This window comes from Chroicocephalus ridibundus, chromosome 5 (assembly GCF_963924245.1).
Source record: "Chroicocephalus ridibundus chromosome 5, bChrRid1.1, whole genome shotgun sequence".
Taxonomy (NCBI): Eukaryota; Metazoa; Chordata; class Aves; order Charadriiformes; family Laridae; genus Chroicocephalus; species Chroicocephalus ridibundus.
The window spans coordinates 51,422,165-51,665,957 of NC_086288.1; the positions used below are offsets into that span (position 1 = coordinate 51,422,165).

General features: G+C 42.0%; 4 protein-coding genes across 5 annotated transcripts; 1 reads left to right on the forward strand and 3 right to left on the reverse strand.

Annotated features, from left to right (window-relative positions):
- Positions 1–25,724: 25,724 nt before the first annotated feature.
- NAT8L (N-acetyltransferase 8 like) lies at positions 25,725–54,844 on the forward strand. The gene is made up of 3 exons (XM_063335836.1): positions 25,725–26,091; positions 27,546–27,710; positions 53,690–54,844. The coding sequence occupies exons 1-3, from the start codon at positions 25,758–25,760 to the stop codon at positions 54,055–54,057; spliced, it is 867 nt and encodes a 288-aa protein (XP_063191906.1). The 5' UTR covers positions 25,725–25,757; the 3' UTR covers positions 54,058–54,844.
- A 25,950-nt stretch (positions 54,845–80,794) lies between these two features.
- On the reverse strand, positions 80,795–190,800 carry POLN (DNA polymerase nu). Its single transcript, XM_063335909.1, has 25 exons — positions 190,695–190,800; positions 181,514–181,657; positions 178,094–178,155; positions 174,721–175,209; positions 174,059–174,240; positions 172,127–172,239; positions 169,271–169,428; positions 162,624–162,692; positions 161,086–161,146; positions 160,814–160,878; positions 159,822–159,905; positions 159,294–159,383; positions 156,666–156,722; positions 155,815–155,868; positions 155,512–155,577; positions 140,110–140,167; positions 138,476–138,553; positions 137,937–138,051; positions 116,110–116,192; positions 112,002–112,133; positions 109,104–109,214; positions 106,331–106,409; positions 94,978–95,045; positions 83,819–83,880; positions 80,795–80,903 (listed from the first exon to the last, which is right to left on the reverse strand). Exons 2-25 carry the CDS (start codon positions 181,641–181,643, stop codon positions 80,835–80,837), a joined length of 2,535 nt encoding a protein of 844 aa, XP_063191979.1. The 5' UTR covers positions 181,644–181,657; positions 190,695–190,800; the 3' UTR covers positions 80,795–80,834.
- HAUS3 (HAUS augmin like complex subunit 3) lies at positions 183,522–190,697 on the reverse strand. Its single transcript, XM_063335910.1, has 4 exons — positions 189,316–190,697; positions 187,749–188,185; positions 185,876–186,101; positions 183,522–184,570 (listed from the first exon to the last, which is right to left on the reverse strand). The coding sequence occupies exons 1-4, from the start codon at positions 190,279–190,281 to the stop codon at positions 184,331–184,333; spliced, it is 1,869 nt and encodes a 622-aa protein (XP_063191980.1). The 5' UTR covers positions 190,282–190,697; the 3' UTR covers positions 183,522–184,330.
- Positions 190,801–196,632: 5,832 nt separating the features above from the next.
- Positions 196,633–241,399, reverse strand: MXD4 (MAX dimerization protein 4). 2 transcript variants are annotated; one of them, XM_063337155.1, is made up of 6 exons: positions 241,228–241,399; positions 240,507–240,603; positions 231,026–231,055; positions 207,383–207,497; positions 204,165–204,324; positions 196,633–203,167 (listed from the first exon to the last, which is right to left on the reverse strand). In XM_063337155.1, the coding sequence occupies exons 1-6, from the start codon at positions 241,289–241,291 to the stop codon at positions 203,019–203,021; spliced, it is 615 nt and encodes a 204-aa protein (XP_063193225.1). In that variant the 5' UTR covers positions 241,292–241,399; the 3' UTR covers positions 196,633–203,018. The 2 variants fall into 2 exon arrangements, with proteins under 2 accessions (XP_063193225.1, XP_063193224.1); XM_063337154.1 differs by having other exon boundaries at positions 196,635–203,167; positions 240,507–240,606; positions 241,228–241,395.
- Between the last annotated feature and the right edge of the window lie 2,394 nt (positions 241,400–243,793).

Sequence of the window (243,793 nt, forward strand, 5' to 3'; positions counted from 1 at the left end):
TGAGGGCAGCCGTGAAATTTTAGCTGCTAATATATGTCAGGTGTTCTTAAATCCCTGTGCAGGAAGTAAAATTGCATTTGCTGCATTTTTATCCAATATCAGAAAAAGCAACTATCTTTACAATAAACTTTTCTCTAATGAGAAAGATTTCGAGAAGAAAACCATAACTGCATTAGTACCTCTTCTGAGCCCAGTAGCAGGGAGCAGGAGGATGGAGAGCTCTTGTAATTTGTGTACAACTGTGCAGCCTGTTCATATTCACTTAAAGGTCTCAGTCTTGCCTCACTCCTACCCATGGGTGTGCATCAGGCTACGTGGGTAGTGGTGTAGTTCCAAGTGCAGTGCCATGTGGTGCCCTCAGGACTTCCCTTTTCCTGTTTTCACTTTTTTAGCTTTTGAATTCCAGTTCATTAATTATACTGCCCATGACAATGAGCTAATAGGTGTTTGTTCTGTCTTCTCAACATTAGCTTGTACTTGCCTGTCTCTGTCAAGTCTTTGCCTCTCACGCCAACCTGCCTTTTTACTCTCTTCATGCCTCTTAAGACATGCTGAGAGATACTAATCCCTGTCAGAACTGGACTCTTAAGTTAGATTTTCCTTGGGTTTGTATTAAATCTCCCTAGTCTTGGCTATCCTGAACATTTTTAACCAACAGTGAGTTTTGCCTCCTGGCTGGCCAGCGGTAAGTAAACACAGCACCACTCTGCAATCCTGTCCTTGCAGCTACCCAAGATTAATCTCTTTCCATGCTAAGAACTGGCCATTTGTTCCTACTCTTTGCTCCTTATCTCTTCTCCAGTTTTTAATCCATGACAGGACTTTACCTTTCACCCCTGGATTGCCAAGTTTCTCAATAGCCTCTTGTGCAGACTTTATCAAAAGCCTTTTGAGAGTCGGCGAGTCCTCCCTGCTCCATGGTTTCATTAACCCTTTCAAGTACTTCAAGCTGAAAAGCGGGAGGAGGAAGACTATTGCTCGAGGGAAGCATTCTAGTTGGCACACCTGTTATCTTTTTTGTGTTTTCTTGGACAAATGGCTCCCAGTTGCAGGAGTGATGTGTGGTTTATATTAACCTGCTTTTCTTGGACATGGTCTGGCTGTTTGCTACTTCCTCACATTCTGGGACTTATTTTGGTCTCTGGGTCTTTATGTCAAACTCTGAAGTGACTGCTCCAGACCCCAACCTTGGAGACAGACTTGCATGTGTCCTGTCATGCCAATTGTGTGTCCGGTCTGACAGGCATAATTCAGTTGTTTGAATGGGGGCCTGGTGCCATTTAAGATGTCCACGAGTGTGTGTTTGTGTGCATTATGGCATGGCTATGTAGGCAGGTAACACATAGGCGCTATGGGAGATCTGGGCCACACTGGATAGACAGCTGGAAGTGGGCGTGTGAGTTGTCTCAACATCTGGGGAGTTGGCAGTAGACAGCTTGCAGCATGAGGTTGGGCAGAAGGCCTCCAGAGGTCCCTTCCCACTCTGTTTTCCTTGCATGTGCTCTAATACATGTCTCAGCAACACTTGGCACTTAACTGGCATTGTGCCTTCCCTCCAAATCCCACTGCAGAGAGTGAGGGCAGCGAGCTGCCGGGCACTGCAGGGCATTTCTCATTGTGCAACCTCAGCGGATGACCGGGTAGGTCTGGCAAAAACCAGGCCCTTCCCTCTGCTTGGAAACTTCTGTTTGCAGTGACTAGCCTTTGCAATTTTGCATAATCATCCCAAACCTGCTCCTGAACCCCATTTCACCACATTAGAATGTCGCCATGTCAATTCTCCACCGATAATGTCCCATTTACTGTTGTCATTTCTTTGCTTCCACAGAAGTATGTCCCTGGTGAAAGGTCCCAAACTCCACATGAGCTAAGCCTGATCACATCCATGTCCTGTCCTCAACAAGCCCTGAACAGGTTTCCCTTCTGGCATGTTTGTCCTGCTGATTGTGTCCAGGTCTTTTGAAGCTTAACCTTGCCAGATGCCTCTTAAAAAGTGCTGAAGACCCTCAAATCTACAATGCCTTCACTTCAAAGTAAGCTGGATGAATTCAGTATCTCTCAGGGCATACCTGACTGTTGTCTATGGATTTTGCTCTCCTTTTTACCCGCCATTTTGCTTGTATTAACATCATCATGGCTGGAATTATGTTTTCACTTGATTTTGTTATCACCATAAAAGTGGCAGACAGAAGAAAGTACAGGCGGTAAGTGAATCCCGGTACATCTCTCTTTGCTTGTGAGAACGATGACCATTTCTTTTTCTCCCTGCAGCCCTGACTCTTTGCTGCACTTGTATCCTGCATCTGTGCTCCTGGGAGCTTGGTCATACATGCTCCAGCACTATTTATTATGTAGAGAAAATACAGCAAATATAAGTACATCGGAACAGGAGGTCTCTGTGTTCTTGGGGCAGGCAATGGGAATTTTACCATTGGCGCTTTTTTTTAAATTTATCTACCCCTGGCTGGAATATATACGTATATTTATCATATACAAAATACTTCTGGCATAGACAAATATTCACTTTTGTTTTCTGTAGCACGGTCACCATACAATGAATAGTGCAGCAGTTGCAGAGCATGCAACTGAAATCTCTGGCTCTCACAAGGAATACCAGAATTCCCAGAAGTAGTAAAAAATGCAAGGAAAAAGAAAATAGCATATTTCAGTCACCACCTGTAATCCTCGGGGGCATCAAAAGACTCTGGAGGTATCTGTTACACATGGTAAAGAGTCCGAAGAAATGCCGCTGCCAAGAAAACAATTCCCAGCTCCTAAATAAGCGGTTAGCAGTTTACAGAGGCACACCTTCAACCAGGATATACGACAGTTGTACAAATACAGCTACCTCTCCGGAGGCAGCCACATTATGAAAGCTTTAACCCTTCAGGCAGTGATCAGAAAACCAGCCACTTCTGGGAGATGTCTTATTTAACCATTTTGCCTCCTTAGGAAGCAAACACCATAAACATGTTTCCTGAGCGAGAGCCAAGGGCTCGCTGAGGACGATGGTTTGATCCCAAAGCTCTTGTTCAGGAGTCAAAGCAACAGTGATGTTGTGTAAATACCATTAAAAGTTGCCAAAACAACAAACCTGACAACAACAGCTAATATAATATCAGTTTGTTTGAAAAAGAGTTGAGACGTTCAAATCGACGACGTCACTGTTCATGCCAGGATGAGACCCTGGAGAAGAGCAAATTGTCATCACCAGAGCGCAGGGAAATGTCCTTTGCAACGTGACCTCTCCTTTCTTCACCTCTTCAAGCCAAGATTTGACCACTTTTCATTAAATTCTGGCATTTAGTCATATCAGTGTTCCAGCTGCCTTGCCTTTCTGAAATACTGCTGCTGATCAGTGGGATACCCTCAGTTTATCGATTTCGCAAAATACCTCTATTTTTGTAGGACTTTCTCCAGGAAGTTTTCTGACAGTCGTAAGGCCAAGTTGTTCTGATTATGTTCTGTTTGAACTTTTAGAACAGGATCAAAAGTGTTAATCTGAAGGAGAATATTGCAAAAATCAGAAATTCAATTGCATTTCCCACCTTCTTGCAGCCAAAATATATTGACCGACAAGGTATGAAACTTGGCGTAACACAGCACTACACAGTACTACCCTGGTGGAGGATCAGGAAAAAAGTAGGTAACATTTTCTGGAAAAGGAAAGGTTTTATACACAATGGGGAAACTGGACATCATTTCCTTAAATGTCAGTGGAGTGAATAATCACATAAAATAAAATTTAAAAAAATCTTTTCTGCACCTGAAAAAATAGAACACTGCTGTGGGATTCCTGCAGGAAGCGTATGACTTAGACTTAAATCTGAGTAAATCAGATTTTGCACAGCTCAGCTCGAGAGCATCCAAAGAAAAAATGAGCTGCTCTTCTGTTCCATAAAAACACAGCTTTTCCTCTATTTAATTTTGGGACTAACAAAAGGGGAAGATTGTTATGAGTCACAAGTAAATTGCTTTAGTGTGAAATAATTTTTATTAAACTCACTGACCTCGACTGTTTTAATTTCACTTCCTTAAGTGCATTACAGAGAAACTTTATCCAACCTTGATGCTCTGGTGTCTCAGGGATTATATATCAAGTTTATTTTAAATCACAGATTTAACACATCATGTGTTAGCTTTCAGCACCTGATAAATGTTATGGGTTTCGTAATGCTCTTGCAGAATTGGAACCACCAGTCATTTGGCTCTCCAACTGTTGTTTAACTAGGTGGCATTAAAGGCTGAATATTTTATTAACAAAAGGAAAACAACCCTTAAATTAAAATAAAATACTCCACCCAATAGCCCAACTGCATAATGCTCAACCTGAGATCAAATTTGTGCTCTTAGCTGTCTCCAGAATATGCAAATTAGATAGTTTCGACAGTTAAAAATGTTTTCTAGTAACATGTTAATGGTGAATGAGATTCAATGACCTACAAGAAGTCCCACCTTCTACAATCTAAGGATGCTTTTTTAAAAGGAAAATAATAAAAGCAAGGGAGTTTGGGGAGCTGAAATAATAAGTACATCTGCAGTTGTACAGATGCTGCAGTTTGCAACATCATTTTGGGCACTTTGCACAGCAAGACTGAACCAAACAAACTTTCAAGCATAAATGCTGAAATTGAGTGGAAATAGCCTCAGAATTATAGACATGGTTGTTGGAAGGCCACTTGCCCAACCTCCTGCTCGAAGCTGGACTACTGCCAACTCTAGAGTAGGTCAGATGTGGCTTCGCTAGGCAAATTTTGAAAACCTCAGAAGACAAAGACTGAGCAGCCTCGGTACAACCTGTTCTGGTGCTTTGTTACGTTTCTTCTGAAACGATGTTTTCCCCGCTCTCCCTCCCAAGCTACAGACTGTGGCCATTGCCCTCTCTTACACTGCCCTGCTCCTGAGAACAGTGGTTCCATCATGTTTATCATTGTCTGTCAAGAAGCTGTGGGTAACTGCTTGATTTCTCCCTTGTGCCAGACTAAACAAGCCCAACTACCTCAGCTTCCCTTTCTAGAAGTGCAGGAGGTCCCTGATCATGTTAGTAGAAATGCCCAAAAAGAAACCCAGGCATGATGTTCCCATACTGAATGCAGCAGGCAAATGCCATTTTTAATGCATGGTCAGAAGTAGATCCCACAGTCCTTTAGAGACCTGCCCACTGATGGAAACCTCCAACTGGATGAAACAAAGAGTGCAGCCTTTTTGGCAGAGCAAGGATGAGGCTGGCTCATGGAGAAGGGGAAGGGGAGGGCCATCATCTCTGGAGAAATTGTCTCCTGCCAAATTTTTGTTCCTCTGAAAGCATCTCAACCCACTTAACCTTGTAATTTAATCTCCCGTGTTTCTTCTCAAGATGATTCGGTTTGCTGTGGGTTTTATTTGCACATACGTGGTTTGTAGTTAGAGGGATGTCGGCTCTCTGTCTACGAGGTCTAAGGAAATCGGCTGAATGTTAGGCTGGAGCAGGCAAGCATCTGGTGTGCAATAAACATATTCCCCACTTTTCCGAATGTCCCTTTTTCACACCCCTGCTCTTTCCTCTTCCCTCATTAATTTCTCCCTATTTCTTAATTTTCCTTTTCTGGTTTTCTACTCCTCTTTTAAAAACACCTCTTCTTCCCTATCCTTGGTTTCTTTCCTCATCCTGTCTGCTCCCTGCCCTTCACAGCCATGCATAAGCCTTGATGCCAACACTTGAGCCAAACTTGTGAACCCAGGCAGCTCACATCCCACCTGCATTTATAAATGAAAGGAAAAACTCCCACTTTCTGTGGTGGGTCTGTTAAGCTGAGGTGGATTTGTAAGGCAGATATTTTGGAGCCAGTGACAGAAAGCACTTGCTACACGTTCACAAAACATCACCAACAAGGGAAGGGCAGCCAGTTCTCTGGGTTTCTGGGGACGTGCTCTCTGTCTCTGCTGTGGTGGTATTTGTAGATCGTAGCACATTTGTCTGTAATTTACGGATGTCAGGCAGCCCAGCCAGGGCAGCCGCTCTTATCGGGTAAGCAGGTGTCCAGAAATCCTGACATATCCGCTGCGCACGGGAACATCTGTGCTGTAGCATCAGAGCAGTCGGATGAAGGCTCCCGGGAAGCCACAGGGGATCCTTGGTTGTGGCAGTAACATCAGCTGCTGCGTGACCCCAGCATGGCGGGTCTGGAGGGCACGTCCCTGCGCTCCTGCAGGCTTTTGCAGCCATAACGAGCCGACAGTGTCAGGGCAAAATAGGGGACCGAGGAGATTTTTATCTGTGCCAGAAGCTTGCTATGTTGTTGTGGATGTCACTGTGGTTTTGGTGCCTGAATTCGCTAGCTTCAACACAGAGATTACATTCCCATTCCGTTTTTCCACTTGGATCATCAGCAGTGATGCTGAAGATCTCTCGGTGTCTCTTAAGCCCAGTAAAGACCTGATCTTCAACTGTATATTCCCTGAGCTATGGGAAGAACCTGCAGCACAGTCTGGAAGTACATGGCATTCCTCATTTTGGGGGGTTGAAAATAAGTGGGTTTATTCATATAGATCTGAAGCCTTTTTAACCACTGTGGAGGAAGAGAGGTGCCCCAAGCCCAAGTTTTATGAAGTCCCTCATAGGTGACACTGGAATAGGGAGGACATGATGCCAAACCCTCAGGGCTGCTGTCAGAGCTGGTGACACTTCACTCCTTCATCGGTGTCTCAGCAGTGGCAGCCCCTGTATAGCAGGATCCTCGCTGCCCTCTCAGTCCCTGCGTGAAGCAGTCTCCATCTCTAAAACCAACAGGGCTAGTTCTGGAGAGGCTTTGGTCAGTAAGGAGTCATCACCCCCACCTTGCAGGGATGTTCTGAGTTTTGTCTGAAAGGATGGTGCTTTCAGACATGGGGGGATTTGGGTTTAAAAATCGCAGAGCCAATGCTCACACCACATTTACAGGCTCTAGGGCAGGGCCAATGTGTAAGGCATGGTGATACATTTACCTAATAGGGAGAGAAAAAGCAAGGGAATTAAGGCATCTCCCCATAGCTTCCCCAGAAGAGGAATGACCTTGATGATGGTATCCTCACCACCAGATATTGCTTTCCCCGGGGAACCAGGCAGCCAAAAATAACGTTTCACTATATAGCTGACAACAGAGAGGGAGCAATCACCGCCCCAAAGTTCCTAAATGGCATCCAGCAGCCTTGATCATCGCAATGACTGTCACTGGAGAAGGTGGGTCATACACCATGGCAAGGGCTAGAGGACACTGTTGCAGCCCCGCCAAGTGTTGTCACCAGGCCACATGTATCTCATGTTGTCAACAGGTCACAGACTCAGTGCATTACAAGGTACAGGCTCTGGGTTAGACACACGTCCAGGACAGAGAGAGACTGTGATCCAGTCATCTGATGCTGCTCCCTCTTCCATGATCTCATTGCTGCATCTGTCACCACCATCCTCCGGGGAAACCCCTCGCTGATAAAAAGTCTCCACTCCTGTCAGGGAGACAGTGCTGCTCTCACCGTCCTGGCCAGACATGGGGAAATCCAGCCTCCCCGAAGAGATGGGTTTCCATGTTTGGTCTTCTACAGCAGTAGAAGAGGCAGTGTCTCCATAAGGGAGCACCAAAGTGGGACTGGGTGAGTCCCCTCATGTTGAGAAGCTCCCTGGCAGCTCCTAAATGAGGGAGCATTAAAACAAATGGCATCTCTGGTTGGAGACGGGCACGCTCCTGTTTTGTTACCTGGGACTTGCAGCCCAGCAGGATGCTCTGCCCCTGACATGTCAGGTCCAAAGTCCAACCCAGCTAAAACTCCTATAACTAGCTTAAAGAAAAGATAGTGTCTGTTATAGATATAGCTCTTTTTATTGTAGATAAAAAGTTACATGCAACTTTGCCAATGTGGAAAAATCTTTTGTCCTGCTCACAGCATGGAGACTAAGCATGACTTTTCCCAAAATTTTCTCTCTGATTTTAATAGTCTGCATTTTCTATTCTCTCAAACTCCTGGAAAGGGAGCGGTCATCCCACATTGCGTCCCCGGGGTTTTGCAACAGCCTCTTCTGCAGCACCCTTGGGCGTCCTTAGAGGAAAAGCGTCATATGAGGGAAACCACCTCAACTGGGGCTTTCAGAAAGATAGATGTGCTGAAATTAAAGGCCACTCTTGATTATGTTATATTAATAAACAGTTCCTTCCCTTCCTGGTTCCAGGGAAGAGCTCTCTCCCAGACGGGAACGCGGCTCTCTGTGTCACAAGCAGAACATCTGAAATTATCCGAGGGGTTTGAAGTCTTTGCCAGCAGTGTTCAAACAGTGTTACCTCCTGGCAGGGTGCCCAGGCCCTCTCTGTTCCTGCTCAGGAGCCACAGCTGGTGATGGCTCTTAACCCTTGAGGCCATAACCCGTGTCCATCCAGCATGGAAAATGATGGGGAGCTTTGCAGATGTCCTTGGTCAAAGCCATCCCCGCCTGCCAAGCCTTGGGGAGAAACACAAACAGGCTGGAGGCCGTGCAGAAGAGATGACAGCTACTGATGTGTTGGAGAAGAACCCACACAAGTGCTGGGTCCCACGAGGCCACACCACAGCTACATGTTCCTGCTGCAGTCGGAGAAACCCCAGAGGAGAAGCGGGGCTCTGCTGTGTTATGTGTTTTACAGATGCAGTGCATGCAAATAGTCCATGGAATTTGTCATCCCCAAAGAGTTTAGCACACGGGAGGAACTTAAAAGTACTGCTGGGATCTTAGCTCCACTTGGCTTTTTCCTTAAGAGTGATGACTCCCCACAAGCAGCATAGCTTGAGCCATTGAATATGCCCCCAATGGCAACTAGAGGTTGAAGGAGCAGCCAGAATACCTTTGTTTCTCCCCTTGCAGGATTCTGGTTATGATTGCTGTTCTCCAGCTGCCTCGGCTCAACCGCCGTGCCCGTCCTCCCCAAGGGACTCCCCATCTGGGATTCTCTCTCTGACTCTGGGGCTTGGCAGGACTGACTGCCATGCACAGCCTCCTGCCCTGCCTTCTCCCCCCAATTCCCTGCTCGATAATGCCAAATACTATCTCATCCCAGGAACTGATTTCATCTCATGCTTGACTTCACATCTCAGGCCCAGGAGAAGCTCTGCATGTCTCAGAGCTCATCAGAAACCCACGATTCTTTCAGATGCCTAATAAAAAAGTGAGTGCTTCTGTCTTATTCCCTGACCAGGTATTTCCTCATGCACAGAGGTGAAGTCCTCCCCTCTATGTGTCTTTCAGAAATCAACTTGCAAGTGCCTCTAGCTCCAGACTCCACTTTGCCACCGTTTCCCCCAGCCTCGCTGTGCTCCTCTGATTTCTCCTCCTTTCGCTGCCCTAGTCAGAGGAGGCTGGTGGAGGTGTTGGCCCAACGCTGCCGGGCAGGCGGGTGGGCTGACACACACACTTCTTAGCTCCGCTTCTGGCTCCCTGCTTTCCATGCTGGTCGCAGTGACAGGTTGATACGGCGTGGGTGGGCTGGAAGACAGCAGCATAGACGGGAGACCCAGACAGCCCGTTTGGAAGCGCAGCGGTAGGGCGAGAAGCAAGGAGATTCCTGGAGAGCGTCGGCGCTGCAGGGGAACTGCAACCACAACTGGGAAACACAAGTGAACTTGCATAAATCACTCCACATGCCACAGTTATTCCTCCAGTGCTCATAGAAATGGCAGAGCCCAGCCACAGCTTGGAGTTTATTGGATTGCTGCTGGGCTAACAAGATTCATGGGAAAATTAAAAATTGATCAAATGAGCTAAAAACAATGTGTTCTGCTGGAAAAAGTTGGCTTCAAGTAATTTTGCAACTCGGAAAAGTATTTTTTTGAACCACACTTGACATTGCTGAACACGTACTGTTTTGCAACTGGAGCAGGGTGACGAGCAATCGCTGCGTGCTTGAAATGGAAGTGAAACATTTCAGTTGTGCTCACTGGAATCTTTCTTTCAGGTTTACAGCTTGAAAAATGCTTCTGTGATTGTGGCATTTCATTGCAACTCATGACAGATTTATTATTCTTTTCTTTGATACCCTAACAAATTTCACAGGGAAAGCAAACCGCACTCTGCCCAGCTCTGGCTGCATGCACTTTGGGGCCACGTTGTTTTGCAGGAAAGGCTGTAGTGTGTACATTTAAAACAAGGGCTACCCCAAGCCCTGTTGTGCAACTGGCTGTTTAACCCAAACAGTAGTATTAACAGTCAACAAGTCAAAGCAACTGTAGCTGCTCGAGTCCCCAGCAATGACATCTTCCATCTTGCCAGTGTCCCCACCGGGCATTGCCTACCTGCACCGGGGTCTGCATCTGCTTCTCGTTTTGCAAAGCAGAGCCAGCACAGGCCCCATTCAGGTGCCCATGCAGAGGCATGTAGCACCATTTGGGGTCCTCTGCAGTCACCGGACCATCTGTACAGGACTGGCAGTTGTCACAGGGGGCCTGGGGTAGATTCCTGTCCGTGCAGAGCAACTGGATGCCAGGCAGTCTGTGAAATGGCATCACCCGTCTCTGTTTAGGCAACGACACAACACTGTCCTTATCTGCCTAGAGAGAAGATTCTTCTCTGTCTGAATATTGCTGGGGAAGTGAGATTATGACTGTGTTCATACCCCTTCTCACAGAACTTCTCCTCACTGCCAAGGCAGTGGAGTCTAGTGGGCATATCTCATTGTTCTCCTGACCTTAAGCACCATGATTAAACCAGACACTTAATGTAAGACCTCTAAATTCAGCCCAAAGTTCTTGCAGTACTTATCAGCCTAACCCTGAAGCTCTGGCAGGAGGTTTCAGTGGCTGATGGCTTGCTCCCTGCCACACAGAAAGCCAAGGCTGCCTTGGGAGGAGAGGAAGATGTCTGCAAAGTGCCTTGGAGTGAGACGCACCAGCAGCCCCAGAGCATCGCCCCCAGGGCAAAGGCCATCCACCCCCCTGGGTGAGGAGGCAGAGGTCCCTGCAGGAAGCTGTAGGACCTGTATACAGCAAGATTTTTACAAGGATCTACAACAGCAATTTACAACAGGAATTGCGTCTGGTGGAAAAACTGAGAATTATTAGTGGTACAGTAAAAAATCCTGGGAGTCGCTGAGCATCAGGGCTGGGCACAAAAGAGGCAGGGTGCCAGGTCCTTTGAAAGCGTCCTTTCCTGTGGGGCCAGGTGCCATTTTAAAATGAAGACCCTGGCTCTCATTTGCCTCTCAGCTGGGTGACTTGCTTGGGGTCATTTTTAGTTAGATCTGCTGGAAGGGAGAGGCAAGTCAGGACTGCTCTGTTTAGTCTTACTCATCTGGCATCTCACTATCGCACTTCTCTCCTGGCCGGACCAGCTGTTCCCCACAATCAATCCCACTGAGACAGCAAAACCAGATAAACGTGCTGTTCCCTGTTGTCCCTCCAGCCTACAAACAACCTTATGCTTTCCACAAGTCACTAAGGGAAGCCCTTGAGCAGGACATGGACCCTGCTTTGGGGCATCTGAAATGAGGAGAGGATTATCAAAAGCAGAAGAGAGGTTTGCAAAACTTGTCCTCAGCACTGGGATCCCAAGGAGGTTTCATTGCAGACCCAGCCATAAGGAAACCAAACCTCACCATAGTATGGATGTGCTGCCTGGGTACTGGCCTCCCTTTCCCAGAAGGTGCAAGACATCTGGCCCAGGTGGCCTCCTGTGATGGCACACCAGCAACACAAGCCCCCACCTACAGAGAGGAAAGGAATCCTGTGGGGAAAGCCCAAGGAGAGATTTCCATCTTCTCCCTACACATACATGACATTTTTCGTGCAGGAGGAGGCTATCCAGGCAAGACCATGGCATCTCTCAGAGACCTGCTGTAGCACAGAAGGGTCCAGGCGAGGGTGCACAAAGCATGGGCTGGGTGTCCTTGCAGCGAGACAGGCAACCAGCCCAGGTTGCCTTGCTCCAGAAGCGTTGCATGGGCTTTTGCACCAAGCAAAGACAAAGCAAGAATCTTGCAGGACAGATTCTGCTCCACTTCGTATCTTGTCCACAACACCAGAAGCAGCCAAAAGTACATGGAAGCTCAGATCCAAAGGTGCAGGTTGTGTGTCCCCCCGGGAAGCTCCCTGGAGAAGTCGGGCAGTGGCAGTGCCACTGGGAACCGAGGCAGAAACACGCTGCAAACCACCATGGCTGCAACAAAGAGACAAACCTTTGAGTTTCAGCTGACTCTCAGCTAGAAAACTCCTGCAGAAGGGCTGACTTATCTTCCCTGTGATGCTGCAACCACAAGCAGCACCAACAAAAGCCATATAACATATGTAGCTGCATCTACTTTGATGATTTTGCCGGCACAACTGAAGTGATGAGGAGAGGGAGTTTTTTGCTCACAGTCTTAACTTAAGCACACCAGCCAAGCCTTACACTCTAAATTGAGTCCAAATGCCTGGACAAAAAAAAAAGTTTGTGGCTAAAGTTGAAAGAATTAGTTTTGTTTAGTCTACAAAAGCAGGCTAAAAAGCCATAAGATAATAGTCTTCCAACACGTAAAAGGTTGCTGTAAAGCAGAAGGTGGTCAGTTGTCCCTCAGCTGCTGCCAAGAGGGCAAGAGGACAAGAGGTAAATGGAGTAATACCCAGCAAAAGCGACTCAGGTTAGACATGAGGAGTAAGTAAAAGGAGATTTAAACACCAGGCAATAAAATTGGAGATTAAGTCACTGAAGAAAGCTGCCGATTCCCCATCTCCAAAGGCTTTTAATGACAAAACAGGCTAACTTTGACCAGGAATAGTTTGGGAATACCTGTTCCTTATTTGGTGGAGGAAATCTGGCCCCATCTCAACCAGAGATTCTGTTTTAAGGGCCGAACATGGGCAAATAGATGGGCAAAGCTAAAAGATAAAGCTGCTTTGAGAAATCATTGCCCACAAGAACAAGCCACTCTATGAAATACAGCATCCCAACATTTAATGCTCTGCATGCTTCCCATCTCCTGTGTTGCGGTTATGTGTATTGGTCAGTCCCTCACCCTGCCTTTCTGTCCTCTGCCTTTTCCCAAGCCCTGGCCACGCTTTCCCAGGAAGCAGGGCTGCTACATGATATTTAGTAGGTATTTTTAGCTATGGCATCTCCCCCCACCTAACGAAGCTGAAGTCAGGACCTGGTCCTGCTGTGACATGAACCTGTGGTTCCTACAGTGGCGCAAGCCACTGAGCTGTGCTTTCCGGATTACAGAGTTTACTGAAATTTCAGGGCCAGACTGATTTATTGATGCTGCCCGAAGCCTGCAGACACGGCGGTGACCTCGTGTTGGTGAGCAAGGGCCAGTTGATCTTCCAAGGTGTTCCTGCTTGAAACAGGTGGATGAAATCTCTCCTCGCCCCAGCAAAATAGATGTAAGCATTGAGCCTGTGTCAAAGCTGCACCCAATGACCTCCTGGTAGCCAAGTGCTGAACCAGCTGAAAAGGTCAATAGCATATCAGCCGGAACAGCTGGATCTAATAGAAAATGAGTCAAGATGATACATAGTTGGCATTGCAGGAATAACAGATGCAGCCCGAGTTGGTTGTAGCAGCACGTTGATGTACTGAAGCAACTGAAAAGAGACTCGCATGACCGCTCTCTTCCTGTCCACTGAAACTGAGATGTCTCGCAGATGTTGCACGCAGATTTTCTGGTGACCGTGTTTCTGCACATGACAGATACAAGGCAGATCTCACAGCAAAATGTGATCTTGGGAAGGGGCATTTGGAATGAGGGATGTAGAGATGTAGCAGATCGCAAGGTAATGGATATAACCCGCCATTTCAACTTGCGTTAGGACTCTCCAGTCTTCAGTCCCAGGCCCAGCAACATCACTGCTGCCACCCTGGACCAGGGATGCCAAAAACTCAGATTTGCCATTTCACCTTCTCTGCTGTTGTTGAAGAGATGGTGAATTTTGCAGGTGAAAAAAACAACCAAACAAAAAAAAGCAGCTGCTTAGCTCAAAGCATCTTTTATTGTCCAAAATAAAGGAGGCACACAGGGACAAGGTGAGGAAAGTGGCTTGCAGGGAGCAGGGCTGTGAAGCCAGTAATTCTTCCTGCAGGCGCTGTGATGCTGCAGCGGCAGCACCTCGCTCCCAGAGCTGTAAAAGGATTAACTTAACAAATTTAAAAAGAAAAAGAAGGCTAAAATAGGAGTCTAAAATAAGAATCAGAATCCCTCTGGTAAATTGCTGAGTTTGCTCCCCGCTGTGGAGAGCCAGTCACAATCAGGGGGAGTGAGCTATTTTCTGGAGATGTGCTGGAAATAGCACGGGGTAGTCAGGGAGCAGCAGCGGGTGAGCATCAGCAAGGGAGCCTGTGGTCCCCCAAAAGCTTTCCAGCTAGGTTTGGCACCCCAGCGTATGCTGGAGGGACATAGCAGGAACCAGGCGGATGTGGGGTGGGATGGGATGGGATGGGATGGGATGGGATGGGATGGGATGGGATGGGATGGGATGGGATGGGATGGAGAAGGCGGTGGGCTCAATACTGCTGATTCAAGGCAGCCGTTTGCTCTCAGAAAAGCCCTCCTGGCTCCGCTCTCAGCAAAAGCGTCTTTTTTCTGGGCAAGGCACAGAGCTGAGAGCCTCGGTGTCTGCTCAGGGAGGCACAGCTGAGCGCAGGGGGTGGTGCTGGCCCGAAAACATGGGGCTTCTTGCAGCCTCACAACTTATGGCACTGTCCTGGCACCACGCATCAGCTGCTCCGGCCCCACAGTGCTCTGGCAGCGACAGGCAGCCGGTCCTCTGGCAAAGCAATTACTGCCAGGCCCAACGTGCCGCTGCGAGTGCAGAAATTGAATTTCAAAGCAGTTGACAGCAATTCCCCCGGGAAGCACCGGCGGGTGGATGGGGGACAGCAGGAAGGAGTTTTTCTTACCAAGCTTCAATCCTCACTCAGACGTGCTGAAATAAGACGCTAAGCCTTCAACTCAAATCCTCTGATCTTCCCTTTTGTGTTCAGCACTGCTCTTGGGTTTTCCCTTTTAAAACCTGTTTGTCGAAGCCCCACAAGATAACCTTCTTGGGAGGTGGGCTCTAAAACATTTGTCCCGAGTTTGAGATGACTGCCTCTTGCAGAAGGCATGACAGGAAGGTGATGGACACTGGGGCAGTCGTAAGAAGCCATGCAAGGCAGGAGACTGGGCTAAGAAACTATGCTAGGGAAAAGCAGCTTTCCATGTTGTTGAAAGGAGTCACAAAAGAAAAAAACATACAAACCTGATTCCGTGGTCATTGTTAAACCTGAGAAATCATCACCAAAATCCAGGGGTTTATTTTGCAATGGATTTTTTTTCCACCAGGAGCAGGAGACTGGCACGTAGAGCACTACCTTGTAAATGAGTAACCATTTCTTATGGAGGTATTTACAATAGAGGCGTGTGAAGAAGTGCTGGTTGTTAGAAGGATTTTGGTCAGATCACATGAGGCTGATGAGCTGATGCTTTGTGCCTGTCTGGATGAGAACATGAGGAGGGAGGATGGTGTTGGAGAGCCCCTGTGTGTCTCAAAGAGGGAGGGAAGGAGGGGGGTGCAGAGTTTCCGTACCACACCGTTTCCTGCGGGGTGTAGGTTATGTGTGGTGCTTGTCCCAGGGATGCACTGTGATAGTCCTTAAGCCAGACCTTTTCTGGCCCTTCAGTATATTTTCCACTGAGTTCGTCCCTCGTTGTAAGTGTATGGTGAAATACACTGTGTGCCTCACCTGCACTCCAGCTCCATCTTGCAACGCCCAGTGGGGGCTGTAAGAAGCCGAGCTGAGCCCACACCAGGTCCCAGACCCACGTTAGGACCGTGTGGGTGTATCTGTATTTCCAAGGACCTGTGGCTACCAGCACCCTCCTACGCAAGCTGCAGGCCCTGGGCCCCAACAGTCACACCGAGCACAGGAAAGGCAGCTGAGCACTGCCACGGGACAGCCTCGCTGCGTGGGTGACGTGCCGGCTGTCCTCCTCCCCGAGACCCGAAGCACAGCCTGCAGCCTCAGCCAGCCTTATGCTTGAGGCACAGGCTGCTGAAGCAGGGAGGAGAAGAGGATCTCTTCCATACCTCTCTGCTTTTCTACAGGACCCCTCACTATGTACATGAGCTCTTGTTCACCCACGTGCAGTGGCAGGGAGAAGAGGAGCCCCAGGCGAGGTCCCCGTCCCTGGGGTGGCAGTGACAATGCAGTGTAGTACTCGGGAGGGCCACTGGAGGTCTGTGTGCATTTGCTTTCTCCTGTGCGCTGTACAGCGCTGCATAGTGCAGAATAAACCCCACTCACCCTCCCCTAGCCCGGGCAGGACAGGGCACCCACCTCCCCGGGACAGCCTCGGACCCCACGGGGTGGCTCCGCTCCCATCCGAGCATCCCAGGGCAGCCCCAGGGCTTGACCCACCTTTGGCTCCATGGCAGGGTAAAAATCCAACTGCAAAACAGGAAAATCAGGAGGATGGCTCATCTGGCTCCTCTCCACCCAGGAGGCACCTCCTGTAGCTGAAACCCCACTAGCAGGAGATCCCTGCTCTCTGTGTCCCAAGGAGGTCCCCGCAGGTCTTCCAAGTTTGGAGCGAATTCATCCTCAGGCCAGACCTGCATGAAGCTGTTGACCTTCAGGACATGCAAACCTCCTTCCTTCCCCTGCCTCACTGGGCTCAGGGACAGGGAGATGCTGGGGTTCTTACCGTAAGGCTCATTTCTCCAGGGTCACAGGTTCCTGCTTTCTAAACACACAGTTGCTGTGACACACCTCCTGCAGCTCTGGTCCTGCACCTCCTGCCTGTATCCCCACTGTTGCTTCCCTGGCCCCTGCTGCAGCAGTTGCCCTGACTTGGTTTTCAGTTGAGTTCAAACACACTTGTGAGCCACTGGACAATGGTGTGAGTGTGTGTTTGCGCAGTGATTTTGCATTCTGGGAGGGTGCTCACCCACTTTCGCAGCTCAACAAACAGACGGGCACAACACAGCAGCTATCTGAGATCAAGGTGGCAGTTCAGCGCCGGCGCAGAGGATGTGGGATCATGGCAGTGGCTCAAGAGTGGCTCGCACTGGCTGTGTTTCAACCCGGTTTTATCCAGTCATGACTGCAGGATGGCTTCTTCCCTGCCCTGGCCTCTGTGGTGTGCCAGGCTGTGCTCGTCGCTCTGGGCTGGGATGCATTTTGTGAACTTTCCCAGGGAATGAATATAGCAACTTCACCATCGTGAAAATGCCACTGGATCTTTAAAATTTCACAAGTTGTTAGGCCTTCAATTTTAAAGGAGATATGGCACCCCAGGATCACAGCATCACCCACTACCATGTGGTGGCCCTGGTCAGAGGGGAAAGTCAAACCTCTCCTTTTGGTTTCTAATGTCTGCTCTCTGTAGATGGTAAATTTTCCTGGACTAGGACCTGTGTCAATATGAATTCTGTAGAGCTATCAGATAGAGTGTCCATCAGGTAACCCTGAGAGTGTCATCTTTCAAGTCACACACACTTTCTTGAAAATGCTTCTTTAAAAATACAAGATTTGCTTGTGTCTCCCTCCAGCCAGTACCTCTGCTGCCAGTCCACTGCATTATGACTTTCACGATACTTGGTGTTTTCCTTAAAGTTCTAGTTTCTGAAACCAAGGGCCTCCCACAAAGTCCCACTTTAAAAACCAAAGCAGAAACCAGAAAAGGGGATTTTCCCCAGAATTCAGTGTAGAAAAAAAAGCTTTAGAGAGTGAAATGGTTTCCTCAGCTCCAAACAGAAGGAAAACTAAATGGACTGATTGCTCATGATCTGCTGACGGGGCTGTTGCTTCTGAGCGCTGCCATCACCCTTTCCTACCTGATCCACACTCAGATCCCAAGCTTTTCAGCTTGAACATTTTAGTGCTGAAAGTCTCACTTGGGACATACTTCTGTGGCTTTCTTTACCTACAATTGCATCATCTACACCACCCTGCTCTGTCCAGGGGCTCCAGATGACCATGGTGGACCTCAACAAGAAAGGAGAGCAGAAAGCAGAGCTAAAGTAAGCAACGGCCATCAGAACCTCGCTATCTGCTTTGCAAGGGGTCAAGCAAAAACTTAACATGGCTTTTTATTAACTGAGCTTCGGAAACCTGCTGCCATGTTACAAATCCACAAAACATCCCCCACACAGCTTTTAGTTCAGGCTGGGCAAAGATAACTGAAATTCAGCTGGGCTGCGGTGCGACGTGTGCTCTGGAGGGAGGGAAAAGCGGCAGCGAAGGCATGGTGGGAGCTGGGAAGAGGACGGAGGTACAGGACATTTTCTTAGTGCACAAGGATGCAGGGCTGGGCTGGGGGAAGGAGGCACAAGGATGGTGTAGGGAAAAGGATGGCCAGCTCCAGGAAAGGAGGAACTTTGCTGGTTTTCCCAAGCATTGCATCTTGGAAGAGCAAGGAGATATTAAATGGTGGGCTTCTGCAAGTGGCAGTGGTAGAAAATGCAGGTGGCTTTGCTGAAAATTTGAACCCTACCGTTCTCAGCTTATGAAGAAGAAATACCCTGCACTTGCAGTGTTTCCAGCAAAATCGGAGCAGCGCACGCAGAGAAAACCAAAGCAAGCTTCACAGCAGGCTCCAGGCTGAAGCTGGTGTGGCTTTGTCTACCCAAGAAAACAGAGACTCCTCATTCTCGGGGCAGGTCTTCATCTGACTCAGAAAAACGATGATGTGTGATCCCACCCTGATCCTCCTGCCCCAGCTGCGAACTTCGGGCATGAAACCTGCCATGAGCAGATGCCCAGCACGCTCTTTGCAGGGAGCGCATCTGAGCACTGCTGCCTGTGGCCAGATCAGAGCCTGTCCCCGACTCCCCAAAAACCCCTTTGCAGACCACAGCTGACGGTGCCCAACACCTGTCCCCGCGCCCACGCCAGTCCCAAGGAGGATGCTGGTCTCAACGGCATCTGGATCTCTGCGGAGAAGAAAACCGAGTGTCAGACAGCTGCAGGGAGTGCGATTTTAAGAGTTTGAGGCCCCCCGACAGTGAAGGGAGGGTCAGGCCGATGCCTCTCTCTGCCATCAGTTTTGCTTCGCGAGGAGCACCCAGAGCAAGCATCCCCTCACCCCTGTGCAGAGGGCAGGAGACCCAGGACCCGCACCCTGCAGCATCCGGGCCTGGAGGCATCACTGAGCAGGAAAACTGGAAATACCTGAAAATTTGCCTCAGCTCCTTGCTCACAGGCATTATGCAAGGAAAGGAAAATCCCAGCCTGGATCAAGTGCTGGAAAAACCAGTGTAAAATCAGATCTGACATGAGCCCAACCCACAGAGGGGATGATACACATTGCCTCCCCCAAGGCAACACACACATTGCTGCTGGAGGAGTTTGGGGCGCTCACTGGCCCTTGCAAGCAGTTACAACACAGCCTTGCAGGCCAAGCCGAAAATGCCACTTTCCTTTGCTCAGCAGCAGAACTGACTCGCAAATGTAGCCAAAAAAACCCAAATAACCGTTTCACATCTTTTCCTGCCTTGTCATGGTGGAGCTCATCTTGGACTGGGGCATTTGTTAGTTGTATTTTGAGGTTTTTCCACCTGTGGTTAGTTTGACATCTAATTTCCCTCCCCTTGCTACAGAATATTCTCATCTCTTCTCTGCTGCCATTCTTTGATGGTTTTTCTCCTCTTGCCTCCCCTGGTTCCTTTTCAAATTCTTTCCCCCCCTGCCTGCTCTCAGGCTGCAGTGTCTGCCATGTAGAGGGGTAAATAAGATGCTGTTCATCCAAGACCCGTCAGCCTCCTTAGAAGATCATAAGGCTACAGCTGCACTTTGGCAATCGTTAGTTAAAATAACGGCTGTTAGAAATGCCAGCAAAATAGCTGTTGGTCAAAAGTACAGTCATTAACCTTCTGTTCTTCTCTTCTTCCTTAGCAAAGATGGATACACATTGACAGAGTTGCTCATGATACAGCAAATTTTGCAGCAGCATTACCTCGCTGACCCAAGCAGGTAGCCAAAATTTGGGTGGCTGGAGGTTATTTAGAGCAAGAGAAGGAACTGGCTGTGGAGGCAGGTATTTTTTCCAAAGCGGTGTTGCTAATTTACAAAGAAGGTGCGAAGTTCTGCACGGAAAACGCCAAGAAATGAGCATTTCCTGGCTCACACCACCTGTGTTATTCCCACGTGCATAACAACTCTCGTGCTCTCCGCTTTTCTCAGGCCACACGTCGTCCTGGTCCCTCCTTCATGGGACTGTGCTCCCAACACAACCCCCGCACAGCATCTCCTGTGCATTGCAGAGCCTTGCTCTGCATGCACAGCTGTCTCCTACAGCTAATTAAAATGAAGATTTCTGGTAAAAGCCAACAAAAAATTCTTTTTTTTTTTTTTAATCGAAGCTTGCAGCAATAATATTAACAGGGGGAAAGATGTGTTGTCTCCCCAAGCCACCACACTTGGAAATACTACTCCTTGCAGGAAATAATACTCCTTAACTGAAGATGTTTTAAATCTCTATAGAACCTCTCCTTGTTTGAAAGTATTCCTCACAGTTGCACAGAGATGCTCTAAATAAATCTCCGAACAATCATTGGATAGGTCTGAAACACAGCTCAGAGTTTAATGTTCCTGTCACTAGAGCGGAGTTTCTGATGCAACATCTGCCACAGATGTTACTGTACATTAAATGCACATGCAAGTTCCAAAATCCCCGTTCAGAAGAGGGTAAAGCCAGTGGTGCATATGTACACTGTTTGGGAAACATTTGTATTTTATTCACAACCCACAAAATTCTTTCAACGCAAAAAAGTTGTAGGAAGAGATTCATCTTCAGCTACCCCCCAGGGTGACTTCCACAGCTGAGCTACTCACCCTGCACTCCCTTTATAGACAAACCCCAGCACTTTTAGCACATGATTCATTCAGTCTATTTTAGAGGTCCACATTGGGTCGGGAGGCTCCGTGCCTCCAAAGAGGCTGGTTTTCCCCCTTTGCTGTGCCTGGAGCAGAGGGCAGCCAGCCCCGACGCCAAGGTCCACCTGGCGGAGGTCTACGTCAGTCAGCGGATCCCATCTCGGGCCCCTGGTTACTGATTCATGGAGTTTTACAAGTTGGAAATAATTTGGCACATCGAGTTTTATGGTGACTTATTATTCATGGCACCCAGACAGCCGCAGCAGAAGGGAGCCTGCATCGCCGCTGTGACGGGTCGTGGCGTATGGCAGGACTGGGGAAACTGGGATGTGTGCGCAGATACTGACAACTGTTTACACGGCATGGGTGCCTCTGCCGGTGATGGCTCCTGAGCAAAAGATTTGAAATCCTCAGCCTTGGGGGTCTGTGCGTGGGGAAAGGGGCCAGAAACATCTCTTCGTGTGAAACAAGTGTCCCTGAGAGAAGCTGTTGCGGAGCTGCTGCTGTCAGAGGGAGTGCAGTGAGAGCAAGTCTCGGGATGCTAATTAATCCCCCTTTAGGAAGATATTTATTAGGCAAATGCCTCACATTCATATGCACATCTGCAGTCAACGGAGAGGCTTTTACTTTTATTCCAGCCCAGCAAAGAGGGAGGGTGTGAGGCTGCTGTGGCCAAACAGCCTATTGTGCTGGGGGGGCTCAGCCTGCGCCGCCGGGCATTTCGGGTCAGGCATGGAAAAAACAGTTAAAATGACCAAGGTCCAGGTTGGAGGAGAACCTGGAGGTAGTTGAAAAGAGCTTTAAACCTGGATACCTTCCTTCCTCGCTCGCTCACTGATGGAGACATTGCAAAGGACAGGGTGGGAGCCATCCCTACCAGACAGCCTCATCCTGCTGGGATGAGCCATTCTGGAATCGCTGCATTAATATAACCTGGGGCAGTTTTTGCTGTCAACCAGTTAATTGCTGAGGTTGATTGATACAGCCCCTGATGAGCAAAGGATTGTGGCTGCTTGTAGCTTTTGCAGAAGAAAGATAGCGCCAGCAGCACCTCTCTCCTTGCCCAGCAGATACTGAGCAGTGGGTGAAGGTTTGCAGGAGACCTGCCTTGGCGTTCCCTGCTTCTTAAGTGTAGACGCTCTGCAAGAGCAACTGCTCATCCCAAGATGTTTGCTTCACTTGCAATCACACAGACCTGATTGCTTCAAGAGTCACAGCAAAATCTAGTTGGAAGAAAATTTTTCCAGTCATTCAAAGCCCAGGGTTGGATAGAAAACCTAAAATTTCGGACAGACAGCAGGGTGTGAGCTTCCCAGCAGGAGAAGCTGGGTGTTTCCTGTCACCTGTAAAGGGGAGTGACTCCTGCTGACCTAAGATGAGAGCTGCGGTATTGGGAAGGATGAATAATGACATTTCCAAGGCTCACTGGTTTGCTGTGCTAATCCAAAGCAAAGCCAGCCTAAGGCAGACCTGCTGAAGGCAAAGTATGTTTCTTACTGAAATACTCAAACCTCCTCAGCCCCCAGAGACACACAGTCTGCCCTGGTTATCCCAGCTTTTTTTTCCCGGCTGTACCAATGGATCAAACATCTACACAAGTTCCTTCTTTACACTGAGCAGTGAGACCTGCTGAGAGCACTGGCATGAAATTCAAACTCTAAGCTGTCCATCTTAATTAAATTAGTTCTATCCATGAGGTTCAGCGGTCGGTCATGGCATGTGGGAGGCTTACCCTCAGGTCCTGGAGGAGCGGGAGTAAACCCAAGAGCAAAATCCTCAGTGACTTGGGATGACAACTGCGTTCTTAAAGACTGAAAGCTCCTGGCAGAGCAGTTGCCTTGCCAGCAAGCTGCTGTTAACAATATCCTTTTTATTCCAGGGGCCCAAATCTGCCGTCTGCGAACCTGACTGGCTTTTGCAATTGATTTCAGCGGGGCCCGTGATTTTCACTGACATTTGCTTCGGTCAGTCACGGCTGCCGGCTCCTTCCCCATCCCTCCTCCCCACTGTGCAGCAGCACCTCCAGAGCCTCCCCTTCACCCCTGTTTACAGAGAGCGCTGAAATCTTGGCTTTGCAATAAGAAAGGCAAAGTTTGGCATTCAGACAGCGAGGAAGGACTCGGGAAATCTGGTCCGGTGCCTGTGTCTTCTTCGAGTTACTGCATGATGGTGCATAAATCACTGCATTCCCCTGTGCCTCAGTTCCCTCGCTGTGGCTGAGGATGGCGGTAACCCCCCACCTCAGCAGAACAGGGGATATTAATTACCGTTCATAAGATGCTCAAATGCAGCAACATAAATAGTAAACAAGTATTTAGTGCCTTTCTAAAGATAACTCATCTGCAAATACTCAGGTCCATAGCCTGGGACTGGAATCCGGAGTTCCCCTGGCTGTTATATAACTGCAGTGGGTTGGGATTTTTTTAAGGAATGGGTTGTTTTTATTACTTTAATTATTTCATAAATTAGCAACGCATCTGACTAGAAAGGATCAAACAAAAATAAATGCCTGCTTAACCCAGGCATATGGAAACTAAGAGTTATTTTAATTATATTTTTGAAACAGCAACCTCCTATGTTTGGCCCGAAGCTTTCAGAATTCAAAGGCATACACTGCCCTGATCTTTTTTCCTTTTTTTTTTTCTTCCCCATCCACTGCCTCTTTGCCTTTGCGTTGGCGAATTTGGGGCTGCCAGGTCTCTCCCTAGTTCAGGAGTCCAACCGATCCTCACTGAGGTGAGATATGATGGGGAGACATGGGGATGCCGTATGTCTCGCCTCTCCCTGTGGAGGGATCTCCTTCCCGTAGGAGGCTCTGCTCTTGAGCAGGAGATGTTGCTCTTTTGGCTAACCCATCCACCGAGTGGCAAGGCTACTGTTGTACCTGCACCGTGCCGTCTTTTATAAACCTACGTTTTGCTCTCTGGTTCAGACAGTTGCAAGCTCTGGGACCTGGGGGTGGCTCTGGCTGCAGTTGCAGAAGATGCTCGTTAGAAATGGGAACTCCGCGGGCGCTGGAGCCGGCTGCCAGCAAGGCCGTGCCGTGCAGGCTGGCAGCGCTGCGGCGTCTGACCACCAGTAGGTCCCACAGCCGCCCGAGGAGCAGCTCCTCACCAGGGATGTCCGACGCAGTGCGAGCCTGTGGGGTGCTGGCATCACTCCGCTGGGTGGGAAGGTTTCCAAGCCCTTACCTAATCCTTCCCTCTCTCCCCTCTCTCATCTCTCTTAGTCCTGAACAATTTTTAATAGAAAAGTGAAGCAATGAAACCACGATGAAATCATCACAGTGAAATCAAGCTTTAGCTTGAAGCAAAGATCCAGACACGGCGCATCTTCCGGAGGACCAAAACATACCCCATGAGCTCCCTGGGGCAGCAAATCCTGCAGGGTGCCAGCGCCACCGTACGGATGGGTGCACCCCCCGGGGGGTTGCAGGGATGAAGCTCGTAGCGGGGTGCACGGGTACACCTTGTAGGGGGCTGCAGGGATTTAACTCAAAGAGGGGTGGGTACATGGGTGCCTCCTGGCAGGGGGATGCACCGGTGCACCTTGCAGGAGGAGGAGACACAGATGAAACTCGAGGGCGGTGCTTGCAGGAGGAGGCACAGCTGAAGCTTTCAGGGGCGTGCACCTCCCGGGGGGTGCACAGGTGAAGTTTCCAGAGGAGACACAGCTGCACCCCGCAGGGGCGGTTGCACGGCTGTCACCTGGCAGGGGGAGGCACAGATGAAGCTTTCGGAGGATACACCTCGCAGGAGGGGAGGGGGCAGCGGCGAGAAGCTGGGGGGATTCCAGGGCAGCCCGGCTCCCCCGCCCAGCATCCCCTCGCCCCCGCCCCGTCCCTGCACCGGCCGTGTACGGCGCATGCCTCGGGCAGATGCCGGCCGGTTCCAACCGGGAGAGGCCGAAGCTTTTCGGGTCCTGCGAAGAGGAGGAGCCCGTCCTCCTCCCTGCGCATCCCCCCTCCCGCCTCCTCTCTCCGCCCCGCGGAGGCGGCGGGGCCGGCTGCGCTCTCCGCACCGCGCAGCGGAAAAGTTAACGACCGGGGACGGGGGGCACGGGATGCGGAGCGGGGGTGTGAGATGCGGAGTGTGTGTGTGGGAATTTACTTGGGACTCGGGAGGCGCTGGGGGCAGTGCGGCTGTACCCCCCACTCCCCGCTGCAGTGCGTTCCCGCGCAGGGTGGCCGGACGGGACGGCCGCCCCTCCGCGCCCCGCGGAGCGCCGCGCTGGGGCTGCGCAGGGACGCGCCGCGGCGGTGAATGACTCACCGCGGAGCAGCCCACGCCGCAGCCCGCCGGGACGCGGTGCGGTGCGGTGCGGTACGGTACGAGCCACGCCGAGCCCCCCCCCACCCCGATCCCCGCAGCCTTCCGCACCGACTGTTCCAGAAAGCTGCCAGGCGTGAGATGCTTTCGCTGTAAATAAATAAATACGTCCGCTCCCTCCCCCCCCCGGCCATGCAGCGGTGTGTGCGGGTAGAGATGTGCGAGCCCCCGGGAGGCGGAGGCCGGGTCGCCGCCACCGCCCCCCGCGCAGCCCCGCGTAAGGGACGCGCCGTAGTAATTTGCAAGGGGCGGTGCAGAGATATGGGGGGGGAGAGGGAGAGAGAGAGAAGGCGTCCCGCCCCCCCGATCACATGGCGACCCCTCGCAGCCAATGCGGGGGGCGCTAGGACCCCGGGGACCGGCGGCCCCCCCCGCCCTATAAATGCCTCTCCAAAATGCAGCGGAGCTCCTTTCTCCCCTCCCGCCCGGCCGCGTCGTTCCGCGACCCGCGCAGCCGCCGCCGCCGCTGCCTGGCGGGTCTCCGTCCCTGCTCCGCGCCCCGCTCCTTCCCCCTCCCCCCCCCTTTTTTTTAATTTTATTTTTTAATTTTTTTTTTTTTTTTTTTTTTTTTTTACATATCCCCCCCCTCCCGTTTTTCTCCTCCGCCCCCCTCCCCGCGGCCAGGTTGCATGCATTGTCTGTCTCCCAAGATGGTTTGTGAGACCAAGATCGTGGCGGAAGATCATGAGTCAATCCCGGGATCCAAAAAAGACACGATCATTGTTTCTTCCTCCCAGATGTGGCCCTCTTTGGCGGGCTCCCCTTCCTCCCCCCCGCCCCCCCTCGGCTCCCCAAAAGAGGACCCCCGGCGCGACAATGTCTATATCCGCGAATTCCACCCCTCCGAGCAGGAGGTGGTGCGCCGCATATTTTACGAGGGTATCATGGAGCGGATCCCCAACACGGCGTTCAGGGGGCTGAAGCAGCAGCCCCTCACTCAGCTGCTCTACGGGCTGCTGGCGGGTGAGTATCTGCTCCCTTTTTGGGGGGGGGAAGGGGGTCGCGGGGTTGTTTTTTTTTTCCCACACCACCTTTATCCCCGCCGCCGCCGTGGGTCTTTACGGTCAGAGAGGCGGGAGGAGCCGGGGACCCGCCGGCCCGGGCGCGCTGCGGCGGTGCGGGGCGGCCGCGGAGCCGCAGCGCTGCGGCGGGGACAGGCGGGCTCCGGTGGGGATGGGGGGGCGGGGGGAGAAGAGCCTTGAGCGTCTGGGGGATGCGCGACCCTGCGCGGGTTTTAAGGGAGGGGAGCGGTGTGGGCGGAAGGGGGGGGGGGGGGTGTCGCCGCGTAGGTTGCGCGGGGGTGAGGGTAGAGCCGTCCTTCGAGTTATTCCGGGCCTGGGGTGGGGGGTGGTGGTGCGGTGAAGGGGAGCGGTGCGCGCCTTGCACCGCACCGCGCACCGCACCGCCCCCGCGCAGCACAAGCCGGGGGGGGGGGGGGGGGGCTGCCGCGTACCGGCGTTGCTTGGAGACGGCCGGGCCCGCCAGCGGAGCGGCCCCCCCTTTAACACCACCCCCCACACACACACCCCGGTGTGGGGATGGGGGGAACCCCTGCAGCAGGGCCGAGGCTGGGGGTCTCACCTCCCAGAGCTGCATGCCCAAAATAGCGCCTGCAAGGTGCTCCCCCCCCTCCCCCGCCCCGGTGCGAATAATAACGTGCCCCCCTCCCCCCCGTAAATAATTGCATGGAAGCAGGAATCACATGATTAATAATGTGTGCCCCCCACCCTGAGCAAGCTTTGGGCTGGTTTCTCATGCCCTTGGTGGTTGCAGGCAGGTTGTGCCCCTATACTCTCAGCCAGGGGGGCCCTGTGCTGGAGAGGGACGCCCCCAGCAGGCATTTGGGGCACAGGGGGTCTCAGCCAGTGGTCTCCATGCCGGGGGGAGCCGCCGTCTTGGGGGTGTCCGCAAGGAGCCCCCCAGGTCTTCAGCAGCATCGAGGCGGGCAGGGTGTCTTCCCCGGGAGTCGGTGCTTCCCGTGATGGAAATAGTAATGCCGCAGTGACAAACACATGGCTGCGGAGCGGCGTGCCCGCAGCGTGGCTTTTCCGCCCTGGACGCGTTTTGGCCTTGCTGGGGAAAACAAAGCAGGGCCTGGGATGTGCCTGGCCCCAGGTGTCCCCACCAGCCCCTCTCCGGGGGGGGTTTGGTGTGACCTTTTCATGGCATGGCAGCATCATCCCCACCGGCTCTCTCCAGGCACCCCATAAACTTCTCGTGGGTTATCTCGGCATATCGCCGTCACTTAACACGATAATCTCGAGAGCGTGAATTGTGTGTGTACTGAAAATGTGTATTTTGTCTGTGCTTGTTTGTTTGGGTTTTTTTGTTTTTAAATAATGAGTTTGTATTCCGAAATCAACACTAAATTCTCTTTTCTGACAGGTATCGTTTATTTCTCTTCCTTATCTCCATAGTAATATGCTTTGTTGTGACCAAGTCCTTCCTGCTGACCTGCTGTTTGCCCATCTTTCTGATGGGCATGAGGTACTACTTCAGTAGAAAAGTTATCCTCCACTATCTCGATTGTGCGCTGCATACGGACATGTCCGATATTGAGCAATATTACATGAAACCGCCAGGTGAGTATGAATTCCCCGGAGGGAGCCTTCCCCCAGCCCTGCTCGGGGAACATGGCTGCTCCCTGCTGCTGGCGCCTTTTCCTCCTGTCAGCAGCACTGAGCAAACTCAAAAGTCACCAGAATGCAGCTCTTGAGCCATACCAGGCACAAAGCCATCTCTGGGGTTGGATTGGGTTGGGTTTTGCATTTTTTTTTTTTTTTTCCTTCCCCCCCCAAGATGTCTAGTCATCCAAGGCAGCCTCCATCAACCCCCCGAGCGCAGTGCCCCTGAGTCCTGCGGCAGTCCGGGGACCTGGACCTGCGTGCTCGGGAGCACCGAGGGTGGATGATGCTGTTATTTACTGCTGGCAGGTCCACCCCAGCCCTTGCTTCTTGGGCTTTTCTTTGCTCCTTGTGCTTGGTATTAGCTCTGAGAGCAGGAGGAGGGGGAGATGAAAGCCCTTTTAGCCCAAAAGCATAGAGGAATCAGTTTTAGTTATTATGCCCGTTTTCCCATGTTATTCAAGAAGAACCTTCCTTAATGCAAGTGTTTTGGAAGAGGCGCAGATCAGGTATGTAAAGGGATGCTGCTGCATTTGACATAATATGCGTTCATCCATTTGTTACGTATATGCATATAATTAAAAATACAGTATCTAACAGTAATATTTGCTTGTTAACCTGTAAAGGATCTCCTAGGTGATTATTAAAAAAAAAAACCAAAGTCCCTTCAGAACTTGTTCAGGCAGGGAAGGTGCTATTTCCCTTTCTGTAGGTGTGCATCCATGTTGAGGAGCACAGCAAGGGGATGTCTAGGAGATCATTTGGGGTTTGAGGTTTGCTTTTGGTGGTTGCACAGTGCTAGTGGTGAGCTGGGAGAGCAAAGGCAATGGTGGTAACCCACCGTAGCTATTTCCATCGTCTCGGAGTATCTGCTCTGTTGTTTTTCTGCATGACCATGTTTTCGCTGTATCATTGCTGTTCCCCAGGTGTGACAAACCTCTTTCTGGGCACTTTTAGAGGACTCATAGGAAGTACCATAGCCACAAACTTCCCTTTCCTTCACTTCTGATGTGCAATATTACATTTTTCTAATATTATGCTCCTCCTGTAATAAAAATCCACAAATATCTTAAATGCGCTTGCTTTAGATGTCATTTCCCGTCACAGTGTGCATCTTGCAGAGATCTTGTCCCGTCTTGCACGCAGGTTGTGTTTCATTTACGGTGCTTGTTTTTGTAAAAAATAAGTGACGCGTGACTTGTACTGAAAAGCTCAATCTTCATGAAAGGTGGTGTCACAAAAATAAAAGGGCTCGTAGCAGAACATTTCTGAACCTCTGTACTGAGGTTTAACAACGTATTATGTTGGAAAAAGTAGGAGGGGACGCCAGGAGAATAAGAACATGTCATATGGAGTTAATACGTGTTTGAGCTGCATCGCTCATTAATGCTTGGGACTTGTACGGTCACGATTCAGGGCATGGTATAAGTGCTTGTATTTATAACACTAGCATATATAGAAAATAAAGGAAAGGGACTGCAAGGAATGCCCTCGATTTGTTTAGGGTCAGGAATGTAATCCGGCTCAGCTGTGTTGCCAACACGTCTTTGAAACCTTAGCATGGCTTTTGTTTGGTACCTAGAAGGGCTGATTTCAATTTTAGAGCAAGTGTGTGGGCTTTAATTTTTGACAGAATTTAATCATGTGTAATTAGGCTTCTGCCATGCCATAAAAAGCAGATTTATGGGATCATCGCTGCTTGCTAAAGGTTCTTGATGATAGTGGTGTTAAGCAAGTTGGCTGGAGTTGTAACTAGGTGAAGACCAAAGAGGCTTCGGGGGCTGGGGAGGAGAAGGGCATCCACGGGTTGGGGCTGGCACCACCAGTGATGCCTCTCCATGTGCCATGGAGCCGCATGGTGCTATTTGGTGTAGCTGCGCACGAGGCATGAATCCAGTGTTTTGCTCCTGTTTCCCCCCAAAAATACAATTGCTGGATATCTTCCCTGTAAGAGCAGTATAAATACAGTCGTCTTGGAAAAACTCTGGAGATTTGTGCACTTTGGAGGGTGTCTGTCTGAACTGCGTTGTCTGTCTGACTGTCCGGAGAAAGGCAGTGATGTGCCACGTCGGCGTTGCCCATCACACCCAAAGGACAGAAAAATGACAATAAAACAGCTTCCAGCCCCAAGTTTGTCTTTTATTCGGCTAGTTTACAAATTAGCACGCAGGCAGAAATGATTGCAGTGGGAATGAGAAGGGCTTATTCTCCTGCGTATTGCTCCAGCTTAGATGTTAGTGAAAGCTTTCTCAGTGAGGTGGAAAGAAATGGTCACAGCCAGGGCAACCAGGTGCAGGGGCCCAGAGAGGCTGGAGATGGCCAGAGCTCAACTAGACAAGTCAAAAAAACCCAACCTGATATACGTGAAGGTTGGCCTGGCTTTAGCTAGGAGTATGGCCAGGCACCTTCTCGCTCCTTCTTTGGGGAAATCCTTGTTTACCCGCTTGAATTTCCAGCGTGGAAAATAGGGGAGGGGAGCACTTCTGTGGTGGGTTTATAAATTGTTGTTTCTTAGGGTGACGAACGCAAAGGTAGAACCACGACCTTTGCATCATGATGTGGCTGGCGGCTTCACTGAGGTTTTGCTCTTGGCATCGGTGGTACCCAGGCACGAAAAAGTTGCTTGCAGTGGGTTCCTTATGGTACCCGGGGCTGGGGTACCATCGTACAGAGCATCTACAGCAAATGGCCTCTCGTAGGGCAGGTGTCTACAGTGAGGGAGTAATTTAACTACGGAAACAGATCATTCTTGGTAGCTTTGCCAAAGCACCTGCAAAAACTGTGGGTCGGTTTTAAAACTGAGCCAAAAGGACCGGGTCTGCGATGGGATGTCGTAAGCACCCAGCTTGGCGATTAGCATTGAACAGTCCCATGGGTTACATCGTATTATGGTTTTTCTTCTGCCGCTTTTCTGAACCGCTTGCCTCCAAGTTAGTTATTGTTTTAAATTTCCTCTGCTGGGTTTTGTATGAACTGAAAAATATGTGCTGACAGTGATTTTGCAGAAGTACACTAGCCAAAATTTAAATCTTTGTTTTCTCTTGCCTTCCTACACTTACGCCAAGGATCTGGCAGAACATTTGGGCCAGCACTTGACTTCGAGCTCGTACACAGCAGGGTGACTTGAAATTGCTGTTGATTTGAAAGGAATTGTTTGTGTTGAGACCCCGGTGCTGGGGTCTTAAAACATGAGGTTGAATGGTTCAGACGCCTTCCTGAGCTCTTTGTAAACTTGCGTTTTTCATTTTAAAATAGCACATATTGGAATTTTCCTTTTTTTTTTTTTTTTTTTTACTTTTTTCTTTTTCATAGGCTATGAAAAAAGGCACGGGGGTGGCGGAAAAGAAAGGAGTTGGATAATGGGCTTAATTGTCAACCAGAGTAACTTCGGCTCTAGTAAACAAAAAAACAAACAAAAAAAAGAAAAACCCAAGGAATTAATTTTAAATAGAGCCCTGCCTCCTGCATTTCTCTACGCAAATAAGATGAGCACAGCTGGAGCTTCTTTTATGGTCTGATGATTTTGACGACTAATCAATTTTACAGTGTCTCTTCAAGCTTCTGTCCCGGTCGGTTGCGTTGTGTATTTTATGCGGCGGTTGGTGTGTTAGAGAGATTCTTGCAAGGCTGAGGTCTCTGCTGGAGACCTGATGGAAACCAGGACTCCTTGCCTCCAATGCAAAATTGCCGCACTCCGAAACGAGCAGGGCTGGGGCTTTGGCTGACGAGCTAGCACGTCTTTCTGGGGTGGTTTAAAGTGTTATCTCCTGCTGCTGGCTGTCCTGGCAGTGTCTGCAAAGGGGTGTGCATACATGTCGTGGTGGTGCAAAGACCTCGTGGTGGTGGGAGCTGGCCTTTGCCAGTGGTTTTGGGTACCAGTGGTGAGCTGGGTGGCTGCATTGCAATGCCCAGTGCCGCAGGGCAGGATGAACAGACAGCACGGATGGGCAACCTGGAGAGCTGCGGCTGCGGGACCTGGTGGAGTCTTGAGGGCATCTGCCTTGCGTAACGCAGCAGATGAAGCCGGAGTGGTTGCTGCAGGAGGTGTCGGGTCACATTAAACACGCCACGCTGAGAGCTGTGGTTTTCAGCAGTGGCTGCACGTCTGCGGCTCTTGAGCTTTGTGCAGGAGGGTGCTTCTGGTTGCCTTGTGCTGGGAGGGGACGTGCGTGTCTGTTCTCCTGCCTCTCTCCAGCAGTGAGCAGAGCCTCCCTGTCCCACTGCCCTTTGTCTCCCGGTACGTGAGGGTGCAGATGAAGACCTTGCTGGCAGAGGTTTTAGGATCACATCCCTCTACAGAAGGGCACCAGTTGGGATGGGGCTAGAATTAGATTGTGAGGAGGTGAGATCCTGTTTGCTGCTCGTTCTTTTGAGGCATTCCTCACCTTCAGTGAGATGTTTGTGTGGCTAACAAGCAAGTATTTTAATTGTGCTCTTGGATTCATCCCATTCGCTGTGGGTTTGATACCAGAGGGATGGAGTTGAACCCAGGTGTTTGCGAGGTGAGCAGCTGGATGTGAAATGGTGTGGTTCCTGCTGACCCCGCTCAGGGGGTGCCTCTGGGGGTGAGCAGCAGCGAGTTTTGGGGTGCTGGGCTGGTGTGGGGACTGCGGGGAAAATAACAGCAGCCGCCTTAGGAAGAGGTCCTCAGCCTGGGAGCTGCAGTTGCTCTGCGGACCCTTTGCAAGCCGGAGATGAGGGAGATTTCTCACCACCACAGAGCCCCTGGGCAGAGGGGTGGTCCTCAGCCCAGTTCATCCACATTCTGGGTAGTGCTTAAGCTGCCAGATAAGCAGGAGCTCCGCTGCCCGCTGATAACATTGTTTGGAAAGAATAGAGCAGCTCTTGCTTTGCAAAGAAAGGGCTTAGTTACCTGATGCTGGGAGAGGGCTCAGGCTGCTGCTTCCCCGTGGAGGAATGTGTTTTCCGAGAGCCCTGCCCCGCTAGTGGTGCCCGAAGAGGCAGCTGGAATCTGAAGCATCCCTATCTTCAGCATTTCTTCCTGGCTTATGTAGCTCCCTGACCTCATGTATCTGCCAAACCCCTGAGCTGGCTGTCCTGTATTGGGATTTTCACGCGTGCCTCTCCTCACGCATCACATGGCGGCCTTGAGGAGCCCAGCGTGGGGCTCGGAGCTGGAAAGCCTAGGGGAGAGGCTGTGTCCTTATCTCTGCCTCGGCGTTTCCCAGCTCTGCTCCCCACCACTGCTGGGAACTGTGGTCAGGTCTCCTCCTCAGGCGGCGGAGGGTCTGTCCCGTGGGTGTTTCACGTGCTGGCATCTCCCTGCAATTCAGTGAAGGTGCTTCAAGGGACGCGATCTGCACATCAGAGAGGTCCTACAGGATTAGGGTTAGAGACCTTTAATATATTTTATAGTGGGAGGTATTACGTCTGAAAGTATTTCTGAGGCTGGCCTCCTGCGAGAGGGGCGGTCAGGGATGATGCTGATGCTTAGCAATTCTCAGTGTTGCTTTTGGGTTTCTACAACTTTGTGGTGCTGGAACTGCCTGGTTTGGCATTTCTCATCTCCATGTCTGTCTTGAGCCTAGTTGGGAACCGACAGGAGAACAAACTCATGGAATCATAGAATGGTTTAGGTTGGAAAGGACCTTAAAGATCATCTAGTTCCAACCCCCACATGTTACCAAATGTGAGAGAGGTGCTTTGTCCAGCATTAGTAATGGACTGAAACACCCGCTCAGTGGCCTGCAAGGTCTTTCTGCCCCACAAACCCATCATTCTTCAGAGTTATTTCCACTTTTAGGGGGTTCAGATCGTGCCAAGTAGAAGAGCAGTGCTGTCAGCCAAGGGTTGGCACGCAGGAAAGCTGAAATTGTCTGAAAGCGGAGCAGCCTGGGGGACTCAGGGCTGTGCCATGCACACAAATGGGATAAGCACGTTCATGGGCAAGTGGCTGCAGCCTTCCCCCCTCCCTATTTATGTATTCCTGGAGCAGGAACATATGTACAAACCCAACGTGTGTTTCCATAAGACAAAAAAAGCTCTCACTTCAGATCCATGAGCTTTGGCACGGTCCCATGTCACAATTAGATGAAAACAAATTTGATAGTAAACTTTGCAGAGCAGTATAACCTATTTTTTTTTTCCTCCATGCATTCAAAAATTCTCTGTAAAGGTAGTCCCTAATTGCCATGACTGTCAGTTAGTGCAGCGGTATTTAAGTTGTCGCCATGACTGTGTGGATACGATGCTTCCAAACGTAAGCTGTGCCTGCAGATATTTAAAAACCCCGGTACATGCAAGTGCTGTTCATTAATCTTCAATACAAGAAGTAATAAGTTGTGTAAATTGAAGATCAGTAGTTTTTTAGGCACAGTTAACTTCTCAAGACTGTCAAACACAAGCCATGCCGGGACTTATGAACGTGAAGAGGGCAGGAATGGGAGGCATTCTGGGTGTTTTCTGTCTCTGAGTAATTTTTTTTTTTTAGCGTTTTCTCTGGTGTTGGATGTTTTCTGCCGTGGTTGTGTGCAATTTCTCACGAATGTCTTAGTGAATAAACCTAAAAAGGACTGCAGAATTTTCTCCACGAGTTTAAATGCAAACTAATTACTCTTATAAAGGTTTTTTAGTTGCTATTCCTTCTCTCTCGCTTTCTTATGAATGGCCAAGATTTAAAACAATTACCCAGGAGTCATTCAGGTTTAGATTTTCATAATAGCCTAAATTTAGGCTCCATGTCAGGTGTTTAACTAGTGTCAAGGGTTTTAAAAGTACAAAGCTTTGAGCCCCTCTTGACACTGAATTTTGGAGGGAGGAACATGAACTGAAAAATCTTATTCCCAAGCCCATTATTATATTATGTTTAGTATTATATTTAGCCTCTTAGGATTATTCAGGAGCATCTGTGGTCACGTTGGTTTCTCCCACTGTGTGCAACCAGCGGCCCCAATACTTCAGAAATTATCGGTCAGTATTGCTCTCTATCTTAAGTCCTCTAAATATATCGAAAAAGCGGTTTTCAGCGTAAAAGCTTGAATGCATGGCCTGGTTTTTCAAGAAGACTGTCCATTCAAAAGGTTTCCAAATTTCAGAGCGGATTTCTGAAAATTGCATGTTCCTTTGGTGGGCTCACATCTTTATTCAGGCAGGTTGTATTTAATTACCTGGGATGGGAATGGCTGGCAGGGCTCGGAGCAGCCGGGAGCCCCTGGTGGGCTCCGGGAGCTCGAGGAGTTGTTTATCAGGATTGCAGAGCGTGCGCTTTTATTTTGGTAACGCAGTGCTGGAGATCCGTTACAAATAATCGCGTGTTTGATGCTGCTCCCTTCCAGACTAAAGCAAAAAGAGAGACTTTGCAGAGTGTTTTGGCAGTATCTGGTTCTGCACGGAGCCGAGGGATGCATGGGCCTTTGTTGTTGCTTTCCGCATCAGCAAAACAGGGAGCTTCAAAGTATATTTTTAGATATTTTTTTTTTCCCTTTTATTCCCCCCCCCTCCCCGCAGGAAGCTGAGGAATCTTTTTTTTTCCTGACAGGTGGCTAATGAAAGCAGTCTTAAAGGGAATCCAAAGATACCAGCGTGTCTTACCTAGTTTCTATTCATAAATCTATTACTTGTAATCAAATAAGAAAGGGGTTTGGGGGATTTTTTTGTTTGGTTGGTTTGGGTGGGTTTTTCTTTTGCTAAGAGCCAAGCAGAATCACCAAGCAGCCCTCGTGCCTTTTATTAAGGGTGCATCAAAAATTAGTTCATAGTGGTCTGGTTAGAGACAGGTACAAGTTGTGGTATCTGTTACAGTTGGCTTTGAGCCGTTCTTTTAAGTCGTCTATTGACCCGTTGGACCCCGGCAATCAATTAAGTATTCATGAAAGCATATATGGTATCATTTATTGTCCTCTCTAACTCTTTGACAGGTGTTTCTTTGAAGAACTGGAAATGTCATTTCTTACAGGATAATTCTAAAATTTGGACCTGGGACTCCCATGGTTTAGTGCCAAGCTGGGTTTCTGCTTTAAAATGGGATCCTGTGAGCAAAAGGAGACTTTGCGGAATTAGTTAACAGGAAACATGTATTACAGGTGTATTTTTAAGTGGCCGTGTGAGATATTGCTATTTAAAATTGGATTTACAACAGTGTAAACACTAATAGAAAAATACAATGCGTTAGTCGCATGTTAGCATTTACTGCTTGAAATGATAACTTGCAAGTAATATTTGTCACTTAAAATTCACGTGCTGCTTCTAGGGTTTATCCAAGTGGCAAAACTGGATACCAGAGGTTTTATGAGAAAATGATTTTTCAGTTCAGGAAGTGGAAAATAAAAGGGAAGGGTAGTTTTCGTCCAAATTAAGCTGGTTTACTACTCCCTCTCTGTTTTTTCACTGTTAAGAAGCAAACATATGTATTAGTGGTGGATGTAATACATTTTCAAGCCTGAAACGAAATCATGGGTTCTGTTACAGGCTTCGTTAAGAAGCAAAGGTCAGACCCAAGTATATATTTAAAAAATGCAGAATATGGTAGAGTCATGTTACAATTAATGTTTGCCACCTGCCAGGCAGGTCCCTCTTTTCTTCTTTGCATGGTACTATTAAATCTATACTGAGCCAGCGCTGGGACCACCTGGATCCCAGGCTCTGTTTAAGTTATATATTTAGGCATTTTATACCAGAGGTGGTGTCGAGGGGAACCATCTCCCAGGTCCCGGCAGCTGGGACATCCCCTGTGACCCCGGGGAGGACCGATGTGTGCGTAGGTGTCTCTGCCAGCAGTGCTGGGGGATGAGCCGTGCGCAGGATTGGTGCCAGCCTGGCTTTTGCCCGCGTTTTCCTTCCCAGATCTTTGGTGAATTCAGGACAAGCGTGTAAATTGTTTTGAATTGGCAAAACTGCATTTTTTAAGTAAGCTACTTGCCTAGATTTATCCTCGATCACCAGTAATTGCTATACAAGCTGCTCCTACTCTCTCTTGCCAGTGTGCTTGAATCCTGACTTGGAAACCAGCATCAGAGATGCGAGCTTATTTGCTTTTTACAGTCGCAGCTCTTGGTCTCCGCGCTGACGCTGCTAATTGAAATGGGGGGTGATGGACCAGCTGTCCAGCCATGAATGGCGCCTCAGTGCACCTCACATACAACACTCATTTCAACAGCTATCGGATAATAACATCTACTATTGGGGACCAATAGTGGTTCCTTGAATTTATTTTTTTTCCATTTCCGCCCCCTGCGTCTTTCCCCTGCCACAACAGTTCTGTATCCCACTTTTCCAGCCTTGTATCAAATTGCAATATTTGCATTTTTTTCTCCTTTGAATTCTGCTTGGTTCTCTTGTCCCTCCCAATTCTCCGGTGGGTTTGTCTGGTCTGGTTCTTGCTTCATTCATCACGTCTGGCATTTCCCAAGCGTGGTGGTCCCCCACCCAGCGTCCCTCTCTGTATCTCTCTGATCTTCCCCTTCCTCCCATTATGCTTTTAAATGTATGTCCCTTTGCTCAATTTCATTCTACAAGTACTTTCTTTTCCTCCTGAGTTTGTCGTTCAGATATTTTGCATGGTGAGCCCAAGTATTTATTTTTGTTGGTAGAATACTCAGAATAACAAAGATGAGAAAATAAATAGAAGTCAGCAGCATGAGGATATTGTGTCTGCTAAGCTGAAAACAGAGTGTGTCAGTGCACAAACCCACGTGTTGGTGATGATGGGGAGAGAACATTTTGCCTAAAGGCAAATGAGCTGCCAACAACAGGATTTCTTACACCTTCTTTAAACCATCTGACCTGCATCGCTCCCAGATGGGTCTGGGCACAGCCTATTGATCTTTTCCACTATGATTTTTCCTATAAACCCCATTCTTCCCATTTTAATAGGATGTATGAAATCATTATTACAGTCAGAGTACAGCAAAAAATTTTCATTTGCTGAGATCAGGGCTTTTTGTTCTTTTTTTGGAGGTGCCAAATCTGTTCATCCTCCCTGGAACGAGATAACAGCATCAGAAACACTGTGTAACACTTCTAGTGGGAATCCAGGGAAGACCTAAATCTGTAATCTTTCAATTTAAAATAATGTTAAATAGTAGAACTGCAAAGAGAAGCTTTTGAAAATAGCCCGGTTTGGAGCACCTGCCATTTGTAAGTGCTAAGCAATTTTGGATGATGGTTAGTTAGAGACAGAGCAATAAAAGCATGGCAGATACTCCACTTAACAGCAGTGAGAGTCTTGGTAAAGTCCTTGTTATTGGAATTACATCGTTAGTGGTGGGATTTCTTAGAAAAGGGGGGGGAAGTTACTGTATGAAAGGAATGCTAATGAGATATTTCTTAAAAATCCAAACTGTTTAAAAGGGGTATTTGTAAAACACCTTTTCAAGCTTTTGCTGTCTGTGAAGTCAATTAGATTCACTTAATGGCTATGAAAATATACATCTGCTGTGATTTCAGAACCTGCAAATGTTCAGAGGATAACATCAAGCTGTGCCTCTCGGGCAGCGATTTTCATTTGGGAATAAGCCATCATCAGGTTTTACGGGGCTTCTTTTGAGCCATCAGTAGTCTGAAAAGCATCAAAGCATCTGCAAGGATTCTTGAGAAGTGGGAACATTTCATGGATAACTCAAACAGCTAAAGAGGATTTCAGTGACATTCTAAAAAAAAAAAAAACCCCTCACAAAAACACTCCCCACATTCACTGAGACTGAATTCTGGGACAGTTTGACTTAAAGATTCAGTGGAGCATTTGCTTTAACTTAATCATGGGCTTAAATCCATCCCGTGTCTCTTATTGGGAGTTTAGCGAATGCTATGGGGCATCTGTCAGTACAGGCCCAAATGCTCTTTTGATATTTGCAGGAGACTTGTGACGTAAATGGGAAATGCAGTGATGGAGTAAACCATCGAGTTTGCTATGTGTGTGCTCTAGCTGCCTGCAAGATGAATTTGTGATGTTTTAGGGAAAACTGGTGCATCGGAAGGAGGGGTTGTTGCAGCCGTGAACCTGCTCATAATTATGTTCTTTCTGCCCTGTCTCAGCGTTGTGTATGGGGGTTTAGCGTTATTTAGTGTTGCCTTCGTAGCTGAGAAAATCCAATGGATCCTCAAAATACTGCATTTCTAGCCAGATTCGTGTGGATTTGCATCTCTCCTGGCTCTGGTTGCTGTAGGTGCTGTTCATATTTGTAAGTTGATCCCCTTTCTGTAGGTACTTGGTGAACGAGCGTGCCACAGGCTGATAGTACAGGGCACGAAAGTGTCTGCTTTCACAAGCCCTCGGCAGACTGCCCTTCATTTCCCACGTGTCTCCCCAGCCGAGTGAGAGTCGGCCTGTCACGTGCTCACTCCGTTGATTTATTTTGCAAATTTCTTTCAACCCCCTGGCTCTCATTGCCTGGTATTGAGGCTGGGACTCAAAGGAACCCCACTCGTGGATGTAGGATGCAAGACGTTGATAGAGGGTCATCACAGGAGATCTGAGAATAACTGGATTAGGTTTTTGTAGGGACTTTTTGGCCAGACTGGTCTGGCATGGTAGTCTGAGCACGAGACAAAGAGGTGGGTTTTTTTCTGTCTTAATTTTAGAGATGTAGAGATTGACACATGTAATTTTCATTTTTTGTTAATTCATCATCCACAACAGGTCCGTTGTCTGTGCCCAGCCTGACAGATGTTCATGTATTTATGGATGTAGAATTTTCTTTTGCTGCCACGTTAAATAAATGTACTAGTTTCAGTCTGGAGTAGTGGAATTCAGTAGAATTACACCCAAGGCACATTGGCCTTGATGTACTGGAAGAGAGATGTAGAAACACGTTGTTTTGAACAAGAAAAGTGTTGCTTTACAGTGGGAGCCTGGGGTGGGGTAGCTGTGGGGAGATGGTACCTGGAGGGCAGTAGGTTGCCTTCACAGGCTCCTCCTGCTGGAAAAAAGCCCGTGTTTATTTTCAAGGAGAGATTGCCCGCTGCACTAGTGTCCCTGGGAGTCCTGCCTGACACAACAGCCTGATTGCCTCAGAAAGCCTGAGGACCCCCAGACACCATCTCAGGAGGGGCTCAGCATCTCCTGCAGGCAGACTTTCCAAGCACAGGGGGATGGGAACGCAGCAGTACCCCCGTCTGCAGACTCTACCTGACCACCAGAGTCACCACCCACCGTGTTGATTGGCTGAGGATTGGGTTGAAGGTGTGAGAAGGTGCAAACACCAGGAGGTGCCTGCAGCTGTCAACGGGTCAGGTTCAGCCCCACAACAGCACAGAGAAATGCCTCAGGGTCCAGTCCCATGTGGTGGGGTGGGCGCCTCTTTCCCTGCTCTTCCAGAAGAGGACAGGGTGGTTGCTATGGTGTGGAGGAAGAGCCATTGCTGGAGGAAGGCCTCTGCTGTTTAAAAGGTGATGGTGTTAAAAGCACTTAGGGAATAGTAGGAAGGTTTGCTTCTGGAGAGGTTTGCTAGTTATTTATTCATTTATTTATATGGGTCAGGAGTTGCATTTGCTGCAAACGGACGCGTCAGTCCTGTCGCTGCCCCTAGCCTTGAATGTCAGAAAGGCACGGCAGATCCCCTTTCCAAGGGAAAGGCCTTGTTTCTTGGCATGCTGCAGGTGGAAATTGCTTTTTAAAATTTTTTTAATCGCCTTCCACGCCATAGTGAGCATCTCCACAGAGACACTGTGCCGCAGGGCAGAGAGGCTGTGGGTTTGGTTGGTTGACCCAAGCCTGATTCTCCTTACCAGCTTCATTATCGTTTCAGTTCCCCTGTTATTGTCGTCTACTTCTTATCCAGAAGTTAGGGGAATAGGTTTGACCTGTTGGTTGGGGGGCTCATACTAACAAGTCAGACAGGGTTGGTCCTGGTGAGAAGCACCCAAAGAAGCGCCCTTGGCGAGCGTCTGGGGGGGACAGAGGTACTGAGCTGTGCTTCAGTGCCACCCTCGCTCCTCACATCTCGAGCTCCTCCCAGGCCATTGCAATGGATTTGGGGGGCTTATCTCCTTGTGTCAGATGGTGGCTGTTCATGTGCTGTGGTACCGATGGGGTGAGTTGGTCACAACTGATTATAATTGGCATCCTTGTTGGACGCACGAGCTCTGGGAAAGGTGTGTTTATGTAAGCATCGTTTCAAGCTGCTGTGCTAGAAATAGGAATAAGTATTTATTGCTTGCAAGAGGCTCAAGGAGATCAAGCCACGTATTGCTATGTTTGCGGCCTTTCAGTACTTAAAGGGGGCTTATAAGAAAGATAGGGACAAACATTTTAGCAGAGCCTGTTGCAATAGGACAAGGGGTAATGGTTTTAAACTAAAAGAGGGTAGGTTCAGACAAGATAAAATTTTTATGAGGAGGGTGGTGAAACACTGGAGCAGGTTGCCCAGAGAGGCGGTAGATGTCCCATCCCTGGAAACATTCAAGGTCAGGTTGGAGGGGGCTCTGAGCAACCTGATGTAGTGCAAGATGTCCCTGCTTATTGCAGGGGGTTGGACTAGGTGACCTTTATAGGTCCCTTCCAACCCAAACTATTCTATTATTCTATGTACCAACTGAATTCAACCTGTAGTTTGTACCAAATCTATGCCCTGAACCTTTTCTTTTTTCCCCCCTGTCTCCTTCTATGTTGAGTAATGAATTCTTCGCCGTGGTTTCAGAGAAAACATAACTCCTTGTGACTGCTGTTTCACCCCTGTAGATTATTAATACAATGGAAAGTTAGAGGTCAGGGAGGTTTGATTCATTGCGTTAGCAACAAGGTAGGATTCTTATGAAACTCAAGTCATCTGCAGAAAGAAAGGTTTTAGAGTGCAGCAGAGTTGTATTTATTGCAAGTTTTAGGAGAGTATCGTGGTAGCTTCTCTTTGCCATGCAGCATTTGGTGAAATGCAGTCCCTGTCCATCAATTCCTGGTATGCCCCAGGAAGGAAAACAGAGGAGTCGTCCTGGAGTCTGAGACTTCTCTGGTTAGTGTTTCTGCACCATAAAAACTGCGAACTGCTATTCGTCATTATTGCTCATCGGCTGCTGTGGTAGTGAAGTCCTCCTTCAGAGGCTTTTGAGGACAGCAGGAATGTGCTAAGGGAGTAAGAAAACCCATGTTCAGAACCACTGAAACATGCCGTGCAGCACGTTTGGGCTGAATATAGTCATCCTTTACGTGACTTACAATTGAATATTGTGCTGTCGCCCTTTTCGGTCACTTCTCTGCCTTACAGACGTAGATTTGAGTGTGTTTGCAGAACCAGTCAGCATCTGCACCAGCATTTGGGGAGCCCCATCCTGTGTGTTGGGATTATATGTTGTAAAATGCAGTTGATTACCTGCTGGAGGTGACCTATTCCCAGCACCACCGTCCTTGGTGCCCCTGAAAGTAATGTAAGCAATGTAGTCCTGTTCGGGGGATTTTTGTCTGTCGCTTTTTAAATATGCGAATGTCTTTAGTCCCTCCCTTTTTGCTGTAGGTAGGTGATCTGGCTGTATGGTAGGGGAAGCACCTCTCAGCCTTGTTTTTGACTCTGATTTAAAGAGCTTGCACACATAGATGGGCTATTCTGTCCTAGCGTGGCGTTACGTCACGCCCCAAGTTTGAACCTATATCTTGGATGCAATTCCTCTTGCCTGCCTTGTTCCTGGCTAAAAGTAGTTGTGTGTAGGCTCTTGCTACGGTCACTTGCAGAAGAGGGGCTCTCCCGGAGGGTGACTCACCTTAAAGGTTGTTGACCTCGGTTAGAGCAGCATAAAACTCTGTGGAAGTCCTTGTAGAGCTCAGAACTGCATTTATTGTTTAACCTTAAGTAAACGTAACATTAGTTTCTCCCTTTGCTGTGAAGCATTTGGTGCAATACCTGTGTAGATACAGGCACTTCTGCTGAACTAAAGGGAGTCTTGGCTAAATTTAGACCAGACAAGTAATGATGGATGGCGAAAATAAGATCGATTCTGTCCTTTTTCCCCGAATGATTTATGGCTCAGCCAACTGCTAAGCTAAAGCAAAGTCATTTGATAATTATTGCTCGGTGCTTTTTTACAGTAATGCATATGAAGTAAAAGTCAGCCAGAAAATAACGAATTCTAAAACATCCAATAATTGTAGATTTTCCATTTTTTTTTCAGTATTTGGAAGTGAAAAGTGCTGTAATGCAAGTTCAGTACCTTTCTGAAAGCAATAAAGCCATATAGCGAAAGATTGACGCAGAAGATGGAGACTGAGCCTTAACAATGTCCTTTTAAGGAGCTGGCTTAAAACACAACCAGCAACACATTTTATCTTGTAAACTAATTTGACTAAGGAGGAGCTGATTGTAACATCAGTCTTTTGGAGCAGTTTCTGGGAGGATGCAGGCTAGAAAAGCTGGCAGAAGGGCATGATTTCTTTTTTTTCCCCTTTAAACTTCTAACTAAAAACCGGTATAAATTCTAAAGCGTTGGTTTACTTAAGGTCTGACTCTGCAGTTGATAGGCTTAGTGTGGATTTTGGATGCATAGGGAATATCTACTCTGAAAGTACTTTAAATACTTTTCTCTGGCTTTGTTCATTTGTGCAGACCAGTCCATTCTGCTGAGCCAGCTCCATTGAGCTGGGACTCACCATCCAGTTAGCCGCGAGGACAATGCCGGGCCAAAATCGCATATTCTAGTCTTTATCCGCTCCTTTAAGCTATTTAATTCTTTGCTTATCGATAACAATTGCTCACACGCAAAACACACAGACAATGCCTGGTTTCTCAAACTGTGCTTTCTCTTGATGACCCAGCAGGTAGACCCCAATTGCTAAATCGGTGGTTTTGTCTCTCCTTTCTCTGTAGCATGTCCTTCTTTTCAATAGTGGAGAGCAGAGGGATGGACCAGGCTAACCATGCCCTGATAACCAGGGGACTTCTAATCCCACATAACTGCTTCTGCAGCTTTTTCTTGAACAGTTGTTATACGTTGACTTTATTACAGTCTTTGCTTTTCAAGGTGCATCACGGCCAGCAAAAAGAGCCAGATAGAAGATTTTTAAAGTCCTGCTGATGCACTTCTTAATATAGCACCCTCTGAAATGTGCTGGATGTCTTTGCCCTGTCTGTGGCATCGCCTGGATTTCTAGATTTCTAGCTGTCTCATCAAAAGCCTGTTCCTGAGACATGTCAAGCGCTTCCCAGGGCTTTGCTGAGCTCCCCTGGTGCTGTCACGCACGGAGACACTCCTGGCCCCGTGGGACTGAAGCCTGTCTGAAAAATCAACCTGTGAAATGCTGACATGGGGTGTGGCCACTAACAGCTTGTGTTGATTCAGGCTGGGTCCTCCTGAAGCTTTACAGCAGTAAGGTGCATGTGCAGGAGCTGTCATGTAGGTGCTTCAGAGGAACAGGGTGAGGTTTAAAGCAAAGGTTTTAAGAAGATGAGAAACGCCTGCTGGGTTACATCCCCAGCGGTGACAGCAGGAGATGCTGTTTAGGACCAAACCTGGCCGATTTCTGAAGTCTGTTTGCTGCAGAATGTGGTTTTTCTCTTCTCTGGTCAAAATATTAGAGTGAAAGTAAACTGTAGCCAGCTGTCAACATCTTTGGGGTTTTCCAGGGGCTTTGACACCCCAAAACAGAATACCTGTGATAAAGTAGCTGGGTGCTCTTGAGTATGGACCAGCTCCATCAGGAAGTGTGGTGCAGGAACTGATGAAAGTCAGTACTTGTGCTGTTATTCTAAATCGGAGCCCCACCAACCTTTCCGTCCTCGGGTGAAGGTAAAGCTGGGCTGCAACAACACCTCCCTGTGGGACCGGCACCTGGGCAGCAAGTGCTGCTGCTCCAGGTTTATCAGCAAGGGCACATTACAGCATATACCAGTATGAATCCAAATATGCTTTTGGGTTTACACAGATGTTTAGGCCAGCTGTTGCCTGCAGTCCAAAACCCCTTCAGCCCCCGTGTCTCATTTTGTGCTCAGGTTTATTGGCTGCAGAGGCCACCTCTAAATTCCTGTCCCCTGGGGTGGTTTGAGACCCGTTGCTGTTGTGGGTCCTGGTCAAGGTGTTTCTGGTAGCGAACACGCATGGAACCACACTGTGGCCACGTTGCAGGTCAAATGCTGGATGTCACCGTCATCCCACCTGATCCCCTGCTGATTGCAGCTTTGGAGGCTTTGCCTGAGCTTTGAGGTGATTGCAAGTAGCTTCAGCCCTTGCTAACAACAACGACGACGACGACAAAGGTGAAAGCAGGGATGGCAAAGTAGGTAGATGAGGAAGTAGCTGAGCTGGTTGCTGGGAACCAAATCATCTGTCTCTCTTCACGCTGTGTAGGTGATCTCATTGCCTGCTGCCCAGATGCCCCATGAATCACGGGGTGTCACCCACCCTCGGCATATAGATGCGCTGCCCTCTGCTCTTCCAGCAGGGAATTATTTATAATGGGGCAATGAATCCTGCGGTGGTAGGTTATGTGGAGTTATTTATGGGAAGGAAGGGGTCCCGCAGCATTTCTAATTTCATGCATGAATAATTCTTGTGCGTCTGTGACATTTTTTGCCCTCCCCCCGCCTCTCGCCGACCCCTGGGCCTTGTCTGGTGTGGAGGGATGCTCACAGGTGTCAGGAGTGTTGGAGTCAGGGTCTCTCACATCTGCTCCGGTTTCCATGGCCATAAACTACTCTGAAATGCCATCGTTTTGTAGGAGCCCTCCAGGAATGCCTTTTAACTGAAGTCAAGTGTAGAGTCATTAGCAGAAGTTGTGGGAGCTGTTAGGCAGCCCTGCTTGAAGCCAAGGGGAACTAGAAAGGTGGAAGGGAGAGAAACTCAAAACACGGGAAAGGTGGAGGTAAGGAGAGATAATAGGATAATAATGTGCTTCATAAACACAGAAATAAATCCCACCCCATCCTGGCTAGCTGAGCGGTTGCAGTCAGTAGCAGGTAGAGCTGTTGCCTGTCCTTGGTTAGTCCCTGTGCCCGAGCTGCCCGTGTCTGTGGCTGGGCGGCAGCCGATGTGCCGTGTCTGTGCCCTGAACTCCTCCCGCCGGCAGCTTTCACATCACGGCAGCCGCCCTCTCCCCAGAAGAGGCTCCTTTCTGCTGTGAGACTGATGTGACTGGGCTGGTCTGCCCCGCGTTTCGCTGAGGGTGCAGGGGAAGGAAGAGGGAGAGCTGCCTCCAGTGCCGAGTCCCTCTGCTCCCCCTTCAAAACCCAGACAGGATAAAAGGGCAGGGATTTAAGTGGCGTCAGCAATACACAGCCACGGCACAGCCGGCTTTGGGCTGGGGACTCTGTCCACTCGCTGCTGCACACAGCCTGTCTCGCTTAAAGTAATGTATATAAATAGTGCTGGCAGGAAGATGGGCGAGACATTGAACTTCGGGGCTTTTTACTCTGGTATCTATAAATAAGCAATAATTGCACAGGACTGTGTCCAGCACAGGACACCCCCTGGTTCCCTCCGTACCACCTTGCTGGGACCGCCCCTGCTTGGCAGAAAGGGCTGCCGCGCTGGCCAAAATCGCACCGGAAGATGGCACTGGATGCTGAACAAGTGACTCCAAGGGCAAATATTTAAAGCCTCATGATGTGACAGCGTGTTGCGTTTCCTCTCTCCTGGTATTTCTGCGCAGGTGGTGTTGCACCGGGCTATGCCGCAACACATCACCGGGTCGCAGGGAGGAGTTTGGGGGCATTCGGATCTCTAGGATTAGCAAACCTGTCACTTCTGGCCAAGCTTTTATGTAGGTTATATTAAGAGCAAGGGGAACAGATTGCTGTGTTATGAGAAGCACAGGGCTGATTTTAGGGGGGCTAGTTGTTTGGGTTTTTTCCTCTTTTTGCCCCTTCCTAGCAGCTTGGAGGAAAATCTCGGCTGGAGAGGGAGGTTTCCCCTGGGCGGGATGCTGCTGCTCCCAGCAAATCCCTGAAGACACACACTGGGCCTGTGGGCAGCCTCCATCCCCTCACAGAGCTCACACCTGGCCTGGCCAGAGTTTGTCTTGATATCCGCTTGCTTTTCTCACGGTGACCAGTCCTCGGATGCTTTCCTGGCTCTGCTGTAAGCACACAGGGGAGCTGGCGTTTGCCTGGCAGGTTCCCGGCTGCTGAGCGGCTCCGCTGGTCCCCTCATCTGGATGGTGCTGTGAGGCTGTCACCCAGCACAGCTTTGAGCTGGGAGGGGAATCGCTCGCATTTGCACGGCTGTAACATGCTAAAGCAGAAACGAAATCACAGCCTGTGCTTGAAGTGACATTGCCTTGGGAAGTTGCGTGTCTGTCTGGAAACTGTGTTCCACAAATAACCCTCAAAGAGTTAATAAGAGCTCTGCTGTGGGAGACAGCAATGCCACCCTCGAAGAAAGAGGGAAGAGACCGGCCTGCCTCTGGGCAAGGTTTCCATACTTGCCCTTTGCTGAGCTTCCGAGGAAAAATCCTTCCCATAGGGATGCAACCCCACAAAATGAGCACCAGCAGTCAGTGATGGCCACAGAAGCTGCTCTGTCCTCTCTCTCCAGCCCTGTGGAAAACAGGGATAGGCTTTACCTGGCTCAGCCCCTCACCGCCCCAGTGCGGGGGTGTCAGCACAGGGGAGGACCCAAGTGTGAGTTCAGGATGTTTTGGGGCGGCAGAGCTTTGCTTGCTCCTGTGGAAATGCTAGAATTTACTAGAAAACAATGGATTTTAAAAATACCAGGCAGACAGAGCTTTGCTTTGTTGGAGTAACGCATGCTGTTAAATTCTTGGTTTTGGGTTAGCGATCCTCGAGCACTCAGGGACTTGGGAAAGCTGAGGGAACTTGCTATAGTCAATCACGCAGGACTCGTGCTGGTGGGGAAGGCTGATGTCTCGTTTCCCTGCTCTCCTCTAGCAGCACTCTCTGCTAGTGCTTTTGGCTCCAGTCTTTCCACCCATCCACCCACTGGCCTTTTATTCACCGAAGGGTGTAGAAGAATTTGCAGCAAAAATAAATGAATTTATTTTCACCCACCATCCTCGTCGGCTGTGTGGGGGAGAGCTGTGCCGCTCATGACGGCGGAGGCGAGCGGGAGAGGAGGCCTGCAAGCACAGCTGGGGGCTCACACGGCGTGTCCTCCTTGGGCAGGAGCTGGCGGTGCTTTGGGTGGAGGATGAGCAGCACGGTGCCACCGCTCCGGGGAAGTCCGCAGGGCGTGGGGCCAGCAGTGGTGTGTGGAGTCTGAGGGCAGCCTGCGCCGCAGGAGAGAGGTGGGTGGATTAGAAGAATGCTCTCTTTTGGTCCTCAAGAGCTGGGAACCATCCTTAAATTTCAAGCAGAAAGACACCGCCATCATGTGCGCTCTCAGACCCTGGGTGCCATCAGCTGAGGAACCACGTCTGATCCTGCTGGGTTACTCTGTGTGTTTCTTTTAGTAATTTCACTGTTGCAACAGCTCTTTCTGTGCCCAGTAAACAAAATACCTCTTAAAAGATGGTGCTGTAGGAGCAGGAGGCTTTGCAGTGGTGAAGTCTGGGTTGGTAGACAGGTGCATGGTTTGAGTAACTCACTGGTAAGTTTGTTTGTTGCCGAGAGTATGGAAAGATGTTGTTGCTGAGACACAGGCAACCCATGGACAAGGAGAGAAAGAAAAGGCGGAACCGCTTGCATCTTGCTATGCAAGGTATTTAATTTCAAGGAGGCAAGAGATACAGGAGCCCTGGCTTCGCTTTGTCTTACAGTGCATCTTGTAGGTCTTGTTTATCCCACCGTGACATCTCTCCTGGACACTCCCATTCACAAGAAAAGCAACCTGCCTCTTGTAGGTCTTGTTTATCCCACCGTGACATCTCTCCTGGACACTCCCATTCACAAGAAAAGCAACCTGCCTCATGAACAACTTGGACCAGTGCGTGGACATCCTCTCCAGTTTTGTCCTGTGACTCATGGAGTTAAACACAGTGGAATCCTCGTGGCATGGGGATACCTTGGGTGGGTCTTTCCAGGGAAAGGCGTTACCCGCTGGAACTCAACTGACTTGTATTGAAACCGGTCCACTGCTGACCTGAGCATTGTCCCTGCCCAGGACAGGGGAGTTGGAACTAGATGATCTTTAAGGTCCCTTCTAATCCAGACCATTCTGTGATGATTCTATGGGCTCCCAGGCTGACTGCTGTCGCGGTGCTGGAGGAACCAGTGTAACTTCACCAAATCTGTGAAGCATGAACAACCCAAAGTCATCTTCCTTGTTACGCATGTCACAGCTGGTTTGTGCCTTTTTCATAGATGTGTGCATCCCAAGTTTTTGTTTTCCTAGAATGGTTTGGGTTGGAAGAGACTTTTAAAGATCACCTAGTTCCACCCACCTGCCATGGACAGGAACATCTTTCAGTAGATCAGGTTGCTCAAGGCCCTGTCCAGCCTGGCCTTGGACACTTCCAAAGATGGGGCACTCTCAGCTTCTCTGGGAAACCTGTTCCAGTGTCTCACCCCCCCTTATTGTAAAAAATGTCGCCTTTTATTACGGCTTTTGCCTTTGAGTTCCTGAAGTTGAGGCTCTGTGTGGTGATGCAGCAGGCTGGAGAGTGGAGAGAGCTAAGCAAGGTGGTGGTGGGCTTTCCATGGCTGCTTCTCCTCACCTTCACCTGCGGGCAGCCCAGAGGGGCTGGGTTGGATTGGGAGGCAAGGGACAGTGCTGCAAAGAGGCTTGGTGGTTGGCTGGAAACAGCTAAGGCCTCCAGTAGGCACCTCCGGTACTCCAGAGTGGCATTCACAGGGCAGCTGGAGTTCAATGCAGGATGTTCATGAAGAGCAGACCTTGGAGTGACTTTCCTTGCAGGATCAAAAACCAAGAGAGGAGCTTAGGGCAGGGCAAGCTGGAAGGGCTGTGGATGTCTGTAGTGATGAGTGCCAGGGGGACCCCAGAAGATGGAGGGAGATGACAGTGAAGGCAGAGACAGAGATGCTGCCACGAGATGAGTATCTGAAGGGCAGGGAGAGTTGTAGCTGTCAGGGTTTGTGTTTATCTTTGCAGCAGTGATTATTTTCAGATAGCGGTGTGAGAGTAAAACGTCAGCTCCTGCTATTATTAGCACTGCGAACGAGGCTGTTGCTCATTACTGGCAGGTGAGATGAAGTTAATTTTATTTCATCCTAGGTGTGAAAAAGTGCAAAAACAAGACAGGCTCTGAGTCAGTCCCTTTGGTCCAGAAAAGAAGAGACACACACACATACACACCCCATCCCTGGGGGGTGTTTTTTTTAGGGTGCTTCCATCCTGCTCCAGAGTAAGTGCTGCTGGAAGAGTGGATAGATAGACACGGTGAGGAGCTGCAGCTGGCTGGGACTGCTGAAAACATGTTGAGTTTAGGTAAAAAGCAAACCGAAGACTTTCAGGGTTCCTGCTTTGAAACTGGAGGCTTTGCCCAGAGCAGAGAAGGTCTCAGCCCAAGGTCAGCAGCACGTGGTGAGACCCCAAAACAGCTTTCGGTAGCAAATCCCCATCTGAATGAGATGCAGCTCCCTGGAGGGAGGAATTTGACAACCCCATGGGTGAAAATTGCTCCTGGGCTTGTACCCACCTTTGGAAACTTGAGTTGTCTTTAGCAGGCTGAAGGATCTGGCTACTGGTGATCTTCAGAGCAGACAGAGATGGGGTGGGCATCAGCGTAAAGGTCTTGGGGATGGGTGGCGCTGGTGTAAACGAGAGCTGAATACAACTTGCCTTGTTTGAGCAGATGCGTCCTGTCTGCTGCTAATTATAAGTGTTGCATGCACAACACACACGGGGAGATGTGCCAGGTACTATTTCTTTTCACGTTGAACTCAAGATCGTTATAATTAAGCTTTAAAGTTGTAAGTAAAAACTAACATGGAGCGCGGATTTGCCATCACGCCGCTTGCAACCGGGCCGGTCCTTGCCGGGATGGACGGGTGTGGGGGTACGGCCTCCATCCTGGAGGGTGGTCAGAGGGGGCTTGGGGGAGTGAAGGGCCTTGCTGTGGCGGGCACGTCCAGATTTGGGTTTAAATAGGCAGAAGTCCCAAAAATACTAGAAACGTGCCTTTTTACAAATGTGGGAAGTGTTGCTGAGTGAGCTTTAGCAGCCTCCTGGGCTCGGTGGGCACAGAGGAGAGGTGCTTGCGGAGAAAGGAAAGTCGTGAATAAAATAGGGAAGCAGTGGGGGAAGCGATCGCATAACCTCAGGCCAAGAGAAACGAAGATTGGTGTCTCTGATTGACAGCTCCAGGAGGAGCTGCCGCACACACGGATGGATGACAGGGACGTGCTGGCTGTGCCGCCGGCTGCCACTTGGCAGGCAGGCACTGGCCACCGGCTGTCTTGTGGCACTTCTCGGGGCCGCCTCAGGAGGAGGTGGGTGCTGGGGACAACACGGCGTGTCCCTGGGGGAGCATCTCACCTCTGCGGGGGCGACGGGGCGGGGGGACGGGACGGGACTCATGAACCCCCTTTTTGGGCAATGCCACAGGAGGCGGCGTTGGTGGCTGTGCATTTGGGGTGAGGATCACCGTGGCCCGGATTTCATGGTGTGCTTGTGGTGCGGCCAGAGGGGTGATGGGTGGGCTGGGGCGGGGGGGACACTGGGCAGAGCTGCCACAGGAGGAGTGGTTCAGGAACAAGGCTGCGGAGCAGAGAGCGGCGAGCTCTCGCAGCCCCACGATTTGTATTCGGAGGGAGAGCGGCTGCTGGGTTTCAGCGCTTGTAGGTCTTCATCTGGGGTCGTGTCTGAATAAGTCGTGTTTTGAGATCCAGGGGGGCGCAGGGGAACAAGCCATGCTGTCAGCGCGGCAGTGGAGGAGAGACATCTTAACTGCTCGTGATAAATGGGTCAGGATGGGTCCCGGTGTTTTAAAAATTAGCTGTTGACCTAGATAGCGACAGCGTCATGACTTGCTGGCAGTGGGAACAGGAGTGAGCGTCGCTGGAGCTGCGCGTCGCTCCGGAGCTGGGACAAGCCAGCTGTGCTGGGCTGAACCGGGGATGGTTCCCAGCGCTCCGCTCGTACCCGGCTCTTCCCCAGTAGCTGCACTGTGCCGGGGGCAAGCACGGGGGACCTCGGCCTTCTCTTTCCGATGGCTTCTGATGGCCGTTTAATGCCAGTCCTTATGGAGATGTGCCATGCATTTGGGTCGGGGCGGTTGGCAAGGTTGATGCTAAAGGTGGAGCTGCTGCCCAGGTCAGGTTTTCTTCTGCTTAGCACTGGGCAAGGAGAGGCCACCGCCTGTGGCAGGTCTCAGCATCCCAGGGGTGTTTCCTGTGATGGGATCCTCTTCCTGTGGGTGGGTGAAGCCATGTTCCTCCTCAGCGCTGGAAGTCCTTCTTGGCAAGAGGCCCGTCAGTGCCCCTCGTTAGCTGCTGTAATTGAATAGTGGCTTTCTTGGGTGTTAATTAAGTAATATCCAAGCTAAGGTCACAGTTGCCCTGTCCTGACAACGCTGGTCTTTTCAGTTCAATTCAAGACACTTTTTCTTCACCAGGGTTTTCTGTGAAGGTTATTAGTTAAGACCTGAGTAATTCATTACTTGAATTTTATTTGGGTTTGTTTTTTTTGTTTAAGTCTGCTTGCTGGTGGGGCCAAGTGATGCTGTGATACTGCGGAGTTATGGCAGTTTCTGATTGCATCGATTCGAACGTTTGTTGGCTGTTACGAGCAGTGGGATGGGGTGGTATCGGTGCCTCTCTCCAGCGAGGTCCAGTTTTATTTGAGCTTCATAACTGGGGCTGCAGTCAGAGCTCTTGGGACCCCGGGGTGCTTGCCCCGAGCCCGACTGGGTGCCCTTCAGGCTGCTGGGCTTTGATTTGGTGGGTTTTGCTTTGGCCCCTTGAAGGCAGCATGTGCCCTATGGCGCCTTCAGCTCCGTTGCAGAGCAGCAGTGCTGACCCCCTGCACCCCGAAAAGCACGTCGTCGCTCCTGGAGCAGCACTGCCAGCTGATGGGGTGCAATTAAGGATGCTCCATTAAGGTTTTGCTTGCTGAAACTCTACGTGGTTCTGGCCCAAGTTGCTTGAGCACCATGTTTCCAGCTCGTGAGATGCTCTCACCTGGCACGCGCTAGCAGAGGAGCAGCAGCAGCTCCAAAGCAAGGATGGCCTGGCCACGAGAACCCCGAACTGTGGGGGAACAGGGGTGGGTGAGCCTGAACTTGGCTGTGCGCAGGAGGTGCTCTTTCTGGGAGGTGTATATGGCATTTTCCCCTGTTCGTGCTTCATTGGCTCTTGTGATCCTAGTGTCTCATCTCGCTGCTCAGCTTAGATGTTTTTATTTGAAACTGTCTCAGGCAAGCACTGCGCTGAGCCCCCGAAGTCCACAAGAGGAGGATGCACTCATGTCTCCAGGCGTGCGTGGGGGGAGGTCAGAAACAAGCCAGTGCTCGCGGGTTGGAGAAGGGTCTGGCAGGAGGATGCTGCCGGGAGGCCAGGTCCTCGCACTGTGCCTGCGTGCGGAGCCGTGTCTGCAGCTCTCCAGCTCCCCTCAGGGTGCAGCAGCCAGCCCTCTTCGGCTGGCAAAGCTGCCGTCGTGGCTGTGAACGAGCTTTGGGTGCTGGCTGAGGGCAGGGTGTCCCTGGGGAAGAGGGATAGTCTTCCCCTGCTCCCGGGGGCTTGCAGCAATTTCTCTGCAGTGGATTGCCTTTCCCGTGGCATCTCTCTTCCAGAGTGTTTTCCCTGCGCTGTTTGCAGTGGTGGGAAGGTGCTGAGATTCCAGGGGGGAAACAGCCGCACCAGTGCTGGGGTGCCCAGGGGTGAGTGGCATTGCCCCCTTCCCTGGGAGCCCTGAGCCATCAGGACTGCTCTTGCATTGCACCCAAAAAGCAACATCTTTATGAGTCCCAACAAGAGGTTGTGACCGTGGCTGGGTGTCTGGCCCACAGCAGGCACACGTTTCCCTTCACGGTGTCAAGGAAAAAGAAATTTTGGTCCTTATTTATGGAGGTTGTTAGTCCCCATGTGTGACAGAGAGGTGATTTCTGACTCCAAGCCCAGCTCCCGTCGGCATGTTCACGAGCGGGTGCCGTGCCCGTGTTGCCTGTCCGAGGTGGCCGGCAGCTACATGTGCTGCTTTATCTCCCGCAGGCTCCTGCTTCTGGGTCGCTGTCCTGGACGGCAACGTGGTGGGGATTGTGGCAGCGCGGGGCAACGAGGAGGACAACACGGTGGAGCTGCTCCGCATGTCCGTTGACTCCAACTACCGCGGAAAAGGGATCGCCAAGGCCCTGGGCCGGAAAGTGCTGGAGTTTGCCATGCTCAACAACTACTCCTCCGTCGTGCTGGGAACCACGGCCGTGAAGATGGCAGCCCACAAGCTCTACGAGTCCTTGGGGTTCAAGCACGTGGGTGTCGTCGAACATTACGCCCTGCCAGGGATGACACGCTCCTTACTGGAGAGAATGTTTTTCCAGCTCCGCTACCACCGCTACCGCCTGCAGCTGCGGGAAGAATAAAAAAAAGCCCCAACTAACCAAACAAAAAAAAATATTATTTTTTTCTTTTTTTTCCCCTCCTTCTCCTCCCCCGTTCAAAAATAATAAATTGCCCTTCTATTTCTGGTCACTGTCGATTTGCCAATTTCGGGTTGAGTTTTGGTTCCCTCATGCCATCTTTTGGTTTGCTCCGTGCAGCTCGATCGTCCGGCCGAGCCGCGCTCCTTCCTCGCATGCTGTAGGTGGTGGCGCTGGGAGTCCTGCGGACCGAACCCGACCTGACCTGACCGGCGGCCTCTCCTTCCCAGGTACCTCCGTAAAGCACAGAAACTTTCAACTGCAAAATAGTACCACTGCTCCGGTGTACATAGCCGCCTCCTTTTCCAAGTGTAAGATAACATAGCGACGCATTCACAATAGCGCAGGAATATTACTTGAATGCAGTTTTCAGTATTTCATGCACCAGTAAGTAGAATATGCATTCGTCTTACTGTTATTTACTGGTTAATAGTTTTCAAAAAAAAAAAAAAAAAAAGAAAAAAAAAAGAAAAAAAACCCAAACAAACCAAGGTGGGGGGCCAGATCCGCCCCCCCTCCCCAACCCGCTTGCTACAATGCATGAAGAGGAAAGCGCGCGCACGCACTCGCACACACGGCACTGCCACCACGGCACTGGTGTTGCACTTTTTTTTTTTTTTTTTTTTTTTTTTTGAGGTTGGCGGGGCGATGTGCCTCATTCTGCCAAATGTCTGAGAGACCCCGGGTGCATCCGGTAACCACGACTCCGCTCCATTCCCCCCCTCGACCCCCCCTCCTTCCTTCCTAAGCCAGCACAGACTCGGACCGGCTGAACTCTGAGCCCCATTGTACCATAGCGTGAAGTTAAGATCAAACCTAAATATCTCCCGCGCTGTTCTGTAGCCACGCGTAACCTGCAGTCCTGGGCCAGACTCCGCATGTGCGTTGGACTTTCTCTTTGCTGCCTTTTTAGGGTTTGGGTTTGTCGGGTTTTTTTTTTGTTTGTTTGTTTTTTATTTAATTTTTAAGGTTTTGTTGTTGTTGTTATTTTTAGTTTTGGCTTTTGCTGAATGGTGTCATTGAGGCATAATGGAGGCTGCAGTTCCTATGGCAACACATTTGCACATTAATGTGCGCACCAAATCTAACCACTTCAGAGAAGCAACGTGTGACAGATAATAGCATTTTTGGGGAGCGCCGGGGGAGGGGGGGGGGGAGTATCTTAACCAGCTGCTTGTTTGATAAATGTAGATGGCCTCACTGCAGCCTTCCATCAAAGGTAATTAACTGCTTTAATGATGTCAGATTTGTGAATTGTACAATGCAAAAAGCAATGCAAAGCAGATCCGGCATGTGTCTGTACCCGGTATGTATGTACAGTGCCTGCCAACTAAAGAATAACCGAGACTTACAGCTTCTTCTAGCCTGAGATATCAACTTTTATAACTTATTTAAACAAATAGCAACTTTGCATGAATTACGTCTTGGGGAAAAAGAAGATCGGTAGGTTTTAATTTTTAAAACGTGGTATCAGAAGTATAAAGAAAACCATTTCTGGCTGCACTTAATTTAGGGTGGGTGGAGGGGTTCGGCTCTGTTAATACGTTTAAAGGGGAAACCCCTTTAATTTAGTTCCTGGGGCGGGGGGAAAAAGTTACTATTTTATGAAGTATTATGCGGGGGGGCAGAAGGATGGGACCCACCACCTGTCATGATGAAGGTGATGAAGGGCTAGAGCGCGTGTTAACCGCCCTTGCAAATGCAATGGAAACATCATCGGGGGAGCCCTGGCAGGCAGCGGCGTGGGGAGAGGAGGGGAGCCGTGGGGCGGGCGGGGGGCAGGCGCCATGGACCCACGCGTGGGATGCTGCCTGCCCCTCGCTCCTACCGGGAGCTGCCTTTTCCTCCGCGGCCCAAAGCTTTCCCAGCACTGAGACGTGGCCGGCGATGCTGAACGAGAGCTCGCCCCCATCCCTGCTGGGGCCACGGTCCCGGCACCGACGCCAGGGATGGAGGAGCCCTTTGCACAAGCCCAGTAGCGCCCAGTGCTGGGCTGGGGCTCGGTCCAGCCTGTGCGGAGCCGGAGGGGCAGAGTCCCAGTGTGTGTCCCAGCAATAAGGGGGGGGTGTGGGGGGTGGGAAATGAGGATGGTGAAGGGCACTGTAGCAAGAGACCGTGAGTTTAATTAACAAAGTTTCTGTATGGGGCACTATATTTTTAAAAGTCTTTCTATGCTGTACATTTCTCCTGAAGCTGAAATAATGTACTGTTGGTAGGGGTTCTTGTATAGTGTACAGAAATTGGCAGAATATTTTCTTGCTGCATTCAGTGATTTATTAACCGAAGTAAAATAGACAAATATAAAGTGTTAGCAAAAGTTGAAAGAAAAAAAAAAAAACACAAAACAGTTTGTGCCTTTTTTAGTTTATTTTTCTGTTGCTATATAATCACTGCACTAAAACCTTTCCAGACGGGGAAAAAAAAACAAACTAGTCTCTTAATAAGGGAGGAATACGTAAAGCCTAAATTAAGCATTGATTTTTTTTTTTTTATTGGGATATTTAATTAAAAGAATGTTGCTGGTTTTATTTGATACCTGTGCCTTTGTAATAAAACTCCACATCCTGTCAGAAAAGCCAAACCTGGAATAAATCCCACCAGATCCCACAGACGCAGAAGTACCACCAGGTTACCAGTATTTTCTTTTAAAACATGTAAACCTTAACTGATGATATTACAGTGTCTGATCGTAATTCCTGTTGAGTGGCCTGGGAGAGAGGTGCTGGAATGGTGCAGCTTTCGGGGTGCTGTCTGCATTCCTCCCCGGGGCACGCCAGGTGCCGGAGATGCACCGATAAGGACTGAGTCGTTGCCACTTGGCCGGTAGCTGCTGAGCAAATTTCTTCCCTTAACACCTCTGCCAGTTGCTTTGTGACCAGGCCGGCTGGAAAAAATCCAGCTGGTTGCTCCCAGCTCTCCCAGGCGGGACAGCTCGTTTCTGAAGGAAAGGGCTGGCTGCCAGACAGGCTGGGTTTTGCTTTCCTCGGAAGATGGAGAGGGCTGGCGGGTGAAACGCCGCTGATCCCGGCGCTGGTGTTTATTGGGAAGCCCAAGTGGCGGCTGGAGCTGCATCCCTGGTAGCAGCAGTGGGGCGGGGGTACGGGCCCGCTGGCGCTGCTCTCCCACTCAGCGCTGCTCCGAATGGGATCAGACGGGCTTGGGCCTAAAAGCGTGGAGTGATGCTGTCATCTCGTCTGCATTCAGGGCAAGTTTGCCTAAACGTGGTAGCTCAGGCTGAGCTCTGGAGACAGAGAGTGGCTGCTGTGCACGGCCCCGGGGCTCTGCGCCACGCCAGGCTCACCCGCTGCCCCCAGGGTCCAGCCTGCCTTGCCCTCCCCCCCACCCCCGGCCCCTGACGCTTGGGCCAGCGTGCCGGTACCAGGGGGCAGCTCCCAGGGTGACGTGCTGAGGTGGAGCTGCCCTTGGTGGACCACCCACAGCTGGTTTGAACAGCACTGCCTGGAAAAGATCCGGCAGCTCATTGCTTGTGCTCCCCCCCCATACTGCTGCTGGGCGAGCTGCTGCTTTCTGCTGCACCAGATAGCCATGGTCTGCACAGCCCTGCATCGGGGCCTTCCCCCTTTTCTCTGGGCTTGAGCGGCACCTCCTTGGCGCTTCTCATCCCAGTTTGGCGGCTGGGTAGGTGCAGGGCAGCACAAGATGGTTGTGGGTTTGGTCCCGAGCAGAAGCGTTTGTGATCTGGACCTACCCCTTGAGAACCTGTTGCCACTTGTTGAGTCTTAATTCCAACAGAGACTCACATCAGTGTGAGATGGGAGGGGATGCTCCTAATTTATTTTGGTGGTTTCTCCTTCCAAGGACGCTTCTAGCCGGAGTGCGGGGAAGAGTGGAGCATCTTGGGTTTTAGCCTCAGTTGGTGAACGTAATGGCTGGTAAGACTGCTTCAGATTTGGGTGTAGGATGTGTTGGAGATGTGAAGGAGCTTCCCCCAGCTGTGCCAGGTGCCCGCTTTTCCTTTGCTGTGCCCGTGGGTTGGCGCAGCCCGCTGCCCTCGCGCTGCAGGCCGGGCGGTGGCTCGCGGGGCGCAGCTTCCTCGCGGGGCAGCTCTCTCCTTAGCATTACGGCTTTTTCTGCTCGTCCCTGTGCAGTGGGCATTGCTGGAGTGTCCTCTGCTCGGAGGGGACTGGGGCAGAGCCCTTGCTCATGGGGGGAAGGCATCAGGTGTGATGTCCAAAAATTAAAAAAAGACTATGCATCTTTGCATTGCTGTGGCTGAGGTCCACAGCCTCAGGCCTGCCCCAGCCCTCCGGGACATTCTTGGCCATTTCCTTGGGAGTGGGAATCCCCTGCGCGTCCTGAGCAAATGGTCATCTCAAGCACATGGAATATTTGGCAATAAGCTCTGTGGGCAGCTTGGCCCCTGAAGGGATCCAGGCCAATAATGCTGAGCGATCAAACCCACAAAGAAGGTGGTTTCTAATCTTCCTTGAAACCCTCAAACTGGTCTTTGTTGTAAATTCATGCCGTGTTTTCCCTCCATGAAGCAGACAGCACCTACAAGATGCTTAGAAATGGCAGCCCTAATTCATCTCTGCTGGGGGACACAGAGTGGTCTGGGGCACTGCCACCAGCTGAAAGCCGTTCTTTTCCCTTGCCTCGCTGTGACCGTGTGGTCTGTGGGACAGTATTTCGGAGCAAGCCTTTACCTCTCCCCGCACGTGCTCTGGGCTGTCCCCAGGCACAGGACGCTGTACCCACGCTGGGAGCTGGGCTTTCTCCTGCACGGTCCATCCCCTCCCGTCTCTGCGGCACGTACGGGTCGGGGAGCAGCGGGGGAAGTCGGGGCTGCTGCGGGGCACGGCCCGCTCAGGGAGGAGAGATGCACGGCCATGGGGCACCTTGGCTGCGGGGCTTTTCAGGCTGGCTGTCGTGGAAGGGGGTCGCTGGCAGTGCAGTCAAGCCCATCAGGAAGAAGCAGGCTTGTTTTACTAGATGGTTGTCGGAAACAAGATGAGTTTTAACGGAGACTGTAGGGATGCTCTGTGCCCTGCGGCTCTGAGGTGCAGGAGCGCTGCAGGGTTGAGCTGGCTGCGGGGCGCGATGGGGGTGGCGCGGGGCACAGAAGCAGGACCGGCGTTTGCGATGCTGCGGGGGTAGCTGCACCCCCAAAGCCAGCGTCGCCGCTCGCAGGGTGCACGTCGCTCTTCTGCTACACACAAGGTGGATGCGCCTAAATTCTTAAAATCCCATCTTGACTCGTTTCAGCAAATGCAGGGGGTAAATGACGTCCCCAAGGCTGGGACCTGGACAGTCGTTCCCCCGCCTTCGTTCGTCTCCATGGGAAATGAGGATGATAGTTTAGGTCACAACATCTGAATGCGATAGTCCCCGTGTAGGAGAAGCAGGACCGAGGTCGGCAGGTGGCTGTTGGCGTTGGGATGTGCCTGTTGGCTCCCGGTGCTGCAGACCTGCAACGGGAGCAGAAGGTGCTCGGTGCCTGGTGGGGGTCAGGCCCCTTCCTCGCTGTGGCCAACTGTGAGAACAGGCAGGCCCGTGGTCAGAATTCCCAAGGGAACTGTGGCTTTACAAAACCTCGTCACGATCCTTGCTGCTGCCCGTCGCTCACTGAACCGTGTCTGTCCGCGGTGCAGGTCTGCTGCCTTTTAACGTGCCAGATTTGCTGGCTGAGGTGCAAATGGAGAGAGACTGACTGCAGGGATTTCCGAATTGCCAAACACACAAAGGCAGGAACCAGCTCCAGTTACCTCTGAATTAACAATCTCCTTTTCAATGTGCTGGGAGCCTGTTTTGCATTAGCGCTGGTGTGATGCACTCTATTTAAAGCTTAATAAAGGCATTTTAATTCCACACTAACTGGAGTCATGCAGTGGAATATACTGTACCACGTGAAGAAAACGAAGGGATGCAAACTGTTAAATAAGCTTTAAACTAAAAGGATAATTTTCTCTTTTTTCTTCCTCAAAATAGATCTACAGAGAATCTTGAGCAAAATAACGTGTGCTCTTGCATCCCTCAGTAACAGAGACTATGCACAGAGATTATGCTTATCTCCCACCAAAAAACCGCTACCTGAGTGGCCATTTGGAGTACCTTTCATTGAAAATAAAATACGAGAATAATTTCAACAACAGAGAGTTTAGTAAAAACACAGTATCATTTAAAACAGCAAGCTCGAAGTCAGCATTTGGAGTTTGATCAGTGTGTAAAGTCACTGTTCAGTGCTGTCTCTGTGTTACACGATGGTCAGCTGCGGGAGAGAACGTGCTTTGAACATCTAACTAGTAGAGGATGGACTTACTGAGACCAAGAGCGTAACAAATACATAATGCAACTGTAAATTTATTTACAAGTAACACGTTTGAATGCAGAAGCAGCTACTGCTATGTAAGCGTAATGAACATATAGCTAACGTTGTTTTCAATTTCCTTTCCTCCAAAGCTTAGTCCTTTTGACTTGTAATATGTATATTTGCTTTTTTTTTTAAAATATGATTAGGTTTAACAAAGCATCCGTTGCTTTGTGAGTTGTACTTACGATTGTGCTGGGCCGTTAGCTTTAAGCAGTTTGTGTGCTTGTGTTATTTTATTAAAGCAAAAGTCTTCTTGAGACAAATGCGGTAAAGGTAAAGGAAAAAAAAAATATTTTTTTGCTAGTGTTAAGCAGATGTGTGGTATGCATTTGGAAAATGTCCAGTGTCAGTTGGAAAAAAAAAATGGCAAAACTGGGGCTAAATGGCTTACCAGAACTGCTGGTGTTAATGGCAGTGGCTTTTTAGTTCATGGGTTACAGTCTAAACTCCTGCCTAAATAGAAACTCAGATTCCCCCGAACAGCCTCTTACTCTGCATCTCTTCACCGTTGTACAAGACCGATGTGAAATGAGTCTTGTGTTTTCTATGTTCAGCATAGTATGTACTGTACTTCGTAATGGGAAGTGGCTACAAGTCCTCAAAGAAAAAACAAACATATTTTAAAACAGCAATAATTACCACTGTAAAGCAAATGAGCACGCTTGGGGAGAGCACAGGGAGATAGTTATGAAGACGATACCGTTAGGAACACACTGGCGTCAGTGCTGCTGTTGCACCTGGGGAGCAGGATTAAGTACTAGGAAAGGCCATCGGTCTCTGGGACTGGACTTCACCTTGGCAGAGAACTTGCCCGTGTAGGATCCCTCCGTCTGAATCGTTTTCTTCCGTGTTGTAAGTCCTGACGCAGCGCAGGTTTTTCACTGTGGTTTTAGGGGTGAGTTATCGCAAGTACCGCTCCTGGTGGGGGAGACAGATGGAGGGAAGAGCTGTCAGAGCCACACGCAGGAGGACGGTAGATGCTCATTGCCGCAGTCTCGTACCCCGGTGTATTCTGCCACCGCACCACTGGGGCTCAACAATAGCAGGAAATAGAGTAAACTAATATAGTTTTCCGATGGAGGGAAGCAGCAGTCGGCTCTGCTGGAAAGCTGTTTGCGTACCGCCACGGCCTGTGGATGCAAACCAGTTCCTGTAGCGGGGCAGGGCGCGTGAGGAGGTGTGCGGGTTAGCTCTTTGGTCTGCTTTAGGCATTTGAGCTCCAGCCTGCCCAGCGTTATCCCGACGCGGCGCGGTCTCTCCATCTTCCATCGGCAGAGCCCCGGGAGCCGGCCAGCTCTGGCGGGGCAGCGGGGTGTCCTCGGGCAGGGCCGGCTGAGGTGCTCTGGGTGAATGACTTGTAGGTACTTAAGTTCTGTTCCTGATGGCCGCTGTAACTGTGAAAATTAACCAGACCTGCTGTGATAAATTTGGTTATATAAGGTTTATTTGGTTAATTTTTTATAAGTGAAAACTGAAAAGATGAAAGAGAATTGTAATATGAAAGCAACTGCTGTAAATAATGTACGAATGAATAAAATCTAAAACTTATGTCAGTTTTTTCCTAAACTGTATTGCTGTCGAGTTACTGACACTGCAGTGCAGACGGTGCCTCCATCTTTTCCAGCTCCCAATCCAGCATGGGCAACCACCACTCGTTCCTGTTTTCATGGATAAAGAGGGGTATCTCTATGTCCGTGTCGTGCATGTCTTGGGTTGTATTTCCACGCTGTTCCAGCTCACGGCTAACACGTTTGGAAGCATCAGTGTTCTTGGTGCTGCACATAGTAAACGTGGAGCCATGCCTGGTTGTTGCATTGCTGGTGCTGCCCCGCGATGGGACCCTGCCTAGCCCTGGCCACCAGGCATGGGTCTGCCTGCCTCCACGTGCCACCCAAAATCCCACCTGAGATCGGAGATAGCCCTGAGAAATGTCCCATTGGAGCAGAGGACAGAACAAAACCAGGCCGTGTCTTTTTTCTGCCCCTGAGGAGATGAAGCGATAGAGTCGGCGTTATTGGTGAGGATGTTTTTGTGGTGGAGCTGCATCTGGGAGGGGTTCCCTGAGCCACACAAGCCCCTTTCTCTTCCCTACCCCTCTGCATTTCCTTAGATAAGAAACAGCACAAAGGGGCCGTTCCCCGCTGTTTGGTGTTCGACCTGCACGAGGCGTTTCTGACCGACTCTCGAGCATCTCTGTGAGGCAGGGGAGCGCTGGCTGCCGGTGTGGGGAGGGGAAATGAGGCTCCAGCCTTCGGTCCAATTAGATACAGTTGGAATAAACTGATGGCTGGAGAATTAGCCTCTGGGGATGCTTACTCTGGAAAAGCAGTTTTTGGTGGCAGTTGTAAGTGCTGCCAGGAGAGCCCTGGCAGCCAGCGGCCCTGGGGCACCCAGGCAAGACGCACACACCCCCCAGCAAAGTGGCTCTGGAGATGGCCCAGGCAGCCGCACCAGCAAAGGCACCGGGTGCCAACGTCTCCCCAGCGGCGCGGGCTGCAGCGTTGGGGCGAGCAGGGTGATGTGGCTGAGCAGTCAGGCAGCGAGGTGGAGCATAAGGCTTTGCCATGCGGATCTGGCCCTCGTCACTTGTCTGCTTTACCCAGATGCGCAGACACCCCACAGCAGTACCTCGCTCGGAGGAGGAGAACGTAATCCGCCTCTGGGATGGACAGTGATGTGCTGTGGGATTTGGAGGGTTCTGGGGGGAAACAGCTGTAAGTTCATGCATATGCACAAGCTTTATTTTATACCAAAGCTACCAAAAAAAGCCCCACACCACTCCAAAACTGCTCTAGTGAAACAGCAGGAAAGTGGCAACAAAAACTGTATTAGTTTTAGGTGGTGTATTGCGGCTGTGCCTTAAAGCACCTCAATTAGCTGCTAATTGGTCTCTAACTCTTCACTAACAGGCCACACATCCCTGTTCTGGTTTCCTTTTCTTCCTCTTCAGGGTGGCTTGCTTCAGATAAAAAAATAAAATTCACGAGGACAAGGCGTTTGCCCTCACGCCCTGCGTTCCAGGCGCATGGCTCATGCTCTAGATGAGACAGGACCTCATGATCCCTTCTCCTGTTCCCCAGGACACCCACCACCTATATACACTTCAATGCCTCCTAAAAAGGCAAAGCAACGCAGCAACAGAAACCCACCCCAAGCTCTCCCTTCTGCTGTAACCGTGACCTCCCCTCGGTGGCTTGGTGCTCTCCCAAGAAGAGGAGGAAGGCTGAGGCTGGAGATGGGCAGGGAGGCCCCCGGGACTAACAGTTGAGCACATCCAGCCCACAAAGCTGCTTTTAACTTTTCCAAACAGCCACCAAAATGTTCCATCTATCCACCTATCTGTCCTGGCCCACCTTTTGCCAAGAGACAGAGCTGTTAAGTCCCCACCCATAGGTTCCCAACCACGCTCCACCACAAGCCTACTGCTCACGCAAGCAGCTCCTTACTGCTGGCTGTGTTTTGTCCATCAGGTAGGCTGAGCAAATGGTGCTGTGGCAAGCTCTGGGGGCCTCTGACTTTCCTCCAGGCTTCCCTGTGTCCCCGCAGCTGCTGGGGTTGGGGTCGTTTCTTATCTAGGCTTCACCAGGAGTCATAAACTGGACGTCCTTATGCTTATCTCAGCAGCAAGGGCTGACGAGCAGCAAGAAGATCATGTGCCCCTACACCTTATGGTTGTGCTTCTTTTAGTGCAGGCCTGGGTGTATTCTGAGTACATCAAATAGGGTATATTTGGGATACGTTGCACTTATAGCAGTGAATGTGGTGAGTGTGCTCACCATGGTGGGACACGTGGTCTGGTCACGTGGCAGGACATCCACAGGCTGTGTTTCTGCTCCATCAGCAGCTCCCCTTTACAAGCCATCCCACCACCACCTGCCAGTCTCACAGAAAGCTCTCACAGGTCTGCTTGGCTTCAGCCAAAGGAGCCACTGCTCAATCTAACAGTAGCCAGAGTCTGCTTGGAGTGCTCCTGAGGGCATGCAGGAGTCCACCTGAAGTTTCCTTTACTTGTTTGGAGCCTTTCACTCAGCTTGCTGCTACATTTCTATCTCTACTCCCTTAAGCAACTCTCTGGTTCACAACACCACCACCCCCATCTCCATTACACAAAAGTACCACAATTACAAGTTCTTCTGTTTTAATAAACAGGAAAAACTCATGTATTCCAGCAAGGGTGAAGGTATCTCATCCCAAAGATTATTTTTTATTGCAGTTATTTGCAACCCTACTGGCCAAAGAAGCAAAGCAAACCAGCTTCTTTTTACTGATGTATCATCTCAAGGTACAGTTACATTCCTCTGGGAAGGAAAGACCTTGGAGAAAGCTTCCTTTTGAAATGGACTCCTCATCAAGCAGGCTAAGGCACCGCAGGATGTTTGCGTGGCTCCCCGAAGTCCTCACAGCCCACAGTTTGGCATAGCGGTTATGTGCTATTGCCAGGCTGCACTCAGGCCCTGGCAGTTCTTGCCACCAAAGTTTTCCAGGTTGATCTTCCTACGAGGTGGAATCTGTAGAGCTATCAGCTCTGTCAACAGCAATTATGTATAAAAGTTAGAATATCAACTACTGGTGTGGGAGGAAGCTGGACCATGTTTATGGTCATTTGTGCTAATACAGTTGCTTGTATTTGTGAAGAGATTAACCTGTTAATTTCTTTGAGGTACATTTTCGGGGTTTTTTTCTGTGCTTGACTCCATTTGCAAAATCAATCCAGTAAATTAAACACCTGAGGTCAGTTATAACAGAAGAGGAATGAGCGTTGTAGAGAGATGAATCTTCTCATATGGATGTCAAAGGCAGGGTCAGGTGAGTCATGCTCTAGAAGGGCTCATTTCTCTCCATTAATGATCAGTCCAAGGTCAGTCTAGACCAGCCCAGCAGCAGATGTCTATCCTAGAAACACCTAGGGTGAGATAAATCCTAACATGCCCTCTCTGTAGAAAAGCTTAATTGTACCTGAGAGCTCAGGGAAGCTGACGGACACACAGTATCATTTTTTCCAGCAAATATTCACTGGGGCTTTAAAGGTAACTTGACATTGTATTCAGTCACCAAAGCTTAAAGCCTTAACAGTGCTTAACTATGCTCCTGGTTGTTCAAGAACCAAAGGCTTGGTGCTGTGGTAAAGACAATTTACTTGCAAAAGCTCAGTTGGTCATTAGTCTGGTCCAGCTCCTACTGCATTGGTTACCTGCGTTGTGGTCTCATCTACTAAAGGTGTGTGAAAATCAATTGCTCACCACTAATGTTACAATCTAATTACTTAGATTTTTTTTCCTAAGCAGGAAAGAACTGATAGAGTAGGAAAAGAAGAATAAACAGTTGTTTTGTGTTTCTTGGCAAGGAGGTAGGTGGGATGGAAGAAAGGGAGACCACAGCAAACTGAATGACCTTTGACTCCTCTTTAATTGCTGTATGTTATCACTCATATTTTATCTTGCAGCAACCCTGAATAACAGCCATTAAAAAATCAGGATCATTCTTTCAATTCAGCTGTTTAGCGACAACTTGTGTTTACATCTGGTGGGCTTATTTGTAAAAACAGAAGCTTCTAAGAAGCCTTCTAAGCTGAAGAGACCTTATTTCTCAAGTACGGGAGAGAAAGGTCTGTATGATGAGATAGATAGGCTTCCAAAATTAATCTTTTGTGCCCTCTTCTTTGTGGAAGAGTAAAGAAAACAAAGAAAAAAGTAGATACTTAGTCTTACGGGTTGTGACTTCTTTAGGAACATTTTAAGGAACAGAAGAACAAGCTAGAAGCCAGTGGCCCATTAAAAAACCTTTAAGTAATTGTGCACTAGGAAGACATTTTGGCAGAGTATCAAGGGGAAGAGGAAGAAGGTTCAGTACTGAACCAGGACCCACCAAGTGGGTCCCAGGGAAGGCTGTTCTCACTAACAGCATCAAAGAGTATTTGAGGGAGGGATGAGCAAATGGTTACAAATGCTTGTTCTTGGCCTTTGCCTAGTGTGTATGGTGGAGAACTGTCTGTTCTGGTGTCCCAACAGTGATGAGTTTCTCCTCCCACTCTTAAAGGCTGAGAGGTCTCAGAGCTACTGCAGTCATTAGAAGGGGAAGGTCAAGCCTTCAAACCCAAGAAGATCACACCAGAAAATGAATTTAGGATTGGATGTTCTCCTCAAATATGGATTTTCTTTCTTTTTTTCTTTCATGCATATAGAGGAGCTGAGCAATCCAAGAGGTGCTTGCAGGGTAGTTAGTCCTGTTTGGTCCGACAAATGCCCCTGCCTTGAAAAATGACCATGTGCTACATGTAAAAACTGCACAAATATCTTAATTTTTGCTCCAGCTTAGAAGCTAGGTGAGAGAACCCAAACCCAGGAGACTTTGAGGCAAGTGTCTTGAAGCTGAATTGCATGGCTTATGCTGGGGGACCAGGGTTATGTCTGCCACTGTGGATGCCCTAAGGCAAAGGTTCTCCGGCTAACACTGTAGGTAAATCCCATCATGAGTGTACACAGAGACAAACGCATGACAGAGAAGCAGTTCTTTTCATTTTAGTGCAGTATATCCAGCAAAACATCACCTAAAATAACTTTGAGGTTAACCACAGGGAAAAAAAAAAACCCACATTACATTTTATGCAATTCTGCCTCACATTGCAAAGATCAGCTTTCTGTTCAAAATATTCTCTAATGCGAGAATGAGGCCTAAAACAGGCTTTTCATTATTATTAACCTGCGTATATATGTCAATTCATCTGACAACTCATAAAAATATGTGTATTTCTATAACAAAGCTACCATTTTTTCTCTTACAAATGTATATTATACATACACTTCTCCCATCGAGTCCACTGGAAGAAAGAACCCAACTGGAGATACTCCTTTTGCATTGCGAAGTGTGGTGAATGGGGTTCAAATGACAGGGAAAATTATACTGACCTGCCACTACCTCCATTCCCACTAAGTTTTTTAGGTCTTATACATAGAAGAAAAAAAATTAGCTCTGTTCATCAGATTCTATTTCAGATAATGTTAAGTGGGACGTCAGTGTCCTAGGAAGGATGAGGAGCTGAAAAAAGGGTGAGCAAATGAAAAGGTGAAAAGCCTTGCAAAAAAAAAAAAAAAAAGAAACAAAAAAGAAAAAGAGAAAAAAAAATTACACCAAAACCTAATTTCTACAAATGCAATAGCATGAAAACTTTCCAGCAGCTGATGTGCTACTTTGGTTCCCACACAGCAAAAACTTGCAGGGCTGGCACTTGGGCACATTAAACTGCAGCAAAAATGTCCTTGATATGCCATTAAATTTTCACAAGGCTGAGGTGTTTCTCACTGATGCTAGGTCTGAACCTTTTTATCGTTGCAATATTAGTCTCCTAAATGTCAGGTCATACCTATGATTATCACACATGAACTCCTTCAGTCTGGCCATTGGGAGGAGGACTGCAATTCCCCTTTGTGCTTCAGGTACATGCAGTGTTTAAAACCAGTCCTTGAGATTTTGGGCATCCTGGCAAGATTCCCCCACTGTGACTTGCAGAAATACTGCATTTAGCGAAGGCAGATGCTGGTTTTTCACTGTCATTCTAACAGAAACACAATAGATTTTGATATGAATAGTAATGCTCTCTAGAAATACAAAGGACATGATTCAGCTGGCTAAACGTAAGGATCTCGTATGATTTGAGACACCCTATGTCTAGACGACCTGAAGTGAGCCCAACCAGACTGTGTGTGTTGCTTTGGGAGAGCTAATAAGCTGGAAAGGCAAGCAGTATTGTTGTCTTCTCCCTTACTCTCACGCTGAGTCATTTAGGTTTATTATATGTTATGTTTGCATAGCAAATGTAGCAAGTCACACAGATAGCTTGAGCACTTGCAAGTTATGCAGTCTAAAAAATAAATATCCTTTCCCCCAAGGGATTGTTTGTCTTCCTAGACTCTGAATATGTCTGAAAAGCACAACTCAATCACATGATTATCTACTAGTTCTACAATAGCCTTTTAATTAATATCAGTGTCATGACACCTCTGGTCCTAGGTGCCCTAGGATTATGCCTATGCATAATTAAAAATAAAGATTTAAATAGGACAAATAATAGTGAAATGAGCAGGGTACATGATAAATCAGTCCCTTTGTCATTCACTTCAGCAAAATTAATCAAAACACTTCAATATGCTAATAAACTGCAAAATTATTCATTGAGATGGTTTGTTCCTTCATCATGTCATAGTGTCAAAGGATTTGTCACCAGAGCTTCCACACAGATTTTCAGTATTTTTTGCGTATGTAAAGAAGTCTTAAGGGAAAACAGCACAGAAGCTCAGGCCCTAAAAAAGGCCATGTCAGATGCGTAAAAGCTGTAAATTTAACATACTTCAAGCATGCTAATATAGAATAATATATCTAACTCTGTCTTATTTTCCTTCCTGTACTTGAAAACTCGGTCTTAGAAAAACTATTTTTAAAAGTTGTATGTTTGAACTGAAGAAATATTTTTTCATCGCTGTGCAATAGCCTAATACTCTTTGTATTTAAATGACTACATGTTTAATTGTGGGCTATAAAGGTCATTCTATAAGCGTTCAGGTGACTGGCCAGAGGCTGCAGAGCTATTGTTTGCAGTGTTGTATATTATTGTATAAAATCTGTGTTAGGCAAAGTATGAGGTCAAGGTAAGGAACAGCGTTCAAGATTGTTTCTTTGTTCCACTTCCACTAAATTAGAGAATGTTACACACATCTGTTTACAGTCACTTTACTGCTAATAAGTTTAATAAAGGTTGCGTGATTTACATGTTATAGATGTGATGAAGACAAGTTCAAGCCACTTTCACTCTAGTGCATCTAGCTCTGACCGAGATGGTCTAAACCAGAGCGGTCATAGCTGCGATGCACTCTGAAGAGTGACATTCCCCAACACATGGTTAATTCTGACAATCGCATGCATTTTAAGAGACGAGCCAGAGTATCTTTGCCTCTCTTCCCTCCTTTCCTTCAGGAATACCCACGGAGTGAGGCTCTAAAGGGATTCCTCTGGGTCTATGAATCCGAAGGAGGTGTTACAGCAGGGAGGTAAAATGGCACACAGCTTCCTACAGGACCTTCTCTGGAGTACTCACCTTCATGAACAGCTTTTGCAGCCCACGCTGTGCTCCCTGCTGCTGCAACACCACCGAGCTAACAAAACTGTACGAAGAATGAATTCTTGTTATGAGCATGAAGGCACCTGTTGAAATTCAATATATTAACTTCTTGGTTAGCTTACTGGGACATGAAGTTCTTGGAAGTGAGATACCTCTCAGTGTTATTTTCCTGGTAAAATGTTTTAATTAAAGCAAGCCATTTAGTTCCTACTTTTAATTATTATTTCTGGGAGTGCTACCAGGGTTAGATATTTAACTTGTAAATGCCAAGCATTTTGTCTATCCTGCTCAGTCTAAAAACCTATTTATGACTTCTACCTACAATCCATCCCAATTATTGTAAGTCCAGATCTTCAAATGGGTCAACTCAATTCCAGCCCTCACTTAGTTTACAAACTACGATGAAGAATCTGTTTTGCTCTAGCACTGGAGTCCTTTGGGGTGGACCATCAAAGGTCACATTCAGCGCAGGTGACTCCAAAACAGTCTCTAGAGACAAGGCATATCAGAGTCTAAGGAAAACCAGAAATGCGAGACAATTTCCCATAAAATCTATTTGATACAGCCTGCCTTGGTAATAGCTTCATGCTTGTGTCCCGACTACCATCATTGCCAGCGGCTGCACTTTCACAGTCCTGTGCCATACCCTGATGGAATGATAGGACCACTCTATTGTTCCACAAGGAACTGATCTAAAAACCTTGTTTCGCTGTAAGAAAAAATCAAGATCTATCTCAACGTACACTGTGAGGAGGACTATCTTGGCCTTTAAGCAATAAGGTGTCTGGAAGAGTAGTAGTGTACAGACCTGATGGCTCAGATGAAATTTCAAACAACCTCAGGCAAGAAATTGTGATGCACTTCAAGATACACGCTGGGAGAGCTGCTGTAAATTGTATATTGCGGTTCTTCTCTAAACCTCTTGCAGATGCTAAAGCTACAAAGCAGTCTTGAGACTTTGGATCCCTGCACTGATGTCCAAGTTCGAAGTTATCAGTACCAAAGGGTTAAAAACCTTCCTGTTGCTTAATTATGGGAAGCAGAAAGACATAGGCTTCTTTATAGCATCTTCATGCCTTCTGAGTTCAGTCTTTTCCACATGGGTTTCCTTTATCCTCTGCTTTACCAGCTGGATTCTCTCATATCACTAGTCTTTGGGGAAGGGAACACACATTTTTCAATTGCATCTCAAGAAGGGTTTTCAAAATCGACTTTTAGTCCAATAGCCTTATGAACCAGGCAACACGATGGCTTGTTTCCCCTTTTCTCCAAGGCAGGGAAAGGAAATATTTGGAGATTAAACACTCAGTCTATAATGCGAGGTTCATGTAGGCAGTAAAAGAATTTCATTTCCACAGTTTTGTCACTATTACTAATGTGTTTAACTGCATCACAAACAGAACAATACTTTAAGCTGGCAGATTTGGAAAAAAAAAACAAGTATAAAAAGAGACTTTGCTGTTGCTGGAAAAGAATGTCCTTGGGCTGACAAATAAAAAAATAAAAGTCATTGGCAACTATTAGGTACAGAAGTATCAATAAGCAAAAAGAGCAGGAAGTGGATTGGGACAGGAAGTGAATAACACCTACTGCTAAGATAATTTATTAAAAGAACTGAAATATAAGGAAACTAGAAATGAGTTTTAAGGCCAAGAGATCACACAAAAATAGCGTAAATGCTCACTCAAGTCAGAAGAGAGTGGAGAGGAAGCAGGGAAGAGAAGGTGCACCCCTAGCTCCGTATCATTAGTGTGGAGCATGAAGAAGGAAATGGAGGATGCATAATGCAGGAGTGGTGTTAAAAGGAAAAAGCCTTCCAGCTCAAGGGAAAAAGATGTGCATTTCGATGGGTTGTACCCATGAGCAATTACGCAACAGAGAGTTAATTCTGCTTTGTTCTGCTTTACATACACTGACATGTTTAAAACTGTGACTCATTCCCCAGATTGGAGACTGGAAACAGAGTCTAGGCTCTTCTGTGGGATTTGGAGGCTGGACAGTTGTGCTCTTTTCTTTTGGGTTTTTGGTTTGGTTTTTTTTGAGCTGTCTCTGGCAGAGTGAATATTGATTAGTTCACATACAGTGGCCAGCCCCAAGAGGGAGCACAGAAAGCTCCTCAGAAGAACATCCTGTAATCCAGTGGTTCATGCATTCCCATGGATGATGAAAGCCTTTCAGGGAGAAAGGTTTCCTACACTTTGTAGATAAAAGGACAGGAGCAGCAGCAACATCCATTGCTCTAGCTGCCTTTTGAACAAAGGAACTGCCTCCTTCGTGTTAGAACGAAAAGCCATGAACATCAGTCGTAAGGCGGTGAACCCAGAAGGTGGCATTTCAATCCCAGAGGGGCAGAATCAATCACACTTGCCTGTGCAGAGATGTTTTGTGCAGGCTGCTTAGGTATTCAGAGGGCTGGCAAACACGGAATAGGTCTTAGGCATTTTATGGAGTGCTAAGTGTATATCTGATCCTAAAAATGCTACGTGACACTAACAGTCTGCCAGCTCCTGCTGCTCCTGCCAGGCTGAGTAGTGCTGAGTAATCCTGATATTAACAGCTGATAAAAAGAGGGGTCAGTAGTTCATTCAAGCCAAGCTGGACTTCTAGATAAGCAAAGATAAATTGCCGAGTTCAGTAGGTCGGAATAACTGGAATAACTCCCTGTGTGTCAAGGATGGATGCACCAAATGCGTGACCAGGAAATGGAGTGCTGGGTCTGGGGTAGGATACACAAATGCGGTTTATGGCTAACTAGAAGTGTAAGGTGCACTGCATTGCACACAGCGGAGGCAAAAGCTAACACATTTCAGATTGTGCCTCTCAGGTCCTGGGGGCTTTCAAAGGATCCATCTTTGAATGGATCACAGGTGTGTAGTTTTGCTATTTCCATGCTCCCCCAAATGAAGTGACAGCAATGGTTCTGAATGGAGTCTACAAACAGAAAAAGTTCAGTGTTTCTGGCTGAAAAGAGAAAAAAAAAATCAACATGTAGATGCCCCATGGTGATGTTATGAGCTCTGCTAGATGCACCACATGTAGTATTTGGTACTATGAGCCTTTATGCCCATTTTGTGATTTGAGGTTGCAGAGGCATATTTTTATCAAAATTGAAGCAGGGGAAAAAACATATCTCTAAAGTCATAATGGTGTACCTTAAACATATTAGGATACACGGAAATCATATTTACAAATTTAGGTGTTGCCCAACATAGAAAGAAACCCAGCAATTTCTAATGGAAGACTGATGATCACAAACTACTCCCTGTCCAGTCTGAAGAAGCTGTCTGCAAATCAACCTGGGAATAGTGTTTTCTGTCTTTATGACTTACTGACCTTGTCACTTGTTTTTAGGAAAAATTTGTACTTAAATGTGTTTAAATAATTATATAGTTTGATGTTATATGTAAAAGGGGTGACACTGGGTAAGGGAATGTGTCAAAACCTTGACCAGCTGAACAGCAAGTCAGGTACAAAGATACAGATACAAGTTTGCAGTGCAGATGTCTCTCGGAGTTTCACCTTACCCAGCTCAAGATGCCTCCTTGAGACTTGTGGAAGGGACCGCAGTCACCAGCCCTCAGCCAGTGACCACCCATCCTGTCCAAGAGCTTTTTGACCAAGATGTGCCCATTTCAGTAACACATAGATGCAGTCATTCCTGTAACACTTTATCCATGAGGAATTGGCAATGAACAGTCACTGGCAAGTAGGGAGATGTGCAGGGAGAAAGGAAAACAACAAAAAGAAGCCTGGAGAGCTTGAACACTACTATTTTTTGCTTGATCAAAAGAACAAGATCCTTTGAAGATCAATGGTGGGTCAGAAGAAAACCCCTAACCATTTTTTTTTTCAGTATGAAGAAAACATCCATCTGCACTAGTTGAGATGGACTCCACCAGAAAACTCCAGTTTCTCCATCCCAGTAAAACTACAGTGATTAAAAAATATCAGTATGGACTCTTCCCCGATGCAAATTAGAACCTGACACTGTCAGGTAGACTGCAGAGCTGAACTGGGTGGGTTTCTACCTGGGAATAACTCAGCAGGAAAGCAAGGTGCTTCAGATCTGCTACTGGTGGCCACTTAGACTCACAGAATAATTGAGGTGGGTACAGATCTCTGATGGTCGTTTACTCCAATCCCCAGCTCAAAGCAAGGCCAACTTCAAAGATGGGTATGGCAGGGAGCTTTATTTCTGTTTACTTAGTACAGAGCCTGTCCAGAACTAGTGCGTACATTGGAAGCACCATCATTTTGCATTAGAGATGTAAGATAAGGGTCTGATTTGCTGGTGTCATTGAAGATCCAATGGCACCTTTTCTGATGCTATATGTACTGTTCTCAGGGCCTTAACCCCAGAAGCCAGAACCAGAGTTGGAAAGGATCCCAATGGGCTGCTCAGCCACTGTTCTTGGCCTGAAGCAGGATCAACTGAGCATAAGTATATTGTGAAACATATTTTTCTGTCCCGTTCTAGAAATTTATAGTACTAACGATGCAAAAGCTCTGTTCAAGTCCATTCAAATGCTTAATTATCACTAACATTCTTTAGAAAGGCTTGCTTAACATCTTCTCTAGTTATACATTGCTGAAATTTAAGCTTCCATCTTCTCATTCTATCTCCAGGGGACCCATACAGCAGTTTATTACCATCTTTATGACAGTCCGTTTCATACTGGATGATCGCTTTTAGATGTCTCCTCAGTCTTCTCAAGGTTAAATGACTTAAATTCTTTCAGTCTTTCCTCACAGGCGATATTGCCTATAGCTCTGGTCATTCTTGTTGCTCTCCTACGGATTCCTGTTGCTCCACATCTTTTTCGAAATGCAGTTCTGAAAATTGGGCAGAGCACTCAACTGACCCCTTGTTGGAGCTGAAGCGAGTGGAGATATTGATTACATTTGATATATTCTTGATCACGACTTATATTCTTGATCACTATGCGAACACCTACAAATCCCCAGGTCTTTTCCTGAAATTGATACCTAACTGGCTGTTCCCTACAGTTTCGGAAATATGTTGTCTACCTTTGGGTCGCTAACTGGTTTTGCTTACGTGTGAAGCTTTGCACTCACCCTCGCTGAATCGCTTCTTTTTATTCATTTTATACTATCATTCCACTCTATTAAAATCCTTTGGAATTATAAAACTGTTGGCCAGAAGGATTTAAAGCAAGATTTAAATTCTACAAAAGCAATATAAACAAGACTCAGAAGCTTCCCAGAAAAGAGAGAGATGACTCATTATCAGAAAGATATTTGGTTTATTGTGCAATTAGAAATGTCTGAACAATGAATAGCCCAGACTAGAGGGGTAAGATGAATTAAAGAGGTGACTACTAACCTGATTACCAGTGAATGGAAGGTGTTAAGGGATATGGAGAATGCCAGGAGAAGGTTAAGGTTTAGGTCATGTATGAAAAGAAAGGAAAGGACTAAAAAACATTCAGCTCCAAAAGAAAAATCAAATGTATCACAAGCCCTAGTATCAGAAACAGCACAACATGGCCAGAGAGTTTGACTAAAGCCCAACATTTACAACACTTTTTTAACCTCATCTGTGACCCACAGAGGCCCCAAGGGAAGATGTTGACTTCTCCCAGCTCATTTGTTACAAAAGCTCATTATATTTAAAGGAAAACCTCCCTGGGAAGCTTATTTAATTTAACATCACAGTTCAAGTGAATGGATGGGAAGATAAACAGAGATGGGGATTGCTGGCAGGCAAGTAGGGTGGCCCAGCTTTCAAACTGCTGCAGAATTTACTTGTTGTGAAGAAATGAAGTTCTTATAGGTGTCCTTCATATGCAGTCTGGAGTCAATCATCAGTCTGAGCTGGCTTTGGGGCACAGCTTAGAGTTAAAAAGAGAAAGAAAAAAAATTCTGGCAGAAATCCTGAGGAGACTTGTCGTCTTCACCTAACCAGATACCAACAAGACATTTAGGATAAATCAGCAATGAACTAATTTCTGGACTCAGCTGGATGTGGACTAATGGATCAGTGCAAAGAGGCCAAGGTAATCCAGGGAGATATTTAATTTTGCCTCAGCCAATTCTGTACAGAAATGCAGTCTAACTAGCAGCCACTTGTGGGGAGGATGGAGGTTGATTCTCAGGAGCCTGTAAGTATAATTCTGTGCTTAACACACAAATTGGAAAATGGTATTGTAATCTGATGCATGACACTTCTGAATAATTAGAAGTGAGAAATTCAGTGTGCACAGCAGATGAATCTGCCAAAAAATGAAGGGGGAAAAAAAAAGAGAGAATTTCTACATTCAACTACAGTAAAAATATAGTTAGCCAGAAAATAGTCTCCAAAATGCTTTAAATGCATAAAAGCCATCCCAAATGGTACAGGAAAGCAAGCCGATGGCACAAAGGTTAGAGGTAGAAAGATAAGCAAGTTTTTTTTTTTTAACTTGTGGACAATTAATAGTGAGAGTTTTACTACCAATAATAATAGTATCTATGAAGTGCGGGGGAAAGATTGGCAATGGATTAAATTATCAGTGTAGATAGCAAAAGCTGAGGAAGAAAAGACTCTAAAAATTGTCCAAGTAATTAGCCTTGAATGGAGAAGGTGACATGGAAAATGCACCAAAAATGTGTAAACATTTTCTGGAAGTTGGACCTCTAGAATTCAAAACACATGCAGAGAGGATAACAAAGTGCCTGGACTTACTATGGATAATAAAGACATGCTTGATAACATGAGAGGGTCTTACAAAAATAGGTGGTAGAAGTGCACTTCAAAAGCATCTCAAGAGAACCAGTTGATTGTAGGCTACTCAGTAGAGATGAGTCGATCAGGCTGGGGAAGTTTCCCAGGAAGGCAAAGACAGGACATGACTGAAACTTATTTTAAATCCCAGAGACACCCTGCCTACTAAAACTATTGCAGCATAGCAGAAATAAGAACTGATTCCTTTCCATTCCTTGAATGTTTCTGACAACCTGCTAATACCAAAAGGAAGTATGCCAGCCAAAAGTGAGCCCGTGAGCCAGGGAATATAGTAAATGCTGGCACTGAATGAGGCAACACAGGTGGGAAGGAGGAATGAAATCCCAAAACATTTCTGGGGCTTCTGGTATGGCACTGCATATTTTAATGCAGTACAGCAAAATATTTGACGGGAATTTCTGGTTTATCTATCAACCAGATGACTGCTGTTGTCCAACTGAAGAATGACATAGGATCATAGGAAAATTCAGGCTGGATGGGACTTCAGGAGTTCTCTAGTCCAACCTCCTGCTCCAAGTAAGGTGAGCTATGAGGTCAAGACCAGGTTACTCAGGGATTTATCCAGTCTGGTCTTCTAATGGTGAGGCACGAAGAGATGTTTTAGGCCACTGAGGAAATGTAACAGGAAGGTATAATGCAACCTTCAACCCATTCTTTGGCCTCCTTTTCAAATCAGATTAAACAAGAAAATGAGACATCAGGTTCTGTGAACTCCCCAAAATGAAATGAGCTTACTTTTAAGGGCTTTTTTTTAATAATTTCCAAGAGCAAATTGTGTCCTGGATGCTCTAGCAGATTCATTCTCTTAATCGACTCCCAGTTTTCAAAAACTGAGAGGTTTTTTTCCCCCCTCCTCACATTTAAAATGTTTTTCTCATAAAATCTGAGACCAGTGTTTGAACTATGGTTATTATCAAGATCAAGATCAGAGTCCCGCTGCTCCACAGTGGTATGTGGACGTTAAAAGACACAAGTCCTGAGCAGATATGTGTTGGTCATGCCATGACCATGCAAATGCCAGCAAATAACTGTGCTGTTCCATTTCTCACAGACACTGAGTTAAAGTTATTTTGAATAGTGTTCCTTCTCCACTACTCCACATGGCAAATGAAAAGTTTTACAGATGATCTCAGTGAAGATTCAGGACACCAAAGACACAACTGAAATTGAACGCAAAGACACAAATCAGTTCAAAAGGGGTTATTATTGTATTCAGAGAATGAATTGATGAAATTTCTGCCCACAGAAGATAACTGAAGCTAAGCAGAGCCAGCTGTTCCCCTCTCCCCATATATTCTGTGATCTCCCACAGTACTTTTGTAGGGTTCTGCACTTCAAACAGAAGTTTTGTTTCTTGCTCTTCCAATACCTCTTCATAGGTTGTGAGGAAAAGGGAATCATTTTAGAGACCAAATTGAGAGTTTTAAGGATTGAAAAGGGCTCTTATGATTGCTCCTGCTCCAATCTACCCACATTTTACAGTCCCTTTCAGGCAGAACCAAAATAACTTGAAAAGGTGGTCATTTATTATAATAAGGGTCTTGAGTTCTCTGGTATGAAATTATTGTGCCACCCAAAAGGAATTCCTGGCAGTCATCAAATACAGAATATTTTCACCTGTATTTATTTGGGAGGAAATCTGTGGTCAGGACTGGCCTTGCTTCCCTATAATGGCTCTTTAGATTCATGCATGCTACAGGGTAGCTTGCCTAGGGTTTGGAAAAACTGCACTGCCCTGATTTTATAGTTATACATAGATCGGCACACAAGCGTGGTAAAACTGATGCCTTGTCCAGAGGACCTTGTTGTGAAATGAATTGCAAACACTACCCTATCTCAAGCAGCTTGTTCAAGGAAATTACTGCCATGCTAAAGAGATATATACTTCTGCAGTTCCACAATTTGAAAAATACAACTGTTTCCAAAACCTACGTTGCCATACAGGATAGAAGGCAGTGGAAGTGGATTGCAAAGGAAAAGAAACTGTCCCAAAGACTCAGCGCTCTTCTCGATGTCTGGGATCTTATGAGTTAAAAACTGAGGAACTTTGAAGATAAAGCACTTCAGTGAGGTCTGAGAAATCTAATAATCCACAAATCTATACCTTAACACAGTAGCACAGGGCAGATAGTGAAGACTAGATACTCACCTGGCTATCCAAGAAGAACAGAACCAAAAGATTGGAGAACACGTCCCAGTATTTGTAATTCATATTACGGCAGATGCTGGTTACATATACATCAAAGAGCTCTTGTCTTCACCTAGCTATGTCATAAATCTATATATGATAATTCGCTCACAGGCTGCAATTAGAAGAAAACACAGTTTCTTTACTGGAGAATCTGGAGCACTGGAAAGATACCCTGAGTTCATGGTCTGCATCTTGCAAGTTATGAAGACACAAATTGCACCAAGTCTTGAGATCTTGGTCATCATCAATCCCCGAAAATTATGCCAGTTTGCCTTTTGCCCTTATACCAGTGTATGCACAATGAGCCCTCAGACATGTGTGATAAAGCAGTGCCCTTGTTGCTTGGTTCTCTTCCTTTCATTAGCTGACTCTGGAAATTTAAAACCAGGAAGAAAAGTTGTAAAAGCAGAAGGGGCAAATCTGGTGCCCAGAGGAGCTCACAGTCCCTCTCTGGGACACAAGGAGAACAAAATATTAACTTTGACCAATGTATGACAACCAATACAAAGTACATGTGTCTGGGGGACTGTGACTGACAGTCCTTTGTGAAGGGCTGTTTGAAAATTTGTTCTGTATGGTGACCTCTGCACTTCTGTAGCTTCATATTTGAAGAGATGTCAATTCACAGGACAGGGTCAAGGTTCTTTATGTTCTTAAATGTGTATTTGTTTTTTGTATTGCCTAGTATTGTTCAGGACTTGAAAAAATACACTATGTATCTAGTTTAAAAGTATGCATCCTAAGAAACTTACACAAGGTGGAAATCAGTTGGGAAAGGTACCAAAAATGTTGCCTTCTTTCATATAGTAGTAAGGTTAGCAATGTAGCCTTAGAGAAGCAAGGCTTAATTAGTACAGGCCTCCTGAAAACAGTAGGTCTTCAAGAGGAGTGAAACAGATGAGACAATAGAACGTTTCACACTTATTCAATGCCATTGCAAACACAGAAGGCTTGAAAAAAATGGCAAAAAGCGGCAGAAAATTTGTGCAACCTCTTCTCTGTTGGAAAGGTGGAATCAGACCCTCTGCTCACATGACCTGGCGCAGTGTCACAGCCATGCAGGCCGGATTGTCCTCCGACCAAAGAGCTGACCCTCAATTAATACGCACACCGTTCTGACTTTGCTTACATGACCACTGCTAATTTTGTGACTATAAGAATCAATTTTTAGAAATGACTGACTCACTTCAGCTGACAGGTTACGTATGATTAATATGCAACATAGAAAAAAAAAAGTTTAATAGTTTAATGCCTCTAAGCAAAATGCAAAATTGTTTAATGATACAAATTAAAACTGCTGCAAAATCTCTGTAACTATACACTTTTAAAATTTAAATTATATTACTTTGATCATTTGAGGTCTAATGCTGGAAGATACTGAACACCTCTTAAAAGTTTTGTGCTTGACTTCAACTTCTAAATAATTAGTAGACTTTGAGGACAGTTTCATATTCCACAAGCATGGAGGCAGAGTTTGGCAACAGTAATGTTATGAAACAAACTCATTTAAAGAATAAACTCTACAGAAAAACAAAATATCAGTAACAAATCCAAACATTAAAGTAGAAACCTGAATCCTAAGAAGTATAAGGCTGGATCCGAAAATTTACCTAAACAATATTTAGCAATACATCAGTAATAAAAATAATAGATTAGGCAAAACTATAATACTTCCTCAAAAGTATGCTAAGGCTACAGTGTACAAACTGAGTTTGAAATCAATTGAATTGACAACAACGTGGTTATTTTTAATGCATTAAGGCATCCAGTTTTGTTTACCTGTTTTGTTCCAAAATCCTAAATATAAATTAAGGTGGAGAGCCTTTACTTCCAAAGAACTCTTTTTCTAAGTCTGTGGAATATGACATTTAATACGTGATGCAAACCAAGCAGCCACCTTCTACTCACAAAATATAAAAGCAGCTGAACACAACTTGCTGATACGGTCCAAATACTGCCAGATCAGAAGTATTTTTACACAAGCACTTCACAAAATATTTAACAGTAAACTCTAAACATTTATCTAACTCAAATATATTTGTCATGTTCCCAAAGGGTTAATATTGTCTTGCTTCATTTCTTACATGTAGTAATTTAGCTCTGAACAAAAGCAGCTCCCTGCTGGTTACCTTGGCTAAAGGAAACACAATGAACTGGTAAAAACCAGTTTTATCTCACTGCTGTTGCCTAGGGCTACAGACAAAATGAAGTAAAAAAATTCACATGCAGAGTATTAGGTGCTTATGAAAGATCCAGCAGCGCTGTTGCCTAGTGATTCAGTGAGGAATCAGCATAGGCCAATGAGGTGTATGGGTACTGAATAACATCCCCGATGACTGCTTTACATCTCCTGCAATTCTGTCATACACCCCCATGATTTCCCAGTGGTAAGAATCACTTTCAAGGGAACCTGTCAGGAAAAAAAATGAAAATTTAAACAAACAAACACATCGCATATAGCAAGATTACTATTTTTGCTTTTCCCTTTGGATGTTGATACTGCTCTAGATTGCATACCTATCCAATATGAAATGTTCTTCATATCTATTGATACTTAATTATCACTAAAATTTTGATTAAAATACCGTAACAATTAAGACCAACCTTCAGTTTTGAAATTGCAAATACATGTTATTGAACTGCATGGAATATGATAAAACAAAATTAATCTTCTTACACTTTTCAAAAGAGCCACAAAATCAGAGTGTTTATAATCATCAATTTTGTCAGCAATGCACAAAGATACTAGGTTTATTTTACCATCCAGTTTTCCAGTTCTGGGTTATTTTTGTTGTTGCTTTGGTTTTATTTCAGTTTGCTTTGCAGTTACTGGTGCTTTGTTACACCGTAGATTTTCTGACATGAAAGGTGCCTCATTAGCAAGGACTATATTTTGGAAAAGAAGCTACTTCAAAGATAAAGCATCCTTTTCCTCAAAGAGGAGAAGGAAATCTCTCCCCATTAAGACTATATGTGTGCTCTACTTTAGTGACATTTTTCCTCCATATTAAAAAATAATATTCATATTAACAGAGCACATAATACATATTTAGTTGAAGCAAGCGTGTGAAGAACAAGAGGGGCATTTCACAAAAAATCTTTTCATCTTCAACATCTCTAATCCTAAAAGACATATTCTTACTGTATGGAAGGGTAAACAACATGAACAAAAACACAGATCTTTTTTTAAAAGATCACTCTCAATTTCTTCTCTGAGATCAAGCTGTTGGTACTTTTCTATCTGGCCTCTGCCATCGATCCATTCATGATGCTTCAGAGGAATAGGAAGTCTCTTCATGATGCACATAATCTAATGTGCAATAGGAGTAAAAGTATGTCATGACTCCTTCAGTAACTTGCTCAGGAAAAGAAGACCAAAACAAGGGTAATAAAACATGTATCTCCAAATACTTCTACTGCCTATTAAAAAGACCTAATCTTTGAAACCCCCAGAAAACTACCTATTGTCCAAGAACGTGTTTCTTTCCACCTAATAAAACGTAGCTGTCATTTAACAGAGAATTGCTGTTCTCATGGGAATGACATATTGAATCTATTTGCTAATGCATTGAGATGAATTTGTCAGGGTATGATAGCAGATACCCTAGACAGATGTGAAAGAAACTGTGTGTTTCACACTAAGATGGTGTGTCCCATTTTGTCCACAGGACATTAAAACCTTCTGCCAGTTAGTGGTTAGTCTGAAATATGTAACACTAAAATGATATTCTGCCCATGTAAATATGAACACTCTCATTAACCATGTAAACATTTGTCTGTCTCAGAAACCTATTAAATTGTTCATATTTTATTTCATGGCAATGACTTCCTCAGGCAAAGCATGAAGTATGTTGTCTCTGACAAAGTCATCAAAAAGAGTCTCCTAAAACTACCAAGGAAGGACTACAGTGTTGCTATTAACTTTATATACTGTCAATAATACCATATTTGATTATTTTAATGAACCCTACAGCAGCACAACTGCCAGGTGTCTAATACTGTCACTAAAAATATTCAGATGTAGTCTACCTGGTTCTTTTTTCCAGGAATTTGTAACAAAAGAAGCTAGGCAAGAACACATGTACAATGTAAGCAACCTGTAGAAATGCAGCTTATAAAGCTTGGGAGTGTCAGTGCAAGAAATGTATAATCCCAGTATGGCCAAAAGGTCTCACTTTACCACATCTGGTAAATAGGAGTGCAAGGTCTTACAAAGGTTAAGTGAACAGCAATGGGGAGGGATCCAGCATAGGAAGGAGAGAGAGTAATTTAGATCTCAGATACCCCTCATTCTCTCCTCTCAGCTTTTGTGGGAAAGACGGGCTCCATAAAGACCCAGAAATATGTAACTGCAAGACCTCCAGAGAAAGCCTCCCGAAGTGGCTGAGATGCTGAAATAGATATAGAAGATCTGGAGGAAGAAATAGAAGCTAAAACTGATCCAGTAGTTTTCTTTTTCAACAACTGCCTTTAGTGCAAGTCTGTATGTTGTAACCATTTCTGAAATAAATAGAATAAACCTTTTTCTGCCCCCAAATCTTATTCGGTAATACTGCTGAATGAGTAATATGGTAACACCAAATACTCTGCTTCTCAGGAAAGTGGAAACCTTTGGACTGTTGCTCATTTAATCAGTTTAGGGGTTCCAAGGAACTATAGTCCTTTATTGAGCAACAAAAGCTGAGCAGTAGGCTAGGGCGAAGGGTACCAGACTTGTAGAGAGAAAAATACCATTACTTTATAAAATAATTACAATTAGGTCCAATACACAGATAAATACAATAGCTGTGGAGCTAGCTACTCAGTTTTTACAGCTCTTGTTCTGGTAGATGATGTCCTATACTTTAAACAATGACCAATGATTTTGTCTGCTTTATATGTTAGGCATCCACACGAAAATGTTAAAAAGACCAATTTTCTAAGTGAAAATTACTGAAGAAAGATCTTTTGCAATAATTTTTCAGCAGTAGTGAATGCCTGGCACATTTAGAAAGCCTATTAAAGGCACATATTTCTCACTCTACCACACCCAACAGAAATTTCATCGCAATGAAAGAAATAGATTTTGAAATTACCATACTGCATTGCTAAAAGAAAGAGTAGATGATAATCACACTTTCCAAAATGGAGGTTGAGTTTCTTTCAGTTATTTTCCTTTAGACTTTTTATAGTAATTTAAAAAAGCAATTATCTGCAAATATGAAAATGATGCTATTGAAGTGAAAGGCAAAATACTTGTCTCTAGATTCTTAATACGATGACGATAACATACAAAGCTAAGTAAGTATGGCCGAGATGGTAATGGAAATTCAGAATTGTCCCTACCTTTAGTGGCACTTCCAAGGCAGTTGTTTGCTGCAGGGACTCCATTGTTCTTTTTACCAGTACTGTAAGGTAAATTTGAAAAACTACATCATTGTTTTCCATGGTAGAATTGTTATATAGAAAAAAAAAAAATCACATGCTTTATATTCTGTTACACAATACTTGCATTTCTACATAAAAAAATTTTAACCATTTACGATTTTTTCAATTTTTTTTTAAAGTTAAATTTTATTTCTTGTGGAAGGTTCAATTCCTTATTTTAAATTGAATTTTAGGTGAAATTTGGATAATTATTTAACTTATATATCCCATAAATACAGAATTACAGCACTAATATATTTTACATAGAGGTACAGCATGTCTGAGTGCTGTATTTCTCAGCTTTCAAGTTCAGTACTCTTAACTCTGGTGACATTTTATATATTTTAATTTTCTCATGCAGCTGTAAAACTCAATCTAAAAAAAAAAAGCTAGGAAAAAAAAAATACTAGATGTCTGAACTGTCTAAAATATCTTATTCTTCAAAGTAAAAACATCAGGGCCAAATTTAAAAAAAAATCTTCCCTGTGGGATAGTGGAGCTATCAAGAATCTAAACAATTAAACTTCAGTACGATTTATGTAACTTAACAACTCATCATGTCGTAACACTATGCTCAGTATTACTGTGAAAATGCATCTATAATTATTCCAAATCAATCATTTGGGACCAGATTTGTCATCCTTGGTCATGCCAATTAGTGCTTTGCTTGACAAAGATTGCTGCTGCAACACAATATGGTTCTAATAAAAATGAGAGACATTCCATGGATAAATTTTGGCTAGTGAAAGTGAAATAGGAATACCAGGCAGCCCCAGAACAAAAGTTCTTGAGCAACCTCCATTGCTCGTACAGGATGGCTAACTAAATAACGTGTCTTGTCACGTGCCTTACAGAACTGAGAAATATCAAGGTATGCAATACATGGTGCTAACTGCTAGACCAAAACCCATATGATTACTTAGAAGCTTTCTTTGAAGTTATCCCTTGATGCACATCACGGTTCTTTTGCAGCTGAGGTTAGACGCAAAGGAACGACAAGAACTCTAAGAAGCTGTGTATGGTTGCTACTCTGGTTGCTGCTGAAACCTTTTCTAATGATGCCAACAGTGAAGAAAGGTATGTAATGTTTTGTGTCACATCGGTGACACTGAGGCTGGCTTGAAAATAATGATGAGGATAACTAGTTTCTGCCTAAACAGAAGTGGAGTGCTCAGACTCTGCTGGCTCACTCAGACTTACGTGCTAATGAGCTGTCATAAGATTTTCCATGAAGTCCGAATTATGCAGTAACTCAAAAGATCAGCAGCTGAAGTGCCAAGGCTGAGGAAGCTGAGACATTTGTTGACACATCTATGTACAGCTACACCTATATATTTGCTTCTTCTTACCTCATTTGAGGTAGCTTATGGTCCATTGTAGGACATAGCACTGTTTTTGGAGAGCAGAAACAAATATTGCAACCACAGATTGTGAAAGGGGAAGTGCTGGCCTAAATAATTATCCATTTAAAATCCAATCCAAGTCAACATGGCTATTAATAGAGGAGTGTTGGACTGCCTCCGTCTTGAGAAGTCCACTCTAAATTTAAACAAGCTGCCAGCTCCAGGAGTCAGCAATACAGCAGACGTCGGGGCGCTCCAACCAGGTGGCATGCTGTCAGAAGGCTAAGAGCATTGCCAGTCAGTCCCTGGGTAAACATTTTTTCCATCGGTAAGCTCCCTACCAGGCTACAACTGCACAAAGCTTTTGTGAAAGCGGAACAACTGGATTCTGCACTTCTCATGCAGAATCACTCAGCTCTGTATGTTCCACCAAGCACTTATGAAGGGCACTTAACATTTTTTGAGCTGTTAGACAAATAAACAGCAATAGAGCATCAGGGCAATGGGAGGAATAGGCCTTTTTGACAAATAGAGCTCCAATGGACAACAAAAGATGGAGCACAAGTAAGTGGCACCAATTCATGGGTTGAAAGATGTGAGCAGTATGATAAAGGGTGCTGTCTGCATATGCACTGAGTTGGACTAGTTTTCCCCTAGTTCTCTAGACCTCTGAATTTGTCTAGTTCTCTCCCATATAACTGTTATCCCCAAAAGGGGATTCATGACGGCAGCGATGATTGCAACACCTTTCCCTGTTGGTTCACACAGTTTTCGCTTTAAGGCATCTGGCACGATCAGAATTCTGCTGCGTTCTTAACTGCTCTTTAATTTTAAAAAGTACAGATTAAAGTGGCCACATCAGTGAACAAACTTAATGGTTCCTCGTTCACTTTGACAACCCATTAAAAACCTCTCCATGGTTTGCTCCATTTTCTTCATTATTTTTTTCCATGTCAGTTCGGCACTCTGTTCTCTTTCTCATGTCACATTGACTTCTTCATCTCTTCCCAGAGTTTAGTGGGTGGCATAGTAAAACCATTCATTTCAAGCAATCTGAAGTTGTTTTGCCTGCATTTCAGCTTTTTGAAATCATACCTTTGCAAGCATCCAAAAGATTTGCCTACATCTACTTTACAACAGATTTTGAATGAAATAATAAATATATAATGACAACAGAAATATAAAAAAAAAAAAAAGCATCTGGATTACCATTCCTGTTCAGTAGTCCGGTAAGACAGTAAAGAAGGAAGCATTTAAACAAAATGACAGTCTGCACAAAAATAAATAGGTAAACTGGCTGAATACATTTAGGCTGGAAATTTAAAGTTCTAGATTTTGGAGAGATGAAATTCTGGAACAGTCTCCCAGTGGGAGTAATTTTTCATATGGAGATGATAATTTATAAAAGAGACCATATGGCATGGTGGTATGTAATCACAGGAGAGGTCCCCTTTAGTCCTATGTATATAATATCTGATTCTCCCCCTACTCTCTCAAATCTTGAAAACTCTCCTTTTTCTCAAGGCTCAAAACAAGCAATCCAGACATACACAACTGTCTCTTCTTTATCTCATAGACATTATAAGAGTGTGGTCACTCACAAAAGTGACCATAATGTTTAAATAGATCTGTCTCTACCACTCCTTATTTTTTGTTTCTTTTTACAGATTTAGATTGGAGGCTTTGGGGATAATGATTATTTCTGTTCAGTCAAGAATCTAGTATATCTAGGGCACATAAATTATTAATTCTAAAATGTTCTTTTTCAGCCAGCCATATACTGCAATAGCATCTGTAAAATGCTGTTCTCCCAACCTTTGCAACTTTTCTCTCAAAACTCACAGTCAGCAATTACGAGATTTGTTGATTATACTCATCCTGGAATGCTTTGTAAGTGCTAAATATGTAATGTTAAAATATTATGTATAAAAAAAATTGGTGACAGTAAAGTGAAGAGATCATAGAGGAACCAGAATATTAACAGATGTTTTAACATATTTTAGATTTTCTTGATACTGACCAAAATAAATATGCTTATTGAAAGTGTTGTGAATAGGAGCAAAGAAAAGACACGCATGCCTGCTGTGGAACAAAAGCTTATTTGTCCCTATTGAACTGAAGACATTTTTCAAGCTCACTCACCTATGAAATTATGAGTCCAGAAAGATGTCAAAGCTGGCCAGGCATATGATCTATGGAATAGGGACTTTTGCAAACTGAAAGCTATCTGGAGGCATCTTTAGTTTATGCACTAGTGTTTTTCAAGTTAGAAAAAGGCAGCTCAGAGAACAGAAAATGTCACTAACTTGTGATGACCAGTTCATTCTTTTGTTTTTCTGTTACTTGAGTCCCTTTTTGAACATGTCCACTTTTTTATGCAGCTGCCTCAGTACCCATTAAGTGCAGAATAAAATGAAATTTCATGGAATTTGCACACAAGCCAAAAATTTGTATTGGCAGATTTTAAAAAAATCTGAGATACTGTTCTTTAGGTAGCAATAATCTTAATTTATCTTAATATCAAAATAAATACGCTTAGTTTATTCTGATTTTTTTTTCTTAGACTGGTCCTTTCAGTGTTCTTATGCTTAAAGTAATCATTTCAGCTGAAATATTTTATACCTGGTAAAAAAATCAGAAAAATTGTCTAGAACTGTATGTTTTATATGTACTGAAAATAAGAACCGATGCAGAAATTAACTTCTTTAATTCTATCAATAATGTATGATTACAAATGAGTTCTAAAAAAACCCACCTTTAAAAATTGCCCTAATGCACTGTGATATTCAACGCAAAGTAATGGAATACACATATTTCTACAAAAATACGTTATTTCAAGTACCAAGTGTCTTTCATTTAATTATTCTTCTCACTAATGGATGCAATTAAGCAAGCATAGTGACAAGGAACAATCCATAGTAATCACCGCTGGCAAAGTTCACCTTTCAAATCCACCAGGTATATATGGAATACACATCAAAACCCAGATCTTACAGTTGTAACTACAAGTATATCTGTAGTGTAAAAAAAAAAAATTATTCTGCATTTCTTCACCCCCTTTTAGCAGTAATATATTCACTATAATCCAAGGGCAAAGAGGCATTTCAAACAGAGCGTGGAGAGGTAGTCTCAGAAATAGTCTCCACAAAATGAAAAATGGGGTTCTGCAATTCCTGAATACTCTTCCAGAGCCCCTAGACAGACTCACAGTTTGATGTGGGAACAGTCTGTGTACTTGATTACACAGACTTCAGAACTCAGAGATGCTGAGCTCTCTCAGAGACCAGTATTTGGCATTCCCAAAATATCATCTGCCTTTCTGCTTCCTGGGCTGCTGGAGAGCTCAGGATGTGAGGAAGCCAGACAGGCAAGCTGGCTAGAAACTAGGCAGATTATTGATGGTAAAGCTGACAGTCTTCTGCCAAAAGCAAACCTATTTCTGACAAATGTTTTTATTTTATATTTCCAGGCACCCTCTAATAGAAAATGAGAAAATGATATGCCATATCTTTGTTGAAAATTACACTGTTCAGAGTAGTATGTGCTTCATTGTATTTCAAAGTATGTCAAAGCTTGGACACTCAAAGCCTTGTTATAAATAAATGATGTTTTGCCTTGTCCATTCAGAGTGAACCGTATGCACATTATAAAACCGGGTGATGGATTATGTTTGAAGAACGTATTCTGCCGACATACAGACAACATCTAACTTAAGTTACTTGCAGTATTTTGTGCAAAAGTAGATATTAGGAAACAAGAACACCATATAGCTTGCCCCTTGTTTATCAAATTCAAAAGATTCAAAATAATCTGTTGGGCATAGACTATTAGGTGCATTATAAATTGGATTTCTGTATACTGAAAAAGTACTGAAAATTCTTATTGTGGCCTGTGAAGTCCTAAGCAGGAATAAAGTACCAGCACTATGACTGCCTTGTGGCATTTCTCAGCCTACACTCAGAAGAGTCTTAGAAGCAAATAGACATTTTAATGTTATAGAATCATTTAGGTTGGAAAAGACCCTTGGGATCATCAAGTCCAACCATTGACTCCACTCTACAAAGTTCTCCCCTACACCATATCCCCTAACGCCACATCTAAATGACTCTTAAACACATTAAGGGACGGTGGCTCCACCACCTCCCTGGGCAGCCTATTCCAGTGTCTGACCACTCTTTCTGTGAAGAATTTTTTCCTAATGTCCATCCTAAACCTACCCTGCTGCAGCTTGAACCCATTCCGTCTTGTTCTATCGCTAATTACCTGTGAGAAGAGACCAGCACCAACCTCTCTACAGTGTCCTTTCAAGTAGTTGTAGAGAGTGATGCGGTCTCCCCTCAGCCTCCTCTTCCTCAAACTAAACAGTCCCAGCTCCTTCAATCGCTCCTCATAAGATTTATTCTCCAGGCCCTTCACCAGCTTCGTTGCCCTCCTCTGCACTCGCTCCAGCACCTCAATATCTCTCTTGTATTGAGGTGCCCAGAACTGGACACAATACTCAAGGTGTGGCCTCACCAGTGCTGAGTACAGGGGGACAATCACCTCCCTCCTTCTGCTGGTCACACTATTTCTAATACAAGCCAGGATGCCATTGGCCCCCTTGGCCACCTGGGCACACTGCTGGCTCATGTTCAGCCGCTCGTCAATTAGAACCCCCAGGTCCTTTTCTGCCAGGCAGCTCACCAGCCACACTTCCCCAAGCCTGTAGCGATGCATGGGGCTGTTGTGGCCCAAGTGCAGGACCCAGCACTTGGCCTTGTTGAAGCTCATTCCATCAGCATTGGCCCATCAATCCAATCGATCCAAGTCTCTCTGCAGAGCCTCCCTATCCTCATGTAGATCAACGCTCCCGCTTAACTTGGTGTCATCTGCAAACTTACTGATGATACACTCTATGTCCTTATCAAGGTCATCAATAAAGACATTAAACAGAAATGGTCCCAACACTGAGCCCTGAGGAACACACATGACTGGGTGGCCAGTCACTGTCCATCCAGCCAGTGCTTGATCCAGCAGACTGCATGCTCATCCGGGCCTTGATCAGCCAGTTTTTCCATGAGAATTCTATGGGGAACAGTGTCAAATGCTTTTCAAAAGTCTAGGTAGACAACGTCCACAGCCTTTCCCTTATCCAATAATCTGGTCATCTTGTCATAGGAGGAGATCAGGTTCATCAGGCAGGACCTGTCTTTTATAAACCCATGCTGACTAGGCCTGATCCCCTGATTGTCCATTATATGACTTGTAATGGCACTCAAGATGATCTGCTCCATGACCTTCCCTGGCACCGAGGTCAGACTGACAGGTCTATAGTTTCCTGGATCCTCCTTTCTGCCTTTCTTGTAGATGGGTGCTACATTTGCTACCCTCCAGTCCATTGGGACCTCCCCGGTTAGCCATGAATTCAGGTAAATAATGGAAAGTGGCTTGGCGAGCACGTCTGCCAACTCTTTCAGCACTCTTGGATGTAACCCATCCGGTCCCTCTATTGGGGGGGTGCACTTGTGTACATCCAAACAGTGTAGCAGGTCACCGATCATTTCCTCTTTAACTGTGATGACCTTGTTCAGCTTCCCCTCCCTGTCTCCTAGCTCACGAGGCTGGGTGCCCAGGGAACAGCTAGTTCCACTGCTAAAGACCGAGGCAAAGTAGATGTTGAGTACCTCAGCCTTTTCCTCAGCCTTTGTGACTATGTTTCCCTCTGCATCCAATAAGGGAGGGAGATTTTCCCTAATCCTCCTTTTGTTGTTAATGAATTTATAGAAACATTTTTTGTTATCCTTAACGGCTGTAACTAGATTGAGCTCGAACTGCACTTTGGGTCTCCTAATTTTCTCCCTGCATGGCTTCACTACATCTTTATATAGTCTTCATGAGAGACCTGCGCCCTCTTCCAAAGGTCATAGACTGTCCTTTTGTTCTTGAGGTCCAGCCAAATGTCCCTATTTAGCCAGGCCGGTCTCCTTCCCCACCTACTTGTTTTTCGACACACGGGGACAGCCTCCTCCTGTGCCTTTAAGACTTCTCTCTTGAAGTATGTCCAGCCTTCCTGGGCTCCTATATCCTTCAGGGCAGCCTCCCAAGGGGTTTTGTCAAGCAGTCTTCTGAACAGGTCAAAGTTTGCCCTCCAGAAGTCTAAGGTGCCGGTTTTACTAACGCCTCTCCTTGCTTCTCCAAGAATCAAAAACTCAATCATCTCATGATCACTGTGCCCTAGACGGCCACCAACCTTTACTTCCCCCATTATAAAACAATGCAAGAGATACTTCCATATGGGAAATATTGGTGAGAAGGCTTATGTTCTGTGCTACGATCTAATTGAAATAATACTATTTACCTTTATGTTCTTAATTTATAAATCTTAAAGTATTTTAAGATTTCATATCTATTTTGCAAATAAGAAAACTGAGACACATATTTGTTGTTGCTTTCCTGAAAAAGTAGATCGGAAGCATGACTGGAATCAGAATGCAAGCATGCTGAATAGTAGACCAGTGCTTCTTGGATCACACCAAATGCAGGAGACTAACATAGCACTGAACTGCAGTCCTTTAAAGACATCAAACACTACTCTTTAGCTTTAAGTCCGCGTCTTTCCCTTTTCCAAGCATGGTGACTGTACAACTGAGATTTCTCTCTGGATCATTAAGCTGCAGACTGGAAACTGCAAGTCAGCAGATTCTGTAATTTAAAGTTTCTGAATGGACAAAAGCTCATTAGATATGTAAAGACAAAGCTGACAGCTAAAGAATATCAGCAAATAAAAGTAAGAAGAGTAAGAACTTAAAAAAAAAAAGGGAGAAAGAACTTTGGGTAAAGGAATGAAAACCAATTTGGATTTTCAAAGCATTAAAGTGAACTAGGAGCACACATCCTACTGACACTCCTTTGGTTTAAAACTCACATACCTAATTTGCTACCTCAGTTAGCAGCTCCTGAAATAATTGGAAAAGATTAGGAGAGAAGAGTCATCCTATTTAGTTTCATCCGAAAGGAATCTAGGTCAACTGCTCTTAGACTGCTCTGTGATGTGAACCAAAACTGTTCACACCATGGACTAGGGACAATGGAGAGATCTGTTTCATCATACTTCTGACTGGAAGTTACATCCCAGTGCAGATGCACCCTTTCTCTGCGTATTCAGGTCAAGCAAAATCCTCGTTAATGACACTGAAGGAAGAGCCAGCTTCCGTCACTTTTACGACAACTTGGATTAGTTCTTTTACCAGTAGCAGAACTATTTGCAAAATACAGAATCACAGAATGGTTGAGGTTGGAAGGGATCTCTGGAGGTGATCTCATCCAACCTCCCCTGCTCAACAGGGCCATCTAGAACCAGTTGCCCAGGACGGTGTCCAGATGGCTTTTGAATATCTCCAAGGACGGAGACTCCACAACCTTTCTGGGCAACCTGTGCCAGTGCTCGATCACGCTCACATTAAAAATGTTTCCTGATGTTCAGAGAGAACCTCCTGCATTTCAGTTTGTGCCCATTGCCTGAGTTCCTGTCACTGGGCACCACTGGAAAGATCCTGACTCTGTCCTCTATGCCCCCTCCCTTTAGGTATGTACATGCATTAATAAGATCCCCCCTGAGCCTTCTCTTCTCCAGGCTGAACAGTCCCAGGTCTCTCAGCCTTCCTTCATAGAAGAAATGTTCCTGTCCCTTCATTATCTTTGTGGTCCTTGTTGGATTTTCTCCAGTCTGTCCATGCTTCTCTTGTACTGGGGAGCCCAGAACTGTATGCAGTACTCCAGGTGTGGCCTCACCAGTGATGAATAAAGGGGAAGAAAATGAATGAATGAAGAAATTAAGAAGGAAATTAATGTCTTAGGTTGGTCTTTAGTGTTAAGGAAAAGACATTTTACCACTCGTCTGTTCTGAGGTGAGCATATCTGAAAGTTACTGTAATGTAAAATTTTCTTTTTTTCTTTGCCTCTTAGGGCAAAGTAGACACAAACATAAAAAACAATCTTAAATCAGCAGAATGAAACAAACTTCGATCTTGAATAGTCAAGCTTGGCAGCCTATGTTAAGTGCAATGACAATTTCCAAGGTATCTCAGACCTCTAGACCGCCCAGGTCCGTTTCCTAAAGGCCATCTTAGCAACTTCAACTACATGCTGATAGCTCTGAGGCAGAACAAGGAATTTAACAGGCATGTTTGTTCTGCGCACTGCAGCTAGACATGGAGATATGCGAACTAGTTACACTGTGGTATGTAGAGCAGACACATCTTGAGTATTTCAACTGGACTCTTCTTCTGTTTTCAGAAAAAAAGCTGCTAGTCACCATGTTTCTATAGTGGGATGATTTATTACTATTATTCATTGATGGCTAGAGGTTTTTTCCATTATACTTGAAAAGTATTGATTTTGCTGAATTTACTACAAATTCACACTAGTAAAGGAGGTCAGAATTTCACCTGATGAGGGCAGAATCTGTGATATTCTATATGTATAAGCAACCATGAATAATTTTTATCTTTTGGATATAATATTGAGCTCTATACTTAATGTAAATTGATGTAAAACAAGGTAATAAAAACCCTTCTATTGTCTTACAGATCTCATTCAATATACTACACTTTCTAACTCTGAAACTATGCCACTTTTAGACATTGTCCTTTTCTGAGTCGATACTGCAATCTCTGATACATTGTATGGTGTTTTTCTAATTTAAACCAGATTTGAACTCCTGTATTTAGAGATCAAATGTTAATATGTTAACCTAATTCATTACAATGCCCCCAATATATTGAACTTAAATATTTCCCAGGTTCTTTGTTTTTATTAGATGGAGGTTTAATGTTCTCATTATGATCTAATACTCACAAGAGGGATCAGTGATGAAATGAGACTAATAAGGCAAATTGTACTCTTTAAATGAACACAACACAGGAAGGTGAAATTAATTTTTTCTTAGATGTTTAGGTTATAATGGAAGATATTTCTTGTATCGGTACATTTAAAATATTTGTCACGTTATGCTAATTGTTTTAGCCAAAGGTATTTTTGAGCTTCAAACTAGACCAAAGTTTGTGAATAACCAGCTGGTGCCTAAAGGAATAAATCCACTACTTTCTGGAGAAGAGACCCAATAGCCTCCTATGTGCCCTTGTTTGCTAGCTAAATTTGTACCAGATGCTGAGACAAACTCTGGCTTAGGAAATAATGCCTGGAAGTAAGCCAGATGAGAGGATAAAAATGTAGGCAGGAACTTTTACTAACCCTTTACCTTGAAAGTTCCACCATAAAGTTCTCTTAATATAAAAAAGCAGTAAACTAACTTAGAAATTACAGTAAATTATATTCTTACATTAATAATATCATAATTCTTTATGTAATAGGCCATAATCATAAGTATTTAGGAAGTTACTTTCCAATCCATTCTTTTTAAGCTGGTTTATTTCCTTCTAAAACCCCATGAAAACTTGGAGAAAGTATAATTATTTAGCTTTACAGGATTCACACACTGGATGAGGGAATCTTGATAAGAAAACTAAATACAAATAAGCACGTTGATGAACTCCAGATGAGGAGCATATCATGTTTTATCTACATAAGAGCCAGTGGTGGAAAACATTCAGAAAAATCTGCTTAGTATACATTTCCTTAATCAAGAGAATCAATGTGCTGCATCTTGTTACATTAATTCTTTACCCTCTAAGAAATCATGGGTTATAGGGAGAAAAAAGGGAGTGGGGGAGAAAGAGCAAGAGAGATTGTATTTACCTGAAAATTCCTGGATTTGAGAATCTTCTACTTCAAACAACAACTCATCATGAATCTGGGCAATTAACCTGAAAAATTTCAGAGACTTTAACATATGCAAGAAATTTCTGACAGTGCTTTCCATTCTTATCATCCATTAATTCTCACTTGCACAATGGATATGTTAAAGTGAAAATAAACATCCTAAGAAAATGAGAAAATCATTAATGGAGTTAAAAGGATTGGCACCCCACTTACTCTGAAAACATAAAGGCCATGGTCGTAAATTCAAACTGTGCTTACTAGCTTATAAATGTCATTCAGGGATTTGATGATGTGACAAGGTATTACTTAAAACCAATGTAATTTGCAGAAAATTGCAAGAAATTACAGAGACAGGCTATGTTTTGTTAATATAGCTTGTTTTTTTCAAGTTGAGCTGGAATAAATGTGGTTGCAAATGGGTGGTTTTACTAATGCAAATTAGGTCAATAGTAAGAGTATTTGGCTCACTGGTATACCAATATTAACTCCTAGTTGGCTTGAGTGACTTGAGTCCTTTCCAGGATATAATCTTTTCACTTAAGCGTAAAGTAGGTGTCCTCATGCGGTCAAACAAGTGGGCTGAGGAATGAAAATGTAGGCATACATACACAACCTGATCTGTTGCCTCTGGATGGTTGCCTTCCTAAGGACAGAGCGTACAGCTGAAAGCAGTAAGATCTTGAAAGCCACGCACCTACACATACCTGAGCTCTTCAGTTAGAGCTGTTTTGTAATGAATTTATACTGCTGCTTTGTTTTTCTTTGTCTGTATTAGTTCTAAATCAATAGGTCTCTTGCATATGGACTGTGACTTGATTGTTCGGTGCTTACAGGAATAGCAGCCTAAATTGTTGATTTGGGTGTAAAAGTACTTCCACAACGGAAATAACTGTATTCGATTGAATCAAGTCCACGGCAGAATAGATACAATTTAACACATAGAATCCCTGCGCGTAGTTCTCACTCAGGAAGCAAAAATACTGCATATCTGATTAGACTGTATTCCCACTAGGTTTATTTTTCACTTCTTTAAATATTGTAGCTGGGAGTCTTAAGTCATGAAACTGTACCACCTATTTCCAAATTGCTTTGCAATTTTTATATAACATTTAAATTAAATGGCCATTGTACGCTTTTCTTAACACCTAGTATTTATTCAAGTAAATAATTCTTTACAAATGGCTGAAACGTCAATATGGTTACTACTTATAACTTTTCACAGCTTTCAGGAAAATATCCTAAGATAGTTTCACACTGCCTTAAATTACAATGTGACATTGACTAACAGTGTGGTGAGCTCTAATAATAGATCTTAAATTATTAGTCACTTACAACACAGTCAGAAGCAGAGTGAAACAGATTAACATATTTCTAATAGGAAATTGGGACACGGGATACAAAAAGAAATAGATGAAAAGACCAGGATCATCTGTAGCAAGAGAATACAGTTACATGAAAAGTTATAATTTCTAATGCAAGTAAATTAATTAAAGCAAGAGATTGCTCATAATCATTGAAATGACTTGTAAAAAGATATAAAACAGAAAGAACTATGAAAATTAAATAGGAATATACTGTGAATCAATGGAATAAGTGAAAATAATTGCACTGATTAAACCAGTGCAATAAAAATGTGATAGACTGGTTATTATTTGTACCAGAGCAGCGTCTCATGCCTTCAGTGAGGATTAGAGTGCCATATATTGTGAATATTTGGTAAGGAAAAATCCTTTCTTAAAAAAACTCACAATGTACATTAAAAATTTTATCATAAATTTATCAGGATTTAGGAATGGAGGAAAAAGAATTGGATTTTCAAAATCATTCAGCATTGGATCAACCGATCACCTCATCTCCACACTAAAAGTAACACCATGTTCAGGAGGAGCAGGGTTGGACCAAAGATCAGTGCTACCTTACATGAGCCAGAAAACCAGTGGAAGCAATGTGAACTGAACTAAAAATTTCTGGCTGGACACCGCAATAGACTTGACACAACTCTACGTGCTCCAGTTCATCTACCAAAAGCAGCACAGCTATTTTAGCTTGGTTCTCCATCTGGGCTAAAGGACCCTGTTTCTCAAAGCTTATCATCCTGAACAGCACATCCTATCAGCTCGGTTATATTGCCAGTTAACTGAGGCACTGCACAGTTGCAGAATTACATCTACCCCATCTTAAACATCTAGTGACTAATTTGAAGTTCAGGACAATATTCTGTCTGCTAAAATACAGAACCAGAAGTTAGCATTGCTGGTTCTCTGTCTAGCTCTGTTACTTTCCTGCTAAGCAGTGCACATTCAATTACAAAATGGGGATAATATTTATCTCAGATATGTGAGATATAAGAAATAAGTACTTCTAATACACTTCTATTCTGAAGGAAGGACAAGTTTTAATTAACATTAAACATGATTTCCTAGCTTGATGCTGAGAAGTGGTACAATATACGCTGCTTCCTCCTTAATGTTCATCAAACAAGTAAGATTTTTTTCTTTATGATCTCTTATCTCTTCTTCTTATCCATCTCACATCAACTTCATGGGTTCTGCTCTCACAGGTTTACACTACGAGGCCACCTGCATTTTTTTCAGGGTTGTTAAATTAATAATACTTGCATGCAATATACTGTTCCACAGAAGGAAGCCTTCAATTTGACATCAATACAGATGAAAGAAAAAATCAAAGCAATTTATACATTCAAAACTCATAGCTTTCACCATTCCAGTGCATGCACCCACCCACCCATTGCACACCTTGAGTAAAAGAAGTTTGAAAAAACCCTACACTTCTGCTTAATAGCTGAATTGAATCATCTTCACTTTGATGGAATAGTGAAATAGCAAGCTCCTCTCATTATCTCTTGCTAAAAGGTATGGTAAACTAGAGTAGAAACTGCAAACCAGGCAGAGACTAGTATTTTTCTTGTTCTACGGATGAAAAGAATACATTTGATTTACAAGCTAATATTTTATTAACTATTTTCTTGATTGCCTGCAGATTAGGCATAGTTTTTGATGAGTACACACATGATTTCTTTTACTGAGAAACGTGACCTAGACCCAAGTATGACTGTGGCGTGGCATGGAGATACTGCTACAACCTGCACCTTCAAATGCAGAAGTATTTCTGTGATTGCCAGTCCGAACTTGGCTTTTGACATCAGTTTAGTGTGCTCAGCACACAACATCTTTCTTAAACTATTATGCTGCACTATACAATTTTAAAAAGAAAATCTTTTTCATTCTCTTCAACACTAGAGTCATCATTCTTCCAGTTTCCTATGAAACAACACAGAGACTAAACTCCTCAGGCCTTCAATAGATCCACCCAGTTATCATTACTATATCATAATGACATCATTGACTTATATGTGCCAAAACAATTTAAACTGCCATCAAGAGATTCTTTTTCATAGTATTCTATTTATGAAGTCATATTGCCTCCTTAGAGTATATTTTTTCCTAGTATCAGGCCAGTTTGTCTAATATAAGAACAAATGAGATTTTGTTTGTTAACTGTAAAGCAATATATTCCAGATCTGGACCTCTCTCTTCTAAAGTATAGAATTGCACCTTTTTCCATGACTACTTCAAATGCGTTGCCCAGAAATAAGTACACTATTGAACTGACTTCAACAAAACAGCTATTACCTTATTGGTGAGCAACTGTATTTCTTTACCATTAAAGGAAACAACATTTTGTCTAAACTGCAAACAAGAGCGCTGTTGTATGACATGCTGCAGACTCGATTGTAGGAATATCCCATAGAAGAGGCCAGTGTAGGGTAGGGGAAAAAAAGACAAGATCATCATAAGTCTTTCTCAGAAGCTTTTTTTTAACAGCCATTTGCAGTGTTTCAGGCCATTACAATGTGCCAAGAGATGCTCAAACTAATTAAATTCTTGCTCCTCCTGTTGTCAAAGGACTAAGGTAGGGTCTGACTTAGATATTCTGAATGGATATCTGGAAAACCCCAACTCTATGCATTAATTTTGCAGGGGTGCCACCTCCTGAAAAAGCTACCTACATTGGATACCTGAAGTTAGACATAGAATAGCCCTCTTCATTTTTGTGATACATTTTTCTACCACCAGGGAAATTTTTACTGCTGTTAACAACACTTCAAAGGCATAACATTGTCTAGTTTTCCAGACTTGTCTGCACAAAGATAATATGAAATATAAACCATCAATGAATTCCTACAGACTAACTGTCAATTAATTTACTCCATTGTTTGGTAGCAGGCAATTTGGACCCACCATATGCCCCTTCCAGATCTCTCAAAACTCACCTTAATCTCAATTACTGTCTCTATTCACTTCCTCACCACAGCCCCTGACACTCCCATGGGAGATCTAACTAAGCACAAGCAGCACGAAGAAAGGGAATGAGGCAGGGTAAGCCACACGTGTAAGGTGCTAAATATATTGCTTAAAGAATATCTGAGAGGAGCTCACATATTACATTGAGTTGGCTGATTTAAGAGTTTGAACAGAAAATAAATAAAAATAAGGTTTAAAATTGGGTAACTGTGAAGCTTTAAATAAGAGGGTCCGAGTGTTATGCATAATACAGTTGGACTCAATGATCTTAAGGGTCTTTTCCAACCTAATCGATTCTATGATTCTATATGGAATTAGAGGCATCTTATTCTGACTAAGAACCAGGCTGTCAGCCTGGTTCTAAAATAGTTTTAAGATGCTTCCTGTTGGTTAGCTCTACATCTTCAGAAAAAAAAATGCTGTGGCACCATCAGGTTGTCTGAACTAGAGTACTCAAGTGTAAAATTTCCATGAAAAATTACACATTTTATTTCTAATTCGAAGACATGCTGAGAATTAAATCATAACTGAACAAGAGATTTCCTAAGCTAAAGGATTCTCTTTGGAGAAGGAGCAAAAATATGAGTTATTTGAAATCCACCATTGCTTATTTGTTTGAGTAAAAATTCTAGTTAAACTTCAAAAAAATCCTATATTACATTACTTAAGAGCATAAGACAATGTTAAGTTTTTACATAGGTACAATAAAAATGTATAAACATAAGAAAAGTTACTAAAAGCATGCCATTTTAAAAAGGGTATTAATGATTACTTGATATCACAATAAACATTTAGAAATACTTTAAAAAACCAGGTCATTTTCTATTCACACTTCGTTTTCTTCTTATTTAAAAAAGCACTATGTCCTTGATCGTTGAAATTAATACCATTTTTGGATACAACGGTATCAGATTTTAAATCCCAAATATTAATATCCTCGTCTGTCATCCTGTCATCCCGTCATCCCCTTTTTTGATGACTAAAATAATCATCCAACTAGTAACATTACATTTTTTCATTTTGAATTTGAAACCTGTAAAAGCATAGCGTGAGACTTCAAAACTGCAGATAGGAGACTACATGGTTAAGAGCTTTGTACATTATGTTAAGCTTAAAAAAATTCCCAAAAGAGCATAAAACCTGTTAAGTGGTTAGGAAAAAATGATAAAAAGAATAAGACATTTTGAAATTAGATAAATGAGCTAATATGAAAAAAATAACAAATGGAAAGATGTTTTATGTTCTGTAGCTGAAAAACAATAACTTAATGACTTGAAATTTTGAGAAATTCACACTTAATAAATTTGTATTTAATAAAACAAAATATTGGTTTAAAAGGTGTGTAATGAAACACATTGCCAGAAAAAGCCAGAATGGTTGCTCATGTAACAAACTCTTGTATGTATTTCAAGAACAGTTAGAAATGATGACATACAATGATTTTGGGGGGAGACTTTTAAATGTTCTGTTTCAGAACTTAGACTTGTTCCCACAATCAGTGCAAGATGAAAATCTGCAGACAGACAGGCTATCCTACTACAAATCTTACACCTTCCTTCTGAAGCATCTGCTGCTGGCCACACTCAGCAGTAAAGGACCAGATGGATGTTGGATCCGATTCTTCTTAGAAATCTCTATGTTCCCTACACTGAAACTGTATTAATTTTTTTTCTGATATGACTAATACTACCTGTTATTTAATTGTCTCACGGTTTCCCCCAGAACCACAGAGATTCCAGTGGAAAGAAGGCCTACTAAGTTGTCACATAACTAAGGAACAAGGTTATGATAATTTTGTAACATTTTGTAGATTTTTCAAGTTTCTTTTGAAGCTGCATCTATAAGTATTTCTAATGAGGTAGTATAAAAGCTATAATTTAAGATATATCATGCCTGAAGAGACGTTACCTGCATTAACTTTAATCTATCTCTTTCAGTGTTTCCATAATAAAGACCAAGATATTTTAACATTTTAACTATAAAAATTCATCTAACTTGCAAAATTTGCTTTCTCAGCGGCTACATCATGAAGAGCAGGAAGTTGAACAGATGGTTAATTAAAGAGAATAGAACTTTTTGCGTGTACCCAAAGTGTTTTAAAACATACCAATGTAAAAGGTGACCTACAAAACGTTTTTATAAATGAAAACTATTTATCTGTGTTGAACGACCCACATAAAGGAACACTGAAAAACCTGCTACATCATGAATGTCCTTTTTGGCTGTGATATTTAAGCATATTAAATATATTTAGCTTTTTCTATAAAGAATAAATCATTCTGACTTGTTCTGGCTCACTATGCATGAAGTGTTCAGGTAACAGTTCACCATCTTGTGCATACATGCAAAATACTGCTTTGAATGTTTGAGGAAATTAATAATTTTGCTAAGTCACAGCATGCCTAGAAACACAATGTTATTTCGTCACTTTGGGAAGCAAAGAGCTACATACTGCACTGGGACAGCAGCTATGGAGAGCTCAGTCATTTCTGACATAGCATATGATCTAGGATGTTTCGTTCTGCTACTGAAACAAGAGCATATGTCTGTGAAACAAAAATCTTTTTATCCTGGATAACTGCTACAGAAAAAAACAGGGTTAAAAACAATTATTTAATTCCTGAAGAAACAGATAAAGGGACATAAGATTTATGCCCAGAATTAAAGAAAATCCTTACATACAGCAGCAGCATTAAGCAGTTCACTGAATGTATTTGGTTGAAGCTATAATGTAATCAAGAAGTTGGTTTTATTAGTATATCCTTTTGTATGAATCTGAGAAATGATAAGCGATCAGTAAAGCGCTAATGCTTGAATCCCTACACACCTTACAAAAATGCCTCTAGATTCTTGTGTCTACCTAAAACTGAAGCCACTTCCAACAAATGAATCATTTGTGATTTACCACATAATTTGTATCCGAAAAAAATCCAGGTCACATAACACAATGATTGTTCCTGGGACGATTAGGGCTGTTTCTAACTAATTTAGCTATCTGTGAAGAAGCAAGCTGCATTTACAGTTCACCAACTCAGAAAATCATTAGGTTGACTGAAGTGTGTGTTCCTTGAGGAAGACATACAAAACCTCCAACATCCATTGCTGTTGAAAAGCAGCTGAGACCAAGCAAATAAGATCATGGCTTTTCCTTTCATTTGCTTGTGGTTACTCCTTTTCGGACCATTCATTTATATCTGCCCTGTTGCTGAACCTGTGTCTTTAACTAGGCTCCGGACATGCTGAGAACTAAAGCTGTGTGTTTGTGGCACAGGTCCAGTGCTGAAGGAACAATAAATTGGTGAGAAAGCAGAACTGCTGGATTCACACCAAATTACTCAGTAGTTCCGTAGACTTGTTAAATTTAATTTGCATGTTGTTGGGATATTATCATCTTTAATGACTTTCTGAGAAGTCCATGTAGCACCAGGTAGACTTTGGGTAACATCAGTGCATCTTCAGCTTACGAAGTGATGTATAGGCAGCAATTCTTCCACAATTTGCCAGCATCCTCCTTTCTTACCAAGTTTCCACGTGTCTGCCACTGCAATGACATTTTAAACACTGAAAAGAACTACCACTGTCCATCTGAGTTCACCAAATACCTTTCCACTCTCATCAACTCAATAAATCTTTCTTTCAGCTGCTACTAAATGCCTCGATCTCACTTCAGAAGTTTCTTTGCTATCAACTGCCTGCAGGAAACATTGTGTGGAGGTTCTGTGAATTGTATCAGACAGGTAAAAGCTGGCACTTGAATAATTTATGTCAGCAGCACATTTTCAGTAAGTAACATGGCCATCAGCAGCAGAACAGTATCTTCACAGAGATCTAGGTAAATATGGAGGAATTCTGAAGAAATAATTTTGATTACTCATCAGTGCCACACAAAATGCAGAGATGTTAACACTGACACCAGTAGCTAACCCATACTAATATCAGCTCCTTATCACATGCTACTGTGTCCCATTTTGGTAAAATTCTTTCCAAGTAATGAATTGACGTTTTATTGTCAACAGCACAAGTCGCTAGGCTGGCATTTGAATTAAAAGATGAAGAAATACAAAAAGAAAAATGAGACTGCTAGTTGACAGAACAACCATCGATCAGTCACAGTGAGAATATATTGTTTCATCAAGAGGGCCTCTCTGATGAAGCACCATGAAAAGGTAGCTTGATTACCTTTCCCCAACTTCCATATACAATATCACGTATGCAAACAATAGCTGAAAATCGACTGACTACTAGTCCTACAAAAATGAAGTTTCATACCGTTGGGCGAGAGCTTGCTAACAGCTGAACAGCTTACAGTGTATGAAAAATGAATGCAGTAGCGTCACTGGAGATGGCTGCAAACACACCTGCAAATTAACACTAAAAACTGTAAGACCTTATCTAGAATTTACTTTTTCTATTTCCAAGGTAAGGAAGACAAAATGCTGAGAGTTAGCCACTACTTGCCTATGCCTTATAGGAGATACTGTCTCCCAGTGTAAACCTGGGGTTCATAATCACTTCTAAAGCATATATAAAAAATATTTCTCTTTGATATGCTGTTCAAAGTGAAAACCCTGTTTCCAAAATTAAAAGTTCTAATAGGAAAAAAAACACAACCTCACATGGAGGTGAAGATCGAATAAAAGATAGTAGTGTGCTATCTATGGAATGAATATGATCTGATGTGATGATAATAGGAGATTGATTATATTTTTCATTTTGGAAGAGCTACTGTGCATTCCTACTGCTACAACAACAGCACCAATTATGTATACACTTCCTTTTAACAATATTTTTCAAAGTGCTTTACAAAGGATGTTAGGATCATTATCCTGTCTTGACTGATAAGAAAATCAAGAAACAGACCACTGAAAAAATAACTAACTGAATGTCACCTGGCAGACAAGTGGAAACACAAATTTTCAAGTTTCAGTCCTGTATTCTTTTGGCAAGACCACAATGATGCTTTCAAATGTCACCGCCCAACCAGGTGAGTGTTCACAGAATTTATAAAGGCATTGATTGTACTTTCCTGACAAGCCTGGCTTGTAAGCACCTACTGAATATTACAGCAAGGAGCCATTAGTGACTATTAAAAGATTCTCCTTTAGCAAAGCCATCCAACTGTTAATGGTTGGCCAGAGTTCAAAATTACAGTTTGAAACAGTCTGTCTCTTTTAGGTGCCCTTGCAGTCTTGGTCTTTGCCAGCTGTGACATTTGTGATAGGAATAAGAAGGATAGGCCCTGACGCTTTTCTGATGTCTGGTGTAGCCATTCCCCTATGCTTTCACAACACAACGAAATTCAACGTGTAAATCTTCAAAACTTCCTCATGTCTATGACCTTCTTAGCCATTTGGTGACACTACTTCTTTAAAAGAAATAGTTTTGAGAAAGGACAACCCCAGTAAAATTTTCTGTTGAGAGAAGAAAACATTCACGAGCTTTATCAGACACAGCATTAGTTGCAAAAAACGTTGGCATTTCTCAGAATTAAAACAAACTGCTAGTTATTGAACCTAAAGATCAGTGTGCTAGGTAGGAACTGCAGAACGGAGTACGTTCTTTGCCCTCTCACCACCTCCGCTTGCTTCCTCCATTAAAGACTGTTGGTTGCTTGTCCTGGAAGGCAGCTGTTTTATTGCTAATCTAACTCCAAGCTACACCTGCTACAGAAATTTTCAACCAGGCCACAGCTGACAGAATTTGGTCTCTTCGTACAACTCAGGCAGCAGCAAGAACTATAATCAGTGCAGAGAATCTGCCCCAAAATGTACAATATGTTACAGTACATCATCCAACATTTAATACATAAATGCATGCCGTATCTCCACCTAAGAACCATTTCTCATTTCAGATTTGTACTAGTGGGCCACATGTTTCCATTTTTTTTGGGTAATAATTCAACAGTATTTTGCTCAAAAAGTTGCAAGAACACTTAAGAGTGTTACTCAGAACAAGTTTTATTTTTGGCATAGGAGTGACTCTACCCTTGAATTCAACACATGGAATTTATATTTGTAATTAGAAATTACATTTTGAAACATTGATCAAGTAAGGCAACACTGCTGTGTGTAAATGACACACACACATACACAGGGTATTTACAGGATTAGATATTACACATAATTGTAAGGTATGTTTGGAAGGCCAAACCCTGTTACTTTGTGGTGACCTAAACTCCCACGGAAGTCCTTAATACATGATTGCTACAGCTAAGTGTTTATGATTTCCCCTTCTGGATGTCAACAGCAACACTGATGTTCTGCACTACCTGCTATCTCTGCTTTTATCAAAAGCAAAAATTCATGTTCTAATGGATTGTTTACTACAGCATTACAAAATATGAGAACACTTGTTTGGGTTTTTTCCTGCAAGTTTGCCTTCAAAGTATCTTTCTACTGCAGCAAATAAAAATGCTCACTAACTCCCTGCACCATCCCCCTCCATCCTTTATTACAGTAAAAGTAGACTTCGTTATTTCTGCTTGTGGCGTAAAAATCTTGAGGACATTCTGTGATCTCCCACCCAACTATGAGCAGTCACAACAGAAGAGAAGCATGATGATCTAGCTTTTCTTTAGCAAGGGAAAGCCATCTATACGGAAAATAAAAAATGTTCATTTATTTTGTTTGAGCACTAGTTTCCTGATTCCTGTTTTTTTCCCAGACCATTGAATGTTCAATTCCCATTGTACAATAGACTCAAAATACAGGAAGGATATGATCAGTGGGCTTGATTTCAAAGATGTGGAACTACCACTGAACTAGATCTGACTGAGTTTAAATGGCCCCAGGGCACTTCATCGCCTTGGGGTGGATTTACAGATTCAAACATTTAAGCAAAAAGATATAACTTTGAATGTATAAAACCATCCCACAAGTCCTCACTTGTTAAAAGATTCAGAGGCATACATGATATTTCTACAGCTGTCTAAAATGCCACAAACGCATTAATTTCAATTAATTTTGTTTTTAAATCAAACAGTTTTGCAGTTATTCACTACTAACCTGGCTGTTAAAGTTGGAGAAATGACAACAGAGGTAAAAATCTCCACCATAGCCATTTTACAAAGATCAGCTGCAGATCCTATGAAAGAACGTGATATGTTTTTAATTTAAAGCATGCAGAAAGAAAATGTTCTTCTTGGAACTATGGCATAGGAATGAAAAACATCTGAAGATTCTGAATTATGAGAATTTGCAAAACTAGCAGATTCAATTCATGTAATACACGAAACAGATTATAAGATTAATAAATAAAAAACTAAATGACTAAAAAATGATTAAAATATTTTTTCTAAGATATGATGTTTAGATATATTTTATATAAATAGTTTAAGAGAAAATAATTATATCCTTCTGGTTGATTTTATCACAATTATAAATAAGAAATAAAAGAAAATAAATAAATAAATAAAGTAAATGGTTTACTCCATGCAATTCAGTAGAGCTGAATGATAACTGAAGAATATTAAGCTGTACATCGGTAAAGACTATTGAACTGGGAAATATTCAAAAACAGAATAAGCACCATGAAAGAACTGTGGAAAATCCAGTTGTAGAAAGTTAAAGCTGGAACTCTACGTTCCTCTCAATATTGTCATGCATCAGAAGTCTTCTGCTATCAGTTGCTGCCGCCATAACCAAAACACAAACTGCTTAAATTAATTAGACTATTAGATATAATTATAAAACACACACATACATATTATATATAAATATATATTAAACAGATATAAAACACATATATTAAATGCAGTTAGTACACTGTGATAAAATGTTTTAGAATAATTTAGAAAGTTTTTACAGTCTTAAAATATTAACTAATAGCTGAAATCCCACAATTAAAAATATCTTTGTAGTCTAGAATGAATGTTTTATAAAATTTGGGAATACTGAATATTTTAGGTTTTAATCCTTGCTTCTTTACACCTTCTAATATTACATATTTTGAATAACAGCTACATTACAGAGACGGACTCTTTATGAGGGAGTGTAGTGATAGGACGAGGGGTAACAGTTTTAAACTGAAAGAGGGGAGATTTAGATTAGCTATTAGGAAGAAATTCTTTATTGCAAGGGTGGTAAGACACTGGAACAGGTTGCCCAGAGAAGCTGTGGATGCCCCATCCCTGGAAGTTTTCAAGACCAGGCTGGATGGGGCTTTGAGTAATCTGGTCTAGTGGAAGGTGTCCCTGCCCAGGTCAGGGGGGTTGGAACTACACGATCTTTAGGGTTCCTTCCAACTCTAACCATTCTATGATTCTATGATTCTACTTTTCATCAGATTTGTCCTCCATGATTATTTGAACTGACAATGAAATATGACAATCTTATTATTGCAGCTACATATAGGTGAGCGTTTCGTAGACAGTCCTGTGATAGCTCTGCCTCAGCTCCAAGCTCTTTGGACAGACGGACATAAGCAAGTGCTGCTCAGAAGGCCATGTAGCTTTATTAATGCTACACTGTACACTCAGCAGGACTCGCTGTATTAGCTCAATATGTATGTGCCTTCAACTGGAGAGGGCTGCTGGCCAGCTGGATGGAAACCCAGGTAAACTGCACACAAGTCTCTGGAGAAGCTTGTACAGGCATGCCCAGTGTTACAAACGTGCCAGCTTTGCTGCAGATTTTATAAGGATACTTCTAAAATTCTACATTTGGGAGCTTAATAGTGCAAGGCAGACACCACTTGAGCACAACTAGTATTCAAGCAAGAGTATATATCAGAATTCTAGATCTGTATATATACTTGCAGAGCCAGTACTTAAATTCAGTTACTAATTATAAGAATTGTCAAACATGACGCAAATACTCAAGTCATTTTTAAAATGAAACCTTAAAATGAATAATATTTGGAGAGAAAAAAAAAAGAAACAAACGATCCTTTCAAAAGGAAAATTCAAGTCACTTTATAAAAAGCACACCATTACCATATCTAGACAGCACTTTTTACTTGCCTGTAAATTGTACACTTCCAATATAACTTAATGAAAAACCTGTCAGCATCATCCAATTAAAAAAATAATTCTTCCAAAGGATAACTTGGTAAAGGGATCTCAGTCTTGGACTGCTAGCTCAGGGATTTTTTTTTTTCTTTAGGTGGCTAAATTCTGTACAAGACTGAGCCCCAGGCTATTTAAATAGAGTATGTTAATGCATCACAATAACTAATAATCGAGCACTTTATGCCAATTTTTACATTTCTAACCTATATGGCAAATTTGCAATGTTTTTCTCTGAAAAAACAGGTTTTTTCTTACTCTCCACAGAATTAAGTTTGAACATTCCTTACAAAGAATGAGTTGGGTTTCAAAACAAATAACAACAATGCACAATTCTTGTAATATTGTATATTTTTTGAACTAAAGCTATCTCGTAAAATAAAAGCTGGAATATGTAAGCAGCATAATCACAGAAACCCTTTTGGAGTAACAAACTATCAAAACTAGAAATGAAAATGTTTTAACACAACAATACATCACTGAAGCACTGAATTCTAGATATTATATATACCACTATAGTGTATTAGAACATTGCGTTTTCTAATACTGGCAATTTTCAAGGTAGATAGAACACATAATTTAAACTTCTCTTTTATAGTAGAACTCATACCTCAGTAGTCTACTCTAGTAGACTCTACTAGACTCTCTAGTCTACTCTAGTAGACTACTAGAATATTCATTCTTTTGAGATTATCAGAGTTGTTGTCCACTAAAGCCAAGCACAGATAAAGAGATAGGGAGGCAGGTGGGAAGGTAGGCAGGCAGTCTTTTACCTTGAACAACAAAATTGACAGCCTGCCTCTCTGCTTGAGTGCGTAGTTTGTAATCCTGTGCGTTGATATTAGCCAGTGGTCTTTTACGTCCCATTATGGAAACCACATAACCTTGTAGGATTTAAATAGAAATTAGTATTCTTGGTGATTAAAATTAAATTTCAAAAATTCTTTTTGAATATAGATTTTTGTAACTGTGTGCTGCCTGAGTCAATTTAATATTTTGCCCTCTGCATATACTCAGAGCTCCTCTTATTTAAACCTTAGACGCTTATTGTATTTTTGGTCTAATTATTTCATTCAGAGAATTGGTACATGTTATACAAGGAAAACTTCTGTTCATTAAAGCTATTTTTCATTAGGAATGTCTACTGATATACCAGCAAACTCTCTCTGTGGGAGATGAAACTATAAATACCTAGCAGAATTAGCTATCTATTAGCAGCCATAATTAGAGCTTTACATGCAATGAATAGTTTACTTGGGAATAGCAAAGAAAAATCAATTTGTGGAGCAATTAAATCATTAATGAGTATTTCCCAAAATTATCAAATAGTTTTTGGGGAAAAAAAACCACAAAAAGTTATAACTTTTTTTCCCTTTTCTTTATGTGATATTTTCATGTCCCTTTCACAGCCAAGCTTTCTTACATTTATTGTGGTGGGTTTTCTTAGTTTAAAAGAAACACATGAAAACACAGTAAAAGCTTCACATTAGGTCTAATGATGTATTTTGCCAAAATAACTATTTTGAGAGGAGTTGAGATAGGAAAAGAAATGTGAGGGTCCTCTTGTCAAAATAACACACAAAAAACGTTAACTCAGCTTATATTCAAAACTAAACTTCTTTTCTTATTTTAAGGAAAATGAAAAATCATCCATGTTAGAAATAGATCTTATTAAAATCTTTTTATATACTTCTGATCACTTTGACTATCCATGAATTATTATTAGACACCATGGAAGTTCAGACTGCCACAGACTTTCATCTCCTCTTCGGCAATCAAGATAGGCAAGCACATGTGGTAAGGAGGCCTCCCCAAGCACAAAGTTATGACCTTGCTATGGACAACACGTACCCAGACTTATGTACAGGATGAATTAATACAGCTTTCTGCAAATTATTATATTTCCAGAAGCCCTAATACCAAAAGACCCAGTTTTGGAAGAAGGAGCTGAATTATCTGGAAGTTAGGATATTCTTTGGCAAATCACTCTTCATAATTTAACTAAGATTTTCTAAGAAGAACAGTATCTAAAGATGGAATTCTTGAAACATTGGATTCTTAGGGAAAAATAGATATATTGCAATATCCTTATACCTGTGTGGTATGTTTCCACAACAGAATCACCCTTGCAATACCCATAGCTAATTAGCACCCCCAAACAAATACCATCTTTCATATAACAGTGGCAGAGTATGCTTTTGTGGTCAAAGATTAATCTGCAAATACATACTTGAATGAGGTCTTAAAGTACTCTTTTTTATATGTTGATCACTTAATCAAATAATAACAAGATCATAACATATATACTAATAAATATATTTTCATCACAAATTAATATTTTTTCTGTTTATCGTGTCTACATGGAGTATCGGACATTAGTAACACCTAAATAATACTAGTCAGGTGGATGCTGTTCACCTTTGAACTGCAGATAAGCAAAAAGAAGTTACTGTATAATGAGCTCACTAGGTTGTAATGGTTTTGTTGGAAAGATGCAATCTGAGGCAATGGTTGATATATGGGATTAAGAGAAGGAGTAAGTACTAATTAGACAAGCATGTTTTGATGACAATCAACGACATTAGTTATGACACTTTTGTGTCATAAACCCATAAACCCAATTCTTCATCACAGAGGTTTGGGTATTGAAATTGATTCACCTTCAAGAAAGGAATGCTACATTATTTTAAATAGATCAAAGAAATAAATAGTAAATGCGTCACATTTTGCTAGATGTGTGATATTGGGCTTAATTATAACTAAAAATGGATTTTCAGTAACTTCACTTTTGTTTAGTAATATTAGTGAATGAAGGAATGCAACTGTGTGACACAATGACAGTTCATGCTTCCAGTACATTTTTAAGCTCTACAAAGAAGGAGTACTATTAATTTTCATGACTAGAAATCAGTTACATGTTTTTATCATGACACTCACCCATACAATGATGGGTAATATTACATTGCAAATTTACTATTTATTTCTGCAAAATGTCTTAGTACTTTATACCATACTAAGAAACAAATCAATTTTGACAGTTCTGCTAATAAGCTTTTAAAAGAAAATATTTCAAGCAGCTATATTTCTCTCCTCAAATTACTGCACTCCTAGGATTCACTAAATATAAATGAGTATGCAGACTAACAACAAATTTGACGCAAGAAGTGTTTGCAGCTGCTGGCTCCATGAAGCACTTTGCACACATCTGTCATCACAGATACCACCTGAATTTCAAGAACATAAATTCTGACTGATGCAAAGAAAAAATTAATTAAAAAAATTGACTCTGTAAATTGACTCTTTGACTAAATGACTGAACTTCCACGGTCCACCAGCCACGTAGCATATTTATTAAGTAAAAGATTCCCTGGGTTTTTTTTTTTATGTTGGAGTACATTATATGTCAAAATGATGCGGTGTAACTTGACATTAAGTAGGGTTCACTCTGAGAACAGACGTCTTATTTTGTTAGCATCTTTCTGAGAAAAGGCAGATAACCAGCTCCTCTCAGAGTTGAAAGAGAAAAAAAACCTGATTCACCAAGAAATTATATTCCAAGTATTTTCTTGTCCTATAACTATGTGAATTTTGGTTAAGCCAAATCTTTGTCTTCACCACTGTCACACAGTGCTGATTATTAAACAAAAATATGCTTACAGACTTTGGATTACCTTTATTTCGGCATTGCTCAATGGTTTGCTTTGTAAATTCATGTACTTTCTTATATTTTTGCATAAAACTTTCTATGAATTGACTGGCTTGAACAGGAGTAATTCCCAGGCAGTCAGCAAGACGTTCTTTACCTGGTGGTAAAGAAATTATCTTTATTATGCAATAAATCAGAACAGAAATCCACTACATATAATAGCAAGGTTACATTCACAATTAGTGGAATTAGTTGACTTATCTCTATGAAAGGACAGATCTGATATACTACAATCATATTTCAACAAAGCAAATGTTTCAACTTTGAGCTTGAATGTTTTACTGAAGTTACTAGATTAAGAATATATTTAATAAGAAGTACGTAATTAAGAAAATCCTAGTTATAGTTTATACCTATAATGTGATTGAAATCTCTTTTGTTCACAGAATAACTTTGTTACTTTAAGTATCATTTTACTCGTTCAGTGTGCTAATCTGCAAATGTTGAGGAGCCACAGAAAAACTTAACTGCTGAAGCAATCAGACCAAGCACCCTGATTTTAGAAAGGTCATTAGGAGTCTGAGTCCCACAGAATTCAAACAATCTTAGGTTCCTCAACATCTGTAAAAATATGGGTCCAAGGTGTGAGATAAAAGGGTTGGAAAAAGAAAAAACAGAAAAAGTGTTCCAACAGAGAGAGAAAGGAATGGTAACTTTTGGATAGGATATAGGTGCGCAATACACATTATGTTAGATCTAAGAGCATTTATAAGATAATGTGGAAAAAAACTGAAGACAGTTTTCCAGAGTGTGAAAATATAAGCTAAGAGCTACAGTTTAAACACATTTATAAACCAAACAGTTCCAGTAAAAATAAAACATACATCCACATTAGTCATATGAGGTTTGAAAGACAGATATATTTAAGTCAGCTGTACAGCAACACAAAACCAGCACTGTGTCTGCAAATAACATAAGATGAGAGGCGACATCTCAAGGCACCAAAGGCATTGAGTAGTTATTGCCACAGTAATACTGTCAAGAAAAATTATCTAGCATTTTTGAAAGAGAGATTTCAGCCACCTAAATGCCATCACTGTCAGTCTGATGTGCATTTCAGAAAAATTCTGTAGCATTTTGTTCTCAGTCATGCCAGTATCTGCACTGAGCTGAAGGAATACCAGTCTGGACAAGGTACTAGAAGAAGAAATTCACAAGACATCCAGGATAATTCTTGCTGAGCTATTACAGGTCTGTACTTTTATTTGACATCTAATTAATTTGGGATTTCTTCCTCGGTCAGCAAATGACAAATCTATTTGCTAAAGCACATATTGTTAACATCTAGGAGACTGCTGTGGCTTACTCAGAGAATTGCAACATCTAAGGTTGTCCATGTTATCCACCTAAAATCTACTGATATACAGAAAAAAAGTATTGCGTAAAACAGTAGGAAAATTAAGCCACAATGTCAGTAAAGAAGCCTGAAAGGTTGCAGGGAAATCCAGTTCCTGGGAAGCAAAAAGAGGGGAATGTACAGCCATGTAATCATGTTAGATCACATTTGATCCCATAGGGCCATGCAAAGCAAGGCTGAGCAGTGGACTAAAGCTTCCCCGAGTGCTCTGCCTGTGTTATTTGTGCCAGGGGAATTGTTAGCAGCAGCCTATGAGTTGCGGCGTCCTCCACTCTGTAATATTATCTTCCAAACTGAATTTATCATTAGTTTCCCTGTTTTTCATTTAAACACCTTGACATCCCTCTGTGTTAATTCAGGGCTTGAACATACTGCCATTGGATGGAATTAATTCCTTATTTTAAAGATGTTTAGGTTGTCTTTGCTTTAGTTTTAAAAAGATGATTGAGGAAGAACCAGGTGAATTGAATTGCTCCAAACCAAGCAAAAGACTGTGATACTGTCATCCCTCTCGATATTTGGTGCATTTATTAAAGTAGCAACTCCTAGACATAAGACTCTTCTTTTTTTATTATACTATTTTCTATCCTCCAAGATTACAGAAAAGACCTTGAAAACATGAACAAAGTGTAACCTAAAACTAAGAAAACAGAAAGAAAAAAAAAAAAAAGATTACCGCATGAAAGATTTCCATTGAGTCCAGTAAGCATAATACAGGCAAGCTCCTCAGCGAATGCTTCTGTATTTTTCAATCCCAAAAGAAGTGAAACAAGTAAGTATTATTCACACTCTTCAGTTGTATCAAAATGTCTCCTTAATGAAAATTTAGCCATTTTTTGAAGGGACACAAACTGTGGGTGGAATCCAGTCCATCAGTTTCAGATATCTAATAATTCGGTTTTGTCAGTCCAGTTTCCATGTAAATAGTTTAATGATAGCACTCCATGTTGTTTTAATTAGGATCTGATCACACTGCCAATGAACTGAAGCATCTTATTATCTTGCAGGTGCTTCAGTTGCCCTCATTTGAGAGAGAGGGAGACAAAGCATAAACAAGTAAGTGGAGATACTTAAATCAAGCACCGGTGCACTGAAATTTTTAGTGCCTGGTACAGAGCAAGTGAGGGAGTGCCAATAAAATCTGCTTGATCTAATCATCTGAGCTCTTTATAGCATGAGTAGACAGACGTAAGCTCATTGAGGGAGGCTCTAGCCCCAGTAACTGAGGCATTTCCTTTTCTCCACTGACTGTGTACAGAACTACAGGGCATTCAACCTGTGGTGATTCAGGCTCGTTGAGTCTAGTATCTGCCTGTTCCAACCAGAGTGAAGGGAACAGATAGAAAATGTGTAGCATCTGCATGGGTCAGGGGTGCTAATGCTTGCATTTTATAAAACAATCTAGTGATGAAAACATTCAGGCTGGAAATAGGAGATTTGATTCCAGGTCTCAGCATGGGAAGGTCTGAATTTACATTGCAGGGAGCTAGTGCTGGGCTTTTTAATTTAGATTTTAAACACATATGTTTAAAATGCAATACAGCGTAATGTAAAAATGCACGTGTATATATAGTCTTCTATGTGCGTGTATAATCTATACACACCCCTATATATAAAATAGATATTCTGGAGAGATGAAACTGAAGTGGTTTTCTCCCTTTCTCAGTTGAGTGCCCTAAACAATAAACTGAATGCCCTTGGCCAACTCTGCCTTTGATTCAAATACTACTGTTGACTCACAGCGAAGAGGGTTTAGAAAGCATTCTCACCCATGAACTCAAGATGTAGTTTTAAGTTCTTCCAAGTTAAATAAAGCCTGCAATCTAGAGCTCTCATTTCCTAAATGAGTTTTCCAAGCACTAAGAGCTTTTGGATTTCTCCAGAAGACCTACATAAGGTTCAGTTAGCTGTTCACTAAAACAAATTCACAAGAGCTTTTCAGCTGATGATACATCAGGTAGGCTGATCTGTCGACCCAGAAAAGATAATTCTAAGCACGTATGAAGCATAAGTAGAGTTGGGCATCATTTAAGAAATGGTAGGCAGTTTTGGGAAGTATGCAGAATGTCTTGATTTATCTAGGACCCAGGCAGGACTTCGGCAGAATGGGTAGCAGCGTGGATTTTTGCAGGTTTTCTGCAGTTGTGAAGAAATGGCAGCAAACATTAAGATGTAAAGTAAGGAAACACTTTCATACTGTGCGTGTGATCGAGCACTGGCACAGGTTGCCCAGGGAGGTTGTGGAGTCTCCATCCTTGACGACATTCAAAAGCTGTCTGGACACAGTCCTGGGCAACCGGCTCTAGATGTCCCTGCTTGAGCAGGGGGGCTCGATCTGGTGACCTCCAGAGGTCTCTTCCAACCTCAGCCACTCTGTTGGAGTTCTTTTATTTTCATTGCTGTTATTCTTATTTCTGTCTATATACTGACTGAATGCAAAGTTCACTCAAAATTATACTCATTTTAGATAAAGACAAATGCTTCAGTTACATCAGCAGCAAATAAATAGGAAATCAGAGTAATATTTGCATATGTCGATGGGGTTGTATTGATTTGATAATTTTGATACTGGGTAGATCATTTAATAACCCTTGATAAAAATAAAACTGTAATCCTGACAAACTTTTACTCACCTTTAGAAATTCAGTCTACTTATATAAATTATGTATAAAGTATTAACCTACTGTAGCTGGGTTTTTTTTCTAAAAATGCCTACCTGCTCCATAAACCACTGAGTAAACTATACGTTTCGCTTGCTCTCTATCAGTGTGTTTCACTTGTTCACTTGGAATCCCCTTCCTAAACAAAGAAACAAACATCATACATTTTCAGTTAAAAATAATTCGTTATCCCCACAGAAAATGTCAATAGGCATTTAATAACTACAGACTTGTAAAATATGAACAGAAGCACTTAATGGCTTTTGTCTTCGGCCAGGAATGCACAACTTTTTTGCAAATTTTGGTTGTGATAGTCCATAGTAAATGAAACTCCTTACTTTAATCTTCATCTTCTCCTTTCCTTTTCTTTTTAATCAAGTTATTGGCTAGGAAAAGTCCTACAACTATGTTATTAGTTCTTTAGGCTGAAGAGGATTCAATATTGACTGATGAGAAAAATTAAATCTTTTCAGCAATAGCATTTCTTCAAGACGTAACATATATAGAGACTCAAAGCATATATCTGACCTAAAGCTTATTTAAACAAAGGTTATATCAGGGCTTCACTAATAGGATATCTAACCTTTTAACAAGAATAATGACTGATAAAAGCATGCACTGAATCTCTCCATATGTCTTACAGAGCTCCACAATAGAGATGCTTCACAAAACAGCAGCACTGGCTGTTTCTTTACTAGAGAGTGTAGCTAGTTTACTCCCAGCAAAGTATCATCCTTCCTGGTTCCCATTTACTCACCAACTGATGTAAATAGTCCTTTGAAAGGGCTAATGGATTTAGCAATTTCCAAACAAAAAGCTAGGACTCTACAATCGTCAAGCAGCTGCCACCTATGCCTTTCCTTATCCAAATGTAGCTTCAGAGAGAACACTGACATTATTGACAACTGACAGCACTGAAGAATAATGATCATTTGGTTTAAATGGAAATGCATCGGGGGAAATCTCGATCACCTACTCACACTCTGAAAAGAAATAACTACAGAAATTGTATTTGGAACATGGAGATGAATTGCTATCAGAGACACTTGACGACATATGCACTATTTGTGAATAAGTCTCCTCATAACACTGTTCGTGATGATTTGGTTGTATTTTTAAAAGCAAAGTTTGCTATGTTTTGTTATAAAAATTTTTTGCCATGAAAGATGCTTTGTCATGAAAATTTTGGCTGACGAGCTTTGAAAAAATGGCATGTTTCTGTGTATCTTCTTGAATAAGGATCTTCCACCATTATTATGATATTCGAACACCTAGAAAATCAGCAGAGACACAAATCTTTGCTTGCTCAGCTCATACACTGATTTTAGCCAAGCCTATGCACAGTGCTGGTATAATTAGGCACTCTGAATGATAAACAGGTAGACCTTGAGTGCAATCAGCTTTAAGCAAGTCCTTATGACAGTACAGATTTTTTGAAGAGGAGAAATAAAATTGAATATGATTTCAAACCTTCATTGGGCAAATAGTCTTTGGTTTTGTAGAAGCTCACATTATTCCTTTGAATGCTACTAATTGCTCAAAGATAAAAAGGAATTTTCACTGCTCCTTTTAGGCTGAGGAACATGAACAACTGGATAATCTCATACTGTTTTCCATCTGAAATCAAGACTCTTCCCACTTAAGTCAATCATTCTGTTAGTTGGAGACTCTTACTAATTGCCAACTTAATTATGCCAGGTCAAAAGTTCACAGCTCTTTTGAATAAAGTAGGTTGAGACTCCCAAATGTACCTGAATCAGAGGACAAAGTGGCAATTGGAGCTACTAAGTGCAGAATTAGGAATTAAGGATTTCCTGAAGCAACCTCTGGAATAAAGTCTGCAGGAATTTCCTGAAGAACCTGGCAGAAAGCTACATATACAACTGAGAAAGTATTTATCCAGAATCAGGAGGGAAAAGAGAATCTGATAAGAGAGTAGATCTTACCTGAGGACCTTTCTGATATGAAGAACCAAGACTGAAGAATGCTGAAACTAGGGAAACAATACAAAATATAATACTGCTTTCCTAATACTGCATAATTTGAACTAGAGGCCTGGAGAAGGCAAGAGATAGGAGTACAGTAATAGAGTTTACTTGCAGGTTTACCTAAGTCTGAGGCTAGAGACAACTGAGAGCCAAAGGGTCAGCAGAGCGTGAGTACGTTAGCTGCTCATTTATCTAAGAAAGGACTATAATAGAAAGAACACAGTGGTTAAGAAGTCATAGAAATCTGTAGAGGAACATACATACTCATCAGATCATGGTACTGAGGAAGACACAAGAGGAGAGTCTTGCTGGTGGTTCTACAGAAGCTTTAACAGTGAAAGAAAACACTAGAATGAACTTGATTATGTGCACAGCGAGAACCACTACTAGGATTTTAAGGATGTTTTTGCATTATCCAAACCTTCAACTTCAAAGGGCTGAATGGGAAAACCAGAAATAGACTTATTACTATAATCATGATAGGCAGTGTCAGGAGGAAGTTTCTGTGTTTCCATTGTAAGCAATCACAATAAAACCTTGCCTAACACAGTTACCGGCGCAGATGTACATGCATCATGCGATCATGGCAATCACAACAGTCCCTTAGCATTTCCTGATCTTTGGTTAGTCATGAAATACATGAGAAGCTATTAAAATTTCAGAGCTTTATGTCAAATATTTCTTTTAACATAATGCTAAAACCAAAACAGTCAGTCAACTCCTCCTAGTGTGTCAGAGTGGGAAATGTGAGCACTTGACAGAGAGTCATTACATCTACTACTCTGTATATCTGTAAATATACGTACCACATTCAAGAATCCAGAATAAAAAAAGTATGGAATTTCCATATAAATCACAAGTGCTTGAACACACAGAAGTCATTTATCAAAACTATTCCTTTTTTTTCTAATCATGATTTTTTTTTTCTGTTTGTATTTACAATTATTAGTTTCTACCTAGGATGCATGATTCCTTCTGTAATACGAGTGGCATTCCTGCAGTCTGAGGTGAAGATTATTTATTCCTTTGAGTTACAAAATAGGGGAGGGAGGGGGGCAGGCAATTTCTCAGAAATGCAGCACCCATATTAGAAATCCTCAGTGGACTTTCTTCTTCAGTTTGTTTCCTCTACAAACAAATTTATATTTGAGATAACTAATTTGTTTTAGTGGGTACTGTGAGAACGTATTTAAAGTTAAAACGGTTTTTTTTGGCTTTAGACTCAACATGGAATACCACGATATTGAAAATTGATATTAGAATCATAGAATCTTCATGGTTGGAAAGGACCTTTGAGATCATCGAGTCCAACCAAAATATTGTTATCTTCTTACTTCTGTAAGAAATGTTTAAGCTACAATCACTAAGCAAGCTATCTAATACATGAAAATACTCAGCGCTGAATTGTGGTATGATGTAAAATAGACCTATAGTGGAGATGCATTGTTTTCAAATAAACTCGAATCTGAAAAAGGAAGCTGAATGGCCATAAAAAAGCCTTAGCTGCTGGGCCCAGACAGTGACATGGAGGCAGACTTCAGCTCACCCAGTACTGTATGTACGTCTAGCAGAACAGGAAGTGTGTTAATGCAATGTAATAGAAATTCATGCAGAGAAAAAAGCTCAACAGAAGAAAGAATTTGCAGCAGGTTTTGTTGTGGGAATAGCACAGTTTCTGAAGTCCTGCAGGAAATATATATGCAGTTATTAGTTCTAGCATGAAACATATTTTTCCATTTTATGACATCTTTCTCATTACTTTCTCTCTCTCTCAAATATGCTATTTGTTCAAGTTCATAATCAATATTATCACCATCTTCAAATTCCTCCTGACTTGCCATGTCCAAATGTGCAACATTTCACCTCCTATATCCTTGTTCTTGCCTGCATACTTGTCTCAGTCTCTTTCCACATCTCTGATTTGTTTGTCCTTTACCTTTCTTCGTTTAGTACTGCTTTGCAAGTACTTCACTTTATAGTACTTTACTTGATACACATCTATTAGGTAGAATAAAGAATGGACTTAAGTGCTAGGAGACGTGTACAGGTTAACAGAACTCATTATTCTTGTAAGGAGTTAGCAGAACTAAACAATCTGGAAAGGTCTGTGAGGACAACAAAACAACTTACAGCCAAAAATTGTAGAAAATCTGACAAACATAGTGAGAGCAGAGATATACAAACTCTTTGAAAAGGTGCTTCTACTAAGAACTGGGCTGTATGCCTAGAATGCTGCTTAATTCCTAGAGTGAAAAAAATGGAGAAAAATTTTCTAGCAAAAGAGTGAAGAAGGATAATATCAAACTGTTAGTAAGAAACATACTATGTTTCTTAGTAACAGATATGAAACTTAAGATCAGGCATATGCAATTTATTACTTTTTCAGAGATAGTATCTTGAATATTTTCTATATTTTCTCAAAAATTCACTGTATGTTTTCATACGTTAATGATGTCTAATGGACGTCTCAAGGAATTTCTGCTGAATTAAATCTCAAGTCTTCTTTATACCCAAGAAAAATATGGCAATCATATCTATAATTTAAAAAAAGCTTAACTATAAACCAACTATAAACACATTTAACACAGAGTAGAGACCTGGATGGATTTATTTTTAACTGCACAGAGTATTAAAAAGAAAGAATTAATGCAAATTTTAGTATACAGAAATGAGCACGCACAGCATGAAATATATGAACACAAAAAACCTCAGAGGCCACAGGGCATAAAGTTTGAGCAATACTAAAATAAAACTTTGAGAACAGGTAGAAATGGAAGGAAATCAGTCTTAAAAGAACGCGATAAGACATTTCAGCATTTCTGGGAAATGTTGTATGGTGACGGAATTCGTCTGTTTATGTACAGGAAGAGGCAGAACAAACTTCTCAAACACAATATCTGGCAGACATGCGTTGCCTTGATCTGCATTACATTCCAGCCAAGCTAAGCTCAGTCATAACAGCCACAAGGTCTTGGCTGCTCTCCTGCATCTGCCAATTAGTCCAAGTCCTAGCTGTGAGTTGTTGATGTGGGAAACGAGATGGAGCGCCATTAAATTCATTTTATAGATGGTCATTAATGTCCAATAAATGAGTGAATATATGAGTGAATACACATTCGTTCATCTGACTGCTTTTACAGCTTTTTTAAATTTCATCAGTGAACTATATAAATCTCTCATTTTTAATCACCTGTTGCTATTTAATAGCAGATGAGGGTTGTATATTTTGTAAGTTTGTGCCTGGAACTTTGTGTTGGCACATGAAACTGGTACAGACAGTTTATGTAATAAGTGACAACTGCAAGCTTTAGAAAAGCTCAGTTTTACAGTGGTATCGCCACTGGATATATCACGTAGGAGGTAAATTTTGAAAGCTTACTTTTTCAATTACATTTGCCTTATTATACCTAAGGCAAGCAGAATACATTTACCACAATGTATGTGTGAATCTTAAACATACGGAAAAGATTGGCTACACATAACCTCGCCTGCTAACTGTTAATGCAATGCACAAGAATAAGCAATTTTTTTGAAAGCTGCTATTCCATGACTAATGGAAAATGCTGACAAGGCTCAGGCATAAGTTGTCTCAGACATTTTTAAGGTAACATGTGGAAGCGATCTTGGAACAACTTTTGCCTGGCTAATCTCTGTTACAAAATACAGAAAAGGAAGAGGCTAGGAAACAAATAGTTTCCCTGAAGCCACTGTCATATCAAAATAGATCACTACTTTTGCCTCACCTGTCAATCAAGAGCCAGGCATAAGGTACATGCAATTAGCCCATCAAGATATATTTATCATACACAGTTTTAATGTATAGTTTGATAGAGAATGTCCAGTGAGAACCACATGTATAACCATACATATATATGCCTTTTATAACTATGAATCATTTACACAACTGTTCTAAACAAAAAGTAGCTAGACTGTCTTCCTCATAAAAAGAGCATAGACACATCAGCATGAAAAATGAAATTTGTCTAGACTCCACAGAAGAAGGGAAATAAAGCTAAGACGCTTTTCTAAAAAAAAAAAAAAAAAAAAAAAGGAAACAAGCACCTACAAAGACTGAAATTCAGACAAACGTTTTGTCAGAAGGGAAACAGTAGTGGAAACAGCTAACAGAAAGATAGACCTTTCTGATGTAACCTAAGTATACATTAAGTCATTCTTCTATTTCTTTATTTATGTCACTTCTAAATACTTCTCATGTCTGATTCAGATGTTATGTCAAATGCTTGTATTTGCATTTTTATCATAACCTGGTTTGCATAAGTGAGATATAAAGTTACAGAATAACACTAAGAAACTCCTCAGACAAGGACATGCATGAATAAATGAATCAACAAATTAGGGCATCGGGATATCTTATGTAGTACACTAGATGAGGAGGAGGAGATGTGAAGAATCTAAAGGGTAATACACAGGGTCCCCATTTCATGTATATTTAATCCCACTCTGGCATCGGGAAAGGCAGAGCTGTCTTCCAGTGGCCACTGCATATGTTGGAAAATCTCTGGCATGGATCTCCCATGTAAGTATAGGGGTCACATACTTAAACACAGAGGGGAGAGAGTCATAAGCTCCCACTCAGGGAGCTTTAATACGTGTTTTATTTAGTTTAGAGGTTTTTATAAAAGCTTTTAGTTGTGTTAGATTTTTTTTTAAATGCAAGACTACAGCACTGTCAGCTTGATGTCATTCTTCCTATACTACAGCCAGCTCTGCAGCATTTTCATCGTGTCTCTTTTCCCTCTTTGTATAGCACCCTACCAAACTGCATTTTAATTTGTTTTATATCTATTTAGCACCAGGAAAAGCTTTATGAGCCCTATAAAACTCTTTTGCAAGACTCCAGAAGCACTTCAGGATTTTAAGAGTTCTTCCAGTGATTAATCATAAAATAATTTATTTTGTCTGAGTAACCGCTATAGTCCATTGTATGAAGATTTATTTCATTAATCCTCAACCTTCTTTTAAAGGGCATGACATCTAGCTTTCATGTATTTTACAGAAGACTTGTCTTTGCAGTTTGTTCTGTGGGACAGAAGTCTTCTGTTGCTACATTTTAAAGTAAGCAGGGAATCAGATAAAGAAACTGCAACAAGGTCATGTCATAAATTATAGCTATCACCAGTAACAACTTATTGAAAGATTCATTTGTGAGTAAAGTGATCCATTATCTTTAGTAAGATATTTACCTACATGTTGATGTCCCCGATATCGGATATTGAAGAGATATATTAGATAGCACTTATTTTCAGTGCTCTTGACAAAAAAGGTCACCAAGAGATTTTTCTTTAAAAATGCACAATTCTGGATATCTGTCAGTTAGAACAGAAAGTCCCTGACATTGATGAAGGTGCTTGAAAGAGCACATCCTACTCTGCAATCTTCACCTTTTCTCTCCTCTACTGCAGGAACAAAAAAAGGGCTTTCTTCTCACATCCACAGTCTCTCTTACATAGTGAATTACATGGACAAGTGATATTTATTTCTGAGTTATGTGACTGCTGAAGGTATTAATTAACTAGAGGGCATTCTTATTTTAGGGTCTTCAGGTCTACAAGTACAGAATAAAAGGAAGTCAGGGTAACTAACTCCCAGCTTCAGGTGCCAGTGTGAACGGCAACAGTGTGAACATCACTGAAAACAAATAAATGTAAACAGATTAAGGGGTCTATACAAATTGGGATGACATAAAATTTCTCAGAAGCCCTTTATATTAAACAATTATGTCAGGGATCAAATGCAAATGAATGCTCTTAGAGTTCTTTCTTCACATATCACCTCTACTTTTCAAGCTTTTCTGTAAGAGGTTTCAAATAGTTAAGAAGGAACACAATACATTTTAAGAGATGATATGGGTAGCTGTAGCAGAGTATCAAATAATTACCCATCTCGGACTTGTCAGTAGTCTCATAACTTCGTAAAGAAATAGATGGCTCTTCAGAGCAGCCTTTAGAGAAATACCAGCAAAGTGAAACAGAAGGAAACAGAGTTCTTAATGTATAATCAAACCATGATGTAACTGCCATCTCAGATATTACACAGAACAAAAACATGGAGCTATAATATTGTTACAAGAATGTACAGTTTGCTGAGGAAAAACAAGCAGGGGAAGAAGGGAGGAGATGTCACACTACATCAAACTGCATCTACGTAGTCCAGAAAAAAATAAGCAGCAGACTTTTAAATATCTTGGTAGGGCAATCAAGAGAGGAAGAAAATGGTCATGCTATATATAAGGGTCTTCAACAAATGGGTTCTGCAGAGAAGGATGAGAGACTTCATATCCCATCTCTTTCAATCTTCACTAAAAACACTTCTTGCAGCTTAAATTTCCATTATGTGCATGATTACACTGAATTAAAGGCAAAAGTACAAGTGAAGAATGAATTGCCTTTGCATTCTTGATTTCATCAAGATTTAGCTTTACACTAAAGTTAAAGTGAATTGAGTTAAATGAAACAAATGGAAACATTTTATTAAGCTCTGGATTGTGCTCATAAAATGTAGCATTTTATCAAAGTCACTCCAGAAGGAGATGACTATTTGGAGATAGCTCTTCCATGAAATTAGCCATGGTAAATGTTATCAGACACCACAAAACAACAGAGGACTGCCCAACCTCCTGAGGGCTTTCTTTTTCACTAGTTTGTGTGTTAGATGTGGCGGTGACAATTCTAAAACTTTATCTTTCATTTATTCTAGAATGCTAAGAAAGCATTTAATGTGCAATAATAATAAGCTTCCAATGTCACATAAAATTAAGCTGTCTGGTTAAACTTGTAGTTAACAACCTGGTTTATTTAAAGCTATTGTTTAGCTCTTCTAAAAACAAAAGCCATTATGCTTCCTGAAGACTTTATTCCCTCTGCCTTATTATCTGCTAGTCTAAACAAATGTCACAGCTGCACTTCTCGAAGGGACTGTAAACTACAATGTGAAATTTCCATAAGCTGCCATATAGACAGTCTGTCAGAGTGCAAAGCAAGACAAGTGTTAAATTTCATTAATATCAACTATGGCAAGAGAGCTTTCAGAACAGACAGGAATTGCTTTGCTGCAACAGTAAAACTGTTAAAATACTCCGGACCAACAACCACAAGGCGTTGAACTCAGAGCTTAAAATGTTTTAACACTCTGACTCTGAGAAGGCAAATTGAACAGCCTCCCTTTACTATATTTCAGCATTTACAATAGTTATTTTTCAGGGGGGAGGGACAGGACAAGGGAGTAGAAGGGAGTAGGTGGAGAAAGTGGTAGCTAATTAAACCACTGCATGAATGCTCTTTGAAAAAAACCCTACTCCAATAATTAAACATCACAAGCCAAAATCTAGATCTGTCTCCCGTATCTCAACAGACAAGTTCAAATATAAATACGCGTATACATATATCTAAATCCTCATTTGTGGAGGTAGAGCTACCTAACACAGGTATTCCAAAGGCAAACCAAAAATTATTACAACTATCATGCACATTGTATTTGCAAAAGCCACAATTTTCCAGTGTTCCCTGTTAGAATCTTTTGAGGCGTACCCTGTAGTACAATGCTTTTGTTATGCAAAAATGTAACAGTTTCTACAATCATTCGTTAAGAAACAGACATATTTCACAAGTGAAGTTTATTGAGAGAGGGATGAAAATCTCAATCTAGAATTAGTGCTTTTTGCCTAATGCAAACAAGTCTGATTTAAACAATGATGCTTCTTCAGTACAATGATTTAATCTGTTAGCTTTACAGAAATTTAAATAAGAGTAATGAACTTTACCATTAATGACATACCAAGCTAAACAGCCCTAGGACAACACTGGAGACATAATCTGAGGATACAATTACAGCTGATTTCATGATGTTTTCAATCAAATACAAAACGCTGCCTAATTCTAAAGTGCATATAATAATAGGACAGAAAAGGGAAACAGAAATGCAATATACACAGATCTTGGAGCTTGTCTTCCAAGCTATTTCATAAACTCTTCTCCAATACAGCAGAGAGGAAAAAAATTAGATAGCACCCTGACACCATTTCTCCCCTCCAGACTGTAGTAATTGTGAACCTATCCCTACGTGCTGTACAGCTTGAGAAATAAACCCTTTCACAGAGTCTAAAGAACAATAGAGCGTTGCTTTTCTGCAAACTATTTTATTTGCAAATAAGAATTACTGAAGTATAGATTTTTTTATAAAGTAGGGTATAAGGAATTAGAAGCAGAGAAAAGATGTAATAATTGATCACAGAACAGATAGGAAACAGTGTGGTTTGGCTGTGGAAAAACAAATGCAATTTCAGCATGTGTCAAGTGAGCTATTTATGATGACAGGACAATATTAGTACTGCCATACTATATACTGGTGGGATTTTATCTGGGATAGTTAACCATAATTTGGTTACTGTGTTCAAGAAACATGAATTTTGTGGTGGTAGGCTACCAGAATATTGAATAGAGGAAAAAAAATCAACCACGTGAAAGGAGACGTTGACTATGAAAATATTAAGAAATTAAATCTGACCATAAATATTCTGCAGCACTGGGGCTAACTGGAAAGCAATACCACATATCCATGCTTTAAAACTCTCTTACCATCCAAACATGGGCTGCATCCAGCAACCTGGTGGGAATAATCCCTGGACTATGCTAATTCATGAACTGTGCCCAGGAACTGTTCGGTCTGGAGCTGTGACCATGATAGACATCAATTTACCAACCCAAATTTTGAGTGCCAGCAACCAGGAACATTACTGACACTAAATTTATTAGAATAAAGGTAGCCTCTCAGGTCATCATTTCTTTCTTTCTTTCATCACTCTGCTAGCCCAGACTCATGGCTGTTCCAAATTAAGTTATGTTTCTGGACCACGACACAAGTGTTCCTGAAACTGTGCTCTGGTGCAGAGATTTCAGAGCTAGCTAAAAATGCTAGCTTTGGTAACTAAAGCAGGTTAGTGAAACAGTCAGTCAGTGCCACAGAGGCTTAATTTTCTTGCCAAGAAGAAATACAAATTAACGTACATGGACTTCATTTAGTCATAACTAGCAGCTCCTAATACTAGTTCATTAAGGTATTTTGATGACAAATACCCTAAGAAAGTTTGTCTTGTTTCCTCAAAGAATGAGGGTTGAGAACACAGTTGATTGCCTTCCTGAAATATTTATACAAAGCAAACACTGGGGGGCAAGGAGAGCTAACAAAGCTAATGGGCAACATTGGTGAGAATAATTTAGGTATATAAATGTAGGAATAAATATAAGGTAGAAAGTAAAAGGAGTCTTCCAGCCAGAAGAGGAATGGGGAATTCAACAGCTCTTTAATGGCATTATGTAGGTTAAAAGTAGTTCCAAGTCAAGACCTTACCAATCTATCAAAGGGAGTTTATGACATTGTCATCTGAAACAATTTTATGACCAAAAAGGTCCTTCTAGTCTTATACTCCTATGAAAGACCAGGCATAGTCTTAGCAAGCATAAAGCACTACTTAGTAGTGTGAGAGATTCTTCCTTACTTTTTCTTAGAGCTTCTCTTCTGAACGCTTTTGTTTCTTAATAGCTGCTGTCACCTTGTGAGCATCTTTTCCTACCACAAGAGAACCACATTTATTCTCACAGGAATTCAAGCTTATACTATAGTACCCCATAGGATTAAAAAATTTCTCAAGAACAATCCTAAGAAATACATAACCAATGAGATGACGGATAAATACTAGTAATTATGCAGTTAAAAATACTGCAAAAATTGTTTCTTCAGAATCTGTTTCACAAAAGAAAAATAAGCAGAAGCCTTGAAGCTAATTAAAAATGATAACAGTATTACAAAACCAGGCAATCCAACGATAATGAAAGAAATCATACGGTAACCCTTAGTGAGAGTCCTAGCAGGTAGCACTGAGTTCAGGAGCTCCAGATTTACAGCAAACCAATACTGGCTGAGTTACGAAGCCAAACTTGACAGCTGAAAGATCACAACACAGTCACATATTTCTAAATAGAGATTCCAGCAGTGATATTCAGTTACACTTCCTTAAGGGAAGTGCCATATAATATACATGAAAACTTTTCTTCACTCTCATCAAAGGCAGGGTTCTAGAAGTAACTGTAAGCACTCCATGGTGAAGAGCAGGTATGCTTGTAATTTGTCTTAATATTGCAAAACAGTTTCAGGATCTTATATGCGTTCAATGACATGGAATGCCTCCTCTTCATCGCAACTCCAAAAATTAATTAATTAATTTTAGACTTGACATTAAGCTCATAAAGAGTGGAGAAATTAATCCAAGAGACTACATGTCCTGATTAGAAGTGTATTAAAAAGCCAACCTGGACTACCTAAAAAAAAATCTTTAGACAAAAATGTAGTTCTAAGAGTCCTAAGCTTGTATATCATTATTTAGACAACGAACAAAACTGAGAGATCTCTAACTGGGGTAAAGGGAGCTGTATAACCTTGTGGCTGCATCTTGTAACCATATGTCTGCTAATGGGGACAGGAGGAGAGCTAAAGCTCTTCCTGTCTCCCTGTTAGAAGTCCACCTGGGTAAGCCCGATTATTTCATTATTCTTTTATCACCCAACAAACACCCAGGTGACATCTCTTGATTAACAATGACTCTTTCAAGAGCTTGTTGATAATATTTTCATAAAATTAATATAGAAGCACAAATATTCATATCTGTTTAAGAGACATTTAACTAAAGATGTGGGTTTTGCTTCTAAAAAATATCTATTTATCTCATTCCTAATTTACTGGCCTTTGCTCTTGCTATTAAGGGAGCAAGCTATGTAATGTCTGCTATACCATACATTTATATGAATTAACCTAAAAAAAGACAGTGTTTTGCTGAGGATGAATCTTTAATCTATTTGATACAAAGAATGTATTTGAAATAAGGTTGTATAAAACAGGTATGGGCAAGTGTATATATATTTAGTCAGTCTATCAACAAGCATTTGTGCATACTTGACCTTATATTTTTCAAACAGACCCAGTACACTATCTTTTTGTATAATTCAGCCTGTGAAGACTTATTTTCATTTATTTCAGGAATATCCAAAATGTTTGCCTGCTTATTTCCGGTGTTCTTCAGAACTCAGCAGGATATCAACAGATAGAGCTATTGTCAGGAAGTACCCTGAATTACCAAGTGGCTGGAAAAACAAGAGTCCCTGTTTTGCCATAGCTCCTGCTGGACCAACTGCCAGCGTGCAACAGTTTGGCTCACCTTGCCTTTATTAGATATAATCAGTTCCTTGAGTCCCCTGCTTGGCAGGTGGTAAAATAAAATTCCCCCACTTCCTTGGAGGAAGATAGTCTGCAAAGAACAAAGCAAACCTTTCTGCACTGTGGTGTTTTCATTCAAATCTGGTTGGATTTATGTTTTGTGGGGTTTTTTTTCTTGGTTTTTTTTTTTTTTTTTTTTAAAAAAAAAGTCTTTCTGATACAGTAATCCCAAGTAGTTCTGTGCTTTGTTTCTCTCCAGGCTTTTTCTTCAGTAATTTCCAAAATTAGCATATCTGTCTCTTACCTAAATGGTTCAGAACAGATATTACCATGATCCTGCACACACATCAGCTGAGGAAAGATGGACTTTTGTGTTCAGTACATTTTCCAAACAGCCTGCATTTTTTCCAAGATTATTTGAAATCAAGTGTTCAAGTTCCTCTGATTCTGGCAAGGGTAGTGTAAGCTAAAGACTCTTCCATGTCCTAAAGTGTCAGCCAAACAAGCCCACACTATAAAAATGGAAAGGAATGTTTTTCAAAATGATTGGTGGTAAAGATATTTATAAATCACTTGGAATTCCACAATAGCTACACACGTCCTTATTTTAGATATTAACTGCCATTGCTACAAAGAAATAACAAGACATGTCCTCTTATTCTGCAACCATTTTTTTAAACTCTCTGAAAGACAAATAGTCTCAGGTGAGCAATTATTACGTCCAGTACTTACTAGAAGGTAAATTCAATACCTGGAAGAAGGACATGTATTCACGCCGTTCTCCATCATCACACAAAAGAAAGCACTAATAGCACGAATATGAGGAAGCAGATGACAGATGACAGAGAAGGGAATATTTTGTGGTTTGGATTTTACAAAACTGAGATCTCAAAGTGAAACAGGAGCAACTAGACCACTATCAAATTCTCCATCCTTCTTTCAAGCGTAGCCTTGAGTGTAAGCATTGTACACAACCGTCACACATCGTCCTTTCATTGGTATAATCAGAGTAAACATCACCCTTAAAGAGTATCCACTAATTACCTTGTTAGTTTAATTCACCATCAGCAGTTAATGTGCACAGGTTAAATTATAGTTTAGAGGCAGAAATGAATACTTTAAAGACAATGCCTGTTTTCATACTGGAATGGTGGCAGTTATTGGATTATTCAGGTAATTACCTTTTAATACACAATACATCTGCATATTAGGAGATAGTCTTCAACTACATAGTACTACTCTTTAGCTGCAGAATATAATGAAAACTGATTGCATATGGGCAAACTTTCTGTGTGTTCTCTGATTCATATACTATGCTTTCCAAACTTTAAAAAGTTACAGAGTACAAAAGCTAAAATACTAAGCCACAACTGCCCAACAGTCTTATCTGTAAAGGGATTTTTCTGCGGCACAAACCAACATGGATTTGATTATGCTGGATCTACACTGACTCAACAGACAACCTATGACACAGAATATATGTCAGAAAATGCCTAGGTAGTTTATCACTGCATGGAAAAGCTTGTGCACATGGACAATTATCTTTCTGCTTTCACAGAAATGAAAATACGCAGTTTATAGTAGTAACAGATTTATGCTTGCAATTAGATCATACTGTAAATAATTTACTAAAGACTCTTCTGAATTCCTCCCCTTCTCAAAGAGTAAATACCATCTATAGAAAAGGTTATTTACCTTGAAAAGACAACATTTAGTGATGTTTCTAGATTAAATTTGTATTGGTTTAATCTCAGAGAGATAATGTGGTCAAGAGAATGTTCTTTGTTTCATATGCTAATACTGTTCCTAGAGACTATAAATCACCTGGGTATTCCCATACCTAAATTTCTGGATATAGAAGTACTGGACTTTCACGTCAATTCATTTCTAACTAACCTACTTACAGTGTCTTTTCCTCTGAACCTCTTGATTTATTAGGATATATAGCCTACATGTTTTAACTTCTTAGTTCATAGTTACAATTTAGAAAGGACAAAGCATTTTCATAAATCTGCTAGAACATTTATGACACAAACATATCTAAATAGAAACTACGAAGACTAGAGGCTGCAAACAAGGTATCTGTAATACCTTGTTGGTGCTTGCTGATATGTACCTTCGAATCACTCACTAGACAAAAGCATAACCCAGTAATAATATTCTACAGACTAAAATATAAAGCAGACACCTGAAGCTCAATCTACCTACTTAGTTTAAGTGACTTGACCACTGGGATGATGCTCACCTCGGAGCAGTTACCCCACATTTATTTTTTGGCCAGTTCTCTATTACACAGTCTCAGTGGAAGTCCATCTCTCACAACTCTATGCTGGTAATTCCATAAAGGACTGCGAGACCTAGACAAAATCCAAGACACAGATGTGGATGCCTATATCCAAAACTGCAAACCAACCCCTTTCACTCCAGTAAGTGGCCCCTTAATCCTGGGTTTCCTTGAATTCCCTGGGTACTTCAGGGAACAATTCCATCCCGCTAGTTCAGTAGGCTAGCAAAATGCTACATTGTGCACATGCTCATCATAGACCCATTCTGAGCCCACCTGACCTCCCTCTGTGATTCCTATAGGACCCAATCTAGGAAATGTAATCCGATTACGTTATTATTCACACTGATAGCTTCTGGTTATCGGGTTGGGATTTGTTGGCTTTTTCTTACTATAAGGTGGAAGAGGTACCACCTCTTACACACCTGGAAGAGGTAGCAGCCTGGCTATTGAGGGACAGCAACTCAGTTGTCTCTTCACCTGATGGGACTGACCTCCACAAGTCTGCCTCCCAGTGACATGCAATTAAAGCATGCTCTAATTGCAAGGCCACAATCTAGGTTTGGCATTCTCCAAGATCACGTGGAAATGGGATACTGTGCAAAAAAAAACCCCCACCCAAGCCGCTGCAAAACAAAAAAAAGCATAATTCATGAGTTCAGAAAGAAAGGAAACATGGAAGTACTCACTATTCTATTTAGAGTTCTCAGGTAAGAGTCATAAATTTTTGACTTTTGTCCCTGTAGCTACTACTAACAAACAGAATTAAACAATCACTAAGTAAAAACCAAATAATAACCCTAATGGGACTGAAATAAAGAAAATCCCTTTCCAACTGAATGCTCTACACAATGTGCAATAAAATCATCGTGTCATAAAAACATCGTTGTGAGAGACTGAGAAGTCACCTCAGCTATCCTTGGAAATATTTGTCTAATTGTCTCATTCCTTCCAATGATGGAAATTCCACAGCCTTCATAGGCAACCCATCTCCATATTTATCTACTTTAGTATTCAAAAGATTTCTTTAACTGAAACATCTCTTACAACAGTGTAAGCTCATTCCTTGTGCGTAGTTCACTCTCTACCCAACTCTCTGCAATAACCTTTTATATATTTGAATGCTTTTATCATGTTTTCCCTAAATCATATCTTCTCTCAACTACACAAATCCAATTATTTCAATTTTACAATATTTGCTGAACAGAATCTCAGCTGCAACATACAACGTCTAATCTTGCTTTATATTTTCCTGGGAGGAGCGAGATGTAGAGTTGGATACTCTAAGATTTAAAAAGTTGAACTGAGGTTTCCAAGCACCTAGCTCATATATAACAGTTGGGCACCAGAGCCACTTGAAAAGAGTGAATCCTGCTCACTTTTTTTCAAAGAACACTACCTATCTAGCAGGTATCTTCAGGTATGGACTTTGGACCACTGGCTGTCCTTGTCATTCTGCTCCAGCTTTCTAAGAGGAGTTCAAATGCAAACTTCTGTGATTAGAATTACTCATTAACTTCTCTTAGATGACTCTGCATTCAGCATATAGCCTTTTTCACCCTTTGAGGTGCATACTTTGGCACTGTACACAGAGTTTGGCAACCCAACGTTGGGTTTTGTATTCTATTTCTGGTTCAGGAACCTAAAATATAGGAAGTAAATATAATTTGCAGATATCACAGATGTCTGTATTAAACATTGGAACATAGTGTCAACATCTTCAAGATTAAAATGACTAAGCTATTTCCAGGGCGATAAATAATATAGTTGCATTTGTGTGGCTAGGCTGCCCTCAGGACCTTTGACAGCAGGTAGCACTATGGTCTGCTAGATGCAGCTGAACTCTTCACTACTAGGGATCTCTGGTTCTCTCAGGCAGATTCTAAAGAAGCAGGGGAAAGGACTTATCCAAATATTTTAAGTATAGTTATTAAACTTGAGTCACAGGAACTCTGAAGCAGTACTATTGCAATTCAAAAAAAGCACTCAGGCAGGAAAGTACGCATCAGTCAGGTAGGATGAAATCACATATTTATGGTATGCTTAAGTGCTTACCTAAATCAAGATATTTTTCCTGGATTTTGACACAATATGGCCGATATGAGTATATACTATGATAGAGGAACAACAGCCTGCTACGAAGGGTGACAAATGAACAGTTTGAAAGAGATTGGTACTCACTGCATCTCTAATTAAGAAAGAAATCACAGACTACCTAAAAGACTGTAAACATATTTTTCAGCTTCCATCTTTTAAAGTCATTTTCAGATATGCCCATCAACAGCATTTTAAATATAATTATTTATTTTTCATTTATTGTGTAAAAATTTGATTAAAGAAGTAAGAGCAATTTCATTCTGAGATTTGTTGTCATTTGTATGTTTTACAGCAGTTAGGTCTCTTGGCTGGTCAGACAGCTGCCAAGACAGCTCTCATCATCTTCAGCATGGGATGATGATTTGGCTTTCAAAGGACTATAACTGTCATAGGACATCAAGACAATATAAGACGAGATGATCTTGCAGGTACCTGGAATCTGTTATATCATGAACTTTCAAAAGTTCAGGCAAGCCTTGAAACTTTACTATGTGTTCAGTAGCAAGTAGGTCATTAATGTAATGCACTCTTTGTGTTCTTGTAGTAGTAAGTGTTGACCTGTCATTTAAGGCTTAGTCTTTGTAGGCCATAACACAGTACTCACTATAAGATAATGATGGTAATAACATATGATCATCATTACAGATGGGATAACATAAGAGTACGAATAATACTAAGCATATACAAGTGAACACTAAAATGTATTTATATCATCTTAGTTTTAGCTGTGGTAACTATGTAAGGTGACCAGAAAATATATTGGATGTACAAGGCAGAGATAAGCTTGGACTTCTCATTAGCAAAAACAGCCAACAGAAGCAAATCTGTTGCAAAGTTGTCAACAGACACCATTTTTATTTTACTCCATGGAACAGAATTCCATAAACTTTATTCCTGTGTGAAAAAAGCACTTTAAAGACAAAACACATGAGACCAAGCATGACATTACCCAGAAACTCACACTGACTAGTTAACACCAGCTTCTGAGAGTTTTATCTGAATAGCAATTTCAAGACAGCTCTGTCAAACAGTACACACAATACTTAAAAAAAACTATCTACAGCCAGTAGGATCTACAGAATCTACAGCAAACAGTTGAGCATAGTGCAGGGAAGCCCAGATTGGTGGAGGCTCTATTACTTCTGAAATGAGCTATCTCTGTAAGCTAGCCATAGGAATACAAGATTACAGCCTAGTCTTGCAGAGAGGATTGCCTCTCAGATAGGTTTGTCAGGTTCGATATGGTGTTGCACATGACACTGAATTTGACCATGAAAGTCAGTACCTCCATTCAGCCTTTTGCTGTAACGTACAGACATAGTTTGGGTTGACACATACTTATGCATCTCTACACTGCACGGTTGACCACCGTAAAGACTGCATACAAATGATGTTTAATAGAGACATGGATCCAAGAGGTTTCAAAGAGAGATACATCTCTAAGGTCCCAGAGATAGACAGAGTCATGGCAGAGCATGCCTAATCAAATTATGAAAGGAAAGCCTTTATATATAAGAGATCTTAATTCAATCAGAAGCTCATACAGCTAACCTCTTTGCAGAAACTGCCCACCATGTGTATTTGTTGCCAAATGCTATAAAAAGCCTGTAAAGGTTTTTCAAAAGATTGGATTTCAGATAGAAGGCTTTAGTCTGAAGGACAGCTAAGGAATAGAGATACATTTCAGTGGGGAAGCTATGAAGCTTAAAAAAATAAAAGTGAACAAACTGGTATAAAACTTGGCTAGACTCTATTGTGTGGCTCAGATTTTTGTCCAATAATATATTATTTACTATTTATGATTTAATATTCATTAGTCTAAGGATTTTCAGATGCAGAAAACCTGCTAAAAGATACCAACTGACATGCATTCAGAAGCTGGAATGCTATCGAGACACTGACGTTAACTTAATTTTTTTTCTTCCGAGAGGGAGCTTCAGAAACTAATTCATTCTTTATAGATCTCTCAGAGTAAAAACTTTTTTTTGCCAGGGTTTTCCAATTGTCCAAAATGTGTTAGAAAAGATTTACAAATAGTAACAATGTGCAATTCCTTCAAACAGAATAAAACATTTGGTCTGCCACTTGGTATAACACTCGCACTGATTTTAAAGGATTAAGAATCAGAGAAAATCAGGCAACCAAGAGGAGATAAAAGGTTCGGTTTTTATTTTGCTCTTCCTTCTCATAATTCATTTTAATACCAACAGGGTGGAATCAACTACAATAAAGTCAATGAACTAATCGTTTGCCCTAAAGATTTTATTTATGAATAGTGGACTATAAGAGAGGAATAAGTATTTGGAATGGAAAAGTATCTGTGAAGCTTGTGATTTTATGTCTTCTCTTTGGTGCTAAATAAATTAAGGACAAAATTCCAAAACCCAAGGTGAGTTCACTAGAAAGTGATCCAAGAGGAGATCCAGTTTGTCAGAACGAATACAGATGTCTACATGTGAGCTGGCCACCCCAGACCTACTTTGTTCTCAATGCTGAGGAGTCAATGCTTTTAATGTGCAATTGATCTTATTACATGGAGGACATCAACAATAGGTCAAATGAATCTCTCCAGGTAACAGAGATGAGTATAACAGATATCCAAGGTTAGATGAGATTAAACACACCTTTTGTGTTTCTGTAGTTACTAACAGTCATATAATAGATTCAACAGAAAGTTACTTCCAAGCATTAGCTTTCCTGAAGCTTAAAAGAGGAGTCAGGAGAATCATTATGTAATGATTTTGTAGACACACCATGACACTTCTGTCTGATAAAAATATTGCCTGTAATATTTCATTAAATTTAAAGTTACTGTGTAGCAACTGTAAGAGGTTGATGGCTGCCAAGAGCTGTGAGGTTGATGAATAGAATGGTATTTCTGGAGTCTTGCCCAGAGTTGAGACAAAATTTGACTCATCTTCATGCATACATTTGCAATAAACCTCCAAACTAAAATAAGGATTTAACTCCATCACGAGGTTCTAGTGGTATCATGTTACAGCTAAGAATTGATTATAATATCAATAGAAGCTTCTAAGTGACTCTGAAGAGAAAGGTGATCTTTCCACAGCTAGATTCATTGGGATGTTTGTGACCTTAAGTTGTGTTCTCCCAGAATACATGTGTCTCAAGCGCCAATTCAGTTGTTGGTAGCAGGATAATTATAATTTGGGCTCCATTTTTTTTTTCTTTGAACTACTTCAGAGTATATTAGCAAATATTGCAGTGGGTAGGAAATACTGTGTAGGGAAGGCTATGCCTGCAAAAATTTAGAAACTGTAGGATAGGAATTGAGCTAGATCAGGACTGATGAACTCATCCTATCTATTTTTGCTTTAATTTTCAGCTAACAATCTTCCAACAAAAAATAGATACAAAAGATTAAAAAAGAGAGAGAGTGGAACAAAGAAAATACCAAAATTGCACAACATTTATATGACATCATTCTGTTTAATCTGCTTACCTTATAGTATTTTATTCAATCTTTTTACAACCTATCTGTTCAAACCATAAGCTTCTTGACATTTAACCTGTCACTTACTGAATGTTCATGCATGTTTGAGGACGAGGGGTGTCCCAGTCTCAAGTAAGATTTTTAGGAATCACCATTGTACAAACACTAACAAGAAATAGCTTCAAAGAGATAAGTAATTAATATTCCATCTTTTTTGGTAAATTAATCTTTTGATCTGCATGCTGAAGAGATCAGTAAATAATAATCTGGGAGTGGAGATTTTTTTTTTTTAATTACTGAAGTACCACTTTTTCCAAGTATCGCATCATCCTTCAGAAGATGGAAGCACTAAACCCTGTGAGTTTCAAAGGAATCCCATGAGCTCTAGTCTCTCTGTTTCTTGTACATATGTAATTTGATTTCAATACTTCTACTGGATAAACAAAACAAGCAGGTTTCAAAAATGCTTGTACTTTTACTGAGAAAAGTTGTTCTGCAATTTTTCAGATGGATAACCTGCTTAACTGCTGCTCTGGATTTTTAAAAAGAACTGGTTATCAGCATGCACTGTTGTCAGTGTATTATACCTTTTGTCACAAGGCTCATACTGGTCAGTTGGATTGCAACATTTTGACATACAGTAATTACCACGATGGAGAAGAAAAAGCTCAGAAAGACAGAAAGGAATTCTAATTCACAGCGTTAAAACAGTATTAATGATAGATACTGTAGCAAAACACAGTCTTTTGTTATCACTATGCAGTAATGCAACTGTTACAGCTATTCTTACTATTTTGTCTAATTACTATCAAAAAATGCAACATTTACTCTTACCACTGAGAAGCCAATGTGGAAAAGATATCGGTGGTTTCAGGTTCTTGGAACAGTTTCAAAAGTTCTGGTTCAGATGATAAGTCAGCAAGGATCCTCAACTCAATATGTGAAAAATCTAGAAAACAGAGTGTTAAAATAAGTCTATAGCTCTAAAATAAAAACATACCTGCATTTTAACCAAACTATCACAAATTAAAATCCAAGCCTGGTCTGTTAATTTCCTTGTGCTCAAAAAATCAAGATGCCTGTAAAAAGCTCATCCTGAAGAAGTTATATTCCAGCTACAGATCACAAGGTGTCTGATTCCTTCATTATCTTCAGGTGTCAGTTAATCTTCTTGGTTCTTTGTTTCTACTGACAAGGCTTACCTATCATCCACTTCCAAAGCACGCTAAGGAGTATACATCATATAACAATATTAATTGATACTAAGGGATTTGACAGCCTTGTAAAATATGTCATGCAAAGGAGACGGGAAAAAGAGATGACAGAACTGCGAACATTAATATGCATGAGAATACTAATACATTCTATCTTACCTGCTGCTAAAAACGTATATCCTTTTTTTGAAACAAACAGCGTTCTTGGGGAAATAGTTTCTATTTCCTCTTCTTTTCCTAGAGAAGAGACAGACATTTAAGTTCCAGATCCCAGACCAAAAATATCATGTTGCAAATCATACGAGGTTGTAAACAACATACCAAGCACACAACTAAAACCACAGAAATGGCTATGTAAGCAACCTAGCAGAGCACCAACTGCCAACATCACAATCATTTTATTTTGTCAGTCATGTGCAAATCCTTATCTCTGCCATCCTTGCAGTACCGCTTACTTCTCCTCCTTTTTCAAAACCCAAACTCTAACCAAAACAATAGCTAACAGATATCTACAATAACTAACGTTATTCACAGATCACTTAATAAAGGAGGCACTCAGATAAGGAAGGGTCTGTAAAGATGAATGAAAAAAAATATATTTTCTCATCTTTGAACATGCTGCAGCAATATAGAATTTGTTTAATAACCAAATTCTGAGTTACAGGTGGTAGGGGAATACAATATTGAGAACATGCATTCTAACGACAAAAATCCCCTATAATATCACAAAGCAATAATGTACGTTGACCAGGTATTAGAAACTCAGTGCATCCTGGGAATACCACTTGTCTTGGTGTAGAAAGGCATGGTGGTTTGAAATACAACAGAATTAATCTGATCAGCATAGAAGTGTCTTGATACAGGAATGAAAAACTTAGAAATACATTTTTGAAAAGCACATATTATAAGATCATTAAAAAATTGATTGGACTATTCAATATGATTGGACGTAACTATGTGCCATAGTTATGCACAGCAGCTCAGATTTACACAGCCACTGCTCACACAACTTTATAACAACTTTTCAAACGTACTTATAAAAATGAATTGGGTCAATAAAACTAAACTGCTGTCAAAGTTTTACATTGTCTTCAATAGACTCCTGTTTTCTGATCTGCATTATTTCAAACACAGGGAGTGAATAGCTGTGAAAAGCCAAGCCTGCCCTTATCTCAGAACCAAGTGCAAAAAATGAGCAGCGTTTCGCAGCTATGGCTGTAGGCATTCGAGAAGGAGAATTTATGTTACCAAATCTCTCTCTTACATTTGACTCTACTATTGTGAGTTTCTCTCTTTATCACTTGGCTCATGCTTTTCTAGACTTCACTTTGATTCTCTCCAAATCATCTGCCTTAAATCCACTCTGTTATCAAACCCAACACATCTGACTAACTACTGGTTTTTAGTTGTGAGTTTGATTAAAATGACCCAGCTTTAACATCTCCTCAGGAAAAGCTTTACAAGCTGAATGCACACAAAATCATCCTTAGGATATTTAACGGAGTTAAGATGCATAATTGCATCTGGAAAAAGGAACAGTGAGACAGTCAAGGAAACAAACAAACAAACAAAAATCTAAAAGTTTGTGACTATTTAGATCAGTGCTGGAACAGCAAATTTTTTGCAGGAACAACCAGCAAAAAGTAATTGGTTTAAATGATAATGGATAACAAAGCATCAATAATGTATTCTATTCTTTAATGCTGGAAATATTGGTCTGCTTCAAAATACTATAACTCATTAAAGTAATTTGATAAAAATTGCCTTCTCATGTTAATAAAAACATAGTTTACCTTTTATGTACTGTTTCTTCATAATTCTAATTGGATGTTTAGATATACCTTGAATGTTCTACAAATAAGAAGAAGAAAAATGCCTAGTAAGTTAAAGTTTATGAAAACATGTTTATGAACAGTTTATAAGCAGCATAAGAACATTAGTGAAACTAAAGCAAAAACATTTTCCCCATATAGGATTAATCACTTTACCTTTCAAAAGAATCTTCAAGCTTTTGTAACCACAGATACTTTTGAATATTTGCAATTCCTTGAAAATTGGAAGCCTGTAAGAACAATTTCTCACTAGCAGCCTTTCCAAATCCTAATCTCTGGATGCACCATGGAATATAATTAGTAACCCAATAAAAATAATTTTCTTCTTATTTTAACCTGTATTTTTTAGATACGGTGCATTACTTTCAAGACAAGAATACATGTGAACCCTGCCTTAAGCTAAGGGAACAGATTCTTCTTCAGCCTCTAGAAATTTTTCTAATAGCTATTCACGCTTTTTGGAAATGCATGGTAAAATAAAGCAGCAGCTCTTTATTAACTACAGCACATCAGTCAAGGTTAAAAGTGAGAACTAAGTTTATCAACAAACATGCAGGACTAGAAATAACAGTAGGAACGCTGCTCTCAATCCATCAATATGAAGTTTGACCCACAAGAAACACTTGCCATCTTTAATAATTTATTCTTCAGTTTCTAGAAACATTTTAAAATACAGTTGTGGCAATGCTTATTGTAATGCTATTAACCATATTTGGAAATAAATGGTTATTTAATCTGTGCACAAATTTAACATTTATATTGATAACTATCGATTTCTATCAATAACAAGTTGAGGAGGATCAGTGCTTATACATAGGAATAATATGCAGTTTAAGTGGCCAAAGAAGCAAGTAGATCCTCACAAGTTTAGAAAATAAAGTCCTTTATTATGTACCTGGACATGAACATAGGAGCGCAATTCTACACATTTAAAAAACAAAATCACAACATTTTAATTTTGACTTGAATCATTTTAATGGTCGAGATCATTATTTGGACTTTTCATTGGGCTCTATAGTGGTATTGAGATATACTTAATAGACTGATTATTGTTCCTTAACTCATTAGCTTCAAAATCCTGAGCAAAGTGAAATGAATAAAAATTTATTTCAAAATCTACCTACAACAGTAAAAATAAATCACTATATTGCCATCTTGTTTTCACTGATAGCATATGCAGAAAGCCTGCTTTTATGCAATTTTAGAAGTGTTACTAATTCTGAAAAACAGTAGTAAGTAATTGCAAGTTCAAAATGTACTTTCACTTGTAAATTAGTTGACAACTCATAATTTGAACAATCTTCAGGAAAAAAGTACCTCAAGAAACATGAAAGTGGTAATACGCATCTTTAAGCTATTAGAATAGCTTAATAGAATCCTCTCATCTAATTTTAGACATCTTTAGGCTAGTCTTTGGTCTACACTAGCTGCCTAGAATCCCTCTACAGTCAGTACACAAAGACAGGAATCTCCAGTGGGTAGTTCAGTCTATCTGGATATGACACATACTTACAACAAGTTGACCTAAGATTCCTTTGGAGATGTTGTTTTCTAAGATTTAGATTTGATGAGATGAATTTAACTTTAGATACTTAAAAGGATGGAGAAATAAAGAGACAACCTCAGAAGAGTCTTCCCAATGGAAAGCTTTCCTCTGCTTGAGTTAAAAATTAGGTGACAGTTTTATTGTATCAAAAGTGGAAGATTGATGTGGCTTTGGTAAATGACTATTACTACCTTGGACTACATAATACAGACTGTATTTTGCTTTTAAATATTTATTTAAAGTATATTTCTTCAAAACCTTCACAGATCCAATCCAAGATGTGACTCTCAGCCCTTATTGTTAGAAAAGGGTATCCACAGCTTGTTAGAAGTTACAGAAAACCAAAATTCCTCTCTGAACAATTATGCCCCAACAGAGGAGAAGGAATATACTTGAAACAGTGTGATGGAAAAACTGGTTGTGAAAGTTAACTATTAATACTTCTCTTCATTGTTTCTGAGTGAGGGAAAAAAATGAAGGTATTCTAGTGGATGATTAATAAGAAAATCCTAGCATTAGTTTAAAAAAAAATATAGAAAAAACATATAAAACAACACCACCATAATCCAAAATTCATTTCCAGAGGTTCCAATCGATAGAAGAACAGATGAAGCCAAGGTCCCACACTGAATTATGTTTGAAAGTCTGTGATCATCAGGGGAGGTTCCTGAGTGTCATTTCTTTCTTCCAGGAGGGCAGGAAGGAGGATGCAGAAAACTACAGGCCAATCAGCCTCTCCTCAATTCCTGGGAAGGTGATGGAGCAAATAATCCTGGAAAATATTTGCAAACATATTAAAGTCAAGAAGATGATTTGGGGTAGTCAGCATGGATTTCCAAAGGGGAAATGGTGTTTAACCAACAATAGCCTTCTGCGATGAAGTGACTAGCTTGGTGGATGAAGGGAGAGCAGCAGATGTTGTTTACCTTAACTTTAGCATGGCTTTCAAAACAATCTCTCATAAAAGCCTCTTAGATAAGCTGATGAAGTACAAACTAGATAAGTGGACAGTGAGGTGGTCTGAAGACTGGCTGAACTGCCTGGTTCAAAGGGTTTTGATGAGTGACACAAAGACTAAATGCAACCCAGGCATTAGTGGAGTACCCCAGTGGCCAAAACTTCTCAACACCTCCTTTAGTGACCTGAATAACAGGACTTGGTGCAACCTCAGCAAGATGGCAGATAATGCAAAACTGGGAGAAGCAGTTGAGATATAAGATGGCTGTGCTGCGATTCGGAGGGATCTCAAGAATCTGGAGAAATGGGCTACCACAATCTCATAGAGTTCACAGTCTGGAAAGCAGCTTTGCAGAAAGGACCCATGGATCCTGGTTGAACAAGTTGAACGTGAACCAGCAATGAGCTTTTGTACCTAGGAAGGCCAACAGCATCCTGGCCACATCAGGAAGAGCATCACCAGCAGGTTAAGAGAGGTGATCCTTCCCCTCTGGTCAGAATGCTTGATGGGAGGGTGTAAAGAAGATGAAGCCAGATTCTTCTCACTTGTGCCCAATGACAGGACAAGAGGCAGTGGTCACAAACAACTACAGGAAATTCCATTTAAACAGAAGAGAAGAAACCTTCTGTACTGTGACAGTGGTCAAACACTAGAACAGGCTGCAGAGAGAGGTTGTGAAGCCTCCCTCCTTGGAGGTATTCAAACCCTGACTAGACATGGTCTCAAGAAACCTGCTCTAGTGGACCCTGCTTTGAGCAGGGGAGATTGGACTAGACGATCTCGAGCAGTCCTGTCCAAACTTGACTATCTTGCAATTCTATGATTCTGTTTTTAGAACACTGTTGTAATAGATTAATCTATGTACCCTGTTGCCTTCTCTCTACTTCACATGATTTCTGACAGAGAGAACTAAAGCCTTCAATGTTATGAGGCAGTGTGGAAAGCCATAGAAAGACTCCGCTTTCGTTTCCAAGCAATTAAAAAATAATAATAAATATATATATAAAGTACTTGTAGCATAACATTAAACTTCAAAGATTAAAGACAGAAACAAATACTTTGCAAAAATTAGTCTATTGGTGCATCATGTCTTAAAATGAAAGCTCCGAGAAAAAGAGTTGTATTGTCTTGATTATGGGAAATGCATGCAAAAATGTACACACAAGCTTCACAAATAATATTGGTAAACCTGTAACACAATTAGTAAGAACTACTTGATCATATAAATGGAATTTTCCATTTTTCACGGCTTTCATAGAATCATAGAATCCCTTTATGTTGGAAAAGATCTTTAAGATCATTGAGTCCAACTGTAAACCTAACGCTGCCAAGTCCACCACTAAACCATTTCCCTAAGTATAACAACTACACGTCTCTTAAATATCTCCAGGAACAGTGACTCAACCACTTCCCTGGGCAGCCTGTTCCAATGTTTGATAACCCTTTAATTGGAGATTTTTTCCCTAATATCCAAGCTAAACCTCCCCTGTCACAACTTAAGACCATTTCCTCTTGTCCTATCTCTTGTTACTTGGGAGAAGAGACCAACACCCACCTCTCTACAACCCCAGTTCCCTCAGTTGCTCCTCATAAGACTTGTTCTCCAGACCCCCCAGCAGCTTCGTTGCCCTTCTCTGGACCTGCTCCAGCACCTCAATGTATTTCTTGTAGTGAAGGCCCCAAAACTGAACACAGTACTCGAGGTGCAGCGTCACCAGTGCTGAGTACAGGGGGATGACCACTTCCCTGGGCAGCCTGCTCCAGTGCTTAATAACCCGTTCAGTGACGAAATTGTTCCTAATATCCAGTCTAAACCTCCCCTGGCGCAACTTGAGGCCGTTTCCTCTCATCCTATCACCTGTCACTTGGGAGAAGAGACTGACCCCCACCTCTCTACAGCCTCCTTTCAGGTAGTTGTAGAGAGCGATAAGGTCTCCCCTTAGCCTCCTTTTCTCCAGGCTGAAAAACCCCAGCTGCCTCAGGCACTCTTCATAATACTTGTACTTCAGACCCCTCACCATCTTCATTGCCCTTCTCTGGAAGAGGGGATAAAGAAAAAAAAAAGAAAAAAAAACCCAACACAACAGTAAGTTACTGAAATAAGTGGAAATGCATGGAGGTGGCTGCAGACCATGGACATTTGATTCTGATTAATTCCTGCACTGATCTAAGGATTTATTTAAAAATAAGAACAGAGACAATACTTACTACTGAGACAAGAGTATCCGTTCATAAGTGTATACAATATGGATGAGTCGCGAGAGAAGATCAAAAACAGCCAAGGAGTTAGAGTGAACAGATATAAGGAAGCAGTTAGACAAGGTAAGGTTATAACGTATATATTCTTTGATGTGGCCACTAATCCACCTGCTGTTACAGTGAGGCATAGTGCCAAACACTAGAGCAAAATAAAGACAATAGGGGAATTAAATAATATTTTACTGTGACTATCAATGCCAGCAAATAGCAAAAACTAGTTGCATTTCCTATAAGCAAGAATATTTCCTGGGACCATGATCTTGTCAGGTTTAATTACTCTAATAGCTGTTGCTTCAGGAAATCATTTTTTTCCTAATATTTGAGGAAAACCACAGATTTTCTCTTCTGTTTGAAAAAAGTTCAGGGCAGCAAAATTCTAGCTTATCTCATGAGACATGGCACTCCAGTGAAAACTGAAGCATTATAAATCCAAAAGTTTCTAGAAGTTCTCTCAGTATTGTCTTCTCCAGAAATTTTATGAAAATAATTAGGGCACAACTGTTCTCTTAGAGCCAGAGCTCAGCTCTACACCATGAAACACAAAGTAAGCTTTTAAATTCACAGCATCTGTTTGATGACTACCATTGTATTACTTCTGGAGCAGAAGTAATACCGCAGTCTGCAAGACCAGACTTCATTACAATGATAATAGATAGGTAGATGGCAATTCCTTTGAGCTTTATATTCTATATCTCTAATTACATTTTTCTTTTTATTCTTGTAGTGTGTTTTTCCTCCTGTTTATTTACTTCTTCAAAATTTTCTCACTCCTTTTCCTTTTTTTTCAGTTGTCTTTTCTTACTCTGCATGGGACTGCACCTATTGATAAATTGTGCTCTCATCGCTCAGTTAATCAATTTGAGAAGAAATATAAGCACAGGTTCAGTGAGCTACTTCCTTAAGTGTCACTCTGTTTGCTCCTTTGTCAAAAGGCCAAAGCTGCTGGAGAATAGCCTAAAGTAGCATTCTTGCAATGCAGAACAAGACTTCAAGTCCTGAGGGCACTGACAACATCAAATTCTCTCAATTTGTCTGGTACCTCCAAAGTTGGTGGCAACTCACTTATGAGAAACTACACAGCAGAAATAAAAAAAACAACCTTCATGATTTCTCTTTTGGAAAATTGCCATATTAATCACTGTCCATAGCAGCATTTATTTATTATTGTAAAGGAACAAACAGTCATTTTCTGTGACTTCTATGAGACACAATTTCAAGGCAGGCTGAAGATCTAATTTTCAAAATGCAGCATGTAGCTCAATACATACAGAAAATATGAAGATGAACAAAATCACCGTAGCAATACCATCCTGGTATGTGTGTGTACAGGCACTCCTAAACCAATCTTGACTTGTCTGCAATTGCCACCTAGTGGCTAGTTAAAAATTAGACACATCTGTTTTCCTTGTCAAAAAAATAGAATCATACAGACTTCTGGTAAAAGGTTTCTTCATTTTTGGTATGAGTTACTGTTTTTCATCAGTGAACAATGATTCAAAGGTCACGCACTCCCCTCTTGCCTTACCCAGCAGCACAGAATTATCAAGGTTTTAGATGTCAATCAAGTGGGAGACGTAGAAGTAATTCATCACCTTCCCACAAGTTTAAGCAGCTTTCAAAGTGAATACAAGGGAAGAAGAAAAGAGCAACCAAAAATACTGACTTCTTACTTTAGAGAGATGGCCATAAGAATAGTGTATTTGATTAATCCTCTTTCTGTCAAACTCTTTGAAATTTAGACCTGGCAATGATCTCATGTAATAATGTTGTAGCAGTAAGTGAGAAAGGACTCAATGAGTGATTTTTAAAATAACAAAAAATATCTTACTTTACTAACTTATTGGTTTGACATGTTCTGTGACAAATTATTTTGTCAAATCATGGGTTCAGCCCAGATGCTTGGTTATATACTGGCACATGCAGAAGAACAGGGTGATCAGGCCCAGGCAGTGTGGGTTTGTGAAAGGCAGGTCATGCCTGTCAAACCTGATCTCCTTCTATGATAAGGTGACCCACTTAGTGGATGAGGGAAAAGCTGTGGATGTTATCTACCTGGATTTTTGCAAAGCGTTTGACACTATTTCCCACAGCATTCTCCTGGAGAAACTGGCTGCTCATGGCCTGGACAGGTGTACTCTTCGCTGGGTAAAAAACTGGCTGGATGGCCGTGCCCAGAGAGTGGTGGTGAATGGAGTTAAATCCAGTTGGTGTCCGGTCACAAGTGGTGTCCTCCAGGGCTCGGTGCTGGGGCCGGTTCTCTTTAATATCTTTATCAATTATCTGGATGAGGGGATCGAATGCACCCTCAGTAAGTTTGCAGATGACACTAAACTAGGCGGGCATGTTGATCTGCTTGAGGGTAGGTTGGCTCTGCAGAGGGATCTGGACAGGCTGGATCGATGGGCTGAGGCCAATGGTATGAGGTTCAACAAGGCCAAGTGCCAGGTCCTGCATTTGGGTCACAACAACCCCATGCAGCGCTGCAGGATTGGGGCAGAGTGGCTCGAAAGCTGCCCGGCAGAAAAGGACCTGGGGGTGTTGGTGGACAGCCGGCTGAATATGAGCCAGCAGTGTGCCCAGGTGGCCAAGAAGGGCAACAGCATCCTAGCCTGTATGAGGAATAGTGTGGTGAGCCAAACTAGGGAAGTGATCATCCCCCTGTACTCGGCACTGGTGTGACCCCACCTCAAGTACTGCATTCAGTTTTGGGCCCCTCACTACAAGAAGGATATTGAGGTGTTGAAGCGTGTCCAGAGAAGGGCTACAAAGCTGGTGAGGGGTCTGGAGGACAAACCTTATGAGGAACGACTGAGGGAGCTGGGGTTGTTTAGCCTGGAGAAGAGGAGGCTGAGGGGAGATCTTATCACCCTCTACAACTACCTGAAAGGAGGTTGTAGAGAGATGGGGGCTGACCTCTTCTCCCTGGTGACAAGTGATAGGATAAGAGGAAACGGGTTCAAGTTATGTCAGGGGAGATTGATTGGATATTAGGAAAATTTTTTTCACTGAAAGGGTTATTAAACATTGGAATAGGCTGCCCAGGGAGGTGGTGGATTCACCATCCCTGGAGATGTTTAAAAAAAGGGTAGATGTGGTACTTAAGGACATGGTTTAGAAGTGGTTTTTGTCAGGGTAGGTTAATGGTTGGACTTGATGATCTTAAAGGTCCCTTCCAACCTCAGCAATTCTATGATTATTAACCATCACACAGCAGGCAAGGGAGTTTGTATATACACGGTTCTACACATCTTTCAAAGAGACAAAGACTGCTTTTGTTTCACATATATAAATAAGTAATTAAATATGTTTATAAGTCAGTTTAATTTCATTTTCCTGAAAGAAAAGTTATACTTAGAACATAAGCGCTATGAAACTAGTGTTCATTAAGATGGGACGCTATTCAACTCTGGGATGAACTCCAAGATATGATTTGGTTTTGGTGAAAAAACAGTGCTAAGGGATAGAGATAACAACTCTTTGAGTGGCAGTTTGAGCTAGTAAATATTGTACTAGTTGTATATATTAGCTGTATATTATAGCTTTAAAGTAAACAGTGTCAAGGGAATATTGCCCAAACGTACAAATACTAGACCTTTAAACACATGATAAATGACAAGATTTCCAGACTGGAGGAATTTACTTTCTAAAGAAAAGATGTAACAGTTGTTTTACAAAAGGGTAAAGTTTAGCATCTCAAATAGGACTTCCAGATACTGAGGAACTTACTGAGCATATGTTAGCAGGGAATTCCGCTTAAAAGGCTATAAAAGACTGTGAACACAAGGCTTATTGAAGGAGTAAAGGAAACCTAAACAACTAACATCTCTTTCTTTTCTCACAGTGAGGAAAGGACAATTCTTGATTTGATAGAAGTGTTCCTTAATATAAATTCCTAAGAGTCACAGCCAGCAAATGATGATGTTAGTGCAGGAGAACTAAAGACAACAAGGCCACGTGGGAGTCAGCATGACGACCTCTGTCCTATTCTGTCTATCTTCAGTGACCCTTATACAAACCACTATTTTTTGTTGTTATTGTTCCAAACCTGAAAGTGTGCATCCATCTTCAAAACTCTGGGTGAAACTTACTGAGATTTGATGAAAGAATGCTGAGGAAATAAAGAATTGGCAAATTTCCACTCATTGACACAGGAAAAAAAGAACTGTCAGCAGAGAAAGCTGAATGCAATAGGGATGTAAAGCTACTGAGATAGTTTTCCTGAAATTCTTTGGGATGCCAATGATGAAGCTTTTGAAAATCATTACTGCTTGAAAACTGGACAATCAAGACAAGAAGTCTCTTTTGCTGTACCTAACTTTTGATCTTCCCCTATAATCCATTCTCTTTATCATTCTTCATTTCTGTCACCTCCATTCTTTGTCTTGTCAGAACTCTCACATTTTTCAAAGTATTTTTTGCTGACTGAGATACAGAATGGGAGATGAATAACGTACAGAAGAACACTGTATAGCAAAATAAACTATTTAAAGGCTTTTGTTATGTTAAAATATAATGAAACCTATGCTGAGATCAGAATTAGACTATATGTTGTCCTTAATGAAACAAGTGGAAGTATGCAGTGCCATCATCTCTCCAGTACTGGAAAATTTTACAGGAACTTTTTTCTCCCATTTTTACAAGTCTAAGCTTCTGAGGAGCTTTTTGCCAGAAACTAAAGGAGACTGAAGGAGGAATTCAGCTTCCACTGTCAATATTTCATAATGTGCTAAAAATACTTTAGCTGATATTATTCTAAATTGTATAGAATCTTTCATTTTTGAGCTATTAATTGTAATTGCTCTGTGTATTTCCATGCTTATGTTTAGTTTGCAGAAGAAATAATGACAGACTCCCTGTCTTATCCTGCATAAATAAAATGCAAGCATTTTCTATGTTGATTGCTGCATAGAAGCAGATTTATACTGGCTACATGCTATCTTTCTTTAAATAACACACAGAACAATTATACATACAAAGATAATCCCAAATAGAAGAGAAGTTCTATACATGATTGAACCGCTCTTGTTACTACAGAATTACAACACAGATGACGCTCCAAGCTTTACTGAGCCAAATGGAAAAAAATCACGCTATCAAATGTAGTCCATGTATTGGATACACCACACATGATGAGATTAACGAATGTATACAAATCAGGAGCATTACTAAAGAGAATACCAAAGACATGCACTTGTCATAGAAAAGGATAGTATGTGTACTCGAGACGCTAAGAGAACAAAGGTCTATGATGCAGAAACCTTACTTCTGCATTTGAATATTAAATCCTTATGACGATGTTCTGGAGCATCAGACATGAGTGTTATGATAAAGCTAACAGTGAGTTTTCATACTGTAGTTTTCGCATCAATAACTAAGAACATCCTATTGTAATGCTAACATAGTGTAAATTTTCATCAGGAATGCAACTAACTAAAGTCTCATCAACGTGCTCATTCACATCATAAAATAAACTGTGATGAGCAAGGAAGAAAGAGAGGAAATAGAGAACTTCTGTCTCCAACACTGTAAATAGAGAAGGCTAAAGCCTTCACTAAAATATACTTCTAAATAAATAAAACAACAACAAAAGAGATTCTAAAAACACCAAAACTCTAAAATAAATAAGATACTATTTTACTGCTATTAGCACAGTCATTATCAGCATATGACTCAAGACTATTGGAATAAATATACTGAAAAGAAACATGGCACCAAAATACATTCTGAATGCAAGAGATACTCAGAGAACACAGACCAACCATACCAAAGGGCATGTGCGCTCTGACTTCTTCTAACAGCATATCAGCTCATCTGAGTGACAGCTATTTGTACTGACTGGGAAACATGACACTAAATTGCTTTGATGCAAAGGTCCAAGAAAACGCATATACATTCTTATCTCTGTTAAGGCAACCTACCATTATTTTAAGTAAAGCCCACATCAGAGCATACTTACCTAAAAATGATTTTGTTAGCCTAGATGACATTATAGAAGACTTTTGACAAGATGCTTTATGTAAGCATCTGGTTTGTTTTTTTTTTCATTTACAAGACCTGTAAAATGTCTCACTTTTCCCTATCCCCAGTGCTTTCCAATAAACATACTTTAAAAAAAAAAAATAGAAAACACAGTCAAGTAAGATCAATGCAAATGTAAGACCCATACCATCTGTCCATTTTAAGTCAACATTTATTTCAGTAGGACAGTGTATGAAAACAAGTTTACAAAAATTAGACAAAAAAGACAAAAAATAGTTCAGTTTCAAAAGCAGCCAAGGCACTGGTTCATTTCAAGGGGTAAAAAAAAAAAAAAAAGGAAGATGTGATCACACCCTGCTTCCAGACTTGGTGTCTGGCTCCCTACACTGCATCAGCACTGCCAAAGCCTTCTAAAAGCTGTGAAGGAAAGGCACAGGGGAAAAACAGGACACTTCAAATTTGCACAGCAGCTCCCCACTATTGAAATACTTTGTAGAACATCCTGTTTGTGCTGCAATCCAACTGTGACTATAGACTATAAACTTTCAGAAAGTGTATTGGTAGTATCACAGATACAGATACAGCCTGTAGCCTTAATGAGGCCTGGGACCAAACGCCTGAAATTTGAGAGCTGTCACTATAGTTCTGATAGCATGATTCTGACAGTCCACCTTGTTTGGTGTGCGCATGTGGATATGCCAAGGATGTAAAACCTATTGGGACAGTGTTATGAAAGGGAGACAAACAGGCAGCATCTCATCCACACTGTCCACAAGTGATCACCAAACTATTCCAAAACTACATTTCAGTTTTATCTCAGAGACAATTAGTCCATTCAGTCCAGAAGACAGGCCAGAAGGGAAGGAATACAGACACAGTGTGGATAATCAGAAAAACTGGTTTGCTAAGTTAATTGACAGAACAAACTCATTTTTGATGGCAATTGCTCAGAGGGGCCTCTAATTCAAGAAACTGTCACTCCCATAAGAATAAAAACCAGATAGGTAATTTATTATTCATATTCCAAACACTATTAGTAACAAACAAGCATGCAATTCTCTATCATGCACTCACTATCAGAAAGTGTTACTTATATCTGTTGGAGAGACTGAGGCAGAGTCAATATTTCAGGTTTTTTATAGTCCATCTTTGAGCACATTAACATTCAACATACTCTAATTAGTTTCTCTTTCGAATTACATTCCTGCTTTCCAAATCAAAGGCTAACATGCTTCTCTGACTGACAGGTTAAATTATTTTATTTCTTTGCCTTTTTGGACAAGCTGGTAAACGCATTTTTCCTGGAGAGAAATAGGAATGCTTTTTTATCTATCTTCAGCGTAACTTTTTTGTTACTAAAAGGAAGGAAGTGCCCCCTGAAGCCCACCACTTTATGCTTTTTAGTTTAATGATACAAACATCTTCTGAAGTATAAAAGTGTAAACTCATTAGTAGCATTTCAGTTCTCCCTGCTGCAGAAGCCTAGAGGAAAGAAACCTTAATACAGAAGATCTGATTCTAGCACTGAAGTTTACATCTTAAAACAAATTATAACATCCAATTATATGCAATCTTTATATCTTGAGTTAGGATTTCTCTCTGTTCATTCTGAAAGAGGCTTCACCTTAATTGGCTTTATGCCTTTCCACCTCTGTCATAACTTCTTTTTTGCTTTAAAAGGTGAGAGGCTGGAAAGTGGTATTTCAGGGTAGGTCTGGATAACATAAACAAATCTTTATGAATGTAATAAACATATTTAATAGGAAAGTTGTCTATAAGCAATATAATAAAGGAGTATCCTAATGCAGATGAGAGCAATATATTTATGCAAGAATTAATTAAAAATAATATATTCAAATAATAAACCTAATTAACTTCCCCTAATAGTCATAAGCAATCCATCACAGAGTGGAAAAAATAACGAGCCTATGGGTACATTACAAAAGAACTTGACTGAAGAATTTTAGGGTTTATATTTACTTTTAGGTTTCAGATACGCAGGTTCTTAGGGAGTAGCAAATAGACAGTTACAGTACTATAGCAGATTACAAAATCAAATGTGTCCCTGTTTAATGATGTACTATATTATTATAGAACACTTATTTGTGAAAAATGCATTAATCACAGAGCACATATTGTAGAGAAGAAAGCAAATGGGAAGAAATGGAGTGCACAATTAAACTAAAATAGATATACACAGGGAGAGCCACTGAAGTAACATTGTATGAAGAAACCTCCTCTAAGTTGCTGCAACACAGAAGTTATAAAAATTAATTTGAATAAGTTTATCTATTGAGAGAAACCCATATAAAGCCAAAAATATACATCAGATGTAGGTTTGTCTGAAAGAAGATCACAGAACAGTTTATCTGAAAGAGAAATCCTGCTCTGTACCTAATATCTGGTCATTGTTCCTTAAACCTGTGAGTAAATCCCTCCTGGACTCCATTCAATGCCTTAAAGGAAAGAGGACAGACAGATCCATCACATTTACAAAACAAATGAAAGATGAAAACTTTGTTGAGAACTCCATCTCCCACAATCACTGCAGCAAATGGGATGTTTTTTCTATTTGAATTATCACTTCATCTGATTTAAACTTACATTTTGCTTTAATCACTTCTTACAGCTTTATAAAAATAAACTATCTCAGCAAATATTCAGCTAAAATTTTACATAACATCATAGTAAATGCAAAATTATCTACAATATTTGTGATTTCTTTAACACTTTAACACTCAGTAAGTGACTGGGCACTGCAGTCTATCTTCTGTATCAATAAATGATTCAGAAACAGATGGTATAAGTTCCATAAACATTTCACACAAAAAAAAGCCACACCGATGTTTTTCCTTATAAGGAAAAGCTGGCCTCAGCCAACCCTGGATGCTAATTTTAGCAGCATTATTTTGGAGAAAAACAACCTTTAAGAAAAGTAGATCCGTGTCATTTTTAGCATGACAGACCAAAGGTCACCTTGTGTTGTATGCAGTTCAAGACAGCTGTTTGTTCAGCTCTGACTTGTAAATGCCTGTGCATCACATCAGAATATTCAGCAAACTGTGACTTTCGTGATCACCTTGTCCATTCTCTCCCATCGCTTTCCCCCCTATGGGTGCATGAGAAACGGGGGCATCTGTAACACTCCTCCATTCCATTGTTAATTCAGAATGCTACACACTGTTTTTTACTCAGCAAAAAGCACAAGCACTTCCTATAAATTTTTTGATAACAAATTGTATGGAAACACATACCATGAGGGTAGAGAGATATAAATGAAACCTGAACTGTGAAGATAGGGAAAAGAAGAGCTAAGGAAGTCACCTGTACTGTGAGGATGAGAACCTCCCAGGACAGGTTTCTGCCAGAACTCCAAAAGTCACCAAACCAGTCAGGACTTGCAAGGAGACACCCATGCAAAATGGTCACAACGTATGGTTATGTCTAACATCTCTACTCCTAGATAAAGCTGTGGAAGACCATGGCCTTTCTCCCAAGACTGCGGAAAGCTTCTAATGCCATTTGTACCCGTGACGCTTAAGGCTAGTACCCGCATAGACAGATAAGCAGTACTCAAACCTGCATGGATAAGAACTGACAATACTTTGCGGTGTAAGTTAAAAGGCCTCATGGATTCCCTCTAGCCTTCATGAGCCAAGTCACACTTCTGCATATATTCCCCCTCTCCCACAGGACCAGAGGTCAAGTCTTCGCTAAGAAAGGCAATGATTAAACCCAACAGAACATTTCCACAGCTAAGTAGTCACTACTTTTCTACCGCTATTCCCCCACCTATGCCTTGACTTGAGCCCTGAAGCAGCCTGCAACCCTGTCTCCTCCCACACCAGGTCCTGCACACTCATCCACTCAGCTACGGGCTGCAACAGAAGTGGAACGCAAAAGGCCTCACCAGTCCCTACAGTCAAAGGTCAGTATGCTTCCTAAACTCCAAGTAAAATGGTACAATAAAATATAATCAAATATGCCCTTGAAAAGGCCACTTCGGCAAAAAAAACCCCAAGCCTCTAGCAGTCCAAAAAGCCAAGTAAAACACATTCCACAGCATGTACCTAGAGATCATTATAGCCAAAGACAAGAGAGGAAGCACAAAGAGCCCAAGTGTCACAGCCATATAAGCATCCGGAAGACTTCCAGAGCAACAGCATAGCCAGCTTAGCCCTTTGCTGCTATGAGGCCTGAAGCCAAATTCCAGAAAAAGAGAGCTTCCTTTTTTTCCTATAATCCCCAGAGTACCTCCCAGCGCTCACTGATCCTTTACAAGGAGTGGTTCATGAACACCAGGAATTCATTACCAAGAAGTATTTGGTGGAATTTTAGAGGGTGCCTGCATGGCTCACAATGCCACCCCTCTACTTCAGGTAAACTTCAGGTAATAATATTAAATTCTGATCCACAAATAACAGAAAACATTCATAAGAAAAAGTGTTCTAAACCACCCATTTAATAAGCTTTTTTTGACCACCATTTTCATAAAATATGGCAACTGCTAGACTAAGATGAAAATTAACATTTAATGTGTTAAAAATATTAGATATTTTATATAAATAATATTATTTTTTAATTCTAATTAAAATGTAAATCTTTTAACAGGCTCACTTACTGGATGTTTGGCTGAAAGCCTGCCAGTCACAGTTCCTGTCTGATTCCACGTAGAGGAAATAAATCCCTGTAGTCAAGTAAAGTAAAAAATCCCCAAAAAGAAATGGATGAAGACATACCTCTAGGTTTTATTTAATGTAAGTATCAGTAATAAAGACTCACTGCATCAGGACTACAAAATCAAAAAGAAATACTTTATAATTTTCTATACATAAAAGTTCTTAAACTGTAAACACGGTAACCATTTCCCATCCTTTTATGATTTGAAATACCATATTTTACAGGCTACTTTTTATATTTCTACCTTTCTCATGCACGTTCGTAGTCCATCCACATAAGTTGATTTCATCTTGTGAACCTGAATTACATAAGAGCTCATATAAATACTTATTTATAAAAATAAGAGATTTTTCAAATTAAAGAATTTATTTTCCAAATGCATATTAAATTGTTTTGTAGGCTTTTTTTAAAAGACAGTTTTATGTTAGTAGATAATGGATGTACACCCACTAATAGCTTGACTATTAGCATAAGCTAAGTAAGTGCTTGGTTATAACCTAAAGCCATGTCTTTGCAGATACTAGTAATGAACTATTGGAATTTATTCTTTTACAACTTTTAACCCCAGGGTCAATAAACTACACAAAAAAAGACACACACACACACACAAAAGAACAACCCCACCCACAGGTTTTTTTTTCTTTTTTAAATCTTGGAAACTCATCCACTGAAAACCCAAACATTAAGTGTGAGAGCAGACTAAGTAGGTCTTTTTGGACTTCGAGGAGGCTTGTCACCTAAATAACCCCATAACTAGTTATCTCCTTCGTTTTCTGCAGAGTACTTCTTCAGAACTCAAAAAATAAATGTTTTGCCCTAGGGTTGCGCTTTAAAGCACTAGACAAATTTAACAGTGAAGGTTTCCAATTGTTTTTGCAACAGAGTTATTTGCTGGATATAATCTAAAATACTGCAAAACAGAAGTATAAACATTAAATTTAAAAATTCTTAAGAAAACCTACAGCTTCAAAATTTAAATGAATATTTGAATGAGCTTATATTAGAGCCAACTTTTTTTAGTTAGGTGTAAATACGTTATATTTCTTACTATTTTTGCTTCAGTACATCTACATTATGTGAAAAATATCAGCTCACCTGACGGTATTCTAAAATTATCTTAGGCAAAGGATGAAGATCTTGCAACTTATTTAGCTGTAAAATAAAGAATGTGAATTACTGGCTTACTTTTCTGTTATATTATGTTATTTAACAATCTTAACAGACAAAGTTTTGTAGGAAGACATTTTCTCACCAACCTGAACAGACAAAATACTCTTGCTCTCAGGGAAAGACAACATATTAATTATCTAGTATTTATCTATTGGAAGGTTTCAGCCTATCTTTCTCTAAATAACCAAGTCTCAGCAGTTGTTGGAAAGAGAGTAGTGGACTAGATAAAAGCATTGCTTTGATTACTGCAACAAATATGTTCCCACAAAAAGATGGCATGTATTCCATTTCACTGATCCCTCCAATCTCCCAAGGCGCTCTGTCACTCTCCAAGATTACATATTTGATGTACGAAATGTCCTTCTCCTTGAGTAGTGTGTGGTTTTCATGGTTATACTGTTGACATTACCTCAGAGATCATATCTGGTAGTTCAGACACTTGGCCCAACAGTTGAATTTTCTCTTTCACGCAAGAGAAACAAATACTACCTTTCTACGTTTCCAGAGGTGTACACTCTCAGCAATGTGTTGTGTCCTTTAATTTGACTCCTATGTAAACTAGAGCAATAGAATTGTGGCAGCAAATCAGAAACAGGTACAGCTATACGGAAGCTTCTTCTCTTCTAAGAAGGAATTTCTTTACTATTATTATCTTAACAAAATGATCTATTAATTAACTGGACAAGGGGATTGAGAGCACCCTCCGTAATTTGCAGATGACACCAAGCTGGGCGGGAGCGTTGATCTGCTTGAGGGTAGGAAAGCTCTACAGAGGGATCTGGACAGGCTGGATCAATGGGCTGAGGCCAATGGTATGAGGTTGAACAGGGCCAAGTGCCAGGTCCTGCATTTGTGTCACAACAACCCCGTGCAACACTACAGGCTTGGGGAAGAGTGACTGGAGGGCTGCCGGGCAGAAAAGGACCTGGGGGTGTTGGTTGTCAGCTGTCTGAATATGAGCCAGCAGCGTGCCCAGGTGGCCAAGAAGGCTAATAGCATCCTGGCTTCTATCAGAAATAGTGTGGCCAGTAGGACTAGAGAAGTGATCATCCTGCTGTACTCGGCACTGGGAGGCCCCACCTTGAATACTGTATTCACTTTTGGACACCTCACTACAAGACAGACACTGAGGTGGTGGAGCGTGTCCAGAGAAGAGCAAAGCTGGTGAAAGGGTGAAAGGTCTAGAGCAGAAGTCTTATGAGGAGCAGCCGACGGAACTGGGGTTGTTTAGCCTAGAGAAAAAGAAGCTGAGGGGAGACCCTATCAATCTCTACAACTACCTGAAAGGAGATTGTAGAGAGGTGGGGCTCTGTCTCGTTTCCCTAGTGACAAGAGATAGGACAAGAGGAAACAGCCTCAAGTTACGCCAGGGGAGGTTTAGATTGGATATTAGGGAAAAAATCTCCAATGAAAGGATTACCAAGCATTGAACAGGCTGCCCACGGAAGTGGTTGAGTCACCATCCCTGGAGGTATAGATGTGGCACTTAGGGACATAGTTTAGTGGTGGACTTGGCAGTGTTAGGTTTATGGTCATACTCGATTTTAAAGGTCTTTTCCAACCTAAACGATTCTATGAATCTATGAAAAGGGGCATCCACATTTGCCTCAAGTTACCAAGAAGCCTGCAGTTTTGTCTTGACTTCATAATTTTTAGACAAATGTTTTTGGCAGGTTTCTGCACTTGTGTTGGATCTCACATGAATGTCTGCATTGCTGAAAATTAACTGCTCCAACACAAACAGAAGAAAGAACTAGAGAGCTTTGTACGTGCAGTATTCATTGCACTAAATCTGAAGATACATCTGATGTCTTGTACAGGTGTATCAAAGTATCTAAACTGCTCAGTCATTATTGCTCTAAGGGAAGAAGATTCTATCAAGATCCTGCAGACCTGCCTCCAAATGTAACCACTCCTACTGAAGACAAGCATCTCCACAGAGGAAAAAAAAAAAAAAAAAAAAAAGGCTGAGGAAAATTCATGCACACAAGTAAAACACTGGACCATACAAAGAAACCAACAACTCCCAAATCAAACCAGAGGTATCAAATAATTTCCTACAAACCTTTTTAAGTAGTATTAATGAATGAGTTAAGGATTCATAAAGAGATGACAACACGGTTTAGCCCAAGTCTCCTGGTGGCAAAGAGAAAGTCTGGATCACTATTTTCTCCACTAGCAGATTTTACATGAATGTTCTTTTCTTTCACCAGTGGTTTCTTTCAGCTAACCAGTCAGTCATACTGAGCTACCAAAATCTGACCAGTAAGAAAGTCTCCCTCCTTTGAGGAAGATGGTCATACAGGCATGCTGGTACTGAAGTTTTTAAACATGGTTTATAGCTAAAGTTTAGCTTCACTAGCTAGTTTGTTTTTCCCCATTGTGGACTGCAACTTTCATTGCTGACATTAAGTAAATTAAGTGTAATTTGTACAATATAAAAGTAAATCAAGATTGCTAGGAAAACTTTAGACAAATGACAATTTCACTGGAATATAACTTAGAGGTTTTGCTAAATTATGCGGATGGTTTTAAAACCCCTCGCCATCTCACCACAACTTCAGAGGTGGACACAAGTTGTTGTATTTCAGTTCTGTGAAGTTTCTCACACAGTGCATGAAGTTTTAACTTTTCAAATAGTACCTGCAGTAAGAGAAAAAACACGAGAGAAATGTTTCAGTGTTTCAAGTGCTGAAACAGAAAGGAAAATAATTTGGTGCCCGAACTTAAGTCTAGAAAACAGATTTCAAGGAAAATAAGAGCATACCGCAGCAAAGAGAACTAACACAGAATTGAGAAGATCAAATATTTATTTTTGAGCTATTGAAAAAGTAGCATATATTTACTAAAAACAAATGCATAATTTATGTAAATACATTCAAATACAGGTTATCCAATATTGCCAGATTTATGAAGAACTAATATGCCCTCTATCAAGATCAGAAAATAAGATAATTAATTATCAAAGAAAAAGAATACTGAAGTTGTAAGAACAATTTTATATGCTTCATAATTCTTCTGTATCAATAACAAGATACAGAACTTACGATTTCTGTAACAATAGAGTAGTATAAATATTACCTCTCTGAGCTGACTACTGCTCGTCAAAAGGAATCGTTCTCCAGCAACTTGATGAGCTTCCTGTTCAAGCTCTTTGAGTCGCAACTATAAATTAGTACATCAGAATTATTCTGTTTACATCATTATTATTATTATTTTCTTCAATACCTGTGTGTGTATATATATATAACATACCTTATATTGTATATATGAGTATATTGGACTTCTATTTAAAAATAGGGTATTTGGTAATGTTTAATCATTGCTGGCTATGCTTGGTTTAGTAGATTGCTCATATACTCTTTAATATGTATTTCTTCATGATCTGGGAGAGGGATTTACTGCAGTGAAAAGGACCGAAATTTGCAGGAAAATAATTTAGGTTACTGAAGACTATAGAGATCTGTGAGAAACAGAGATATGCAACTCACTCTGGCAAATTAATAATCTGTCAGACCACTATGATTATCTATTAAGATTTTATGCTACAAAATAGGATTCTCTTGTAGCTATTTTTATTAATGGGGAGATGGCAAACTTAGAATCATAGAATGTGTTGGGTTGGAAGGGACCTTTAAAAGGTCATCTAGTCCAACCCCCAGAACTCTCAGAACACATAAGTTGTAAAGAGTGTTTTATTTACAAAGAGAGAGATAGAAATATCTGTCTCTTCTCAGGAAGATGGTTACTGATAACTGTAGGTTCAGAAAGAATCATTACTTTTTTTTTTTTTTTACTCTACAACACATAACACAAAAGGACCTCTGCATTTGCAAAGCAGTCTCAGTTCTGCGGCAAGGCTAACGAAGAAAACTTCTCTTGCTTGCTTGCCTAAATAAACATGGATGTATCTTAAAATATAAACATCATTAGTTATATTTATAATAATAAAAATACTAGAAACCCCAAACTGTCACAAAACAAGAAGATTCCTCTTCTTTTTAATCAGCTATCCTCAGTAAAAGCAGAGATGTTATACAATATCCAAAAGAAAAAATAAAGACAAAATTTACCCCCAGAATCTCTGATGTTTTTTTCAATTCTTGTTTGTTCACATGTATTTTGTGCGTTTCCATCACTGTAAATAGAATTATATACTGAGAACACTTACAATTGACAAACTTGATCTTACGCGCTTCTTAGACTGTAAAATGGAATCTCAAACTCATACACCTGTTATGAGGCTAAGATAACATTTAGTATCCTGAGGTGTAAGGGTCTGCTTGAGCACAGTCAGCAGCTCTGAAAATAGGGAAGATTCATATTTTAAACCGAACTGTCATACCTGCCAGAATTTTGACAAGTGGAAGCTCTAATGTGTAAAATAATTTCCACAAACCTTGAACCTGTAAAGCAAGATACAAATAAATTCTTCAGTATCAGCCAATTTTATCTTAAAACACACAGCAGTTTCATTATGCGGATGTATTTTCCAGTAAGCAGTATTTCACTTTCTGTATAATCCCTTTTTATATGACAACATCGTTTGCGGAATGAAATACCACTTAGTGTAAGTTTTATAGTATCTAAATACCATTGTCCATTATCACTTCCTATTTTGGGGAATAGAAATACATTTTGTAATAGTAATCACTTTGTATAGGAATAGTAATAAAGAACTGTACACACCTCATTTTTCTAGACAGTTTATTTTTAAAGCAAGCTCCATTATAATAGGACATACAGCTATCCCTCTTTATTCACTTGAAGAATTAAGCGATCATTCAGAATTCACAATTTTGTTTTTATTAGGAAGAAAATAAAAGATAATGGTGTTATGTACCCAATTTAGTTACAAAGAACAGGAAGTCTGTTTTTTCGCTAACCCCCGAAGCAATCAGACAGCAACACTTGCCTAAAAACTCCTCCTGTAGACTGGCTTTCAGTGTTTCTGTGCCTTTGGTGTTTCCCTGTTGCCTCCTTCACAGATTATTTCATCATACTGCTGGGCCACTTTGATATCCAGATTAATAAGGCTCCATCAACTAATGGCCCAAGCCCTACACTTGCTATCATCAATTTCAAGAAAACCTCCTAGGACCCTATGATGTACCTTTCACCAGAATCTGAGCATGTCCCTAAGTTCTGACCCTTTTCCAGGTATATGCTTACAGGGAGAAAACAAACAAAAAAAAAACCACTAAAAGACTTCTTGAGATGCATTCTGAACTGCAATAAGGGCTAAAACTGGATAAAATGGTTCACTTGGAAGGGACCTGCAACAATCACCTAGTCCAACTGCCCAATCACTTCACAGCTAACCAAAAGTTAAAGCATATGATTAACAGCATTGATGAAATGTCTCAAACACTGGCAGGCTTGGGGGACCAACCACCTCTCTAGGAAGCCTGTTCCAATATTCAACCAGTATTTGGCTAACACGATCTGGAGCAATAGATACGCTGAGAGTTTTTGTACACAAGGAATATATCAAAAAAATGCAGCTATACTCTGTTTTAACTCTGTTAACACTTTTTAGACTGTTTCATACAGCTTTAAAATACCAAAAGAAAAGTCACAACATTTTGAACATTTCCTGTTCTTAGAATCTTCATTTAAATATTTAGTTAACTGTTGCAGAGGAAAAGTTTTTTCTAAAGATTAACCTTCAGAATAACCATTTCCTCCTTCTGGAAAAGAATGACAAATCTGATGGACAACTTTATTTTAAATGTTGACCAGCACTGCAAACCAGTAGGGATTGAAACCTTCTATTAAACTTGAGTAGAGGTTTTGATTTGAATGAGAAGCACATCACTGACTCTCTTTAATTCACTATAATACATCAGAAGTTTATCTGAGTAATTACTTTTTATATCTTACCTGTAAGTCATGAGCAAGGTCCATCATTACATTATAAAGCTTCTCCAAGTTCATACCTAAGTTTGGATGCTGATATAAATAAGTAAAATAAATAAATCAAGAGTTTTAATGCTAACATAAAAATGTATACAACACTATCTATTTTAAAAGGGATTAAACTATATATATTTTTCTGTACGTCTCCTATTAGATTTAACACTTTAGAAATGTTCTTAGACCTCTGAAAAACACAATTCATGAACAGAACAGTACAGATCATGAATACTCAAGGTTTTACCTGTTCCTTTATTTACATTTTGCATAGACCGAGTATGGAAAAATAGTATCACTACACTGCCTTTGACACTGAAGTCAGAATTCCATTACTACTTGTAGAATGAGGAAAAATGCCTTGCAATTTTCGTTATCCTATCAGTACTGCCACTCTTCTGTGCCCAAACTATTCACTTCTTCCCTTCTGTTCCAGAGGTGTTCTGCACAGAGCCATGCCACCTCATTCAGCTGGCTAGAAGACCATTTTGAAATGCATACAGACTGAGAATATGATCTTTAGCTCAAAGAACACAATCACTAAAATAAACTTAATGTCAGTCAATTAAATTTCTTATCAGGCTAATACAAAAAATGTAAAAAATAAAGTGCTGCTTTTCATTACTAAATTCCTGTTAGGAAAGCTTGGAATGTAAAAAATGCTGCAGATGTAAATTTTCTTTCCTGCAGCCTGTATCTTCAGTGATGACTGAACAATCAAAATTATGGAATAAACTTCCATCTAAGTCATTAAGTGCAAAACCACTAGCACTGTGTTTTTACTGTTGTGTAAAATTCCTGGGCCATAAACCATAGAACCTAGGAGAGCATTCCAGAGGACTACGATTATATGCTTGCCTGTCCATATACGCTTCCCCAAGAAGCACATACTGGTCTGTGTTGGAGGCAGGAAAATGTTACATGGAATTACATGATATGTTACGATAGTTCTTAATTTATGTAAAACTGTGAAATTAAACTAAGGGTCATTTGTGTAAAAAGAGGCATTTACTCTGTGTTGATAAATACTTCTGAAGATATAGTTGAGGTATTGAAGCAACTTGGCCACAAAACTTTAAGACAGACATTAAGAAATTAATTAAGAAACCCAGAATGCAAGATAATTATCACACACTGCAGCACTGATTGCAGATTCCTGTCTGTGATAGCTTGGGGAAAAAAAATATTTAAGAAAAAAAAAATCAATAGCAAGTAGAACTGCAGTATGCCTAAGGTTACGATTTTATGTTTGACAACATGAATGCAATGTACATCGTATGGAGGACTCATCAGAGCAGAAATCAATTTTGTGGCCAATAGAATCCTATACATTTTTAGATGATAATCTGGTAACACTCACTGTTTCCTCCTCAGTAGCCACACTGCTGGAGAATGACCTAGATTTGGCTAGATTCTAGGTGAACAGGATCATTTTTACTAAATTAATACACATAGGCATGGTTCAAAATAAATTTAAAATCTGCTTCCCAAGTGAATTACATCTTTCCATCAAGAACAGTAAAAATGTTTAAAAAAAAATTAATATATTGCCGGTAAACCAAATAGCCATGAAATCACATTGAAGGCTTCTCAATTGGAAAAGCAGAGAGAGTCTCCTGGGCACCTTGTAAACTATCTATCTTCTAGTTTATCATTCACCCTATGTGTATTTTAGAATAATCACAATTCCTTTATGCTTGCTTTATTATTTGCATTCCTATCTGAGGGAACACTAAGAGGGACTCTCACGCTATGAGCTACTGAAGTCTCTTTCCTCTACAGATCTGCAGTTATTCTACAGGTTTCTTACCTTACTGCTCTCATGAAATACCTACAGTTGGGAGAAAAAATATGCTCCCAAAGAAATATATTCTGCTTTCTCCACTCAAACTGAGCTAGAAAGCGCTTTCCTTACCAGAGTAAGCTCTCAGGAATTATGCTACCAAATCTGACTTTGCTGCCCATTTCACAGTTTCATACTTTTTTGATATATTCAGAATCTTTCCTTTGGTCCTCTGTGATAAGAAGGAAAGAAAAGGATGTTTCTACTTGTTATCAGATATACACTGTCCTCTAAGATTGCATAGAAAATGAAGACAGTGCTTCAGTTTCAGTGAAACGTCCAGTATTTTGCAAAGAACAAAACCAGGATGCTATCAACTAGAAGAGTATATGCAATGTAACTAGATGTGATATCACTCACTAAACTGAATGTCATTAAGCTGTGAATTATGGACTAAAACAGAAAGATTGACATTAAATTGCTGCCCAGAATATTTTCTTAAGAACAGGTCTGATGTCAGAATACTATGGTCTTCCAGGGCTTTTAATCTGTCCAGCCAGAACAGTACCTCTTTTGAAGCAAAAGCAATTAAGAAGAATCAAAGTGGTTGGGAAATCTTCGAAATCCTTCCTAAAGGAGGATCTATACAGTCTAAACAGAAAAATCCTTAATTTGGAGATCTAAGATTAAAAAAAAAAATCATATCAAAATTAATGGTCAGGGGAGGATCCTCCTTCTCTTTTGAGGGAGGTAAGGACCCTTCTGAGCTTGTGAGAAGCTTTCTCTGGACATCTTTTTCCATCTGAACAGGGTCTTTTGCAGGAATTGCTCCCTGAGCTGGCTCCCCCTTGTCTTCAGAATGACTCTCAGAACCTCCTGGTCGTGTTTCTAAGGAGTGAGGGCAGGCACAGACTGAGACACCATTACAAGCCAAACACTTAACTCTGTGCCCTCACAGTGCAAGAGTCAGCTGTAAATCAACAGGTAAATGTAATCCATCCTCCAAAGTGTATTAAAATCTGCCGTGTACATAAAACTCACAACTTCAGTGTACTGTTTGCAAAACAGCCCCATTATCTGAAGAAAAACAGAAGTTTGGAACAAAAGCATTACAGCAGATGCCGACTGACAAGAGCAATGCTTCATCCATTATTTGATCCAAACAGAATGCAGAAGGAATCCAAATTACTTGTTACTGCACAAACACAACAGAACCATAACTGACAGAAAATTAGTTTATATTAGGACAAATTATAACACATTATTGCTACAGAGACAAGCATTCTAGTACACAGCTGGGGAAGAGCCATCACAGGAACACTATAATATTGGTCCAACTGACTTTTAAAAGAGGAGAAGTTCCGAGCATAACAGAAGCGTGGGAGGCACCTATTAGTTACAGGAAGTTTACTTAATGCTAAAAACAGAACTACCCCAGTTTTGGGGTAAGCTTTGCTGTAGACACTTTTTCCTACCACATATCATAAAACAATGGGGGCACTGGTGTTGCACTCATTCAGAACACACTTAAGCCTAGACCATAGCTGTTTTTATCTTGAAATGACCATATGAATCAAGATGAACAACAGATAAAACTAAACAGATTCTACACAAGCTGCTGTCTGCTAGTGGAAACCATGTCCCCGCAAGCCCCAGTGGCAGGAAAGCATTAAAACGGGGTAATGAATTCCACTGACAACCCACGTGAGTTCCCCATCTGTTCAAGAGCTATTAGTCTACACAACTTCAGCATTGTTTGTGAGTAGACAACATGGACGCTTACTGTATAGGCTTCCCCTCTGTTTACAGCACACTTGAACGCCGCAAGACTGAGAAACAGTGGGCCCTTGAAGGTAGGATGCAGAGGGCTCTCTTCAAAGCTGAAATATGTAGATCCACTGGTCCTCATCCTTTATAACAGTCTAGTCCTATCAATAAGGACTTCTCTCTACCCCAGACAGATTAATTTAAGCACGCCCACACTCCAGTGAAAAGCCATGAACCTCTCTCCAAGAAACCTTGTTCATATGCACTGGTTCTGGAACAAACGAGCTGTCTGTGAAATACCATCAACCAGCAACAGACAAATTCCTTGATCCCATTCGGGAGGTGGAATGATAGAATGTGTTGGGTTGGAAGGGACCTTTAAAGGTCATCTAGTCCAACGCCCCTGCAGCAAGCAGGGACATCTTCAACTAGATCAGGTTGCTCAGAGCCTCATCAAGCCTGGCCTTGAATGTCTCCAGGGATGGGGCCACCACCTGGTTCCAGTGTTTCACCACTCTCATTGCAAAAAAACTTCATCCTAATGTCTAATCTAAAACTACCCTGCTCTAGTTTAAAACCATTGCCCCTTGTCCCATCACTACATGCCCTTGTGAACAGCCCCTCCCCAGCTTTCCTGTAAGCCCCCTTCAGGGACTGGAAGGCTGCTACAAGGTCTCCCCAGAGCCTTATCTTCTCCAGGCTGAACAGCCCCAGCTCTCTCAGCCTGTCTTCATAGAAGAGGTGCTCCAGCCCTCGGATCATCTTCGTGGCCCTCCTCTGGACCCGCTCCAATAGGTCCATGTGCTTCTTGTGCTGAGGGCTCCAGAGCTGGACACAGTACTCCAGGCGGGGTCTCATGAAAGCAGAGTAGAGGGGAAGAATCACCTCTCTGGATCTGCTGGCCACGGTTCTTTTGATGCAGCGAGGATGCGACTGGCCTTCTGGGCTGCAAGCGCACATTGTTGGCTCATGTCCAGCTTTTCATCCACGAGTACCCTCAAGTCCTTTTCCGCAGGGCTGCTCTCTATCACATCATCCCCCAGCCTGTATTGATAATGAGGATTGTCTCGACCCAAGTGCAGGACCTTGCACTTGGCCTTGTTGAACTTCATAAGGTTTGCTTGGGCCCACCTCTCTAGCTCATCCAGGTCCCTCTGGATGACATCCCATCCCTCTGGCACGTTGACCGCACCACTTAGCTTAGTGTCATCAGCAAACTTGCTGAGGGTGCAAGTAAGTCCAATGACAGGCTTCAATTGACACCAAAATTCCTCACCAGCAAATGCAGCAATGACAAGAGCAGCATGATGTTTAGCACCTCTTCCAGCAAAGGTTTCAAGGTATATGGACTATGATCTCTTTTACTGAGCCTTTTGGAACAGCATCAAATATACAGACAAGGGGCAAGTAGTACATATTCTGTGCTAGAATGTGTGTGGGTGAGTAGCAGACTTCAGAATAAAAGAGCAGTCATTCCAAGTACTATGATGAGTGGACAAGAGTAGCACAACACAGAGGGAGCTTAACTGAAACAGTGGTGCGTGAGACATGATATATCACCTGGTCTGGATCCCTCTGGGAGTACAGACAACTGTTAGGAACCTACCAGCAAAGTCAGAAGAGATAAATCTGGCAAAGAGCTAGGATTCATGGGAAGAACTAGGACTCACTGAGCAAACAGAGAAGCCAAAAAGAAAGTGGGAGAGTCCAGGGAACAAATTAATTACATAAAGGAAGGCTGTGGGAGTTGGGGGTGGGAAAAAAAAAAAATCACAGGATGTTAGGGGGAAGCATTAACTGGGACTTGGGTGAACAAGTTAGCATAAAAGCACTGGAGATGGTTGGGACAAGGAAACAAACTAGACCTGAAATAGGGCAGAAAGGAAATAAGACTTAAATATTTAACTCAGAGCTGGGAATCAGCGTGACAAAGCTGGGAAATGGTAAGTAAGAATAGATGTGATACATGAAGAACAAAAGACTGAGTCAAGCTAAGGAAAGAGACAAGATTAAGGATGCTGACTCACAGGAGGGGACATCACATGTAGAAATAACCAACAAGTTTATAGCTTCTGCTTGTTTGCCTGTCCATTCCCTAAACTAATACCTTAATGCATGAAGTAACTTCTGAACAACTGCAGTTTACAGCTAGCGTTTTAAAGTAAACAGGCTCTGTTTTCTCCAAAATGTGTATACTGATGGGTGTGTGCTGATACAACTGACTTCTGTCCGTGCTCTAAGCCCACTTGATATCAGTGAATTTGTACCCTGGAAGCCCTATAATCACGTTACTATACCTATGTCTGAACAAACAAGGCTTCTGAAAAGTGAAAGGTTTTATAGAAAAATCCTATCAATTACGTTGCTGCACATCTATTTTTACTATTCAAACAACCTCTGAAGGCTAATGTGGCCAAAATAGATCACCATAGCCCAAAATAAAAACACTGAAATTTTATAATATTCAGTAAGCAAGTTTTAACAGACATTAGGACATTTCTATAGTGCTAGAAATAACTCCTCAAAAAGTTGATTAAGCATTCTCTCTTATTGAGAATAAGAATTCACAAAATTTTCATACACATGCTTGAAGGTTCACATTTGACTTCCTACTGTTCCTCAGCTGACAATATGGTATTTTCACCAGCTGTGAAATTCAGGAAAATTGTTAATTTTAAATTAAATACAGGCTACAATTTCACAGGAATTAGAGAACAAGGCGTTAGACATTTTGGAAAGGAAAGCTGGAAATCAGTTTTTAGGAAGGTGGAAAGAGAAAAAGATCCAATTATATATTAATTGTTACTGAACTTTACAGTTTTGAAGCAGAATTTTACAGCTGTTCCTGAAGAATAGGATGCCATATTGGTAGAATGCAGTGAACCCTTCCCTTCTCTCCTTTCTTTAAAATTAGATTTCCAACAAGTAGTATTAATATAATATTTTTCTTCCATCAGAAAAGCATTATCTGTATTTTTTTTGTAATATTTTCTAAGCAAAAACAATTCTTTCCTCATTTCCTTCCCCTTTTAACCCAACCACAAACAATTTAAAACAAACTACTTACTGACGCATTTCTCACAGTGCCTGTATCTGTATTTACTGTTCTCATAGAAAAAGGCTTTTCAAAATACTTCTCTATTAAATGTTCAAAAGAGGGAACTGTGTCGCTGGGGTTTATCAGCCACGCTGCAATCCTTGGATCTAACACGACGCTATCAGCAACTACAAAAATAAGTTATTTCTGGCAATATAAATATTTAAATTACCTTCCATACTATGAAATCCCTCTAAAGTTTTGCCCATCTTTCCTGTAGACACACATCATAAATAAACAAGCATTTACACTATGAAAATGTTAAACATTGAATTTGCAACTGTAACCAATGGTCAATATCATGACTACATAAGATTAAGTTCAATATTGAATATTTTTGAAGAGGGGTTTGTTTTTTGTTTGTTTGGGTTTTTTTCCAAATTTTAAAATGTAAGTAAACATTTGGTTGCTAAGATTGACTGTAAAAGACTCTCTTTCTTATCACTGAAAAATTTCAGATTAAGGGTTTTTTTATGTCTCTCTCTGATACAGGGAGATAATTTATTGTTGCTGTTAGCTTGACTGATATCCACAAAATTGCTACTGGGGGTTGAGGGACAGAAGATTTACTTCCTACCAATCAGACTTCTGAGATCTTTAATGTATGTATGAATTCACATATGGTACCTCCACTGATATAACTGTTGCTGAAAAGAACTTCACATGGCTGCTCAGCAGATGTTAGGGAAGGAGACATCTTGCCCCTGAATCAGCTTGGGCTCTGCTGCAGTGGTCAGATAACTGAAGGATACTTCATCTGCATGGTCTCATATCAGGATTTTATGTATCTCACTATCCTTTTCTCTGAATGCAAACAGCCATTCACCTCAGAAGCTAAAAAGATGTGAAGGAACTATACTTCCTGATAGTACTACTTTTTGTGACTGGAAGGACAGTCTTAGCCTTGGAATTGCGCAGCTTAAGAAAGTAGGTCAAACACTGCATCCACCCCAAAACCAAACTTTGGACAGGTCCACAGGATTTCCACTGTTCTTTCAGCAGGAAGTAATCCCTACAGGTATCAAATGAAACTTTGACAACTGTAACAGATTTGCCATGAACTCAAATGATGCATTCTGAAGACGCATACTAAGCAACACAACCTCACTGACACACTGTAACATTCAGCAGCTGATGGCTGTTGGAAAATGCCCAGAGGCTGCAGGAAGACTCTGCCTAGTGAGATGTTGGATATTCAAAAGCTCATGTGAAGACTGCATGAAACGAGCACGGATTTTAATAATAACAACAACTACATCTTAGCAAGGATACACAGAAGAAGAGAATCCTGTTACCAAAGAGTCGCTGAGATACTTCGAAGATCCTTTTCTCATATCTCTATTTACAATGAGCACGAGACAGTGTCTAGCTGAAAAAGGATAAAGAATCAAAGATCTCAACCATCCATCCCTTCCTTCCCAACTAAAATTTTCACCAAAGGTGAGGGTAGCAGTAATGAATTACAGCTATCAAGTCAGTCTTGGAAAGAGGATGATACCTTCAAGGTGAGGCAGCAGCATATATAGAACTGAGAACAAAGCTGAAAGGAGTGAAGGAAAACCAGGGTCAAGCTTATGACATGAAGAGAAGAGTCTGTGCTGATAAAAGCATATTTTCCTCAAGATTGTGAAATGATACTCAAGTCCTGTCCTCCTCCTACTCTGAGACATTAGTGAATCCCAATGGCAAAGCATGCCATATTTTACTAGTCAGGGCTAATGTATCTGGATGTATTCCACTGGTTAATACACTAGTTCAAGAATGAGTGCAATCATTCAAAGCGACTGCAGTCAATATGACATACAGAGAAGTTTCAGCATTTGCTTGATTTACAATGAGGTTATCGTGGTGGGTTTTTTTTACATAAAAAGGCAGGGGGGTTGTGTGTGGGGGGGTTGTGTTTGGTTTTTTTTTTTTTTTTTTTACCATAGCAGAAATAATGAGTGATGAAGCATCAGCTTCCAAAGTTTAAAAAAAGGTAGACAAGAATACTTTTGGATACTAGAAACTTCAGATTCAAATACTATGCATCAGATAGGATCTAGTACTTCCTGTGTTGTGTACAGATTACGATACTGTCCCTAGTATTAGTACCATCATGACTTTTCCCACCCTCCCCCTTCCATTGCCAGGGCTAAGTGTCTTTTGTGTAGATCTTCACATCAGATTCTAAATCATCATCTGTTTACTGTGATTTACTGATGAAACTTTCCAGATGCTGAACACAATGTGGAGATTCACATAGAGGGAGTCCTTCCTGAACAGTCACACTTGTTTTTGTAATTCAGTCATCCGTAATCCAATACACAAAATCAAGAAAATAAAATCCATTATATTTACATCTTATATCCTCTCTTTGTAGTTGTTTTTAAATCCATCTATACAAGAGCCTTATTTGACCCTATCAAAAAAACAAGGACCCATTCAAGTGATCCCTAATTCTGACAGCTATGAGGACCTCTATAATTTATTTTAGCCTTTCCTCTTCAGCAGAGAAAGTTTTTCTAGGGAACACGAAACACGAAGCAGTATGACCTTTTAAGCTATAGTCAGGACTGTGTTGAGAGCTTTTGTTTCCACAGGAAGCTGTTGTTAAATTATTCAATGATACGATTCCTACTCTAAGAAGAAATACATCATCTTGACACATCAAGCCTCTGGTCACAACCTCCTCCCAAGAAGGGTGTTCTTTTCCATGGTACTAAACTGTTTTCCAATATATTACTTAACCACCAATCTAGTTAATTGTACACCTAGTGATTTTAACAGAAACATCAAAAGCATAGAGATTATAGGATTAGATCATACATTAGATTAGATAGTTACCTTGTTTCCAGCTAATTTCATTACCATAAACTTGAAGTACAGTCCTCACAAAATCTTTTGCGTTGAAGCAAATAATCGGAATTTTGCAATGTAGCATTTGAAACAACACTTGCCTGCACAGAAGTAGGTTCATTAACATGCACTATATTGTTTCTAGATTCAGTGAATCTATTTACTTTAAACATTTAATTAGCACCTAATACTAAACAGTTAACATAAGACACTTCTTTATTCCTGTAAGAACAGAATACTGTATTTGAATATTAAAGTCTCAATTCAGTAATACCTGAAGCTTCGTTCTATAACAAATTAAACATCCTAGCAGATATGCTTTACCATGCATTCATAAAGAAAACAAATCCTTATTTGACATTCAAAATTAAACGCAATCTTAATCCAAAACAGCAACTGGCATCCCCGTAATACTTTAATATACCCAAATAAGATCACAGAGGCTTCGGAGTTAATGTAGTATTGCAAAAATCATGATTTAAAAGTTACTAGACAACCTAAATTGCCATTAATTGCCTAGTGTCAATATGCTACTTAAATCTAGTATGCTACATCTTTGTGACGTTTTTCCATTCCTTTTCAAAATGTCTATAGTTCCCACACCCATGCTATTTTACATAGATTTTACCAATTATGTATATTAATATATAGATTTTACTAGTTATTTGTGTAATTTTTTTCATAAGCTCTATTTTGGGCAATATAGAAAAATAGTATTTTTTATAGCGCTTTCAATTTTCTTTCTCTTTGGTGGTATGAAACAACAGTACCAACTTTTGGACGTACTAGAAATTGTGTAGATCATAAGATATTACCGTATATGGTGTAGATCCACTATTAAACTGTACCATTCTTACAAGAAATAATTACCTATAGGTTTCATCTAAATGATAATACACTTATTCAATTTGCTTATTATTGAATTTTTACTTTTCATATGCACATGCTTTATTGATACATTATTCTCAATTCAGAACAACCTATATTCAAACTAACAAGTTATTAAATTAGTTGTCATATAACTCCAATATTACAGTTGGAGAAGTAGAGATAAATGATTTGTTCCAAGTCACAGTGGCAGAGATGCAACTAACAACCAAGTTCAACATCTTGAAAATTAATGCTTTGTAATTTAATAACACAAATTTAGCACTTTACAATAAAGCAGTTAGTACTGAAAGTCATAAAATATTCTAATGAAGTTTTAACATGCAACTATTATATCTAAGAATCATATTCAGTTCTTATTTCTGCCTTTAAGAGACACTACTTCAAAGTTAAGAGTAAGGAGTAAAAATGGATTTTGTTTATACTAACTGGAAGTTTAAAACATGATCCAACTTTTTTAAAATTTAGTCCAACTATTAAACAGATACATAAAGCATTCACTTTAAAAATTATCTTGTAATTTTGATGTAACAATGTTACTGAATATTACGAAAACTTCATTCGGTATCTCAAAAGCCATTAAAAAAGCCTACTGTGCTCAAAAAAATAAAAATACTATCAGAGATCAAAAAGGATGTTTATCATAATAATGTCCATCGAAAATGTACTAGATAAGAAATGCAGTTCAGGAAATGGAAGATAAGATACAAGAAAGATAAACCTGGATGAATCATATTTTTTGGGTGCCATATAGCTGTAAATTGTTCATAAAGGACTTCCAGGTGAACGTAAACAGCACCTACCAGAATCCCAACCTAGTTCTGCAGGGCTACAGTTAGTGATATGCTGGACCTAAAGGAATATTTTATTTTTTATCTGGTTCATATTAGCCCAGGCTTGACACAGAATACAGCTAATATGAAATTTAATGAGTTTGACATGTAAGATTAAGCCTGTGCCATGTAACCCAACATTACTGTTGCTAAAAGCATATGTAAAGCAAAACAGTATTTTTTTTCTACATACTCTCACCAAGCAAATTTCTTGTGAGCCTGTTGTTCTTGTTCCCAAAGAGATGACGATTCCATTTTTAAATAAATTAATTTATCATTTTCATTAGCAGCATAGTCAGTTGAAGAATAACTGGGAGGGCAAGGGTGATCAGTCTGACTCTTCACTAACACAACAACTCCTTTTACTGATGAGGTTAAGGCCTGTTAAGCATAATTACAATAGTGTTTCCTCTGACAGATTTTATGCATGCAATCTTATAAATAAAGTTTCCCAAATATTTTACAATATGAAACCTACTATGTACACTAGAGTTATTGCATACACCATTGACACAGTAGAGGAGCATGCAAATTTCAAGGAGCATGCCTTAAAACAAAAATCCAGTGACAGACATGCTAAAAAGCAGGAAAAAATACTCTAATTCAGTCTCACTTTAAGTACAAAAATGCCTGTTTAGCCCAGGCAGTCTCATTTTTTCTTAAAGTTTTACTTGGTAACTAAAAATAAAATGCAGTCAGAAGTATTAAGGTTTACCTTATTTTACATTTATATTTTGGTAAGCAATAATACAGAAAACTGGTCCAGATTCTAGGTTCCCAGTGAACACAGTTTTGTGTTTATCAGTCACGTGCACAGTTCAAATGGTTCTACAAAACTGACTAAACGCATCATTCACTAACCTGCTCTGAGTTGAGCTGTGAAGAACCATCTTGAAATATCATAGTAGTTACAAAAGCCACTGCCTGTTCTATAGATGCAAGCAATTCTCTTTTTTCCTCACATCCCAAACTCCTGATATCACAAGGATAATTGTCAGAAGACTCTGTTTGTCCAGAAGTACAGTCATATCTTCTTTCATGTGAAGAAGTGTAGGTCTTTACAGGTAATCTTCTTGTTTTCTCTGAACAACATGTAGGCAGATCTTGCTTTCTTTTAAGGGGAGTAGCTGTATTCTTTTCACCATCCTTCAGGTTTTTTGCTTCTATGTAAAGATTTCTTTCTCTGTATCCCCATGTTGGCAAGTCTAAATCCTGGTAATAGCTAGCTATTTTGGTATCTTGACAGCAAAGCATTTCATCGGTATGTACTGTCCTGACTATCTGACCAGCAGCACTTTTTTCAGGGCTGGCAGATGTTTTTAATAAGGCAATTGTGGAATCATGAATCTCCTGAAAAAATTGGAATTGTCTTTAGTGAACCAATTATTCAACTTATTAGGAGAAATAAAAATAAACAGACATGAGTTAATTTAGATAAGCTTTGAAGGAAGTAATATTCTATGAAAAAACCCAAGGAGTCCATTTAGGGGAATCACATTACATAAAACAGAATTCAAGTATTTATCAGTAAAGATTATTTTGTTGATTTATATCGCTTACATCCAAAATCACCACTATTTTTTTAATCTACTCTTAGTCAAACACGAAAGGTCGCAAATTATCAACTGTAATATGCATGTACTCCAGTAGCCTGTCTTCCATAGCAACTAGGTTATTAGAGACCTTTGTCTGAAGACAGACCGTTCATTTCCATCTTTAGCTTCAATATTCAGAGCTTTTTTCATGCCAGCTTAGCTTATTAAACAACTTTTGGCAAGGGACCTTAATGACTGCTTTGGGAATTCAAGTACACCAAGTCAACTGGTTCTCCACCAATTTCTTCAAACACCTTACAAGATCGCAAGACATAACAAAAATACATATGAATCTATACATCCATGCCCAGCACAGCTTTCCTACTCCAGATAGTCCCTGGATCCCCTTACAGCAGCATGCTATTAAATAGCATTAAGCAAGAAGTTGCATGGTAATGTTATGATTCTATTCCTTCATCCTTAACTTCCTTCAGAAATTTCCTTGGTATGCTACCAGCCCTAGTATTTTCTTACTATCTATCTTGCTGTTTCTTCTACGACCTCTTCAGCTGAGATAGATCCTGTCTTGATTTCAGAAACAAAGACTCTGGAATGGCAACTGGCATCCTTTCCAAGATTCCCCAGGGAAAATTTGTATTTAACTATTTTCAGATATAGAGAGTTGTATCTTCCCTCAATACTCCTTTTACACCTTGATCATTAAAAGGTCTTATGAATATTTTGGGTTTGGAGGGGAAATTCCATATATTTTCCTTCTAAAAGCTCCTTCATTTTTACGTAATTTCCTTTTCTGAAATGAAGCATTCCTGAAGTGATTTATCTTTTAATGCCTCGGAAAGATTATAGTCCCTGTCAGAGCATCTTTCAGCAGGAAGATTTTGAACACGATCTCCCACAGAATCAAATAAAAAACAATTTCTCTTTTAAGTTCTCTAGTTGTTGACAAAGCAGTTGTCTCCTAATTTTTAGTCTCAGCATCACGCATAAGCATAATATTCACCCACTCCATTGAAAAGCAACTGAATACTCTCATAATTAGTGTATTTTCTGCTCTTGTAGCACAGCTAGTCTCCTTCAGTACCTCCACTGTCATTACCACTCCAAAAACTAAGGCTGCCTCACTCAAAAAAACCCCACAAGTTACTGTTGTGCCAGGCTCCCATCCATTCCCCAAGACAACAAGTTTCCCTGATCAAAGGATATCATCCATCTCTATTCAATCTGTGTTGACTGAGCAAGCCAAAATGACAAAGCCAATAATTTTTTTTTTCCTGGTTTTGCAATATTCCTCAACCCGGTTCCTGTATTTCCAAACCTCAGAACTATGGAGTCAAAGGATGAAAAAGGCTTAGACTGCTTGAGATCATACTTCACAGGATCAACTCCACAGCAAAAGTACAATTAACAGGTTCTAAGTAAATAGAAAAAGGGAGCTAATTAAGCTTTTGCTTCTACCAAAATGAAAAGCGTTTGTTCTAAAAGAAGACAAATTAATTGGACTTGCGCAATGCTAACCAAAAAGTGAACACTATAAAAAGTTACCATAAGTGGAAAAATAATATCACAGAAGAACAAAATGTTTAAGAGACATAGAAAGACAACTAATCCACTCAAGTATATTCTCCAGTCAAATTGCAAATAGCTTTACTGTTTAACACAGTAGAATTTGAATAAGGACACTCAAGTAATTATAGAATCAGGAATAAGCAATTCTCTTTTAAAGGTTCAAAAATAAGAATGGAGTAATTTAATTATCAACTCAGAATAATACAGCTGGAACTACAATTAACCACAGAGATAAACAGCAGCTTCCAGGAAGAAGTCATCTTCTACTAGGAATAATGACACGGATGGAAGTAGAGAAAACAACTCCCAGGATGCAGGATAATTTATGCAGATGTAGGAAAATTTCACCAGATGCAGCGAGTCAAAATTTGCACCTCATCATCACAAAAAGCTGTTCCACTACTACCCATGCACACCCACAGCTGCATATCTACCTATGAGCCGATTTAGCTTGCAGGAAACTATCACACCCCAAAAAAGAAACCAAACAGTTTTCTGCATCTTCAGCAACCTGAACGAACTTGCTGAAGAGGGCAACATGCACCAGAGTCAGAGTAAGGAAGGCTGTGAAATTTGCAGCTGGGACAAGAGTACACCGGCAGTATCTGCAACTCTTCGATCAACTCAATGGATTTTAAAAATCACAGCTGAGTTGGTGCTGCCACAGTTATTCATTCCCATTTCTTGTACTGGCACATTAAACCAAATTCAGAGAGATGGTGAAGCCAACAAAGTAATTTTTCACATGAATCAGCTCACGGTTATGTAATGACAAGTACCAGCCTATGGAAGGACCAAAAATGTAAAACAATGAAAAGCAGAAAAGAAGGAACAGGTGGCGAGGTTTAGACTGACTTACAGTGCTGCAAACCCACAAATTAGGAGATTAATTATACAAGCAACACCCACAGAACAGGAAAAAAAATGATGTGCCATTAGCAACTCTGGAAAAGACTGAACAGTGCTGCTAACATCTCTGGAAAGCAGCACAGCCACTATGAAGAACTGCAGTGATCTCTTAAATCCGTGATTTTTCATTTTTATATTCCCAGACCTATCTTCCTCCCTGCCATCCCTGCTTTTAGTGGTCTTTAATCTTACAGTATGCTTGCCTTTTCATTTTTCGCTTGTGCATCCTTACAACCTAGTTTATTGTCCTTTGTTGTCTCTATACCTTAAAAAAAAAAAAAGAGAAACATTTTACAATACAAATGAATCTGAGAGCAGTGCATATAACCTACATTACATACAGAGTTACTTTACTGACACTTTTACCAAGCCTAAAATAATTGCAATAAAATTTTCCATGACAACCATTTTCCTCAAATTAATATAATTCACACTTAAAAGGGCCCTGCAGGTTCCTAAACATGCATATGCAAAAGCATGCTCTGTCCCCATTAAGAAAAAATTAATTCAAATTTGCTATAAAGCAGACCAACATTTTCCACAGTATTCAGGAAAGGTATTACTGTAATACCATAAACATGTATATTTCTTTCTTTCAAGAAAACACATCCCATCTTGGTCAAAGTAAAGCTGAGGGCATAGTCAAGAAGAAAACAAAAAAAACCCAAACAAAACCCAAACTGTTTTCTTGAAATTAGGCAGTATTATTCCACAATAATTTTCTTCAGTAAAACACTATTTGCATATACATCTTTAGCATATCATGCCCTACAGAGAACTGACCGTGTTTCATCTGCAGAGGATAATTTTTTCACATCGTTCATCCTCACAATAGAACAGGTATTGTAAGATCAGATAAGAAGAGAATGCAAGGAGAATTCAAACACATCAAATTGACAGAAAGCTAAGGTAATGGCTAGCACCACAAGAAGCAGGAAGGCTATCAGTGCTGGGTCTAAGATAGCGCTGTGCCACAGCACAGGTATTAGTGTGGGCCCACCACTGAACTGCCAGTGATATTTAGCCTACAGACAGATGCTGTAGTTTAAGGAAGGCTTTGTAAAGGCACCTCAGGACTCTGCACCACGCTAAATGAAACAGTTAGGCCATGCCTCCTCTTTTCTGCCCTTAACACTGCCCAGCAACCTCAAGAGGAGGAGAAGCAACTGAAGACTGGAATAAAAGAACAAAGGGCAACAGGCTAGCAGCAACTACAAATTATCATATTATAAATTCTTTCATACTCAGGGGGCAGGGGGGGAAGAGAACTCCACTGCAGTGTGGGTCTCTCCAGACTTTGCAATTAGTTCAGATTCCTTTATCTCTATATTCTTTTACTGCCTAGACAAAAGACACCTCATGAGCAAAACATGTTATTTTGTCCTCTTCTAACTCCTTGTCCATAACAAGTACAAGACTGCACTGCCGTCTTCAGCTAAAATTTGCATTACCAGCAGCAAGACATTTTCTCATTCTAATGTATTGGTGACTAATAACAAAAAAGGTGATTTATTTCGATTTACTGAAAGTGTTTTAAAAAATTTTGTCTAGGCAAACCAGGACTCAGACTAACTAGCTCAGTCTCCAGAAGAAACTAGCTTATTACTTTATAGTATTACATTCAGGTTCAGGTTCACATATGTGTATAATCAGTAATTTATTTCCAGCTCAGAGTTCTAACCTCAACTGTTAGAATAGCAAATATGACATAACTGTACTTGTAGCTTCAATTATTTTAGCTTTGGTTCTCTTGACACTTCCTACAACAATAAGATTATGATTTAGGAATGATAGCAACTGAGTTTACATTCAATTGCTTCACAGCTAGATACTTTTTACTGAAAAATTCACTCTCCGAAGATTATGAGGATTACATTTCCCTCCTTCAGCACACAGTACAACAGGTGTCTAAAGATCTGTGGAACCCGGTTTACATAAAAGTATCACCAGATGGCAGTAGAAACCCGTCCTTGCCTTCAAACTCTTTCTTAAGGCCAGATGGAACCATTACAAGCTCTACTACCGAGATACCCACAGAATTTCACCCATGAGTTAATCGCAGATATTTGTCCTATTTGAACCTAACATTTACTTTCTAAAGACTAACAGTTTTTCCAGTAACTAGAATTCAATCTTTAAAGGTCTATCAATAAAATACAGTTTGAAACAAAGCAACTAACAGGACAGGTTTGGGTTTTTTTAAGGGAGGCAAACTTGTTCTTCTCTCCAGATCCAAGCTGATCAGCTAAAGCTTATATAAAGGCAATTTCCTAAAAGCAATTCAAATAAATTTGTTCTTAAGCCTGGACAGTGAAACAATTGTAATTACTACAGAGGAAAAATGAGAGCAAGAAAAGCTAGTCATGTGACCTGCCACCACGAAATGCTTACACTGTTCTTTCCCTCCCCAGTGAATAAGGATTTAGCAGCACTACAAAGATGACAGCAAGCTCATTTGGCTAAAGATACCTGACACCTTCATGGTGTTTTTTAGAAAAGAGAATGTGTAAATTTTGCAACTTGACAGAAAGTGAACAGATCAACAGCGGACAACATAACAAGATACATATATCACAGAGTTCCCATCTAAGACAAAAAAACATTACACAGGAAAATTAAGGAAGGTAAAATGACAAGGTATCAAGAGAAGTAGAATGGCAATTAAACTCAGACAGAAGAGAGATCTGATTTTCTTTAAAGTTATCTGGAGTTTGGTCCAAATGTACCATTTTAAAATGAACACATCCCATATTTCTTCAAACGTGCATCACTGATTTACACAGAAATGAACTAGTGCCCTTTTCACTACTATACCACCAGGCTCCACTGATCCAGTACTTTACTACTGAAAGAAGAGCCTGAACTGTTATTTACGTAAAAATGAGGCTGCATTTGTTCTTGTACTAAAGGTGTTCATTGCTACATTTAAACCCCATTGACCACATAATATTCCAGGACATAGTCCTCAGAAGAAAACAGACAACTGAAATTGAGCAAAACTTTTAACTTTCTATTTACTTCTTTCCACAGCTACAAGAATAGCAGACTATGAAATACACAGAATTGAGAATAAAAATTCCATCTTGCAAAACCTCTCTAGCATTCACAACATTCTGAGTAAGATTTGCTCAACAGAGTCAAAGATCTGCTGAGGCACTTTTAACATTACCTAGTTTGCTCTACCACTGTCACTTTTGTTCACTCTTCCCCCTAGAATTTCACAAGGAGTGAGTTGCTAATGAACATGTGTTTAAAGGACAGACACGACTCTGGAGAGTTCACAGACCTCCTGGCAAGTTCCTAGTACCTCTAGTGATCTTTAACTTGATTCTGGACTATTAGGTAACAGTTTGAAATTCTCATCTACTTCCACACCACGTAGCAGGAACAGGAAGAAAATAATGAAATTGAGGGTACCGGTAATAACCTAGTTCCTTGCACTCACATAGCGTTATTTAATTAAAAAAGTGTCACAGTTACAGCTTAACTCTTATTTTTAAACCTGGAAACCTAAAGTCTCACTTTTCTTTTCAAATAGGGACTAGAGGTTTGATATCGTTTTGTTTGTTTGTGTTTCAGTTTTTCAACTGAAAATAGAAACAAATAGGCTAAGATTTACTTACTCCAGTTATTCTTTCTGCTAGTCTGAACTTCTACAGGAGCAGACTGCAAAGCTGTCATAATCCTCTGAGCGATATCAGATAAAGGCACTTTAGAAGTCTCACATCCTATGTATGATGTGTACTGTTCCATTTTTAAGATTAAACCTAAACACAGAACACACAAATTATGCACTATATCAGGGTCACAGAACAATATGCACTTACATTCTGTTGAAATTAAAGACAAAATATAGTGAACAAGTTCAGCCATTCATTCTCCTCAATAGAAAATGACATCTCTTCCCTGACATGCCTATCAGTGTCTAAGTAATGTAAATAAAAAATTAGCAAATTGTAATAATTTACAAAAACCACTAAGTGAAACTTCTCTGAAAGTGTTTTAATAGACTAACAAAAAAATTAAGCAGTCCTATTAAGTAAACCTAACTTCTAATAAAAATATCTGACAAATAAAACAAGAATTATCATTTATGCCTGAAATACTTCCCCCCTCCTCAACATCTTTAAACTAGCATATTTATACATGTACTGGTATTGGTGCTCCCATTTTATCAAGGAAAAAGCCTTTCAAGTAACTGTTACAATAGAGCCAACACAAGATGAAAGAAACACGTATTACTATCACGATATACAAACATTAGTGATGTGTTGCTTCAGAAAATATTTACCATAAAAGACCTCTATTCCTTAAGATTTGTATAATTGATATACTCAATTACTATTACATGTTAATAACATTAAAATACTCACTATAGTTTGTCAATTTAAGAAACAGGTCAGCAACATCTACAGTCTCTACAAGCTCTGACTGTAGCTACTGCTGTTCTAGATTTTATCCTTTTGAAAAGCAGTTGCTTTTCCAATTGACCTCTAGTCATATTCTATAACACGTAGAAGATACTCGGAGACCCTCTAGATACAACAAATATAGGACATTTAGAAACAACAGTGTCCATACTCATGACTTTGTTGACTTTATACAGTTAAACCAGAACAATGCATAAAACTTACCACAAACACAAGATAAATACCCAACATTTTCAAAACATTTAAAGCATTCAAGCTGCATAAGTCAATTGCTTTACCAAAAACTGCTGTTAAGTAAGTTATTCCTGTACAAGTTAGTAACTGCAGTCCTGTTACTCTAGTCTTTTCCCACTAAATCCAGTGCATGAGTAGACCTTCAAGTCAAGTTTAACCATCAAGTAAACAGTATTTCCTCTGCTTACAAGGAAATATTTTTCTTAGCTCAAGACCATAGGCAGATTGCAAGTTTGAATACTTACAAGTACAAACATTTGTATCCAGATTCAAAGAGGAACATCCATAAGGCTGCATTAGTATTGGTTATATCTATCTAGCTCAAATTTTATAGTAAGCATGTAAAAGACAGAGAGGCACAGAATGGCTTCCTTTTCCATGACATTCCAGGAGTCAGAAGTATAATCTTTCCCCATGAACAACTCCTCCTAACTTTTATAATTAAGAGCAATGCTTCTTCCCTACACAAGGTAAAAATGCTCCCTGACTTCTCAGGGTGGGAAGCAGCAGTCTTAAAGCCTCAGGGGCATATCAAAATGAGAACCTAGCAGACTAAATATAAACAAGACACTATGCATGAGAACATATCCAAAACCAACACACAGATCCACCATAAATATTGACAACACTGAACTGAATTTATAGTGTCTGGCATTTAATAATAAACACAATGTATAGAGTTAAGCAGCATGAAATCCAGGTATCAAGACAACAAACCAGTAAGTTAAAATTTTTTTAAACATATAGAAATAAGTTATATTCACATAAAAGTTAAAAGACATCAAAATAGTTTTAACACTACTGTTACTGAAGTTAAAGCCAATTTGCTAACCTTCATCAATATGCAAAACACTTGAAAGCAAGCACAGCTGATCCCATCAAAATACAAAAGACTGGAAGTTATCATACTATTAAGGTCTACTTAGTTCCACTGGTATATTAGGAAGCTACACAAAAATTCGATATATGGTCTATCAATGTACATGAAAGCAGAAATATGAAAAGCATCAGGACTCTGAACTGAAATGCCTATCATTATAAATTATGGAGCAAACTCAGAAGTCCAAAAGGTAAACATAGAATTATTTTTCTTTGAAGAGCTCAGGATGAGCATGGATTGGTTTCAATGGAGAAGACAGGCCATAAGTTAAATTAAGAAATATCGGAATGGTCTTAAAACAGATGGTCTTGGTACTTGAAACAGATTCTGGTACATATTCCAACACATTTCTAACAAAACTAAATCTTCTTAGGAGAACTGTAAGGGAAACGATCACGGAATATCTGGCTTGGAGAACCTTCCTCTTCAGAAGGAGCACATTACATTCATGTTCCAAAATCTGGAATGCCTTCTCCGCATTTATTTTTCAGTTGACATATGAAAGCTTCTTAGCATACAAGAAAACCGATCTCAAGGGTATAAAACATTCCTTCTTGTGCTATGTTGTGCACAGTGGAAATCAACATACAGGCTTACTAGAAGAGCATCCTGAATGTAATTCATTCAAATAACTAATGTATTACTTCATATCAAAGAAGTTTGACAAAACTGAGATTTGAACTCATTGGGCAGATGCAAAAAGCCATAAAGCAGTATACAATCCAAACTTGGTAATCGTGGCAGCTAAACATAGATTGCAATGACAGATAAACGTTAGCCTTGATAAGCTAATACTTATCATTCCATAAACTTGCAGACAGTTTACATTAACATGCTTTTCTTTCTTAAGAATACATTGAAGTTTAAACATTAAGAACTCCACTGGTGGTGAAATTCTAATTTTCCAGGACTCTGGCTTTAGCCTTAGCCTCAGACTCCTGCTCAAGCTTCTCCACCATCTCTTTCAAGCGGTCTTCGTCTTTGAAAAAATATACGTACAAGTTTCTTTCCATCTGATGCAGCTTATTGGACTCTAGAAAGTCTCTCTTTGACTTAACATCAGCAATCAGATCCATAAGGAGTTGATTTAGTTGATTTAAATCAGCTTCCAGTTGATGAAACTGCTCACGAAGTTCCTAACAAAAGATACAAGACAAAAAAAATATCACTTTTATATTGTTACTACTATAATTGAACTAGAAATAGAAAAAAGTTTTTTGCTTTTGGAAGCCACTTTGGTTTGTAAGTGAAAAGTCATCACAAAAAATAGAAACACAGGCGATAAGGGACTCCATTCAATTTATGTAACTTTTGAGCTGCCTGTAACAACACTCACATCAGTTTATGAAAATATAATTTCATTTACTTGTTTACTAAACCAGATGAGTTAAGACCATAAGAATCTGGCTCTAAACTGGACAGCTGAACAACATTTGCAGTCTTCATAGATGGCCAAATCTTAAAAGGGAACAAAAAAACAACCCGCAACAAAAAACCAATTTAATTTTAAAATTAAATCATTAATTACCAGCTACAATTTTCCCAACTGTCATAGTTATGATAGTTCAGTGTAAGCAGGCTAGGCATCTACTTGCACATTATTTCCTTCTTAAAGGAATTACTTTTCATGATAAACAGTAGCGATAGAAAGAGATGTCACGATGTTTAAGAGGTAACTTGAATCAATAGAAAGGTATTTGATTGATTTAATAACATGCAATCCCTAAATACGTATTGTTCCAATTACAAAGTTTCAATTTTTATAAAAAACTGTTCAATATGTTGCAAATTCAATTGACAGATGGAAGTGTTAAATATATTTTTTAATGTATTTAACAGAGGAAGTATTATGTAACAGAAGACTTCCCTCATTCCACTTCTGAGGTATATACAATTATTTAAAAACCCCTACTGCCATTTAAAAGAGGCTCTAAACCCAACACCTGGGAGCTCTGTAGCAGGACTGTCCTACTACAATTGTACTTCAAAATTCTGATAGTCTTTTTTTGCCCAAATGAGTCACCCATGGCCAGGCTTTTTAAGGGGCCAAGCCATACTATTCAGGTGTTACAGTGGAGGAAAGAGCCTGTCTGACACAAAGAGAAGTTTAAACAAATTTTCCAGTGACACCATATCTAGATGACATATTTCCCACACCATAAACTTACTAGTAATACATGACTGTATATGCCTTTGAAAGAAATTAAGTTAGATGCAATAATTTTCTCAGAAACAAAAAATTATTACCTGCCAACATTTACAAAATCCAACAGTTGCTAAGAACAATGTAAATAATGAGCCCATCATCATTATGCTAATAAATTTGTTGCTGACATGTAGGAGCCAGTTTGTGTGTCTACAGCCTTCATACTACATTTTTCTCAGTAAAAGAACATGACACACATTAATGTACTAATTTTAAGAACCAGATAAGGGCTTACCGGACTACTGAGTTGTATCTGATTTCCTCCACGATACAAAGCATCATGAAGGGTATCTACATCACGTTTTAGCTTTGATACAAGGCGAGCCTGTTCTTGAGAAGATGCTGCTAGCTGATCTTGTGCTGCAGCACAGTCCTGCTTTAACTTCTGAGCCATCTGCTCCAGTCTGTCGTACGTTTTAAACAACTGCTGGGGTTTTTCTCCTTCCAGAAGCTGATATAGCCTGTAACAAATGGAGTTAGGCACACAAGCATTTTTAAGCTTCCTAAGCACTCATGTCATTAGTCAAGAGAACATGTTCGTGTTGAGAAGTCAGAGGACTAGTATAGTACTCTCACTACACTGCTGTATCTCCCCCAGATTTAATGATACTGTCTATATATAGCCAGTACGTGATTAATAGGACTCCAAAATATTTCAATATTAAATTAACAGCAATGAAATTTCAAAATAACAGTTAATAAGTACACAATGAATGCAAATATAAGTTGACAATGTGCTTTTCCCAACTATTTCCCAACACTTCAAGGACAGCAATGTAAGATCCTTTTTTTTTTTTTTTTTTTAAGTGCTGAAAAACAGCAGACTTCAATGGCCAATGAGAAATAAGAGAAATCTGTATAATATTTTCAAGCTCCCTGGAGTATTTCCCATTTTCTATATATTAAGAGACTGCTAAGAAATTCTCCAATCAGTTATGAGCCATGCAAAAGACAGCAATACCTGCTTTACCAAACTGTACCCTTACACTGCATCAGGAAGAGTCTAATACGATCACAGATAACTTTGCTTGGTTGCTGCTACCACCTCCACATATTAAAATCTTCAGATAGAGAATCAAATCGGCTTTAATAAGAGCAAGAGCTGTATTTCAAAAGTAAGAGTTTCTTTCAAGTGTCTTTTGCTTACAAACCTTTTAGGGTTTTTAACTTTTCCAACTTCCCTTCACAATCATGAATACACATGCCTTCAATAAAAAAAAAGTGAAAAAGTAGCCAGACAACATTCTGATTCAGTGATTAGACTTAATAATAAACCTGAACAAAAATGTTAAAAAGTTGCCAATGCAAACGCACAATGGGAGCAAAATTAATGCTGCCTATTTCTTGCAGTTATTCACTATACAAGACCATACTTAACTATCACTTAACAATTATTAAAAAACACTTGAACCACCACCTCCAAAGAAGGAGGAAAAGTCTGACATTAACACACCTATTGTTATACAATACACCTCATCAAAAGGTTTAGTCTTGAAGTGACAGCAGCACAGCACACATTCCTACTGCATCACCTGAGCTACAAGGAGACTTAATTACTTAGACAGTGAAAAAACCACACTCCTACATGGGTGACAGGACACGGAAGCCAGACAGCAAATCAAGCAGTACAAATAAGCTAAACGCTTTTCATATATTGAAGGAGTCGTTCCTCTACCACATGGGGGTTTTCGCAGGCTAAGCTGATGAGGCCAGGTATATGATCCGGGAAATCACTGTTACTAACAGCTCTCTACATCTATACTTCTAGAACGGCTTTCAAGAGGTCCTAGATCAGGGCACCACATAAGACAGGTTTGGCTTCAAACTTCCATTATATTCTATATATTGCTTGTGAATGCTTCAGCAACACTAACAAGACTGATAATTGAACAGTTTTTCCTCAGGCAGACCTGAAAAGAATTTCAGAGGATAAGCAAGAGGCAAACCTCATATCTTGAAGGCTTCAGTTCTGGAGAATTCAAAATACTAACTAGTTATAGCAAGTAACTAAGAACTGACCAATAGAAAAAGCTTAGCTTGCCTAAGACTTTATCTCCCCAATGTTATTTCAAATTGAGTCAAAGTTCAATAGTGACTATAATGCTTACCTGCAAGAGAAACCATCATTTGAACTAATAGTGTTCCTTGGCTTTGCATGTTGAGTTTGCTCAGTTATCACCTGTAGTCTCTGTTGCAACTCATTACTGCTCTGTTTCAGGGATTCTACCAAATTCTCAAGTTGACAGCAAATCTCCTTATGCTTCTTTAACTCCATCTCACAGGCTAGCTCAATAAGTTCAAATGATGTTTTCTGCCTTATCAAATGCCTGCATATTTCATCTTGTCTTGAAGTATAATAGTCCTGCTGAGCAATCTGACACTCCAAGTATCCTTTCACCACTGGCGCGCTCAAAAGTCGTGCTTTCTCTTTCAGAAGGGGAAGCAGCTCTTCATTGTTTATCTGAGTTATTTCTTGTTTAATTGTTGAAATTTTATCATTTAAACTAGATATTTTGGCATCGAGGTTTTCTTGTTTACCAATATCCTGCATAAAGCAAAATATTTGTCAATTTCTTCATGGTTCCCTCCAAGCCATTTCCCTAACACATTTCTTCAGTTCACAAAAGACTCATGTACTTATGTTACATTAAAGAAATCACTGCATCTCTTGCACCTACAAAATTAAATGAAAACTCCACAAGCAGTTCTACAGAACTTTATAACATAAGACAAATACAGATTTAAAAAGCAGATATGAAATAAATGTATTTCAATAAATAGTAATTTCATTCCATTGCAGGGCCAGAAAACAGTTTATTGTGGAGAAAAACCAGAAGAGCTGTAATTTTACTTAGCACCCAGATTTCAAGCATGTCTAACTGAAATTTCACATGCAAACATGATTTTTTATATCCAGTCAGATGACTGTCAATACTGCTATCAGAATTAATCTTTTCCAAATTGCTCTAATCAATCAAGCTCTATATGCTAGTCATCCGTAAATGAAAACAAACTAACTGACACAATGCCTCAAGTTAGTCCATGACTGGCATAGGCTAGTATTTTTCCTTCTGTTACGATTTCTTCACATTCTTAAATTCCAGTAGTCATATCTGCCAGTCACTCACTTGTTAACAGAATTCTGGGGCTTCAACTATACAATCCATTTATTTGGTATTTAACACACGTCACCATAATGCCACCATATTACAAATACCTGAGTTTCGAAAGAGTCAGTGAACTAAAACTTCTGAAGTTTATGCTATGGAATATAAAACAGGAATACATTTATCATATACACATCCTCAATACCACAAAATTTCAAACAAATTTAAGCTTTTGTTTGTTGTACAAACAACCAAGAGCCAGTTATAATTTAAAATTTCTAAACTAAACTAAACTGGAAAGGTACTACTAAATTCTAGGGTTTTTAAAGGTAGTAATTCTGGAAAGTAGAATTAAAGGTACTCTGCCATACCAAAGAATTTCTACCTATAGTAACTGGAGCTATTTCACAAGAGTTTTGTGAGCAAAACCAAAACTTCATAAAAGTGCAATTTCACAATGTAAAAATAGTTGAAGTAACAGTAAATCAGCAATTCCTTTTACTAGATCCAGTTGAACACACCTGCCTGTTTAAAACTCCACTACCTTCTATCACCTTTTGTGGCCTACCTTGTTGTTTAAGGACTGCAGCATGCTCTCCGCACATTTTATAGCTGAATTCATGCTCTCCTCTTTAGCTTGCATCTGAATTAGCTGATGTTGAGCACAAATATACGCTGTCTGGAGCCTGGCGATCTCATGGCTCTCTTCACAAACTTCATCAGCCTCATCACAAGCGACTTGTTTGCTTATATCTGCAAGCTGAAAGCTACCTTCATGTGAATTTTCAACCAATTCAGACATACCTTGATAAAAGTGGTTTTTTATGTATGAGGTAAGTGCTGCAGTGTTTTGTTCTTCTTGAGACAAATATTCGTCCAAAGAAAGTTGGGAAAAAAACACTGGATGTGGACCTGATCCTTGTTCTGATTCTGAAGCAGTGAAGAAAGAGGCCAGTTTCTTAGCTGCATCCATAAGAGACAGCAGTTCATTATTAAGCTTATTATTTGCTGCAGTAAACACTTGCAGTCCTTCTTTCAAATCTTTATGTGCTTCTTCGTCCTTGTTTTTTAATGTTTGTAACATATGGCTGTTTGCAGAAATCATCATTTGAAGTTTATTATGCCGATGAACTTGAAGTTTTTTTAACTTCTGAAGGGTTTGAAGTTCATCCTCTAACTTCTTCAGTTCCTCTTCTTTTTCCTCCTCCTCTTGGCTACTGTTCTTTGAATCCACGGGCTTCAAGGTTTTAAGGACTTCATCCAGTGCATTTCCTTCCAAAACAGGTTTACCAGACTTGAGAAGACTATCAAAATCTTGCAGTTCTTTTTCAGATACCACATGCTGCTCATTTACATTTCCACAAAACCACTCCAGAAATGATTTGTCTTCCAAAGACTCAAACAGCCAGTCAAAATCTTCTCCATTGAGCTCATCAGCTTTTGGATATCCAATTTTCTTAAGAGTTTCCACAAAATCATTTCCACAGCTCATGATTAAAATATTTTGTTTTAAACAGAGAAGATCCAAACACATGAAAAAATCTGGGGTAATATTCCGGTTGTATTTTTTTTTGTCATTTTAAATAAATACTCAGTATTTTAATAAAAAGAGTCTGCACGGGGAAAAGGAAGTGTCAGATCCCACCAAAAAACTAAATGCTATTCTGGATTAGAGGAGCTATTCAAAGACTACAAACCAATTTTTATTTCAGGGATGTCTTAATATATTTTGTTCATCAAATCAGGACACATCTTTTTTACATCAATTAAATCCCTGATCTTTGCAAACACTTATGTTTTTTCCTTAATTCACCCAAATTTACTATTAAAATAGAATACTGCCATTAATTTAAAAGCAACAGATGTAACTAATGATTAATTCATTGGCCTGCAAAAGTGATTTACTTATATAGCTTTCCTAACATTAAATAAAAAAAAACCACCCACAATCATTTTAACTCTTCCAAAATGAGAGGAGCTTTCAGCTTGTTCTAAAAACAAAACCACAGTGATGTTACACTGCACTTCAAGATCTTGCTTGTAAAGATTTTTTTTTACTTCAGCAGCAAGCAGAATGTTGTCTTCTAAACCTTCAAAGTTTCCTCTGAAAATGGAACAAGAAATCCTTTAGCACAAAAATATCTCAACATAATAATGCAGTTTTTTTACCAATTAGAAAAAATTAAAATTAAGCTACGATCAGTGTAAATACTCTTGTGAAAACAGGCACAACTTAAAAGTTACAAGAAAAAGGAGTTTGCTGTTTTGCTGTTTCACAGCAAACAAATCATCAGCTTTGGGATACTAAAGTGAGCACAACAGACAACAAAGAATAGGATAAATTATCAAGAAAGTCAGAAAGCCTTGCCTGGAATACACTGGTAATACTCGGCGCTGGGGGGTGTTATTTGGTATTACTTAATACTTTTTTTGAGAACATACATTCCACCAGAAAACCCCACTTTGCCAGACAGCCAGGAGGAGAGAAGCAAATGCATCCTTCAGAAATTCCGTCTGTATTCAATTTAGCTTAAAGTTACAGTTTATATAAGAAATAGAATTTGTTATGCAAGTTTCATGTAACAGGGCAGCCCTCCAACCGCCCTCTGCCTTCCATGCTAAAAAAGGGCTGTCGTCCAAACGAGTAAATAAAAAGGAGCGCATGTAGGTTTATGTACGCGTACGCAGATGATTAAGGCAGGCTGACGCTGCGGCTCAAGCCGCCACCAACCACCACAAATAATATCTTCGGACCCCTGAGGCAGCTCCCCACGATCCCCGTCCCCAGCAAGAGAATGCCCGATCACCACACGTCGCACGAGTGGACGCCTCAGGGGCTTCCTCACAGCGCCGACAAGCTTAAACACCCACCGGCCAGGTCTCAACTCGGGGGGGGGCAGCCACTGCCCACAGAGCCCCGAGGGATCCCGGCTGAGCGTCAACCCCAGGCAGGGCAGGACGAGGAGACGGAGGGAAAGGGGACGCCGTGGCACCTCGTCCCCCTCCCGATACAAGCCAGCCCCGACCCCACACCGCCCCGTACTCACCACGGCGCTCTGCCTCAGCCGCTGAGGGGAGGGGAGAAAATGGCGGGAAGCCGGAGGAAGCGCGTGGGCAGCGCCCCCGCCACGCGCGGAGGTGGGAGGAGGGGGGGGGCGGGGCCCGCCGGCCGTTAGAGCGCCAACGGCTCGAAACGCCCGCCACGCGCTAAGTCTCGCGCGGCCTCACCACAGCCGCCACGGCCGACTGCGCCTGCGCGAGCGCACCTCCACCCTTCCCGCCCCCGTCCTTCCGCACCCACAGGGAACGGGGCCTGCCTTGCCGGTCTGCCCCTCGGGCCGCGGGCGCGAACCCTCTGCTCAGCGGGGTCGCGCCCGCCCCTCCGCTCCGGCCTGTGGTCGTTCTGGGGGCCGTTGCGCTCAGCCTGTGAGAGTGGATGAGGGAGACCTGACGGCAGTTTGAAGTTGCTCAGCTATGACCGAAAGTGGGCCTCGGGCCTGTGTGTCCCCCAGCCTTTCCCAAGCTGAGAGACGGGGCTCATGGTGGCCACCCGCCCTTCTGTCCACAGTTGCTGTCTTATTGAGTCATCCCAGACTAGGCCTTTTAATATTTTGTCATGGACCTTATGTCCACTAATTTATCCAATCCCATTTTGAACCTGCTGGTACCTGTAGAACTTCATAAGGAACAAATTCCAGAACTTCACTACCTGCTGCTTAAAAAAAGCACTTCCCTAATTGTTTTTTAACCCACCTCCTAATCTCACCAAATGACCCTCAGCTGCAGCATTGCAAGATTTGGTGAATACCTCCTTTGCGTTTATGTTATCTGCGGCCTTTGTAGCCAACTGAGAAACCACCGGTACGTTTCCTTTAAGTTTTGTCATCTCCAGTCTGGAGAGTTCCAAAATTTGGACTCTTGTAAAGCAAGTGCTCTGTTCCCTCCGTGATTTCAGTTCTCCTCTCTGTCTCATAACATCTCTGTGCCTGGCTTAAGGTGCAGACATGGCACGCAGACTTCAAGCTGTCAGTGCACCAAAGTTTTCTGCAAAATCCTTGTTTCCAATGCCCTCCCTTATGATGCTCCCTGCTTTCCTGGCATTTTGGCTGCCTCTGTTCATGGAGCTACTAGAAAGCTTTTGGCGAGGATTGCGGGACCTCTTCTGTGTTGTGAGGCCTGGTTCTGAGTCAAGCATCATGTAAACTTTTCACAAACAGCTCGAGCATCCTTGATCAGCCTCTCCTCCAGTTTAGCTGTCTTCGTTTCCTGTTTACATTTTGCCTGCCACGTTTTTCTGGGCTTCCCTGCTTGCCTGGCGACAGCCTCCTTAACTTTCTCATTGCGTCATGCAGGGGGGAGGTTTGGGCCAGTTTTCTGTTCCTAGGAGACATTTTACCTGGGCTTCTAGTACAGTATTTTTTAAGCCTTCTGGGTGTTCGTAGGCTTCTTGCTTTTGAACTGCTCATTTCAGGTTTTCTGGCATTTTTCACCATTTTTGCGTAGGTCGTGTTCTTAAAAAACTGAGTATCTGTTTGCTTTATTTGTCTTGCTGTCTTCTTACAGTGTTAAGCTTAATTATATTGTGGTTGCCACTATGGAGCAGCTCACCCACTAATAGCTCTTGAATTAGATCCTCTGCATTGCTGAAGACAAAATTCAGAACGGCATATTTTTTTTTCTTCTGGTTTCTAAGGCCAGTTATTCTAGAAAGAGATCATTTATTGCATCCAGAAATGTTATCTCTACATTTCACCCTGATGAGGCATTGACCCAGTCTGTATGTGGGTGGCTGAGCCCTCCCACTACATATCCTAAATGTGCAGCTTCTCTAATCTCACTTAATGCAATTGTTGAAATGAATCAACACAGGGAAACGAGCAACCTCGCAGCTCAGCACAGCTAAGACTAACTTGCATGAGGTTTTCCAGATCAAAATCAGCACGTGTGTCGCCTGCAAAGTGCAGTATGTTGATTTCTGGTATAATGTCTGTGCAAGACACTTTCAAATTAAACCCTGACCCGGCAGTGAGTTCTCATGGGTAAAAAGAGCTGTAGCGTTGAATTCCTCCCCATCAGATTACAGCCTGATATGCAGCTGCAATTTAGGATAGCTGAACTTTTCAAATCGTCTTGCAGATGGAGTGCATTGCGTCTTTCCGACGGGGAAGGAACAAAAGCATTCACTAACTTATTTCATAAGACGATGCCGTTTCAATTCAGTCAGTTACTTGCACTAAAATCAACTTGTCCTACAGTAGCATTTTGCAGGCTTCTGCTTCACAGTATTGTTGTTTTTTTTAAAAAAAAAATCATAAATGTCAATAATACCTAGAAAACTTTCTAAAATTCTGCTGTCCCGAGAGCAATTCAGCTTTGTGACTGAAGTCCCCATCCTAGACAAAAGAAGACGCATCTGATAAAAGATTGCCTATCTTTTGTCTATCTGTATTGCTGCAACTAATGCCTTCAGTTCCCTGTGTGACCGGTTCCTCTCCCTCTTCCCAGACTCACAGGCATACGATGTCCCACCTCCCTCATGGCCTTTCACAAAACCTATGTCCCCATCTGTTTAGCTGGGCAAGCAGGTCTATACACTCATTCTGTAGCTGGTTTGGAGCTACATACGTGCTGGCCAGTGGCCACCCCTTGAAACAGTCAAGAGCTCAATTGGGCCGGCTTTTGGGCACATTCAGGGCAGGAAATAATTTATTTCTCTTTCTACCCAGGCATGGAATTTTCATGAAAGTTTTCACCATGGATTATCTTTGCAGCCTCCATCCTATCTCTGCTTTGTCAAATTTGGTGAAAATTAGCCTGAAGGTTCAAAAGTTATCAAGGAAAGGAGGAGGGGAACAGATGGACGAAAGAGGAGTTGACAGACAGCATGATCTCATAATCCCCGCTGGCATAGGAATTCAGGCTAGAATTGAAATATTTTAGGTCAGAACATTGTGCACTTAGACTTGTCATTTTGAAAGAACAAGCCTCTAATGTGAAACAAATTTTCATTTGTTAGACCATCGACTGGCTTTTAGGGCAGAGATTAAACAGCAGCGTTCCCCTACAAACATGTTACAAACATATCTCCGAAATTTCTTACAGCCCTTTTCCCCACCCAACCACAGCCCCATGTGCTTCAGTGTTTGCTTTTGTAGCTCCTTATGGGTCAAGATTGTTTTTCTCTGATTCATTTTTTTCTTGGTTGTGTTCAGTCAAAACATAATTAAAGGCTTACCTTACCCTTTTTTTCCATTCTAGGAGCAGTTGTTTTGCATCTGTGTCCAAGAACCGGAGAGGTTGCTTAGATAGCGTATTGCCTTTACAAGCCATTTTATGGTGGATTCCAGCAGATTAAGACGTAGACATTTCTGGAAGGATGTCTGCAAGCTCTGCACTATTCCACCGATGCCATGTTGCGTTTGTTCCACTGCAAAATAAGACATTGTTGTGCCTGATACCTCAGAGAGAAGCTATCGGTTACCCATTGGCCCAGGCTGTAAAAAACAGGCGAGGAGCGCAGTTGCTGTCACATAGGCATTGCAGCTGGCCAGTGTAAACCTTCCCACTGGGATACATCTGTCAGATGAAAAACTCTTATAAAGTGTTTTGTTTATGACCACTTTAGGATTTTGTTTTCTTTTGTTGTGTGAAAAGAAATAACAAGACACGGAAATAAGTTTTTAGCTGATGAACTGTAACAGTGTAGCTTTTTTCATTTTGCATCATACTGCACATCTGTTCATAGCAGCAGCAGGATCTGAGAGGTCCCTGCTGCAGATTGCTGCAGTACCAACCACTCTTTGGAAACACCCTGTCCTAAAAGGTAATTCATTACTTTAAGCAAATTTATATTCTGAATTAAGTACAGCTTTTGAAGTGCCATCTGAACTTTTATTATAAAAAAGTCAGAAGACAGAAAGTTGGCACCAGCTTGCTTTCTCTCCCAAGCACGTCTATCTTCTCTCCAGAGAAGATATAGATTTAATTCTGAGATCTTGTATTCCCAGAAAAGCAGGTCAAAGTGATTAGTTTTCTTCAGCTTTGTTGGATTCAATGCCGTAAATATCAAAGAAGCTCCTACATGTTTGGCCTAACACTCCTGGTGTATTTAGACATACGACGCACAAAGTGATGATTTTTTCTAGAAAATTGTTTATTCTTCTGACCTTATTTTGGATGAAAACCCTGAGCGGGGCTGATCAGCTGGGCTGTCTGCAAACGGGGTCTGTTCGTAAGAAACTGAACCTTTGTGTGGGAACGTACACTGGGACTCAGCGGGGGCCTCGGCAGGCACTGCGAAGGAGCAGCCTGATCCCCACCCGCTTCCTTGCTCTGCCCCCCCACTCCTGGCAAACTCCAGCCAGCTCATCACCGGTGAGGCAGTGGTGCCTTTGCACAGCAGTGACTCAGGAGAGCAAGCGGTCGCGGGGGGGGGCTTTTACAGAGCTGCATCCTCAGCCTGGGGAGCATAACATCATAGCAGGCAAAAGGAAATCAGCCTCCTACCAGCAGCAATCTCTGCTCTTCCAAACCCAGCTCTTCTGGCAGCAGTCCGTCACACCATGACCATACCTTTCTTGCCATGCCACGGTCCTTAAAAACACTGGGTAATTCACAGTTTCTAAAACAATAATATCTGAGAACTTTGGCATTGAAACCACTTTGAACTACCCCTTCTAGAGGAAGCTGATGGTTATATCACCACGAATTTAATTATAATTTAAGGCTCTCTTCCATTTAGATAGGCTTTGACAAAACATTTTCATCCTGATAGACAAGGCAAGCTTCTGCATTTTTAATATTAAATTTGAAACATCCATCAATACCAAAATGAAGAAACTTACTTTTCTTATAAACAAACCATAAGGCATTACAAATGTCAGGAAAGAAGCTGTACAGGTCATAAACTGTACAGGATTTACAAAAATAGTGCCATAACATCTGTCATAGTTCTCTTAACCCATGCAATTCATTCTTGTGCTAAGAAAAGTGGTGCTGTCCCACAATACAGCACTGCTAAATGTTTATTACAGCTTTTTTTCTGTTGCAGATTAAGTTATAAAAAGCTAGTGGTGTGCTGGATTGTATTTTATGCTTATTCTGTGATAGTGGTAATTTCAAAGAAAGTTTTAATAAAAAAAGTTTCCTATGCTTTGGGCATGAATATTTTTACTGATTCAGCAGCTCAGCTTATTTGAATCAAACATAAACGTATCGACAAGCTACTTGCCATGATTTCAGCTTAAAACTACTATTTCTATATTTTTAAGACATCACTGTATTTTAAGTGCAACGTGCTTGACAAACTGAAACAAGAAACAGTGGCTGTCATGCACTGCAGTTGAGAGTATAACGATGCAATTTGCAAAAGCTTTTCAGTTCTGTCCCTCCTCTCATCTCTCCTAGTAACAACCTAAAATGCTCATTTTTGTCTGGCTGTACATCGCTTCTGATGTGATTTTCATATTTGACAAAATACACATGCAGAATTTGTAGGCTGCCTTTTAATGCTTTTTTTTTTCCCCTGTCTTGTACAGAGCTGGAATGATTTCAAGTATAATTACTTAAAACAGACACTAATGCATTTCAATTTGCACTTTGTTTTACAGGTTGGTTTGTCTTCAGAAGTCTAGTAGTGGAACTTTATACAGCACCCATGGTTAGAGACAAATAATGACTATTGGGATTGCATTAGGCCAACATACGTAAAAGAACTTTAGTTTAAATAGCACTCCAACCTTCGTACCATACTATTAATTTGAATTGCTAAAACTCAGCGAATTCCTTGTGAAATAGACATTAAGCCTATATGGAAAGATTTGCAAAGAGAAGAAATGCTATACACAAAATAAACAAATGATGAAAATTTTTTTAAAAAAATGAAAACCACAACAAAAAGGTATAAAAATCTGTATTTATATTATGCCGAGATAATGATACAACACAATACTCTGTGTGCTACAGAACGTAGCAAGCACCATGTACGTGCGAACAAATGAATCTGTACAGTATAATACATCTCACAGACCGTGAACCGTTCCTTTGGCTCTGGGACCCAATGGCTCTGGCACAGAACCCACTCCCTAACACCTTTAGGCAACAATTTGGCCGGTAAACAGCAGAAGGCTCTCTGTCAGCACTTCACGTGCACTTAAAAATCCGTATTGCACAGACCCTTTCAATGACACAAGTCGTGTGTAGCTACATTTTACAGCTCTCGTGCGAAATGGAAGGAAGGAATTCTGAAATTGCAGCGCCTTCACCCGTCTTTGCCAACAGGCGAGTCTCTGGCTGGCCGTGTCCTTCCAGGACCCCTTTGCTGGCATTAATTGACAATACGTCAGGTAGAAAGAACGGCCGAGGTGACCAAATGGTTTCTGATCTTTTTTGGTTCATGTATCCCCTGCGATTTCATTCCAGGTAGTTACGCAACAGACATGGATGTTTCTTTTGCAGCTACCAATTAACAACAGTGCATTTAGTCAGTCACTAAGCAAATTGGCTCATTTCATTGCTGGGGAAATTAATTTCAGAGTGTGTTTGCCCCATTAGTATTTGTAGGGAGTACAGCTCTTCCTTAAAGTGTATCTAAAGGGATTCAATTCTCCTTCCACCAATTTTGAAAAGTGCAAGTTAGTGGATTGAATATCAACACTGTTACTGGCTCTTACTACACGCAAAACCAATGGCCTCTAGTAGTAAAAAAAATAAATAGCAGATTTCTGAAAGAGTAATCTGTATTGCAGTCATTTCCTTATCAACACCATCACAAAATAGAAGTGTATAAATTTAATATTCCTTGATTAAAAGTTGTGATAGTGTGATTCTTTTTAAAAATGTGTTTCTTTTCCACAGGGTTGATCTGCAAGGATGAAAAATGTCACCGACAGCTACCAGTCCGCTATGAAGTTGGTAAAAGGGTGAAATAATCACTTGTCACAGTAGCAGAGACTGCTGTAAGTGCCTCCAAGAAAAGCAGAAGTACATCCTGCGGCTGAACAGGCCCCGGGGCTCGGAAGGGGAGCAGGTCTGCAGGCAGAGCTCACGCAGACACAACTTCTGCTCTTTCTGTTTCCCACTTCTCTTCTTCTGGCGTTTAAGTTCATCCACTGAAATGGGTTACGCAGAGTGTACAGTCGGATGCTCAGAATACTGGTATTTGTCGCAGTAATTTATTTGTAGATCAACAGAAGTAACTTCTTTTTTTAATACAAAACGATATTAGACTGCATGTGGTATAGCTGAACACATACTCATCCATGTCAAGAAAAATAACACTGTTTAAGGTCAGGAAAAGTCTTAATTCTTTAAGTTAGATGCAACTTATATTAGATTCTAATTATTTTTTTTCCACCCCAAATCTTACAGTAAGAAATTAGGATAGAAACTCATCTGTGAACACCGGATGAAAAACTGTCCTTCTCATGGAATTTGGGGGACATTTTTATTCCTGCTTTACTCTGATAAAACTCACTCTGAAAAGAACTTGTTTTTTGCATAAGACGATGCAGGATGGATACAGGCTGTGGGCTGTAGAGTTTCTACTGTCCAAACCCTGCTTTTTGGAAGATAAATAAATTTACCAGCCTTAGCGGGTTGTACCGGGGAGGGTACAAACTGGGCAGGGACAGGATGGGAGTGAAGGAGATTCATATTCTGAATTGCAGTGGAGAATCTGCAGTAAAAGCTAACAATTTTAAGCTGTTTTTTTGTGCCTCCCTCCTGTGAAGGCAGAGTGCACCCACGGTGCTAGAGGAAGAGCTAACCCAGGCACCACAGAGAGGCGTGCATCCTCTCAACACCTGCGTGCTGCCAGGGGAAACCCTTCCTTTCTTCTCCCACCAGGAAATGGGCCAAACCTCTACGTCTCCATAAAAAGAACTTCTCAATGACTTCATCTCTCCAGAGCCTCTTCCCCAGAGGAAAAGACCAAGCAACCCTGTAATCTTGTCGCTACTCCTTCTTTTCCCATGGGGTAATTGCAGGGAAGACAGATAAACTTAGCAGCAGTATCTCCTCACCTGCCAAAAGCACGGTCATGACAGAAAAACGGCAGAGCTGCCAGGGTGGCTGGTAGCATTTAATCTCGCAGCAAGCAGTATGCGTTTTGCAGTCACGTCGTGATTACAGGTACAGTTGCGTGCACGGATGCATGCATGCGTGCACACACACGAAGCACACGCACCCATAGCCAGCTTTAAAAAAAAAAAAAAAAAAAAGAAAAACTATTTGCATCCCAAGGTGCTATTGCCACAGGTAGTGCTGTGCTGGCTGCTCGGTAGCAGGGTGAATCGTGTTGCTAAAGGGATGTCAGAGCCCCGACGGTCACCGCGGTGCAGCCGGGGCAGGGCTGGACTGCGGCACTGCGCGGGGGGGGCAGGTGGCCGCCCAAACCCACCGCCAAAGCCAACGCTTGAAACACTTGTGCCATTGCCTTCAGCTGGGCTGCTTCTGTCCGAGCGGCAGAAAAGGGGGCTGTGCCTGAAAATACCACCTTAAACTGGGCTGCGCTTGAAGGAGAATGACACAGGCAGTACGGTGTCATTTTTCTTTACCGGCCTAATAGCCCCCAGCTGTAATAACTGAAAAAGTAAAAACAAATAAACCCTTTTTATTTCCACTCAAGATTATTCGAGTAATTTTTATTGAAAATATAAGATCTACAAAGCCATGGATACCCAGCGTGGAAGAACTCATTAAGTTAGCACATTCATCTTTAAAAGGAAAATTTCAGGTCGACCTAAGGTACAATAATGTTCAATTTAAAATCTCGTTTTTCCTTCTGTAAGTTTCAAATCTCTTTTCATTAGGAGGTTCTGTGCAAGAGCTGCTTGTCATGAAAGGAAACACTTTACAATTCATGAGTGTGTTCATTATATAATAAATGAACAGCAACAATATACTAGCCTTTTTTTTTTTCCTGTTAACAGTCGTGTGTTAAAGTAAACTCTTTTTTTTTTTTTTTCCACGATTTGGAAATTAGTTACATATGCACCAAAGGAGCTAGTCATTTCTGCTGCTTGTCAGCTACACACAATGAGTATATTGCTGTGTGCTTTCCCCAACAATGAGGATTTTAGTAATATGCAAGGTGTATAGAACATAATACCAAAACCTGCATCACAGAAAAGGTTAATTGTTTTCTTATTCAGCTGCCAGAGTTTATAACCTTAGGCCCCTCCCCAGAGCCAAAGTAGGGGTGGCCGTCCATTAGGTTATGTAAATTAAACATACACGTTTTCCTTGTTGGCAAGTTCCAAGCAGTAAGCGAGAGTGCAAACAAGGATCTGTAAGCTGCCACAAAATGTATTCATATTTCTACTCCGTGTTGTAAGAGCCAAAGGGAGGACACGTATGTCAGATGTTGAAAGAACAACTGAATCTTTGTTTTTGATCATTATGGTCAGTCTGTCATGAGGTCTTGTATCTGAATGCTAAAAATGGCACCACACTTGGACATCCCATAGCCTTACACAGTACGTTTGTGTTTCCCTAGCCACTGAGCGCTGGTCTCACAGAGACCCTGACTTCTTTATAAGGTAACAAAATATAGATTCGGGTGCTGAAGAATCCAAGGGAGGGCTTTATACAAAGACAATTAACCCTCGCACCAAAACCTAATTTCATGATTTTACTTAAAGCCACACTGAATCAGTTGTGAGAGGGTGGAGATATAAATACACCTCTCTGCTTCATCGGTAAGGAGGTGGACAACTGACCATTTGAACAGAGGGTCTTGAAACAAAGCTTAGTTGTCCTTTAAACAATGAAAAGGAGAGGCATACATAAATGGTCACCAAGGCACAATATGACAAAGGTGAAGAGTCCCTGAGACTCTGGTCTGGGTCTGTACCATTCCCCTCCCTATACAAGTAAATGAGAACATTTAGGAAAATATAATACAAAATCTCTTACAGGAAATATAGACTACACTTGCTAAAATCACTTCCCTAAAAGTGTTTATAGCTTTTTTCTTTTTTTTCTTTTTTCTTTTTTTTTTTTCTTCTTTTTATTTTTTTAAAAGACCTTCTTTAAACAGATAATGCAAAGACTGGTCCATTTTTTTCTTACCCGGCAAGCCAAGCTCTAATGACTTCACTAAGCAGAAGTTGTATTAAAATACATCTTCATAGTATTGCTACAATTTGGGTAAATATGTTCTGAACAGCTTGATGAGTACTAAATAAACTTTGCTGTTTTACAGCATACATTTTAAATTTTTTGCACTTTTTTAAGAATAGAAAATGCAATTATAGTGTGCAAAAGAAAAAAAAGATTAATTATCTTCTAGCTGAATACTGTAATTTTAAGCCATGCCTTCCATAAAAATGTATTGACATGTGTAAATAGAAGAAAGGAAAAAAAACATACAAGCAAACAGAGACTTCATTTCCTTGCAAGGAAAGATTAACTATCACAAACTGGATCACTTGAGTTCCGTATTCTTCAGACAAAGAAATGAAAAAAAAAAAAAAACCAACCAAAAAACCCCCACTGAAATGCTTCAAATGTCATCCATTCCACGGTAACAGGTTAAAACTGCAGTGTTGCTTTCTACTACTCCCGTTAACATGGATAGAACAATTTGCTGCTGGTTGGATACTGAATACAAAAAAGCAAAAGAAAGTTGAGATCATCCCACATGAAGTCATTATTAGAGCTGGCTTTTCCCCCGTTTTGAAGTACAGTAGTGACTTGTATATATGACCTTTTATAAAGATCATCTGAGATTTGAAGATTTATCTGCCTGCTTCACCCAAACAACTGCTGAAAGAATTTATTCTAGAGAGCCTGCTATACAGCATTCAAAACGTTTTGGGTTTTTTTCATGAAAAAATACCACAAAAAGTAGTTTTAGGTTTTTGTATCTCCAAATCACTAACACATTCTAGATTCCATCTATTCTTCCATGTTTGAAAATGGTTTCTGCAAAATCAAAATAACTGTCAAACTCCCTTACGCCATGCTTCCAACAGTTTGAATTTAATACTTCTTGAATGGAATGACATAATTTATTGTCTTTAATTTGCAGTATGGCTACATCAAGCTAGCTTTAAGTCACAACTGTACCTAACCACAGTTCTCTGCAGCAAACCCATGATTTACAATATCTAATATTGTGGTTACAGTGCAGGGAACCGTGGGTAAGAAACCTCCATGTCAGAGTACTGTTGTTGGGGTTTCCCGGAAGAGTGGCAGTTGACACCTCTGGAATATTCATATATAAGTGCTTCAGTCAGATGGTCCTGAGTTGAACGGGTAACTCAGGCACTATGAGAGCCTGGCATTCAGTCTGCGGGAATGTGTGTAACCTCCGTCACTCGAACCGCTTTGCAAACTGTAGTGGTCTTCAGCATCACTGGCACTTCCAATACTGTCCATTTCACCTGGAGTAAACTCCATTCCTTCAATGTCTACTTCTAAAGAAAACATAAGAAGGCACATTTTCAGAAAGGCAGCACTTGTAGCAAGGAATCACGGGCCAGTATTGCCTGTGTCAACCAACCTTCAGGTGAAACCTGAATCATACTTCATTTTCGGTAATTAACAAAAAAGAAACGGAACAGTAGTTCCTGAGGAAAGGATCATCTTGTCCACCTGAGAATTAAAATCCCTTCTGTCCTTATCCACATAAATATACTCCATGACATCAATACCAAATGCTGTCCCAGAACTGTTCCAACCTGTGCGTAGACACTGATCTTAAAAAAACCCAAGGCTCAGAGGCCACGATACCGCAGCACCATTCATGGTAATTCCAACCTATACAGGTGTCGGCTAGTAGCAACCATGGTGTAGCCATCTGTCCACCAGTAACTGCAGCGTGACTGGCAACTCATCCCCCACACGCCCTGAGAAAGTCAGCCCGTGCGAGGGTTCAGGCACAGGAAAACTTCAAATGAGAAAACGAGAAATGGTGACAGGCAGCGTGAAGAGCTCTGTCTTAAATGAGAACCAAATGTAGAGACCACTTGGTGATCACTACACAGAAAATATTTTGAAATTTCACAATAAATTATGTGGAATTAATTTTTTTCCACACAAATGAATTAAGACCAATAAGATTTTTTTTTTCCCAAGAAGAAAATATTATGCCAGCCTTATCAATAATTAGACTAAAACTTTGGAACATTAAATGGTAATTGTTTGAAAAACTGGCAAAAACACATGCAGTATAAATAGCTTTAAAAATACATGCAGCATTAATAGCTTCAAAATTGATTAGAAAAAAGACGTTTTTCAAAGAATATAAAAAAGACGCAGTAGTTCTTTATTCTGCAAGTTGCATAATGGAGCAATTTTGTCTGGGTTTTGTTGAAAGCTTGATTTTAGTTCTAAGTAATGTTTTCTTGCTTCCCTACTTCCCTTTTCCTTCCTGCTCCTGCAACTCCCTTTGGGAAGCCCTCGTTCAATTACCTTGTTCAGAGTCAGTGGATATTGTTGATCCCATACTGTCAGTGCGGATACGCTCCATGCCCTGCACGGATAGCTGCTCCAATCTGCGTTTGAGGTAGCGGTGTTCCCGCTGTAATTGTTCTTTAATATTTAGAGCTTTTCGGTCCTGTTCTTCCAATTTCTTAAAGGGAGAGAAAGACAGTAAGCCGATAGTTTTTACTCATATTAAAACATTAGTAACTTAAGATCTTTTCATAAGCAGTAATTTTAAAGCAATTTGAATACTTTAATGAATTTAAAATTAAAATTAAATTAAATTCAATATGTTAATTTTTTTGTTGCTGTTCTACTGAGGTCAGTAAAATTTAAGCAGGCAAGGCCAGAGCTCAATTTGTTTCACAGTAAGATACATGGATACAGGGGGGTAGGAAAAAAAAAATCCCTTGGAGACTTTTGCCACTAGCAGACGTTCCTCAGCTAAGACCAAATTATTGTTGCCTTGGTGGTGGGGAATTTCTAAATCATTTTGTCAGGCAAAACTGGCATCATCTTTGATAACTAGAGCACAGCTCAGGTTTCAGTCAGAACGTTAACGCCTCTTGAGGGGAAATAAGAGACTTATCATCATAAAGGAACCATTGCGAGCCTCCGGAATGCTCTCCCTCCTATCACAGGCCATGGGAAGTTCTTACCATTTAAAAAGCTTCATTAACAATAAGCAGTATTAATCATATATAGTAGGAGGAATTTACTAACAATTATCTTTATTCTTGCATTTTTTTTCCTTGAACTTCTGCAGAGCAAATATGGTAATTCTGTGATAACCTCGTACAAAATCAGTGGTAGTAATCCAAAACTTCTCAGCAAACAGCCCGTGAAAGGATCCTTCCGCACATCTACCTAAAATCTCCCTTCTGCTTGAATAAAAGAAGGTATTAATTTTGGAAATAAAAAGAATTCTTCACACCCGGTAAAATGTGCTGCACTGTTGGTCCAAATATAATAACAGAAATAGTGTATTTTAAGATTTCAACTGAACCCTCTTCCAAATCACTGATAGCCATTTTAAAAATTGACTATAAGATTAGGGAAGAAAGTGTAATGAGTACGATGGGATCAAAAGCAGGAAGGGCACACAAATCAAAACACCTTATATTATTTAAAAAAAATAAATCTAACTGATAAAGTAAATTACAGGTTGTAGCAGTAAAATCACTTCTAAGACCCAATTTCTCTGTGAGCTGTGTTTAGACGACCACAGAGATTTAGGAGATGTGCAGGGAGTGAATACAGCTGCTCACGATTCCTCCCTATCGTCTGAGTGAACCTGTGCTTGCTTTTCTGAGGAGAGCAGGGTGGGACAGTGCACAGCAAACCACAAGCAAAACCATTTCAGAGATTTTGCTGTTCCAATGCCAGCCTGAAAGCAACAGTCTTTATCTTTGAAAAGAATAATTGACACTATTGAACTGAGCAGTTTCCTGGCTAAATGAAATCTAACTTCTGCAGCCTCGTTAAGCCCCCTCCCAGGCAATACGCTACGTAGATATGCATCATACGTGGATACACAATGTTATAATAAGAAAATGGGCTGGTACATCCATATACACAACAAACTGAATGTGCCCAATTGATCAGATTTCCTTTTCCTGTATTTTCCTGGCTGCAATCCCGAAGTCCAACAACTATTTTAGGAATGAACTCAGTGATTCATATCCAGGAGACTCAAAACTGTCCAACCTTTCAGGGCAAGTTTCAATATATGGGGGTGGGAAGGTGGGTGAGTATGAAAAGTTCAAAACTAATGACTGTACTAGAAATGGCAGGCAAGCATTGGCATGCCCTGGCAGTGCGGCGAGGAGGTAGCTGACCTGACGAAGAAAAGCAATTAAGTGGCAACCCAGTTAGGGTAGGTTCAGTTAAAATCTTGAAAAGAAAGCTAAACTTCAGTTTCAGGTTTCAGAAAATGAGTACCGTGCAGGATGGACTCGGAAAGAATCTGTTCCTAGGGGTTTTTTTTATCAGCAGCTGAAATGGTAACTACACGGCTAATCTCTCACACTTGCCACTTGTAAAAACAGTTTTGCAATTTGTATGCATAAGCCCATGATAGGGGGGCAGCCCGAGACAAAAACCACATGCAGTGCCTTTCACGCATGTTAGCCCGAATTATAAACAAGAGGCCAAAATCTCAAATGGTAAAAACAGGGGTTGCCCAGCTGGAGTAAATGTGCTTACAAGAGCTGAAGAAGTAGCTCAGTAAACTTGTTCATAAGAATGGTTTTGCTTAAATTGATCTCTATTTCTTCATACGAATTACAGCCATTTTTGCAACTGAATCTTAATGCTGTACAACAGCAGGCTGTTCTCCAAATTATTCCAAGATTACTGTCAGTGTTCAGCCTCTCCTGACACTTTTCTTGACCTGTTTCCCTGTAACACTGAAAAAATTACAGTCCTGGACACAGCAGCAGAAACCTGTTAACTTTTACATTTGAATACTTGTTTGTCTTATTTCTGCATATAACCCTGTTCCCCTGAAAACTACGACAGTAAAAATGGGAGTGAAGGTGTCTTTGGAGAGAGGAGCCCTGAGGAATAATTCCCTTTGAATTACCTGTGCAAATGTATAATCTGTACTGCTGATACATCACAGGTGAGATTTGCAGTTGGTTTTTGTTTTAAACTTGTTACGCCCATGAAACATGCAAGGGGAGCGGCAACTAACAGGAGGCTGCATTTCATTTTTCGTTTCTTTCAAATGATTTTCAAATGCTTCAGGATCTGGTCATTAAGATGTGGGATGGGGATAAGACTTATTATTAGTTATAAACCCTTTGACTCCATTAGTTTTTTTGATCACGAATGGATCTGGCTTTTTATATTGAAATCAATGCAGTACAATGCTACTGCTACTCAGTCCTTAAAAAATCAATATATTAATCAAAGAACACCTTTGATACATATGTATTATTTTTTTAAAAATACAATGTAAACCCCTAGTAACTAAGCAGAAATCACAAAATCACTGTTTTATATATGTGAGACTGCAGGGTAAATAGCAAAACACAAAACCTTGATACTGTGACTGAAATCCTTGCAACTAACGAAGGCCAATATATCCAGAAGATCAGACATATGGATACGGATTTTGTGTAAAAATTAGTTTCCTCTCTATGGATACACATTCTGGAAGATTCTGCTTTAAAAGAAATAAAAATACAGATTAATGTTTTTACCTTAATATGCATCTTAGCTCTTTTCAACAGACTTAGAGTGGTGTGTCTGGTGCTGTCCGGCCCGAGAGGCACAAGCTGTTTTAGCTGTTCCAAATATAGCCGGAGTTTAGCCCGCCTGAAATTATTAAAAATGAAGAGCGTTGTAGTAAAATTGCACCCGAACAGCATATCCTATATGCAAACACCATCTGTTTGCAGGATCTCTGTGCAGAATTTGATTCAACGGTGGCTTCCTTTCCCCTCCCTTTGGCAAATTTTCAGACCAAAAGGTCACTTGAAATGCAGTAACACTGCTTGGCACATTCTGATAGTAGTTTCATACCTATATTTCAAAGCAGTTTGCTCAGTGTGGTTAGTTAACAAAGGGGGAGTACGCTCAGAGATCTGAGAAATCCAGGGTAAGGCCCCACACTGAATTCACGACTGGGTAAGGAAGAAAAACCGGGACTTCGCTCCAACCCAGTGATTTTTGCAGGCAGAGATGGAGCCGTGGGAGGGAGCAGGGAGGCTGCAGACCCTGATTCCTCTCTCTCTGCCCCATTTTAGCCCTGCCTGATGTGATAGACTCGCTCCTGCGACACAAGGCAAGGGCATCCCTGCAGCTCTACGCAGCTCCGAGCTGCTTCCAGCCATGGGTTATCAAGAGGAAGGTCCTGATCCCCCTTCTCCTCCCATCTACTGACCCACAGTCCCCCTGAGAAGGAGACGTTCCTCGTCTCACCATACAGTCAGGACAACTTTTGTTATTAGCACACAAGAGAAAATACTTCCAGCCATATTGGGTCCTGCTTTCTCCGTTACTCCTTTGCAAGTGTCACTACTGCTGCTGTCAACAATCTCTCCTGTACTAATGACATTAAATCCATCAGTAAAAAGAGGATAAACAAAGTGGTATTTCTACAGATACTTTTTTCCAAACTTTGTCTGTCTTTGAGAAAGAAGCTGGCAATACTGTAGTCCATGAAACAGTTGCTTCATCTATCCCAAACAAGGCAGTGGCAAACCAAAGAACAGCGTGTTGAGTGTGTTTCTAGAGCCAAATCTAACAGTAAATCTCTCCTGGTTTTAACGCACGATTCTCAAACAGGAATCCATAGAAAGTCACCTTTCAGTTTTGTAATGGGATAGAAATAGATGCGGAAGCGCTTACATGAGCAACATCTCCGCTGTCTTCCTTTCTGCCAGCCTGTTACACGTTGAACAAAGCCATGACCTGGAGCACGCCGACACCCCCCACAAAGCAGGAGCGCTAAGTGAAGCGGATCACAAGTGTGAGATGAATAATCATCTTTTTCAAATCTGCTCCATGCTGCACAGAGGAAACAAACTTTGCAGGAAATTTAACGCTTCTGGTCAAGAGTGAAGGAACTTTCTTTTGAACGATCAGTTCAGAACCAGAATTCAGCATCAGTGTTGGAAATGCAGCCGAAGAGGATTTAATATGCACCAAATCACAAATTACACATGTGTAATTGGCATGATTACTGTAATGTGAAAACAGCCTCAGAATTAATGGGGAAAAAAACCCAAAGCAAAATAAAAATCTAATTAAAATACAGTACTATAATGACTACACACTCACATGTTTAGTTCTGGCGGCCTATAAATCAGCCATTATTAGCTAGGAATTCAAAGAGTATTTCTATAAAATTTTTAATTCTTTTTTCAAGCCACTTAGGAAAAATTGGTGAAAATGTGATTCTCAAGAGAAAACTGATGACAGAGTCCTTGTTTAGGCCTGGGGTTTCTTTTAAATACAAGGCTCTAAACATAACTATCTATATGCTTTTATTTAAATGGCAGCAACAAAGATTGGGGTAACTATTCACAAAAATATCCCCCATCAGACCACAGAGCACCCCTGTAGCTGTGAATTTAAACTGGAATCCAATTTAAATAGATCCCAAAGGTGAAATACCAGAATTAGGGACTACCAATATTTATACAGAAAATCCTACTCAGGTAAATTTTAATTTTTGTGTCTGTAATCTCTAACAACTATCTGGCTGGTTTTGTGTTTTAAATAAAAAAAAAAAAACTTGCTTCAGGGCCTAAATTCAATTAATCTTTTTGTTTTTTAAATGGCTTCTGAACACACACGCAATCATCTGCGTCACTCAGCACAACTTGGATGCAACTGTATTTAGACAGCTGACAAGAAAGTGGGGACTGAAGATAAAGGAGGATGTGGCAAGGAAGAGGACAAAAATAGTATCCAAGTAGTAAACAGAAAGTTAAATACATTGAAATGGCACAATCAATATACTTGCAGTAATTAAAAGTCTGATAAGGAATATACAAAACTGCTCATCTGAGATCTACTTAATATTAATCCTGGAAAACATTAATGAAACCAGACTACGTACTCAACTTATCTGCCTCTATTACTCTCTGAAGAAAGTCTGCTTACCGCAGGGAGAAAATAAGGATTTAGTGCACTTCCTTACCATCAACTGGGGAATTAACAGAAACATTACCAAGATCCAGTGGGCATGGCTGTCTGTCTTTTTAAAGTGCTAATTCTTTTATGGTACCTGCCAACCAGGTAAAGCAGGACTTCACAGAAGTGTACCACAAAGAACACATGACTGAAGCTAAGAATATTTTAACTGACCTACAAGAAGAATTAAAAAAGAGCTAAATATTAAAAAAATTGCTTTAAGGCATTTTCAGCACTAACAGTTGATAGCACTAAATATAATAAACACACTTCCTAAAGACTTGCTCTAACTTCACCATTTTTCTAAAGGGACTTTTTCTTTCATTTATTTACTCAGCACCTATGAAACCATTAAAGATTTTATAGCATAAGCACATAGATCTTTACATAAATATAGCATGTTTATGTGGCTAATTCACATAAACCAACAGCATAATCGATGGCACAGACTGTGAGCATAAAAAAAACCAAAAAACCAGCCCACCACAATTCCAGTGGTAGTGGAGTAAATATCCCTACATTCTTTATTTTGCACATCTTAAAAAAACCTGTAAGAATGTAAGAAAACATTTCAGGCATGTTATGTTAACAGATCACACCAGCAGGAACAGGGGACTCAAACTTCACAGCAGATAAGTTGTCGCGTACAGACTCTGCCAGCACTAATTTCTCTCTTTTTCTGCAGGGACCTGACAGCTTTCGCTCTTCCTGGGCTGACTGTGACCGCCGGAGGAGGGAAAGGCACTCACAGAGGTAATCGCAGCCGGAGCTGCTTTGTGCTTTGCAGCTCATGCTTTAAATTCCACCTAGAAAATAAGCAAAAAAAAAAAAAAAAAAAAAAAAGCGGACTGGTCTCAGAGCAACGGGGTAACTATCTCTGTGCATGAAATGTGGTTGAGTTGGGTAATTATGGTCTGCTCCAGCTTCGAAACCCAACTGTTACACCTTCGCCCACACAAACATGGTGTCAGGCCAGGACGCTGCTGCCTACAGAAGTGGGCACTTTTCTCACCTCATGTGGATGCACAGAAATATCCCCCTCGTCACTGTTACTGAATTTATCAGGGAAGGTAAGGATCTAAAAAAAAGCCATCCAAAATCTGAATCCACAAACCTGCAGCTCTCCACTTTGGGTACAGCCCCAAGCATGGAGAGAGGAGATGGGTGACCTGTCTCTGATTTACCACATTTTCCTTTCTGCCAGCAAATAAAGGGGTTTCACATGTTCAAGACAGACTTCAGTGTTTCCCCATAATTGAGCTCACAATGTGGTCCCATAAATCTGCATTATAGCTCTTGTAATGCTTAATAGAAATTAATTACTAAGCCCATAGACTTGGTCAGTGTTCCGCAGCAGTGGCCACGTCCAGAAGCGGTCGGGTGGTTCATCACATTCACATAAAGGAGAATGTAACTTGCTGACAACTAGCATAACAGATGACACCAGCTGGAATTCCCTTGAACTGGTTTTGAATCCATGAAACCTATGACGGGCAATACAGGCAGGTATTTCAGAACCAGTACCAAAATGAACCCTGGAGCTCCACAACTTGGAGGGACAAAGCAACAACACAGCGTTGGTGGGAATTTCCCTGTCATGCAAGGACATCCACCAGAGGTTCCTCTGAAGACCACTCACTGACTCTAATCCTCATTGCAGGAGCAATGCTGGCCAGAGAAGCTATCGTTCACCACTTCTGCAAAAAAGGCTGCCATGCAAAAGTAAATTCAGATCTTTGACTCTAATCAATTTCAAAATTAGGCTAAATGAGTCTATCAGATAACAGTCAATAAGCTTCCCCTTATCTATGAAATCCCAGATGCAAATCCATTTTAGCACACCAAGAAATGGAATACTAAGATGCAGAGGAAAAAAAAAAGAAAGAAACAAAAAAGCCTATTGTTCACACTGGATAATCTTAATTCCAAGGAAACTGCAACAATTCCAAGAAATTCCTACAGCTACTTGATGGGTTGTTGCAATGGGCACAAAATACTTCTCAGTAGGGCCAAATAATATAATGAGGCAATGATTGTGAATTGGGAGGTTCAGGATGGACATTAGGAAACTAATTTTTCACTAGGGCTAGCGCAGTGGTACACAATCAGAACAGGTTGGCAGAAAGGCTATAGAAGTGCCATCCTTGGAGATTTTTCAAGATGTACCCAGATAAAGTCATCCCATTCAGAGGTCCCTCCAATCAACATTTCTATAAGCATTTAAATCAGAGATTGTTTGTAAAGCTGTAGCATTTGACTCACAAGATTGCTCCCAGTCATGTTAACAGCAAAAAAACCTGCCACTAAAACCTGTGCCAGTCTGATTGATTCAGTGCTGATACGTTTGTGGAGTGACCTGATCCACCTGCAGTCTTTCCACAGGGGCTCTCCAGGGCTTTTTTAGGTCCAGCACAGCAGATAGAAATGGCCTGCAGCTAGTCAGACAGCAAATTCAGTTCAGGCAGTAGTTGCACAGTTTTTTGATAGCAGTGAAGGTGTGTTTTCTAAACCATACAAGTATAAATCTGTAGACCTTATTTGTGGGAGGGAACAGTATCCATCATTTAAGCCACTGGTCTGCACAAAGATGGCTGTAAAGGCAAAGCCTTCCTTTGGCAAGTGCACATCCAAAACAAGCCGCGTAGTCCTCAGTGTGACGTGCCTTAGCCAGGCCTCGGCAAAATTAAATGGCCACAGACACTCGTGAGAGTCTACAGTGTGACAGTGAAACGCTTGTCAATCCCGCCACCTTGGCTGGGCCACCCATGGAGACAAAGCTGCCAACAGCCCTCCATGAGTTTATGGTAGGTAGCATGGGGTAGGCATTTCCTCAAGGCTGCACCCAAAGACATAAACAACAGTTCCTGCTGTTGGCATTGTGCCACCGACTGCCAGAGATCACTTGCAGAAAGGGTCAAAAGGGCCATGCTCATCCGTTTCTCAACAATCGTGGGCAACAGCATAAAACTCACTAGAGAGAAGTCAAATCCATGAGAACGTTCACCTTGCACATCCTCAAGGCCTCAGTCCACAGCCTCTCCAAATCATAAGAACGACTCTCATACACCCATTCTCAACCTCACTGTAAAAGGCAAGGAGCAATTCTATCAGCAAAGTTTGTCATCCTGTGGGAAGTCCCAGGAGAGCTCGGGTTTGCACCCACGCACTCCTACTAGGAGATTGCCCAGTGAAGACATGGAGCTGCCTTGGCCACACTGGGAGGCATCTTAAGAGCTGCAGCATCTGCAGCTGAAGGGCTGCAAGGATCTCGAAGGCTAGGAAATGGGCAAAAAGCCACTAAATGTCCATATTCCCATACTGCACGCTCTGAGTTTCTCTTCATGTTCGCTTCAGCAGAAGCTGGCTGGGTCAGACAGGTTGCTGTTGCTTCAACACCCACAGCCCAATGTTCCTCTCACACCAGAGTGCATCACCGAAGCATGTATGGGCATGAAACAATGCTTGCCTCACAAGAAGGCCCTAACTGTGCTTTCTGCAAGATGCTTTTAATGCTAAAAATGCTTGCATGGCTGAACATGTGTCTGTATTTCAGATGTCCCAAATTTAGTCTACTAAACTAGCTGTGTGCACAGGAGGTTGACATACTCTTGAATCAATAGCTAAATATACTTGCCTGGTGATGTTGTGAAAAGAAAAGGACACTACAGATCAAACACTCAAATGACATTGAAAATGCCATCATTACAAGCTGCACTAGTGAGAACAACAGATATATTTGAAATAGATGCAAAACCTAAAAATTTGTCATTTCTGTACATTAACCATTTCGGTCCGAAAAACAGCCAGCCTCACACCCTATCACAAGGGAAATTTGATACAGATTTAATACAAACAAACCCCCCACTTCAAAGAATATAAACCGATTTGAAATGAATGTAGAAGACGTATTATTACAAACTGGACAGAGTTACCGAAGCATTTTGGATTCCTTCTCTCATGTTTCACATGTTTTCTTTTCCACATTCAAACCTATCCTGGTCCTGGTGCTGTGCAATGAAGTTAATATACAAAGGTTTAAATATAGAGCAGTTACTAAATTTTTCATTGTTGCATAATGACTATGTAATCTGCCTTAATAACATACATAGAATAAAGTCAGAGAAGAATCTCTGCACCAAAAATTCACTTTTGGAATCAAATGTTCTCCAGGTACATTGTGAACCAAAGTGGTCTGGGCTTAGCGCACAACTCTGGGTCAGAGACCCCTGCGGTGAACTAATGATTGCATTTTCTCCCTAAAGAAATGTGATTTTATCTCCCTGAAATGAAATTCAGCACAAAATACAGAAGTGAGCTAACTGCAATTCTAAGATGCTCATGTTTTTACAGGAAGACTCTTCACAGTTTTATTTATGAAATGCAAATACCTGCGTACAGGGAGCACTCAAGTTTTAGATAGAGAGGATCAGCAAACACAGAAACTCAGGATTCTTTGTGATATGCAGTGGTCAGGATGAACACAGACAGCATCATTATTCATAAACTTACCATTATTTCAAAGTTTTTAAGAAATGCAGACCAGCAGTAAAAGCTTCCCCCTTGCGACTTCAGGCTTCACCTGCCACCAAGGTAAAATCAGAGCGAGGAACTCTGCCTGCCTTCTGACTCCAACATCAACCCTTTCTTACGAGAGCTTGACACAGCAAGTCAAGATCTCTTAAGGGCTTCAGCTCTTTTTATTTTATGCACAGTCACACTCTTGAGGGATGACATAATTTTGCTGCAAATGCTTTTAATGGTACTAAAAATTAAATGTGTTCATATTATTTTTTTATATTCTTGGGTACCATGGCCATACATATAATGTAGGTAAACACGTAATTATATACCCCACTCTGCTTAGCAGAAGTTGGTACTCAAGCATACTTGTCTCACTCCTCCTTAAGCTAATGCTTTTCTTAAAGTAAGTGTCAGGAATGATGTATTTACGGCTTTACAATAGTTTTTATAAAGTACCAAAGGTGATTCTGTACTAATTAAAACACATCTGTTTGCAAAGGCATTTAAAGAGATTATATATAAACTTCCATCTTAAGAAAACACAGAAATTCAATCATATAAAAATGGTTCTAAAGAAACCTATTTATTAATGGTCCAGATGGAATTCAGCATATCTTCAGCAAAATATTACATACGATGGAAGGTAACAACCCTCCACTCAAGTATAAAATCCTGACTCTTCCATATTTATTTCAGTTAGAAACACTTTCAATACTTTCTCAAATACATTTTTTTCCTCAAATGCATTTTTTTTCCAAAAGAGGCTCTAGCTCATGCTTGAGCTGCACAATCTATTTCAACTACACAACAAATTTGCTTTAGGGAAAAGGAAAGAAAACCTCTTAGTATTAAAGCACTGTACCATAGCAAGGCACCCAGTGTGCCGATTGCTACGAGATGTGTGAAACGCCTGCTCACAGCTGAGTGCCTCAGAGTCAAAACCAGAAAATTCAGCAGTGCCCTTACAGCAAACCTCTTGGCTTTTAATTATCCAAGAAAAGATAAGCCAAAGACCAGTGTTCTGCAATAGATGCCTTTTTTTCCCCCCATATGAAGTCTGTGCTGCAGGTGAAGATTCCTCCAACTTTGTTCCACATGGCATTTCTTGCCCATGTCTAACACCTCATAGAGGCCTCTGCAACTAAATTCAGCAGCAACACCTGGCAACGCACTGTGGCAACTAACAGGCAGAAAAAGCTGCGAGTGTCTAATTGCAGTGATTGTTATTGAATTAAATGCAACAGCCCTACAACCAGGGCAACCCCCTGCTTTATTTACTTTAGTATTAACTACGAGTTTCATCCTCGATATGCATTTTCACTGTGCTGAATATTTTGGCGCGTCTGTTATGCTAAATTGAAACCAGCCAGATAGCTCTATCAGCCAGGGAGTTGGTCACCTTGGGGTACCTCTGAAGTACCCAAACACAAGACATCAACTGCCTACAAAGGCTATGGCTGCAAGTGTATCTTACCATCACTAGCTTTCAAAGAGTCAGTGCTGCTAGGAACTTAGTCATCTGCAAGTTTTCATGTGAATACTGCTCAGAAATGTCTGGTGCTGTACCTAACGCTAAGGAATGCAGAAGAAAACCTCTGCTGCCCATTATAGAGCTTACCATTTCAATGCTTTGTGCAGTTTATCACTGAAAAATATTTAAGTTCTCTATTTCATGATATACAAATGCATACTGCAGCATTCACAGTGCATTTTATTTACTTTCAATTAGCGTCACTTCAGCCCACTTGCTGAGCCAAGACTTCACACTTTAACTTTGCCTTTTAACCTTCCAAAAGTGACGGCTTGTTCACATTTTAGAACATATGCATGAAACCAGAACTTAGTCCTACATCTTTCAGCAAACATAAGTTAAGGGAAGTATCTGCAGTGCCACAAATGTCTGCATATTTGGCCAGCTAAGCCTCTTGGCAGCAGCGTGCAGAAAGCTAGCTGGGATGCAAGCTGGGACAGGTGAATACTGGCTGGTCTGCGAGAGGGAAGCTGCTGACTCCCGGGAGAGGGGATGCCTGGTAGACCCTGGTGCTCGTGTTGTCCTCTTCTCCTCTCCCTCCTTTCCCCATCCCTCTAGTAGCTCCCAGCTGAGTGCAATGACGGCTGCCTGTCCTAAATTACAAGCACACAGCTACATCAACATTTCTTCATCTCTCAAAATGCCTACAAGCCAACGTGGATGCTTCTTGTGCTCCAGTTCCCACTGGAGGGTGGGCTGTGGTGGCCCATGCATGGCTGTAAGCCACGGGCAGCAGCTAAGATGAGCAAACAACAGCAGCTCCTGAGGCTCTCTTTAGGCTGGAATCACCGTGTAAAGCAACCTGGAGAACACCAGTGTGAGACACCGGACTGGAGCTGGTGGCTGGCCAGACCACCCACGTGCTGTCCCTTCAGGAGCGTCTCTGACAGCAGAAGCAGACAGACTGATGGGGGTCCCAGAGTCACATTTTACTTCAGCCAGCAGGAGAAATAAAAGCCCTGTGGCACAGCTAGTGCCTCTTGCCATACTGTTCCTCAACCTTCTCCCACTCAAGTTCTCCTCCTGCTGCAAAGTGAGCGTGACCTGTCAGAGGCATGTGAGATGTGACACAGGCGTCGTCCTGGCTGGTGCTACCCCACCACACACTCATCTACATGCCTGAACTGCCTGTAGACCAGCCTAGCAAGATGACAAAACCAAAATACAGTGGTGAGTTTCCAACCAGTCCTTTTCTTTCATGGGCTTGTGGCAGGCACTCAGAGGAGCACTTGTGCAAGGCAATACAGAGGCAGGACCACGTCAGCAAGGACTCTGGGGCAGGTGGGACAGCAGCAGCTCTGACCAGTATCTGTTTTAACTGATAACTGCCCCAGGCTCCACAGTATTAAGAGCTGCAGGACGGACATCTGACCACCCTCATCTCCTCTCTCCTTGTTTTTTTTCCAGACTCCTCCCTGCAGCCAGGCTTGTCCTCACAGCTCTCCCCAGGTTTCAGCCATCCCACTCTCTTAAGATGCTCTTATTTGAAAAACAGCCATGAAAGGTTTAACAGCCCTTCATTGTCTTGGTCTCAGAGATAAGTAACAGCAACATGCAGAAATTTGAGATGTGCTTCATGGGAAATGTCAATAGGAATTTAGAAGCTATACAGGGATTCCCAAAAACATCACAAACAAACATAATGCAAATTTGTCTTTCCTGGATGGTGACCACCTCAAAATTACGTGTACAGGATTCTCCATCCTTTGACCAAAGGCAATAAGATCTCTGACCTCACAAGAATCTGAGGCAACAGAAATCAAACATTACGGAAACAGCTGAAATCCCCCGCAGTATGTTTTTGCCCTTGTATGGAATTCTTTTCCTCGCGGCGGGGGGGGGGAGGAGAAAAAAAGGAGATTCTGACCTATATTTTAGCAGTTCAGCCTTCAGGTTGTGCTCACCTATAAAGAACAGTTTTCTATATTTTAAACCTTCAAGTCAATGTCAGACAAATACGAACAATTCTTACACCTCTAGAAAAGGAATTTCTGTTTCAGGTGTCTTCTATTTTTAGCCCTGTTATCTACGGATTGTCTTTTAACATTTACCTCTCAAATGCTTTAAAGCAATAGCAAAAGAGGTATCACCTGGTACCACGAGCTGAGCATCACACAGTACCTACCTAATACAGGCAGATGAACAACAGTGCCTTGTAGGGAAATACACAAGTGATGGAAATACCATTATACACACTCGAAAACAGAGTCTACAAAAAAAATAATCAGCCATGCTTTTAATAAACTTATTTAATACTTCATTCATCCAGTCTTCCACCCATTTGTTTCGCACATTAAAATGCACACATTGCAACTTAGCAGTCCTCCCAAATTAGGCCTCTCAAACCCATCTGTCTAACTGGCACTCAAGTTTCTTAGATTACGCTGCAGGGAGACTTCAGATTTTAAGTTTGTCTGCTACCTCAGAATAGTGTCAGACCCAATTAGATAAGGGAAGTGCCATTCCAAGATCATGCCATTCCAGTATCAAGCAGTTTTAATTCCCACTTGACGTTACACGGATGTACACACATACTTACACACACTCCCCACTGAATCCCCAAGAGTGGATTAGGACTCGCCACCATTTACATGAGTGCGGTAACACTTTGGTCCTCGTCAGACTTGGAACACTGCAAAGCACATTTGCACACCAAATCCAAACCCATGACATCTGTCTGCAGTTCTGCAATAGGTGTGTTTTCATTTGCCATCTTTCATGGTACTCTTGTAAGTAATTTGTTGACCATTACAGAGCATAGGTCAAAGAGAACTGCATTTATTTAAACAAGGAAAAGCTGCATAACAGAAACAGGTTTGCACTGGGTTTACGCACAGAGGGGAACAGGATGGTAACTACAATTTTCCACAAATTAACCATTCGCCAAAAGGTGGTTGAAGAGGATGCAGTCAGTCTCTTCCACATGTGGCTCTGGGGAGTGTATATGCCCCTCTCACATGGCGCTTCAGGCACAAGGTGCAGCGTGGCTCCATGCACACAAGCTACACGTTTATCAACTGACAACACCCCAGAGCAAGTCATTGCTTACAGATCAGCTCGTGGCTTGAAACCGGCTTTAATTATCAGACTGTTTCCCCACATCAAAATGCTAAGCAAGAACATCGTGTCTCAGGACAGCTGCCAACAGGAAGGATCTTAAAAAAAAGAAAAGGGGGGGGGGGAAGACTACAATGCTTAGAGAAGCCTAGAGATGTTGAGCCGTAGCACAGCACTAAGTGAAGAGCGCACAGTACGAGGCCTAGTGAGCTTTTTCTGCCTAATTCTAAACCTCCCTTTAGCCCTACTTATTTTATACGTATGTCAAATGAGGGGAGAAACGTGTTCAAGATTTATTTGGTTTTTACACCACTGTATGATGCCAAATTAAAGGAGAGGCAAGTCAAGCTGAATTATTTTAGCTAAATTAAAAACACGCATTCCCATCACACACTGAGCACGAGGCCTTGGGATGGCAGACAGACAGAATTAAGCAGCCTTTTCCTGCACCAAGTTAAATGAAGAGGGCGAGGCATTAATATCTGCAATAGTGGATACCTATGACTGTGGTTTTATTGTCTATTGTACCTCTATATCCAAATGCCAACTAAATACCAAGCGTCCAATTTAACTAGCCTGAGAGATGCTGTAAGGACTCCATGTTCCCACGTGCAGCGAAAAGAAACAACAGCAATTCACACTGCAGTTTCAAAACCTAATCAGAGTTAAGGCAACTGTATCTCCAGTTCAGCACCTAAACAATCACTTTCTCATTTTCAGAGGTAGGAAGTTTTAAGGTCTGACCGGCAAATTAAGTTCAGTGCTGTATCTTACTTCCGTTTTTGCTTTTGCTAATACTTCCTCAGCACCTGTACCTACCAAAGCTTCGTGGCCATCTTAGAGGGAGTAGCTAATGGCAGCAGCTTGAGCATGCACAAATGAAGTTAATTGGCTTTTGGGGGAAGGGAGGTGGTGGATGTTGCTGTCTTTTATCGCTGTAGATATTTGAGATGTCCTCCAACAAGACAGTGGGGGTCCCCTGGAACAACATCAAGGTGCCTGTTCCAGCCAGCCGAAGGCAGGTTCAGACCTCAAGTGAGAACACCAAAGAAAAAGAAGAAAAGAAATCACCCCAAAGTAATTAAGAATACACGTCCCCAAATGTCTTGCTGTACATCTCCAACTCCGTCATTGAAGGCTCATAATTAGAGGTGGATAGAAAAGACAGAGTGAGGTGTATATATAAACAAATTTAGGGGAAGGATTAAATGCACTGAGTGTAATTAAATATGGTCTCTTCCAAGGCTACAATGGGTACTCTTACTTTCATATGAATTAGAAGCTGAGCAACACTTATGTAATATTTCCCCCCTAGACAGTGACAAAATCATGGGACAGTGGAGAGTTGCAGATATCTGACAGTCCTGCCTCAAAGTTTAGATTTAGCTTGCCACAGCACAGATAGTGCCTTGTTTATAATTTAATTTCCGTCCTATTTCCCTTTCCATTGAACAATACAAAGCTGGTTGTCTCTGTGCCAATCAGGGTGCAGCCGAGCAGAATCTGAAAATTATCCATTTTGGGATGATAAGGTATGGAACAGCTTTTTAGAACTCTCTTTCCTTCTTCTTCTTCTTTCTTCCTCACAAAACTCAGCCCTGATTTCTTAAGCGCAGCGTACTGAGGATATCTGGCAATGGAAGGAAGAGCCACAAGTTTGGACCCACTTGCCATGTGAGTATGTAAAATCAGGCAGTGGGAACCAAGACATCTGACAGTCTATTTCAAATAACCTGTTAGCACCTAAACCCAATAACTGCTTCTAGCCAAACACACACACAACAAGCTCCCAAATTTCCCTAGCAGAAATTATTTGCTCCACCCATGCTGTTCACTTCAGCAGTCCACACAACAGCATTTACCAATCGGGATTAAGTCAGCTTATTTGGGGGAATTACAGGGTTTGCTACCTTTATGTTTTGTAAATACCAGTTAATGTGGTATGTAAGACACACAGTGTCTGTGCAGCCAGTATTTGCAAACACTGACAGTACTCCCAACTTCAATAGGAGCTGCTGAGTTCTGGCAGGAATTACATGCCAGGCAGGCCCCTTATTTAGCACCTTGTATCTTCATTTAGTTACCTAAATTGAAACATCAATGAAAGAAAAGCAGATACATTTGTTAGGCATTAATCCCAAGGTAGCAGTTTGGAGGAGAGTATTCACAAGTAGGTCCCCAACCTTTTAGAGATGTTTTACCACATTCAGATGTAGTCTTTGACTGTTCCCTGAATCTCCTGCTTTCTTGCTATAAGGTAGAACCTAATTTGGGGTTTCTTAATGTAGGGCATGTATCCTGCAACTAGAGTTACTAGTTTTCAAGTTAGAAGCATTGCAACAGATGACCTCATGTACATACATCCAAGCACACGCCTCTTCTGTATCAGCTACACCGATCTCCAGGCACTACACAATTAGTTACACTAATTTGTATAGAAAAAAATTGCATAACATAAACTAGAATTAAACAATAATATTAGCCACTTGACATCATTTGACAAGTCCTGTCACTCTGCTCTATTCTAATAGGATGTGTACACAGCTCAGTATACATGTTTCAGTTTCCATCTCAAAACACAGCACTCTATGAAGTCCCAAAACAACCCTTTCCCTCCAAAAACAGGGAGGGGCTGGGGGGAAGGAATATCTCATCCATTCTTGTGAATTGCACGGTTCTTTAGGATGAGAAAAGTCAGTTTTAACTGGATCGCATGCTTGGAGTTTTTATTTGTGTGGTTTTTGTTTTGTTTTGTTTTGTTTTCCAAAAAAGGCCCAAATTAAGCTGCTGTGAAGGAAGAGCATTATGCTTCTTCACATTTATGATCTGCTGGCTACATGTTCACGCTCACTACAGTTTCTGGAACCTTAACTACCTCCCCTGTAGCCACCCAGATGTGGTGTGGGGTTCAGCTTGCAGGCAGGCACGCACAGCTCCTACTGAAATCCCCCGAGTGGGGTGCAGAATTGGGTCCACAGCCTGACACATGCTAAACCACCATGTGTACCAAGGGGAAAAAAACAGACTAAAAATTACTTGACCTGCAAAGGAATTCTGTGTAGTAAATCCATCCACTGACAGAGACCACGAGGGGAGAGCAGCATGAGCTGTAACAGGACAGTACACATTGTTCCATCCAGAGAGAGACATTTTGAATTTGGGAACAGGCCACAGTATATCCAATACTCAAACGGGTAAGCAGCCCATGGAAAGGAACACTGAAAATAGAGCTTGAGATGCCAATACAACACGGAGGCAGGACAGCAGGGAACAGGACAAGCAACCCAGGGAGTATAGCCTAGGTTGCTCCCTTAATTTCTACTCCAACAGGGGACACTGCGTCATCAAAATTTTGTGCTCATGACATACTAGGGAGAAAATAATCCAGCCTCCTGCAGGTTTGGAGTGAATCCTGAGTGCAGAGCCAACCTTGTCTTAAACAGCCGGAGCTGCACTGCTGCTGGCTTTCAGGTGCATTTGCCACCTCTTCAAACCATGGCAGGTACCACTTCAGTACACCCAGTTTTCATCTGTGGGCTGGCTGGGATTCAGCCAAGGATTCCCAATGCATTACATAAGACTCGTTTTAGAGGCCAGCTTCTTAAAGCCCATTAGCTGCCTAAATACCTTAAAAAAAAAATAAATAAAAAAATCAAGTTCCAGCTGACTTGCCCAGATGTAGTTAAGCAACTTTAAAAGGAAAACTTTATTATTTTTTTTTTAATACCTAATTCAACAAATCTTTTTCTCCTCCAATCGAGACAGCGGTCACCACCAGGCACCTCTTCCCCTGTTGCAGGGAATCAGCACCTAGCTGTTGTCTCTGCGGTCCTGAAAGTACCTGGAAGTCTGGTACGTCTACCTCCACTTTGTACAAGACCAGCCTACTCTTTCTACCATGGTGGATAAGAACTGGCCAGGTCAAATAGCAGATGCTGAGAACATAAACCACCTTTCACATAGTCCATTAGAGGCCGACACACAATGGACTTATGTTTGGAGAGAGGGATGAACAAATTCAAGTGGAAAAAACGCATGCACTTGGTTTCTCGCCCATCTGCTTTCTGCTGGCTGTTTGGCTGGCCAGGAAGCACATGGCTTTCTGGAGCCCAGACCAGTGCAAGACTGCACTTATGCTCCGCAGTTCAAAGCCGACTTCAGCAGGAAAAAGGACATTACAGTTTAGTCAAGACTGTATTTTAGCCCATTTTTCACTGCTGAATAAAAGCTCTGTCCAAAGCACAAGGATGTGTACATCTCTGACATCTGGAATATAACTTCCTGAGCAGATTAACTTCCAAGCTTCATCTGTTTAATATACTCCTCCTTTCCAAACAAGCAGTCTAGGTGGGAAGACACTTTTGTTGGGAGTGCATAATCAGGTGAGCTGCTGTGTGCACTGAAAAGACAGCAGTTCAGTGCATGGGCATTTATAGTATCTACTGCAGCATGTAGTACAGGACAAGCCACAGGTACGGACATTTGCTGACTGCCTAAAGATGGGGAAAAGGTGAGGAAAGAATAGCATTTCAGTGCAAAGCTTTAAACCTTCTCATGTCTTTAAATCCACGGATTCGTCAGACTCAGAAACATGGGGCATTTCGACAAGAGCATAGGATTCAATTTGCAGTTTTGTGGGTCCAGTTCTATACAGACTTTGCTAAACAAGCTCCACAAAAAAAACTTACTACAGCGATTTAAGACACAAATGCCACTATATACTTTGCCCCTCTGAAACCTGTAGTTAAATGACAGATAAAAGGGGTTTTGAGTTGAGACAGATTTGCACTGGCTGAGGCAACCCCATTCACCTAACCAGCTGGCACCCTCAGAGAGGCGGTAATAACTGGGGGGGGGGGCAGGTGTGGAGAGGGGCAGCTGATGCCTAAACCATGGTAGCTGTCTTCTCACAAAGGCAAGTCAGACTCTTGAGCCATTACCTTGCTTAAGCAGTGCAAAGGTATGTTTACTGCAATTCACTTGAATTGCAATAAACCACTTCACACCAACTGGATGGTGTAACAAGTTCCTTACTTGATGAGAAAACCAGAAGAAACAGATATAATACAGAGGTTAAGTTCTGCTAGTAAGACGAGATGGTTCCCACCACTAACGTAGCAGTCACATTATCTAGATGGTTTGTGTGTAATCTGGATATGCCCTAGAAATGGCAGCAGTTTTTATAGACCCATTAGAACAATGAGATCTGTACCAGGTCAGTAAGACCCATCCAGTGCAGCACTCTCCAGGCAATAGCAGCCAAAACTGGATACTTAGGAGAAATATTAAACTGACAAAGAAGTGGACTGTACTATTCTGTACTGTAAATTAATACTGTCACTCAAAGAAGCGATCCTGCCCTCTCCCTGTGCTGGCATTTGGGTGTGCCTTGTGACAGTGAGCTGGGTCAGGAAAGTGAAGTGGCTGAAGAAGCAAGCTGCTCCCCTCCCTCCTGTGCCGGCAGCAAGCAGGACCCAGCAGCAGCGTGCAACTGGGCCGGGTTAAACTCACGATGGAAGCACTGCACCAAGACACGTACTGGGTGATCCTTCCCTGGAAGTACTTTACTTCCAGCAGCCCGTTAGGGGATTTCCTCAGTTCGTGGCTGCAACATAGCCATTCGAGGTGATGGATCAATGCAGTTATACCTTTACGTTGCATAATAGTACTAACTGCAATGGTAATTAGCGATTTTGAAAAGGCAGCCCATAATAAAAATAAACAGTAAGCATTGTTTTGGTATGCTGTTATTTCAATGACCTTTCAGTTCTGTTTCAAAACTTCCAAGTTTATCAGCAACTGGCGATTACATGCTTTGCATTAACCCTGCAATTTAGTAACATGAAGAACCACAGATAGAATTTCAAGACATCCATCTATGCACTCTCTCAGTTTATACAAGCTTTAAACTCCAAGTAACCCTGGTGGGTAAAATTAATGTTATGAATGTATCTAACTGTGTATATGTGAATGAATACAACTGTGCTCCCGGCAAGCTCATCTGCACTTCTTGCATGAGAAAATTGACTATCTATTAGAACTTAACTTCAGAGGCACCTACTCTATTTACTTTATCAACTAATACTGTACATCATAATGCTCCCATCAAAAACTATTTTTCATCAAAACCTGCATTTATATACAGATACCTATTTCATACACATGATGATGTGCTGTAACAACCTTTTTGTGGCAAGATTTTAGGTTTAAAGAATACACAAAGCAATACTCAAAACTCAGGACTGCATTGCCTTCCGCATGCAAGGGAACACTTTCAGATTCCGCCTGATCAGCACCGTGAACAATGCATACATTAGGCTCACTTGGGAAGAGGGAAAGGTTTATTTTCTTTTACCAAAAGCTTTGGTGAGTCACTGTGTCTCTTTTATTCCCCAACCTGATCTTGTACTTCTAAAAATTCACGGCTGTCTCACTCAGCTGATCCAAGCCATCTCCACAGTGGCCTCAGCACACTGCAATACAAACTATTGAGCCCTGAAACAAGAGACAACTGCTCCCTTGTCCCACCAGCACCCAGTGACTGAGCTAAACACTTGTGCACTTCTTCTCAGAGCAACTTCCACAGGAAAGCAGGGAAATGCCCCTACAGTACACCTCTCCCAACAGCAACGCCTGCCTTTTACCTCCACCCGGCTCAGCTTGCCAGCTTTCATAGAATCATTTAGGTTGGAAAAGACCCTTGGGATCATCGAGTCCAACCATCGACTCCACTCTACAAAGTTCTCCCCTACACCATATCCCTTAACACCACATCTAAACGACTCTTAAACACATTAAGGGACGGTGGCTCCACCACCTCCCTGCGCAGCCTATTCCAGTGTCTGACCACTCTTTCCGTGAAGAATTTTTTCCTAATGTCCAGCCTAAACCTACCCTGCTGCAGCTTGAACCCATTCCCTCTTGTTCTATCGCTAATTACCTGCGAGAAGAGACCAGCACCAACCTCTCTACAGTGTCCTTTCAAGTAGTTGTAGAGAGTGATGAGGTCTCCCCTCAGCCTCCTCTTCCTCAAACTAAACAGTCCCAGCTCCTTCAATCGCTCCTCATAAGATTTATTCTCCAGGCCCTTCACCAGCTTCGTTGCCCTCCTCTGCACTCGCTCCAGCACCTCAATATCTCTCTTGTATTGAGGTGCCCAGAACTGGACACAATACTCAAGGTGTGGCCTCACCAGTGCTGAGTACAGGGGGACAATCACCTCCCTCCTTCTGCTGGTCACACTATTTCTAATACAAGCCAGGATGCCATTGGCCCTCTTGGCCACCTGGGCACACTGCTGGCTCATGTTCAGCCGCTCGTCAATTAGAACCCCCAGGTCCTTTTCTGCCAGGCAGCTCACCAGCCACACTTCCCCAAGCCTGTAGCGATGCATGGGGCTGTTGTGGCCCAAGTGCAGGACCCGGCAACTGGCCTTGTTGAAGCTCATTCCATCAGCATTGGCCCATCAATCCAATCGATCCAAGTCTCTCTGCAGAGCCTCCCTATCCTCATGTAGATCAACGCTCCCGCTTAACTTGGTGTCATCTGCAAACTTACTGATGATACACTCTATGTCCTTATCAAGGTCATCAATAAAGATGTTAAACAGAAATGGTCCCAAGACCGAGCCCTGAGGGACACCACTTGTGACCGGCCACCAGCTGGATTTAACTCCACTGACCACCACTCTTTAGGACCGTCCAGCCAGCCAGTGCTTGATATAGCAGATCGTATGCTCATCCAGGCCATGAGCCACCAGTTTTTCCATGAGAATTCTATGGGGGACAGTGTCAAATGCTTTTCAAAAGTCTAGGTAGACAATGTCCACAGCCTTTCCCTTATCCAATAATCCGGTCATCTTGTCATAGAAGGAAATCAGGTTCATCAGGCAGGACCTGCTTTTGTCAAATGAGGGTCATCGCATTTTGCTTAGGGACCTGGGACGGGATCTGCCGATTCCTCCAAGCAGGAGAGCACTTGCAACTCGGATGCTGCACTGCTGAGCACTGCCGTGCTCAAGATTGCGGGTCCATCCTGCCCAAGGGCATTCATCAGCTCCCTCTTCGAATTATACTCCCACTGCTTGCCAGGAGTTTATTATTTTGGGCAATGCAGGCAGGACAACTTTTACCCCTGCTGATCTGCCCCTTCCCTCCTTGAATAAAAAAACACCAAAAGAAACCCCAAAGAATAATATAAACAGTTTGACCGAAGCAGGAGATAACCATCCATCTAGATCAAGCTGTACCATGGTCACCCAGCCAAGGCACTCGTTCAGCTCACACGGTGCCAGCTTGGGGACAGCAGCACGTGGCTTGCCAATTTCAAGGCACGGTTTTATTAATTTCCTCACTAATTCTGAAAAGCTGTTCTTTAAAAACATTCAGTTTCACAAGCTATTTTCAAAGACTTAGCCATAGAAATGACAAGATCTTGAAGTCCTCCTGCAGCAGAGCTCCTCACAGCCAGGCAGGGGTGAAATGGCTTTCTCACCGAAGAAGCCCTGATGGCGTGGTCCTGGTATCCCTCATCAGGGCTCCATCTGCTTCCGACAAGAAAGGATGGACTATGGCAGTGAGGTGTCACTTCCTCCCGCAGCCCTGCGCAAGCTGGGGGGACAAGTCCACACATGAATAGCAGAGGGCGGATGACTCACTGCCTTCACAGAGCAGCGGGAAGATTCTCAGTACAATCTCCAGGGGGATATACCTTGGCTTTTACATCGTAATGTAGAACTAGTAAAACTGATGCAAATAAATGAGATTATGCTGTGTCTTTTTAAGAAGCTTGAGTCCCTCAGGGATTCTTGTATTTTTTACACTATGAAAGTTGAATTCCTCTGTACAGCTGTCAGGTTAGGTCGATTTAAAAAACTGCCTTGCAACAAGTCGTGATTACCAATGTACTTGGTATTTACGTTGCTCTGTGAAAGCCTACTGATATAATGCTCTGGCTGGAAACAATAACAAAAAATACATACATGAATACGCATGTATATATTTGCCATTTGGAACTAGTTACGTATGTGTGCCATTCTGATTGACCTGTCTGTAATTATTAAAATATCTTCTAGAACCTCATCTGTCCTTAGGATAGAAGATTTCCTGCCTTCCTCGTTTTACGGGGTTTCCTATTTCATGGCTTTCAGATGCAAACCTCAATCACACAGGACCAAGACAGGACTGTCGTTACTGGGATGAGTCCTTTCAGTTTCACTATAATGTACAAACACAGAAATTCTGAGCAGGGTATTCTAGGGAGACTTAAAGCAGAGAAAAAGGAATTTTATGTATGAATTGCTAACAAACGCTTTACCATAATTGTAGCCTGAATTCTATCATGTAACAAGAGGTTTTGTTGGAATTATGTCTCTGCTTGCATTTGCCTTTCTCTGAGCATCCTCTCAAGAGAAAAGAGACCCAGCAGTAGAAAATGCAAATTAAAGTACTGGTGCCAAACGTCCAAGTCTGCACACACAGAGAGATCAACCACTGCCATTCCCACTGACATCAAAACCAGAGAAAAAACCTCTTATGTGCAACACCAATGCATAATCTGAACAGCACCACGTACCAGTACACGGCTATTGTGGCTTTCTGGTTAGTGGCAGTTCTGGCCACCCTCATCCAGGACACAAAGGCCCTGTAAATGAGGAAGCCATTTCCCTGCCCTCCAGCGCTCAGTCCAGCCCACAGATACCACGTGAGGGACTGGGCAAGGAGGAGGATATGAGTAGCCATCTCCTCTCTTCCTCCTTGACAGGCTCTTGTGAGATAACCAAGTGTGTCTCAGCCAGAAGCATCATGGCAGTGGTGAGTCAAAGGCACTGGTCCTGGAAAGGATTTACCTCCAAAATCAACATCTAGAGCTTCACAGCCAGCAGGGCAGGGCTGCGCGAGGGGAAGAGGACGGGCTCTGCTGCAAGGACCAGCTGCTATGGGGACTCCCTAAGGCTGTGAATCTTGCATTAAACTTTACAAGATGCTCAGTGGATTTTAATGCAATTTTAGTAAAACAGAGTAAAAAACAGTACTATCAGTATTATCAGCTCATACACCGACAGTGCTAGAGGAGGGGGTTGTTAAAAAAAAAATAAATTAAAATTGCAAGAGTCCTTCGCACCAATACGTTAGGTAACTACAGTTGTGCATACCTGATCTGCTTTTGTGAACACCTGTTTGCACACACAAGGATCTTGCACTAATTTGCAGGTTCTCACCAGGAATAATAAAATCTGGCTTCGAGTACAGTGTAACTGTAGGAGGTACAGCAAGCAGCAGCAGTTACAAATATTAGTCGTATAATCACAAGACATACCTTGCAGTTTACCTATTTTGACCTTGAGATGGCAGAGAAAGAAAAGCTAGCACAGCAAATACTATATGGTCCAGCTACTACAAAGATACAACACAGAACCAAAACTGAGAACAGAGATTGAACAATTAATAGATTCTTCTTCTGCCCCTGCATCTGCTGCAAATGCTGCTGTGCCTCATTCACTGTGCTGCTTAACCGTGTTAAGGCAGAGCAGGGGGAAGAAGAGGCAACTCCATGCTCAGGTTATAAAAATGACTGGAAGAAAAACCAAAAAAGGACTATGTAGTTTAGATGGTGACAAGTCAGTAATGATGGAGCAGGGGAAAAGGAAGAAATGGAACAGAATATCTGGAAAGATGACGGAAAAAAAAAATGAGAGTGAGAAAGAAGCACAGTTGGGGCCAAAGATTTTTATTTTTTTTTAAGTAAGTGTGACCAAAGGACAGAATTTTGCATGAAGTTATTTTCCTGAAGACTCTGTCAGCAGAACTTTTGCCAGCTGATGTCACTGCCTTAGCCAATGCACTGCATTCTCCAGCCCAGGCCTGTGTTTGTGCGCTTGAGCCTTCCCCAGTTCCTCTCATCTCTAGGATGACCACGTGGCTATCAGGCAGGGCTACAGTTTACTCGTATTACAATTAAACTACAGGAAAGCATGTAGGCATGCAAGGGAAGTGATGGTCTAGCTGCTACATAACTGCGTCCACAGAACAGCGCACACACAAAAAAAAACAAACCCGTGAGTTCAATCTTGTTGTGCCATCAACCACGTTTCACGTATTGAGAAGCATGCAAAGAGGTTTAAGTCATATTCACACATACACCCCTTGCTTTCTTTGGATGCACGAAACCTGAAAGACCACAAGCTACACAAAAAAGAACAAAAAGCTAGCTGAAAGAGAGTTTGTCCTGCTGCCTGAATGGTAAGTGAAAGGCAGCGATCCCACAGTGAGGGTGCCACGGCGCTGCCCAGCTGGGGAACCGAAAGCTGGTGAGAAGATGGGCACCTTCTGCACCCAGCAGCTCTCTGGGAGCACCTTTCACAGAAGCGGTGCCCAGGAGACTTCCTACAGCTAAAAAGCCCATCTGCAAACAAACTCTGACAAGATACAATAGATGGTAAAGGCTGCCTCCAAAACTATGCAAACGTGAGTTCTTTAAAAATCGGGTCTTCAGGGTCTAATGAATGTCCTTGGTAAGTAAGTACAGCTTTTCACAGCACTGGATAGCCAGAACCAGGGCTGCAGCTCAGGAGTTGCTGATTTCTAGCCCACAGACAGCTCTTTGGACAGGACACATACCAGCAAGGAAGCAGACGGAGGGGGAAAACGTATCTGTAGGTACTTACATGCAAGATGAAAATTAACTGCACTTTAGGCATACTTTAAAAAAAACATAGAATAACCCTGTGTGACATATTGTTCCCCGAAAATCATCCACCTTAATCACAAAATACTTTGATTGTACTTATAGCATTTAACACCTCTAGCAAACAGATGCTGTAATCAGATTCTTTATTAGTAACAATATGGTTAACCAGTTACAGCATTTATCAGTCTGAAGCTAATTACCAGGGGTCTTTCAAAAATAGGATACCAAACAACAGAAAAAAAGCCAAACGATATTATACCTATTAGATTTTAGTTGATAAAAAAGCCCAACTTAATAAACTATTCAGAGCAGAATCAAAACAATTTCAACAAAATATTCTTCAATATGCATGGTAATTCTAATGACAGACATATATCTTTTAATTATTTTTTTTCTGAAGACTTACCTATGTTTTTCTAGCTCGTTGTGTGATGACCTATTAAAAAGAGAAAAGAAATATTAGAGAAAAGGACAGATACCAAGATTTAGAATATTTAAAAGCCAGCACCTGCATAAGTTGCAAAAGAGCTCTTTAAAACACGTATTTATATGGATTATGAAACAACTTCACTGTTAAATTGGTTCACTTTTACATCCTTTAGATACTTCAAGGTATCAACTTAATTTCCATGAGTAAACCGTGGGTTTGGGGGGGAATTATAATAAATTTGCATTTATTAACGTTCAATAGATTCAGAGACAGAATTGGACATAAAAAACTGAGCAGGTTAGTAATAAAAACAGCCCACAAGATTTTTATCTGTGAAGAAAAATTATGAGGGGGCAGAAAGTGTTAGAAGATCTAAATGGCAGCAGGTAAGAGTAAAAAGCACCCAAAAAGCCAGCTCGCAAGCCCACAGAGAAGCAGAAAGAAAAATCAGCAGCTAACCACTGCTGTTGCTGTTCACATCTTAATGGCAAAAAGAGAAGAATCCTCTTAATTATTCTGAGTCTACAAACAGAAAAAAAGTAATAAAATCATGGTCCCTGAACTGACCACATCTGTATGCTATTCTTTTCCAATCTACTATGATTTGAGATTATTTTCCCCCCCTTCTCCCGTGACAATCAATACCTCAGGTTTTTTGCCTTTAGAAGGCAGCCCTAACTTCTTGGAGATTCTTTTTTTAATTGGCTCAGTTGGAAATATTAATTTTATTTATTTACACAGCTTAGATTAGAAATTTTCCTAAAATTAAGTTATCGTCACCACTTCAAAACCTGCCACTTCCCAGACCTCTAGTTTTGTCCAACTGAAAACACTCTGAAAACACTGCCAGTACGTAAGGATCAAAAGGTACCGAGGCAGTGGCAGCTTTTACAGCTGGCAGATTACATCAAAGCAGCTCTTCTGTAACGTGCTGTAACCCCTGCCTGCATCTGGGCATGATGCGCTGACCGAGATGGCTTTGTGGAGGTGCAAGTGCACAGTCCATCGAGCGAGCAGAGACATCCCAGGGTGAGAAATTCTTCCTGCACGAATGCACGACCTGCCCAGTGGCAAGCCATTCTGCCTCTCCCTGCCGCACACGCGCAGCCAGCTGGTTGCTGCGGCATACCTAGGTGTTACTGATGACGAAATCTCTCCGGACACAGAGAGGGGGGAAAAAAGAAAGCAAAGCTCATGCAAAGAAATAACCAATGAACAAATCCACAAGCAATTTATTTCAGCCCGGCGCAGCTCCTGATCCTGCAAGGAATTAAGCAAACTGCCCCTCTGCAGGTAGAAGAAAACTCAAATGCGTACAAAGTTCAGCACTGATGTTAATCCATTTTCACTGGAAAGCATCCCAGTATTGTAACCAAGCCATCAGCTATGTCAACCATTACCTGCTAAATGTTTCCGAAAAGCCTATGAATTTCATTTTTTTTAACTTGTTGCATCAAGTGAGCCACAATCAGGTAACGTATGTGTTCCTACTGTGCCGTGCTCCTGACCAATGCAGCAACACTGAAACTGTTTTACACGTATTCTATGCTACATTAAAAGGTCAAGGTGGGCTGGGTTTGCTGTGATTTACTGCCTTTGCCATTTGACCATAATAAGGGAACATTGTTTTTATTTTCCTACTCCTACACACACAGAGATAGCTCAAACCTTTTCTCCATGAAAAGTGACAAACACTATGCCAAATCCGCCAACATTTACGAAAACACACAGAAAATGTAAGTTCAGGAGAAACCATTCTCCCCAGACACCCCCAACGGGCCTGCCAAAGGCACAAAGACACTGTTCGCAGGGAGCTCTGGGAGAAAGGAAATACAGGCTGGCCTAGATTCAGCCCTATGGCATGACCTCCCCGAACTTTTTGGCAATTATACACAAGATGTACACACGATCACTGTAACTAGCCAATTCTGACCTGCCTGCTGTAGAGGAGCTTACACCCAGCTCCAGTGAGCGTGCATGGGGCCCGTGCACCACCAGGAGAACCACTGGCCAAGAAATTCAGCCTGCACAGAGTATTTTGCTGGGTTAAGAGAGGATGCAATGAGTACCTGAAGTCCTTCCGCATGCAGTACACCTACAAGGCACCTCTGGCTCACCAAGGGTGACCCTGATGTTCGCCTGGTCCTGCCAGGCCAGTTTTGGGTCTAGGGGGCATAGCTGCCTGCTCTGGTTATGCGAGCTACCAAATGGAGTGGTGGCCAACACGTGCCTCTTTGCGATGCAGAAGCCTAATCAACGTGTGCAAACACAGGCACCAGCTACACACTTCAGGAGGTGCAGAAAGGCTGACTAATGCCTCAACTATCAGGCCCTATCCAGGAACCAAAACGGAGAGCTTTGACATTTACCTGACAGTTGCTCCATCTTCAGAACAGGCTAAATACCCTATTATAAGCATGGTTTATTTTTTTGTTGGGTTTGTTTTCAGAAGAGATGATACTCTCTCTAAAATTTTTTTATTCTCTCCTTCACTGTCTACAGCACAGTATATTGCAAGAATAACCATCATCTTCTGCTCTTCATGCAACCTGAAGCAAGGAAAAAACCCATAAGAATGGGTCTACACACAAACCAGCAGCCCAAGCAGTACCTCCATTTTAAAACAGAGTCTTTTATTACTTCAGTAAAAGGTAAGGTGGGGGCCTGGACTAAGAAGATACATGGATATCCATATTTATATAGAAGAGACAGATGTACAACTGTGGTTTTCAGACAAATGGTCTAGTGGAGCCCTTCAAAAGTGGCTGCAAGAGAAGGAAGACTTCTGGTGTTTAGCTTAAGTTCAGTATATCAGGTTCTGTATCTCCAGTCAAAACCTGGGGAGTTGGGGTAGCAGTGATGAAGGAACGGTGTCAATAAAAAGGTTCAGATAAAAATTAAGGGGAAAAGCCAACAATAAAAAACATCATCAGCAAAATCACAGACTCAGAAGGAAGAGATCAGCAATGCTGCTGCTTAGACTACATTGTTGACCTGAGACAGCCCTAATATCCCTTTAGCAAATGCCAAGCAGTTCACAAGCTATGAAGTAGTAGTTAAATTTTGAGAATAAATTGTCAAAAGAAGACCTGAAGGAAGGGGAAGGAGCCAAGTAAATGCAGTTGTTAGTTTGCAAGATGCTGTGCCACTTCCAACATCAAGTCCTGAAGGATGTCCCCTTCCACCACCCTCCCTCCCCTGAACAAGACTTCTAGGTAATCCTGTTTGAGCACGTAGTTGATGCAACGTTCATCACTATTAGGACAGGTGCTAATTGAGATGATAAGACTAACCCAGGAAAGACAAGCCCCCCCGCAAAAGAGTAACTTTCTACCAGTTTACAGGTAAGGCAGCAGGAACTGCCCACACGTGTACCAAGCTGAGATTTCACCATACACATGAGGCACTGCCTGTTTGGTTACTAAATCATCTTCCCTTACTCCTCCATCCATTTGCCCCACCAGACACTGCATCTTGTTGGAAGGAAACCAGCACCAACTCCTGACAAAAGCCAGGACATATCAGCAACACTGCTGAAACTTCTTCCCCAAGGCTAATGGGAGCCAGGTCCAGGCCACAAGTCACTGATACCAGGTGCCAATGCATTTTGAAGTGCTATAGGGAGCGCAGCAGGCTAGTTAACCAAATGCTTAAAATGGTGGCAAGAGCCTTGCCCACGCCAGGGCTTTCTGGTGCAGGCAGGGCTGGCAGGGTGTTGAGAACCCACGGGCAGAGGACACAACTCCACCTAAGGTCACACAGCACTTGGAGGGCCACATGCAAACTGCATTGCCTGCACTTCACCTTCTGTCCAGGCCAAAAAGAGTAAGAACAGAGCAAGAAGTTTTACAAGGGACTACACACTAAGTGTCTGCATCTGATTCCCACTCCCAAGGGTGCAGGTGGGCATAGACTCACAGTCTTCTCTAGCTGTGACTGCGACACAGCTTAAGGCTGCAAGGATCCCAATTCGCTTCCAGGGAATTTCCTGTCCGCACACACAACCTGGCGAGGGACGCACCTGCAAATATTACAGCCCACCACCCAAATCGCCTGAAATGAGGAGTGGTGCAGCAATAAACCTGCACATAAATAGACATCCTGCCCAGTATTCACTGCTCTGGGGTCATCGGGTTTTTTTCCATTTGTTTTAAACTGGACACATCACTTACAGCTTGTTGAAGAAACAGCCTGTATGGAATTAATCCACTAAAAATTACTTTTGCATTCTCCTCATAGCAAAATTTAACCAGCCCTGCAGATTCAGCTGGGATCTGGGAACCAGGCATACTGGCACAGCCTCGACACAGAGCTCTGGCTCCAGGACCTCATTCGAGCTTGTGCTGCCACATGCTTGTGGCGGCGAGGTCCCAACACGCTTCTATTAAGGTGGCATTTTGTTTTCCTCAATTGCACGAATCCTGCAACTCTTAGACATGGCAGACCTACTGCAGTTCCTCAGAGGTGACAGACCAGTTGGTGAGACCTATTATATTGGGACTAAAATGCATCCATTTTAAGAACAAGTGCGGTGATATTTCTGTACCTCTTCCACCAGCTTTAGGAAAGCAAACACAGAGGGATCTACCGAATTCAGAAAGCCAGGCAAAAAAGCAGAGGAGCCATGTCTGCACAGTCTGCTTTGCAGTGTTTTATTCTCGGCCTCACGCAAAAAAAAAAAAAATTCAGGAAAAACAAAATAAAAATCAGGCTGTGATCCCTAAGCTGCTTTGTGTGGTCACAGAATAACATCTGCATGGAGCAAGGGGCTTGCTCTGCAGGCCACAGGTTGACCCTCACCATGAGCCAACATTAACAGAGGAATTCGGACATTAGGCTCTGTTTTTATTTGAAACACCAAATGCAGCTTTCATCTTTTTTCCAGATATAACCCTTCACCAGAACAGAGCACCAAGTACAAGTCTATTTATATAACACATGAGCAAAAATATTAATTAATAGATACAGAAGCTATATTTATAAACCGGCATTTGTTTAGCTCCCCCCTCCTTCAATAAACCAGCTCCTAAATTAACGGGCCAAACACACTGCACCACCGACGTCCAATTCCTTGCTCTGCAAGTAAATTTAACCGTGACCTCAGTAGACTGGCATCTAGCACTCTGATTTTAGTTTTCATTTTACCTTATTTCTGACCCTTTCATGTAAAAGCAGCTGCCCAAGCTCCCCCATGCACAGGCAGATGTGCACCTCACACCCACGCACAGCTCAAACCACCCCACACCTGGTAGGTGTCATTACAGCCAGGGCACAGGACAACCCAGTTATCTCCAGGCTTGCTTGGTTTTCTATCAGTGTGCCCTGCCTCCTGAGCAAACGTCACCGAATTTCAGATTTGCATTGTATTCCTCCTCGGCACATCACACACATGTTACCTCTCCATTTCCTTGGATCAAACAGCAAGCTCGGGGGGACTTCTGAATATTTGTGATTAACATTTCCAAGGCACAACTGCACTAAATCCAGCTGCTTGGCTTATGCCTTTTCTTTAATTCCAACCACACATGAACATGAATTATTAGATTGTGTGGCACTCTTGACAGAGAGACACTGCTCTGTGAAGAGGAGACATTTATTATACTGTGGTCAAGCACCTGATAAGTATAACAAGAAGATGTGACCTAGGTTTACCTCCCCCCAAAAGTCCATCTTGTGACTTTCTCCAATCTCCCGTCCTCTTTGCAACACAAGAATACAGCTTCATTTGCCAGAGGATTTTGGTCAAAACCACTGGAGGGGAATAAGTCTGAATCTCAGCTGAGGACACGGTACAAACAGCAAACCGGAAAGACAGAGAAAACAAAGCAGTTTGATTCGTGTGACACGGAAAAGGGCACACCATAGGAAACTGAGTGAGAAGAAAACACATAAAAATCAATTAATTTTAATGTAGAAGTGAAAAAGAAATGGCTAAAAACTGTGTCTGATTGCTACCAATAACCCCAAGAATATTGTTTAGCAACAAACTGCTAATGACCATTTCCAATTTTGATTCAAAGCTATCAGTGGACAAAGCAAAAAACGTTAAATTCCTGCAGTGGACAGAAAGCTTACAGATTTTGGTTAATTAAATGCAATTCTGTTGGTATTTTTCCCTGCATGAATCCAAACCTGTCAAAATTACTTCTCACCTAATTGCAATCGAGGGGCTGGCAAGCTCTTATAGCCCTGACCTGAGCATCCTGTCCAAAGGCCAGGCAGCCTTTCTCTTCCTTCTTCTCCTGCAGGTCTGGGCCTCACCAGCCTTTGACAAGAGGATGAAGGTCTCAAGAAATGGTTTCTTACGTGAACATCACCCACCACCTCAGCAGAGGAAGAAGGCATCCACCAGCGCCCTCGCTGAACAAGAGGGCAGCTGTAATCCATCCCTGCCTGGTCCCCCAGCCCGCAGCCAGCCGGTCAGCACACCTGTACTACACAGGGTACGCTCTTCAGCCCCCACTGGCAGGCAACACGGGAAGAACATACAGAACAAAGAAAGGTACGGCACGCCAGGCTTCCTCACATCCGACAGTTTTTCTCCTCCTCCCTTCTTTTCCGATGTTTTTCGTGCTTTTATAGATGTATAGCTCATAAAGCATGAAAAAAAATAAAATACATTTATATATATCTCACTTTTTAATCTGATCAGATGCTGCAAGCAGCAGGATACAAAAATAGATAATGAAAACAACAACAAAGCCCCTGCAGTTCTGAAACATGCAGTTTTCTGCTCCTTTCCTACTCTTGAAACCTAAAGTATATATTTTTATATGTAAGAAAAACACCACAATAATAAGGCGTAAATTTCAGATATGTACACAATCATGCCTGCCTGAATCTGATGCTCTAAACCCAGCACGTCTGGAAAATGTTTAAAGTGGAACAATATGGACAAACACTTTGCCCAGTGGTACACATCATCCACGACCACTCCAGATCCTCTGAACTTTGGCCAGTCGTCTCCCTCTGTTAATCTTTGAGTTGCTCAGGAAGATTTAACTGTATTATCAAAAATTCAGACTCTAGTCTGGGGCTCGGAGCCTATAGCCTATAAGCTCCAAATAATAACAGACCAGCGATGGTAGCATTAACTTCATGCATTTTAGACTGGATGTTCAAATGTAAGGATAATTTTTCCCCCTCAAATCTAAGCTCACATGCAGGCTTGAGCCGCAATTGCTAGACGGGGGCACAGAGTCGTCAGGTACAATGCAGACGTGCCCACAGGGCCCTGCTGCTGCACTTCTGTCCCTGAAATAGCAGGGTGCTGCATTAAAGCAATGCGCCTCTGTTTCCCTCACCGGCAAGCAAGCACAGTGTCCAGGCAAACCACTGTCCTGCTGGTCGCCACTCCTGAAACCGTTTCTTGACAAGCATTATCCTGTCCCGCAACACAAACTACTCGCCCCTAATCCACCGCAGCTAGAAGAAAAGAAAGTGTAAGTAAATGTATATATCCTGTACTGCAGGATGGCATTTTTGAAGGTTGCCACTGCTCCACAGTGCGAATCAGAGCAAAAGACTGAAGAGGTAAATATAAATCTACAGGCAGAAGAAAAAGCAGGAAGGTAACTGCAAGCAGACATGTATGCCTCAGCTTTAATAACTGGTTAAAGCTTTAATAACGCTAGCAAATCTGTAACCAGAAATCTTTTAATTCTGCTGTATTTGATAGATTACAAATCCTCTCCTAAAAACTCCTGAAAGCAGCTTACAGTTCAGACAAATAACTATTTTGCAGTGGATGACAAGAGACCTAAGAACGGAAACGATGGAATAATAGCTGTGTAAGTAACACAGATTTCTCGAATGCAAGAGACAGAAAAGAAGAAATCCGTACAATTCAATGAGCAGTTTACAGCTGGAAATCCTATGAGACCTGTTTTGGCCAACTGTGGATTTTTTGTAAAGGCAGTGAGCTCACTTTATAAGAAAATAATTAAAAATCTTCAGGAGCAAAGTGTCTCAGGAAACAAGACCCGCCTCCCACTCTTGATGACTTTCTTTTTTAAACTGAACTGACGTCTTCTCTATGCTCCAAGATGAGACAAAGAATTCAACTAAAACAAGAAAATGTAGGAGTACTGCAATTAATACCCCCTGAAATGGTTGCCTTGCTTGCAGTAGGGACATAGGGGAACAATTTGCTCCCCCTCAGATATCTTCAAGACACATTGCTCAGCCACGGCAGGCACAAGCAGGGCACTCAGCAGCTCGTGTTTTTCTCAAGGAGGGAGCTCATCGGCTTTTGATTTCAGTTTGCACCTCCAGTGCCCCACGAGCGGCCGCTGGCCCTCTGCCCCGCACCTCCCCAGCACCAGCAGACACAGCTGCCCGCTGCCCTGCGGGATGCCCACTGGAGGAGCGAGTGCGGAGCAGGCCCGCCGAGACTCACTGCTCGTTTGGAAAACACGTCACGTGCGAGCCGAGTTCATTTTAGGCTATTCTACAGGAGCCACCATCCAGCACGACCGTGCAGAGCAGAGCCTGCGCTGAGGGAAGAGCATCCCCACTCCAGGGCGAAGCAGGCCCAGCTGGGCACGGTCTCCTCAGTCCTCTCCGGAGCAGCCCTGGAAGAGCAAAGCAGAGCAAGGCACAGCACAGGACCGGAGGAGCTCCCAGGCAGGCAGGGGCCGGCACTGTCCCTGTAAGACAGCCTCCTGCACGTACACAGCCGCTGCCCGAGCAGCAAACAAAGCTGCAGAGAGCCTGCGCACAGCAGCCCTCCCGCCGCTCATGCCATCGCAGCACAGGTAGCGGCTGCGGGAAAACAACGAAACCACCACCACCATGACAAAAAGGCGGGCAATAATCACAATAAATAAACCACCGAGCCGTGCACTTTGATGGATCTGCATGCGGCAGGAAGGAGGGCGACCCGATGGTGCAGCAGAAGCCCCAGAGAGGTCAAGTTCACTCCAGCACCTTCTCGCTTCATACCTACAGGAGAAGTTGAAGTGCAAGGAGTGGGTCTCCCCCACCGCCCCGCACATGCTCCCCCTCCCGGAGCCCGGTGCAGCGCTGCAACCGGAGGCTGCATCTGCTCCGGCTGCGATGGGGGAGGCGGCCGGATCGCTGCCTGTGGTTTATAAATAAATGCCGGGTGGTGGTGGTGGGGAAATTAGTGCCATGCAAAGAGAAGTCTGGGTGGCGATTATGGTGTTAAGATCTGCAGTAAAAGCCGCTGTCGGTGAGCGCGGAGCAGAAGGAGCGATGAGGGCGGATGGTTTAGAAGTGCAGTGAGTACTAAGGAGATGGTGTACGCGTGGCAGTGTTTATATGAGAGATCAAAACAGAGCCAAGCCCATCCAGGGAAAAAAAATGGCGACTACCGGGATGGGGGAAACTAAGACACTGGATTAGTTATTATTTTTAATAAATGTATGCGCTGCACATGAGCTAGACACATTGGAAAAGCTGCCGATTCATTCTGAAAAAGCGGTGCGTCTATTACCTGTTATTCTGGGATTTTCTGGCCATGGTGCCTGCCTTTGTTTTCTTTCTGGAATAGTCACTATCGAAGGGTAACACTGATGCATAGCCATGTTCTGCTTCTAGGGACAAAGTCAGCATTAGTGGCAATATATTTTTTTCCATGCATTTTTTTCCTCCTTTGCAGGAACGCTAGGGTAGAGAACAGAATTTTTTCTGGTTGATTTGTTTGGATTTTATTCTGGCATCTCTTAAAGAAGCGAGACCAAAAAAAAAAAAAATAATACAACAACTCGGTAAACCGAAAAGAAAAAAAATAAAAGGAAAAAAAAGTGCCGAAATGAGGAGGATTATTGGTGTGCCCGTGAAAAACGAGGCGGATCATGCAAACCCTTGTCACGCTGCGCTGGGGGGGTGGGGGGAGCACTGCCATACAATTACCCACTGCCACACACAGAGAAGTGTGAGGGACCCTGAGCGCCGCAACACACGCACCGTCCCCGGCCGGAGACTGACAAAAAAATAACCGATTTTTTCTTTAAAAAATAACAAAATAAAGGCCAAGAGAAGAGCACTGCTCCTCCCCCAGCGCGGTGCCTCTGGCCAAGCCCGGGTCGGCCCCGCTGGGCCCGGGGTTGGTCCCCCCCGGCCCGGCCCGGCCGCCACACAACAAAGGCCGGGAGCGGCGGGGAGCGCCTGCGGGGGACCGACCGCCCGCCCGCCCGATCGCCTGCGCCCAGTACCTCGGTCTCTTCTCTCCAAGTACTCGGCCGCTTCCAGGAGAATTAACAGAGAGTTCAATTCCATGGCTGCCTGCGCCGAGCCGAGCCGAGCCGAGCCGAGCCGCCCCTCGCCCCCCGCCGCCCCTCGTCCGCGTCCGCGCCCCGCGCCGAGTTCACGCGCGGGGGGACTTCCAAGCCCCCGGTTATAAGGCACCTCTCTCAACCTACATTTGACACACAGGCGACGGGCGGGCCGCCCGGCCAATGGGAACCGGCGGTTGGGCGCGGAGGCGGGACGCACGGTGGCTGCCGGGCCAACGGGCAGCCGGAGCAACCCCCCCTTTTCCCCTGGCTGGGGCAGGGAATGTTGACAGATCCCCATCGCCGCCTCCGATTGGCTGGCCACTATAGTAACAATTTAGAAGCCGAAGCTTAGCAACAGCACGTGGTGGCCCGGCCCCCGCGCTCGCTGAGTGGCCGGCTTCTTGCATGTTAAGCAGGGTAGCGCCCGCCCATTGGTGCGCGGCGCGACATGCAAATGAGGGCGGGGAAGGGGGCCAATGGGGCGGGCGGGGCGTGCCGGGTGGCGGGAGGCGGGGCGGCAGGATGGGGGGAGCCAATGGGGCGGGCGGGAGGCGCGGCGTTGCCGTGAGGAAGAGGCAGGCGGAGGGGGCGGAGCGGCCCCGCCCCCACCGCCCGCCCTCAGAGGCCGCCGTGCGCCGCACGAGGGGCAGCCGTTACTAACGTTAACGGCGAACCTACCGCCGGGAACGCGGATGGCTGGGCTGGGGGGAAAAAGAGAAAGATAAAAAAGGAAAGAAAAGGAAAAAGGCGTGGACGGAAGAGCCCAGGCGCCTCCCCAGGGCCGAAGCCGGCCCTGGGGAGCCGAACCTCACCCCCGTTACCGGCTCCGGTCAGGCCTCCCCCCACCGGGCAGGGCCGCTGGCAGCGGTTCCTTCCCGGGCCCGCCGGCCCCCGCGCTGTGCCAGCGCTGCCCGACCCGCCGCCACCATGCCGGGGGTGGGGAGGGACGGTCGGGCTCCGCCCCTCCCGGGTGGGCTGCGCATGCGTGGTCGCGGGGGGGGAGGCGGGGCGGGGCGGGGGAGGGGGTGCGGAGCCGCTTCACCGGGATAGAAACCGGAGGCGGGGAGGAGCGTGTGGGCGGTGGAGGTGGCCCAAACGACCCACCGCTCCCCCGGTTCGCTGGTGCGAGGGCGCGATGCCGCGGCCGGAGGGGCCTTCGAGCCTTGCCAGCCGCTGGGCCTGCGCCTCAGCGCCTGTTGTCCCCTGGGCGGTGGGCTGTTTTCACTCAAAAAATTGTTAATTTTTCGCGTAAATGCGAGCGCGTTGCTCGCTGCAGGCCATGGGGAGGGAAGCGGGGCCCGGGGTCCGTGGTAGCCCCAGAGACCCCTGCAAGGAAGGGGAGGGAAGCATAGCAGTGGACCGTGAGGAGACGCTTCCCTGTGACGGTGCCCAGGGAGCTTAGCAAGCATTGGGGGTGAAAAACCAACCTCCTCCCCAGGCGTTGGGAAATGGAGGGCCCCTGGGCATCACTAGGCCTCTGAGTTGGGCCCTTGTGCATCTTAGAGCAAGAAAGGGGCTCTTTGGGTGCCTACTGGGGTTTCTCCCCACCACCAGTGCATGAGGGGTTTCCTAAAACTAACTGACGTTTTAAGCAGATTTCAATTCTGTTTCTCCTTACCATCAGGGCTGTAAGTCAGAGGAATGTTGGCATATGACTACAACTGAAGGAAAAACCTCCTGCTCTTGTAGTGGCAAGTATGACAAGAAGTGAATTGGAATGAAAAAGATGATACAAATGGGATGCCAGAGATGCTGTAAAAATGTGTCTGGCACATATATCCGTGACCCCTTAGAGTGTGCAGGCAAGAGAGGAAAACAGCAGTACTGCAAAAACATGCACAGAGATTCAAAAGAATTACTAAACTGTACACAATAGTCTAACCTGCTGAAAAAAGAAACAGTGGAACTCAGAAACGCAGTCAGAGTTACTGCCAGCTTTCCAACCCTTGCCAGCATATTCAGCTGCCTTTCGTCATCAGGATACACAGAAGCCATCTACCAGAATAGCCTGGCTCCTGGCATGCAGGCTGAACAGGAAGGAGCTCAGCACCTTTCCTGTCCATACCATACTATTTGCGCTGCTAACTTTGCATCCTTATCTCAGATAGCTGCTGCACAGCTGTTGCCTAAAACTGGTTGGTTTTAACATGAGCAAGTAATTTTAAAATAGGCACATTTTAAGCTGTGCTGTGATCACACATTGGTACATCTTCAGGCCAAAAGTGCTGAAGCCTGTAATCAGTCCTCCTGCAGAATAGCACTTGTGCACACAAGTGGTCCCATTGATTTTAATTGAACTATTTGAGTAAGAGCTATTCAGCGTATAGGAGGGTTGCAGAATATTGTCCTGTGTGTTTATTCCTTGGCAGAAGATGTCAGCCACAGTTCCCTTTTAAGAGGATAATAGCGATTCAGATTAAAATAAGGATTATGCTTTACTCTTTTTACATGTTGGTGGTAAAAGTACATATACATTATACCTGATAATTGATTAGTCTGTATC

Bases quoted from the DNA above. Each gene is read 5' to 3' on its own strand.
- NAT8L (XM_063335836.1), top strand. From the start codon at position 25,758: ATGCATTGTCTGTCTCCCAAGATGGTTTGTGAGACCAAGATCGTGGCG. The intron at 26,092-27,545 runs GTGAGTATCTGC...TTATCTCCATAG, and splicing joins GCTCTACGGGCTGCTGGCGG to TAATATGCTTTGTTGTGACC. The intron at 27,711-53,689 runs GTGAGTATGAAT...TATCTCCCGCAG, and splicing joins ATATTACATGAAACCGCCAG to GCTCCTGCTTCTGGGTCGCT.
- POLN (XM_063335909.1), bottom strand. From the start codon at position 181,643: ATGGAACAGTACACATCATACATAGGATGTGAGACTTCTAAAGTGCCT. The intron at 172,240-174,058 runs GTGAGAGTATGT...ACTTCTGTGCAG, and splicing joins GCTCACAAGAAATTTGCTTG to GCAAGTGTTGTTTCAAATGC. The intron at 80,904-83,818 runs GTAGGGACAATT...TTTTCCTGACAG, and splicing joins CCTTGGAAGTGCCACTAAAG to GTTCCCTTGAAAGTGATTCT.
- HAUS3 (XM_063335910.1), bottom strand. From the start codon at position 190,281: ATGTGTTTGGATCTTCTCTGTTTAAAACAAAATATTTTAATCATGAGC. The intron at 188,186-189,315 runs GTAGGCCACAAA...TGCTTTATGCAG, and splicing joins TGCAGTCCTTAAACAACAAG to GATATTGGTAAACAAGAAAA. The intron at 184,571-185,875 runs GTAAGCCCTTAT...ATCTTTTGTTAG, and splicing joins AGATACAACTCAGTAGTCCG to GAACTTCGTGAGCAGTTTCA.
- MXD4 (XM_063337154.1), bottom strand. From the start codon at position 241,291: ATGGAATTGAACTCTCTGTTAATTCTCCTGGAAGCGGCCGAGTACTTG. The intron at 204,325-207,382 runs GTAAAAACATTA...TCTCCCTTTAAG, and splicing joins GAGCTAAGATGCATATTAAG to AAATTGGAAGAACAGGACCG. The intron at 203,168-204,164 runs GTAATTGAACGA...TGTTTTCTTTAG, and splicing joins ATCCACTGACTCTGAACAAG to AAGTAGACATTGAAGGAATG.